At 43.0% G+C, this 217,716-nt stretch overlaps 3 protein-coding genes and 2 pseudogenes across 10 annotated transcripts; 4 read left to right on the top strand and 1 right to left on the bottom strand.

Annotated features, from left to right (window-relative positions):
- The first annotated feature begins 1,082 nt into the window (after nt 1-1,082).
- Nucleotides 1,083-16,836, top strand: HAAO (3-hydroxyanthranilate 3,4-dioxygenase). Of its 5 annotated transcripts, none has more exons than XM_082642828.1 (11): nt 1,133-1,222; nt 1,945-2,049; nt 2,166-2,244; nt 7,583-7,666; nt 7,963-8,069; nt 10,643-10,732; nt 11,086-11,129; nt 11,430-11,575; nt 13,407-13,475; nt 13,667-13,749; nt 13,848-16,836. In XM_082642828.1, the coding sequence occupies exons 2-11, from the start codon at nt 2,045-2,047 to the stop codon at nt 13,924-13,926; spliced, it is 786 nt and encodes a 261-aa protein (XP_082498954.1). In that variant the 5' UTR covers nt 1,133-1,222; nt 1,945-2,044; the 3' UTR covers nt 13,927-16,836. The 5 variants fall into 5 exon arrangements, with proteins under 5 accessions (XP_082498950.1, XP_082498951.1, XP_082498954.1 ...); XM_082642826.1 differs by having other exon boundaries at nt 1,135-1,222; nt 1,894-2,049; XM_082642827.1 differs by having other exon boundaries at nt 1,141-1,222; nt 1,942-2,049.
- OXER1 (oxoeicosanoid receptor 1) lies at nt 16,576-18,400 on the top strand (the record flags this gene model as incomplete). Its single annotated transcript, XM_082642991.1, is given in 5 exon segments — nt 16,576-16,627; nt 16,833-17,128; nt 17,134-17,394; nt 17,397-17,539; nt 17,541-18,400. Coding segments are annotated over 5 exon segments (1,167 nt in total). The 3' UTR covers nt 17,956-18,400.
- Nucleotides 18,401-29,152: 10,752 nt separating this feature from the next.
- MTA3 (metastasis associated 1 family member 3) lies at nt 29,153-193,740 on the bottom strand. Of its 2 annotated transcripts, XM_082643121.1 has the most exons (17): nt 193,660-193,740; nt 191,950-192,017; nt 181,698-181,791; nt 143,696-143,822; nt 126,228-126,291; nt 123,910-124,027; nt 112,423-112,525; nt 107,616-107,715; nt 86,710-86,898; nt 66,153-66,227; nt 64,216-64,274; nt 58,261-58,385; nt 54,821-54,972; nt 53,732-53,954; nt 45,772-45,858; nt 42,676-42,822; nt 29,153-29,406 (listed from the first exon to the last, which is right to left on the bottom strand). In XM_082643121.1, the coding sequence occupies exons 1-17, from the start codon at nt 193,685-193,687 to the stop codon at nt 29,381-29,383; spliced, it is 1,785 nt and encodes a 594-aa protein (XP_082499247.1). In that variant the 5' UTR covers nt 193,688-193,740; the 3' UTR covers nt 29,153-29,380. The 2 variants fall into 2 exon arrangements, with proteins under 2 accessions (XP_082499247.1, XP_082499246.1); XM_082643120.1 differs by lacking the exons at nt 29,153-29,406; nt 42,676-42,822; nt 45,772-45,858 and having other exon boundaries at nt 53,615-53,954; nt 58,261-58,382.
- On the top strand, nt 34,778-35,641 carry LOC309815902 (hepatic leukemia factor-like; annotated as a pseudogene). The gene has a single exon. The product of its transcript is annotated as a hepatic leukemia factor-like (transcript).
- Nucleotides 183,811-185,943, top strand: LOC309815901 (tropomyosin-like; annotated as a pseudogene). The gene is made up of 2 exons: nt 183,811-183,952; nt 185,068-185,943. The product of its transcript is annotated as a tropomyosin-like (transcript).
- Nucleotides 193,741-217,716: the final 23,976 nt, after the last annotated feature.

Genomic DNA, 217,716 nt, shown 5'->3' with positions numbered 1-217,716 from the left:
AGATGGGATGGGGGACACGAGTCGGAGGAGTTTCGAGTTTCTTAAGCTCTACAGTCTGGATGCTGGTGTCTGAGCTATGTTCCTTCTCCCCCACCCTCACCTCCCTCCTCCAACACACAGGCGCAATCTTCCTAAGAATTCTGAGTCGGGAGGAAAGAGAAGAAAGCAGGTTCCAATCGTCCTTCCCCTTCCTCCGCACCCACACAGGCAAGCATCGGGTCTCCCCGCGCCCTGAGGGTCCCGGGTTAGCGCCTCTCATCCCGCGCTGGAATCGTTAGCCCATTAGGTTTGTCCGCCTCCGCACCCCGGATCCCAGATTCCTGAGGTCCGAGTGCCCGGTTCTTCATCTGTAAAACTCTTCATAAATTGTGGTGTGACTTGAATATGCCCCCAAGACACGAAAGGAGCTGAGAACAGTGCCAGGCACCTTGTCTGTGCTCTGACCGCCACCTGCGAACGTAGGTGAGTGGACGGCGCCCCCAGCCCGGCGCAGCGAGTACCTGTCTTGCGTCCGGGGCTCCCAGCATTGCGCCCCCCGCTGCTCCTCCCATCCTCTCCCGACCCAGCCACAGGTAGAGCCGAGCAAGCAGCCCCCAAGAAATCTGCGGACCTGGCCCGACCTCTGTCCTCGTGAAAGGATAGGCGACTAACATCTATCGGGGCCTATGGTGGCCGCTATGCAACCCCGAGATGGCTGTGTAGACATTCCCAGTTTTCGGATGAGGAAACTGAGGCCCCAATCCAGTGCCAGCACCCCTGTATTCAGGCGCTCTGGTTTACAAACCCGCCTTCTCCCCCCTTACAGGATTTCTTTGGGGTTTCTCTGGGGCCCAGGCGGAAAATCTGGGGACAAGGGACCAGGGAGGTTCTCGATCCTGTGACTTACGCCTGGATCGGGCGCCCCACTCCGGCGCGGGTGGGCGGGGCGCCCCGGCTGTGCTGCGAGGCTGGGCCAGGCGGCGCGGAGCGCGCGGGGGCTCCAGACCAAAGTCCGAGAGGGGCCACAGCGCGTCACAGGTGGTTGCCCCGCCCTTTGACCCTCGGGATGCTGATAAACCAGGCGGCCAATAGGCGGTCGGGCAGAGGCGCGCCCCTCCGACGGCGCGGAAGACACGGCTCTGGAGCGCGGCTCCTGGGGGGCCATGGAGAGACCCGTGAGAGTGAAGGCTTGGGTGCAGGAGAACCGCGCCTCCTTCCTGCCCCCGGTCTGCAACCAGCTCCTGTGAGTCCCACGCACGGCCCCACCCTCCTGCCCTCTGTCCTCACCCCCTTCTTCTCCATCTGCACCCCTCAACCTCCAGTTCGGAGTTCGTCAACCCAGAAGCTTGCAGAAAGGGGGATGCCATTCTCGTGGTGTTCCGGGAAGGGTGAGGACGGGCTGTTCCGGGCTTCGCCCCCTTCGTCTGTTCCTCTTTCTGGTGACTGCGTGCTGCCTTGACCTCTGAGGATGGCTGGGTGACAGAGACTAAAGAGCTGCTGATGCCAGACGGCAGCCCTGTCCCCCAGGGCTGAGAAACAGCGCTCCATCCCCCACTGACTCTCAGAAATTGGGGGGTGGGGAGGATAACCCAGAGTCAATTGTAGAACGGAGGCCTGGGGACAGCCCAATCGTACACGCACACTCTGTTCAGGAAGCTGCAGGCAGAGGGCGAAGTCAGAGGGTCAGCTCCTGTGGGAGGATCTCCATTTGGTGCTCTTCCCAGGCCCCCCTTTGCAGCTGGGCGCACACAGACCCCCCAGGCCCTCCCTGGCCACCTCTGCCCCAGCGCCCAACAGGGCTGACCGTGTCCCAGCACGGTCTTCCTCCGGCACACCTCTGAGGCCCTCCCCTGTGGACCCTTCACCTCCTTCCCCCTCATTCGCCTGGGTGGCCCTGCCTCGTGTGCTCCCCAGCTCCGGGCTCCCAGTCCTGAGTTTGCTGGGTCCGCTGAACATCTCCAGCAGGGCGGCTCCTCAAACCACACAGCTCCAATCATTAACACCTTGACAAGCCCGAGACTGCCAAGTGTTTTCACATCATCTCATTTAATTCTCCAGTAGCCCCATGAGGTGGGATTTTTTTTTTCATATCTTTATTGGAGCATAATCGCTTTACAATGTTGTGTTAGTTTCTGGTTGTACAACCACGAGCTGGTTCAGGACCTCTCCCCTCTCATCCACTGCAGGCACCAGAAGCAGCTCAAAATCATGTTCGTCGGGGGTCCCAACACCAGGAAGGACTACCACATCGAGGAGGGTGAGGAGGTAGGCTGCGGACTGTGCCCCTCCCCCGCCCCAGAACCGACCCAGCCCTGGGGGGAGGGGCCACTTCCCCTGCCAGGGTCAGAGCCTGTGGATGAGAGAGGCGGGTGGTCAGATGACTGATGGGTGAAGGGAGCACAACTGAAACCACAGGGTAAAACTGCTGCCTGGAAGTTGTGGGCATCCAGTGACACCCTTGACAGCTTCCGGGAAAGAGTCCAGCCTCTGCGGGTGTGAGAGGCTCCAGCTGTTGGGCATCAGCCCCACACACAGGGGCCGTCCATGCTCTGGGGGGGATGCCCTGGCCCCCTCGCCCCCAAACCTGAATAATGCAAGATTGGCCTCCAAAGTGAGACCCAAATGCTGAGAGGGACCTGGGCGCTCCACTCTGGTCCCAGGAGCCAAGTTCTCCCGGAAGGGCTGGGGCTGGGAGGCCCCCTCCTTATCTAGAGGGCACAAGACACATCGGCTGCTAGGAAAGATTTGATGGAGGGGTGGGCAGGTGGGAGGGGGAATTTGTACTGAATACCCTTTTGTACCTTGAATTTTGAACTGTATTTCTGTACTATCTACCCCAAAGTAAACAAACAAAAGTAAACTCAAAGAAAAAAGATGGGCCCCCTTGAGAGACACAGATGGGTTCCCAGCTATCAGAATCTCTGGTGGCAAAGGTTCAGTATAGGGGGCCTGATGCTGGGGTTCAAGGTCCGGGGTTCAGCTTGGTCACCAGCCTCCACCCCCCACCACTGGTGTCTCAGCCGCAGCCAGGGACTGGAGGGAACACAGGAGAATCACTCGCTTAGCAAGCATTTGCCGAGCACGTAAGGTGTGGGTGAGGGCAGAGAGGGGAGGACCCCGGGCCAGCCAACCCCTTGCCTCTTCCCCGTCCTAGGCCCCGCCCCTCTCCCGCCACCCACTTCTCACAACACACCTCACTGGAGGCCATTTTCCTCTGGAAAAAATCAGCAGGAAAATCAAAACTACAGAGAGAAGATGGGATTGGATTGGGAGTGGCCCCGGTGGGGGAGATGAGGCCGGTCACAGGGTCTTTCCTGCCTGCCTCAGTCAGCCTCGGGCCCCCCATCTTGTCTTCCAGAGGCTTCCACCCTGTGAGCCCAGGTCTCAGTGCCCACCTCTCCCGTCTCCCCCCTACCACCTCTGCCCCAGCCCCACCTCAAGGTCTCCCCAAGTGGATGGGTATCCACTTAGGGGCCCAAACCAAACCCTGACTCAGCTGGGTCGCTGGCGGGTGAGGAGGGCTGGCTTGAGCAGGTGTCCCCCACTCTGGAGGGACCCTCAGGTGGCTGGGAGGAATTTGGGAATTCCCATCGATCTGTGATGGCTTGGTCCTACCTGCGGCGGGGGAGAGTGCCAGCCACAGGCCCTGGCAGCCACAGGGCTGAGGGTCAGCATCCTCTCTGTCCCTGCCTGTCCTCGAATCCGAGGAGAGTCCAGGGGCCAGGCTCCTCCCTGGTGAGGGAAGGGAGTCACTGAGCCGAATTCTCTTCCCGGCTGAACTCAGGCCTCTGCAACAGCCTTTCAGGTGCCCGGGCTCTACCCACCACACACACTCCAGTTACCTGACTCCTTCCCTTGGGGCACACAGGTGCGAGGGAGCCTGGGCTGGGAGTCAGCTGGACCTGGAGTCTGCCTCTTACCAACCATGCGATTTGGCAGGGCCCATCACATCACCTCTCTGAGACTGTTTCCTTGCAGCTCACGGGGGACACCGGCCCCTGGCTGGTGGAAGGATGCAGTGTGGGTAGGGTATGTGCACAGAGCCTGGCACAGAGTTTAGGTGCTTAATACACATGGGTTCTCTGCACCCTCAGCCCCTCTCTGCCCTCGCCTGCCTGTAAGGCCTTTCCAGGCTGCGGAGGCCAGATTCGATTCAACAGCCACTTGAGCCGGTACAGTTAATCTTCTAGTTAGCCACAGGCCCCAAACATCATTTACTTCCAAACAGAGCATCAGTCCCTTTGGATTGCCCGTGGCTGTTTGGGATTTTCTGATGTTCAGGACCTGCACCTCTGGTCCAGGCTAGGCCTGTACCTCATCACAGGACAGGCCTCTAAAATTCCACTTTCTAACTTTTCTTTCTAAGTTGTTTAATGGCCACTAACACCTTGTAGCCTGCCCAGAAAGGGCTTGACTTTGGCCCAGACCATCACTCCAGCCCTGCCGCCCACTCCAGCTTTCCCTGATATTTGTGGGGCCTAAGGGGTATGGCCCCCTCCCTAGAATTCTCTAGGCCTTTCCTCCTCTCCCCATAACCATGGAAGGATACCTCCCACATATACAAACATATAGGGGCTTCCTCCCAGCTGAGGAGGGTTTGGGGGGAGTTTGCAGAATTGCGCCCTAGAAGAGCCTGATAAGTTTTTTCTTATTTGTTTTAAATAACTTGCATGAATTATTTTTAATAATAAAAGTAAATATTGTTTATTGTAGAAAACGTGCAGAATATAGGAAAGACAAACGTAAATGTCTACCTCATTCATAATCCCACCACTCAGGGATGCCATGAACACTGCCCGGATTATACATGTATGGCTACATAATTAGAAACCTGCTGGGTATAGCTCTGAATCTTGCTTTAATATGATAATTTTATTAACAGTTATTCAGAGACATCATTTTTTTTGTTTTTGTTTTTGTTTTTGTTTTGTTTTGTTTTTGCGGTACGCGGGCCTCTCACTGTTGTGGCCTCTCCCGTTGCGGAGCACAGGCTCCGGACGCACAGGCTCAGCGGCCATGGCTCATGGGCCCAGCCGCTCCGCGGCATGTGAGATCTTCCCAGACCGGGGCGCGAACCTGTGTCCCCTGCATTGGCAGGCGGACTCTCAACCACTGCGCCACCAGGGAAGCCCAAGAGACATCGTTTTTTTGTTTGTTTGTTTTTTTATTTAATTAATTAATTAGTTTATTTATTTATGGCTGTGTTGGGTCTTCGTTTCTGTGCGAGGGCTTTCTCTAGTTGTGGCAAGTGGGGGCCACTCTTCATCGCTGTGCGCGGGCCTCTCACTATCGCGGCCTCTCTTGTTGCGGAGCACAGGCTCCAGACGCGCCGGCTCAGCAATTGTGGCTCACGGGCCCAGTCGCTCCGCGGCATGTGGGATCTTCCCAGACCAGGGCTTGAACCCGTGTCCCCTGCATTGGCAGGCAGATTCTCAACCACTGCGCCACCAGGGAAGCCCGAGACATCGTTTTTAATGGCTGCATAATGTTCTATATTTTGTCTCTGTCATAAAATAGTGCCATTTCCCCTATTGCTATTATTAGCATTATTTTTGCTATTCCTTCCATCACTAATATTAATAGCTAGTAATAGCTAATATTAATAACTATGTGCTGGGTACCTTTGTGTACAGCATCCTGGGCACACTTCACAGCAACATTCTGAGTAGATACTGTCATTTTATAAATGAGGAAACGAGGCACAGAAAGGCTAACTGAATTGGCCAAAAGTACACGGTGACCTGGCCGAGCTGAGGGCCAGGTGACACTGGATGCTATGCCTTTAACTACCATGTGCTGTGATAAAACAGCCATGTACGTCGGCCATGAGGCAGGTGCATTTCTTAAGATTTTTTTTTTATGTGGATCATTTTTTTTAAGTCTTTATTGAATTAGTTACAATATTGCTTCTGTTTTTATGTTTTGATTTATTTGGCCGCAAGCACGTGGGATCTTAGCTCCCCGACCAGGGATCGAACCCCCACACTCCCTGCGTTGGAAGGCGAAGTCTTAACCACTGGACCACCAGGGAAGTTCCGAGCCAGGTGCATTTCTGATTCACTGCAGCCACTTTCCTAGAGATGGAATGACTAGGACAAGCTGTAAGGTGGCCAACTGTCCTGGTTTTCCCTGGACTTTGACGGTTTCAGCGTGGAAGGTCCTGCATCCCAAGAAACCCTTACAGGGGTGTGAGCTCTGAAGGCTCTTCCTGCCCTTTGCTACATTGCCCTTCAGAGGGGTTGTGTCAGCTTGTCCTCACGTCAGACTGTAAAGCCACATTTCTCTAGTTTCCCTGAGCTCACTTGATTTCTCTTAGTAGACTCTGGGACAAGAACCTCTATCTCCTCTAACTCCTTACACGATAGTAATAATTATTATTAATAACACCCCTTCAACTATTTGGCTGGGGCTCTTAACACCCGTGCAATGTGTGGCTGGTAAAGAGAAAATGTGTCTTCCTCCTCCTCCTCCCAGTGCCATGGGCAATCTCAGTAAGCACATTAATTAGGGACTTAGGATGGAATAAGAAAATGCAGTAGGAGCCCTGCGGCACCCGCTCCCCACCCCAGGGAGACAGCAGGAGGCGAGTGCTTCCATCCCCAGAGCCCCCAATTCATCCCAGCTTCCAGCATCAAGTCCACCATTTACATGGCCACTTATGTGTCCAGTCGACCTCCAGAGGGATTTGGACCAGCATAGCCCCATTCCAGGGCATCACTGTGGCCAGAGGAGCTAGTACTGGCTCCAGAGCTACACTCAGACTCAGGTCCAAACTGCTGCTCCAGGACTAACTGTGTGACCTTAGGCAAGTTGCTTCACTCTCTGAGCCTCAGTTTCCCTTTTTTCTTTTCTGCAGAATGGGGCTAATAATGTTTTTGGAGGTTGTCACAAAGATTTCTGATAATGTACAGGCATACCTAAGATATTGCAGGTTCGGTTCCAGACTACTGAAAGAGAGCAAATATTGCAATAAAGTGAGTCACATGGATTTTTTTGTTCCCCACTGCATGTAAAAGTTATGTTTACACTATACTGTAGTCTATTAAGTGTGCAATAGCATTATGTCTAAAAAAACAGTATACATACCTTAATTTAGAAATAATACTGTTGGGAAAATGGCACCAATAGATTTGCTCAATGCAGCGTTGCCACAAACCTTCAATTAAAAAAAAAAAAAAAAACACAGTATCTGGGAAGCGCAATAAAGCGCAGCACAATAAAACAAGGCCTGTCTGTATAGGAAAGTGCTTGCCCAGCCCCTAGGATGCAGTAAATGGGTAGTTCTCCTTACCTGGCTGATGGGTCCCTGAATTGTCCACTAAGCATCTCAGCCAGCCTCCTGCCCTCAAGCCAGACACCAACTGTTACGTCCTGGGTACTTTGGTCAGCACTTTAATGTCAAGGTATGATCCTCATGTGTCCCCAGCCCTTTTATCTGTGGCCTGTGTCGGGGGAAGCTGGGGCCTCACGCGAAAGTGACCAAGGTGCTCGTGAACTCTGAGGCCTCCAGGAAGTTCCTCAGGTTTCCTGGTCAGAACTCAGGCCAAAGACCTGGAAGAGGGACTGGGGAGGGTCCAAGCCTGTCTGCTGTCCTTTGCCACAGGTGTTTTACCAGCTGGAAGGCGACATGCTTCTCCAAGTCCTGGAGCAAGGGAAGCACCGGGATGTGGTCATCCGGCAGGGAGAGGTGAGGCTGGGCCCCAGAACAGGACCCCAGCATGGCCACTCTCCTGGCTTTTGTGGCGGTCTTGTGCTCCCAGCCTTTTCCTGCCCTCCTACCTGCCCAACCTGCCTCGGCCCCGTCCTCAGGCACTTCCTCCTCAAGGCTGTCCATCTCAGCACAGCCTGACATCCCCTCTAGTTCCCGGGTGGAGGCTTGGCAGAGAGGGGGCTGGGCCGGACTGTGGTCAGCTGGGGAGGCCTGGGACGCTGCAGCACTGAGGCCTCCACTGGGGGGCTGGCACCTTGTCCCCACCCCTGCAGATCTTCCTCCTGCCCGCTGGGGTCCCCCATTCTCCACAGAGGTTTGCCAACACAGTGGGGCTGGTGATTGAGCGGAGGCGGCTGAAAACGGAGCTAGATGCGCTCAGGTAAATGGGCCTGGTCTGGGGCTCTGGCGCAGAGATGGGGGCGAAGCAGCAGGATCCTAGATAGACCCAAGGAAGCCACTCAGCCACCACTGAGAGGGTTGGTGGCAATGGAGATCTTGCATTTGCTGGCTGATGGGGAGGGATTGGGGTAGGTGGTAGGGTAGGTCTGTTGATGCCGGGGAGGCGGGGTGTTCTCTGTGACCGCCTGGGAGCCCATCAGCCTGACACCTTCTGGCAGGGCCCAGAACATGTGGGATCTTAGTTCCCCGACCAGGGATTGAACCCACGCCCCCTGCAGTGGAAACGTGGAGTCTTAACCACTGGACCTCCAGGGAAGACCCAGAACCTGTGCTTTCTGCACTGAGGTCTGCTGGGGAAGGGCAGGGGGATGGATGCCAAAGTCAAACCCACCTGGCCCAGGGCAGCCCGGAACAGTGCTGCTTCTCCCAGCCTCCCACCCCAGAGCTGAGTCTCTGCCAGTGCACCCCTCTGCTTGTTTCTCTACCCCAGCTCATTCCACACCCAGCGCTGCCATTTGAATAACACTTACTACGTGCCGGGCACCGTTTTATGTGTCTTTATTCCTTTAACCCTCACAAGGATCCTGTCCAGTGGGTACCGTTATGTACTTTACAGATGAAGAAACTGGGCCCAGGGAAGCTGAGTTTGCTAGAAAGTGGCCGAGCTGGCATTATAGAGAAATATGAAGTTAGGGCCGGGACAGCCTAGATGGGAGTGTGAGTAAACACCAAGGAGGGGACGAATATGGGTGCAGAGATGGGTGCCCTGTTTCTATAGCAGATTTCTAGAACAGAGTTCCCATCTTGTTCCATTCAGTCACCCGATTATTATCCTCTGAAAGGAGGACTCAGCCTGTGGTTCAGGAGGACCCAGATTTTTCCAAAAGCTAAGCTATTTTTTATATTTTTTAACTAAGAAAATTAAAATTTCCCAGCAAGTTACTGAAATCAGAAAACTTTGTTATAATGGACATTTTTTAAATGTCCACATCTTGTGTTATAATGGACATTTTCAAAATTCTTCCCTTTTTTTCTAATTACCAAAGTCATACATGATCAATCTTGAAATCTGGAAAAGTACAAGAAAACAAAATGAACAAAATTAAAATGACTTGTCAGGTAAAAGGTAAATTTGATAGCATGTGAATGGTATCTCAATAAAACAAAATAAAGAGAAAACAAGCAGAAAAAAGTCACCCCGCCAATCAAAGCTATCAAAGCACTTAGACGTCCATCTCATCTTTTTTCTATGCATATCTACACCTTACAACATTGCAGTCTTATTGCAAGCGTGGGTTTGAGTTTTGCTTTTTTTTTTACATAAAAAAACTCATGAGTATCTCTCATACTATTAAATGCTTTGCAAAAGACGCCATGTTAATGACTGCATACTAATCTACTGCAGAATAGTCTGTTGTAGAAATAGCTGCCTGGCCTTAAATTCGAAAATAAATTTTTGACATGGGGCTTCATATGGGGAGTCTTCAGTGATGGAGAGGACGGCGTCTTCAGTAACACTTTTACAGCAAATTCAATAACAGATTTCATCTGGCTGCTTTTGACCTTTAATAAAAGCCAGGGGCTCAACAGTAAAATGCCACTCTGAAGGCAGTTCCTGGAAGGCATCGAGGTCCAGTTATGAGGCTTTCCAGTGGCCAGCTCCATCCCAGGATAGAACTTAGGGTGTCAGGCAGGGTGGATGCACTGTGTGTCTATAAACCATCGCCCGTAAGCAGGACCACTTCTCTTTTTCAGGAGGAGCCGAAGAGCAGAGCTGGCCTGGCGCTGGGAGCTAAGCTTGGGGATTAGGCATTCAGTCAGTAGATGTGCTGCATACACAGGGCCCTGAGGCCCAGCCCCGCTCTGCCCCACGCTCCTCAGGCCAGTGGAGCTGCACGCCAGGCCGGGCTGGGGGCCTGGGTGGGCTTCAGGGAGTCTACTAGAGGGTATGTGTACAGGCGTATGGACCTTCCTCCAGAGAAGAGGCCCAGCGCTTTGCTCCAGTTCTCAAAGCCATCCATGACCCCAGAAGAAGGACCCCATCATCTGGGGGACGCCTTCAGCACGTTGGTTCCCTAAGGTTCCGTGCGCTCTGACCTGGAGTGCCAGCACACTAGGGCCCGGATCAGGCTCAGCCTCAGCTTCCCCTTTTGGAAAAGCATTGGTCACTGATGCTGTGTCTCTAAGACTGTCTCCAGTCTGCCCTGCTTCTGCCACTTACAGGCTGTGTAATCCCTGCCAAGTTGCCCAGCTTCTCCCTGAACCTCGGAGTTCTATCTACTTTGTAGATGGTCAAGTTTGGGGAACCAGGAAGAGCTATGGGAACGGGGTCGGTAATAGCCCACCCACGTTGGGGCCACACGGGGGCTCCTGGGAGAGCCGAGTGTGGGTGAGCGTGCATTGGCCACTAGGTTGTGCTAACAGGATGAAGCAGGCCGTCAGCTCTGTAGGGCCAGCCTGGGCCCAGCCAATCACAAGCAGAGCCGGGCCTGAGGGAGGCTGCCCTGAGGACGTCCAGGTGGGGAGCTGGGTGCCCGCTTTTTGTTCTGGCAGGTACTACATAGGCGACACCACTGACGTCCTGTTTGAGAAGTGGTTCTACTGCGAGGATCTCGGCACACAGTTGGCCCCCATCATCCAGGAGTGAGCCCCCCAGCCCAGCCCCTGCCCCTCGCTCTCCTGAGGCCCCATGCTCTGGCTGGGGAGATCAGACCCAGCCCAGCAGTGCTCCTCGGCAGTACCTGCCGGCCTGGAGCCATCAAGTCCAGGATTTAGGGAGAAAGTCTGCCCCTCCCCAGGGTGGAAAGCCCCCTGGGGAGCGGAGGGAAAGGATGGCGGATATACAACAAATTGTGTGAGGGCACCATGAGTGTGTGTGGGCTCCTGCACCCCGGAGTGTATAAGTGTGTGTGTGTGTGTGTGTGTGTGTGTGTGTGTGCGCGCACGCGCGCACGTGTGTCTCACTAGCCACTACTCTTCCCCCTTTTTGCCTGCAGGTTTCTTAGCTCTGAGCAGCACAGAACAGGAAAACCCAACCCTGGTAGGGCGACTAGGAACCATCTTTCTCCCCTTCCCCCTCCCTCCCTCCCTCCCTTCCTCCTTTTCCGGAGAAGGGTGGGTCTCGGCTCTGGGTACCAGGGAGTCTCCTTCTGAGTACTCTGCCCTGTACTCAAGGCACAAGAAGATGGCACCAAATAGTACCCCCCATGGCTGCTTGGTCCTTGAGCTGGAGCCAGAGCCCATTCCAGCGATTGGGAGCTGGGACCCCTGGGAACTGGGCCCTCTGGGGCGGGGCCGGTGGGGCCAGAGGATGCTGACCACAGCTGTGCTGTGGGTGCAGACCAGCTGCTCAAGGAACCGCCATTCCCCCTGAGCACACGGTCCGTCATGGAGCCCATGTCGCTGGAGGCCTGGCTGGATGGCCACCGCAAGGAGCTGCATGCTGGCATACCCCTCAGCCTGTTTGGGGACACCTATGAGACCCAGGTAACACAGCCCTGGGCCACCCAGGGCATCTGCCCAGCAGCCCTGGGAGATGGGAACTAATTACACATGGACACACATACACACACACACACACACACACACACACACACTCACATGCCAGTCTTGGAGGTTGTGGACACAAGCATAGGTCTTCTTGTTTCCTCCCTGACTCTGAGAATGATGGCTTTGCTGTGAGTGGAAGCCCATGGAGGCTATGTGGTCCCCAGCAGCAATCTTTCTTCGCCTTCAGAGTAGGGGGTTGCTGCATCCACTGAGAGATTCCTGGGGGTCTGGGGTCATCTCCCTGCCAGGATTTCCTGGGCCTTTGGCCAATCATAGCCTTGGCAGCCAGAAGGGAAAGAGATATTTGAGGGTGAGGGTTGGGTGGAGAGTTGCACAGAGAGAGACCCAAACAAGGCTCGCCTCCTTCCATTCAACATTTATTGAGTGCCAATTATGTTTCAGGCTTTAGTAGGAAAATAAGATAGAGTCACTGTCTCAGAGAGTGTATGGTCTAGTAAATGGAGAAGTTAATCAACAGTTGCCACGATCATGTGATACATTCTTTGGTAGAGAAGCTACAGGAAGCCATAGGAGGATAAAGGAAGAACCAGGCTGTGAGGGAAGTCAGGGACGACTTCCTGGAGGAGGTGATATATAAGCTGAGTTTTAAAGCTATTGTAGGAGTTTGCAAAAGGAAGAAAGGGAGATGGAGAGCCCATTCCAGGTGAAGGAGAAGCCTGAGCAAAGGCATGGAGGCTTGAGACAGGCTGACATTGCAAACAGCTGAGGCTGGGGAGCCAGGACAGGGGAGCGGGGGCAGGAGATACAATTGGTAGCCGGCCGAGGTAGCAGGCAGTGCCCACGTGCTACTGGTTCTCCTGGGCTGGGCAAGGTGCAAGGACGGATCCTGGAAACGAGAGCTTCACCCAAGTGCTGAAGTGGGGAGGAGGGGGCTGACCAGGCTACAGTGGTGTTTCAGAAAGATCACTGTAGCCTGAGTGAGGACTGGATCAGGAGGGCAAGTGTGGCGGCGAGGAGACCTGCCAGGAGGCTCACGTTCACTTGTGCTTTACCGTTTGCCACTGGTATATCCCTTGAAGTTTGACTTAGAAACCCCCGTGGAGGGGTGATCACTGGATGCAGACCTGCCCTAAAAGGCCCAGCCAGCCGAGCCCTGAGCTTACACAGGGCTGTGAGAGCCGGCACGCCCCATCACGCCCCTCCCACCCCATTCTTTCACACCCCTCCTTCTCCCTGCTTCAGTTCACTCCAGCCAATATCTACTGAGTCCCACTCTGGGCCGGTGGGAGCGTGGCCTGCACAGCAGCTGTGGGCTTCCCGGCTGACGCAGGTCAGAGCTGCTCGGCCTCCCTCTCGCTCTCATTCATCCCCTCCCATCCCCCTCCTCCTCCTTAGGCCAGACTCCTAACCTCTCACGAGGAAGGGAGGTAGGCATCCTCTGGGGAGTTCATGTGTGTGTGCTGTGTGCGTCTGCACTGTGCCATGTACACACACGTGCCTAGTGTGCCTCTGGTAGGCGTGCCTCCACATGGGTCAGCAGTAGTTGTGCCGTGCATCCGAGGGGCCAGATATGTAGGTGGGTGTGGAGGGCAGGCACGTGTGGTCCCCAACAGCAGGTGGCCAGGGGGCCCTGTGGCCTGGGCAGCCTTCCTCTCCAAGGCCAGCTCTCTGCTCCGCACCTGGAAATGAGGCTGTGTTGCGGGCCCCATCCCTGCCCCACGCAGGCCTGGTGTCTCGGGGCAAGGCCCAAGGCCATCTCCCACGTGGGGCAGGATGCGCCCGAAAGCTCTGTGTCACTTGCCCTCAGGTGATGGTCCATGGACAAGGCAGCAGCGAAGGCCCGAGACAGGACGTGGACGTGTGGCTGTGGCAGTTGGCAAGTGGGCCCGGGGGCAGGGCGGGGGTGGGGGCACAGCCTCCTGCCTGCCCGTGAGGACCAGGCTGCTCCTGGGGTGCCCACAGCCCAGACCGGCTCCCGGGCTTCCTTGCCAAGGCTGACTCAGGGACGCTCGGACAGGCGCCGCGGCCTGACAGCCTCCATTTGCTTCTCCTACTCCTCTTTCCTAGGAGGGCTCCTCAGTGGTGACAATGGAAGGACAGTGCCTGAGCCTGACCCCCGATGACAGCCTCCTGGTGCCAGCTGGGACCGCGTGAGTGCCCGGGGAGGATTTACCCCCAACTGTGGGACTGCCCACCTTTCCCTGGGATCCCAGCCTTGTCTGAGCCCCGCCCACCTGCATCGCCACAGGTATAGCTGGGAACGAGGGCAAGGCTCCACGGCCCTGTCTGTGACTCAGGACCCTGCCCGCAAGAAGCCCCTGGGGTGACTGATCCTCATGCTGCGGGCCCAGAGCAGCCACAGGGTGCCCCCGAGCGCCACCCCTGCCAAGTAACTCTCCCAGCCCCACCGCTTTTACATGCACTGCTGCCGAGTGACTCAGCGTCTCCCGGGCCGGGTCCTGGACATCACTGTCATCCATCCTCCTCCTGTCCTCTCCAGGATGCCAGGTTCCCGGAGGCCGTAGCTCCCCTTCACCCCTAACAGCCTCCAGCCCACTGCCCTACAGGGCTCTGCCGGGTGGACTGCTCCCTGAGGCCAGGGTCCTCTCCAACCCTCTGTCCACAGGCTCAGCGCAGCACTTGCCTGCTGCCAAGAAGGTCCTCAGTAAAGGCTTCCTGACAGACGGGCACCTACAGGTCTGCACACACGCAGCCTGTGATCTTTGGCAGACACCTGGTGCTCCCATGATTGTGTGTGTGTGTGCAGCGGGGAGGGAGATCTGGAGCACTGGGTGACCATGGGCCTTGTGGAGGGTCTGTGATCGGGTCCCCCTGCTTGTAGAGAAGCCCTCATGCTGTGTGTGTGGCCCCTCCATGCGAGCTCCTATGCCTGTCCTGGGGCACAGCTGATGTTGTCCCTCGGCCTCTTTCTCTTTCTCACTTACTCTTTTTACATATAACTTTAAAATATAGCATCTGTTGAGGTTTCTCTCCCCAGTAACTGAAGTGACTTGTGCTCATTGTAGAAAACGTAGAAATACTAAAAACAAAATCCCTGCAGCTGGAGTTAACCACAGTGAATACACAAAGATTGTGATGAGCCTTCAGAGGGGCGTAAAGCTGTTCAGGAGCTTGGCAGCAGCGGGGAGGGCTGTCTGGCCTCCTCCCCCTTCTCCCCCCTGCTATGTACAGGCCCCCGTGGGGTCCAGGAGTGCCAGGAGCCCCGGACGCAGCAGTGGGTAGAGACGAATCATGCAACCTGCAGAGGGAGATCCGGGCTCGGTTTCATGGGGCTTCAATGAGAAGTTGGTGAGGGGTCGCACGTGGGGGGAACTGAAGCTGGATCTGGATGAAACAGGTCCCTGGGTAGAGTCAGCGCTTCCTCCAGAAAACCTGGGTCTGAACCCTGCCTCCCCCGCCCCAGCCTGCCGGCTCATTGCTTCGATCCCCTCCACTGACAACGGCAAAGGAGACCCCGACTTTGCTGAAAGGACTTCCGGCCCTGAGGGATGTCGGGACCTTCACCCACCTACCTCTCTAGAGGATTTCCTCTCCTACAAGCAATGAAGAAACACCACCAGCCGCCCCCTAACCTTCCACCACTTCCGGGCAGTGAGGGCAGAGGCTGGGCGTGTGCTCGGGCTGCAGTGATGTGTTTCTCTGTACAGGAGCTGAGAACAGGACACATGAATGTCCCAGGGAGCCCCCCTGGGCAGGGTGCACATGGCCACGAGAAGGGCCCCCTAGTGCCAAGGGTGGGCCTAATCCAAGACAGAAAATCACGAAAATTAGATCTCCTGTTTTTCTGAACACCGACTCTGTGCCAGGGAATTTGCTAGACGTTTTCACATACATGACCTCACTTGATCCTTACAACTCTCCAAGAAGGTGGTAGCACCCCATTTTACAGATGAGGCTCAAGAGAGATTTGGAAAGTAGGCAGCTCTGTTTCCAACCCAGGCTTGTCTGTGCTCAAAGCTCAGTCTGGTGGTCCCACCACCCTGCACCCTGTGGTTATGGCCTATCTGCCCTCAGCCTTGGCCAGTGGGAGCCCAGGGCAGCGGAAAGGCCTGGAGGATCTGTGGGAGAGGGGCCAATGGCCACTGCATCTGAAACCCAGAGACTCAGAGTTGGCAGCACGCAGCACCCTGCTGACCACAGCCATTTGGCATGGGGGCAAGGGGGCGAGGTGTGTCAGATCCTGGAGCCTGGAACCACAGCCTCTCCTGGTGCTGTCCCAGGTTACCAGGAGCCCCGGGCCCTCATCTCTGCCCGCAGGCCTGGCGCCATGGGCCCATGAGAATACCACGCAGAGGGGAGCAGGACTGGTACCTTATCTGAAGCCAGCCACAGCCTCCCACTCCCCTCTCGGCAGTGAGTACTGGGTGATGGCCGGCTAAGTGGGGTGGACAGTGGCAGGGAAACTCAAGGACTCTCAAGATTGTTCTGCTTGTGGGAGAAGCCCCCATGTCCCCAGGCCATGGCAGTAGAAACTTGGCAGGGGAGCCCTCTGCCTGTGGGATGTACTTCATCACAGATGTGGACTTGGGACCATCACAGACTTTGGAAGCGTCAGGAATCTGGGAATAACGACAGCAGGCTGGCGGATTACAGCAGGCTGTTCTCACCAGGCTGTGAGCACGAAGGTCAAGGTGTTGACTGGACTCCCGCCTCCCTCTCCCAGGACGATGTCTTGTTGGCTCCACAGTCCCTGCTGCCAGAGCTGGTGGGGGCAGGGAGGCAGCCACCCAGTCTGTATCTATGATGGGGTGGGAGGGGTCCAGGGTGGTCTGCATGAACTGGAGGGCTCTGAGTTCCCAGGACAAGCTCCTGCCTTCAGGCAAGCCAATGTCTGACCACTCAGGGCTGTAAACACTCTCCCCAACCTCACCCCAGCTGGGACTTCCTCCCACTTCAGGGTTTCTCTGGGCCTCCACTCACCCTGATGAGCCCTGCATCCTCCTCTGCCAGGGGCAATGCAGATTCCAACCGAGACCGAGCTTAGCGACCTCACAGGCAGGCCACTCGGTACCCCGGAGAGGCGGGGAGGGAGGGAGGGCAGGCTGCAGGGTTCCCTTTTGCCTGCAAATAGGAACACAGGGTTTCTCAGTGGCTGCGAGGATGCTGATGAAAACCCCAGGATACTGAGTCATCGTGGTGGCCAGCTGATAGCGAGCACTAATCCTTGAACACTCTCGTGCAGGGGTAGGACGACCGTAGAAACGTCTCTCAGATCCACGGCGCAAGCAGCCCCTGGAATTTCATAACCTGAGCTCTCCCTCTCCCCTTCCCTCTCTCTCTCCCTCCTCACGCCCTCCCTTCCTCCCTCCCTCTCCCTCCTCCTCCTCGCCCTCTGCCTTCACCACTGCCTTGGGGTCACCTGGAGAGGCCTCGGCTCCCTGCCACCCGGCCTCCTCCCCGATAGTGTCTGCCCTCCTGGCGCCATACCTGAGTGTGGAATTTGTCCTGGGCCTGGTGGGGAACAGCCTGGCTTTCTTCATCTGCTGCTTCCACGCGCGGCCCTGGACGTCCAGCTGGTCAGCCCGGTGGTGGCCGACTTTCTCCTGATCATCAACCGGCCTCTTTGCGTGGACTACTACTTCCTCCCCGAGACCTGGCGCTTCGGGGCCACTGCCTGCAAAGTCAAGCTCTTCATGATCGCCACCAACCGCCCAGCGAGCACGGTCTCCCTCGCGGCCGTCTCACTCGACCGCTCCCTGAAGGTGGTGCGGCCTCAGCATGTGCTGAGCAGGGCCTCCGTGTGGGCAGCCGCCCGGGGGGCCGGGGGACTCTGGGGGGGGGCATCCTGATCCTCAACGGGCACCTGTTCCTGACCACCGATTCCAGCCACTCCTGCCTCAGTTACCAGCTGGGCGCGAGCCCCTCGGCCTCACTCCACTGGCACCAGGCCCTGTTCCTGCTGGAATTCTTCCTGCCGCTTCCTCTTTGCCATCGTGAACATCATGCTCACCAGCCTGCGCCGAGGCCTGGACGTGCAGGCGGGCCCGCGGGGGGCCGTGTGCATGCTGGCCGCGGTCGTGGCCATCTACGCGGTCTGCTTCTTGTGCAGTATCATCTTCGGCAAAGCTTCCATCGTGGCCTTCCGCCTGCATGCCTGCCGCGCCCTGGACATCTGCTCGCAGCTCTTCCATGGCTCCCTGGCCTTCACCTACCCCAACAGTGCCCTGGACCCCATGCTCTACTGCTTTTCCAACCCCAACTTCCTCTGCCAGGGCTGGGCCCTGCTGGGCTTCACCCAGGGCTGTCAGGCCTCCGCCAGCGACGAGAGCACCTACCAGCCCTCTGCCTGGTGCCGGGTGCCCTCTGGGAATGTGGTGGCCGCAGAGAGGCTGTAGGCAGAGGTGTCGCAGGAGATCTCAGAGGAGGGCCGACCAGGAAGGCCCTCCCAGGACGGGGGCCCTGCTGCGGTACCACAGGAGGGAGGACTGCCAGGCTCTGGGCTGGAGGGACAGGGTCAGTCCCTGGACTGTTGCCAGCACAGGGTCCCTCAACCAACTGGACAAGGGACATCTGCAGGAGCCAGGTGGGTGGCAGGGAGAGAAAAGTGTCTTGGCTTGGAGTCGTGTGTCCCAGATGATGTCCCCAAAGCACAGAGCATGATGGCAGGTGGAGACAGGCAGGGGCTCCGGGACTCCAGCTCAGGCAGAGGGCCACACAGCTGCCCTGGCCCGGGCCAGAGCTGGAGGACTGTGAGAGCAGAAGTCTTGCTTTAGAAATTAGACAGCTGCATTTTCTGTGATCTCCAGTTTGTCTTTTTCAATACTAATAAACTTCCTTTTGAAAATGCAAGGCTGCCTCAGCTGTTCTAAGGAAAACCAATAAGTTATCTTTGGGTCCATCTGGCTCTGGCATCAGGAGGGTTCAAAGTGAGTTCCCCAAGATGAAGGGACACTCTGGGGACAGAGTGGGGAAGCTGTCCTTCCACATTGATCCTAGAGCCCTGGTGTGCCCTTAAAGTCAGAACGCTTCCCTGGGAGAGGTCCTCAGGCTCATGGGATGGGCTGCCCACCTGGATCCCTGGGAGGCCCCTGACTTGCTCTCCTGCGGGACCACGTGAGGATCTTCAGCCTGGGAAGTTACCACCTCCATCCAGTTCAGGCTCCTGGCTCAGCTTGGACCCCCTCCCCTGGCTTTCCTCAGCCCCAAGTACCCTTCTATGGCCCTGGAAACTGTGGTGGCTGCTACCCCACCAGGACAGGATGCTGGATGGGGGCAGGGGTCTCCAGGTCACCAGAGCAAGCTCACTGCCCTCCCCCAGGCCCAAAGCCATCTTGCCCATCTCTCCCCGTTCTGTTCTGTTCAATACGACTGTGTCAGTGTCTGAGACTACCTGGGCTAACACATCTGTTGACCTGGGGCCCCCAGGCACAAGGCGTGCACTGGGCATGGATCAGGGGTTTCTTTGGCGGGGAGAGTGGTTGGCCCTGTTGTCCACAGCCGAAGTCATTGGGGGTGCGTGGCCTTCAAGGCTTCCGAAGGGCTACACAGAAGCCACTAAAGCCCCAAATATGCACCTCCTGAACGCCATGTGTCCCCAGCCCTAGCCATCTCAGGAGAATGAACATCTGCCCCCAGTAGACATACGTCCTCCCTGCTGCGGGGGACAGAAGGGCCTGGGACTGGTTCCCTACTCATCACCCAGCCACTGGCCTCTAGGCCTCAGATACAGGGTCTGACGATGGGGGCCAAAGCCCCTCTCCCCAACTGTTTGAATCCTCTTAGTCCAACCCTCTGATATTGTGGACAGGGATGCCCTCCCTCTGTTAAAAGTGCTCAGGAGTGGTGGCCAAGGCCCAGGAGGGTCACCCACGTCCCAGGAGGGAGGCCGGTGGATGCCATGTGGATGCTGAGGTGGGAGACAGAACGTGTCAGGCAGACGGAGGTGGCCCGGGGGACAGGTTGGATGAGTATTAAAACCTGGTGTGTCTCCAGCCACCTTCCCTTTTCTGAAAACTCACCAGCCGCTGTCAGAAACCCACAGAAATACTGAGAACCCAAACCAAGTGATGGAAATGGGTGTGCCGCCCAGGCCCCTCCAAGGGGGCTCCCCGGGTGTCTCTGCCCCACACGGCCCCCTGCTCCAGTCCTCCACTCTGCTGCTGCCTTCTCGCTGGTAGAGCCCCTCCTAGGAACTCCCCGCCTCGCCGCCCCCTGCTGCCACAGAGAGGAGCGGGCCAAGCCTGCGCCAGCCCGACCTGAGATGTGTCATTTCTAAGTCAGACATTCTTACGAGAGGTCCAAGCGCTCCTGGAGGCGGGGGTTTGAGCCCTTTCTCGTGGAGCACCCCCCTCAAGGGGCACTAACGTGTGTGGCGAATGAACACCAGGCACCTTCCCTCTGATACCATCTCTCCCCACGTTTGTACCTGCCTGGCTTCAGAGCAGCTCTAGGGGCAAATGGGGCTCCACGTGCCATTTCCTTGGTCCTCCCTTCCCTGGGCCCTTCCCCTCAACACCGCCCCCCTTTTCCCCACCCTCTCAGGAGCCGGGCTCACTCTCCTGACCTGATGTGAGGGAAAGGACCAGGTGGTCCCCGTGGCCTGTGTGCACTGCTGTGTCTCCCCCTCGAGAAGTCCCAGGTAGAGGCTGGTCACAGGGTTTGGGCCCACACTCCTAACCTTCCCCGGGATCCTTCTTGCCCCTCAGCTTAAGTTGAGGACTGCTTTCCCCACTGACAAGGCACTCCCTAAAGGGGGTCTGGGTGTCCCCTCATGGGAGAGAAGCAGGGCTTCAGGCTGCCTCCACACTCTCCGTGCATGGAAGGACCCCCTGGTCCTAACCTTGGTCCCAACCCACTGTGCCCCTCCCAGGACTTGTTCTCCATGTGTGAAATGGGAACAGTAACCCTGGCCCTTGCTCAACTCCAGGGGTTAGAGATGGAAATAACTGATACGCCAGAGCACTGAGTGAGGAAGGTAGTTATTACGGGGAGTGGGGAGGGGACAAGGGGTGAGAGAGGATGGGGGGAGGGGAGGGGAGAGGGCAAACTGTGTTGCAGTGCAGCGTTTTCTACTGGTGGGTGGGTACTGGCTGTGGTGGTACAAGGTGCGTGGGAGGTGGTACAAGGCTGAGCAGAGACCCTACTTCCTGCATTTGGCTTCTACATAGCATTCTGGTCCCTGGGACAGGCGGCACTATTCGGTGAACAGGTTGGGCAGCATCTCTCTCCCCTTCCTAATGGGACCCGCTGTCCCCTTGAGGGGTGAAAAAACGGCTTCCACGACTTGACCCTGGGGACTCGTGTGCAGGGGGTAGGCAGGCATGGCTGGGCTGACAGGCCTGAAGCCACCAATCATCCAGCATTTGCTGGGCACACACCACAGCCCAGACCCTAAGCCACAAAGTCAGACGAGAGGTCTCTGACCTTGAGCCCCGTCAGGCCAAGCCTGGGAGAGACAGACCTGCCAACGGATCAAGTGCAACCCAAGCCAGTGGGATTGCGAGGTGGCAACGCACCGATGACAGCACAAGAGCACAGGGGGTGGAGTGGGGGTGACAGGGGGCGATGCATGTGAGCTGAGTCTTGGCGGATGAGGAATGTAGCAAAGGGAACGGCGTCCCTGGCACAGGGAAGGGCATGAACAAGGGCACAGAGCCGTGAGAAGACTCGGTGTGCAAGGAAGGGTGAGGAGATCACTGGGGCAAGGGAGGAGGAGGCCTAGGGACAGAGTTAGGAGACAGGTGGGAAAGACAGGCTGGGCCCTGCAATCTCAGGAGCCTGGGAGGGTCCTGCAGACAACCCAGTGAGGCAGGAAAGGGAGTGTGTGTGAGGTTTTTAAGAAGCCGAGGATGATCTGTCTTGCATTTTGATCAGTTACTCTGCTAACAGTGTGGACAGGCTGGTGAGGGGTGTGGGAGATGACCTGAGTAGGACCTGAGTAGGAAACGGTCTGTATTCCAAGCAGGGGCAGCGGCAGTCTGCAAAGGTACAGACAGAGAGGCACAGCCCACGTCAAGGAGAGAGGCAACTTTGTGGATGATGGGTGGACACTGACGCATTAAAGAAACAGGTGGTAGAGCAGGTTCATAGGAAAAGATACAGAGTTAAGACAAGTTGGAGGGGCTTGGAGGACCTGCAGGTAAACACGTGCAGCATCACACTTAGGGCTGGAGACTGGATTTCAGAATCTCCCTCTTACTGATGAGAGCTGACCTTATGGGGATGGATGGGGTCACCTGCAGGAGAATGAAGAGGACCAAGAACCATCCTTTAAAAAATCCCCACAAGTGAGGGACACACAAAAGAAGACCCAGTGAAGTGCCCAGAAGAAACCTTTAAGTAGGAAGAAAACCAGGAATGCAACAATAAAAAAGAGCATGAAAGAAGTAAAAAAAAAAAAAAAAATTAAAAAGAGCCATCTTTTATGAGGGTGGAAGCCGAACATAAAACACTCAGACAGACTGCAAAGTGCCCCATGCAAGAATAAAGCATTCTCAAAAGTCCTAATTGCATGCTGAAGAAAGCTGATGTGAGAACCGAAGTATGTGTCTGACACTGTCTGGTCAAGCATCCTGGACCGACATCCTGGATTAACACCGCATGGTCTGTGCTATTAAAAACAGCTTTTCGGGGACTTCCCTGGTGGCGAAGTGGTTAAGAATCCGTCTGCCAATGCAGGGGACACGGGTTCGAGCCCTGGTCCGGGAAGATCCCACATGCCACGGAGCAACTAAGCCCGTGTGCAACAACGACTGAGCCTGCGCTCTAGAGCCTGCGAGTCACAACTACTGAGCCCGCGTGTTGCAACTACTGAAGCCTGCGTGCTTGGAACCCGTGTTCTGCAACGAGAAGCCACCACAATGAGAAGCCCGCGCACCGCAACAAAGAGTAGCCCCCGCTGGACGCAACCAGTGAAAACCCACACGCAGCAACAAAGACCCAATGAAGCCAAAAATAAATAAATAAATTTATTAAAAAAAACAAAAACAAAAAACCCCCCAGCTTTTCAAGAATAGACTGTCGTTTGTATAAAAGTTAATTATATGCAAAACATGTTCTGTATTGGTTGTGGATTCATACATTTGTATTAATTGTATAAAATCATGCATTGGGATGAGAAACACCAAATTAAGGAAGGTGCTTACTTCTGAAATGGAGGGACACGGAAAGGGGGTATGCAGGTGACTACTACTATATCTGAAATTTATCCCTGTAAAAAATCTGGGAAAATGGCTGCAATATCTGAATGTTACTTAGCATTGCTCTGGGTAGAGAATAAAGGGGTCAATGTAATGAAGAGTACAAAGAAAAGTAACATGGGGACCACCGTGTCAAGCGCTCAAGAAAGCTCAAAGAGGATGACCAAAAGTGCTGGATTTGGCATTTAGGAGGTCTCTGGTGACCTTGTGATGGCAATCTCAGTGACAGGTTGGGGTGGGGGCAGAAGGGAAGCCATATAGCCCACTGTAATGGGTCGAGGAATTAATGAGATTTGAAGGAATGGAGACAACTCTTCCCTCTTTCAACAGATTTGTTAGTAAAGGGAGATAAGCCTAGCTTCAGATGCAGCTGAGTAGAAGACAGATGTGGTGGTGGTTTGACTGTTCTGTGATGCTGACTGGATGGAGAATGTAACAGTCTGAGGAGAAGGGAGAGAGGGTGGAGATGAGGAGAGAGGGGAGAGAATGATGACAGAGCAATCATAAACACTCTGTCCCAGGCCCCATGCTAAGCACTTTACACACACTAACTTATTTAGTCCTGGAAGGTAGATACTATGATTCCCATCTTACAAATGAAAAAACTGAGGCACAGAGAGGTTGAGTAACTTGCCCAAGGTCATCCAGTAGTAAGTGGCAGTCTGGCCTGAGTCAGGACACTCTACTGCAAGCTCCTAAGGAGGGTGGGGAGAGGAATGGATCCAACATGTGGGTACCAGGAGGGTCCTCTAGAGGCCGAGGGGCACAAGGGGAAGAAAGGTGAAGGGATCCTTGGAAGGCTTGGCTCTCAGGAGGTGAGAGCTTCAGGAGTAACAAAGGATTGGAACAGCTCGTTCTGGAAATAAGAAAACAAGCTCCTGAAGAACATATAAGTGGGCTGCTCAGCAAGCAGCCCAAGAGGCCTGGTGAGGTGGGTGCTCACAGCTCTACGGCAGCAACAGTGCCTGCAGGTTGGATGGTTTCCTCCAGCAACTCCCTGTAGTCCAGGAGCAAGATCAGAACAAATGGAAGATAAAACTTATCAGGAAGAAACCTCTTAAGAAATTGGACCAAGGACTTCCCTGGTGGTCCAGTGGTAAAGAATCTGCCTTCCAGTGCAGGGGACGTGGGTTCGATCCCTGGTCAGGGAACTAAGATCCCACATGCCGCAGGGCAACGAAGACCCAAGCAGCCAAAAAAATAAAGAAAATATATTAAAAAAAAAAAAAGTTTGACCATAAAAATCCAGTCCTGATGATGGATCTTAAGGCTGGTACACCTTGAGAGGTAGTGCATGTGACACTCTATAGGTGAGCTTCCAGAAAGAGGGAGGTATTTGGGTCAGGATAAAAAGTCTTTTTTTTTTTTTTTTTTTTAAGATTTATATATTATTTATTTCTTTATTTTTGCCTGAGTCGGGTCTTTGTTGCAGCACACGGGATATTCGTTGACGCATGCAGGATCTTTCATTGTAGTGCGTGGGCTCTTCATCGCAGTGCACGGGCTTCTCTCTAGTTGTGGCGTGCAGGCTCCAGGGCACACGAGCTCCGTAGTTGTGGCGCGCGGGCTTAGTTGCCCCGTGGCACGTGGGATCTTAGTTCCCTGACCAGGGATTGAATCTGCGTCCCCTGCATTGTAAGGTGGATTCTTTACTACTGGACCACCAGGGAAGTCCCAAAAGTCTTAATAAAAAGACACCAAGAACCACAACGTCAGGGATTTCATGGAGGGAGCTGCTGTGTTCTGCCTTGAGGGTCCCTCTGCGTCCACAAAATCCTCCCTGACCGCTAGTCCAGCCTCGCTGAGCCCTCTCTCCTGGGACTATTACAAGTACCAGCACACCCGTGCCTTACCTACAGTCTGTTCTATTGTCCAGTAAACTTGTGTGTGTATGTCTTGCTTCCCTAGTGAAGCTCTTGAAAGAAACTTGGTGTATCTTTTTAAAAGCACCTCTCACAAATCCCAGCAAACAAGGGTTGCCAACAGGCATACCTCACAAAGGCTGGAGGGGTCCCAAGGGAGCCTATGATGGCCCTAGCACAGCAACTGAGGCACAGTCTACACTGCAGTCAAAAAGGTTTGAAACAACAAAATACTCAACAGAGAATAACTTCTACCAAGCCAGTTTCAGGGCCTGGGAAACAGTGAAGAATGCTGGGCATTTGGATCAGCCTCCTGATACCTTTTAAGTCAACTCAGACATGTTCGTTTCTGACTTTCAGAGCGGAGGAGGGCGAGATGCAGAAGAGGGTGCTGGGCTTCATCTGTGTAACATGCAGCTCCTGCGTCCACCTCACTGGCATGGGAGCCTTACTGTCAAAGCCCCAGGTGGGAGCACAGCACACTCCCTCAGCTCACCACAGGAGCGGCCTGGCACACGTCCTCCACCTGGCTCTAGGCACAGCAGCGCAAGAGTGATAGATGGGGCAAGGCCTGCCTGTTGCTTCTCATACCTCCAGGCCTTGGGGACATGGTCAAAGGCCACCTGCTGGGGCAGCCTGGCCACATGAAACCTCCATGTCCTCAGGATGTGGTTTATAAGACAGCAGAAGAAAGTGCAGACCCTGGGGAAAGGCCTCTGAGCGTCTCCGTGTGGCTGGGGGGACATCAGACTAACCTGCCTGGCCTCAGAGCTACACAGGGGAGGAAGCAACTGATGCTGAGGGCTGGGGGCCTGCCCCTGCACCCAGCATTATAGCTGAGCCACTGTCCCAGCAAAGGGCAGCATAAAACCAGATAGAATTTCCAGAAATTTATTGGAAACAGGATACAAATTGATTAGTAGATGGCATCTACTTACAGACAGACGGTCCACACTGTAATATCACGCTCTGAGTGAATTATCCTGGGTAAATACTCATGACCACTGATGCATGGTCTGGGCTGGTGTTCTCTGGCAGGGAAAACCAGAGATTGGGGGAAGAGGAATGGGGGGGGGTGGGCAGAAAACTGGGACGCAGCTTTCCTGAGGGGAATGGTGAGGTGGGGCTGCTAAATGGCTAAACCCCCCCAATGGAAAACTGGGGCAAGTGTTAAGAATAAAGTCCCCCCTGCCTCCCCAAAGCACTTTCCTGCCTAGGCAGAGCGAAAGAGAATCTACAAAACACATCTACCCTCACCAGGGTCTTAGGACAGCATGGGACATAAACACCAGGCTTGGATATGACACAGAGAGGACCAAGGCCATGCACGTCCTGGGCCTGTTTGCCCTCTGACCTGTGCCCCCACCCTCCCCTGCTCTGCTCTGAGTGGTGGGGGGCTGACCACAGGTTGTCTGTCCCCAGCTCCCAGGTCAGCTGGCTTCCAGCTGGGTTTAGCTAACAAGAGGCAGCTGCAGAAATCTGGAGAGCAGGAGGAAGTGAGAAGCCAGGCTATTTCTGTTCCCTCTCTGCCTGGGGGCACCAGGCAGGGGACCTGTTTCTGGCACGGACCATGCCTCTTCATGGCTCCAGCTCCCACTACATTGGCCCTCTGTGGTCCCAGGCCCCCACCAGTGGCTGTGACCCCCGAGATCCAGTAACATGGCCTCTCCCCTGTCCTACCAGCTGTGGTGTCCCATCTCCGGGTTGCCCCTCACTCCCCTGTCTGGCATCTCAGCTCTTCTTGTTTCTGTATTAAACGATTCCCTGGATTAAAACACCTCTGGGTTTTTTTTTTGTTAATTTACTTATTTTTGGCTGTGTTGGGTCTTTGCTGCTGCCCGCCGGCTTTCTCTAGTTGCGGTGAGCGGGGGCTACTCTTCGTTGTGGTGCGCGGGCTTCTCATTGCGGTGGCTTCTCTTGTTGCGGAGCACGGGCTCTAGGAGCACAGACTTCAGTAGTTGTGGCACACGGCCTTGGTTGCTCCGCGGCACGTGGGATCTTCCCAGACCAGGGCTCCAACCAGTGTCCCCTGCACTGGCAGGCGGATTCTTAACCACTGCGCCACCAGGGAAGTCCCCAAACCCCTGTTTTAAATACAGACTGATTCTGTTTTCCTGGCTGGAGGCCGATAGAAACCAGGCTGGGGACTAGGCACAGTTGTGAGAGGCAAGCTAAAAACCACTGTGTCCCCCTCCCTTGCACCACCTTGGGGATGCAGGGGGGCGGGCGATGACGGGGGGAGAGGGAAGATGGCTTGCGGGCTTCTGCATCCTTGTCCAAGGGAGCACAGACCAGGCTCAGCACAGCACCACTGTGCACGTCTGCTGGGAGCTGTGCAGACGGGTTCTGCATGTCACCCCACAAGCTCACTGCTCACAGCGGTGACATGCCACTGACACCTACAGTGGTGACACTGTGGCCCCAAGAAAGGGGGTGGCTGGGAAACCCTCTCCACACCAACTGCTCAGGTGGCAAAGGCAGATACTAGAGGCTCCTTGGCGTCCCTCGTCCATTCCCTGGAGGTTCAATGCTGGGGGACTTTCCAGAGGTGCAGTTAGAGCGTGAGATCTTTAGCATCCTCCCTGAAAGAGAACGGGGCTGCAGAACCAGGAGCTTTTACTACACGGTGAAGGAAGAACTTCATGTGGCTCAAAATGAGCTGCGCTTGTCCCACAGCTAAACATGAACTGGAACCGGGCTAGGCCTCCCTCTTCTTCCTTCAGACCCAGCCTGGCCCCGGTCTCCAAATCTCCTGGCCTGGGGAAGGAGGGCCTCCCCGCAACAAGCTGACGGTAGAGTCACGGGCGGCTAATTGCTCCTTTAACCACGAGTCACCATTTCATGTGGGTCAGGAGAGGAAAGGGAAAGGGTGGGGGAGTCATTCCACCTTCTATGTCCACGTGCACAACAAATCCAGGGCAGGGCACAGGGACACAGCTTTGCCGTGTCTCTTTCTTTAGAGGAGAACGTGGCATGTGACAGGGCATGCGAGAGCTGGTTGACTTCTCTCCCTGGGTCTTTTCAGAAAGAGCTTCTCTGTGGGACCCCGAGGGCAATGCCTGCCACCCTGCCCGGCTCACTGAGCACCTCTGACACAGGCCCACCCACCAAGCCAAGAGCCGGAACAGCTCCAGGAGTTGGCAGTGGTGAGAATGTCCCCAGGGTCACCCCACCAAAGCCTAAGATGAGAACCGACCCCTCCCGGGAAGAGGAGCCAAGATGACTGCAAGACTGGAAAAGGAAAAGGCAGCTCAAGCTCCGAGAGTCGCCCTCAGCCATCACACATCACATCCTCTCTGCTGAGCTGAACCCACCCTCTGCGGATCTAGACATCTAGAGGGTCATTGTCCTTTTAGGGCTGCCGCACTCTGCTTGGGGGGCGGTGGGGTGTTCAGCTCAATTGGAGCCACTCTGTCCTGCAACCACCTGGCCGTGCGGGGCGCCTACTACCAGCCACCCGGCTGTCTCCCAGCTGAAGGCTCCAGGCATGGCTGGGAGGTCAAACTCCAGCTGTCTTTCACACTGCTGGGACCCTGTGCCCTGCAGCCTGAACCTGCAAACAGAGGCAGGGCAGTGGCCAGACTCACACCTGCTCAGGGAGCCAATGGGGACTAAGTTATTCCTGTCCCCGTGGCTGTGTACGCAGAGCCGCAGGGCACTCTGCCTGTGATGCCAGCAGGGCCAGTGCCGAGCGCAGACAGGAGAAACCAGGTCGCAGGCAGGTCTCCCGGGGCCCAGGCACAGGGGCTCACAGATATGTTTGGGTTGGAAGGGTCGGGGGGGCTCATGGGGTCATACACACAGACTCACCCGCAGACACAGTTCTCTCACTTCACCCTCTAGGCCACGCAGACTCCACCTGCTTAAAATCAACCTGGGTGACTGAGACTCACAGAAGGGCCGACCTGGCTGCAGCTGCTCGTCAGCTGCTTTGGCTGTGAAGGCACAGGGCAGGACACGATGGTTGGTCACCGCGATACCCACACGCAGCTCAGGTTAGCACCTGCTCTTGCTGGAGCTGCACGGAACCGAGCAGAAGGCCAACCGCTCTCCAAAGACAAAATACAGAGGACATGAAGAGTGCACAGGCTTCCCAAAGACGACTTTCTTATGTTTTGTCAGAACCGTAGGTAACTCTGTACCTTGGCGGGGGTGGGGGGGAGGGGGTCAAATACAGGACGCGGTGGGTGAAGGACAAAATTTCCCCATTAAAAAAATGGGGAATGAAGCCTATTGAGGTCAAAGCTGAGTGACAGTGACAGCAAGGATGTGGGGAAATATCATGAACTGCATAAACACTGGCACATTTCTTAAGAAAAATCCATTCAGAAAGATGCCATGTCCCTCGTGTACACATCCACACAGCTGATGACAGAGCTGAGCTGGCACATGCAGGGCAGCAGCGGCTCTGAGCCCGCAGCAGCCCCACTGCCCCAGGGGCCGCAGTGCCCAGGGTGCGGAGCGCTGGAGAAGCGGGGACGTGGAGTGGCTCCCCGAGCCCCTCGATTCCCCAGGCAGGTCCCCCCCTGGGGCAGCAAGGTCTCTGAGAGGAAAGCAAGGTGACACTGATTCACACGAGGAGACACAGCCTTGGGGACGTACACTCCTGCAGTCTCTTCCCCTGCCCCATCGAGTCTCCATGGGGCGCGTGGAGGTCTCCCACTGAATTGCTCTGGGAAGGGGGCTGCCTCGTGGCATGGCCGTAAACATCAGCAGAACAGAGTAGCAAGTCTTGGATTATAGGATTAAACAGGGATAGCTCAGTCTGACACGCAGCATGTGAATTCTGGAAAAGGAAAGAAACAGGGTCGAAGTTAAACAGGTTCCGATGACGGAAGCAAGGTGAGAGGAAGGGTGGATCAGGCCTCCCACCACCACCACCATCACAACCTTCAAGGAAAGGAGGTCGGGCATTGATTCAAATGAAAGCTCGCAATGTCATTTACGGGTGGACATAAGGAAAGTTTAATTGAGGCCAAGAAGATATGTGAATGACACTGAAGTACCTTCAAAGCTGGGATTTGGATGGGCAGGTGTAGTGGTTACCGGCAAGGCGCTGCAACACACCAGGCAAGTGCTGACATCCGTATCAGAGCAACATCACGGAACCTCTCTGACTGGATGCTGAGAAATGGGGAACACAACTGGCCTGCAGGAGGCACACCCTGATCTGAGGTAACTACAACTAATCATACGATGTGGGGGCTTCCCTGGTGGTGCAGTGGTTGAGAGTCCGCCTGCTGATGCAGGAAACACGGGTTCATGCCCCAGTCCGGGAAAATCCCACATGCCGCGGAGCGGCTGGGCCCGTGAGCCATGGCCGCTGAGCCTGTGCGTCCGGAGCCTGTGCTCCGCAACGGGAGAGGCCCCAACAGTGAGAGGCCCACGTATCGCAAAAAAAAAAAAAATCATATGATGTGGGCACGCGGAGGCTGGGGACACATTTTTCTGCAGAAGGGGAGTGAACTCAAACACCCACAGCGTCACAGTGTCTGTCGTTCCCACCCCCTCCACTTGCCCCCAAACCTTCAACTCTCCTGTCCCAGAGCTGGGCATCCAGACACTCTCAAGAGAAACAAGTAAATGAAAAGGAGAAGTGCTGGCAAACTACGTCACCATCTGGTGTTACACAGTAGGTTGTGAAAACTTTTGCTCGGTTATCAGGAAAGTGGCTGGGAGGGAAGTGGGGGGTGTCTGCTGAGATGGGATCAGCTGCTCGGGCCGAGGCAGGGCTCAGATACTCTCTCTCATCACACGCTCTGCAACCAGGAGAGGACACAGGGTTAGGACACAGGGACGCTCACCTTCACAGCCTCCCGCCATCCTGAGGAAGGTCTGCAGGATAGAGCAGAGCTGCGCCTTCACTTCATGAGCCTTTCTAGAATAGGGGAGATATATGCACACAGCCTGGTATTTGATAGGGCTCAGCACGTATGTGTTAAATTAAAACCCAGACAATTCAGTTCAGGACTGGGCTAACTTGCTTTATTGATAGGTTACGGAACTGCCTTATTTAACTTTCACCAGAACCTTGTGAGAGCCATTAAGGTTAGGAACTTGCTCAAGGTCACAGGGCGAGTAAGTTGAGGAGTCAGGATGTGAATGCAGATCTTCTTAATTCAGGTAAAGGTTTTCCTACTACTCCAAGCCGCCCCATTCTCCATCCATCTCAGTAAGAGCATACTGCCCTCTTCAGTGTCTAAATTAAGGGTTATGTGTGTGTCAGTATCTCCAGTATCTCTCAGAAGCCTCTCTCTTTTTGTCCACCCCGCTATGGAATTAAGCCATCTGCCAGAAGAGTCGCTTGTAAATAGTTTTCCAAGTTTCTGACCTGCCATGGTAAATTATGCTTTCTTTTATCTGTGCTAAACTTACCTGCTCCAGGTTCAAAAGCAACCCTCTCCTCCCAGCAGCTCAGGATCTGGCATCGGGATCTGGCATCACACCTGCCTTCTCCACACTGGCCATGGTTTTAAGTTGAAATATGTCACCTCTTTGCATTCTGGGCTGAAGAATCCCAGTGCTTACCACCTGCCCTTGTACCGCTTCAAGTCTCCCTGCTCAAAGCTTCCTCAGTCCCACTGTGTTTCCTTGAAGCAAGGAACCAGAGCCACGTGCAGGGTCCCAGATACATAGGCCCCCAGCATGGCAGAGGGCCCCAGGAAAAGATCTATACCCATTCTCAGGTCTCCTTCCTAGATGATGTAGCCCAAATCATTTCCCTTTATGCTTATAAATAAATTCTCAAATGTATCGATCTACATATGCTACTTTGGTCTATACTAACCCTGATTCATAAGTTTTTTTTTTTTTCTAACAAAATTTTCCCTTTTGGTTTGACTATTCAGAAGTACATAAAGTCCATGGACTTGGAGATTCTGCACTCTAACCAACTGATGCAATGGGAACAACCTTTTTTAAGGTTTCCAGCTACTGGCGTCTGAGTTAATTTCCCTCCCTTCTGAAACCCAGAGGAGAAACCATTATCAGGATTTTGGAGCCCAGAAAGCAGATAAACAAGTGACAACAGACTATGAACTCAAGAAATCCAAAGCTGAAGATGACAGTGTGAAAAGCTGAGAACCCAGTTTATACAAAGGAACTGACACCAGACACCTCTGGAAGTGGGGGAGGTAGACTGCAGTAAGGGTTAGTTGAAGGCTGTTTGAGAAGCTGCTGGACTCCTAGAAGCTCTCCTGACTCCATACCCCTAGGCAACTGCCCACCTCTCATAAGTCTGGATGTTTATTCTCTTAAGAGGACCAAACAGAGGGTCTCAGGCCTAAGGGACACAAGGCACCAAGCGCAGTTGAGGGCAGAGCTACCGATCCCCAAACTGAGGGATCAAGTGAACATATGCCTACTGAATGGTGAGACCGCCAGCCTTCTTCCCCTAGAGTTCCCAGAAAGCAGGTAGCCAAAACTTTATTCTCTGGAAGAGACTGCGCTGTGGTCTGAATGTCTGTGTTCCACAAAATTCCTATGTTGAAATCCTAATGCCCAATATGATGGTATTAGAAGGTAGAGCCTTTGGGAAGTGCTTAGGTCATGAGGGTATAACCCTCATGAATGGGATTAATGCTCTTATAAAAGAGACCCCACATGCTCCCTAGCTCCTTTCATCATGTGATGACACAGCAAGAAGATGGCAGTCTGCAACCTGGAATAGGGCCTTTGCCAGAACACAACCATGCTGGCACCCTGATCTTAGACTTCCCTGCCTCTAGAACTGTGACAAATTCCTGTGGTTTATAAGCCACCCAACTGTAGTATTTTGTTACAGCAGCCTGAATGGACTCAGATAGATGGGAAGAATCTTCTCTGGGAAACTTGACCAGTCTGTAGAAAAAGACCTGAAGATATTGGCATTTGGGCCACCCAACAAACAGCTCGGCCTGATCACCATACTGTGAAGTGCACTACAGGCTCAAGCACAGAGCTTTCATCTTATTTTAGTCTCCTACTCTTAAACATTATTACACAACCAAAGGTCATCAGGAAGAAACCTCTAACACAAATATTAGAGACCAAAACAAACAAAGAGAAGAACACAAATTGGAAGACATAGATTATTCATGGAGAAGAAAACTTAAGAAACGGAAAACACTATCATTAATATCCTCAAAGAAGTAAGGAAAGATACAGTCTCCACAAAACACAAACAGTATACTATTAAAAATAGCTTTATAGGGTTTTTAAAATCTGTGCTGGAACAACATGTGCTGGCTTTAGAGATGTGATAAGAATCATTCTATTTTGAGTTTAATAAAAATAGAAAAATTCATTTATAAAACTAAAAACAGATTGGGACTGACATATACACAATACTATATATAAAATAGATAACTAATAAAGGCCTTATAGCACAGGGAACTCTACTCAATACTCTGTAATGGCCTACATGGGAAAAGAATCTAAAAAAGAGTGGATGTATGTATATATATATATATATATATATATATGTATATATATATGTATAACAGATTTACTTTGCTGTACACCTGAAACTAACACAATATTGTAAATCAACTATAATCCAATAAAACTTTCTAAAAAAAAATCTTGTTTTCCAAATTATATATGAGGAGTAGCTTAAGGGGAATTCTAGTAATTATGTATTTTCAGACTCAGTTCTAAAATAAAATGTAAACTTTTCTCTCCATAAAAAAAAAATGCATACATACATACATGTACGTGTGTGTACATCTGTGTGTGTCTGCGTATGTGAAAAATAAAAGGCTATTTTTATTTTATTTATTTATTTATTTTTATTATTATTTTTTTTTGTGGTACGCGGGCCTCTCACTGTTGTGGCCTCTCCCGTTGTGGAGCACAGGCCTCAGACGCGCAGGCTCAGCGGCCATGGTTCACGGGTCCAGCCGCTCCACGGCACGTGGGATCTTCCCAGATCGGGGCACGAACCCGCATCCCCTGCATCGGCAGGCGGACTCTCAACCACTGCGCCACCAGGGAAGCCCCCAAAAGGCTATTTTTAAACCTTAAAAAAAAAAAGACTAAAAACAGGAGAAAAAGAAATCTGGTGTGTTCATATTAATATCAGACAAAATAGATGAATTTAACAGAAATAAAAAGGATCATTTCATAGTGATAAAAAGGTCAAAAAGACATAAAAATTCTAACTACATACTCAAAAACAGAATTTCAAAATTACATGAAGTAAAAATTGGCAGACTTAAAGGGAGAAATTAGACAAATCTGGTTGGAATATAAAGTTGAGTAAAGTAGTACTCTCCAGAAAGTAGAGAAAAAAGATGCAGGGAATGAAAACTGGAGAGAAACAAGAAGAAAATTAGAAGAGCAATGCAGGAGGCCCGACATTTTGCTCCTTTTTTCTGCTGTCTGGTCCCAGATGCCTTACATGTAATCAGCCCTATCTCCCCAGGACTCACTCTTGGCCTTGCTCACTGACTGCCCCAGAGGGGTTCCTGTAGGCGCTCAGTGCCGCTGCAATCAGACCATCACGGAAAGGGTCTTCTCAGATATCTTCTTAGGAAGCTCCATCTAATAACGAAGCTGCCTTCAAGCTTGCTCTTCAGTTTTACATTAATTACTTTTCATATTCATGTATATGTAAATAGTCGCTGATAAAAATAAATATTTGGTTGAGGGAGGAAAACGCATAAATTATAACTCATGTTTTCTGAGCTTTAAGAGTGCTCAGTCATCTGGAAGGGAAAACAGGAAACACTGAAAGAAAATAATGAGCAAGGTTGGGAAGCTTAAAATAAACCCAGTGGGAGTCTCCAGATCAACTAGGCTGTGACAAATCCTTCCATTTTCACTGCCCCTGGGGCTCTTCAGATTCGGGAGACTTCTGCTCACTTCTTCACTGGGATCTAAAGAGACTGTGGGCGGTGGGCCGCGGGGGCCCCCGACGCTGGGAGGGGGAGGGGTGGGAGGGCGCGATGCAGCGGTTGGTGCGGTGCCTTCTGCCCTCTGCAGCCGTCTGCGTCTTTTTTCTTTCCTCTTCGCAATTTTGAACATTTTACAAGACGAGGGGTTCGAGGCAAGTGAGAGCATCCTGCACGTCGTGGAGGCGCCCACGGGCACTTGGCGCGCTCCCTGGGGACTGTACTGGGAACCTAAAAGTTTTTTGTTTTTATATTTTTATGCAGATGTATTTATATTTTTATGCAGATGTATTTATAAAGACATAGGTAATTTTTTTCCCTCCTTGTCTCCACCGCCTTGAAAGCAAGAACTTTTGGCAAAGGACGGAGGAAGAAGCTCAGCAACATTTTGGGGGGAGGTTGGGGTTGTTTTTTTTTAAGAAAAAAAAATTTGAGTGCATAGCGATGGAGAAAACGTCCCGACCGCTCCCACTGAATCCCACCTTTACCCCACCTCCCTACGGTGTGCTCGGGTCCTTGCTGGAGAACCCGCTGAAGCTCCCCCTTCAGCATGAAGACGCATTTAGTAAAGATAAAGACAAGGAAAAGAAGCTGGATGATGACAGTAAAAGCCCGACGGTCCCCCAGTCAGCATTCTTGGGACCCACCTTATGGGACAAAACCCTTCCCTATGACGGAGATACTTTCCAGGTGGAATACATGGACCTGGAGGAGTTTTTGTCGGAAAACGGTATTCCCCCCAGCCCGTCTCAGCATGACCACAGCCCTCAACCTCCCGGGCCACAGCCTGCTTCCTCAGCTGCCCCCTCCGTCATGGACCTCAGCAGTCGGACCTCTGCATCCATTCACTCTGGCATCCCATCCCCAAACTGCATGCAGAGCCCCATCAGACCAGACCAGCTGTTGCCAGCCAACCGCAATACTCCGAGGCCCACTGACCCTGACACCATCCAGGTCCCAGTGGGCTATAAGCCAGACCCAGCTGACCTTGCCCTCTCCAGCATCCCCGGGTAGGAAATGTTTGACCCTTGCAAACCCAAGTTCTCTGAGGAAGAACTGAAGCCACAGCCTGTGATTAAGAAAGCTCGCAAAGTCTTCATCCCAGATGATCTGAAGAGCACTGGAGGAAAACGTATCCGGCAGATTTAAGTCACTGCTGTCATCCAATACTTCAGATTACCTTCAGTGATGCAGAATCATAAAATGTCCAGGTTTTGGGACTTCCCTGGTGGCGCAATGATTAAGAATCCACCTGCAGGGACTTTCCTGCTGGCGCAGTGGTTAAGAATCTGTCAGCCAATGCAGGCGACACAGGTTCAAGCCCTGGTCTGGGAAGCTCCCACATGCCGCGGAGCAACTAAGCCTGTGTGCCACAACTACTGAAGCCCGCGTGCCTAGAGCCTGTGTTCCGCAACGAGAAGCCACTGCAATGAGAAGCCCACGCACTGCAACTAGAGGAAGCCTGCGCTCAGCAACAAAGACCCAACGCAGCCAAAAATAAAAAAAATAATAATCAATAAATAAATTTATAAAAAAAAAACAAAACTCCAAGGTACTTTGATATGTTTAATCAGGTTATAACATTATACCTTGGGACAGGAGACCAGAGGTGAGTCCAGGGGCACTCAATGTTCTTCCATAAAAAATGGTTTAGTCTTTTGAAATGACATAAAAATTTTGACAGAAGGCAGCCTGGACCGAAGCATGCCGAGGAGCACCATCAGCCGCTCCTGGCAGTCTATTTTTATTGAGATTTGTGAAGACAGCAGATGCATTCCCAGAGCTCTCTCACTGGTACAATGGCCCTCACCACCACCCATTTCCTAGGGTGGGAAACAAACAGAGCTGCTGAATCACTGATTTCAGAAACAAGTCATCAAAAGGACAGTCTTCACACACCAGATCATAATATTATACTTAGAGGCATCCACATTAGATACCCTCTTCATGGTATAAAGACATTGAGAAATGATGTTACTCAAATGCAGAAAACGAATAAGAAAAATAACGATCTGCAGTATACTCACATACCACAGGGGAAATAAGCCAGAGGAGAGCAGATTAAAAAGAAGTTTATTGTACAATTCATCAACTTCCTCTCTCAGATGACCTGACTCTGTCCCACTGAAAACTCACCTCTCTTCTGAGCCTGTTCCTTTGGTTTTCCTGACACACTGAGTCCTGCTTCAGTAGTACCCTTGGGACAAAAGCCATGCCATCTCAGAGAAAGGTTAAGAGCACCTCCAGCTGATGCTCCCTTGGTCTGTATCACTACACAGCAGAAGCTATTCTCAAGGGTCCCCATTTGATAAAGATGGAGACATAGCAGGAAGTCCCCTCGTCCCTGTGCAGTGCAATGGAAGATCTGCTGATTGACCAAAACTCAAGCATCTTGACACGGGGTGGGGAGGGGATCCCAGGGCATCTCCTTAGGGGGTCAGGAGAGGGTGAGAGATGCCTGTACAGCCCCTCTGCCCCTCTCATCTCTGGAGTCTTTTCTGACCCAGCCTTTACTCTGAAAAAGATTTCGCTGCCTCAGGATGATGGTGTTCCATCCCCTTTGCCATAGGATCTCTAATCACAGGAACCTACGCAAAGCTGAATGAGCCCTCTTTTTTTTTTTTTTTTTTTTTTTGCTGTACGCGGGCCTCTCACTGCTGTGGCCTCTCCCGTTGCGGAGCACAGGCTCCGGACACACAGGCTCCGCGGCCATGGCTCGCGGGCCCAGCCGCTCCGCGGCATGTGGGATCTTCCGGGATCGGGGCACGAACCCGTGTCCCCTGCATCGGCAGGCGGACTCTCAACCACTGCGCCACCAGGGAAGCCCCTGAGCCCTCTTTATAAACCTAATTTTGTCTTTAATACTCTTCTAAATAACTTAAGGGCAACTTTTCTTTATAGATACTGGCCCCTTTTATGTGCAAATATACATTGGAACATACCGATTTACCTTCAAGCAAATCCAAGAGTCATTTTTTTGAGAATCATAACTTTAGGTAAGAAATCAATGTAATTATAAGGAAAGTATTGACATTTTATTTACATACAATTCACATATGACTACAAAAACTTTGGTTGATATTGTAACAATTTTCAAAATAGAACATTAATAATAGTTCTTCTTTAAAGGAGGGGATGGAATCTTAACACTTAATGAACACCTACGATGTGTCAGAGTCAATGCTGGGAATATCATATAATTTAATTAAAACACATCTCACCTTTAAGTGATTGTGGCTTTCCTCTATTTCTTTTTTCTCCCCTCTCTCTGACACGAATATAGCTCCTATCCCCTAAGTTCCAGAAAAAGGAGGGGGTACGATATGGGCAGAGGAGCTTCACAGAGGCAGGAGATGGAGGTGACGGCTTTGATTAGACAATAATGGCTTACACTTTGCAGTCTGAGCAAAGAAAAATTGCTCTACATTCCTCTACATTCCTCTCTGTATCTGCAGACACAAACCCATCTCCGATACACAGAAAACAGAAACATCTCCCAGGTACGTGCTACACTCAACACACAGATCAGGGGTGCTTATTTACCCAGTGGAAACAACCTTAGACTTGGAGTTTATATCTCATCTCTGCTACTTGTTAGCAGTGTGACTTTGGGCAAATCCCTTCACCTCTTTGAGCTTCAGTTTTTTTCAGTATTAAAATGCAGGTTATAACACCTACCTCATAAAAGTGTTTGGAAGATCAAGTGGTATAAAGTAGGTGAAAATTTTTAATCATTATAACAACACCGTTAAGGCAAATGAAATCTGTACTTTACAGAAGAGGGGGGGAAAAAAAAAAGGTTAAGGAAACCAAGTGATTTACCCAAAGCCACATAGGAAATAATCAGAGAAGCCAGCAATTAATCCCTTCCGACTCTGAACAGTCAGATGTGCTTTTTTCCACGGCACAGACAAATTCCATCTCCCCTGCCGCCCTCCCTTTTGGGCTCTCAGACATGGAAATTAATGCCTCTTCTATCCCCACTGATCTCAGGACCTTCTCTCTTCACAGCCACCTGGTGTTAGCCAAGTCAGCCAAATGTGGTAGATACTTGGTTTGCTGGCATTAGGAATGTCATCAAAGCATCTGTAAGTCAGAAAAGGAGACAGGATTTGGAAAGCACCACGACGGCATGTGGCGCATCACTGGACCTACAGCCTGACAGGAAAGGCTGAAAGTAGGGGGACTGACACGGATCTGGGTAAGTCTACACTGACTCCAAAAAATGAGGCTTCTTATGTAGGCAGGTTTTGTTTTTTACCCTTGGAATTTAAGCTCCATTAGGACAGTCACAGAGGCCTGTGTGTGGCTGGGTGCCACAGGTTAAGAGGACACAGAGTGCTGACTTCCAGCCCCCAGGCATACCAGGGCCTTTAAAGGACCAGGGCCAGGGCCAGGTGAAAGACAGTGACTTCCAGAAGATAAGAAGGAGCTGTCCATCTTTTTTTTTTTTAATGTCAGGTAAAATCCTTTCTACTAGCAGAAATCCAGAGACTCTTTTCCCATTATGAAGAACCTCCAACTGAGGGTGGAGGCTGACCAAAGGGGGCAAAACTGCTAAGAAGGGGACAGGAAGCCCTAAAGCTGAGAGACCTGGATATTTCAGTACAATCAGGCTTTGCTTCCAGTTAGATTAGTTCTGCCCACCGACATCCTGTGTGGCTGCTCATCTGTCTGGCATGCTGATAATTACAGCACTGCTAATTGATTTTATTATTGGATCACACAGGGCAAAGCTCTTCCATGAATTTGTCCCTATCAATTCCAGTGTATAATGGTATTAACTCTCCCATGAAAACTCACTATTAGCCTAACATTTTTTTCTAGTACTTTGAGCTCACCTTGGAAACTCACGTTAGTCAGGATCTTATATCCTGAGGAAACAAGAAACAGATGCATTATCCCAAGGAAAAGGTCCACAGGGAATACAAAAATGGGGACATTTTCAAAAATATGTGTTTCTGTTCCACTGTTGCCTCTCAGCTCCACGTCCATCCACTTAAACTCAGCTTTGCGATTCTGGGTGGGGTTGGGACTCCGTAAATCCATATCAACTCTGCCACCCAGATCCCTGTTGCACCAGCAGGGGGTGCCCGAGGGCACCTACAAGGCTGGGGGCCCGGCAAGAGGCTTGCTCCTTCCTGCTCCCGTCGGCATCACTCCGAGGAGCAGCAGCAGTGTGTGTCGGTTCCCAGTTTTTCTTCACACTCCCAGAACCAGCCGCATCACACTTTCTGAGTGATGCCGGCACCGACAGAGCAGCGCCCTTTCCTCAAGGGTCTGAGTTCCAGCTCCTTGGGCTTCTAGCTGTAATAACCCCAACTTGTCCCTTTTGCTCTCGCGGCTCTAGTGATGGTGGCTGTTTCCTGTCCCCCAGCCCATGCTCCCCATTTACCTATTCTGTCCTTCAATATCTGTCATATTAATTTCTGATATTACAAGAGCTGTTAAAATAACTTCCGTAGTTTCTACTTTGCTGATTAATACAGCACGTTTGAGAGCCTCAACTTCATTTATAACAGTGGTTAAAAGAGCAGACTCTGGGGCTTCCCTGGTGGCGCAGTGGTTGAGAACCTGCCTGCCGATGCAGGGGACACGGGTTTGAGCCCTGGTCTGGGGAGATCCCACATGCCGCGAAGCAACTAGGCCCGTGAGCCACAACTACTGAGCCTGCGAGTCTGGAGACTGTGTTCCGCAACAAGAGAGGCCGCGACAGCGAGAGGCCTGCACACTGCGATGAAGAGTGGCCCCCGCTTGCTGCAACTAGAGAAAGCCCTCGCACAGAAATGAAGACCCAAAAATAAAGAAAGAAAGAAAAAAAAAAAAAAGAGCAGACTCTGAAATCAGTCACACCCGGAATGGGAACCCCAACCCATTTACGCAGTACTTGGTAACTCTGGAAGAGTTAATTCACCTCTCTCGGTCTCATTTTTCTTAATCACTTTCATTTATTCAACTAACATTTATTGAGCACCCCCCAAGTTCCAGGCACTGTGCCAGGCAGTAGAGATACCATGTTATGCAAAACAGTTAAGTCCCCTGACTTGGAACCTTCTGTCAATGGAATCAGATGAGATAATGCAGGTAAGGCACATGTCATCAGCCTTCCTCTCTGTACCATGACAGGGGAGCAAAGACAAATGGGTCTTGAAAACAGTGTAACATCTAGGTCTCTTCAGAAAATGAGACAATGTCTTTTCCTCAACAAGGCTGAAGGTCTCAGTCAACATAACACCAGGGATTCATTGTGTGCCCTGTCCGTTCCTCCTGTTCAGAGCAGAGAAGCAATGACCTCGCAAAAGTATTCATTCAGAAGGAAATGGGACAAACAGCCCTAGAGAGGAAACACTACATAATGGCATTTTTTAGAAATTCCAAAGAGACAGGTTCCTGTTATACAAGGAAAGAACAAAAGGAGCTGCAATGCAGGAGTAGGACTGGGGCCCAGAATGACCATGACCATGGGGCGTGAGTGGAGAAAGATAGAAAGCTGCTGTTCCAGCATCAGTCACAGCGAGAGTCTTTTTACCATAAAGAATATATAAATATCAAATAAACCAGAACTTACTTTCTGCAGTAGGACTATATACCTAGACAGTTCAGGGAGGTGATAAGATGGAAAAGAAAGTTTCTTTATTCCATTTAAGCCTTAACCTAAAGGTCCCATACTGTGGGCAAGGAAAAGCTGGAAAGAAATCCAATCTCCACAGTTTGACACAATCCTTCCTTGGACTTCTTCTGACTAGACATCAGGCATATTGAGGCAAGGATGGCCGATGTCCTCATTAGCAAGGAAGTATTTCTGCAAGACTAGTGTGCAGCTAAATTCTTGAAAGCTCAGTGCCTGGAACTTGGTGGGTGCTCAATAAACGCTGGTTGAATAAATGAAAGTGATTAAGAAAAATGAGACCTAGAGAGGTGAATTAAATCTACAACACAGGGCTTCCCTGGTGGCGCAGTGGTTGGGAGTCCGCCTGCTGATGCAGGAGACACGGGATTGTGCCCCGGTCTGGGAAGATCCCACGTGCCGCGGAGCGGCTGGGCCCATGAGCCATGGCCGCTGAGCCTGCGCGTCTGGAGCCTGTGCTCCACAGCGGGGGAGGTCCCAGCAGTGAGAGGCCCATGTACCGCAAACCACCCCCCGCAAAAAATCTACAGCACATTGATATCCTATAAATGCAAACTAAACACTTCACCCTCAATTTTTTATTCATTTTGACATCACCATGACTATCAAAAGTCATACTGAAGGAAAATAACCATGGGAAATTATTACTAGAAGGTCTATTCCACATCCTTGCTCTAGGGCCTCGTTATAATTTACTGTCACTGAAGGAATTTAGAGTCCCACAAGGCATGAAAAGCCTGGAGACAGTTTTATTCATAAATAAATGCCAACATTTAAACAATCAAGACAGCTTCAAACTCCAGGTGTTGAAACCAATACTGAATATTGAAATTCAATATTGAATATTGAAATCAACAATATATACTGCCTGGATGATTTGTTACACTTGTGTTTATAGTCTGATATAGATAATTATAGATAATTCAGTTCCACCTGAAGAGCCATTATATGGCCAAGCCCCAGAGAAGTACTTTGGATAAGAGGTGATATTTCTCTGTTTTTCCATTTCAAACAAATTATTGGCTCTGTATTTAAGACAGCAACCATGCAATTCTTTTCATGACCTGTAGTACCCTCGAGCAATTAAGAAAATTGATAAGGTGAAAGAAGTCAGGGACAAATGCCAAATTTAAAATGATCCACACAACACCGAAGAAGCCCCAGACAGCACTGCTGTCTCCGACACGAGGCGAAATAATCCCTTCTGCTCAAGAAAACATAAATGAGCAGTGAGTGTGCATCACAGCAAGCGCATTATTACCCAGAAGAGGCAACCTGCTAAATACAGACTTCATTTTCAAACAAGCCTCCTAACAGGAAATGTGAACCGAAAGGTCCCTTCTGAGGAGATGGAGAAATGTCACTTGGCAACATGTCTTCCCTGTGGCCCATGGCAGCCTTCCCTCATATCCCCCTTCCCACACAGTTCAATCAGGGCGTAGAAGAACCTGTTTGTTACACATTCCTGGATGTGGCAGGCAACACTCGGGAGCAGGCAAGGGCAGAGATGCCCTAGCCTACGGGATCGGCCCCCAGAATTCCTGGGCTTACATACCATCCAGGCCATTGTGATGACTGTAGTTTCTTTTCCCCAAAATGCTCAGAGACGTGTGATTCGGGGTGGTTAGCATCCGCTTGGTAGTTGGGGTTTGTAGGCTTGGTGTAGATCGAATTACATTAGGTTTCTTCGAAGGATGGATCTCTGACAGGGGGAAGAAAGGTTTCTCAACTCAGAACATGGTATTAAAAATCTGTGTGCACTTACATCGGCTAATAGGCACACATCTTATTCTTATTTCTTAATGAGCTAAGAGCCAGTTCCTCATGAACCAGCTTATTTTCCCAAGGACTTGCATAATGAATCAACTTCAAGTGCTGTTACCATGGCTTTAATTTATCAAGAGAGAGCTGGTTCTGCCCCTGTTAGCTGAAGCTCTGAGCTTCACGTTGTGAGTACAAGAAAAAAAAAAAAAGCCACTTCGGAAGGTCACTTAAACATGAGATTTATGAGGGGAAAAAGGTGTCTGACTCTTCAAGGAATTAGAAATTCAAAGGCTATCTGGAGAGGTAGCCGCAAAGAAAACTACCCTTGTGCTCCATCAAACCAGGAACATAGATAACATGTAGCACATCTGGTGTGTGAGAGCTTTCTGAAAAAACAGGATTCCTCCTCTGGCTCTGCAACTAGGATACAGGACCAGGGTCAATCACTCCCAGCCAAAAACAATTTGATATAGATGAAATCTGACACCAAACACCAAATACTAGAGTTAAGAAGTAGCAGAAGATGGGACTTCGCTGGTGGTCCAGTGATTTAAGACTCTGCACTTCCACTGCTGGGCCGTGGGTTTGATCCCTGGTCAGGGAACTAAGGTCCCACGTGGCATGGCCAAAAAAAAAAAAAAAAAAAAAAAGCAGCAGCAGAAAACTTTGACGGAGGATATATCACAAAACTGTAATGTGCATGTGGTACATGTGTGCTTATGTGAAGTATGTAGTTGTCAGTAGATGGACAGAAATTGCAACACTGTAGAAATTGGATTTAAGGACCTCAGTCTATCAGGCAACCTCTTCTCTAAAGCTAAATCTGCTCACTGATTCTGAGTCACCACCCAACATGCCAATCATGCACAAGCCACCCTGTCTTCCCAGGTGAGGGCCAGGATATCAGCCTTATTTACTGAAATTTAGGAAGGGCTGTTAGGAGTATTGGTCTGGTCAAAATCCTACACTTGCTGAAATTTAGGAATGGATCAGGTACTAACCAAAATACAGTGCTGATTTTTTTTTCAACATGGTATTGAAGGTTTGCCAACCTCATATTTCATCACAACCTCCATACGCTATGCTCCATCAGGACCAGAAAACCTGCCTTCCCTGATCCGATTTTCAAGAGCCTTTGTTCATCTAGTTCTCTTGGCCTCATAAGGGGAAAAACATTCTTTTTCTATCTATTCAAATACTACCTATTTTTCAAGCTTGAGATCAACTATTACTTTCTTCACATAAGTTGCCCTAACTCCCATCAGAAATAACTATCCCTTCCTCCAAGTGCCCAATGCTTATTACCTGTAATTCTTTTATAGGATCTAATCCTTTGCTCAATTGTTCTTACCTGTGTGCCTTCCCTGCTAGTTGAAGATTTTTGAGGGCAAGGTTGTATTCATCTTGGTGTTCCCCAAATCACTTAGTGAAGTGTCTTGTACATAGTAAATACTCAGAAATATGTTATATAGGGAAGTGGTTCAGTTAGTAAGGACAGCACTGCTTTGGGCTTATCTGGTAGAGACAGAAACCAATTTGCCCATAGCAGGAACACATAATTACCTATGGAAATGCTGACTAATATGCAATTATATTCTATTTTTTATGATCATAAACTTTCCCTTGCAAGGTGGGAGGGGCTTCTAGGATTAGGCCCTGCAAGGGAACACAGATAGCAAACTTCAAGGATTTGATCACCATGAGCTAGGTCGTGCCTGTGATAACCATGTGATATTCTGGGGGGCTATCAAAGCAACTCTTTAGGCCCTGAGGAATAAAACAGGAAATAAGGTGGCTAAGTAACATCAAAGAAGGAGCTATGCACTTCTGATTCCTAGGATGCTCTGATGAGGACCAGATAATATACCAACTTTAAGGCTACACTTTGATTTTTAAAAGACTGGATGTCTTAAGTCTGAACACTCACAAATATAAATCTTTCTGACGGAGTAATAAGGTTCAATGCAACTCTGAGAATATACTTCACTTTTACTGAGAAGATGAAAAAGCAAGAATATTAGAAGCATAAAAACATGCCATTATAGCTTCTAGGTATAGTAGGAACCATTTTAGCAGTCATTATTTTGTAAATTATTTATCTTAAAACTTTCCCCCAAAAAAGGTTATTGCCTAGTAATTTTATACTATTCCTAATTATGATATTTCAAAATGTAAATGGAACCATCATCTTTGGCGACTTCCAAGTTAAATAACATGATAAAACCCAGAAAGCAATACTAATGCTTTCCTTTCAAGTAACCTTAATTGGCACATTGAAACTATAAATATTGTTTAAAGGTGGGTTAAAAGCCAGTTTTATCTGTTTAAAAAAAAAAAGTAAATAAACCAATCTTTATTTAAGGGAAGGGGTGAGGTGGGTTTGAAATAGTGGAAGGATCTAAATAAAAATATTAAGAATATTCATCCTGAATTTTATAATAACCTAGAATGGTGACAGATGGTAATTAGAATTATCACGGTGATCATCCTGTAATGTGTATAAATGGCAGATCACTATGTGGTGATCCTGAAACTAATATAACATTGTAAGTCAATTATACTTCAGTTAAAAAAAAAAATTCATCCTCTAATAATTTAGTGATTCTTATTTTCCTTTTTGCTTAATCTGTATTTATATTCATAAATATACATTACATTTTTATTCAATGATATTTTCGGAAAAAGTAAACTTATCTATAACTCTGTATGTTTTGTGTGTGTTTTGGTAATAAAAAGTTTCTGAAATAAAATAAACTGATTATACATATGAAGGTATCCAATTGCAGCTACTTGAAAGGCTTGCATTTAATTTAGGTATGTCAATTTTGAATAGCCAATTATAAGATACAGAAATTGTTGAGTTTTTCTTCTGTTAGGAAATACCCACCTAAATACCCAATGATACATGCCAAAGGTTTCCTAGTGCTTTTGCTTTTCAGTGGACTTCCAGATAGGTCCGCATGTCTGTCTGCATCTGAGGAGAGAGAGAAACACGGAGACAACCAATGAGGCTGATTTCTCTGCCTATGCTACATACACCACAGAAATAAAATGTGCAAGTGGAAAACAGTGCAAAAAATCCTCCAGATTCCTCCATAATTTCCTCTGGGGCTTAAGAAGACCGTTTTCAGTTCTGGTTCAAATGACTGAATGGGATTTTACCTGGAGAATACTCACTTTAAAGTCCCTTATGAATGTAGCTAACATCTTACACGCACATGCTTTCTTTCTGTGCATGCTCATCTGTAAAATAGCCATGGCATTTCTACATTATAGTAGAAAAACTTCCATAAAGTATGAGGTGTTATCAGTCCTAATGGGAGATAAATCTGGCATGGAAGACAAAAATGACAGCTAACAAAGGCAACACAGTTGACCATCCCTGACTTAGATGGAGTGGGTCTCTATGGAGGAGTCTTCATCTATCGCGATTCAATTCAATTCCATTAGATTAGAGCTTCCCAAAAGTAAAAATGGGTCATTTGGTTTTATCACTAGTTTTCTATCCTTCATATCCTACTATGATGTCATTAGTGCTGAGATTTAAAAGGTTACCTGTATGCAGACAGGTAGTTCATCCAATAGTCAGAATAGTAAAATGCTGTGATGGATATTAGTTCATAGAGGTCACATCACATTCCTCATACCCTACCATAAAACAGTTCAGAGAAAAATAAAGCACACAACAGAAACACTGTCTGCGTTTTAATTTTTAAGCTGTCATTAGATGGAAGAGTAGATGTGAAACATGGCTGCCTCTCATACCAAAGAGTTAAGCTGTAGAGTGTGAAGCAACAAAAACAATGTGTATTGAAATGTTTTTTAACTTTGCAGATACTGTCATAAAGCTTAACAGAGTAGCTTTAGCAGATATGATTCTGCTATGTTTATGCCTTTTCCCACCTTCACATTTTTGACGAAAATGCCCTACAGATTTTCTGTGGCTGAGACCACATTTCTAGGCCCACATATAGGAAATTTCCTTTGACCTCCACAGGGATTCTCTGCACTATTAGCGTTAAAATGCGTAATTCAATCTGGAACTTCAAATGATTTAAAACTAAAAATTAACATTTTCATTAGCTCTAGCCCTCTCAACAAGGAAACTCTTATCCAATAACTATGAAACAGGAAAAGGTGAGAAAGCCGCATTTAAAAATATTGAAATAGACAAAGCACAAACTGCAGACAGCCTGGAATCTGAATACATATCCCAAGCACTGGCTAATTACTATGCAACCACTGACAACTATAAATGGTCCAGTTTATTTTCCTCCTACTCAGCTGATTTCCTTTGAGCAAAAAAAAAATCACTAAGCTATGAAGCTTTTCACCTGTTATTGAATAATAGTGAAGATACAGTCAGAAATATAATAAGCATATTTTGGAGGAGTAATCTAAACAAACATTAAAAAGCAGTCCAAACCCTGCAAGGATCAAACACCTGTCAAATCACTGTGTGCTAACAGTAATAATTCCTTCCTAATATTACTAATTCACCTAAAATTCAAGTTCTACGTAGGAAGAGGACGAGAAGGAATTTATCTTCTATTAATAAAATAAAGCTTGAATGAATCATCTTAGTATTCGCTCCATGTTTTGGACAAAAACCATTACTGTATTACTAGTAATAAGACTAACTTTGCTCTTTATTCCAGCCTATAAGGCCCAAAGGAAAACTGCCAATGTGACTTCAAGTGATGAACTCCCACATGACTGTCACCTTGACGATAATCAACAAACCCATCAAAGGAGTCACCAACACAATACCCACAGACATTTCACTTTATATTAATCTGCTTTTAATTTCTCACTAAATTAGTAGGATTCATTATGTAATGTTCCCAGTGAGAATTTACAGAGCACCTGAGTGGGGGATCAAAGCTGTTTAGAAGGATCCATATTTCATCAATCTTCATTATATTTTATAGGAAGTAGTTGGTGGCAAGATCAGTCTCAACCGTGAATAAATTAGGATGAAAGGTGGGTGCTAAGACTACCGCATGACTGTTTAACATAAAAATTGCATCCATTCAGTGACTATACCGAACATAAATAGAAAAAAAAAAGTTTCTGTCCGGAGGAAATGATCATAAACATAGATGATCAGGTCCACATTTGAGTTGGTTAAAAAGAATCCTGGTCTGTACTCAAGACCAGGCCAGTGGTACCTTGCTCTCAAATTATTCACCTAACTATATTTAAAGAGATAATTAATTAGTACCCATTAAAAGCACACAGGTAAAGAAAGCAACCTGAGAAATGCCTGAAGAAACCAGAAGGAATCAAAATCTGGCCAGAGGGAGAGCATTTTCACCTCACTCAAATGGCTTGACTGAGCACAAGGCATATTTCCCTGGCCTCCTAGAGGATGAGCTATATCTCCCTGAGGTAAACCTGGAAAAAGTTACCTTTTTTTTGTAACTCATGGCTATCTTTCTAAAATGTTTTGGAAATATTAGAGGGGAAAATAAAACAGAAAACTTGCAGAAAGTACATACTGAATCAAAATTCACAAAAATATCTCCCATGGGCCTTCAAAACTGCTATCAAAGTAAAACCATCCATAGAATTTTCTTATAGGAATTATAAAGGCATTTCTAAACAAGACACAAAACGCATGTGCCATTAAAAATTTTTTTTAAAAAAGATAAATTCAACTACTTAAAAAAATCTGCTTGGCAAATACATCATCAACAAAATCAAAGACAAAATGGGGGAAATATTTGCATTACAGATCAAGAGCTAACTTCCTTAAAATATAAAAAGTTCCCATGAGTCAGTAAGACTTTTAATAGAAAACAGGCCAGGGGCAAAAACAGTTGACAAAAAAGGAAATACAAATGGTTGTCAAATATATGCTAAATTTTCTACCTCATTCAAAATGAGAAATGCAAGCTAAAATAACTTACATGTCACCTGTCAACTAGTTAAGGGTTTCAGAGATGGATAACACTGCTGGCAAGGTTCTAGAGAAACAGACACTCTCTAGACACTGTGGTGGGAGTGTAAATCATAGTTTTTCTGAGGGCAACTGGGCAGTAACTATCAAAATTCAGAATGGAAGTTGCTTGACACAGATGTTTTACTTTTAGGGATTTAACCTATAAGCAGCTACATGCACATTTCATACATCTTTTTTTTTTTTTTTGCTTTACGCGGGCCTCTCACTGTTGTGGCCTCTCCCGTTGTGGAGCACAGGCTCCGGACGCGCAGGGTCAGCGGCCATGGCTCACGGGCCCAGCCACTCCGCAGCATGTGGTACCTTCCTGGACTGGGGCACGAACCGTTGTCCCCTGCATCGGCAGGTGGACTCTCAACTACTGCGCCACCAGGGAAGCCCCATACATCAGTCTTAAATGATATCTGTATATTTGTTGCAACACTACTTGTAATAGAAAGGGATTGGAAACAACCTAATTTTTTTTAAATAGGAGAAGTACTGGCTCAAGTACAAGATAGACTATTATGCAGCTGATAAAAAAAGGAGGTAGGACTTCCCTGGCAGTCCAGTGATTATGACTCTGCACTTCCAATGCAGGGAGCACAGGTTCAATTCCTGGTTGGGGAACTAAGATCCTGCATGCCACGTGGCCAAAAATAAATAAATATACTTTAAAAAAAAAAAGAAAGAAAATCACCACCCCCCAACACACACACAAAAGAGGATGTAGCTCTCAATGTACTGGTATGGAATGGCCTCCAAGATACGTTAAGTAAAAAAGGCAAGGTGCAGAACAATGTAGACATTAACGTCTGTACAAAACCAAAAAATACACCTACTTAGTTTCTTAGAGATACACAGGATGTCTCTGGATACTTCAGACACTGATGACAATGGTTACCTCTAAAAGAGGTAGGAATGGGAATGGCATTAAGATTTGTAACTACTTTCGTACCTTTAAAAAAATCTTAAGTATCCATTCAAAGACAAATTTTTATCAAAATAATAAACTACCAAAATAAACAAGCCAAAACTGTTCTCCTAATGTTAGAACTTAAAATTTCACAAAACTTTATACAATTATTAACAGTAACTTTCACTGAGAAACCTCTAGAAATCTCATAAAATATATAACAAGTTTCTTCTGAATATGGGCCCTTGGGATAATACTTCTGAAGTCGATTTAGCATCTTCAAACAGAAAAAAAGGGCTCCATGTATCTCTTGAAAACATTCATACTGGGGAACGGTGCTGTCATTCAAGTCTCGTGTGTTATCAACTCAGAAACTACTTAATTATCCATGCAAGCTAGAGGGGGCAGGTTAAGTCATTTGGATCCATTTCTCTGGGGACTTTTGCTTCCTCTCTGAAATGCTGCTAATATACTACTTCTACTTAACCTCAGTCTCTGGATCTTGAGTCTCAAATAGAAGCCCTGTGCTCATCCGGTGTTGGGTGATTTTACAGATCTTTGACAAGTCAGTCATCCAGTAACTCAGTGGTAAAGTCTCATGATAGTAACAAAGGAGGAAAGCCATCATCACTCTAGTATGGCTTTTTTTAATGAGGGGAGGGGTGTCAAGGGGAAGCAGGGGCAGGCTGTCTGAAACTTGATGCTGTTACAACTGTGCAGTTGATCTGCAAATCTTGTCAAGGACACCGTACTTTTCTTTACGCAACGTTTTGGGTTTTGGTCTAGCAATCCATTTTTATTAAGCGCTATCTACATGGTAGAACTGGCTCAGGCACTGTACTGATGTTAGCAATTTTTAGCATGGACTTACATATTTACATATAAAGGTATATCATTCAAATCAATAGGTATTTGGGATTTGGTTTTAACAGTAATTTTTTATATCTATATCTGTATCTATAAAACACATGTTGGGGCTTCCCTGGTGGTGCAGTGGTTGAGAGTCCGCCTGCCGATGCAGGGGACGCGGGTTCGTGCCCCGGTCCGGGAAGATCCCACATGCCGCGGAGCGGCTGGGCCCGTGAGCCATGGCCGCTGAGCCTGCGCGTCCGGAGCCTGTGCTCCACAGCGGGAGAGGCCACAACAGTGAGAGGCCCGCGTACCACAAAAACAAAACAAAACAAAATAAAAACAAAAACAACAACAAAAAAACACATGTCGGTCATAGTGTATACTTATTTCAAGTTTTAAAAAAATTTATAATAGGAAATATATTCCTATGACTCAAAATTGAAAAAGTTTAGAAGGATGAATAGTGGTAAGTCTCCTTCCCACCCTTTTCCTTCAGCCTCCCAGTTTCCCTTCTCAAAGATATTACTTCTTACATTTTCCTGAGATACTTTATGGATATGCAAACAAAGATTCCCCTGCTCACTATACTGTATTCCTTAACACCGGTTTCTTAGTGAAAATAAAGGCCAGAGAGCACTGCTGTAACAAAAAAAAAAAAAAAAACTTCCTCTAAACAAGGATTAACTTGTAAGTGGAGATCTGAAAGTTATGACTATGCTCTCCCCCATGTAACTGAGAATTTATCTCCTCAGCTCCCCACTTCTTCACTCTTCTGCAGTCTGATACCCCATCAGCTCTGGCTGTGGTGTTGCTGCCAAGGCCAGGAGCCATGGAAGGGGTCAACTTCTACACTTCTTATAAGAGGAGGAGTCTCAAGTTCACAGGCAAAACTAGTTTCCTTTTCCAATATTATAAAGAATTATTCTAAATGCATTAATTGGAGCTCTTGATCCATCAATATCTTTAGAATTACAAACTTTCACCTGATCTGAAAGTCATTCACCATCACGGTGATTGTTAACTTTTTGGGGGAGGGACAGGGTCACCACTGCCTTTGAGAAACCAAGGAAAGCTTACCAAAAAAAAAAAAAAAAGACAAGCAAAAAAACAAATACAGCTTTAACCTCCCCCTGGACCATAAACATGGTTGCATACAGACATCAGGTTATTAACACCTAATCTTGCTAACAAGCCAAGATCAAGGAATCTGCTAAAGAGGTTGTGACAAGGTACAAATATAAGAAGGGAGAAGATAATGCAAGAAGCAATTAGATGCTAGGAAAAGAGTTCATTAGCTGCTTGCTGGGTGGGGGGACTGGGACTGAGTAGGTGGCTGCTGAAACTTTATAGTTTTAAATTTCGAGGTAAAATTATTCTGAGAATCTGATTCTATGTGTAACTTGACCAATGAAGCTAAATACAAAATAAAATATGCTCCTTGACTCTCATCACAACAAAGGAGTCTGTTCTTTTATTACCATTATCATTATTATAGCTATATGTTTGTAGAAATAAAATGCAGGTAATTTAATCTCGACCCTTTTTTAGTAGCATGGCCTTTTAACTGAGAAAAATTAAAATAAGGTGACACAAAAACATACTTCATTGAAGAATCATCAAAATAAAGACAATTTGCAAATTAACTGAGAAATTAACAGAAGCTTAATGAGAAACAGAAGCTTCCTCAGAAGCCAATTTAGTTGGTGATAGTTTCTTTTCCATTCATAGCAACGAAGATGATCCTGGAGCCTGGCCAATTTTAATGGAAGAATTTCATTCACTTTCTTTCTCATGTGTTTTTTATTTTTTATATTTAATAAATTATATATAAACGTATGTGTTTTAAATCAGCTAAGCCATTTATTCATGGATATAAATATTTTCTAGTTCCTTAAAATGGCAAGAAAGTGATAACATAAATCCATGAACTCAGAAATGCTAGCACAAAACCTCAATATACATGCCTAAGTTCTCACATATACATGAGTTTCATGTAGCTAAGTTTCCCCTCCATGGGACGCAGAGATTACTTGCAATTTCTACTCACTTTACAGAGCACTTTTCTTCTTATAAAGCTTTTACCTGTAAGTTTTAAAGCCTTTCAACTGTTCTGTTGAAAATTATCTTTAGGAACAAAAAACACTTTTCAATCATCACTCCTTTTACCGATACCCTCTTTAAATCAAAATGGAACATCTCATAATAAGAAATTTCTTATCTCACAGATAGAGTTATCTACTGAATGTCTTTAAGATTTCCTACCTGTTAAGCCAGACAGCAAGTTTTCTCATCCCATAGGGAAAAAAAGTTTCATGGCTCTAACATGCTAAACAGGAATGTAACTAAAAGTAGCAAGACTAGAATCAGAGTTCACACACAAATTATGGACACATTTAGGGGTACATGGTAATAACAGAACAACCTGCAATTCATCGGTACATATGACCTTTGTTCTAACAACAACAAAAAAACATAAGCAACACTGAATGTGTTGATAATGAGTAATAAAGTCATGTAAATGTTATGTAGTAATGTATATGGTATATGATTATGAAATGGAAACCAAATTGGACAAATAGAAAGAATGCTCAACCACAAATTCAGACACTAGCTTGTAAAAATTAAATGTGTTTTTCAGAAAATTCACCCAAAAAACTTTAAAATTCATTTATAATTTGCTAAATCTTCTAATTTGTTATGAAACACCATGAATTTCCAGAATATTGTATGATAATTGTAAAAGGTTTGTGGGAAATTGAGAAGTTTACAAAGACATACAATTTCTCATTAGTGTAAATTGGCAAATTTTATTCTACCTTATAGGTAAAAATCCCTCTTCGATAAGGGCTTTCAGGTAATTCCATCACAAAACCCCACTGGATAGGATCACCTCCCATCAATCTTTTGCTGAGCACTACTTTCTCATAAAGACTGCAGAAGTTTCAATGTTTTCAGGTTGGCATTATACAAATGGCAGCAGACAAAACAATGTTAAAAAAAAATAAACCAAATAAAAGGCTGTACACAAGAACTTATGTTTATTGCAAACAAAAACAAAAACAAAAAGAGAGAGAGAGGGAAAGAGAGGAAATGGTCAGAAGCACAACATATAAGGTTAAGAATTTAAAAGCATCTTACATTCTGCCCTAATGGCAGCATAATTAATAGGAACAAACGGCCGTCTTGCTGCCTGCCGCAGCCGGAGGGTATTTTTGCAGACCTGACGAGCAAATTTTGTGAAATATGTAGTGTGAAGGAAGAAAGCTTGACGGGTCTTCACTGCAGACTTTGGGCTCCCAGTGTTTCGGACCGGCATCCCCTGCATGGCCTGGCGAGACATGTGACTTCGAACTCGAGGGTCCTATAAAATCAGACACCAACAAACATGTAAAGAACAGAACTTGTCAAAATACAATACTCCTTGCATCCTGTTCAAAGAAAAGCGCAGTTTTTAAGTCTTTCACTGAAGAATCTATAACTTATTACGGGGTTGAGAATTTAAAAGTATGTACTTTGGAGTAGGAGGTGGGGAGTAGAGAAGGAAACTGGGTGGAAGTAAGGGTGTCTGTGATCCTATATTTTTTTTCTCCTAAATTGACCTTAACAATCCAAAATCACATTCACAACAGTAAAAAATTGCCAGGGGAGAGACTATTTTTTAAAAAAAAGTATTGAAGGGGGTCCTTAAATCTTGTTAGCTCTCAAAAAGAGAACAACCTCCCTCTGGTAGACATAGGTGCCTGATATCTGCCATCTACGAGAATTTTACCAAAATCATATTTTAACTGTTGTTCACCTCAAGGTTGAGTCCATGCCTTCTTGTCCCTCCTACGATAGCCCAGGGACAGAAAGAATGCTCAGTTTGTACTTATTACTTTATGCAATGAAACACATTTTCAACAGTACTGAAAGGTTGCAAACTGTGTCCAAAAAAGCCATTAAAACCAGTATTTAATTTGTAAGCTCTCTACTCAGGCTAACACCTCCCACACACATTGTTCTTCTTCTGAGTAATCTCTCAAGACGGATATTTTGAATACCTGAAAAAATTGGATTTGTCCCTGCCCCTATCTCCATACCCACCCTCAACATTTCAGTACTACGTTTAGCTATAATGGATTTGTTTGTTTTTCACTTATCCTATTCTGTACTTCTGTTTCCAAGGAATGATCCAGGTGCTGAAAAACACTACATTTCTCAACACTAAAAAGACTATTGCTTGTGTACCTCTGTAGCTGGGCTGGGAGGTAACTTCTCCTCTTCCGACTGGGTGGGCATTTTTAGGCCTCCGTATTTTTTCCAATAGAGCCAACAGGTTGCACATAACCTACACTGCATATTAGGTGGGCCCCAAGAATACCACTGATGAGACTGTGTAGCTAAAGATGGAGGAAAAATAAGAAAAAACAAAGAATGTGACATAACTTGTAATATCAATACACATAAGGTCAAATGTTTCAAAAATATTCCAAAGCCATCTTTAGTTTACAATGTTATTTTTCTTCTTCCAGTTTACCCAACAAACAGGAAAGTCTAATACATGTATGTATTTTTCAAGTGAGAATTCATTAAACTATTTATTTTTATAGATATCAAGTGCCTGTGGCCCTTACTAAGAGGGGCCATTAGGTGAAGTGCCCTATATTATACACTGTGCTGCTGAAGGAGTTTTTGTTGGTTCATTAAAAACATTTTGGGGTTTCCCTGGTGGCGCAGTGGTTGGGAGTCCGCCTGCTGATGCAGAGGACACGGGTTCGTGTCCCGGTCCGGGAGGATCCCACGTGCCGCGAAGCGGCTGGGCCCGTGAGCCATGGCCGCTGAGCCTGCGCGTCCGGAGCCTGTGCTCCGCAACGGGAGAGGCCACAACAGTGAGAGGCCCGCGTACCGCAAAAAAAAAAAAAAAAACACAAAACATTTTGTACAATATTAAATGTTAAAAATACTGTGTACATTGCTGGAAATAAGTTATCAGAAAGGTATTATTAAACTAAATCCAGGTTTTCAAACCTGTGGTTCAGAAACTACCTCAGGGTTTAAAGTGCTTAGAGGGACCCCTCAGATAAAGGTAGAAGTCTGACAGAAACAGGTATCTGTTTTCCATTCCGTTATCTTAATCAATAGATAAAATAATTATTTTACTTTTTCTCTCTTTAAAAACAGAATCCTTTTCCAGACTGTTAAGTCCCTGTCAAGTGAGCATGTGTAGCCAAGATCACGGCATGCTTAAGACCTGATAGCTCGATTGATTCATTCCTGAGCTAAAAACTACAAACCTGTGCTGCTTTGCTCTGAAGTTTAAAATACTGCCATATAACATTTAAAGTATTCCCACAATGGATCTGAAGTTTAAGACAGAAAACACTGATGATGAACACTAAGTTAATAAGGTACATAAAATTACGATTCTGTAAGTTTGCCGAGGAATATCCTTCCCTTGATCTGTAAGTTACCTTTATCAGGTCAAAACGTTCAAACAGCACATCAGGGTGTCAACTAACACTTCATAAACCAATGTCAAAAAGAGAAGATATAGTGATCATTATAGTCAAACTCTTAGTTTGTTGAAAATGATACTGTGAACCCATCATGTATTATTTTGGGAGGACTCCTTGCAAATAGCAGCCTAAAAAACCTTTCCTCTTGTAATTTAAAAACAAATAGTAAAATAAGCTGATTTTTTTTTAAACACAAATTTTAAGAATCCTAAATATTAGGCATGGGCCTATTTTGGATTCTGAATATAAAATTTCACTCATATTTAAATATACATTTTCACCCAAATTAATCATGACATATCATTTCAGTATGTCAACAAATGTCTTTCTCTTTATATAATTAACTCAAATTCAATGAAAGTGACAAATAGAAAACACCAAATTCTATCCTTCTATAAAGATAAAACTTATATGTATATTATAGTAAGATACATTTTATAATAGATTATTTAATACATGGACCTAAAATTAAAATTGCTTATTTGTCACGCACACATAAAAATGGTGAAATAATTATTTAACATGAAAGGGGTTTGTAAGGCAAAAATAAGACACATTAAGCCACTACCACTTGTCTGCAGGATTCTTCTTATTTTCATTTAAATATAAATGAAGTTCAAAATCTAACTGCCAACTCAAAAACAGTTATGCAATCCATGTAAAATTTTGACCAAAAGAATCTAATTTTCGGGCTTCCCTGGCGGCACAGTGGTTAAGAATCCGCCTGCCCATGCAGGGGACATGGGTTCGAGCCCTGGTCCGGGAAGATCTCACATGCCGCAGAGCAACTAAGCCCCATGCGCCACAACTACTGAGCCTGCGCTCTAGAGCCCGAGAGCCACAACTGCTGAGCCCACGTGCCACAACTACTGAAGCCCATGTGCCTAGAGCCCTTGCTCTGCTCCCATCCACCGCAATGAGAAGCCTGAGCACCGCAACAAAGAGTAGCCCCCACTCGCTGCAACTAGAGAAAGCCCGCACACAGCAGCGAAGACCCAACGCAGCAATAAATAAATAAATAAATATTTATTTATTTTTTAAAAAAATCTATTTTTCCACAGAGTGTTTCCCTTTGTTCTCCCATAGTGCAGAAAATGGTTAGACATATGCTATTTCTATGAAGATAGCAATCTCCCTGGCTCACACCTTCCTTGGTTGCAGGAAAGATAATAATATGATTTGGCTTTGAAAGCCTTTTCCAATGCTGTAGCCTGGTGTGGAGTATGGAGCAGACTCAAAAACGTCCCTCATCCCTATGTCCTTAGGGCAGCAGCCTACCCGCCCCCAGCCCCCAAGAGCTGCTGAGAGACAAAAACTGGGCACCAAGTAGACTTTTAATAAATATGAGTGTCCTTCCCTCTTCCACCCCGGGCCACTATGATTGGAAGGAAACATAAGATGACCGTGTCACCAATGTCCCATTTAAGAGATTATACTGTCGTTTGAGGTTTTAAACAAATATAAAAAATGTATCTGGGACTTCCCTGGCAGTCCAGTGGTTAAGACTCAGCATTTCCACTGCAGGGGGCATGGGTTCAATCCCTGTTTGGGGAACCCCACATGCCTCGAGGCACAGCCAAAAAAAAAAGTGTCGACTACCTAGCAGTTCATCTCACCAACCCAATTTAACATCCAGGGCAAATATAATACTGCCGGCACTGGGTAGTTTTTTTTACATGGATAAATACTGATAAATAGACTGGGGCCCTGAGGCCAAAATTATCATAAAACAGCATCTCCCAAGCCAGTGCTCTAAGGGAAACTCATCTGAGGATTACAAATAGCAGTTTATCCACACGCAGGTCTTTCCGACAGAATTATTTGGAGCCTTTAATTTGTCAAAACATACTGAGAAACACCAAAAGGGGGTCTGGTATATTTCGTGGGACCATGGTTTGCACAAAGCTAATAACAGCTGAATACAGCTTACCACACACTGCTCAACAAACCCAGGACACCACAGAAGCAAATCAAAGGACACCCAATACCTAAACTCAGTGTCCAGGTGGAAGGTAAGGATGGGCACCTGTTCACTCTGAGGCTACACTATTCTGCCCTCTGCGCAGTGCTGACCTCTCACACCTCCAGCCCGGCAGTGCCAGCACAATTCCCTTCCCTTCACCCACAACAGGCATCAAAGGAGCGGGGGAAGCCCTACTGGAGAAAACTTACCATAGCAGCTCTCACAGGCTCGCCCTAGGAGAGGGTTCTGCGGCTGGAATGCGGTTCCCACGGCTCCATTCACAGCACCAGGTTTGCCATTGCTGGTGGATATTTGGTTGGGATTTGGTTTGCTGCTTTCAATGAAATATAAAGTGAAGTGATAAAAATGACTTGCATAACAAGGTAAAAGGCTCTACATTTCATTATTGATTTATCTTAACTACACATAAGTAAACATTTGAATGTTTGGTGAAGAAGAAATAAACTGGTAAAAGTAAGGTGTTAAAAGGAACCCAAACCAGTTATCTTTACAAACCAATGTTATGTAAAAACCAATCTCTTAAGCCTGACACTCACAAAATAAATACACCGTATCTCTTCTCCACTCAAACACAATTTCCTTAGGACACCCTCTGATAAATTTGAAAGATACAACTTATTAAACTTTATCACCTATCATAAATTCTCCTGAGAATATAATTTTTGGATTAAATAATTAAGCCAAGGGTAGTGTGTTGTGTTTAGAGAAAACCACTGTCCCATTCCTGCTGCTGGTGTGACAGCTGCTGACTCCACGCATTGGCTCTCAAGGGAACTACACGAAAGCCACATGCCCAACAGAGACACTGTGGATATCAGCAAGGCATATCTCGAGAGGTAAAAGTCAGCATTTCAGGAGATTGTGACCACTTGTGATTTCTATTATGTTTGAATTTTTATGACGAAGATTAAGTAGCATTTGAAATTAAAAAAACCAATAAATGTATTTGAGGCATTTCTTTTTAAGAGGAAAAAGTTTTATCTATCGATTTCCAGAGGCCATAATTCCTCACGGACATGTAACCCAGATTGTCTTGGTATTTACTGAGCAAACATGGCTCACTTTTTCCCATCTGGGGTAGCCTAACTCCCCTGCTTATCAGCCATGCCTAAGAATACTGTACAAGTGTACATAGTATGTCCTCAATACACTCATAATTCATTTAACATATATTTATTCAGTGCCCAGTAAACAAAAGTGCTGACATCAAGGAGCTTGCATTCTAGAGGACCTTTCATGTCTATTTGCTGGGCAAAAAATAAGCAAGTAAATTAGCAAATTATTTGTTAGTAATGAATGCTGAATGACTAAATGCAGACTATACTCTATCTTCCTGTGGCTTGTGACGTAATGAGAGTTCACAACTATTAAGACACCTGGAGTTTCAGCACAGAGTAGGCTCGTGAGTTTCCTTTCTGCTGTTTCTCATTCCCACACTTACATTTACCAGTGAAAGCCTAATATGTAACCTTGGCCTGACAACAAATTAAGATTTCTTTCTGGGCTTCCCTGGTGGTGCAGTGGTTAAGAATCCACCTGCCAATGCAGGGGACACAGGTTTGATCCCTGGTCCGGGAAGATTCCACATGCCGCGGAGCAGCTAAGCCCGTGAGCCACAACTACTGAGCCTGCACTCTAGAGCTCGCGAGCCACAACTACTGAGCCCGGGTGCCACAACTACTGAAGCCCACGTGCCACAACTACTGAAGCCCGCACGCCTAGAGCCCATGCTTTGCAACAAGAGAAACCACCACAATGAGAAGCCCACGCACCACAACGAAGATTAGCCCCCGCTCGCTGCAACTAGAGAAAGCCCGCATGCAGCAACAAAGACCCAACACAGCCAAAAATAATAAAAATAAATAAATTTAAAAAAAATAAGATTTCTTTCTGGCACTGTTACTGTAATTCTTAGCTGACGCCCCATCGCCACCCCAGAAGAAATCATTTAACCTCTGTGTGCACTGAGGGCCCTATTCTATAAACAGGGCTAATATTTACACTTCAAATCTGTGCCAGCAATGTATTTTGAAGACAAATTGGTTTTAAAGACACATTTTAAACCAGACAGAACGTGTTTCTCCTCTTACAGTTTTCAGTTGGAAAAGTACAAAGTTAAAAGTGGTGATTCAGGGCCTCCCGGGTAGCGCAGTGGTTGGGAGTCCACCTGCCGATGCAGGGGACGTGGGTTCGTGCCCCGGTCCGGGAAGATCCCACATGCCGCGGGGCGGCTGGGCCCGTGAGCCAGGGCCGCTAAGCCTGCACGTCCGGAGCCTGTGCTCCGCAACGGGAGAGGCCACAACAGTGAGAGGCCCACGTACCGCAAAAAAAAAAAAAAAAAAAAAAAAAGTGGTGATTCAGAATGACTAAGATTTCCAAGGGTATGTAAAAATATTTCTGATTTTTAAAATCTACTATACATAGAAAGAAGTGGTAGCCCCTTGAAGTCAAATGGCTGATAATGTCAGAAGGCTTTCTCCAAATATGAACATTTCTGACATTTTACACAGGGCAAAATGTATGTGTTAAGAGAGCTAATACAAATTTACAGTTGAGCAGCCTGAAAAAGAATGAGAGTAAACACAACTTTAGTTGTTCAACTGAATCTAGAATGTTATTTGACTGAATAAACCACTGACCTTAATTCTAATAATCACAAAAGGAAAATGAGTGTGCAGAGATGGAATATAGACAGGTGAACCACTTGAAACATGTTTTGCAAAACCAAGTACCTACAGGTTACTTCTCAGGGGACAAGTGGTTAATGTCAATGTGACCATTTGAATAAAGACAAACTTTTTTTTTTAAGTTTTTAAAGCTGCATTATATGAAACTGCCCTTCCTTTATCTAATGCCCAAACCTTTCCTCCCCTCATCTATGATCCAGATTGCAGCCCTCCTGCCCTCTTGAGAACTTTGTACACTTGATTCTCTCTCCTGGACCCTCCTCACTACCATGGAAACATATTTCTCCATTTCTCCATATTTAAAAAACTCCCCCATTACTCTATCCAAACTCACCCCTCAATGCCAAGAACTGTCTCGACTGCCTTTTCCAGCCAGTTTTCCTGAGAGCTGCTAATCTTCACTGTCTGCAGCCCTTAGCACTCTATTAAAGATTACCATCGACCTCCATGTTGCTAAATTCCCTGGCTATTTTTCATTAGCATTTGACACCATTAATCTCTTTCCCTCCTTGAAAGACACTCCTCTCTCAGGTTGTGATAATGCACTCACCTGGCTATCCTTTTTCAGCTATCATACTCTATCTGATATATTGAACAGATTTCCTCAAGTTTGGTCCAAGGCTCTTTTTTCTTATTACTCTAAGAAATCTCATCCATAGTTTCAAGCACAATATTATAGGCTGATGAAGCTCAAATATGGACCTCTAGCCCAGAACTTTCTCCTGAGTTTAAGACCAATATATCTGACAGCATATTCAACACCTCTTTTTGGAGAAAATAAACTCAAAATGACCCAACCTGGTTCTCTGCCACAGTTTCTCATCATGGTGAATAGCACAGCAATCCACCTAGTTAATTGAGCTAGCCAGAAACCTGGGACTCAGCTTGATATCTCCCCTCTATCTCCCCATACAAGTCAATCACCTCTAAATAGCATACCATTTCCAGGCCACAGCTCTGGGTCAAGCTACTATCATCTTTCTTCTCCAAGAACTTCATAATTGGTGTTCTTACATCCACTCCCGTTTCCCCATACCATTTTCCAAAATGTAGCCAGTAGTCTTAAAGTACGTAGGAATTTAATCATGATCCTTGTTTACAATCCAATTCCACTGTTTATCAGATGGCTAACTCCTGGCCCTTGCCTACCACATTGGCCTCCCATGGCTCACCACTCTCTTCATACCAGCCACACTGCCTTTCTCTCACCTCCTTAACTCTGTTCTGCCCCTTCCCATCTCACAATCCCATTGGCCTGGAAAGCCTCCGTCACCTGAATGATCCCTCCTCTACAGTTCACTCAAACTCACCTCCACAAGGAATCTTTCCTGACAGCATCAACTGAGTGTGGTCCCCAGAACAAACTGTCACACCCTCTCTTCTTCACCATCAGAGTACTCAACACACTGGGTGACTAGCTGTTTGGCATCTGTCTCCCCCACAATAGAACATAGGCTCCAGAAGACAACGTGTCTTAACTGATCTACCTCTAGTACTGAACAGAGTGCTTTGCATATATATAGGAGACTGCCAGTCTCAAAAGAATGACAGTATAAAATAAGTCTTGGGGATTCGCTGGTGGTCCAGTGGTTAGGACTTGGTGCTTTCACTGCCATGGGCCTGGATTTGATCCCTGGTCAGGGAACTAAGATCCCACAAGCCATGTAGCACGGCATCCCCTCCCCTAAAAAACGTAATCTATTATTTGTTTTAAAATAATATTTCAGAGTTAATTGGGAAATTCTTCAAAGAACTCAGATTCTTATCCAACTCAACAGTACAGATTCATAACAGAATTTATTATGAATAATAAATTCATAATAAATAGAATTCATATATTCTATTTATATACATGATTTATATAACATTTTTAAAAAGTATGAATAGAAACTCTGTCTTGATCTTTAAAAATCATTCAGTTGGATCAGGGGTTGGCAGAGTAAATGTTTTAAGCTTCGTGGGTATTATAATTTCTGTCACAACCACTGAGCACTGCCATTGGAGCACAAAAGCAGACAGAGACAATACATAAATGAATGAACATGGCTGTATTCCATAACACTTTATTTACAAAAACCGGTGGCAGGTCAGATTTGGCCCACATACTGGTCTTTGACTTAGATCAAGGCTTAGATCAAGACTCCAAAGTCAATGCAAAACAGAATAGCAACAATTATCTGGGTTATTTGCTGAAAACTGGCTAAATGTACTTTTCCTTTGATGTGACAGTATTGCAAAGTATAAGAAAGCTGGTATGCTTGTTTTTGAAAATCTAAGACACATGAATCACAGCAGTGTTTTCTTTGGGGAGTTGATCTTTTATAGATTAGTCCAATAAAACATGTAATTTTCTAAAATATTAGAAACCACTCTGCAGGAAGGACATTACAGCTCTGAATAAAAATTATGGACCCTGTAAATTACATGTTATCTATCTTGAGATAAAAGATTAATAAGAAATATAACAATGCAGTGTCTATGAGGCCTCCTGTTTATAAAAATATGTATTAATATATCAAAATTCAGTAAACAAAAGGCTAGGTATAAAACAACTGTACTGAGCTCAAAGAGTGAAAAAGCTTGAATCAGTACACAGAACGCTGTAGTAAGTTTCATTTTAATCCCCAAAGAACCTAGGATAGCACTATATACATGGTGCTCAATAAATTTTCCTGAACAAATGAACTGTCAAACTCCTGACCTCAAAAAAAGGTAATTCATTTAAAATGTAGCAAATGAAGAGAAAACTGGCATTCATTTTGATATGACAATGATTTCTAAACCAAAAGGACAATAATGATAGAATGCTAGGCACCTGAAACAACTGAAACCTATTCATTATTTATCCAATATTTACAAAGTTTGGTTCTAATTATATCCCCTAACCCTTTCCCCAAACAATGTAAAATCCTCAACCAAATAAACAACATACCTCAAAAGGGCAATGCACATTACCCAAACAAAATACTTTAAACAATACAGAAGTTTCAAAAGTTGCTAGCTTTCTGAAACACATTTGCTTCAAATAATATTTTCATAGGTTAGTTTTCTAACACTTTCCCTGAAGCTTTTTATTTGTTTGTTTGTTTTTCTTGCCACGCTGCGTGGCATGTGGGATCTTAATTCCCGACTAGGGGTTGAACGTGCACCCCCGTGCACTGGAAGCGTGGAGTCTTAACCACTGGACCACCAGGGAAATCCTCCCTGAAGCTTTGATGGCATGTTTCCTCTGGTCCTTTTGTTGGCTGACTTGGGGTTTCCCCCATCAGCCATTTTTCTTTCTAAAAAAGGTCATTTAAGTGACACTATAATGGAAAGCAAACAGTGCTTTGTAGTGGAAGAAAATAAGATACATAAAGAAATTCAAATTTGGCTGAAACTGACCAAAATGTACATATTTTGTTTTGAAGAGAATTAATACCATGGCAAATATTTTAAAAGATTTCCATTACTTACTAAGTTGGGATATATACTTGTTTCAGCTTACTCTCAGCTTCTGCTGCTTTTAGACGTTTCTAATTCAAAAGATAGATAAAATATTTTACACACGATGTCGAATAATTATTACCACTTCATCTGCCTTAAAAAATTCACAAGAAAATAAAACATTAAAGTATAATTCAAAAATTGCCTTTTTAAGATGAGCTTTTCTTTCATGCACATAAACTGCAGTGATTTGTAAGAAAAAAATCACTAGATTCTGAGGTACAGAACTACAAGTATTAAAAACATTTTAGACACAAATTTTAAAAATAAAGCAATGAACAACTCCGTTTCCTATTCCTCCATGAGTAGATAAACAGGACTTATAAGTAACTATTTTTACTTTTCACATTTAGTTTCTATTTTATTTCTTTTTTGCCCTTCTCAGAGGGAAAAAAAACATGCATAACCTTTGCTTTTAGAAAATTATTCAGAGATGATTAGTTTCCAAAGTCCATGAAAGAGGAGACAGTAACTAATCTAAGTCCAATTAAATAAGCATGTACCCTCAGATGTTGGGAGACATGCAGTAAACTTTAAAGCTTGTCTGAACTCATGTCAGAGATTTAGGAACCAATTAGGAGCCAAATGCAGGGAAAGGAATGGGGAAAAGATTATATAATCACATCCAGAGAGTGACCAACACAGTAATAAATGCAAATAGGGAAGGAAAATAATGTATGGTAGATACTCAAAATGAAGACAAATCAGAATATAAGACAACCCTCCATTTGCTCAATGAGAAGGAAACAAAAACATTTAAGGAGACAACTTAAAACTTTTAAAGAAGGAGCCCAAATTTTTGGAAATAATTTTATCCAAACACTTTCAACCATCCTTGATGCCATCATCGCCACCATCTATCTTTAGGGACTCTTTTCACTTTGAATAACGCAGGTTTTCCAGAGCACATGGTCTTCACGCTACCTAAGTTGTTTGAAGTAAGTATCTGGGGGGGTGGGGGGTGGGGGCAGGAGAGCAACTTTATTAGGAAAGCCAACAGGTGAGAAGATGGCAGACTAATGTCCTAAAGAACCATCTTGCCTGGATTTGGATGCTAATTTGAAATGAACACTTTCTGAATTATATATGATGTGATGCTGGGAATCTTTCAACAAGCCATGGGTATCTATTCACTATTCACAACCTCAACAACTCACTATGGTAATTTTTAAAGTGATCTTTAAATTGTATTTTTATAGCATCTAACACTTGCCATTGGGTGATCATATACTTAGGAAAAATAATGTCTGTGTTAAATATACTTGCCCCTTTCTTTACCAGTTCTGACATGTTAACTAGAAGAATATAATATACTGACTGAGGTCACTTGAGGAAAATGTATCTTTCCCCCAAAAGTAGTATTACTCAAAATAGGTAACTAACAGAATTACCTCAATTTGGGACATTTGGGGAGAATTTACAAAATAAGTGATTCCCTGCTTTTAGAGATAATTTTGGGAAAAAAAGTTGTGTGCTTATGTACGAAGTATCAAACTAGTAAAGACTAACTACTACAGTTAAGGTCAAAGACTTAGGGGGTATAACCACAAAAATGTCTAGGAGGGTTCAGAAGATCTTTTACACATTTTAAGTCATTCCTGTCAACTATACTCACAAAGAGATGAAGCACCAGGCACCTACAAGGAAAATAATACCTCTCTATTGGTATCTTTCCCTGCTGTCTGTCCAAAATATTTATCATAATGGAATCTGAAGTAAAGAAAATATCGAGACTAAAATCTTAAAATAATATGTTAAAGATATGAAATCACGTACTTTAAAATGGTCTAGGAAAGATAAAGCAAACAAAACAAATTTAAAACTAAGCATATTGCTAAGAAATATTAATGTATAAATAGAAAGTTCATTTTAATGCAATTGTATTGGTAGCAATATGAAAAAATTACCTGCTGCACATATCTGTCAGTAGTTTTCCACATGTAATAATATTCAATGATGCTAGTCAATGATTTCCAAGGGAGCTGAAAAAAAATTCAACATGATAATGAAAGCAAGCTACCGTAGAAACTCTTTTCCTTTAAAACCACTTCTTAAAAATAAGGAGGTAATAATCCACATGGAAGATGCATTCTAGAAGAAATGTTTGAAAAACTGAAATTAATTCTGAGCAAAAGGGTCCCCAAACAAGTTCTATTCAGCTAGAGATGCTGATACAACACATTCCATTTCTCAACTCCCATTCTGTTAAAAATTATAAACCTTACAACTGAAAATACTTCATGACTTACTCAGTTTTTCTCGGGCTATAGGTGGGGTGGAAGTACAATTTTTAGAAATGATATTTTAAAGAATCTGGACTGAGTTCTTCAACTTCCAAAGATGCCACCTACAACTGGGGGTCATTGGTCTCTGGTATAATATTTCTCAATCCTTTCCAAAACTGCTCTATTCTGATCTATTTTGTTGTAAATAAAACGAAAACCTAAATCTCTGAAAAAGAACACAGCCAAGTGCGGTACATATTAGAAAAATAGGAAGCTTGTCTGCTATTTTCCATAATTATTCAAAATGGCCAAATGAGCCTTTACTTATGAGACCCACAATGAAAGAATATATTTAATATGTCCCTCTGTAAAGGGAGATCTGTTAGTCTTCCAAGATGCAAATCAGGGCAGATCAAACAAAATGACTGATAACATTTGATTTTTAGCTGTTGTGGCAGATTTTACTGAGAGGTGACTCAGCACCCTCTGACTCCCAGCTTGCCCTAATGCACCACTGGGGTTAGAGTTAAAATAGTTCTTCCCAGACCTCAGTGCAGCTAGGGGTCTGTTTATGACCCACATGTACAACAACCATGCAGTTCCTGTCATCTCCACATTTAACTCACCTGTTTGGTCTAAAGAGAAAGATAAATGGAGTTCAGAAAAAGGACGTTATTTTAAAACTTAACTGGGTGGGAACTTCAACAAATGTGGTCTCCTTACAGGAACAGATCGGCACAGCTGGCATTTGGATTGCAGTTAAAGCAAATATAATTTTCTCCAATTTAACAAGCAATCTAATGGAGCTGAAAGTGTCTGAGGGATGGTGTCAAGGAGCCAACTACAGCAACACCTCACAGGACAGCTGAGGCAGTCTCCAGGGTTTTAAGCAAGCCAAAACCTCTTATCCCCTAATTATTCTTCTTCTGGGAAATAGGCCCGGGCATGCAATTTACCTGGAAACCTGAGAAAAGAAAACCAAGTGACCCTGTAACCTGTGCTTCCTCACGAGTCAGATTTTATCTAAGCCATAAAGTCCTAATCAGCTGTACTCAGCACCAGCACACTCTCATCAAGGAGTAGTGTAGGTCACATCTCAGTGTGTCCACTCCTGATACAGTATCATTTCTCCCTCAACCCTCACTCAGCCTTCATGGGAGTTCCAACACGTCAACTGAAGAGGAAAAAATCCGAATGTGGCAGATGGCTCCGCATGATGTACTGGCACCCACTGGAATTATACTGCTGCAGCATTTCAGCCCCAGGCAGGAGTGACTGTGAAGCCCAGTGAAGAAGGGAGATCCTTTTGGAGGGCAGAACATTAGAGTGGACATCTGGTTTTCTACTCTGAGTTGCAAGAGAGATGGCCAGAGGTACCAACCCACACCCATCCTTGGACAATGGTTACTTACTTGTCACAATGATCAGGGACTTGAAAGGAATGAGATTAGAGGACTGGTAACAATGAGGCTTATAAAAGAGGTTTGTGGGACAGACATCTGAGGGTGGGCCTGGCTGTGAGGATATCTGAGCCCCCACGTTCACAAAGGCTCCTCTGCAAAGGAGGTTTTTCACTCGTCTGCTGGATTAAGATGATCCCTATGGCTATAAGCCAGCCTCTTTCCCTAGCCACCCAATGACTGCTCAGAGGACACGTAAACAAAATGGACACACATGTGGATGCCACCACAGGGATGTCCTCTCACCCATTCTGATCTGATTACTCCAAGTGTCTAATCTGCAAGGAACAGAGTACACTGGGCCTCCAACATAACACCATTCCTGGTAACATGTCAGTTAGATTAGACTCTCAGCATCCGGGAATAGCAGTTACCTGTTTTCATTGAATGGACAATTATTCTAGATATGATTTGCCTTTTCTGTACTACTGACTAGCAATAGCACACACAGACTTATGAATGACTTACTCCCGCAAAACACTGCTTCTAACCCAGGGCCCAGAACCTTCAAGAATGAAGGTTTGGGTCACCCCACCAGACTAAGAACTCTGGTCATTTAAGATATGGAGGGGAGAACAGTGTGTGTGTGTGGTGGGTGCTGTTCTATTCTGAATGGCAATGAAGGCATCAGGAAGAGCTTCACAAAGGGAGAACGGAAGACTAACGAAGCTATCTATGTTTTCTTCCTGGCTCAGTGTAATTATTTTCCTTCTGCACCCAGTTCCCTTTCTATTTTGATATAAGGTCTGTTCGTGGTGGTGTTTTTACCTTTATAATTTAATGCAGCAGTTACAAGCTATAAAGACAGGGGTGTGGCTAAAACCAGAAGAGGAATAAACAGCGACCAGAGATGGATGCTGTGACATTAAATTTAAGCCTCCCCATTTAAGGAGATAGTACCATATTTTCTAATGATTCAGGGATAATTACTATTGTTTTAAAGTTGATGTCTGGAAAGGAAGCATGTAGAGACGGCAAAGATGGATGTTAAGTAGTCAAAGAAGTGGGTGGTGGCAGAAACTGTACACCCATTTCCAACCTACTTCCAGCTTACCTTCCTTGAAGCTCTAAATACATTTTCCCCAGACACTCTTGAACAAGGATGCAGACATACAGGCCAGGTTTAGCCAAGCTGACAAATGTGCATGACATTTAGATATAGGAGTTAGCAACATCAGAATAAGGCTGCATGCAGGCAGACTGGATAGTTTGGCAAGAACAGTGGCTGGGATATCATGTTCTTCTGGGGCTTGTGTGTTGACTTTTCTGCCATCCATGTCCGACAGCACGGATTCCAAGCAGCAGAGGGCATGGGTCTTTCCACTGTTTCTGGAAGTGCAGCATCCAAACCTGGTTCTCTAGTCTTCCCAGAGATTTTATGAGAACCTAATATCCTGTATGCCTTTCGGTTTAAATTATAGTGAATTCTGTATTTACCAAGAACCCTGACTAATGTAACCAAAGTATCTATCCTTTATTCTAAACTAGATGAGGTTGAGTTTCTTTCACTTATAAGCAAAAGTACTCTAATACAAAAATTGGTAAAAAGTGAAGTGTTCTAAGAATAGACCCTAGATACGTGGCACTTACTGACAGAGTCAAGGTAGAACAGAATCATGCAAGATTGCTGAGTAGAGGTAGCAGATGTTGTAGCGGGGTTCCTGTTAGAGCACTGCCATTGTGGGGTTAGATACCGCTCTTGGCTTCACAAGTCCTGTCTGTGAAGCATCGAAACGTGGATCCCTGGCTAACATCTGTTAGCCTTCTGACAGCCTTTAATAAATTTCTTTCTCCTCATAATAGCTCACTCAAATGGATTCTGTCGTCTCTAATTATGACTTGCTCAGTATCCTTTCCAACTTCCCTCTAGTTCACTTGCTTATGCTACAAAGGCTAGAAATCCAAACATTATATTTCTAAGACCCCCTTGGATTTATTTCTGCCAATCAGATGTATGTGTATAAGACAAATTCAGAAGTGAATTAAGCAGGCATAGAGTGGATGGTGTACAAGGGATCCATTTTGCTGCAGCAGAAGTAGGAGGCACAAAATTGTTCTAGAGCCAGTGACGCTGCTAGAGGTTTCCTGATCTCAAGATCACGGCTAAAGTAGTGTGATCCTGGCTCAGAAGTTAACTCAGCAGCTTCTCAACTTCCATATGGGGCAGAGGTTAAGAGCTCACTTGTGGAACCATTTCTGTGGGACTATTCTGAGGTCCAGCTTGAGCCTACTTCTCCAACCCTATCAATGATTTTAAGCATCTAATTTCTAAAGTTAAATCCCATTCTGTTTAAAACAGCTCCAATATTTTGTTATCTGCAACTGAAGTCTAAATGATACAACAGCCAGGAAATACCCTTTGCTGAAAGGAGTTTCTATGGCAAAGGACTCCACTGTATGAAGACGGGAGGACTTCGCTATTTTGCCCTTTGAATTTTCAGGTTCCTCTGCATATTTCAGGTCCTGTTTAGGATGTAGAAATCCACAAGAGAATGTCATCCCCACTCTAAAGATGAGGAAAGAAACAGATAATTTATAAAACCACACCAACTCTTTAGTCCATCAGAGAGCTAAGATTACAAGACAATCAACTGAACTAAATTCCCAAGTCACTCCAAGGAGAGACAGGCCTCTAAGTATTTTTACTTTGGCAGAGCATAAAAGAAACAGGTGATGAACAACAAAAAAATTTGCCAGATTATTAAAGGTCAACAGTGGGCTAGGACAACTGTTTAGCATCTGTGGAAGCTCTAGACACAAGGGGAATCCAAACACATTTGCCAGAGATTTCTTATCAGGTGTTCATCAGAAAGAACTGAGCCAGTGGAGGAGACCTGAGAAATCCATAGGTGGTGGTGGAAATCTGAATGTACACAAAGAAATGGAGAGGGGCAGAAATGGTAAATTTTTAAAAAATAAGTAACAATAAGTAAATAAAAATGGGCGGGGGATTAATCTTTTTAAAAGATCACTGATTGCCTAAAGCAAGAAATCGTAATAATGCACTGTGAGACTTAGAACATGTACAGAAATAAAATGTATGGCGACAAAAGCACAAGAATGGGAAGGAAGAACTAGAAGTGTACTGTTTTATGTTTCTTATAATCTATGTGATCTAAGCAGAATTTGATTGAAGGTAAACTGTGGTACATTAAAGATATATATTGTAGGGCTTCCCTGGTGGCGCAGTGGTTGAGAGTCCGCCTGCCGATGCAGGGGACACGGGTTCGTGCCCTGGTCCTGGAAGATCCTGCATGCTGCAGAGTGGCTGAGCCCATGAGCCATGGCCGCTGGGCCTGTGCGTCCAGAGCCTGTGCTCCACAATGGGAGAGGCCACAACAGTGAGAGGCCCGCGTACCGCAAAAAAAAAAAAAAAAAAAAAAAAGAAAAAAGAAAAGATATATATTGTAAATCACTAAACAAAAGTTTAATTAGTGGGCTTCCCTGGTGGCGCAGTGGTTGAGAGTCCGCCTGCCGATGCAGGGGACACGGGTTCGTGCCCCGGTCTGGGAGGATCCCACATGCCGCGGAGCGGCTGGGCCCGTGAGCCATGGCCGCTGAGCCTGAGTGTCCGGAGCCTGTGCTCCGCAACGGGAGAGGCCACAATAGTGAGAGGCCTAGTACCGCAAAAAAAAAAAAAAAAAAAAAGTTTAATTAGTAAGCCACCAGGAGAGATGAAATGGGCGTCATAAAAAATCAATCAAGAAAGGGGGAAGAGGGGCTTCCCTGGTGGCACAGTGGTTAAGAATCCACCTGCCAATGCAGGGGACACAAGTTTGAGCCCTGGTCCGGGAAGATCCCACATGCCGCGGAGCAACTAAGCCCGTGTGCCACAACTATTGAGCCTGCGCTCTAGAGCCTGCAAGCCACAACTACTGAGCCCGCATGCCACAACTACTGAAGCCCGTGCACCTAGAGCCCACGCTCCACAAGAGAAGCCACCGCAATGAGAAGCCCGCGCACTGCAACAAAGAGTAGCCCCTGTACAGCAACGAAGACCCAAAGCAGCCAAAAAAATAAAATAAATCAAAATTTTTAAAAAGTGTGTGGGGGGAATAAAGAACAATGGGACAAATGGAAAACTCAGGGTAAAATGATGGATTTAAACTGATAATTATATATATATATATATATATATATATATTTTCTGCGGTACGCGGGCCTCTCACTGTTGTGGCCTCTCCTGTTGCGGAGCACAGGCTCTGGACGCGCAGGCTTAGCGGCCATGGCTCACGGGCCTATCCACTCCGCGGCATGTGCGATCTTCCCGGACCGGGGCACGAACCCGTGTCCCCTGCATCGGCAGGCGGACTCTCAACCACTGCGCCACCAGGGAAGCCCAGCTAGAGACTTTTAATACTGCTCTCTCAACAAGTAACACAACAAGTGGGCAGAAAATCAGTAAGGCTCCAGAAGACTTGAACAACATTATCAATAAACTTGACCCAAGTAGCATTTACAGAATACTATACCTAACAGCAAAATATCTGTTCTTTTCAAGAGCACATGGTGCATTCACCAACCAAACCATATACTATGGTAGAATCAATCAAGTCTTCAAAATGTAAAATCTGTGTGTGTGTGTGTATGTGTGTTTGTGTGTATTTAACAAAGTATGTTTTCTGAACACAACAGAATTAAACCAGAATTCGTAACTGAAAAATATATGGGGAAAAAAATCCTACAAATATGTGGAACTTACTTCTAAACAATCCATGGATCAAAAAGGAAACCATAAGGAAAAATGAAGGAATGAAAATGAACACACAACTTATCAACCTTGGTAAGAAGGTGAAGCTAAATAAAGCAGTGCACAGAGGGGATCGACACACCCCCTTTCCTCCATCAGATGTTCAGCAGAAAGAATTGGGACAGGGCAAGAAACCTGCCCATTGGTGGTGGTGTGGGTGTGCACAATGGTGATCAGCTGCCACTGGGGACCAGGCCAGAAAACTGCTTCCCAGATCCTTCTCTTAGATCCTTCTCTCATACAAAGCAAAAGTGTCTGCCACTAGAGACGGACTAGAAACCATCCCACCCCCCAAGTCCCAGTCAAAGTGCAGTGGTCAGTGGAGGGGGACAGGAAATTTGCTCACATCCAAAAAGCCCTGCTAATAAAAGGCTACACAAAGCAGAGACCGGTTGCCACAAGGGAGCTGGGGGAAGAACAGAATTGCTGTGGGAGCTCCACCGCTGAGACTCAGGCACCCAAAGCCTACCAAAGTCTGGGCAGGAACAGGACAACTAAGAAACTCCCTGCACCCTCACCATGGACTTGCAACAGCATACTACCACAAGGGGAAGGGCAAAATGTGGAGACAGGCTCTGCAGTGCAAGGCCTGCTAAGGATGGGACAGGAACACAAGAAAAATACCCTTCTGCTTTCCAGGCCCTACATTAAGCATAGGTAAGACTATGACGTCTGTGGATGTTCAGTTCACCTCCTATTCATCCCACCAGCGAGGGAGGGACCTGCCCCTCAAGACAGTGGAAGGTGGTCAGATATACAATACATGACACCGGAGACAAACTAGATGAGACTGACAGCAGTTTATTAGTCACTTATACTCACGGTCTGGGGGAAGAGGACACTACACACCATGTAGGGCCACACAGAGGCTGTACTTGGGAATAGTGAGCCCAGTAGGGGCTGTGGAAGTGTGGCTTTGCATAACAAAAGGGTGAGGTATGCCCTGGTTCCGGAAGAAGGTTCCCACAGGAGGATGTGATTGGCTTGTGAGAATAATTCTGCCTCCTGGCAAGGGAAGTGAAACCCATTAGGTTCAAGGCTGAGTGGGGTGTAGGTGAATTAGTCAGGCAGGAAAGGATTTTGCATATCCGGCAAAAATGGGGAGATTCAGTTAAGCTTTTGGGGCCCTGTGAGGCTCAAAGATATAAAGGTCGTACATGAAAATATTAAGCCTTCCAGTACAGTGGTACATTGAAGGTAACCAGAACAACAATGAAATCCAAACCTGGCCAACTAGAGACCGTATTAATATACTGAAGGATCTAGTTGAAAAGGCAGACAATGCACATGAATAGATGGGGAATTTACATAGAGATAAAAAGCATAAAAATAAAATATGACTGTTAGGAAAATATGCTATCATATTTGAAGAATTTCTTTAACAAGTTTATCGGTATACTGGACATAGCCGAGAAAAGAGTTAGTGCACTAGAAGACAGACCAATACAAATTATACAAACTAACACATAAACAACAAATCTCAGCTCTAGGAAACTCAGTGAACTACAAGTAGAATAATTATAAAGAAAAGCCTGCCAGGGCTTTTGGTTTACTACTACAGGTTCATACTGTAGTAGTAAAACAAAAGTAAAGAGAAAATCTTGAGCACCAAGAAAAAGAAACATTTACATACATAGGAACTTCTCATCAGAAACTACGTAAGCCAGATAGAGAGACATCTTTAGAATACTCAAAGAGGAAAAAAATTTTTTAATGAATTCTATAAAGAATGAAATCTCTCTTCAAAGGGGACAGTAAAGTTTTTCAGACAAGGCAGAAGTCATTCTCAGTCAAAAGCTGAATTCATTGTCAGCCAAAAGAGTATTAACAATAAATGGGGAACTTCCGGGTAAGATGGCGGAAGAGTAAGACGCGGAGATCACCTTCCTCCCCACGGATACACCAGAAATACAGCTACACGTGGAACAACTCCTACAGAACACCTACTGAACGCTGGCAGAAGACTCCAGACCTCCCAAAAGGCAAGAACTCCCCACATACCTGGGTAGGGCAAAGCGGAGAGATCCTCACACAGAGGATCGGTGCCGAGCGGCACTCACCAGCCCGAGAGGTTTGTCTGCTCGCCCACCGGGGCGCGCAGCGCTGGAAGCTGAGGCTCGGGCTTCGGTCAGAGCGCAGAGAGAGGACTGGGGCTGGCGGCGAGAACTCAGCGTGAAGGGGGCTAATGTGCCACAGCTAGCCGGGAGGGAGTCCGGGAAAACTCTGGAGCTGCCGAAGAGGCAAGAGACTTTTTCTTCCCTCTTGGTTTCCTGGTGCGCGAGGAGAGGGGATTAAGAGCGCTGCTTAAAGGGGCTCCACAGACGGGCGCGAGTCGCGACTGAAAGCGCGGAGCCCAGTGACGGGCGTGGGACGCTGGGGCTGCTGCTGCTGCCGCCAAGAAGCCTGTGTGCGAGCGCAGGTCACTGCCCACACCGCACTTCCGGGAGCCTGTGCAGCCCGCCACTGCCGGGGTCCCGGGATCCAGGGGCGGCTTCCCTGGGAGAACGCACGGCGCGCCTCAGGCTGGTGCAACGTCACGCCGACCTCTGCCGCTGCAGGCTCGCCCCGCACTCCGTGCCCCTCCCTCCCGCCCGGCCTGAGTGAGCAAGAGTCCCCGAAGCGGCTGCTCCTTTAACCCTGTCCTGTCTGAGCGAAGAACAGACGCCCTCCGGCGACCTGACCTCAGAGGCGGGGCCACATCCAAAGCTGAGACCCAGGAGCTGTGAGAACAGAGAAGAGAAAGGGAAACCTCTCCCAGCAGCCTCAGAAGCAGCAGATTAAAGCTCCACAATCAACTTGATGTACCCTGCATCTGTGGAATACATGAATAGACAACATATCATCCCAAATTGAGGAGCCAAGAGTCAGTGCTGTGCCTCTGAGGTGGGAGAGCCAACTTCAGGACACTGGTCCACAAGAGACCTCCCAGCTCCACATAATATCAAACGGCGAAAATCTTCCAGAGATCTCCATCTCAACACCAGCACCTAGCTTCACTCAACGACCAGCAAGCTACAGTGCTGGACACCCTATGCCAAACAACTAGCAAGACAGGAACACAACGCCACCCATTAGCAGAGAGGCTGCCTAAAATCATAAAAAGTCCACAGACACCCCAAAATACACCACCAGACGTGGACCTGTCCACCAGAAAGACAAGATCCAGCCTCATCCACCAGAACACAGGCACTAGTCCCCTCCACCAGGAAGCCTACACAACCCACTAAACCAACCTTAGCCACTGGGGACAGACACCAAAAACAACGGGAACTACGAACCTGCAGCCTGCAAAAAGGAGACCCCAAACACAGTAACATAAGCAAAATGAGAAGACAGAAAAACACACAGCAGGAGAAGGAGCAAGATAAAAACCCACCAGACCTAACAAATGAAGAGGTAATAGGCAGTCTACCTGAAAAAGAATTCAGAATAATGATGGTAAAGATGATCCAAGATTCTATTTCCCAGATCCAAAATCTTGGAAATAGAATAGACAAAATGCAAGAAACAGTTAACAAGGACCTAGAAGAACTAAAGATGAATCAAGCATCGATTAAAAACACAATACATGAAATGAAAAATACTCTAGATGGGATCAATAGCAGAATAACTGAGGCAGAAGAACTGATAAGTGAGGTGGAAGATAAAATAGTGGAAATAACTGATGCAGAGCAAAATAAAGAAAAAAGAATGAAAAGAACAGAGGACAGTCTCAGAGACCTCTGGGACAACATTAAACGCACCAACATTCGAATTATAGGGGTTCCAGAAGAAGAAGAGAAAAAGAAAGGGACTGAGAAAATATTTGAAGAGATTATAGTTGAAAACTTCCCTAATATGGGAAAGGAAATAGTTAATCAAGTCCAGGAGGCACAGAGAGTCCCATACAGAATAAATCCAAGGAGAAATACGCCAAGACACATATTAATCAAACTGTCAAAAATTAAACACAAAGAAATCATATTAAAAGCAGCAAGGCAAAAACAACAAATAACACACAAGGGAATCCCCATCAGGATAACAGCTGATCTCTCAGCAGAAACTCTACAAGCCAGAAGGGAGTGGCAGGACATACTTAAAGTGATGAAGGAGAAAAACCTGCAACCAAGATTACTCTACCCAGCAAGGATCTCATTCAGATTTGATGGAGAAATTAAAACGTTTACAGACAAGCAAAAGCTGAGAGAGTTCAGCACCACCAAACCAGCTTTACAACAAATGCTAAAGGAACTTCTCTAGGCAAGAAACACAACAGAAGTAAAAGACCTACAATAACGAACCCAAAACAATTAAGAAAATGGGGATAGGAACATACATATCGATAACTACCTTAAATGTAAATGGACTAAATGCTCCCACCAAAAGACACAGAGTGGCTGAATGGATACAAAAACAAGACCCATATATATGCTGCCTACAAGAGACCCACTTCAGACCTAGAGACACATACAGACTGAAAGTAAGGGGATGGAAAAAGATATTCCATGCAAATGGAAACCAAAAGAAAGCTGGAGTAGCAATTCTCATATCAGACAAAATTGACTTTAAAATAAAGACTACTAGAAGAGACAAAGAAGGACACTACATAATGATCAAGGGATCGATCCAAGAAGAAGATATAACAATTGTAAATATTTATGCACCAAACATAGGAGCACCTCAATACATAAGGCAAATACTAACAGCCATAAAAGGAGAAATCGACAGTAACACAATCATAGTAGGGGACTTTAACACCCCACTTTCACCAATGGACAGATCATCCAAAATGAAAATAAATAAGGAAACACAAGCTTTAAATGATACATTAAACAAGATGGACTTAATTGATATTTATAGGACATTCCATCCAAAAACAACAGAATACACATTTTTCTCAAGTGCTCATGGAACATTCTCCAGGATAGATCATATCTTGCTTGGGTCACAAATCAAGCCTTGGTAAATTTAAGAAAATTGAAATTGTATCAAGTATCTTTTCCGACCACAATGCTATGAGACTAGATATCAATTACAGGAAAAGAGCTGTAAAAAATACAAACACATGGAGGCTAAACAATACACTACTTAATAACGAACTGATCACTGAAGAAATCAAAGAGGAAATTAAAAAATACCTAGAAACAAATGACAATGGAGACACGACGACCCAAAACCTATGGGATGCAGCAAAAGCAGTTCTAAGAGGGAAGTTTATAGCAATACAATCCCACCTTAAGAAACAGGAAACATCTCGAATAAACAACCTAACCTTGCACCTAAAGCAATTACAGAAAGAAGAACAAAAACATCCCAAAGTTAGCAGAAGGAAAGAAATCATAAAAATCAGATCAGAAATAAATGAAAAAGAAATGAAGGAAACGATAGCAAAGATCAATAAAACTAAAAGGTGGTTCTTTGAGAAGATAAACAAAATTGATAAACCATTAGCCAGACTCATCAAGAAAAAAAGGGAGAAGACTCAAATCAATAGAATTAGAAATGAAAAAGGAGAAGTAACAACTGACACTGCAGAAATACAAAAGATCATGAGAGATTACTATAAGCAACTCTATGCCAATAAAATGGACAACCTGGAAGAAATGGACAAATTTTTAGAAATGCACAACCTGCCGAGACTGAACCAGGAAGAAATAGAAAATATGAACAGACCAATCACAAGCACTGAAATTGAAACTGTGATAAAAAATCTTCCAACAAACAAAAGCCCAGGACCAGATGGCTTCACAGGCGAATTCTATCAAGCATTTAGAGAAGAGCTAACACCTATCCTTCTGAAACTCTTCCAAAATATAGCAGAGGGAGGAACACTCCCAAACTCATTCTACGAGGCCACCATCACCTTGATACCAAAACCAGACAAGGATGTCACAAAGAAAGAAAACTACAGGCCAATATCACTGATGAACATAGATGCAAAAATCCTCAACAAAATACTAGCAAACAGAATCCAACAGCACATTAAAAGGATCATACACCATGATCAAGTGGGGTTTATTCCAGGAATGCAAGGATTCTTCAATATATGCAAATCAATCAATGTGATACACCATATTAACAAATTGAAGGAGAAAAACCATATGATCATTTCAATAGATGCAGAGAAAGCTTTCGACAAAATTCAACACCCATTTATGATAAAAACCCTGCAGAAAGTAGGCATAGAGGGAACTTTCCTCAACATAATAAAGGCCATATATGACAAACCCACAGCCAGCATCGTCCTCAATGGTGAAAAGCTGAAACCATTTCCACTAAGATCAGGAACAAGACAAGGTTGCCCACTCTCACCACTCTTATTCAACCTAGTTTTGGAAGTTTTAGCCACAGCAATCAGAGAAGAAAAGGAAATAAAAGGAATCCAAATTGGAAAAGAAGAAGTAAAGCTGTCACTGTTTGCAGATGACATGATACTATACATAGAGAATCCTAAAGATGCTACCAGAAAACTACTAGAGCTAATCAATGAATTTGGTAAAGTTGCAGGATACAAAATTAATGCACAGAAATCTCTGGCATTCCTATATACTAATGATGAAAAATCTGAAAGTGAAATCAAGGAAACACTCCCATTTACCATTGCAACAAAAAGAATAAAATATCTAGGAATAAACCTACCTAAGGAGACAAAAGACCTATATGCAGAAAATTATAAGACACTGATGAAAGAAATTAAAGATGATACAAATAGATGGAGAGATGTACCATGTTCTTGGATTGGAAGAATCAACATTGTGAAAATGACTCTACTACCCAAAGCAATCTACAGATTCAATGCAATCCCTATCAAACTACCACTGGCATTTTTCACAGAACTAGAACAAAAAATTTCACAATTTGTATGGAGACACAAAAGACCCCGAATAGCCAAAGCAATCTTGAGAACGAAAAATGGAGCTGGAGGAATCAGGCTCCCTGACTTCAGACTATACTACAAAGCTACAGTAATCAAGACAGTGTGGTACTGGCACAAAAACAGAAAGATAGATCAATGGAACAGGATAGAAAGCCCAGAGTTAAACGCACGGACATATGGTCACCTTATCTTTGATAAAGGAGGCAAGAATGTACAGTGGAGAAAGGACAGTCTCTTCAATAAGTGGTGCTGGGAAAACTGGATAGGGACATGTAAAAGTATGAGATTAGATCACTCCCTAACACCATACACAAAAATAAGCTCAAAATGGAGTCCGCCTGCCGATGCAGGGGATACGGGTTCGTGCCCCGGTCTGGGAGGATCCCATATGCCGCGGAGCGGCTGGGCCCGTGAGCCATGGCCGCTGGGCCTGCGCGTCCGGAGCCTGTGCTCCGCAACGGGAGAGGCCACAACAGTGAGAGGCCCGCATACCGCAAAAAGAAAAAAAAAAAAAAAAAAAAAAATAAGCTCAAAATGGATTAAAGACCTAAATGTAAGGCCAGACACTATCAAACTCTTAGAGGAAAACATAGGCAGAACACTCTATGACATAAATCACAGCAAGATCCTTTTGGACCCACCTCCTAGAGAAATGGAAATAAAGACAAAAATAAACACATGGGACCTAATGAAACTTAAAAGCTTTTGCACAGCAAAGGAAACCATAAACAAGACCAAAAGACAACCCTCAGAATGGGAGAAAATATTTGCAAATGAAGCAACTGACAAAGGATTAATCTCCAAAATTTATAAGCAGCTCAGGCAGCTCAATAACAAAAAAACAAACAACCCAATCCAAAAATGGGCAGAAGACCTAAATAGACATTTCTCCACAGAAGATATACAGACTGCCAACAAACACATGAAAGGATGCTCAACATCTTTACTCATTAGAGAAATGCAAATCAAAACTACAATGAGATATCATCTCACACCAGTCAGAATGGCCATCATCAAGAAATCTAGAAACAATAAATGCTGGAGAGGTTGTGGAGAAAAGGGAACACTCTTGCACTGCTGGTGGGAATGTGAATTGGTACAGCCGCTATGGAGAACGGTATGGAGGTTCCTTAAAAAACTACAAATAGAACTACCATATGACCCAGCAATCCCACTACTGGGCATATACCCTGAGAAAACCATAATTCAAAAAGAGACATGTACCAAAATGTTCATAGCAGCCCTATTTACAATAGCCCGGAGATGGAAACAACCTAAGTGTCCATCATTGGATGAATGGATAAAGAAGATGTGGCACATATATACAATGGAATATTACTCAGCCATAAAAAGAAATGAAATTGAGCTATTTGTAATGAGGTGGATAGACCTAGAGTCTGCCTTACAGAGTGAAGTAAGTCAGAAAAAGAAAGACAAATACTGTATGCTAACACATATATATGGAATTTAAGAAAAAAAATGTCATGAAGAACATAGGGGTAAGACAGGAATAAAGACACAGACCTACTAGAGAATGGACTTGAGGATATGGGGAGGGGGAAGGGTAAGCTGTGACAAAGTGAAAGAGCGGCATGGACATATATACACTACCAAACGTAAGGTAGATAGCTAGTGGGAAGCAGCCGCATAGCACAGGGAGATCAGCTCGGTGCTTTGTGACCGCCTGGAGGGGTGGGATAGGGAGGGTGGGAGGGAGACGCAAAAGGGAGGGGATATGGAAACATATGTATATGTATAACTGATTAAATTTGTTATAAAGCAAAAAAATAAAAAAAATAATAAAAAAAAACAATAAATGGTTACAGGAGAAGCAAAGTTTCAAATTAATGATCTAAGCTCCAACCTTAAAAAAATACTAGGAAAAGATAAAAGCACAGAAGCTCAGAGCAAGCTGAAGGAAAGAAATAATAAACATAAAAGCAGAAATGTCAATCTAATCAAAAACTGGTTCTTGGGATTTCCCTGGTGGCGCAGTGGACAAGAATCCGCTTGCCAACTCAGGGGACACGGGTTCGATCCCTGGTCCAGGAAGATCCCACATGCCGTGGAGCAACTAGGCCTGTGCACCACGACTACTGAGCATGCATGCAACAACTACTGAAGCCCACACACCTAGAGCCCGCGCTCCGCAACAAGAGAAGCCCCTGCTCACCACAACTAGAGAAAGCCCACACATAGCAATGAAGACCCAATGCAGCCAAAAATTAATTAATTAATTAGTTATTTTTTAAAAACTAGTTCTTTGCAAAGATCAATAAAATTGATAAACCCCTAGCCAGACTAATGAGGAAAAAAGAAAAGCTAAATTACCAGTATCAGGAATATCTGAGGGGACATCACTACAAATCCATCCCACAGAACTTAAAAGTATAATGAGATTATGAACAACGTTATGACAACAAACTAGACAAAATGGACAGGAAGAGATATGCCAGCAAGAGGAGGACATACCAGCCTTTGTAACCCCACAAAAAACAATAATTAGATAGCTATCAACAAATGAAAATTGCCCTGGGAAGGTGCAAGAGTCAAAGAAGAACCTACAGCAACACAGTGCAGCAAAAAATGGAGAATAACTGCACAGAGAGTACAAAGAGAGGATCACTGAGGAGATGGACTTTAGCTGAGACATCTGGAAACAGCTAAGAACAACGAAGGGTGGAGGCTATCAGTATAAGCCACACGCTGGATACCACTGCAGTCACCAGTGGCCTGCTCTGCAGAGAAGCCTGGCAGCCCTGGTCACTGAGGACCTCAGCAGCACCCAAGAGAGCTGCTGAGGAATCCCTACATGTAGCTTGTACAGTAGAGGACTCTAGCGTTTGTTGGAATGGACCTCAGCAGGCTCCTGTGCAGAAGAAACCGGCAGCTCCTGCCACCGAGGTAATCAAGAGCCACTGCTGCTGCTGGCCTCCTAGAGAAGGAGACGCTGCTGTACTCCTTCCAGAAGATGTGCACACCCCAGACCCCTGGCTGCTCGACAGGCACTCACATCACAGGAACCAGATCATATACTTCAGTCACTCTGTGAGCACACACACTCCACTCCTGGCTCAGGGGCTGATCCAAGCATGCCCACACCTCAGGCACCACTGCCACCATGAGGGCACTCCAAGCCAGACCCAGAGCCAAGAGACATCCCCTTGCCGATGACATACGCTGTGGGAGAAAGAGAGATCAGGAGGTCCCCAGCAGCCTTTGCCACTGAAGACCCCAACAGCCCTCTCTGTTGCAGCAGACACCTGCACCCTTGGCTGTTGCAATCTTTACTGACACTGAACTCAGCTGATAAAGCTGAATGCGCACTATGCCAATGGGCCTTCCCAGGAGCTAGAACCAATGCACCCCACTTGCCTGGTACCCTTGCACCCACCTGCAGGTGAAGGTCTTTCCCCACTAAAACCAGTCTGTAACGTCTGTAATGTCCGCTCAGTCAAATGCAGAGATTAACACGAGGTTATGAGAAACGTGAAAAATTAAAGAAACATGACACTTGCAAAGGAACACAGTAATTTTCCAGGAACTGATCCCACAGAAATAGAGATCTAGGATTTCCGAGACAAAGAATTCAGAAGAATTGTTTTAATGAAGTTGAGTTAGCTGCAAGAAAATGCAGATAGAAAACTCAATGAAATTAGGAAAACAATATACAAACAAAATAAGAAGTTCAACAGAGAGAAATCATTTTAGAAAACCCAAACAAATTCTAAAGCTGAAGAATACAATGAATTAAATGAAAAATACAATGCAGATCATCAACAACAGACTTGATCAAGCAGAAAAATCTGTGAACTCAAAGACAGGTCATGAGAAATTATCCAGTCAGAGGAGGAAAGGGTAAACAAAGAATGAAAAGAGAGTGATTCCAATCAGCAGAAAAAGAAGATCACGCAGAAATAAATGAAGTAGAAACAAGGAAAACAACAGAAAAGATCTATAGACTAAGAGCCGTTTTTTTGAAAAGATAAACAAAATTGACAAACCACTGGCTATACTAAGAAAAAAGAGAGAAGACTGAAATAAATAAAATCAGAAGTGAAAGAAGAGACATTACAAATGATACCACAGAAATATAAAAGGATCCTAAGAGACTGCTATGAAAAATTACATGCCAACAAATTGGATAATCTAGAAAAAATGGATAAATTCCTAGAAATATATAACCTATCCAGACTGAATCATGAGGAAATAGAAAATGTGAACAGAAGACTGAGTCAGTAATCAGAAACCTTCCAAACAAAGAAAAGCCCAGGACAAGATGACTTCACCAAACATTTAAAGAAGAATTAATGCCAATGCTTCTGCACATCCTCACCAAGGTCTGTTATCTCTCATTTTTAAAAAAATAATAGCCATCCTAACAGGTATGACGCAATATCTCATGGTGGTTTTCCCTGATGATTAGTGATGTTGCACACCTTTTTTGTTTGTTTGTTTTGACCAGACCACACAGCATACAGCACCTTAGTTCCCCGACCAGGGATCAAACCCATGCCCCCTGCAGTGGAAGCCAGGAGTCTTAACACTGGACCACCAGGGAAGTCCCTTGAACACCTTTTCATGTACCTGCTTTTCACCAATGAGGATGATGTTAGCTGTAGGCTTGTCAAATATGGCCTTTAGGTTTATACATTACTTTACAAGTATAGGGTGGTGGAAGGGAGAGATAATAAGTTAAAAACACCAAAATGGGGTTAGCAAATGCAAACTATTATATATAGAATGGATAAACAAGGTCCTACTGTATAGCACAGGGAACCATATTCAATATTCTGTGATAAACCATAATGGAAAAGAATATTTTTAAAAATGTATATATATATATATATGTATGACTGAATCACTTTGTTGTACAGCAGAAATTAACACTGTAAATCAACTATATTTCAATAAAAATAAATAAATAAATAAAACAAAGCCTAAAGATCTAAAAAAAACAAACAAACACCCAAAGCTACACAAAACACAAACCCTCTGAAGAGTTAGCCTCCTGATGGTCTATCTAAGCTTTTTGACACTGGCGGCCAATACCAAGCTCCAAAATACAACAAACCTAATGTGGACTGGCTCATCAACAAGCATTCTAACCACCTTCAGAAAAACTTTATCATGCCACAAATTTACAAGAATTTTGTTAGATCATGAAGGTAACAAAAAACCATTTAACAGCATTATTGCTGTTATACTCGTTTTCACACCATTATTTTACCTTCTATGAATGCCAGCCTCTATGTCCAAGTATATTGCACCAAGCTACTGTTCAGAGTTATTTCCTAGTCCTGTATTAAGTGCCCAGGAGGGCTGTCTAAAAGGTTCACAGCTGAGCGTATACCCGTCAATCTGCTGTTCTCTCCCTTTACCATCAGAGGTCCAGCTGAAATGCCAGTTAACTCCGTGAAGACACTCCTGAGTTGACTGGCACAACTAATAATTCCCTGCCCACCACTTCCACAATACTCGTTCTTACTACTGACAGAAATAATTACATTATATTTTATTTGAGGGCTTATCTTTCAATCGCTTGATCTTGACTATGAATCATTCCCTAAAGTAAGGACCACATTACATTTCTGATGCATGTCTAGTGCACACTTAAGGGCCTGGTATGTTGCAGGTGCTTAATAAACATTTGTTGAATTGAACTGAGTTCAGAATGATGATCAGGACATAAAATGAGCATGTCACACTCAGTGCAGGGAAAACTAGTTTCACTTTAGTATTTCTCATCTTCTTCTCCTTTATCAGGCCTGCAGCCTTTGTTCTTTAGGGGGTTTTGTTTTTGCGGTTTCTATTTAGTGGTGTAGCTACATTATATTAGTAGCATTGCACTGCTGTGTTATTCTGACCACCTGAAGCTAAATGCCACCAATGCATTTTAAATTCCCAGCTGCACACCCTGTAAATTGAAACCATGACATATAACAACCTGGGTGTCAGTAAAGTTTTGCCAAAACAAATGCCAGTGACACTAACAGCTTTAATTATCATGTTTAGGATTTAATATATCAGCTCATATAGATAAGTAAAATTTTCCTTCAGATATAATTAAAAAAAAGATGCAACAACATAAAAGGCAGGATCTTAGCTCACATTAAATACTTCATAGGCTACAATGAGTCTATTTTCATAAATTTTAAAAAAGAATGGCTGCTGGGACTTCCCTGGTGGTCCAGTGATTAACAATCTGCCTTGCAATGCAGGGGATGCTGGTTTGATCCCAGGTCGGGGAACTAAGATCCTGCATGCCGTGGGGCAACTAAGCCGTGTGCTCTAGAGCCCGCTTGCCACAACTAGAGAGCCCATGTGCCAGAATCACTGAGCCCGCACACTCTAGAGTCCATGTGCTGCAACTACTAAGTCCGTGCGCCACTATAGAGAAGGCTGTGCACCGCGACAGAGAGCCTGTGTGCCGCAACTAAGATCCCACACGCCGCAACTAAGATCCCATGCACCACAATTAAGACCCGAGGCAGCCAAATAAATAAATGAATAAATAAATAAATATTTTTTTAAAAAAAGAATGGCTGCTATAGAAAGCTATTTATGAACTTCTCAAATAGAAATTTCCCCATTTCAAAGAGACTGTAAGGTTAATTAAAGACAGCAATTCCATAAATACAAAGACAAAGGAAGTACATAATAGTAGACAAGATTACCTAGTATTTAAAATGTAAGTAAGATCCTGCATATCATCAAGAAGAGTAAAGATGGAAAACCCATAAAGCAAATTCTTCTGCTCTGCTTGATACAGGTCGTTTCTATAATAGAGGTCTGTATCAAATTCAGGCTCAACGATTAGTAAGATAACTAGAAAAATACTGAAGGTTTAAAAGAGAGCAACAAGCTTAAAAAGCAGAGATCAGAAATATTTCGTGCAAATGGTTAGAAAAGCTGTGCATATTTTTAACTTGGAACTCAGAGAGAGGTGAAGAGGATTAATTCATATTGCCTCCTGACCCTGAGTCTTACAATTACTGCTCAAGACAAATGTCACTTTCTCCCTCCACAACACTGGCCTGCATTCTACATTGGGCAGATGAAAATTACTACGTCACAGGCTTGCTAGATGAACAGTTTAAGATTTACCAAATTTTTAAAACAGATAAAACATTCCCACCCCAACTTTTATTTAATTCACAATTTTCTACTTACAAAGTCTTGACGTATGTCGTTGAAGTCTTTGCCGTATTTTTCCAGTGCCTCTTCAAATAAACTAGCTTCAGAGGCCGACCATTCTTCCATTTCATCTCTGCATAAAACAGGTCCCCCAAGTGGTACTAAGACACTAATTGCACTGCTCAAATCATAGCTGTGCCTATACAACGTATCCATGGCATGAAACTAAAACAAACAAAGAAAGTGGAGAGAAGAGATCAGCCAGAAATGCAAGCTTGCTAGATTATTTAAGAACAGAAATATTAAAACGCATGATGCACTTAATTAGCAACAGTATACTTAGTATTTACTTTTTCAGTAACACAATTAAGAAAAAAATTTAAACAATGGATTTAGGCAGTTATTTCAAACATCACGTATTGCTTTCAAGAACATGTTGATTTGTACCTTTTAAGGTATGTATTTTTTTAAATGCATTTGTTTGTTACAGCAACCTAACTATGAAGATCTAGGACCTCCAGGAATTAAAATGGGAACCCAGTAAGTTCCATCATCCTTTTGGTTAAAAGTGCCAGAGTCACTTCAGCTATTGTATAAGGTTGGCACAGCCTTCCTTGACAAGGGAAAAAAAAATATGTAGACAGAGGATGTATCAGAGTGAGAAAAAATATTCTCAGGTTGGAGTAAGAGAATGATATACTAAGAACAAGAGATGGAGAAAAAACAATGAAACTGAGAATGATGAAGACAAAATTACACATCCATGCTAAACAAAACAAAACAAAATTATATATCCATGTAAAAACAGTAACTTAGTTGAAGTTCTGTAAGACCAAGAATAGATGACCAGGCTTGCTTGGAACAGCTACCTAGGCCAGTGTGGATTTCATATATATTTCAAGGGTGAGTGATTTGAAAGGAGGAAAGATAGATTAGGATAATATAAGTGGCTTTTTTCAGAAGTACCTAGGGTCTAGCTTATTTTAAAAAGATCTATTCATAATATGCATGCGTATTTGTATGTGTAGCAGGAAACCTGCTGAACAGGACAGTCAGTTGTGTCTGGATAAGCATATAGGTGTGGTACAAATTTGGTTGGTGATCAAATCCTTGCCAAGTGAGAACTAGTTCTGTTTAAACTTTCTAACATGTGAAAGCCAAGTTTTACACCTTCTACACAAAGTATCTTCTGATAATTATTAAAAATTTCATAAATGAGGAGAGTCACGTCTATGTTTGTTAAAAATTTAGCTTATAAGTGATCCCAAAATATCTGGTAGGGGACAGTGGACAGTTCCCCACTGGTACAAAAGCATAAAATAAGCTCCAATATCAACTAACATCTATTAAAGAGAAAAAAATTATTAGCTAAAATACACATTAAAAGTACATATTTATACTGTGATACATAAAGATGCTGAATATGAATTTGTTGACAGAGCTAACGGCAGGATTTAGGACATGATTAGGAACAGTAACTAACTGCTTTAACAAGGGTTGACATCCCCCCTAAAATAAATCATTGGATTCCACAAAACAAAAGCAAGTAGGGATTTCATTATCAATTTCCTAGGTAGAACCACAGCTAAGACCACACTGACCATGTGCAGACTTTTGCTATATGTGTCACAATCATGGAATAATAACTTCAACTTTCAAGTGAATTTCTTCTCACCTTTCTGCAGCAGGGGTTACAAAAATGTTAGAATTGATCTTGATTCTTCCCTTATGCTCTGCAAACTTCAGAATCAACTAAATTCCACTTCTCTAGCTAACCTCTCACTTGACAGATTCAGCCGTTTTAACTGTATGTTACAGTTACACACTCTTAACACCATCCCTGAAATTAAAAAACTATTGTTTCTAGATAACTGATCTATAAAAATGCAAAGATCAACAGCATTGAGGGGTCCCTTCAAACAATAATATATTTCCATAAACAACTATGTTTAAAACCCCTAAATTTACAGTGGATAACTAAAAAAAAAAAATAGTATTCAAAATCAATAATTATACAAATTAACTGCTGCTGAGATTCCTCAGGAGATACAAGTAATTTTTATATTGAACAGGTGCTCTGAAACCCAAAGTCACAGAATTGAATGAGCTTTTCTCAGCTGTTATTATACCAACCACTCAAAGCATGAATGGATTTTCAGTCTTTTGTTCATGTTAGGTGAATGCAAATGCCTTCCTTATAGGCACTTTTTAAAATGACGATGGGCTATTATCTAATAAGGCTTCAAGTACCAAAGTAATATCCTAGCCTCTATAAGTGATTGTAACCAAAATCCCAAGTGATCAGGTTGTTTTCTGTTTGTTTGTTTGTTTTGTGGTACGTGGGCGTCTCACTGCTGCGGCCTCTCCCGCTGCGGAGCACAGGCTCCGGACGCGCAGGCCTAGCGGCCATGGCTCATGGGCCTAGCCGTTCCGTGGCACGTGGGATCTTCCCGGACCGGGGCACGAACCCGCGTCCCCTGCATAGGCAGGCGGACTCTCAACCACTGCGCCACCAGGGAAGCCCCGATCAGGTTGTTTTTAAAGGTTCTGTTCTTTACAGAGTGTGTTTGTGTTACTGAACACTGAAGTAAGCATTTGCTTTTGAAAACTAGCTCCTGCATTGTGTCACAAATCAAATGGAAAGACTGAGTCGGAATAAGGCTGACCACAGCTATGAAACCTCCATAGCCCACACATTTAGACCACAGCCCAGGGGAAAGTGTAGTAATGATCAGTATGTGTAGAAAATAAACATCCCATGAGACACAGGTACTGTGGAATGCCTAAGGAATAGTCCTGTTAAAAATCAATGACCAGCTTTACAAAGGAAACCAGAGGATCACATTATTTGCTAGGAGTGCATATTAACTCCATCTTTCTGACATACATAGAGGCTTCTTCTGAATGAACTTTTGTATAGTCTAATCCAACCACAAAAAGCTAGTAAGTAAGTAAAACACAAAATATAGTTTCTAGAACAAAAGAGACAACATCCAGTGAGGACTCACAGAAATAAGCTAAGAAAAGACATAGGAGTTTGACAATGTAACCAACAACTTACAGTTTATCAGTTAAGATAAAAACTCAAAGAGCTAGACATATAAGAGAACATACTGGCTGATTCCATTTTTATAAATTTTGAGAAAAATAACAATTAATTTATGATGAGAGAAGTCAGAATAATGATTACCTCAGAAGAGGGGATCATTGACTGGGAAGAAGCATGAGGGAACCCTGTTCATCATCTACATCTGGGTGGTGGTTATATGGATGTAGACATATGTAAAAATCTATCAGGTGTGCACCTAAGTGTACTTAATACACTTTATTATATGTATACCTCAATTTAAAATAAGATAAAGAACTTGAAACTGAAAATCCTCCCTCCAGATAAATACTTTGCAAAGATACCATCTTTTCAATAGAGATACAGATACACACAAATCCATTCAAATCTAAATTTTTAAAAATCAGAAGAACTCAGTACAAGCTGTTCTCTCTGCCAAATAGTGGTGAAGGTGTTGTCACATTTCATCTCATTCAAAACAGATGGAGATGACAAACAGAAGTATTTTAGGAGAAAGAGTGACAATGAAATCTTGGCAGTGGAATTCTCATCTTTTGTTCATTAAGCAGAATCACATTTTGGTAAACTGGACTATTGTTTGGCAAAAATTCACTCCCTCTCCTGGACCTCCAAGGGAGCATATTCTTCCACCCTGCTGAGGTTGGGCCTGGCCATGTGACTTGTGTGGCCAACTGGCTCTTAAGATGTGTGACATAACAGAGCCTTGACATGAGCCTGTGCATTTGGACTTGTGCTACTGACTTTTGTCAACAGAGGATGAGAGATACATGGACCAGATGTGGACCTAACCTGCAGCTTCTCACCTGAATCAGCACAGTACAGTTCAGCAGAATCCTAGACAATCTGTACAGGGGTGCATGAGAAATTAATGTTTGTTGTTTATAAGCCAATGAAATTCTGGGCATTGTAATAGATACTGCATTTTCCCTTTTGAGAATTAAGAGCTTATTCACCCAATGCTTAGAAGTGCTGTGAGCAAACAGCCTACAGCTGCTGCTTCTCTTTGGAATGGTCTCAAATTAAGAAAGGTTCATCGCCCAAGGTCATGCCCTCTTCCTGGGGCAGCCAGCATCCAATGATGCAGGAGTGTAAAGGGTGAGGCCTTCATTCACACTGTATCAGAGCCTACCTTCTCCCTCTGTTCAATCCTGCCTCCTTCCCTTCTCTTCCACAGGTGTTGATCCCAAGAGTACTCCCTAATAAACTTCCAGCATGCAAATCTCATCTTAGAATCTGTTTCCCAGGAACCCAATCTGTAACATGTGACATTATTTTGGTAATGGCTAACTGATACCCATATATATTCAATACTATCGATTTGCTCAGTTAAAAGTTTTACAAAAAGTTTACATGTATAACTCCAGCACAAATTATAGCATTCAGACCATCAAATCTATTTTAAAATTAATGAGCATATGGTTTTTTCCAAGTAGAAATAAAAACTCTCATGAGTAAACCTCAAACCACGATCAAGGCAAAAATTTTTATATATGAGAAGTATGCCATCCAGTCAATTTTTGCTTCAATGCACAGTACTCAAAGCAAAATCCCTCATTCATAATCAGATTTGTTAAGACCTGGGTGTCATTCACTCAAATCAATCTATAAACACCCAAGAGCTATGTTCTTATGTGTACTCATACCTTTTGATTATTACCACGAGAAAGCTCCAGGGGCAGCAGGCCATAGTAGCCCCATGGCTCTAATGTCACTTCCAAATCAACCCTGAGCATAACTGTGGGTTCTTCCCTCCAGCTCTGATTCCAGACACAAACCAGGCAAATATGGAATACAGCTATGTGGAGACACTGGAGAACAAGCAATGCAGGGAAGGAGAGGCTAAGATAGTTCAGGAAGAGGAAGTATGAGAGATGAGCTTCTACACTGACCCGAGCTTTAACTTTGAGGTATTTTCTAAACTGCTACAAGAGAGAACAGACCAAACAGAAAGTTAGCTGTGACTATGCTGAGGTGAAAGCGGGCAAGACCTAGGGAGCACAATCCTCAGGAGGATTATATTCCAGGCCCTAAAGGAAATCACAATATGTTAAAATAATTGGTATCATACATGTTCTCTGATCACAACCCCCAAAGCAATTAAGATAGATTTATTTATTTAGACAGAACCACATTTCCTTGGAAATTAACTCTCAATCAAATGCAACATTATAAAGTAAATTAGGAAATACTTAGAACCAAGTGATAAAGAAAATAATACATATAAAAATATGAGATACAGAGGGACATTTAAAATCTTAATTACTAATAACAGAAAAGTAGATAAATGAAATTAATGGGCTAAAAATTGGTCTTTAAAGCTGGTATAGTTAATATCAGGGTAAAGCCAAAGAAAAGTAGAAGGAAGAAAATAATAAAGAGCAAAAATAAATTAAACAGAAAACAAACATACAATAAAGAAGATCAACTAAACTAAAATTTCATTTAGACAATAAAAGAGAAATTTCTGGCAAAACTATCAAGGAAAAAAATGGGAAATGACACATAAACAATAACAGGAATAAAAAGCTATTTATAACTACAGGCATCAAAAAATTTCCTAATTAAGAAATACTATCAGGGAATTCCCTGGTGGTCCACTGGTCAGGACTTTGTGCTTTCACTGCTGGAGCCCAGGTTCAATCCCTGGTCAGGGAACTAAGATCCCACAAGCTGCACCATGTGGTCAAAAAAAAAAAAACCTATGAAAAATTGGAAAACCTAAGGAAAAATGGAAAATCTCCTGATGTAACTGACCAAAAGGGACTTTTTTTTTTTTTTTTTTGCTGAACGCAGGCCTCTCACTGTTGTGGCCTCTCCCGCTGCAGAGCACAGGCTCCGGACGCACAGACCCAGCGGCCATGGCTCACGGGCCCAGCCGCTCCACGGCACGTGAGATCCTCCCGGACCGAGGCATGAACCCGTGTTCCATGCATCGGCAGGCAGACTCTCAACCACTGCGCCACCAGGGAAGCCCCCAAAAGGGACTTTAATAGAATAAAAAATTACTCTAATTATTAATCAAATTATAACCACAACCCAAATGGAGTGACATGGCACAAAATAAATGGCCTGTGCTCTTCAAAATGCCACAAAAGAGAGAAAGAATGGTCACAAAAGAGAGAAAGAATGAAGAACCGTTCAGGATTGAAGGAAATTAAAGAGATATGACAAGTAAATGCAGTAAGTGATTCTCAAGTAGATCCTGGATGAGAAAAAAAATTTTTTTTCTCTTATTATAAAGGATGTTACTGAGACAACTACGAATCTGACTAAAGCCAGATTTATAGTACTATAAATTGTTAGTAATATTAAATCGTTACAGTACTATTGTTATAGTACTATAACAATGTTCATTTCCTGAATCTGCAAATTGTATTGTGGTTCAGTGAGAAAATATCCTTGTTCTTTTAGGAAATACCTCCTCAAATAATACTTGGCAATAAAGGGACATCCATTCTGTAACTTACTCTCAAACTGTTCAGAAATAATAATAATATGTATACAGAGAAAGAATGATAAAGGAAACGTGGTAGATGTAAACATTTGGGGAATCTGGGTGAAGGGGAATACAGGAAGTCTTAGTACTATTTTTGTATTATCTCAAAATACAAAAATAACAAGTTTTAAGAAATTATAACCACAAGGCTTCATTAACTCACACTTGTAAAATCCAAATCTCTTCACCCTAGACAGAAGTTAAAACAATTTTCATTGTATTTCTCCATAGTTCAATTCTATGGTGACTTTCTAATGTTTCTTATATTAGTTGTCAAATGCATGGGAGAAAAGTAAAGTAAAAGGCGACATACACCCAAAACAAAAAATGAAACAAAAACAAATTTAAGCTTAAGTTTAAAAGAAAGAGATGGATAAACAGACCTTAACACAAGCAAACAATTCCCCCTAAGACAGTCCGCAGTGTCTCTAAGCCCATTTAATATCATTTTAAAATTCTTAACTGCAATAATACATCATCGGACAAAAAGGAAATGTGCCTAATGTAGAATATTATTGCCTTAATGATGTATTTAGAAGGAAGGAAAATTTCACGTTTCATATTTTTTACTGCAGTGGTAGTCCATTAGTTCAAATTCTAATTTTACAGTCTTGGAAACATGGATAATACTGTTAAGTTTTAGCAAACTGAGTTTGTGAGTTATGTGAATTTTCATTTAATCAATTTTATATTCATTTTGAAGACTAGATTTTTTTAATGTGAGTTGATGTCTAAAATGTTAATCAAAAGATTCATATATTCTGCTGAGTACAATTTCTATAAACGATGTAATGACTATGATTTCCAAACTGTTCTCAATTCCTCAAAGCCCTAAATGAAGTGTGTGATTTGAACAGGAATCACAAAGAGAGTGAAGTGCGTGGTCAACAGCTGGCATTTTTACAAAGAGCATCTGAAGAATAAAACTATTGTTGGTTAAATCAACCTTCTCTTATCAGAAAAATAAGTTAATTATCTTTTCTAAGTTCTTCTTGATGGGAAAATTTTTATTGTAAAAAGTATAGCTTGTTTTAAGCAGAAGATTTTAAACTGTATAGTGATTTCCTTGTAACAATTATATTAACATGCATGGTTAATTATAGCCTAACGACCATATTCAAACTTGATAACCTACTACAATGATAATAAATATGGCATGAAAAAACCACTTTCAGACAATCGGTAATGCTACAAAATCAGAAGAAAGTAAGAGACTCAACAAGGATGGGGGGGCGGGGAATGCATCATTGTTATCAGCACAACAATAACAACTAGTATTTATTGAGCTCTGACATTGTGCCAGATACTGTTCCAGATGATCTACAAGTATTATCTTGTTTAATCCTCAAGTTGATATCAAAAGGTAAGTCAGAGACAGACTTTTCCAGAGGCTGGAGGAGGACACTGAGGCACCACCTACTTTCTCTCCTAGTGAGGACAGGGCCTCAAGAGCCAGAAGAGCCCAGTGTTTGTAAACATTACCTTAAATGAAGGTGCATAAACTGCTGAACGTAATTTCTTCTAGAATATTGATGGAAGCTCAAAAAGACTTGTGACATAGCATTAAATCAGTTGTCTTCCACCCAACCTGGACAGCCAATGGCACAGGGAGCTCTACTCTGCTCCAGAGAATGCAGGGGCCCAGGCCCAAGGCATGCTCCGGGGAGCCAATGCAGTTCCATCAAGTTCTATATGCTTGGATACATATATCAGCAATTATAGGGGTATGTCTGCATACCCTCTTCTTGTCAATCCATAACCTCAGGGCAGATAGATTTTATTTCCACTGCAGATGAGGAAACTCAGACACAGGGAGGTTAATTAACTTGCATAAGGCTATATGGATCAAAAGCTATAGCTCTGGGCTTCCCTGGTGGCGCAGCGGTTGAGAGTCTGCCTGCCGATGCAGGGGACACGGGTTCGTGCCCCGGTCCGGGAGGATCCCACATGCTGCAGAGCGGCTAGGCCTGTGAGCCATGGCCGCTGAGCCTGGGCGTCCGGAGCCTGTACTCTGCGACGGGTGAGGCCACAACAGTGAGAGGCCCGCATACCGCAAAAAAAAAAAAAAAAAAAAACAGCTATAGCTCTAAGGGGAAAAACAGAATCATAAAAGTAAATCCATTGGTACACCCAGGTCCATAGCAGCATTATTCACAATAGCCAAAAGGTAGAAGCAACCCAAGTTTCTATTGACAGATGAATGGATAAACAAAATGTAATATACACATACAATGGATTATTATTCAGCCTTAAAAAGGAAGGAAATGCCAACATATGCTACAACATGGATGGCCTTTGAAGATGTTATGCTAAGTGAATAAGCAAGCCACAAAGGGGCAAATATTTTATGGTTCCACTTATATGAGGTACCTAGAGTAGTCAAATTCAGAGAGATGTAAAGTAGAATGGTGACTGCCAAGGCCTGGGGACTGTTTTAAGGATCTGGGTTTTTGCCCTAAGTGCAACTGAAAGCCACTAAGAGGATCTAAGATAGGGGACAGCAAAATCAGAATTGCATTTTTAAGAGACCAGATATAATATAGAATTAGAGATGTTCCAGCATGCAATTTCCTCCCTACTAAATCAACATAGCCTGACCTTTCTTAGAACCAGAATTTAGCATCAGGAAGCCTAAGTTTCTAGTCTTATATAAGTTACTTAACCATTATCTCTAATATAGTTTATCCCAGAAGATTTCTAAGGCCCCCCAAAACTCAAAAAGCTTTTATCTAGAATCCTACCCTCCAACCTGCTTTAGTCCTCAGAGTACAGACAAAAGAGAAATCCAGTATCTCTGCAATTACCTGTTCTCCGAGAGAGAGGCTTTGTTCCAGCAATAGCTCCCTAACAGTGCACACGGCACTTGGCCCTTCCAGCCATGAACAGGAAGTAACAGGCTAGAAAGTCCAAGAACTATTACTTAAGTAACTATTTCAGGGTTTACTCTGTTCTAAGTAATTTTGTATCCACAATGCAGGGGGACAGGGGAGTGAATGTAAGGATTACTGCACACTAATTTTTTTTCTTTGCAAATTGCACTAAGTATACTTCCCATTTTACTGAAACAAAGGTGAAATCTATGAAGCCTCCGTGGTTTTAATGTTTTAACAATTATAAATCTCATTATATGTCTTAGACTAGCTGTGTTTGAAATTCACAGCCCAGCTACCTGAAAATGAGGAAGTTACATCCAACAATCCTGCAGGCAGCTTAATTACCTGCTCCCAAAATATTACTGGTGATTTGATAAGTGGCATATATCGTCTTGGATAAACAGATATGTCAGATAGGAATGCTGAAAGCCGACTGCAGTCCTCACAGGACAAGCCACAGAGAAAATCACCTGAACAAGCTACCCAGGTCCCAGCAGTTCCACAACCCTGCCCTCTCCATGCTCTCCAGATCCATGCTCTGGTCACCTGATAGAGAAAGGTACTAACCTGACCTGTGCAGGCCTGTGAACACTGAAAGAAAAATAAGAGCCCAATTCTTCAAATTCAACTAAGCAATGAATCCATTTTCATTTAATGGCACAAAACAACTTAGCAGCCTTTCATATGTTCTTCTTGGAAAACAATCTGCAAAACTCATCAACATATTACTAATTTTTAACCACTCCCATTCATTTTTACAGAAATGCCTCAAGATCTTATATTTTAACATCAAAGTAGAAGGCATGATATCACCAGGCAAACAAGATTAAAGGTGCAGGTCATGGCATCTGAAGTAACAAGAGACAATGACTTCTTCCTGCTTTTGACTTCGAAAAGATGTCAATTTTATGCAACTGAAAATAATATAATCTCAACACAAGAACATACAGAAAGAGTCCAAGTGAAGTTGAACCTAGAATAGTTAGAGTAGGAAACCAAGACCCATAAATGGTGACTCCCCTGGTGGCACAGTGGATAAGATTCCACACTCCCAATGCAGGGAGCCTGGGTTCAATCCCTGGTCAGGGAACTAGATCCCACATTCATGCTGCAACTAAGACTTCACATACAACTGAGGAGCCTGTCTGCCACAACTAAGAGCTGGTGCAACCAAATAAATAATATTAAAAAAAAAAAGACACATAAATGTTGCAGACAAAAGAAGAAATCTTGGGGACTTCCCTGGCAGTTCAGTGGTTAAAAATCCACACTTCCACTGCAGGGGGTGTGGGTTCGATCCCTGGTCGGGGAACTAAGATCCTGCATGCCACGCGGTGTGGCCAAAATAAAAGAAAATAAAATGAATTTTCAAAAAAGAATAAGGGGATTAGGAACCAAGACAGCGGAGTAGAAGGACGTACCCTCACTCTCTCTTGCGAGAACACCAGAATCACAACTAGCTGATGGACAGTCATCAACAGGAAGACACTGGAACTCACCAAAAAAGATACCCCACATCCAAAGACAAAGGAGAAGCCACAATAAGATTGTAGGAGGGGTGCAATCACAGTAACATCAAATCCCATAACTGCTGGGTGGGTGACTCACAGACTGGAGAACACTTATACCACAGAAGTCCACCCACTGGAGTGAAGGTTCTGAGCCCCACATCAGGCTTCCCAACCTGGGGGGCTGGAAACAGGAGGAGGAATTCCTAGAGAATCAGACTTTGAAGCCTAGTGGGATTTGACTGCAGAACTTCGACGGGGCTGGGGGAAACAGAGACTCCACTCTTGGAGGGCACACACAAAGTAGTGTGTGCATCAGGACCCAGGGGAAGGAGCAGTGACCCCACAGGACACTGAACCAGACCTACCTGCTAGTGTTGGAGGGTCACCTGCAGAGGCAGGGGGTGGCTGTGGCTCACCACAGGGACAAGGACACTGGCAGCAGAAGTTCTGGGAAGTACTCCTTGGTGTGAGCCCTCCCAGAGTCCGCCATTAGACCCACAAAAGAGCCCAGGTAGGCTCCAGTGTTGGGTTGCCTCAGGCCAAACCAGCAACAGGAAGGGAACCCAGCCCCACCCATTAGCAGACAAGCGGATTAAAGTTTTACTGAGCTCTGCCCACCAGAGAAACAGTCAGCTCTACCCACCACCAGTCCCTCCCATCAGTAAACTTGCACAAGCCTCTTAGATAGCCTCATCCACCAGAGGACAGAGAGCAGAAGCAAGAAGAACTACAATCCTGCAGCCTGTGGAACAAAACCCACATTCACAGAAAGATAGACAAGATGAAAAGGCAGAGGGCTATGTACGAGATGAAGGAACAAGATAAAACCCCAGTAGAACAACTAAATGAAGTGGAGATAGGCAACCTTCCAGAAAAAGAATTCAGAATAATGATAGTCAAGATGACCCAGGACCTCAGAAAAAGAATGGAGGCAAAGATCCACAAGATGAAAGAAATGTTTAACAAAGACCTAGAAGAATTAAAGAACAAACAAACAGAGATGAACAATACAATAACTGAAATGAAAACTACACTAGAAAGAATCAATAGCAGAATAACTAAAGCAGAAGACGGGTAAGTGACCTGGAAGACAGAATGGTGGAATTCACTGCTGTGGAACAGAATAAAGAAAAAAGAATGAAAAGAAACGAAGACAGCCTGAGACCTCTGGGACAACATTAAACGCAACAACATTTGCATTATAGGGGTCCCAGAAGGAGAAGAGAGAGAACGGACCCGAGAAAATATTTGAAGAGATTATAGTCAAAAACATCCCTAACATGGGAAAGGAAATAGCCACCCAAGTCCAGGAAGCACAGAGAGTCCCATACAGGATAAACCCAAGGAGAAACATGCCGAGACACATAGTAATCAAACTGGCAAAAATTAAAGACAAAGAAAAATTATTGAAAGCAGCAAGAGAAAAACGACAAAGAACATACAAGGGAACTCCCATAAGGTTAACAGCTGATTTCTCAGCAGAAACTCTACAAGCCAGAAGGGAGTGGCATGATATACTTAAAGTGATGAAAGGGAAGAACCTACAACCAAGATTACTCTACCCGGCAAGGATCTCATTCAGATTTGATGGAGAAATCAAAAGCTTTACAGACAAGCAAAAGCTAAGAGAATTCAGCACCACCAAACCAGCTCTACAACAAATGCTAAAGGAACTTCTCTAAGTGGGAAACACAAGAGAAGAAAAGGACCTACAAAAACAAACCCAAAACAATTAAGAAAATGGTCATAGGAACATACATATCGAAAATTACCTTAAACGTGAATAGATTAAGTGCTCCAACCAAAAGAAACAGGCTTGCTAAATGGATATAAAAACAAGACCCACCTATATGCTGTCTACAAGAGACCCACTTCAGACCTAGGGACACATACAGACTGAAAGTGAGGGGATGGAAAAAGATATTCCATGCAAATGGAAATTAAAAGAAAGCTGGAGTAGTAATACTCATATCAGATAAAATAGACTTTAAAATAAAGAATGTTATAAGAGACAAGGAAGGACACTACGTAATGATCAATGGATCAATCCAAGAAGAAGATATAACATTTAAAAATATACATGCACCCAACATAGGAGCACCTCAATGCATAAGGCAACTGCTAACAGCTATAAAAGAAGAAATGGACAGTAACACAATAAGAGTGGGGGACTTTAACACCTCACTCACACCAATGGACAGATCATCCAAAATAAAAATAAATAAGGAAACACAAGCTTTAAATGACACAACAGACCAGATAGATTTAATTGATATTTATAGGACATTCCATCCAAAAACAGCAGATTACACTTCTTCTGAAGCGCACATGGAACATCCTCCAGGATAGATCACATCTTGGGTCACAAATCAAGCCACAGTAAATTTAAGAAAATTGAAATCATATCAAGCATCTTTTCTGACCACAACACTATGAGATTAGAAATGATTTACAGGGAAAAAAATGTAAAAAACACAAACACGTGGAGGCTAAAAAATACGTTACTAAATAACCAAGAGATCACTGAAGAAATCAAAGAGGAAATTAAAAAATACCTGGAGACAAATGACAATGAAAACATGACGATCCAAAACCTATGGGATGCAGCAAAAGCAGTTCTAAGAGGGAAGTTTATAGCTATACAAGCCTACCTCAAGAAACAAGAAAAATCTCAAATAAACAATCTAAGCTTACACTTAAAGGAACTAGAGAGAGAAGAACAAGCAAAACCCAAAGTTAGCAGAAGGAAAGAAATCATAAAGATCAGAGCAGAAATAAATGAAATAGAAACAAAGAAAACAATAGCAAAGATCAATAAAACTAAAAGCTGGTTCTTTGAGAAGATTAACAAAATTGATAAACCATTAGCCAGACTCACCAAGAAAAAGAGGGAGAGGACTCAAATCAATAAAATTAGAAATGAAAAAGGAGAAGTTACAACAGACACTGCAGAAATACAAAGCATCCTAAGAGACTACTACAAGCAACTTTATGCCAATAAAATGGACAACCTGGAAGAAATGGACAAATTCCTAGAAAGGTATAACCTTCCAAGACTGAACCAGGAAGAAATAGAAAATATGATCAGACCAATCACAAGTAATGAAATTGAAACTGTGATTAAAAATCTTCCAACAAACAAAAGTCCAGGACCAGATGGCTTCACAGGTGAATTCTATCAAACATTTAGAGAAGAGCTAACACCCATCCTTCTCAAACTCTTCCAAAAACTTGCGGAGGAAGGAACACTCCCAAACTCATTCTATGAGGCCACCATCACCCTGATACCAAAACCAGACAAAGATACTACAAAAAAAGAAAATTACAGACCAATATCACTGATGAATATAGATGCAAAAATCCTCAACAAAGTATTAGCAAACAGAATCCAACAACACATTAAAAGGATCATACACCATTAACAAGCGGGATTTATCCCAGGGATGCAAGGATTCTTTAATATACACAAATCAATCAAAGAGATAAACCATATTAACAAACTGGAGAATAAAAACCATATGTATCTCAATAGATGCAGAAAAAGCTTTTGACAAAATTTAACACCCATTTATGATAAAAACTCTTCAGAAAGTGGGCATAGACGGAACCTACCTCAACCTAATAAAGGCCATATACGACAAACCCACAGCAAGCATCATTCTCAATGGTGAAAAACTGAAAGCATTTCCTCTAAGATCAGGAACAAGACAAGGATGTCCACTCTCACCACTATCATTCAACATAGTTTTGGAAGTCCTAGCCATGGCAATCAGAGAAGAAAAAGAAATAAAAGGAATACAAGTTGGAAAAGAAGTAAAACTGTCACTGTTTGCAGATGACATGATACTATACATAGAGAATCCTAAAGATGCCACCAGAAAACTACTAGAGCTAATCAATGAATTTGGTAAAGTAGCAGGATACAAAATTAATACATAGAAATCTCTTGCATTCCTATACACTAATGATGAAAAATCTGAAAGAGAAATTAAGGAAACACTCCCGTTTACGACTGCAACAAAAAGAATAAAATACCTAGGAATAAACCTACCTAGGGAGACGAAAGACCTGTAATGCAGAAAACTATAAGACACTGATGAAAGAACTTAAAGATGATACCAACAGATGGAGAGATATACCATGTTCTTGGAGTGGAAGAATCAATATTGTGAAAACGACTCTACAACCCAAAGCAATCTACAGATTCAATGCAATCCCTATCAAATTACCAATGGCGTTTTTTATGGAACTATAACAAAAAATCTTAAAATTTGTATGGAGACACAAAAGACCCCGAATAGCCAAAGCAGTCTTGAGGGGAAAAAAACGGAGCTGGAGGAATCAGACTCCCTGACTTCAGACACTTACTACAAAGCTACAGTAATCAAGACAATATGGTAGTGGCACAAAAACAGAAACATAGATCAATGGAACAAGATAGAAAGCCCAGAGATAAACACACGCACCTATGGTCAACTAATCTATGACAAAGGAGGAAAGGATATACAATGGAGAAAAGATAGTCTCTTCAATAAGTGGTGCTGGGAAAACTGGACAGCTACATGTAAAAGAATGAAATTAAAACACTCCCTAAAACCATACACAAAAATAAATTCAAAATGGATTAGAGACCTAAATGTAAGACCAGACACTATAAAACTCTTAAAGGAAAACATAGGAAGAACACTCTTTGACATAAATCACAGCAAGATCTTTTTTGATCCACCTCCTAGAGTAATGGAAATAAAAACAAAAATAAACAAATGGGACCTAATGAAACTTCAAAGCTTTTGCACAGCAAAAGAGACCATCAACAAGATGAAAAGACAACTCTCAGAATGGGAGAAAATATTTGCAAACGAATCAACGGACAAAGGATTAATCTCCAAAATATATAAACAGTTCATGTAGCTCAATATTAAAAAAACAAACAACCCAATCCAAAAATGGGCAGCAGACCTAAATAGACATTTCTCCAAAGAAGACATACAGATGGCCAAGAAGCACGTGAAAAGCTGCTCAACATCACTAATTATTAGAGAAATGCAAATCAAAACTACCATGAGGTATCACCTCACACCAGTTAGAATCGGCATCATCAGAAAATCTACAAACAACAAATGCTGGAGAGGGTGTGGAGAAAAGGGAACCCTCTTGCACTGTTGGTGGGAATGTAAATTGATACAGCCACTATGGACAACAGTATGGAGGTTCCTTAAAAAACTAAAAATAGAATTACCATATGATCCAGCAATCCCACTACTGGGCATATACCCAGAGGAAACCATAATTCAAAAAGACACATGGACCCCAATGTTCATTGCAGCACTATTTAGAATAGCTGGGTCATGGAAGCAACCTAAATGCCCATCGACAGACAAATGGATAAAGAAGATGTGGTACATATATACAATGGACTATTACTCAGCCATAAAAAGGAACGAAACTGGGTCATTTGTAGAGACGTGGATGGATCTAGAGACTGTCATACAGAGTGAAGTACGTCAGAAAGAAAAAAACAAATATCGTATATTAACACATATATGTGGAATTAGAAAAATGGTGTAGATGAACTGGTTTGCAAGGCAGAAATAGAGACACATATGTAGAGAAGAAACGTGTGGACACCAAGGGGGGAAAGTGGCGTGGGTGGGAGCGGTGGCAGTGTGATGAATTGGGCGATTGGGATTGACATGTATACACTGATGTGTATAAAATGGATGACTAAAAAGAACCTGCTGTATAAAAAAATAAATAAAATTAGATTTAGGGCTTCCCTGGTGGTGCAGTGGTTGAGAATCTGCCTGCTAATGCAGGGGACACGGGTTCGAGCCCTGGTCTGGGAAGATCCCACATGCCGCGGAGCAACTAGTCCCGTGAGCCGCAACTACTGAGCCTGTGCGTCTGGAGCCTGTGCTCCGCAACAAGAGAGGCTGCGACAGTGAGAGGCCCGCGCACCGCGATGAAGAGTGGCCCCCGCTTGCCACAACTAGAGAAAGCCCTCACACAGAAACAAAGACCCACCACAGCCAAAAATAATTAATTAATTAATTAATTAATTAAATTTAAAAATTAAACAAAGAAAAGAATAAGGGACTTCCCTGGTGGTCCGGTGGGTAAGAGTCCGTGCTCCCAATGCAGGGGGCCCGGGTTCAATCCCTGGTTGGGGAACTAGATCCCACATGCATGCCGCAACTAAGAGTTCTCATGTGACATGCTGCAGCTAAGAAGTCTGCATGCCACAACTAAAGATCCCGCATGCCTCAACTAAGACCCGGCACAACCAAAGTAAATAAATAAATAAACAAACAAATAAATATTTAAAAAACAAAAATAAACTAAAAAAACAAATCTTCAGTGCTGCCTGATCCAAGACAGACAACAATGATATTTAAACCCAAGCCATTTTAACAAGAATAAAACAGAAGACGTAATCTAGTGGAGAGAACTCCTCAGAAGGAGTTAAGATCCAAATCCTGTCTCTGAAACCAGCTGTACAAACGAGACAAAACAAAACTTCCTAAACCTCTGAGTATATTTTTGCTTAAAAAAATTTATAATGTAGTAAATAATTTCAGATAATGTAATTAAAAAGTGACTCCAAATTGCTAAGTATTAAAGGAAATAAAACAGAAGACACGGAAACACTGGAGGGTGTGAAAGTACTAAAAGGAGCATAATACGCAATTATTACAAGCAACACACACAAAATGATATTTAAACCAATTAAGGTATAAAGGTTGTATGCCCTTTAAAATGTTTCTTTTATAATGGCCTTCACTGCCAAAAACAAACACTGTTTCTTGAAGACTCTGCCCTCTTCCAAAAGAAATTCATCCGCTGTCCCAGCAGTCACCAGCAGTGGGAAGCAAAGAGTCGCTGCCGCTGTGAACCAATAGCCAACACATCTGCTCTTCACCTGTCAGACCCATCTTCAGGCAAATCCCAGCCCCAATTGTCACAAGAGCTCTATCCCATCTCAGGAACAGGCTTTGCACTCTAGCTCCTCAGTGTAGAGGGAATTTGCTGGACTACAACAGAGATAGCACCCCCCTTTATAATCTGGGAAACATTATCTCTTAAGAACAGTGTTAAGTCACAAGACACTGGCTACATAAGTAACAGTATATACAAGGCAAGATCATGCAACATTAGAAAAAAACTTTGCAGATTCTTATATGAAAGAGTGTTTATATTATACTGTTAGGAAAAACATGGGGTAGAGGGGAGACAAAATATAAAACTCTATTTTAAATAACTTCAACTATATATTAAAAATAAAGTGACGTGGAACTTGTCTTACCAGCTTTCGGAATTTATTATACTGTGGTGCTTTCACAGGGACAAACAGATCAATGAAACAGAAGAGAATAGATTAAGAATCCTAAGCATATCTAGAACCATGAAATAAGATAGAAGGGGCATTACAAAATCATGAGAAAACAACAAATTCAATAAAAGGTGTTGGAATAATTAATTTTCCATATGGAGAAAAACAAAATTAGACCCCTACCTCACTCCATTCTTAAAAATAAAGTCCAGATATATTTACAGTCTTAAATATGAAAACTTTAAAACCATTAGACAAAAATAGAATAATAATGTAAGTGAAGAATGTACAAAAGATACATGAATCTAAAATACAAAGAAGAAAAATCTGAAGAGCCAATATGAAAATATGCTTAGCCTCATTAAGTAATCAGGGAAATATAAATTAAAATGAGGCATCAGGTTAGTAAAAAATTTTAGTCTGAACATAGCAAGTGTCCAAGTGTTGATTGAAGACAATGTAAGAAAATAGATGCAGAAAGAAAAACAGTCATTAACTTCTTGTGGGATTATAAATTTCTAGTATGGTATATAATAGAATAATTTGGCAGCACGTGGTCAAACTGAAAATGAGCACCACCCTACGAATCGCTATGAATAATTATTCCAATTCTAGTTACAGCCTAGAAAGCTCGCACACATGCTCAGAAAGGACATGTGTTAGAATTTCCAATGCAGCATTATGGGTAATAGCAAAGGAAAATGTTTTTAAAGTACTCCAGATGTTCACTGGTAAGAGAACACATAAATAATGTGGTGTAGTATTCTATGAAACAATACTACAAATACTACCAAGGAGTTAAAAATGAGTGAAAGAGGTACATATTTATTAACATGGCTACATCTCACTAATAAGCAAATAGCAAAATGTTACAAAGTAGATTTAAACACATGTAAAACAATGTTCATGTTGTTTTTGGAAATATCAATACATAGTAAAACTAGAAAAACACAGACTAGATACACAGCAGATTTGATATAGCGGTTGCCTCTTGTCAGGAGGCAGGGATGATCAGGGCCAGGGGTACAGATGGAGGATGGGGAATAGGATTAGGGAGAGAATATTAGGGATTTCATCATTAATATAGTGGTTAAAAATCCGTTTAATCCAAAGAACTAAAATGTTAACATCTGCTTTAGGTGGCATTGCATAGTATTTTATTATATTATCTTCTGTACTATTCTATAATTTGCTAGTATATTGTTTGCAATGCACAAAAAGTGGCTGAAAGGAAACATAAAATGGTAAGAATATTCTACTCTGGATAATGAGGACAAAACTTTTTTTTTTTGGCTGCTGTACTTTACTTTTTAAATTTTTTCAAAATAAGAATAAACTAATTTTAGAATTGGGGGAAAAATTTTTAAACAGGTAGTGATTAGATTCCATGTAATTCTGGTTCACATAAATACCTGTTGACAGGATTTAAGGTTGTTACAAAGTGACACGTGTACTCTTGCATGTTCAAAAAAGCACTCTAAAAGTGCTAAACAACCAAAATACAAACCTATTTTGAAACCCCTAAACTTTCATAAAATATTAATGTACCAACGGAGAGAACAAAACTTGTTTCTATAAACGACATTCTAGTCTTTGAGAAAGGACAGGGAAAAGGGTTCCTTAAAGGCTACAGCCTATTAATGCTTTCATCATCATCTATAATTGTACAAAAATACAAGAAAGAATTATAAGAAACAAATTTGTTGTGCATTCTAGTACAAGTTTTTACATTGTCATGATAAATATTTTGTGGAAAACATTTCAAATTGGAATATAATGAGAAAGTAATAAAACCTATCATCGTATTCCATTCCATCAGAAAACAAAATGCTAACTTTCATTACGTGTAATGAATATCAAACAACTTAACCTTGCCATACATCAGTTTCCTCATCTGTAAAATGAGCATCCTACCATGAATATCTCAGAGGGAGTGGCAATCAATACAGTTAAGGAACTTCAATAGGCAAAAACATGCAGGTCTGCTTTGCTGGAGGGTGCAGAGAAGGGAGCAAGTGCCAAGCCTGATGCCCAGCCACAGCAGGCCTCAGTGGTATAATTAAGCTGAATGTGGGAAGCCTCATTTGATCACCAAGGGAAGAAAGGAAATAGCCTTAAAAGATAGCAACCATAATATAATGAAATAATTTAAGAAAACAGAACCTCTTTCTAATGAACAGACAAAAAAAAAACTTTAAATATTTAATACTGACTAATGGCATGACAATAGAATAACTCCTATAGCAATGGTTTCAAGAGATGGCTACTTTCACTTAAAAAAATTGTAAAGCACTATGTGTGAGCTACAACTATTTATGTAGTTTGGTGTAGATGGAATACACCAAAAAAGCACCAAAGTGAAAACAGATGAATCAGAATATTGAATTGTTTTCCCCAAAATATTTTTTTATCATTTTGTACCTACTCTGTGAATAGTCATTCTTACTTGTCCCAGCCCACAAACACAAGGGGTGACTTAGGAATGAGACACCACAGTTAATCAACCAGCCAAGCCAAATCAACCTAACAGTCAGCAGGGCTTAGAGCCAGGAAGTTCTCACGTCTACAACATTGCTATATTGGCTTTTAAATTAAACAAGTAGCAGACGAAATAATAACCCCCAAATTTCAAAAAGCGTCTTACCAGGGTGATGTCTCGAGAAGCTGCAGCTGCACTCATATGCAAACTAGGCTGCCTTACAGAACTGCTGCAATCAAGGGCTCGAGCGAATGTCCCGACAGCACTGGATAAACCACACAAACAAAAAGGAAAGATTAAGGCACTGTTATTTTTTTATCTTAAAAAAAAACACATTTGGGTAGTAAATGAACAGTTGTAAAAGTCAAACAAGTTCTTTGATGTTTAAGAATCAAATATCAGACAAAAAGTATTTTCTTTATGATTTAACAATTGACAAGCCAATTCACTACACGTATGTGTCATTACAATTAAATTAAGAAAAAGAGGGACTTCCCTGGTGGTCCAGTGGGTAAGACTCCATGCTCCCAATGCACGGGGCCTGGGTTCGATCCCTGGTCGGGAAACCAGATCCCGCATACATGCTGAAACTAAGAGTTCACATGCCGCACCTAAGAAGTCCGCATGCCACAACTAAGACCACTGAAGCCAAAATAAATAAATAAATAAATATTTTTTAAACAATTAAGAAAAAGAGGCTTGTGTGGTGGCATAAAGAAGGGAAAGATCTATAATGAAATGCCATGGAATAAACAAGTTGGTTTCCAAATGTGCTTCAAAAATGAGAAATAAATGTGATGCAGAATTTGACTATTATTGCAAAGCAAGTTCTGACCACTTTTTTAGCCCAAACGGTGAAATCCCAATAACATTTTTTCCTTGAAGTGAGATATCATCAACTGCAGCAACCTCTTCCTTCAAGGACTCAATATATAACAGATTTCAAAAAAAAAAAAAAAAAAAACAATTACCACAACACTGATTTTCATTTAGTGATTTAGAAGGCCTTCCCATACACAGAGAACCCTAACTTCAAGAAATAAAGCGTGGGCTTCCCTGGTGGCGCAGTGGTTAAGAATCCACCTGCCAATGCAGGGGACATGGGTTCGAGCCCTGGTCCGGGAAGATCCCACATGCCGTGGAGCAACTAAGCCTGTGCGCCACAACTACCAAGCCTGTGCTCTAGAGCCCGTGAGCCACAGCTACTGAGCCCACGTGCCACAACTACTGAAGTCCGTGCACCTACAGCCCGTGCTCCGCAACAAGAGAAGCCACCACAATGAGAAGCCCACGCACCACAACGAACAGTAGCCCCCGCTCGCCGCAACTACAGCACGTCCGTGTGCAGCAACGGAGACCCAATGCAGCCAAAAATAAAAATAAATAAATAAATAAATAAAAAAGAAAGAAAGCGTGAAATGAAGGTAAGGCTTCCTGCTTGTTGTCTGGGTTTTAAACATGTTAGCTGAGGAAGAGATTTTTTTTTTAAGGTTTTAATTAAAATATAAAACACATGCAAAAAGCACACATTGTACAGCTATTCAGTTACCACAAAGTCAATGCATCCATGCCACCAGCATCCAGGTCAAGACACAGATCATGACAGCACCCAGAAGACTCTTCGGGTTCCTTCCCAATCACTACTTCCTAGTGGAAGGGAACCAGCATCCCAGATTCTAACATCAAAGATTAGTTTTGCTCAATTGAAAACTTAAACAGAATCACACGCTATGCACAGTTTTCACATCCAGTTTCTTTTGTTCAAAACTATGCCTGTGGATTCACCCATGCTGCCTGCTGTGAATGAGCTGCGTTCGTTCATTTCCTTGCTGTGAGCATTACTTTGCACGATGCCCCACCCCCACTCTATTGTTGATGGACATGTGTTTCAAAGCTGGGGCTACTATGGATAGTGCCATTACTGCCATCTGTATATGTATCTTTTTGGCACACAGGTGTATGCATTTCTGCTGCATATATATTTAGGAGTGAAACTTAAGGGATATGTGTGTTAGATGACAGCAAACAGTTTTTTAAAGCAGCTGTACCAACTTGCACTACAACCAACAGAATATGAGAGTGCTGGTTGTCCCAAATCTTCACCAGTGCTTGGCACTGTCAGTCTTTAAAGTTTTTTTTATGTATTTATTTTTATTATTTATTTTATTTTTGGCTGCGTTGGGTCTTCATTGCTGCGCGTGGGCTTTCTGTAGTTGCAGCGAGCGGGTGCTACTCTTCGTTGTGGCACGCGGGCTTCTCACTGCGGTCGCTTCTCTTGTGGGGGAGCATGGGCTCTAGGCACGTGGGCTTCAGTAGTTGTGGCAAGCGGGCTCAGTAGTAGTGGCTCACAGGCTCTAGAGCACAGGCTCAGCAGCTGTGGCACATGGGGCTTAGTTGCTCAGAGGCATGTGGGATCTTCCCGGACCAGGGCTCGAACCCGTGTCCCCTGCACTGGCAGGCGGATTCGTAACCACTGCGCCATCAGGGAAGCCCAGTCTTTTAAATTTTAACCATTCTGGTGGGATGTGCAGTGGTGCTTAACTGGGTTTAATATGTATTTAGATTTTTTTTTTCAGTACGCGGGCCGCCTCTCACTGTTGTGGCCTCTCCCGTTGCGGAGCACAGGCTCCAGACGCGCAGGCTCAGCGGCCATGGCTCACGGGCCCAGGTGCTCCACAGCATGTGGGATCTTCCCAGACCGGGGCACGAATCCGTGTCCCCTGCATCGGCAGGTAGACTCTCAACCACTGTGCCACCAGGGAAGCCCTGTATTTAGATTTTTTTAAAAAAAACAAAAATTGAAGAAGATACTAGATGCTTCTCCTTGGTGCCTCTCATACTGGCTTCAAGAAAAAAGAAAACATGGCCCGTCATAATGAGGAAAAGGAAAAAAAACAATGAAAATCAAATCTGAAACTGCAAAATCTACTAAATAATACAAAATCCAGATAACCTGTCTGGAGTCTCTAGGGCAGCGTTTCCACCAATGATTCATTTCCATTCCCGAATCTTCAGTCTCCTCTATTCCACTGACTGGCTCCTCCCCAACAATGTATATGTATCAAGTCTCTTCATCTAATCAGTTAGTGGCTAGGTGTGTGGGCTCTGGAGTCTAAATGCCTACCCACCAATATGATATATGACTTCCATGGTGACTGGCACTATGAACAGTGCTAAGGATGGGCTAAGACCCTTTTGTCCTTTTTTTTTTTTTTTTTTTTTTTTTTCTTTTTGCGGTATGCGGGCCTCTCACTGTTGTGGCCTCTCCCGTTGCGGAGCACAGGCTCCGGACGCGCAGGCCCAGCGGCCATGGCTCACGGGCCCAGCCGCTCCGCGGCATATGGGATCCTCCCAGACCGGGGCACGAACCCGCATCCCCTGCATCGGCAGGCGGACTCTCAACCACTGCGCCACCAGGGAGGCCCCCCTTTTGTCCTTTGTATTATAAAAAACATTCAACAAAAAATTAGAGAATATAATGAAGATGCTTGTAATCATGTCCAGATCTACCTCATTCTAATATTTTGCCATGCTTGAAGCAATAAGTATATATTGTACAGCACAGGGCAATATAGCCATTATTTTGTAATAACTTTAAATGGAGTATAATCCATAAAAATATTGAATCACTATGTTGTACACCTGAAACTAATATACTATTGTAAATTAACCATATTTCAATAAAATAAATAAATCAAAAAAATTAAAAAGATAATATTTTGCCACATTTGTTTTTTCCTTTTTTTTTGGCTGCATCAGATCTTAGTTGCGGCATGAGGGATCTTTTGTTGTGGCTCACAGGCTCTTTGTTGCGGTGCATGGACTTCTCTCTAGCTGTGGCACATGGCTCCAGAGCACACAGGCTCTGTAGTTTGCAGCACGCAGGCTCTCTAGTTAAGGCGCATGAGCTCATTAGTTGTGGGGCGTTCAGGCTTAGCTGCCCCGTGGCATGTAGGATCTCAGTTCCCCGAGCAGGATCAAACCCACATCCCCTGCATGGGAAGGCACATTCTTTACCACTGGACCAAGGAAGTCTCTTGGTTCATTTTTTTAAGGAAACAAATTTTATCAATACACATTCCCAGAACTCATACATATATATATAATATGCATATGCATACATATGCCCATTAATGAAATAAGACATTGTTTGCACATTGTAAAATTTTTTTATCAGTGACCATACTGTATGTATTCTTACTCAACACTGTTTTTGAGGTTTATCTCTTTGCTACATATAGCCCTAATTCATTCATTTTCATTGTTGTAAAGTAATACTCCATTACTAAATATACCTCAATTCATTCATCAACTGCTTGCTGATGTACTTTTAGGTTTTTTCCAATTTTTCTGCTATTACAATGCTATGATAATCTCACTTACTTTCTGCTTTGCAGCAATTCCCCCACGAACATCATTTACTTTTATAATTGAAAAAATAAAAATAAACTTCTGTCCACTCATTTTCTCAAGAAAAGGGGTTGGGTGGGGGGTGAGGGGGTGGGCAAGGCAGCCAGGGAGCCAGGCTTAGAACTCTCAAAGGACAGCCTTACACCTAGCCAACAGACATTACTCATACGTGGGTGCAATTAGAGGAGCACATTATTACTGACACCTGAATAATCCCTGACTAGCTTAAAGGAGATCACTGCTTTAATTAAAGATATGGGATTTCAGGTGTTGAGTTTCTACTTTATACTTTTCTGTAGTGCTTACATTTTTACAAGGAGCATTTATTTTCTTAATCAGTAAGAATTAATAAATCTATTTTCATTTTTAAAACAGAAACTAACGATAATAAACCATATTATTTAGGAAGAGGTGTGATATATATTCGACTATCTTACACAGTTAGAAAAAGAAAAATACAACCAATGAAAAATAGAACACAAAAAAGGAAAATTCATAAATTTTCTATAAATTCTTTTATAAAAAGAAAAGACATCTCTTGACTCCACAGTGCCATACTCACCGTGCTACAACTAAAAACTGGTCAATCTGTCGATCTGTAAGTGGGCTATTTGGGTCCCAAACTTTCACTTCCAATTTTGACTGTTCCCTCTCATCTGATTCTCCTGTCCAAGAACAAAGAAAATGGAGTCTTGTTACTCACAAGGCACATATATTGTCATATATGATTGATGACTGTGGTCACCACAGCATTGAAAGTATAAGGTAAATGTACATGGTTTGCATACATTCTATCAGACTGCAGATGTAGAACACTCTGTAAAGTGAACGCTGATGATAACACAACCAAACCGACCATATGATGTCTTCACTTAGTCATTAACATGTCTTTCCTGTGTATTTGTATGCGTGAGGCCCCAAGCCTCACTAAGGGATATAGAGACAGAAAAGAAAGATGCTCAAGTTATGATAAAATTTACTCATAAATAACTATGATACACATGAAAAGAAACAGATGTCACAGAGACGTATAGATATGACTGTAAGATCCTGAAGATTAGAGAAATCATTTCAGGCTAGTTAGGGAACGATGTCATGCACGAGGTGGCATTCCTGCTAAGAACTGAAGGGTATGAATGCACTGGCAGGGGGAGAGAACGCAAAGTAAGAAATGAGAATTGTGCTCGCTTTGGCAGCACATATACTAAAATTTGAACAATACAGAGAAGTTTAGCACGCAAGGATGACAACACGCAAATTCGTGAAGCGTTCCTAGAGGAGTGGGATAAGGAGGGTGGGAGGGAGACACAAGAGGGAAGAGATATGGGGACATATTTATATGTATAACTGATTCACTTTGTTATAAAGCAGAAACTAACACACCATTGTAAAGCAATTATACTCCAATAAAGATGTTAAAAAAAGAATATATCAACAAATTTGGCAGAAATTATCAAAAGACTGTTGTAAATAATAATAGAATTGATTAAAATTTTTAAAAAAAGAAATGAGAATGTGAACAAAGTCATGGGGCTTTAAGATGTGGTAGAAAAGTAGCTCATTTTGTCAGGAGTACATCAAGGGGAATGAGAAGAGATAGCTAAAAGAAGTGGGTTATGAAAATATTACTGAAGATTCTGCACAGATTTTCTGAATAGATTTTTATTTGGAGGTAATAAGAAGCCCTTGCCTTTTTAGCAGTAGAGTGACAAAACCAGAAACAAATTTCACATCCAACACTTAGCAATGGAATAATTTGCTCTACAGAGATACGTGATACAGACAGGGAGACATGGTATTGACAGTGACAATAAAGAGCTAAGAGAGAATATTTAGAAATGACAGTGACAGACTGGTATAACAGGTAGGTTTCCAGTCTTGAGAACTACATAGATAGTGTTGGCATTAACACAAAGAAGGAAACAATCAAGAGGTTGAGGAAAAGACTGAGGATAATACAGGATGCTTTGTTTTAGGAACATCTCACGAGGAGATATAACCATCAGGCAAGACTCAATGTTGGGATAAAAGACGGTAATGGAAAACAGACTTGGGAGTTGATTGGATTCCAATTTACAGCTATGAATTTCCTATCAGGCTAGGAATTGGTTTGGGCTATGTTTTGGTTTTGATCACTGCATCTATAATATCAGGCAGAGTGTCTTGCACTGACTGACATACTAGGAGGCTGAACATCCCTTGGTGACTGATGAATCCAGGCTATAGGCTTATTAATGTGTTCCCTCCTAGGATGGGAGCAAGCAGGTATTGAGGCGCAAAAGGAGAAAGCGGGGGCTTCCCTGGTGGCGCGGTGGTTGAGAGTCCGCCTGCTGATGCGGGGGACACGGGTTCGTGCCCCGGTCCGGGAGGATCCCACATGCCGCGGAGTGGCTGGGCCCGTGAGCCATGGCCGCTGAGCCTGCGCGTCCGGAGCCTGTGCTCCACAACGGGGCCGCAACAGTGAGAGGCCCGCATACCGCAAAAAAAAAAAAAAAAAAAAGGAGAACGCGGGAGGGCAGAATCGGCCACCCCATCTGCAGTCTCCTGTCAGCCACTGCTGTCAGGTACAAAAAAGTCAATTGCCACCCCCAACATAAAGAAGCACAAGCAGACCAGAGTGAGTTCTATTCCAAAGACATATCAAGTGTTTAAAAGGATTTCGTTTTTCATTGTTTTTGCTTACAATGCATGTGACTACCTAGAGGGGTGGGATAGGGAGGGTGGGAGGGAGACGCAAGAGGGAGGAGATATGTGATATATGTATATGTATAGCTGATTCCCTTTGTTATAAAGCAGAAACTAACACACCACTGTAAAGCAATTATACTCCAATAAAGATGTTAAAAAAAAGATTCAATTGGTTCATTTTAAAAAACCATTTACAAACCCAAACGTTTGTAAACTGCATGAAACTTTTGAAAGGAAAATGACACAATTATACTCCCCAGTATCTCCAAGAAATACATGTTAAGTAAGATAAATAGTAAAATAGAAAAGAAAGAAATATAATAATAATTATCTGCATTTTTAAATAACACAAGATGAAATGATGATGCTATTCAGTATTAAGCCCCTTCTATTATATATTCTAGAATGTAAGGGTAAAACTGATATTTACTTTTCAAATTTAAGTCAGTTAAGTTGATAAATTTCAATCCTATCCATACATTCTGCAGCATACAGAGGAAAGATAATTCAGTATAAGAATTCTAAATAAATTTGCTATAAAACAATAATAAAACACTCCTGAATGCATTTCTAACAACTAAAACATACAATACCATGGGATGAGAACAAAAATAACAAGAACATAAAAAGAATATAGAATGTTCTATTCAAACAGTCACTCTAGGGAATTCCCCATTTTGGATTCATCATATAATTACATTTATATCAGTTTAATCACTTTTTCACAAGGGAAAAGCTTTTAAGAAGCTCTAGAATCTGTATAATGAAATCCTCAACTACGCTATCAGCAATCTGTAGAATGGTCTTGGGAAATGTGGTATGAGCCAGAGACTGAACCAAGAAGAATTCTACGCTCTGGTCATGTTCATTCCAGTCATTGCAATAATCTCACTTTCCTCCTCCATTTATGATAATCTGGGCAATTACAATCTGCTCTAGTCCCACACCAGCCCATGAAGCGCTCTCTCTCTGTGAATTCCTGCCAAATGTATTTACCAACTACTTACACGATTATATATAGCATCCAATTTTTTGCTTCATACGTTCCTCTTCATAATTTTGAAGAAATGTAGATTCAACAATGATTTTATATGTTAGCCCTAATCCTTCAGCTATATTTTAAGATTTCTAGAAAATAATGGCAAAGTACTTCTTCAGTATACCCCCAAAGAGCACAGACCATTGTTCAAAGACTGAAGAACTAAGGCTGGATGGAGCTGTCATCCTATAGACCCTTTGTTAGACAACTAGAAATATTCTTTGTTCTAAATATAATTCATTTTCTCTGCAACAACCATCAGAGTATATTATATTTAATTCAGAAACACAGAAGGCTGCCATTTATCACCATTTTTATTAATGTTCTGAAAGTTCTGGGCAATGTTTTAAGTGATGCATCAAAGGAATAATAGGTTACTAGAAACAAATACTGTATGATATCACTTTATGTGGAACCTTAAAAAGCCAAACTCATTAAAACAGAGTAGAATGGTGGTTACCAGGGGCTGGAAAGGGGGTGGCGTGGAGGGGGATGGGGAGAGATTGTTTAAGGGTACATACTTCCAACCGCTAGGTAAGTAAGTTCTGGAAATCTAATGCACAGCACAGTGATTACAGACAATACTGTTATTATAAACTTCAAAGTTGATAAGAGACTAGATCTTTGTTCCCACCACAAAAAAGAAGTGATAATTATGACACGATAGATAGCTAATGCTATGGTGGTAACCAACCTGCAATACCTAAATGTAATCAAATCAACAAATTAAACATACACAGTGTTATATGGCAATTATATCTCAATAAAAATAGATTTTAAAAATAAATTACAAGAAAGGCACAATAAAAAATGAATATATAAAACCCAATGGCATTCCAAAGAGAATGAAAACAAAAATGAAAAAAAAAAAAAACACATATATTATGGCAACAAAAATATAAAATACTAAGAAACAAAATTGGAAGTATGTTTATTCAGAGAACATAAGATGACTTGAATAAAGAATATTTTAAAATCTTAAGGCTGTCATTTTTGTACAAGTACTTCAAGTTAAATTTAACAAAATTTAGTTCTGAAAGCCCACAAAATAATTCAAATATTAATCTCTACAAATCAAAGAATATTATCATTATTAAAAGAATAATATAAGAGGATCCTCTAAACTGGGTGGGATTATAATATATAGCAACAGTAATCAAACAATGTGGTACTGGCACAAAAATAAACAGAATAAAAACCACAGAAATAGACCAGGTAATATAATTCATATTTGAAAATTTAAATATTACTATAACTATGTACATATTAACTAACATTTATTTAGTGCTTATTATGTCCCCAAAACCCTTTACAATAGAGTTCCTCTGTACACAGTGTGCACTGTTGAAACTTTGGGCCGACAACTCCTTGTCATGGGGGCTGTCCTGCGCATTGTACTATGCTCAGCAGCAGTCATGATCTCTACCCACTAGACGCCAGTAGCATCTCCCCCTCCCCCGAGGTGTGACAACCAAAAATGTCTATAGACATTGTCTAACGTCCCATGGAAGACAAAACTGCCCTGGGTTACGAACTACTGCGTTCACATGGTTGCAACCGATATCTGCTTACACTTACTTGTTATGGTCTGGTGTTTTTAAGTTGATTAACATGTACCACATTGCAGAAAACACATTCTGCAAAATTACACACTTGAAAATAATAGTGTCTACGGAAAAATAGGACAAAAATTTTAAAACCTAAGAACCAGAGCACTTAAAAAAAAAAGTAATAATCATAACAAAAATACCAACACAGCTAAATCTCCACTGACATTTGCACCAAGCACAAAGGTCAGTCAATCCTTTATCTTCTTAAACCCTGGACTTATGCTTCCTCCACCTAGATGTAGGTCACTGTGTACAGTTTCAACAAAATTAAAAATAAAATCTAGGGTATAGGTTTTTATAAACACTGGGGAAGATGTTTCTCATTCCTTCATCCGTAACTCTAAGATACAAAATATATTGGGTTTTTTTTTTCTTAAACGCTCTTCATCTGTGAGAATAACTGCTTAGAAAAGCCTCAGATGAACTGACAATTTCCACACTATACTGACATTTTTCTATTGACTGTATATGAGCTAATTCAAGTTTTAAAGGCATGTATTTTAGCATAAGAGACTATTCTAATTCTTTAACTTTCAAAGAGAGACACACCCTAAATCCCCAAATACAGACAAGAGTTACTTAATTAGTAGCAGTAGACAATTGGTGGCCCGGGAGAAGCAACTGTAATAGCAAACACTGAGCAGCAGGTGATGTGCTAAATGCTTTACAAGGACTTCCCTGGTGGCACAGTGGTTAAAGAATCCCCCTACCAATGCAGGGGACACAGGTTCAATCCTTGGTCTGGGAAGATCCCACATGCCACAAAGCAACTAAGCCCGTGCGCCACCACTACTGAGCCTGCACTCTAGAGCCCACGAGCCACAACTACTGAAGCCTGCCACGCGCCTAGAGCCTGTGCTCCACAACAAGAGAAGCCACCGCAATGAGAAGCATGCGCACTGCAACGAAGAGTAGGCCCCGCTCGCCGCAACTAGAGAAAGCCCACGTGTAGCAACAAAGACCCAATGCAGCCAAAAATAAATAAATAAAAATAAAATAAATTTTAAAAAATTAAAAATAAATGCTTTACAAGAATTACTTCATTTGATCATCACAACACTATGATGTACGCACATACATTATCACTCACTTTTTAAAGAGGAAGAAATGGGAACTTGGAGAGGTTAAATAATTTTCCCAAGGTAACTCAGCTAAAACATAGTACAGCCAGATTTTACCCAAAACTGTGAATCCAAAGTCATTTTTGTTTAATAATTTAATGTTATAATACTCTTAACAGTTACAAAGTTTAAGACGTAAATAATTTCTTAAAATTCCAATGTTACAATACAGCTAAATAATAATTCAAAACTTACTACATATGACATCTTTTTTCTACAGAAAATTCTCTAGGTAGTTATTCAAACTCAATAAAGATTTAAAATCTAAAAAACAAACCTTCACCTTCGCTTGCAAGCTGCATACTGATCTTTCAAGATCTCAAGAGTTTGCTAGATGGTGGGTAGCCATAAATGAGTTTTAAAATTCTAAAGCCACAAAAAAGAAATATTCACCAGCAAGACAAATGCCACAACAATGTCTTAAATTCATCAGGACACATTCACAAAGAAAGCAAGCCTGTAATATATTCTGGCATGGAGCTGATGCTTCCACCTACTCAGGATATTAATTCAAGTTCTACATCCAATGCCAATGCAAATTGGAGTGGGTACTGGTCTAAACGTACCCACTCAAGAGTATCAAAAGGGTTAGTAAGCACAGACTGCGTCAAGTCCTAAATATCTGTTCTTGAACATGATGTTTTCTACGATTTAATTCCCCTGCAAACAGGTACTGGCTGTGTATGAAAGCTTCTATGATGGCAGTGTCTGTGTTTTTCAAGTGTGGTTTAACTGCTGGAGCACCGATCTGCCACCCTACTCCTCCTTCCCAGAAAATATACTAATTAGAAGAAGGGGGTTCTTTAAATTTTGCATCTAGTGGGTTTCCTGATTACAAGTGAAAAAAACATTTTGGATATGCTAAATGCTTTAAGTTGAAATAAGAGCCCAAAGTGACTTTCATTTATGTTGAAAAATACAATGTTTTTCATTGTTAAAGAAGAACACGTATAAATAAAGGTAACAAGTTATAAACTTGGGACTTCCTTGATGGTGCAGTGGTTAAGAATCCGCCCGCCAGTGCAGGGGACACGGGTACGATCCTGGGAGGATCCCATATGCCACGGAGCAACTAAGCCCATGTAGCACAACTACTGAGCCTGCGTTCTAGAGCCCGCGTGCCACAACTACTAAGCCCACGTGCTGCAACTACTGAAGCCCGCGCACCTAGAGCCTGTGCTCTGCAACAAGAGAAGCCACCACAATGAGAAACCCACGCACCACAACAAAGAGGAGTCCCTGCTCGTCACAACTAGAGAAAGCCTGCACGCAGCAACTAAGACCCAAAGCAGCCAGGAAAAAATAAATAAATAAAATAAACTTAACAAGAAATATGTAAAATCTGTATTAAAACAAAACAAACAAACAAAAAACTTCCACAAGACCCAAAAGTAGCCTTGAACAAAGAGAAAGAATCCCTTGTGTCTGGATAGGATGTTTCAAAATCATCAAAATGTCTGTCTAAATTAACTTAAAAATTAACTGCAGCCCCAATAAAAACAGGAAGGAAGATTTTTTTTTTCTGGTGTTAGTCAAGCTTCGAAAAATAAGAGGGGAACTAGCCTCACTAGATATTAACACATACTACAAAGCCTCTATAATTAAAACATGGGTTACTAGGGCATGAACAGACAGACAGACCAGGGGAATAGAACAGAAACCTCAGAAGCAGATCCAGTATTATAAAATAATCAATCACCTCCCAAAATAATCTTAATATTAATACAATTTCAATCAGAATCCTAATGAAATCTGGAAAGGAAGAAATTGACAAATTGATGATAAACTTTGACAGTAAGAAAAAAAAATGTCACCGACATGAGAACCCCGCCACAACCAAGAAATTTTAAAGAACAACTGAGGGGAAACTTGCCCAACCATTAAACACATAAGAAATAGATAAAATAAACTTGGATCTATCACACGAGGAATACTACAGAACATAATTTCATGGGTCTCTATACATATTTATATAGCAAACAGTCTGGGAGAACATGTTAAATTAATAACAGTGGTTAATAGTTAGGGTTAGAATGGATGATCTGAGGGACTACTACTTTTTGTTTCCAATATAAACTACATTTTCTACAACAATTCATACTGTTTGCAATAAAATAAATTTTAAGATTTAAAAAATGGGAAAAGGCAAAGGGAAAACAGTGGAGCTCCTTCGTTATACTATGTTACAAAGGGACTTCATCATAAGCGCTTCTAACTGCAAGGATTGGGGGTTTTGACTGTGCAACGAAGAGACAGGATTCTAATCGGCACAGTGGTCTTCAAGTTGATTCTCTGAATCCTAAAGTTCAATAAGGTACCTCAAGAGACTCAACAGGGCCTTCTCTTCCACTTCACCCACAACAACCTGACTTCCTTATTTAAGGTCATACTGCATAATAAGAAAGGGTTCTATTGCCTAAATAAAGTTTGCAAACCACCCACCCGGAAGACTACTAAGAGAAACGCAATGTTAAAGGCAATTAATACTTGTTAATGAATTATAAGATCTATTATATTAATGAATATTTAGTCACAACTGGTGTAACTCCCCAAATGCCACAAGCTGTTAAGAATCTTTCCTTTTACCTGGAAGAAGAACCTCAAGGTTCTTACCCTCAAGAATTCAAATCCTTATTGAGAAGTACTGCATAATAAATTATTGCATTTTATATATGATTTCGTTTCCTAAAATAATTTTTTTAATTCTAAGCTAGGTAGATATGCTTTCCAAATTACTAACTCTAACCAGCTTTATGCTTTTTGGGGGCAATATCATACGTAAAAGTTTTGCAGATAAGTGAGAACTCATGAGATTCCATGATCTGATTTTTATGCCCACCGTTACTTGAAATATCCCAACTTTATTACTTGGTTCAGCATTTATCTTTACATGAGCAATACACAAAATTTTCTAGGCTTTCTATACACCTAGGCTTATGTCAGTGCTCAAGAAAGAACCAAACATAAAAAAAAAAAAATTAGGGAGTTTCCTGGTGGTCTAGTGGTTAGGATTTGGAGCTTTCACTGCCATGGCCCGGGTTCAACCCCTGGTCAGGGAACTGAGATCGTGCAAGCCATGGCGCACCCAAAATAAAAAAAAATAAATTAAAATTAAAAAATAAAATACTTCAATAATATCTATATATAAATTTAAAAATCAAAAAAATTAAAAAACACAACAGTGTAAATCAACTATACTTCAATAAAATATATATATATATATATAAATTTTTTTCTTATGAAAAAGAGAGAGAGGACCACACAATCAACAGCTCAGGCAGTCCAAAATTTTAAAAGTCAAATAATAAAAATAGCACACAAGATTACATGAACGACACAGTCTGCAGAGTTTGACAAGGGGAGAGATCAAAGTTCAGGGAGGAGTAACAAAGGGCTGCTTAGGGGATGTAGGACTTGGGCCAGGCGACAAGCACACATGAGCACCAGGGTCACCCCTGGCTTTTGGCCTGTGCATAGATGGACTTGCTGAACTATCTCACTAAGAGTGGATACATTTGCCCCAAACTCAAAGAACTGTCACAAAAGAGGGTGAAATGTACTACATATAAATTATACCTTAATTAAAACAAGGAAAAAAACACCTGTAAATAATTACTTGGAAGACAATTACCATTTTGTATAAAATTTCAAAAACACACGCCTTATGACTTAGCAATTTCATTTCTGGGAACACACTTTCCAGTTATATCCAGAGTACAAAACTATGCATTATATAAAGGATACTCAATGTAGCACTACTTGTAAAACCTGAAAATCAAGTGTTTTTAAAAATAAAACAATAAATATTTAGTGAACACTTACATGTAGTGATAAAAGTCTAAGATCAAACACTAAGGACTATAAAACATCCAAAATTATTTCTGGAAGAAAAGATGGTTTGTACAGAACAGAATGCTAATAAATGCAATCTCTCAGCCTATAATAAACTGAGTCACTACTTACAATTTCTTCAAAAAAAACTTCTAAACACAGATGAGTGCAGACGTGGCATTCTGTTCTCAAAGCTTAGTCATTACTGACTGACCTTTCCTGGTACTGAATTCATGAAAATGCAGAAGTCTGCAACCTGTTATTATTCACAGTCACCCCACCTACCCACCACTGACAATGACAACACAACTCTATCCTGAGTTGATTTAACTTTTCTGCATATATTGCCTATAGGTAAGGCAAGGTAAAGAATGCAAATTATATAAACCTTAAGGGATAAATTCTAAACTTCTGTATGACAAAAATTCTCAATTTCTGTATGACAAAAATAAATAAAACAAATTTAAAATCATTAACATTTTTTAAGTGAGGAGGCAATACGTGCAACCCTCGTAGGCAAAGGGCAAATACTTTTATATTTGTTTACCTTTAATATGCAAAATACTCTTGCCAATACATATAAATAACCAAATAGAAAATACACAAGAAATTTACAGAAGAGCAGTAACGGAAACCATAAGTAACTTTTATAAATTAAAGAAAAAAAACAAAACAGCAACAACAACAAAAAATGAAAAGCCAAGACAATAATATCACAAAATGGGCAAGGGGGGTTCTTTAATAATCTATTGGTGGAAGCATCTGGTTCACTCATATGAAAATTAACAGCCTTTCTGAAGGGCAAAGAAGCATTTTCAATATCTTCCAGGGAGCTATGCTTGAAAAATATTTACACAGCATAAGTATATGTAAAGCTTTTCTAGAAGCATCATTTGTAATATTAAAAAATGTAAACACCTAAAAGTCTGTCAATAGGGTACTGGTAAAGGAAATAAATTGTGGCACATCCATGCAGACTTAAGAACTCTACAGTCACTGAAAAGAATAAAGCCACTCTACTCATGAGGAAAGATGCTAAAGATACACTATTAACTGAAAGAAGCAATTGCAGAGCAACGTGCAACTTGCCATCCCACAAAGACCACTCCTGAATGGATTATCAGCCAGAGCCTGTACCAAAAAAAAATACCCTGAACAACATTAGTAATTAAATATGGGTTTGGAAAGAAGGAAAGGGGATGGTGTTCATTTTCTATATTACACGTTTCTTTGTGTTTTATTTTTTAATGGTAAGAATGTTTTACTTTTGAAATCAGAAAATAAAGGTTTTAAGTATATAATTATGACAGAAGAAAAGAAAAGTCTTGCTAGGAAGATCTGTTTTTAAAATGCAAAGTTCTGAATCTCTCTGGTAGAGAAACTACGCAGATCAGCCAAAATCCCCACCAAAATGTAAATGTTCACTAGATTCCAAGGCTACCATAGATAGATGACATAAAGGCACTCAGGATCTCAAGGCATGAGCATGTCACATTGAAACACAAGTTCAACAACACTAACATTTTTAAAGTTGTATTTAAAAGAAAAACACAGGCAGGAAACTCATGAAAGTGTGAAATAAAAAATGAATAACTGATCGATTAACTTATTTTTCATTGCTGTTTGTTGTATTTCTAAAGTTGGAAGAGCCCGTTACTTTTAAACTTTAGCCTGAAAGTTGTTTCTTCCATATGAGGAAAATATTTGAGTTTCAAGGTGCATTTGTTTTCATAGGATTTGCAACCCAAAGGAAAACATACCTTCTAAGAGCATTTCTGGAATGTCTGCTTGATATCTAGGTCCCACTCTGATTTCACCTTTGTCAGCTAACAGTGTTTTCACTGAGGGATCATAGACCAATGAGTAGAAAAAAGTATCCTGGAAAAAAAAATGACAGAAAATACCTAGGTAAACATAATTCCTTCTACTTTTTATAAAGCAATAAATCCAATGTCACAATAATGAAACCATAAAACTCCAGAATATAAAATTTCATTTTGGTGAATAAATTCATAAATCTTTAAGAAGAGCACGATGTTACTATCATCAGGTAAACATTATAAAATTAAATGAAACCAAAACAAATAGCTTACAATAAAAGTGGATAATAAAGTGTTACTATTATTTGCTTTAGTCTAACAGAAAACCATTAACTGCTCTAAAACTAAAAGCTAGCAAAGTTAAGCAAAAGTCAAAGGAAGACCCCTGAAATCAAGCAATCATTTAAAGCGGTAAAGCCCCCACCAAACAGTAAGGATGCCTTCATAGATACCCGGCACTCTTACTTAGTGTCCAGCCCACATTTTATCAAAAATATTAAAATGCACACACATCTCACATTAAATAAACTATAGAAGAACTGAGTTTATATGCCGTTTACTAATATGTCCCACTGTATACACTCAAGTAAATGTCTATTAATTATAATTCTGCAGTTCTCCTTTAAATTCTGAAACACTCATACGTACCTATAGGTAGGCATATAAACATAACTATACATGCTACCACCACTGGCATACCCACCTAACTTTCCATGGACCCTTAAAGAGCAAAGCACCCTAGTTACTGGACCTAATGGATAAAATGACCTATAGCCACAAATCCTTAGCTGAATTCTGCATAACCACTGGAGATCATCTGAACCAGCAAAGTCTTGTTCCTGCTTCCCACTGTGGTTCTGAGGGTGACCTACTGCAGGATTCTCTGTATTATATCCTGAAAGGGCCTATCCCTAAGAACCGCAGACTGATAAAGGACTTAGGTGGTTAAAAAGCAAGTGGATAGGAAAAAAATCCTAAAGACCTTTGCAAATTTTCATCTACTACAGTCCTTAGCATATACAAATTGTTAATAAATTAGAAGGCAATAAATATCACCTTTAAAAAAAAATTTCAGGGAATTTCCTGGCAGTCCAGTGTTAGGACTCAGTGCTTTCACTGCAGTGGCCTGGGTTCAATCCCTGGTCAGGGAAAGAAGATTCCACAAGCCATGCATCACAGCCAAAAAAAAAAAAACCACTCTCTTAACAGCCAAATACAATAAAATACACTAAAACATACTGAATATGTCCTCTATTTATTTCTGCTTCTGTGAGCAAAAGTTAATTTCTGAGCACCATCATTATCCATATTATCCATCATTCTGTTAGACAGACTGATGACAAACCCTACCCTTCTTTTCCAAATTTCATGAGTCTATTAACCTTTTTTCTGCCTCGAATACTTATTTTCGTTTTAGTTTTCTTTATTAGGCTTCTAATACATAGTAGTTCTACATGTTTGTATCAATCATTTTCGGCAATGTTTACTTCATTTGAGATAAGGGAACAACACTTTTGAGCATAGTAAAATATTTTTTAAAAAGAAAATATGTCCCTTTAATTCTGTAAAAAACAAACAAACAAAAAAACCTATGGGTAATAAAGATTTTGGGAAAACAAACACTATGAAATTATAAAGGTTAAATACTGAAACATTATCAATAGTAAAATATTTTCCCCACAACACAAATGATAAAAGTCACATAAAACTGCAAAATGTGGAATAGTTTTGCTTACAAGAATTTCTTCCCTTCAATGAAGTGATTGCTCTAATTCAACTTGCTAAAAATGTTTAAAATGTTTCTTGAAGTTTACAGAAAAAAAATATTTTTAGTTGACAAAGTTTATTAGGATTCCAGGAAAGAAAGCAGACCACCAATGGTAAAATCTCATCTGCAAACAGTCTAAAAGAAAAGCTATTTATTTAAAAAGAAAAAAAAGGGAGAAGGACCAAGTATACTGAAGTCATTTATTTCATAAAACCAAAAATAGTTCTTCCACTACCAACTAAATCATGTGCTATACTTTACAAGCTTTTAATTACCAAGCAAAAGAGACAGACAGACACGGGAGTTTTGGCCAACTTTTATCTCAGTTAACCAGAAAAATAAAATTACCTGAATGCAGTCCAGTCATTATACTTTTACCATAATACTGCTATCACTGTGCAATAATTTGCTAGAAGAAGAAATAATACAAAAAGTATGGGCTTCTTATGAAATAGAGGGAAAAACAAAAACAAGTATAATTGTGAATTACCTCTTTATCAAGATATGACAATACAGACTCTGTCTCATTCAGAAGGGCAACACTGCATTTCCCCCTGTTGAAAGAGGAGAAAAGTGAATAAATAAAGGCCACCTCACCCTCACAGTGATGATATATACAAAGTTAGGAATATTCAAAATGTAAAGGTGGTATTAAGAAACTAGATGGCTTTTAGGAAAATCTATATTATGCATATATTTGGACTCTCTACCATCTTGGTTTTGTGTAACCTAAAAAATAAGACTGTGTTTGTAGACATTTATTAAGAGGCTAATCTGGGGAAGGGACAATGTTAGGCAGTAAATCCTTGTAACATAAAACACTTTATAGGTATTTCCTAATTTTTCAAGAAAAAAAAAGAACAGTACAATGCAAGCTTCAGACTAAGAGCTAGTTTCTGAATCTGTAAAACGTTAATATGAGGTAATTTCTTTTTTTTTTTTTTTGCGGTACGCGGGCCTCTCACTGTTGTGGCCTCTCCCATTGCGGAGCACAGGCTCCGGACGCGCAGGCTCAGCAGCCATGGCTCACGGGCGCGGCATGTGGGATCCTCCCGGACCGGGGCACGAACCAGCGTCTCCTGCATCGGCAGGAGGACTCTCAACCACTGCGCCACCAGGGAAGCCCACAAAATATATATATATATTTTTTTGCGGTACGCGGGCCTCTCACTGTTTTGGCCTCCCCCGTTGCGGAGCACAGGCTCCGGACGCGCAGGCTCAGCAGCCATGGCTCACGGGCGCGGCATGTGGGATCCTCCCGGACCGGGGCACGAACCAGCGTCTCCTGCATCGGCAGGAGGACTCTCAACCACTGCGCCACCAGGGAAGCCCACAAAATATATATATATATTTTTTTGCGGTACGCGGGCCTCTCACTGTTTTGGCCTCTCCCGTTGCGGAGCACAGCCTCCGGACACGCAGGCTCAGCGGCCATGGCTCACGGGCCCAGCCTCTCCGCGGCATATGGGATCTTCCCGGACCGGGGCACGAACCCGTGTCCCCTGCATTGGCAGGCGGACTCTCAACCACTGCGCCACCAGGGAAGCCCCACAAAATATTTTTTAAATGTCATAATGTCATTTGATTTTCTAAACAAGAGTCACTACTTGCTCCCCATGAAATAACCTGTAAAAACAAATGCATCAAATATACATTAAATAGGAAGCTTGTTGTTGGATTATCAGAATGAAATACAATTCAAAGGAAAAAATTACCAAAAGCAAAACTTTTGCGAAAGTAAAATATTAACACATAAGTAAAAAATTATAGTTTACTAAAAAAAGAAAAATATTATAGTTTAGTAAACATTTTGCAACTGTATATTCCTTAAATCTAAAAAAAGATTTCCTCTCATCAAAACATCTTTCTCTGTTAATCATCTTAGGTTGTTATACTTCAGAAGATTTCTCTCAGGGACTTCCCTGGTGGCTCAGTGGTTAAGAATCCACCTGCCAATGCAGGGAACATGGGTTCGAGCCCTGGTCCCGGAACATCCCACATGCTGCAGAGCAGCTAAGCCCGTGCGCCACAACTACTAAGCCTGCACTCTAGAGCCTGCGAGCCACAACAACTGAGCCCGCGCGCCTGGAGACCGTGCTCCGCAACAAGAGAAGCCACTGCAATGAGAAGATCCTGCACCACAACAAAGAGTAGCCCCCGCTCACCGCAACTAGAGAAAGCCCGCTTGCAGCAAAGAAGACCCAATGCAGCCAAAATTAAATAAATAAATAAATAATTTAAAAATAAATAAAGATTTCTCTGTGAGCATGTGGTATTTCCATATAATCCTGTCAAATCTCTAATTCGATTACTAGGAGCTATAAAGGTTTTCTACTTTTCTAATATATTTTATTCATGCATATTACTGAAGCAGAAAAATTAACATTATTACTTCAATGCATATGTAAAGTCAACAATTACCTGACAAGCTCTTACAAAGGACAGAATTATGAGCAGGGAAATTGCTCTGTTGCTGTTACCACATCTACAGCTGCCATAGAAGAACCTCTATGACCTGTGACTACATGCTCACACATGCAAGAGTGCTTAAGAAACAAATGGGATTTCCAAAAATAGTTTCATTTACTTCTCTTGCCTCAATAGCTGCTGACAAAGCAGTATTTCTAACATTTAATACTTAATCACCTAGAAAAAATATTTTTTTAAGTTCTCTAAAGTCAGGTTTTTTTTTTTTAAATGGAGGGGAGCAGATGCTGTAAATGTTATTGTAATAGATACCACTTGAATTTTATAGGATAACAGACACTGAAACTTCATAAAAAGAATATAGCATAGGGCTTCCCTGGTGGCACAGTGGTTGAGAGTCTGCCTGCTGATGCAGGGGACACGGGTTCGTGCCCCGGTCCGGGAAGATCCCGCATGCCGCGGAGCGGCTGGGCCCGTGAGCCATGGCTGCTGAGCCTGCGCTTCCAGAGCCTGTGCTCCGCAACGGGAGAGGCCACAACAGTGAGAGGCCCGCGTACCACAAAAAAAAAAAAGGAATATAGCATAAAGTTGCCTCCATACTGTCTGAAATGACAAAAGAATTTAATCACTAAACCATTATTTTCATATTTATATCAGGAGATAAGAAAACACTGATTATACTGTTTTAGAGGCACAACATGATTACAAAACCAATAGAAGGATAGATATCTCAACCAATCTAAAATATAAATTATCTTTGGAAATGTAGATTTTATGCAAAGAGGAAAGGATAATAGGTAATTTTAGTTCTTAATTTTTCTTTAATGTAGTATATTGTACCTTTTCCCCCATTAAAAATGAAAATGTGTCACTTAAATTTTTTCATGTACATATATTAACAGCTAACAAAGTAAGAGGTTCAGTCAGAATTATTTTATGAAGTAAATATGAATATGTAATTAACACATGTACCACCACGCCAAGAGTTGTTGATAAAAGTAGTTTAAAAAGAGATTTAAAGTGTTGGCTTCCTTTATGCTGAACAAATCTTGGCTCACAGGAAAAAGCATGATAAATTTTAAGCTAACGGCAAACTAAAGGAACTATTATCAAATTCTGAATATAGATAACCCAATTGTTTTACCCTGAACCTCAAGCAATGAACCTAACTGTAACTTTGTATGGGGACAGATGATTACTAGACTTATTGTGATCATTTCATAATGTATGCAAATGTCAAATAACTATTTAGTATACCTGAAACTAACATAATGTTGTATGTCAACGATATTTCAATTTTTAACATATGCAAAAACAAACTATTTGCCAGTGTGGCGGGGGGAAGCCGCTCAACATTCTCAGCCATTAGGAAAACGCAAACTCAAAACCACAGTGAGATACACTTCACAGAAAACCACAAGGATGCCTACAATGGAAAACACAGGCAATAACAAGTGTTGACGTGGATGTGGAGAAATTGGAACCCTAATACTTTGCTGGTGAGTATATAAAACTGTGCAGTCACTTCTGAAAGCAGTTTGGCCGTTCCTCAAAATGTTAAACAGAGTTGCCCTCTGACCCAGCAATTCCACTGCTAAGCATAATACCAGAAAAGAAAACATACATCCACACAAAAACCTGTGCACGGATGTTCACAGCAGCATTATTCATAACAGCCAAGAAGTGGAAACAACCCAAATTTCCATCAGCTGATGAATGGGTAAACAAAATGTGTAGTTCTGGTCCAAGTCCAAAGGCCTGAGAACCAGGAGTGCTGATGCTGTAAATCCCAGTCCAAGGGCAGGAGACCGAGGTCCCAGATTAGTCAGTCACACAGAGAGAGAATTCTCCCTTCCTCTACCTTTTTGCTCTTTTCAGATCTTCAACTGATTAGAAGAGGTTTCTGCCACATGGGGGGCACGGGGGACAATCTGCTTTACTCAGTCTACTAATTCTAATAATCTCTTCCAGAAACACCCTCACGGACACACCCAGGATGCTTAACCAGATATCTGGGCCTCACATAGCCCCAGTCAAGTTGACACATAAAATTAACCATCACAATATCTCAATAAAGTTATTATTAAAATATATATATATATATATTGTTCTTCAAAACTGTCAAGGTCATGAAAAACGAGGAAAGACTGGGATACACACCAGAGGAAACTATGGAGACATGATGCCTAAATGAAATGTCAGGGTAAATCGTGAAACAAAAAAAGGACATCAGAAAAACAATGGTACTATCTGAATAAGGTCTGGAGCTTAGTCAATAGTAATACATCTATGTCAATTTCTTGGTTTTGATAAAGATGCAATGATTCTATAAATCATCAACATTAGGGGAAACCAAGTGAAGAGTACACGGGAACTCTCTGTACCATCTTTGCAGCTTTCTTTGTAAATCTAAAAGTATCCCAAAATAAAATGCTTATTTTTTAAGATCCCCCCCCAAAAAAAGGGGCCTTTGTGTTATTGGTTTTCTGAGTCTTATATTAGCCACATACTGAATTCTGAGCATTTTTTCATGTAAAGAACCATGCCTGGTTCTGTGATTGGAAATTCAGCAAACAGTTTTATACAGCATTTAATCCACTGAATACAATGAACAAATTTAAAACAATTAATGAAGTTCAAAGATCCAAAATGCTTTCATAAGATTACATTTCTCAACGGCAGCAACGTAAGATAGGTCAAACGGAAAGATTCAAAATTCTGAGGGAAATTATTTCCAAACCAGAATTATATGCCTAAACAAATCATCAGTCAAGTGTGAAAAACATTTTCAGATAAGCAAGGACTAAAATTTTTTACATTTTAGAAGACTAATCAAAAGGAAGAGGCAAAACAATTATTAACTCCAAGGAAAACATGAGATTGTACAACAATGGATTATGTGAGGAATATTTATGCGTTCATAAAATACAAATACTGATTATTAACTTAAATAAAATTGTGATATACTGGAAATACAAAGGAAAAGGAAGGGAGAAGAGAAAGTGAAGAGAGATTCTAAAATTTTTAGAAATGAACAGTAGCAGTATCAGAGTAGTGTAAATGCCAAGGTCAATGTCAGAGAACTTGTGTGAGTAGGTAAGACAGAGGAATGAAAACCCAAGAAGAGAAGCTTGAGCTTAATGTGATAGCTCAATGGATTTTGTGAAGAAACATGACAAGCAGTGTTTTGGAAAGCCCCTTCCATTTGTGGCATGTGGAAGGAAGCAAAGCAACAAGTTATTAACCCATGATCCTGGAGATCTGGTAACAAACGAAAGAAACCATCAAAGAGGAATTCAAGGGGGAAAAAAATCCTCTCTTGGTGCCACTTTTCCCTTTTATGACTAGGAGAAACTAGAATGTTCAAAAGAAGGAGCTAGGATTAGGAAGCTCTTCTCCAAGACAGGATGACAAACAAGTTGTTTTGATTACTAGGAAAATCTCACAAGCATTTCTTTCCACAACCATAGGGAACACCAGTACTCGGGACAATATGTAGGCTATCCTGTGATACAGCCCAATGTATTTCTTCTTTTTTTCTTTTTAAAGTCTTTAAATTTATTTATTTATTTATGTCTGTGTTGGGTCTTCGTTTCTGTGCGAGGGCTTTCTCTAGTTGTGGCAAGCGGGGGCCACTCTTCATCGCGGTGCGTGGGCCTCTCACTGTCGCGGCCTCTCTTGTCGCGGAGCACAGGCTCCAGACGCGCAGGCTCAGTAGTTGTGGCTCACGGGCCCAGTTGCTCCGCAGCATGTGGCATCCTCCCAGACCAGGGCTCGAACCCGTGTGCGCTGCATCGGCAGACAGATTCTCAACCACTGCGCCACCAGGGAAGCCCCAGCCCAATGCATTTCTGCATTATGACTTTAGTTGGAGAAGAAAACACTTCAACCCATAGGGTTGATCATTTCAAAGGAAAGATTATATAGTATAAACACAACATTCAAGAAAAAGTGTGCTAGACATGTAGACTTTAACATGTTAAATTGTGATATGATTTTTCTCATTTCTGTGTTCTTCCTCTAGTCCTCCTTCTCCTTAGCAATCCTAAGAGCCTAAGCATACTAAGTAAGTAACTATCTTTATGTTACATTCATCTCTTAAGTAGCACTACGTATAGTCTCAACAGCACTCTTCTGGCTAACTTAACTTTTGTTTACAGAGACCGAGAAAATTGCAAAAATCTAACATCTTAAAATAAAAATACTGACACAATGAAATGTACAGGAAGAAAACTGCCTTTGTTTGAAGTTTGTTTTAAAGATTCCAAATAAGTTTCTTTAACGTTAGTAGCCAAACTGGAGAGAGACTGCTAATCCACAGTGGAGTTCTATTTTATTACTTGTATACTTAAAACTTAGCATTGGGGCTTCCCTGGTGGCGCAGTGGTTTACAGTCCGTCCGCCTACCGATGCAGGGGACACAGGTTCACGGCCCGGTCCGAGAAGATCCCACATGCAGCGGAGCGACTAGGCCCGTGAGCCATGGCCGCTGAGCCTGCACGTCCGGAGCCTGTGCTCCGCAACGGGAGAGGCCACAACAGTGAGAGGCCCGTGTACCACACACACACAAAAAAAACAACTTAGCATTACTACTTATTTATCAATAAACATAAATCTGTAAAAATTGGTTTTCTCTGAAGATTTTTAAAAGGCCTCAACACGGACTTCCCTGCTGGTCTAGTGGGTAAGACTCCGCGCTCCCAATGCAGGGGGCCTCCCAGTTTGATCCCCAGTCTGGGAACTAGATCCTGCAAGCATGCCACAACTAAGAAGCCTTCGGGAAGGGAGGGGGAAAGGGAGGCGGGGAGGGAGGGAGGAAAGAAGGGGGGGAGGGAGGGAGGAATAAATATTTTTTTAACCTTTAAGCTTTAAAAAAAATTAATAAAATAGAATAAAATGATCTACCAAATATCCTCACCATTGAGGCATCCCTGAAATTTCAGGATACAATGGATAAGAGAATTCTATGATTTAAAAGCTGGAAAAACACAGGTAATATGCAGAGTATGGAGAATCTATGTGATAATAAAACTACTTTCAATGACAATAGATGTTTGAGGACAATGGGGTTAGTCATCTTCAACCCAAAATTAAATTCCAAGCCAAACTATGTATCACATGTGTAGTAATAAATTATCTATGAATTTCATTCCAGAATAGCATAGGAAGTATTAAAAAATATGTAAAAGAGAGGTTGAGTCTCATAAAGTTGATAGCCTCTGCTGTAAGTTGTTATACACTAAAACATAAAACTAAAATTGAGTCATAACCAAAAAACACAGAAGCCTTCCAACTAGTATATGAAGAACAGTGTAATTAGAATATCACCACTCTATAACAACTGTGATTAATGGAACTCCAGGCAATAAGCATCAAATAAATGCCAGTAACATCCAGAAATGAGAGACTATATACCTCCTAATGTACACCACCACCTATGAAGAAGTTTTTGTCTCTTGTACTTCACTCTTCCCCACAGAGGAAGGAGGCAGGGCAGGAGGAATGAAGGAAACCACGTCCTCTGTTACCAATTCACGAGAAATGTGAGGGAGAGGGGAACGTGGTCGAACGTGGGGGGATACAATCAGCAAAATCCAAACGGTGAGAAACAAAATCCTCAATTCATCAACAAAAAAATAGCGTTGGGGGGGGGAGGGGAGGGGAGAGATAGGGAGAGACAAAGGGAAGCCTTCATTTATTTTCCCCTAGGGCCACCCAACTGATTTGGCACCATATACTGAAAAGACCACCCTTTCTCCACTACACTGCAAAGGCTCCTTCATCAAATATCAAGTTGTACTATATACGTGGGTCTGTTCTGGCTTTTCTATTCTGTTCCACTGGTTTATTTCACAATCCACTTACCCGTACTACCCTACATTAATTACTGTAGCTATACAACTGTCTTAGTATCGAATGATATAAACCTCTAACATTTTTGTTCTTCAAGACTGACTTTATCAATGGTTCTCAAACTTTTTGGTCTCAAGATCTCTTTTTTTTAAAATTTATTTAGGCTGCATCGGGTCTTTGTTGCTGGGCGCAGGCTTTCTCTAGTTGCAGTGAGCAGGGGCTACCCTTCATTGTGGTGCGCGGGCCTCTCATTGCGGTGGCCTCCCTTGTTGCAGGGCGCAGGCTCTAGGGTGCTCGGGCTTCACTAGCTGTGGCATGTGGGCTCAACGGCTGTGGCTCGCGGGCTCCAGAGTGCAGGCTCAGCAGCTGTGGCGCACGGGCTTAGTTGCTCCGCGGCACGAGGGATCCTCCCGGACCAGGGCTCAAACCCGTGTCCCCTGCACTGCCAGGCAGACTCGTAACCACCGCACCACCAGGGAAGCCCCCTCAAGATCTCTTTAAGTTCCTAAAAATTATTGAGAACCTCAATGAACTTTTGCCTTTGTGGGTTACATCTATCAATATTTACCATGATAGAAATTAAAACTAAAAATTTAACATTAATTAATTAATTAAAAATAAAAAACATATTAGCAAATATTTGTTATTAATAATTACTATATTCCCCCCCAAAATTAATGGGAACAGTGGCGTTATTTTACATTTTTGCAAATCTCTTCAATGTCTGGCTTAATAGACAATTAGGTTTTCACATAAGTAACTAGTATACTTCATTTTCAAAGAACATCCATCAAATACTCATGTCTCAATAACCACAGTTCATCTCTCAGTGGTTATTTCAGGCAAAAGTGGTGTTCCATGAAAAAGGTAGCTAGTTTAGCTCATATTTCAAACAAGCCCATGAGTTTTTTCTCAAAATGATCATCACACTTTCATAGGCAGCAGAAACGATTTATGCATACTTCCCATTTCAGCACATGGAACATTAAAAAATGTGTAATCTCTTTTTTTTCTTCCAGTTTTATTGAGGTATAATTGACATACAGCACCATATAAGTTTAAGGGGTACAGCATAATGATCTGACTTACATACATCGGAAAATGAAGACGTATAATCTCTTGAAATAAGGGAGAGGTGATGGTTGCACAACGTTGTCAGTATACTGAATTTTTTATACTGAATGCCACTGAATTGTACCCCATATACTGTACAGTGGTTAACATGCTGTGTGACTCTTTCCTCAATTTTTAAAAAAAGGCATTTGAGACATTAAAATTAATAAATTGTACTGTTTTGCCAAGAACATTCTTAAGTGGAACTTGTCTTTTTTCTTCTTTTCTTAATTGCAAATGCATACAATACAGTGACGAATATAGCACAGTCTGGTGACACTGACGTGATTCCTGCTGACTTGGTGCCAGCAGTTTACCCACCACTGCTTTTGCACATGATTTTGCTTTTGCAAAATCAACAAGGAGAAAAGGCAAATAACATCTTACTGTTGTTATGAGAATAGTTTTGATCTCATAAAGGCCCTCCTGAATGGGTCTATGGGGACATCCAGAAGTACACGAACCATGATTTGAAATGTTCTTGGTCCTTTCGATTCCCAGAGATTTTGGACTCAGCTTCTCAATTTATACACACATACACATACACACATACACACACAACCCTGCTAAGCTTTTCTTTGGAATTACGTTGAATCTTTGGATCAATCTGGGAAAAACAGACTTACTGTCATTTATTTACTTAATCTTTAATTCCTTTAGCAATACTCTGTAATTTCTGTGTGGAGTTTTTACACATCATTCCCTTTTTTTAGACATCTTTTATTTTTTTAAATTTATTTTTATCTTATTTTTGGCTGCGTTGGGGCTTCGTTGCAGCATGCGAGCTTCTCACTGAGGTGGCTTCTCGTTGCAGAGCACGGGCTCTAGGCATGTGGGCTTCAGTAGTTGTGGGACGCAGGCTCAGTAGTTGTGGCGCACAGGCTTAGTTGCTCTGCGGCATATGGGATCTTCCAGAACCAGGGCTCGAATCCGTGTCCCCTGCGTTGGCAGGCGGATTCTTAACCACTGCGCCACCAGTGAAGCCCTAGACGCCTTCCTTTAGATTTATTCCTAGGTGTTTGATATTGCTTGATGATACTGTAAATAGTATCTTTTTAAACTTAATTTTCTAACTGACCTCTCTTCACACCATATGCATAAAACAGACCTAAATATAAAAGGTGGAACAGTAGAACTTCAAGAAAACATAGAAGAATATCTTCATGATCTTAATTAAGAAAACTCTGCCCATTATATGATCGTGACACTTGGATTGGTTTTTGAATGAGCACTCTTTCTGAGTAACAAAATTTTCTTTTTTTGGTTTTTTGTTTGTTTGTTTGTTTTTCGCAGCTTGCGGGATCTTAAGTCTTGTCCCGTCCCCCTCCCCCCCTCCCCCCATCCCCCCCGCAGTGAAAGCATTGAGTCCTGACCACTGGACTGCCAGGGAGTTCCCCAAAGTATTCTTACTCTAGATTCATTCTGCTCCTTCATATATATCAAACCTATCAGGCATGTCTATTAATGTCTCAAGAATGGAATTTTTCCAGCCTTTATTTAACTGTCCTCCTCCCCTCCTCCTGCTGTTCCATCATTCATTTTCCTACCAAATTTCTCACATATTTAAAAACAAACCAACAAACCTAGAAAGAGCAAAGATGACAATAGCAGCACTGAAGAATAAGCACTGCTTAACGCCAGGAAGCTGAACACAAGGAATGTAGCTCCTCTGCCATTGAGTAAACTCCAACAATGTGCAGCCCAAATCCAAAGAATGCACATCAGATTAGGAATGAAAATGCACTGAAGATACACCAAAATGTCAGTGCTGCTGGGTGGAGGTATTACAGGGGTGTGTGTGTCTTTTCTGTGTGTTCTTCCCATTTCAACAATGAATTATAATTCTTCCATTATCATAAACAATAAAAGTTTACTTTTAAATTTTAATATGCAGTGATGTTGAGGAAACAGCAAAATGGGCATATTCTTAATATACTGTGGTGGGAATATAAACCGACAGAATAATTCTTGAAGGAAACAGCATTTTGCAACAAAAACATTTGGAAAATGTACCCCTAAATTAGAAACAGGTCTGCTATCAAATGGTAACAGTAGCTAATGTTTCTACTGTACTTTATTACTACTGGGGAAGGGAGAATAAAGATGAGTTTCGTTTTTAGTAGATTCCCATCTATTCTGTCTTCATTAAAACCAGCCAGGTTGTCATGCAACGCAGGGGATTAAAATGGCTGCAAAACGGCATTTTCCCTCTCCAATGTCCAAATGTACAAACTTTTAAATAATACTTTTTCTATTATATATCTAATGTGCTTTCATTTCAGAGAAAGTAGAAATATAGAAAAGCATAAATATGAAAGTTGCTTGCATTTTCTGATAGTAGTGCAATCCTGAAATCTATCAAATACCAGGTTCCTACTTACATTTGTGATGCTGACTCCTATCTATGAATGAAAATGACCTCATTTATTTGCAAGAAAATCTTTAACTAAAAAAACAAAACAATTCTGCAATAAACATATCAGTATATATATTTCTACACACTTGCATGAGAACCTCTGCTAGATAAAATCAAAAAAGTGGAATTGCTGGGTCAAAGGATATTCACACATTAAAGTTTGATTTCTCTGATTATATTAACATTCGAATATAGAAGAGTTATCTATTTCCCCACCCTCATCAACACTGAGTGTTAAGACAAGAACTTCAGTATTCCATCCCCCAAATACCTCTTGTTGGCTAGAAACTTTTCCGTTTCTCCCTTTCTCATGGTTGCTATATATGGCTTATAAATTCATTTTGTTTGGTGACAAATAATATGTACACAAAACAGATTTTCTATCCTCTGCTTAGCCCTCCATGTGAAAGCTTGATGTTGACTCTGAGTCACTCTCCCTCAGAGTCCTAAACAACCTGTGATTCCATGTATCAATCTTTAATTTTCATGAAAAGAGAAAGGCACACAATCTAAAACTTCATTTAAGGTCAGCAGTAATTGAGAGGAGATTATTCTACTATCTGTTGATGACTTTTATTTCCTTAACAAACAAAAATTTTAAAAATGGAAACTATGCAAGCTTCAAAGTCTAACTGGCTATTGAGTACCCTGTTCCACAGCAGGCAGGAAAAAGGAAAAAAAGGACATACTAAGGAGTTTCTAGAACCTCACACTCTAAGATGATGTCTGACTTGAAGAACCTAAAAATTATACATATGAAGAACCTATGAAATTATACATAAAACCCAAGATTTCTAACAGCCGCTAAAAGATACTTTTTCAACTGAATTAAGAAAGCTCCTCATTTTGGAGGGCAGGAGACAATGTAGAAGCAACATGGCATCACTTAAACCAAGAAAAGTTCACAACAAACTGTGGTTGCAGCCAGTCTTCTATGAAGCAACAATGGTGATTATGGTGATGATGATGATCATACCCTGGAATCCTAACCTAAAAACTGTTTAAGAGGAAAAGAACATAAGGCTTTCTCTGAAGCACACTGCCCTTAAGAGACGGCTTGAACACTATGTGCACCTGTCTTCAAGACCTATTCTACTATTGACACTAAATTTACGTTCTGGAAGAGTTTCTTTGGACTTTGTTGACGTTAAATAATGAGGTAGGGCTTCCCTGGTGGCACAGTGGTTGAGAGTCCGCCTGCCAATGCAGGGGACACGGGTTCGTGCCCCGGTCCGGGAGGATCCCACATGCCGCGGAGCGGCTGGGCCCATGAGCTGTGGCCCCTAAGCCTGCGTGTCCGGAGCCTGTGCTCCACAACGGGAGAGGCCACAACAGTGAGAGGCCCATATACCGCAATCAATCAATCAATCAATAAAATAAAATAAAATAAAATAAAATAAAATAAAATAATAAGGTAGACAGGACGCTCACCAGTGATGCTCTGAGCAAGGGCCAGGTCTAACGACATGGATATAATGGTTTCTCCTTGAAACAAGACTTGGAGATCAAATCATCCAGTCCAAAAGCCCTTACTATAGGACACATTGAGGCCAATAATCAAGAGGTACATAAGGAAATGTTTTTAAGACACAATGAAGCATAACTTCCAAGGCTGTAATCCAGATCCCGAGGTTGGCAAGCAGGAAAACACTGGCTGTGTTTAAACATGACTAACTAGCTACACCAGAGGCAGGGAAGAGGTATTAATCACTACACATACAATGCTGTAACTAGCAGCTTTTAAAAAGCCGGGCTTTGTGTGCTCAAGGTGAAGGAAACATGACATTGGACAATATGTAAGACACATCCATAAACGTAAGCACCCAATCAAGTAGGGAGTTCCCAGTTGCTATTTATATCTCTAACACTGTAAAATAGTATAGTTTGTACGCTTAACTCAGTTTTTAATTTAGTTCTGCCCATTTGACTTAAGCAGAAAAATTACGTGAAAAAAATAGAAAACCAAACAGCCTATCTATTCAACAAGCTTCTAAATAGCTGTCTTTCTGTCTCTGATGCTTTTTAACACGTAGAGTCATGTATATATCATAATATTGTATATTTGCAGCCACGTGATCTGAGTTCAAGATCTGAATCTGCCATTTAAAAGCCGTGAGACTGAAAAGTTATTTAACCTTTTCGTGTTTCAGTTTCCTCATCTGTAAAATGAGAATAACAGGACCTACATTACAAAGTCATTGGGAAGATCAAATAAAATACATGTAAAGCAACTGAAATAACACCTATCATAAAGGTTCAATAAATGTTAGAATTTTTAAAAGCCAAGTTCAATAACATGGGCTCTATATAACTGAACACAGTATTCTACACACACACACACACACACACACACACACACAAAGTGACAGGTCTAGCATCTGGCATAACAGTAAATTTTTTTTTTTTTTCGGTACGCGGGCCTCTCACTGTTGTGGCCTCTCCCGTTGCGGAGCACAGGCTCCGGACGCGTAGGTTCAGCGGCCATGGCTCACGGGCCCAGCAGCTCCGTGGCATGTGGGATCTTCCCGGACCAGGGCATGAACCCGTGTCCCCTGCATCGGCAGGCGGACTCTCAACCACTGCGCTACCAGGGAAGCCCATAACAGTGAATTTTATAGTGCTTTATATCCCACGCAGCATATAATCTATCATTAATGACCTAAGGCACTGTGCAAGAAGCATGCTGTCTCTCCCCTTCATCCCAAAAAGTGTTCCAAAGGAATTCTCATGTTCAAATCCTATCTATCCTAACGAGATAGATACAAACAAATCCTCAACAAGAGGTGAATTACTAACTCTAACCAAAAAGTCCTGGTCCTATTCATTCTCTTCCAATGAAATCAGAAGGAAGGAAGAGTTGCCTCCCTGCCACTTTGGGAAGCTTGTAGCACCCAGTTAGTATTATAGCTCACAAACTACAAAGGACCTCAGGAATGCCTCAGTCAGGTTTTCTCCTCTGTTCCATACAGCACCAAGGAAATTCTGGGCACTTAATAATGCCCCTAAGAATAAAAAGCCAGTATTCATCAAATTACCCCTCTTTGCTGCCAAAGAACAATGGGACTTCAGTAATTTTCTCCTGTTAAAGCACAGATAAATAGGGCATGACTTCAACGTTAGCAAAATGTCAAGATCACTCCAACGTGCACTTGTTCTACATCAGCATGAGGGCTGGTTAGCACAGCTTTGGGCTTTGGCTGGAGACTGCCCCTAAATCCATTCAGCTGTTTGAAAATGAGAGCCATAAATGAGAAAATATGCCTCCACACTACTCCCTCTCAACTTGGAGAACAAAAAAATTAAAAAAACAAATGCTTCAAATGTCTATATCTCTTGCTCATAATTCAAGAGAATTGCCACCAGGTAAACTCCATGGGCTTCCCTGGTGGCACAGTGGTTGAGAGTCCGCCTGCCGATGCAGGGGACACGGGTTCGTGCCCCGGTCCAGGAGGATCCCACATGCCATGGAGCGGCTGGGCCCGTGAGCCATGGCCGCTGAGCCTGCGCGTCCGGAGCCTGTGCTCCGCAACAGGGGAGGCCACAACAGTGAGAGGCCCATGTACCGAAGAATTGCCACCAGGTAAACTCCTTAAGTTTACAAGCTGGGGAACCTTGTCTTATTTATCAGTTAGCAAGCTCCCTAATTGAGAATATACTCAGGAAATGTGTTCAACATGACTGAATGATTGTATATTCTATGTAATTTCTATGTTCAACAAAGGGGTGTCTTGATAATTACATTTCAATATACTCTCTCAGTCCTTATGAAACATGAAAAATACTTCACTAGTTTTTCCATTCCAAGCAATCTGTTAAAGGAAACCAACATTACTTATAAACAGATTCCAAGCTATCAGGAGGGTAAATTAAAAATATACTTGCGTGTTTTGGATACATTTTTAAAACCATTTGTCAGATTCTTGTTCTGGCAAGAGTCTTATGACTGGCCACAACTTCTTGAGCTTAAAATGAATCTTTATATTCTAGCTTCTTCCAATTAAATGATAAATGCATATGGCTCTTCAGCATTTATTAGTTACCTATATCTTTAAAACAATTACAAAATATGTTTGCATGTTTCATCTCTTTGAGCAAAAATTAACTTACTTTCCTATTTCTTGAAATACCCCTATTTTTAGGTTAAATACTATTCCCACATTATCTGGCTTGATTATCTTTTCTAACACAGGCCCTAAGTCACACAGAACATACTAACTCTAGCCAATCTAAACACAGTGTCCTCATTTTTACATACTTTCTTGAATTTGATTATTTCTGGTTATCAATATACAATAGAATTTTTCTATAACAACAGAACTCCAATATTCTGTTGTAGTTGTTGTATCATAATTCATTTAACCAATTCCCTACTAATGGACATTTACTTTCAATTTTATACCACTAAAGGCAATTCCGAAACAAAAATAAATAAAAAATAAACACAGTGTCCCCTAAAAAACCTAAATAAAGCAATGATATGATGTTAACTACTGAGGAGAATCAAGTTATCTCTGAAAAGATTTGGAGAAAGGGGATTCTGGTATCTTTGTGATACACTTCCTGCCTTAGAAGAGCTCTGTGTCCATTTCTGAAAAGAGAAGTATAAGAATACACAAACGGGCTTCCCTGGTGGCGCAGTGGTTGAGAGTCCGCCTGCCGATGCAGGGGACACGGGTTCGTGCCCCGGTCCGGGAAGATCCCACATGCCGCAGAGCGGCTATGGCCGCTGAGCCTTTGTGTCCGGAGCCTATGCCCCACAACGGGAAAGGCCACAACAGTGAGAGGCCCGCGTACCGCAAAAAAAAAAAAAAAAGAATACACAAAGGTCCGGGGAGTTGGGGCATGCGTGTTTGTGTTACAAAGACCAAACTGGAGCTTCAAGAAGTCTCCAAACATGTTTGAGCCCAAAAAAGACAGACTTAGATACAATACCGACATTCAGGGCTAAAGAAGAGGGGCCGATTTTTTTTTTTTGAATAAACAGTTAATTCATTTTATTTCTATATATAAACAGTTTTTAAGACAATAATAACTAGTGAGGAGTTGAATAAAAGAAGTAAAGATTGTTGGGCCTCCCTGGTGGCGCAGTGGTTGAGAGTCCGCCTGCCGATGCAGGGGATACGGGTTCATGCCCCGGTCTGGGAGGATCCCATATGCCGCGGAGCGGCTGGGCCCGTGAGCCATGACCGCTGGGCCTGCGCGTCCGGAGCCTGTGCTCCGCAACGGGGGAGGCCACAACAGTGAGAGGCCCGCATACCGCAAAAAAAAAAAAAAAAAAAGAAGTAAAGATTGTGAACAACAGTTGAAGGAATTCCTTTAACGTTAGGGGACAAAAACACTGCATCCTGGACACAGGCTGTTCCCTGTACACACCCATGCTTACCTGTTACCTTTACCTGAAACATGCCCCCCAATCTCTCGAAGGCTGAGTAAATGCCAACTCCTTCTGAAGTTTTTGAGTTCAAACATTTTGTTATACCTCCAAAATGCACCTATTACAGACGGCACTCAGAAAGAGCTCAATTGTATCTATGCTTAAATCTTAACCACTACCGGATCAAAAAGACCACCACCATTCTCCCAAAACTACAAACCAGGGACTGGATTTCACTTTTACATCCCATCATTGCACAGATCAGATGCAAGTGAGTGAGTAATAAAGAATATAAAGTTTTCATCCCAGAGGACCTCAAAAATAAATCAATCAATCAAAAGCCTTGTATCCTACAAGGTCAAGAGACAAGTGCCTGGGAACCAGATCTAGAACCAGGTTCTAGTTCTTGGACTCCAATGACTGTATTATTTTCTGGGAATCTGGAGAAGACCAGCATTTCCCAAAATGGTATCTGCTGGACACTGTCCTGCAAGATGCTAATATATACTTAAATAAATTGGAAAAGTCTGGATTAAAACAAAGCTAACATGGTTACTTTACTGCAGAACATTTGCAGGGCTTTAAAATGCTAATATACACTATAAATTTCCAAGATAAGATTACATAATGAAGCCTTTAGTGAACTAATTTGAGCAAGATTGTTGGGAAGAGTTTGGAAAATGCTTCAAAAAGGTTGTTTTAGTTTGTTTGTTTGTTTTTCCCAATTGTCACAATATTACTGAGTACTTCAGATCAACTTCTAAAAAGTTCTTACCTGATATGTGTTGCAGGCAGAGATTCGTATTGGCGTGACAAAAAGAGCTCCCGATGTTTCAACTGATGTTTCTGTTTATCCGTCAGGTCAGCCTCAATTGTTGTTTCAGATTCTTCCTCAATTTCTTCTACACAAATAAAATTCAAAAAATGCATTATTACAAAGTACATTACCTATTTGGTTATTAAGATAGACTGAATCAGCCTTTTATTCAATATTTTTTTCAAACAAATTCATTTTAAATTTACACATTTAACTTGTTATTTGAATTACAACCATAAAATTAAGTTAGCCAGGCCTCAAAGAAAGAACTCCAATTTTAAGATGGCAGATGGAACATATGCATCTATCTCCTCTTCCCCCATGAAACTACACAAAAATATCAATGAAAATGTATTAACATTTCAATGACAATAAAAAATGAAGCAACAATGGAAGAAAGATTTTCAACAACAACAAAAAAATATGGAAAGTAGATTTAAAAAAAAAAGGAAAAGTACACACTTAGTCAAGAGAAGGACAATCTATGTGCGTACCGAGAGGGATGCCACGGAGAAGGTGGGCACAGGGCGTGTACTGACTTATCCCTTGAAGCTACCAAGTATTATGAGAAAGAAAGTAGGGTGAGAGCAAAAAAGCAGAAGAAAGGGGTTGAAAGTCTATCTATAACACAATAACTTAATCCCAGAATACTCCAGTTAAAAAGAGTACAATCAGAAACAAATAGCATAACACATTTCAAATTTGATAACACAAATAAAAAACTAATAGAAGGATTAGAGGATAATGCTAATGAAATCTCCTAGAAGTTAAAACAAAGAGATAACTGAAAACCAAAAGATTAAAATATTAAAGAAAAATGCATGAGGTCCAACATCCCACTAACAAAAGTTCCATAAAGAAACAATAGAGAAAACAGATTCTTTTACCTCTTTGTTTGTTTTGTGGGGGGGATGAGGGAAGACCTATCAAAGAGATGATTCAAGAAAATTTCCCCTTACTAAGTGTCCAGTGAGACTGAGTGTCCCGATTGAATTCCTGTCATACTTAACTTTTTTTTTTAAGTGACAGCATGAGAAGATCGCAACCATTTACAGGAAAGAAGTGTAGGCACAAGCAAAGAAACCAGAATCCGAGTGGAATCACAGATGAACAGCAACACTGTGTGCTAAGACTGCACAGCAATGACATCCAAGAGGAAAAATGATATTCAACCTAGAACTGCATAGTCAACTATCAAGTCTTAAAAGAGAATAAGGGGCTTCCCTGGTGGCGCAGTGGTTGAGAGTCCGCCTGCCGATGCAGGGGACACGGGTTCGTGCCCCGGTCCGGGAAGATCCCACATGCCGCGGAGCGGCTGGGCCCGTGAGCCATGGCCGCTGAGCCTGCGCGTCCGGAGCCTGTGCTCCGCAACGGGAGAAGCCACAACAGTGAGAGGCCCGCGTACCGCAAAAAAAACAAAAAACAAAAAAAACAAAAACAAAAAAAAAAAAAAAAGAGAATAAGGACAAACTTTTTGCATTCATTCAATCAAGATTTACAGTTCACCCTTGAACAGTGTGAGTTTGAACTGCACGAGTCCACTTATATGTGAATTTTTTCAATAAATACAGTACATTGGAAAATTTTTTGGAGGTTTGCAACAATTTGAAAAAATTCACAGATGCGGACTTTCCTGCCAGTCCAGTAGTTAAGACTCCATGCTTCCAATGGAGGGGGTGCAGGTTTGAACTCTGGTCAGGGAACTGAGATCCCACATGCTATGCGGCCAAAAAAAAAAACAGAAAGGAAAAGAATTCACAGATGAACCATGTAGCTTAGAAATATCAAAAAAATTAAGAAAAAGGTATCTTGGGACTTCCCTGGTGGCACAGTGGTTAAGAATCCACCTGCCAATGCAGGGGACACGGGTTCAAGCCCTGGTCCGGGAAGATCCCACATGCCGCGGAGCAACTAAGCCTGTGCACCACAACTACTGAGCCTGTGCTCTAGAGCCCGCGAGCCACAACTACTGAAGTCCACACGCCTAGAGCCCATGCTCCGCAACAAGAGAAGCCTCCACAATGAGAAGCCCGCGCACCACAAGGAAGAGTAGCCCCTGCTTGCCACAACTAGAGAAAGCCCACGCGCAGCAATGAAGACCCAAGGCAGCCAAAAATAAATAAGTTTTTTTAAAAAGGGATTTTTCACCTAAATGTTTTTTAAAAAAAAAAAGGTATCTCATGAATTCATAAAACATGTGGATACTAGTCTATCCTTATATAGGCATAAGGTAAATGATATTTAATAAAAACTACTGTGTTAGTTTTCTTACTGTTTTATAACTTTCCTTTCAAAGAATTACATTACCATTCATTATATTATATTGCCTCTCTCTCTAGTAACTGGAAAAACTGCTTATCAGCATATTATCACAGGTAGGTGGGTTTTTTTTTTAATTGTATCAATGTTTCCAGTAGTGTATTATGAATATAACTGTAATACTCTATGCCATAAAACTTTTTAAATGATTCATTCATTATCGTATAGGCTAGGCTACTGTGAAGCAATCATATCAATTACACTAGGCTACCATAAAGAATCATATTGCTGGGCTTCCTTGGTGGCACAGTGGCTAAGAATCCGCCTGCCAATGGAGGGGACATGGGTTTGAGCCCTGGTCTGGGAAGATCCCACATGCCGCGGAGCAACTAAGCCTGTGCGCCACAACTACTGAGCCTGCACTCTAGAGCCTGCGCGCCACAACTACTGAGCCTGCGTGCCACAACTACTGAAGCCCACGCGCCTAGAGCCCGTGCTCCACAACAAGAGAAGCCACTGCAATGAGAAGCCCACACACCGTAACAGAGAGTAGCCCCCGCTCGCCGCAACTAGAGAATGCCCGCATGCAACAACAAACACCCAACACAGCCAAAAATCAATCAGTCAATAAATAAATTTATTAGAAACAAGAATCATATTGCTGATTCTTCATTCTCAATGAAGATCACTATAGCACAGATCACTATGCCTGTAAATAAATATGAACTCCTCTTTCACATTTTTTTTTCCTTTTTGATGTCTAGGGTTAGTAACACACATAACATCTACAGTGTTTTGTACTGTATAAGACAATACTGATGTAGGTACTGACAGACAATTCATCTTATAATTAGATTTATGGTATCAATAAATACAGCATCGTACTGTAAGTGTATTTTCTCTTCCTTGTGATTTTCCTAACATTTTCTTTTCTCTGGCTTACTTTAAGAATACAGTATATATTCTGTATGACATACAAAATATGTGTTAATCAACTGTTTATGTTACGCATAAGGCTTCCAGTCAACAGTAGGCTATCAGTTAAGTTCTGGGGGGAGTCAAAAGTTCTATGAAGATTTTCAACTGTGCAGGGGGCTGGTGTCCCTAACCCCTGCATTGCTCAAGGGTTAACTGTATTAGGCACCAAAAACAGGCACTAATCAAGGTGCTGGAGGCAATCAGTGAGCAAAAAAGTTGCTACTATGAAGAAATAATTCAAAGTGTTTGCCTCTGGGAAACACGGTTGGAAGAAAAGGATGGAAAGGGGAGACAAAGTTTTGCCTGAGATTTTTTTTTAATGCTGTATTTAATATTCTTTTTAAAGAAAAAAATTACTAGATGTCATTTACAGATATAATTCCAAATAATTTTAGATATAAAATTTTTTTTTTTTTTTTTTTTTTGCGGTACGCGGGCCTCTCACTGTTGTGGCCTCTCCTGTTGCGGAGCACAGGCTCCGGACGTGCAGGCTCAGCGGCCCTGGCTCACGGCCCAGCCGCTCCACGGCACGTGGGATCCTCGCGGACCGGGGCACGAACCCGTGTCCCCTGCATCGGCAGGCGGACTCTCCACCACTGCGCCACCAGGGAGGCCCCTAAAATTTTTTTAAATATAATACCTGTAGAGGCTCACAGATCCTCTGCAGCCTTACCTGGACCGGACCAGAAGAGACTGTGTAGCTATGGGAATAGCAGGAGTATTGAGAACTCAGAGTCAGGGAGGGGGTGACTGAATTCTCACACAGGAAGTAAAGCCCAAGGTTAGGCCTCAGAGCCTTAATTTTTGGACAGTGACAAAACACACACACACACGCACACAGCAACAAATTTCTGTTCCTCACAATTCTTTCTTATAAATTTCTTACGAACGGACCCAGGAACACAAGAGATTTTATCATATGTGACCCCCTAGTTGTAGTTCTTCTGAGTTGTATGAGGGCAGTTAATAGGCTAAGTATCAAATCTTTTCTACCTTCAAACTTTTAAAACTCTGAATTGAAAATGAACCTGTAGAAATTAGAAACTGATTTAGAAAAAGACCCACCTAGCTCCAAAACAGAATAATGTGATTTAAAATTCTTTGATTGTTCCTTATAATGAACGACTCAGAGAGAAATGAAGCACTAAAAGAGCCATTTACTTGCAAGTCTGAGAACATCTCACCAGTGGAAACCAATGAAGCTACTGATGCATTGGTACTATTAGCACCAGCAAGGGTCACGTACAACATTATACTCTTCACCTAACTAGGATGTGATAAACTGTTGTTCCATAAAACACAGCTGACTGAATTCTAACGTGTACCCTGTAGAGCTAAAACAGCAACAAGCTCTAAAAACAATGGTAACAACAGCAAATCTTATTCTCTTGTACAATCCCTTGATACCGGGTGAAAAGGAATAAAATCTCTCAAGTTCAATCTAACCAAACACAGAAATCACCGCAACAGCATTTGAAACTCACTTTTTCAAATTTACAAGTTAATTTCATTTACATATTTGTATAAATTTCTATTGGCTTCTGAACAAGAAATGATTCCCATGCCATTAACATCCTAAAAACATTAAACAACCACAATGGCAAAAACTGGCATTTAGACAATGAAAAATTTACAAGAATAGAACTATCATCAAAAATCACGGGGCTTCCCTGGTGGCACAGTGGTTAAGAATCCGACTGCCAATGCAGGGGACACAGGTTCAAGCCCTGGTCGGGGAAGATCCTACATGCCACGGAGCAGCTAAGCCCGTGCGCCACAACTACTGAGCCTGTGCTCTAGAGCCCGCACGCCACAACTACCGAAGCCTGCACACCTAGAGCCCGTGCTCTGCAACAAGAGAAGCCACCACAATGAGTAGTCCCCTCTCGCCGCAACTAGAGAAAGCCCACGTGCAGCAACGGAGATCCAACACCACCAAAAATAAAAATAATTTTTTTAATAAAATAAAATTAAAAGGGCTTCCCTGGTGGCGCAGTGGTTGAGAATCTGCCTGCTAATGCAGAGGACACGGGTTCGAGCCCTGGTCTGGGAAGATCCCACATGCTGCGGAGCAACTAGGCCCGTGAGCCACAACTACTGAGCCTGTGCGTCTGGAGCCTGTGCTCCACAACAAGAGAGGCCGCAACAGTGAAGAGGCCCGCACACCGCGATAAAGAGTGGCCCCCACTTGCCGCAACTAGAGAAAAACCTCGCACAGAAACGAAGGCCCAACACAGACAAAAATAAATATATAAATAATTAAATAAATAAAAGATTACTATTAATTAAAGAAAAAATAAATTAAATTAAGTTAAAAAAAAGAAATTAAAGAAGACTTAAGTAAATGGGAAAACTATGTTCACAGATTGGAAGATTTAATATTGTTAAGATGGCAGGCAGTACTGCCTAAATTGATCAACAGATTCAATGCAACCCCTACCAAAATTCCAACTGTCTTTTTCACAAAAATTAGCAAACTAATCCGAAAATTCATATGGACATGTAAGCAACCCAGAATAGCCAAAATAATTTGAAAAAGAACAAATTTAAGAGTACTCACAAAAAAAAAAAAAAAAAAAAAAAAAGAGTATTCACACTTCCAGATTTCAAAGCATTCTTCAAAGCTACAACAACCAAGACTGTGGTACTGGAATAAGGATAGGCATAGATTAATTAGAATATATCTGGGAGTCCAGAAATAAGCCCATACATTTATGTTAAATGACTTTGGATAAGGATGCCAAGACAGTTCACTGGGGGAATGAATAGTCTTTTCTACAAATGGGTGCTGAGAACAACTGGACATCCACATACAATGAATAAAGCTGGACCCTCACACCACATACAAAAATTAATTCAAAATGGATCAAAGACCTAAATGTAAGACCTAAAACTTTTATAAAACACTTAGAATAAAACACAAGTATAAATCTTCATGACCTTAGACTACGCAATAGTTTCTTCACTATGGCACCCTAAATAAATCACAAGCAACCAAAGAAAAAACAGGTAAATTAGAATTAGTATTAAAATTTTTGTGCTTAAAAAGGTACTCTCAAGAAAGCAAAGAGACAACCCATAGAATGGAAGAAAATGTTTGCAAATCATGTAACTCATAAGGTTCTAGTATCCAGAATATATAAAGAACTCTTACAACAATAAAAAGACAACCCAGGGCTTCCCTGGTGGCACAGTGATTAAGAATTCGCCTGCCAGTGCGGGGGACACGGCTTCGAGCCCTGGTCTGGAAAGATCCCACATGCCGTGGAACAACTAAGCCCATGCACCACAACTACTGAGCCTGCGCTCTAGAACCCGTGAGCCACAACTACTGAGCCCACGTGCTGCAACTACTGAAGCCTGCGTACCTAGAGCCCATGCTCCACAACAAGAGAAGCCACCACAGTGAGAAGCCCGTGCACCACAAGGAAGAGTAGCCCCTGCTCACCACAACTAGAGAAAGCCTGCACACAGCAACAAAGACCCAACGCAGCCAGAAACAAATTAAAATAAATTTTTAAAAAACCATTCACAAAGTAAAAAAAGACAACCCAAGACAACCCAATTAAATAATTGGCAAAGGATCTGAATACATTTCTCCAAAAGATATACAAAGAGCCAATTAGTACATGAAAAGATGTTCAACATCATTAGTCACTAGGGAAATGCAAATCAAAATTACCATGAGAGGACTTCCCTGGTGGCGCAGTGGTTAAGAATCTGCCTGCCAACGCAGGGTACACGGGTTCGAGCCCTGGTGAAGAAAGATCCTACATGCTGCAGAGTAACAAAGCCCGTGTGCCACAGCCCATGTGCCACAACTACTGAGCCTGTGCTCTAGAGCTCATGTGCCCCAACTACTGAAGCCCACGTGTCTAGAACCCGTTCTCTGCAAGAGAAGCCACAGCAATGAGAAGCCCATGCGCCGCAACGAAGAGTAGCCCCTGCTCACCACAACTAGAGAAGGCCCACGCACAGCAGTAAAGACCCAATGCAGCCAAAAATAAAAATAAATGAAAAAAATTTTTTATAAATTTAAAATTATTTATTTATTTATTTTAAAACTACCATGAGATATTTCACATTGACCAGAATGACTATAATAAAAAAGATAACAAGCAAAAATGTGGAGAAATTGTAATCTTTGTACATTATCAGTAGAAATGTCAGATGGTGCAGCTGCATTGTAAAACAGTTCAGCAGGGCTTCCCTGGTGGCGCAGTGGTTGAGAGTCCACCTGCCAATGCAGGGGACGTGGGTTTGTGCCCAGTCCAGGAAGATCCCACATGCCGCGCAGCGGCTGGGCCCGTGAGCCATGGCCACTGAGCCTGAGCATCCGGAGCCTGTGCTCCGCAATGGGAGAGGCCACAACAGTGAGAGGCTACAACAGTGAGAGGCCCACGTACCGCAAAAAAAAACAGTTCAACAGTTCCTCAAATTGCTGAACAGAGTTGCCATGCAACCAAGCAATTCCATTCCTAGGTGTATACCCAGGAGAACAGAAAACATGTCAATACAAAACTTGTACGTTAATGTTTATACAGCATTATTCATAACTGCCAAAAAGTGGAAGCAACCCAAACGTCTCATAAATGGATAAATAAATGTAGTATATCCATACAATGGGATATTTATCATTTAGCCATAAAGAGGAATGAAGTGCTGATTCATGCTACAACATGGATGAACCTTGAGACATTGTATTAGGTTGTATTAGTTCGAACAAAGGAAATTTTTGGCCAACCCCATACTAAATGAAATATTACAAAAGTGAAAGACACAAAAGGTCACATATTATAGGATGCAATTTATATGAAAAATACAGAATAGACAAATCCACAGAGACAGGAAGTAGCCTGGTGGTTGCCAGAGGATTAGTGGAGGGAAATACAGGGACTGCTAATGGGTACGGGGTTTCTTTTTGGAGTGATAAAAATGTCCTGGAATCAAATAATAGTTATAGTTGCATAAATGTATGAATATACTAAAAACCACTGAATTGTACACCTTTTAAAGTGGTGAGTTATATATGGCATGTGAATTATATCAAAAAGAGAACAAGCTAAACCTTAAAAAAGGGGGGGGGGGAATGAAATGCAAAAAGTCAAAAGAACAATGGGTAAACTTCAGCATAGTCATGGAATGGGATTCTATTCAATAGCTAAAAGTTAATGAATGAATCCACATATCAACATGGACAAATCACAAAAACTTGATATTGAGCGAGAAAGCAGTATGTAGAAGGACCCATATGTAAAACACCATTTTTTAAAATGCAAAAACAATGCTCTAAATACAAACATATGTAACAAAAGTATAAATACACGAATGGAAAAAAAAAAAAACCACACGCTAAAGTTGAGATAGCAATTCACCTATGGGGAAACCAGGAAAGCAATGGAGTTGGGAAGGGATGCACACAGCACTAAAAGAATCTGAAGCGGGTTTCCCTGGTGGCGCAGTGGTTGAGAGTCCACCTGCCGATGCAGGGGACACGGGTTCGTGCCCCGGTCCGGGAAGATCCCACATGCTGCAGTGCAGCTGGGCCTGTGAGCCATGACCGCTGAGCCTGCACGTCTGGAGCCTATGCTCTGCAACGGGAGAGGCCACAACAGGGAGAGGCCCGCGTACAGGAAAGAAAAAAAAAAAAAGAATCTGAAGCAAATGTGTATGTCACAATAAGGGAGGACAAAGTTGGTTGGTAGGTTCATAATTAGCACATTATTCTCTCTTTTCTGCTTCCTAAAAATACCTCAAAATAAAAAGTGAATAGGACTCAAGAGAAGGAAAACTGTAACTAAACTTTAATCCATGTTAAACTGTTTTTTTCCTTAATGAGACAACCACCACAGTTGATCATTTTTATTTTTTTTTTTTATTTTTATTTTTTTTATTTTTTGGCTGTGTTGGGTCTTCGTTGCTGTGCGCGGGCTTTCTCTAGTTGCGGCGAGCAGGTGCTACTCTTTCATTGCAGTGCACGGGCTTCTCATTGCAGTTGCTTCTCTTGTTGCGGAGCACGGGCTCTAGGCACACAGGCTTCAGTAGTTGTGGCACGTGGGCTCAGTAGTTGTGGCTCACAGGCTCTAGAGTGCAGGCTCAGTAGTTGTGGCACACGGGCTCAGTTGCTCTGTGGCATGTGGGATCTTCTCACACCAGGGCTCGAACCCGTGTCCCCTGCATTGGCAGGCGGATACTTAACCACTGCACCACCAGGGAAGTCCCGATAATCATTTATTTACCTATGTCTTCCTTCTCTCCATATCTTTGTATCATCTTGCCAAAATATTAATTTCAACTGGCATTCTGTGTAACATTAATTTCCCAAATATATACAAATAAATATACATAATTATAACTATACAACTAAATTTTGGGTTTGAAGATTAAAAAAGGAAGGGAACAAAATAGAAAAGTGGCCCATCTTGGGAGATCAAAAACAGGTCAGCACCAAGAGTTGACTGCTTCTATAAAGAAATGCATGAGGGGCTTCCCTGGTGGCGCAGTGGTTGAGAGTCTGCCTGCCGATGCAGGGGACACGGGTTCATGCCCCGGTCCGGGAAGATCCCACATGCCGCGGAGCGGCTGGGCCCGTGAGCCATGGCCGCTGAGCCTGTGCGTCCAGAGCCTGTGCCCCACGTCGGGAGAGGTCACAACAGTGAGAGGCCCACGTACCGCAAAAAAAAAAAAAAAAAAAAAAAAGAAATGCATGAGATAAACAGGGAGAATACTGGAGTGGATGAAAAGTTAATAGAACTAAGAAGATCACATGTAAAGTTGAAGTCTCTGAGGTTCTGGTACCTAATCCATGAGACTTTCACCAACCTCTAGGTGGAGGAGTCCCCTTCCTCTTTGCTATAAAGCAGCACCCACATAAGCTTAAGGTACTTACTTGCCACAGTATGCTTTGTGCAAGAGTCATCTGATTCACAGAGTCCCTTGAGAACAAAGATGGTCATTTATCTTTGTATCAGTGCTGATTTTCTCATGGGGTAAAAGAGATGGAACCTCAAGAAATGTTCACAGCAGACCAGGTAAAAATTATCAGTAACACTCAAATCATCTGCTGCCAGGACAGACTCACAGAGTATGACATAAAACACCGCAAACAGTAACCATCAAAAGGTTACTGTTCAAGGGTTCTGTCACATCTCATCCCAGTGCTTTCCACAATTCTTCCCAGATCTAACACAGGGTGGATGGGATACCAGGCTTCAGAGTCACACTTGAAATCAAAGTCTAGTTCCACCCGTTCCTAGTTGGGGACAAAATTCTTTACTCTCTGTAATCCTCAGTTTCGTCACCTGTGAAACGTGGACATAATTTCTCCCTTATAAGGTTATTGTGAGAATTAATGCACATAATTTGCTTAGCACAGTGCCTAACACAGTGCTAAATTTTAAAAACTGCTATTACAATTTTTTAATGAATTCATATAATTTTCTTTGACATTTGGAAAACAATTCTTATCTCCTAAGACAATGGTTCCTAATTAAGAAAGCAAATCATGTTAAAATTAAAACAAATTAAAAATATGCTTTCACTTTTTGTAAACAACCAAAACCAGATATTCAGACCCCACCCCTGGAAATCCTGATTTAAAAATTCTAGGGTACAGTCACACCAGTTAAGCCTCAGTTAAGAATCATTATTATAAAGCACTAATTTTAAAACATTTTTCTGGTAGAACACCTATGCCAGCAATTCTCAAGCTTTTTAGTCTCAGGACCCCTTATATTCTTCAATTCTATCAAGGGTTTCAAAGAAGTTTTCTTTACATTGGTAACACATCTACCAATGTTGTGTTAGAAATTAAAACAAATAAATTTTGAAAATACTGGAAATCACAAGCACACAATGCATTATCGTGAGTGATGAATGTCATAAAGCCTGGAAAAATTCTGCTATATATGCCTGAGAGAATCAGAAAGACAATTAAATAACAGCTTAGTATTATCAAGAAAATTTTCACCACGGACACCCTGAAAGATATTCAGGAAAAACTGACTTATGCAAAAGAAATATTAACTCAAAGTCTAACTTGAAAAGAAAAACAAGAACTGGCTAAAGCAAGGTTTTTTTTTTTTTTTTACTTTATTGGGTTTAAGAAACCTGTCACAGAAATTTTATCTTCACATTGTGAGATACAATGACTCATAAGTTGTTATACAGCAAGTTAGGATCCCATCAGAAATTTAAGCTATTTCTGCTTTATATTTATTTATTCAAAGAACACTGCATCTGGCAAAGGCTGCCCAATCTTATAATATATTCAAAGTCCATCTGGAATTTTATGCAGCCTTAACATGCCACCATGCATTTTTCCATTTGCTATCAATTTTAAAACTTAAGAAACAAAACGATTTACAAGCAACCAAATTTTCCGGCACCACAAGACCACCACCCTTCTCCCATTCATTTCAGACACAGTAGCCAGCATCTTCCCACAATGCAACTCACTTCTCTTGCTTTGATTAATAAAGAGTCTCATATTTATAAATCTTCTAATGATCTGCCCTGCCATATGTTTACCTACTTCCCCCACAACTACACCCCATTCCCAGGGGAAAAAAAGAAGAGCAGCCCCCGCTCACCACAACTAGAGAAAGCCCGCGCGCAGCAACGAAGACCCAACACTGCCAAAGTAAATAAATAAATTTATTTTAAAGAAAAGAATAGGGGCTTCCCTGGTGGCGCAGTGGTTGAGAGTCCGCCTGCCGATACAGGGGACACGGGTTCGTGCCCCGGTCCGGGAAGATCCCACATGCCGCGGAGCGGCTGGGCCCGTGAGCCATGGCCGCTGAGCCTGCGCGTCCGGAGCCTGTGCTCCGCAACCGGAGAGGCCACAACAGTGAGAGGCCCACATAACGAAAAAAAAAAAAAGAAAAGAATATAGCCCGGGACTTCCCTGGTGGTCCAGTGGTTGAGAATCCACCTTCCAATGCAGGGGACCTGGGATCGAGCCCTGGCCGGGAAACTAGGATCCCACATGCCACAGGGCAACTAAGCCCACGCGCCACAATAAAAGATCCTGCGTGCTGCAACTAGGACCCAATGCAGCCGAATAAACAAATAAAATAAATAAATATTTTTTAAAAAAGAAGAATATAGCCCGGCTAGAATTCACATAAATTGACAGAGGAAGTAAAAATTGGTCAACCACTGTGGAAACCTGTTTGCAATATTCTACTAAAGTATATTTATACCCACCTCATAAACCAACAATTCCCTATCCTTGGCATTTATCCAAGAGAAATGAGAGCTTAAGTATACCAAAAGAATGTTCTCAGCAGTTTTACTCACAGGAGCCCAAACTGGAAACCATTGGAATGTCCATCAACAGGAGAATAAATACTGCTGGGCCAGAAAAAAGAACAAGTGATACAAGCAATAACATAGACGGATCCCACAGACACAGTGCTGAGTGAAAAAAGTCAGGCAAAAGGGTAAATACTATAGGTACTCCACTGCGATGAAGTCAGAAACCAGGCAAAACTAACAAGTGGCACTAGACATCAGAGCAGTGGTTATCTGGGGAGGGGGGAGGAAGAGGGTACTAATGGGCACAAAGGAATCTGCTGAGGTATTAGAAAGTTCTTCTATCTTAATCTGAGTGGTAATAATAGAAATGTATATGTCTGTGAAAATCTCTTGACCTGCACACTTTACCTAATACACTGTATTTTATACCTTGATTTTTAGATATTTTTTAAAAGGATTATGATTTCTCCTTCTAGACCATGTAATAGGGATCAGATCTACCCACCCATATGAAACAACCAAAATTTACAAATTTTGGTTTCTACAAATTTACCCCCCAAAATCAAAACGTAATAAATAAGTTTAAAAGCAGAAAAAAATACATGAAGCATCAGGCCACGGGCACATCAGGCAACGAAGAACAGTGATCCCTGAGAGACAGAAAACAAACAAGGTGAGCCCTAACACTGGCCCTTACTTATTGCCGTGGCAGTTTCCAGGCAACGGTGAAGGAGGGGAAACTGAGGCAGAGCCTGGCAGACTCCCAGAGGTGAGGAGACGAAGGTGAGATACCAGGGAGAACAAGGCAACTAGAGTTCAAAAGATAGAGTACCAGAGTACCAGAGTGAGAAAACCTGGAGATCACAGACGGTGATCCTCGAGCACAGCACCCATCAGTGAATGCATGTGAGGAAACTGCCATAAAACGGAAAGAATCAGCGGAAACAGTGCCCACTGCTCACACGGGGCCATGAACAGTGCTTGTTTGCAAACAACCACACTGGTAAAACTCATAATTCACGGTGTATTGGGTAGAGTACACACAAAGGTCTTGCCTAAGTAATGGGGAACAATTAAAGCCCTAGACAGCACTGACTGCTCTGTACCCACTTAACAAATGTACATTAAATCATAAACGCAACAACCAAAAGGACCAAACTGTTTCCAAGTAACTTAAGTGCATCACAGAACAAGCCTCAAGAAGATTTACAGGAGCATAAAAATACCCAGGACACAAGAAGGTAAAATTTACAATGACTGCTACATACCTATTAGGAAGCCTAAAATTAAAAAGACTTACCTTATGAAGTGTTGGCAATGATGTGAGGAAACCAGAACTCCCCTACACTGCAGATTAGAATGTAAAGTGGTACAATCACTTTCACAAACAGTTGCAGTTTCCTAAAAGGCTAAAAATACCCAGACCATATGATAAGGCCACGCCAGTACAAACCAAGAAGAAATGTATGTCTGTACAAAGACCTGCACCAACTGTTCAAAGCAACTTTGTCTGTAATAGCAAAAACTGCAGACAACTGAAATATCCATCAACAGATGAGTAGACAAATTGGGATACATCCACACAAAGGGATACTACTCAACAATAAAAAGGAAGAGGGGCTTCCCTGGTGGCGCAGTGGTTAAGAATCCGCCTGCCGGTGCAGGGGACACGGGTTCGAGCCCTGGTCCGGGAAGATCCCACATGCCGCGGAGCAACTAAGCCCGTGCACCACAACTACTGAGCCCCCGTGCCACAACTATGGAAACCTGTGCACCTAGAGCCCATGCTCCGCAACAAGGGAAGCCACTGCAATGAGAAGCCCGTGCACCACAAGGAAGAGTAGCCCCTGCTCGCCACAACTAGAGAAAAGCCTGTGTGCAGCAACAAAGACCCAATGCAGCCAAAAATAAATAAAATTAAATAAATAAATGAAAATTTTTTAAAAAAGGAAGAAACCAGTGATCCATGTGTTCAAGGATTAGAAGACTCAGTATTGTGAAGATGTCAATTCTCCCCCAAATTGATCAATGGATGTAATGCAATCCCAATCAAAATCCCAGCAAACTTTTTGTAAAAACTGACAAGCTGATTCTAAAATTTATATAAAAATACATAAGATCTAGAATAGCCAAAACAACTCTAACAAACAGAAATCAAAGTTGGAGGGCTAACATTACTTGATTTCAAGTAGTATTAGAAAGCTAAAATAATCCAAAGTGTGTTGATGGTGAAAAGAGTAACAGGTGGATCAATGGAACAGAACAGAAAGGCCAGAACAGAGCCACACATATATGACCAACTGATTTGACAAAGGCACAAAAGCAATGCAATGGAGAAAGGATAGTCTTTTCAACAAACAGTGCTGGAGCAACTGAATATGCATGCACCCCCCAAAGGAACTTAGTATGGACACCTTGTACCGTAACACAAAAAGTAACTAAGGGCTTCCCCGGTGGCGCAGTGGTTGAGAGTCCGTCTGCCGATGCAGGGGACACGGGTTCGTGCCCGGTCCGGGAGGATCCCATATGCCGCGGAGCGGCTGGGCCCGTGAGCCATGGCCGCTGAGCCTGTGCGTCCAGAGCCTGTGCTCCACAACGGGAGAGGCCACAACAGTGAGAGGCCCATGTACCGCAAAAAAAAAAATCTTAAAAATTGTACATGCGCTCTGATCTAATCATTCCACTAAGAAAAGACAGATAAATTCATGAAAATGTATTTGCTACACAGTAACTGAAGCATTTTTCTACTTTTTCCCTGTAAACTACTAAATAATCTAAAATAATTCTACAATGGTACATGCTATTTAAAGTTGTGAATTATGTGATATATGAATTACCAATATAAGAAACATGGGCCACCTCATACTGTAGGATATCATCTTTTTCAAAGCTTGAAACACTCAGGAAACCGAGGGTCAGAAAATTTATAGTCTAGCATGGATAAAGCTTCTTATTTCTAAGAATGAATCACAGAATACAGGATTACAACTACATTTCTTACACACATTTTCTGCAGTATCTTTACTCCTGAGAGCCTTACACTAATGAGCTTCATAGTTTCTAAAAATTTCATTTAATTCTGTCATCTTTTGCTGTCCTGCTTATAGTAATTTATATGAAAAGATATACAACCCTGAGCAAGTTTTTAAAAAGTCATTTCAAATAGGGAAGAATATGGAAAATATTTCTCCAACTGTAGAGGACTGAGTAATCTGAAAACAACCTCAACAAAAGAAAAAATGGATTTGCTCCTTGTATGAAAACGCAACAAAGGAGTCAACCATATTACACCTTAAAGGCAAAAACTATTATTAAAAAAAAAACAGGAAATAAAATCTTTTATTTATTATCACAAGAGATGTCTTTCTAACACCCAACCTTCAATAATTTTCTACGAGGTTAAAATTAATTCCTCTCAGGAGTTGCAGTTTCACCCTCATGAATTACCGATACTCTTAAATATAAAGCAAGTTGAGCTAACCAGCTATTTTTATAGCCTTGCCACACAAAGACTCACAAATCTCCACAATGTGAAAATATTCATGCAGCTTTAAAGACCATTGTAGGACTTCCCTGGTGGCACAGCGGTTAAGAATCCACCCGCCAGGACTTCCCTGGTGGCACAGTGATTAAGAAGCCACCTACCAATGCAGTGGACACGGGTTCAAGCCCTGGTCCAGGAAGGTCCCACATGCCACGGAGAAACTGCACCCGTGCGCCACAACTACTGAGCCTGCGCTCTGGAGCCCGTGAGGCACAACTACTGAAGCCCGCACGCCTAGAGCCTGTGCTCCGCGACAAGAGAAGCCACCGCAATGAGAAGCCCGCGCACTGCAACGAGGAGTAGCCTCCGCTCGCCACAACTAGAGAAAGCCTGCATGCAGCAACGAAGACCCAATGCAGCCAAAATAATATAAATAAATAAATAAAATTTTAAAATAAATTAATTAAATTTTAAAATAAAGACTATTGTGAGTATTATACACTGGGTCCATGGGGGGAAAAAACACAACACAAAGAGATCATGGGGAAAAAACTATGTTAAGAAAGATGAATTTGGGACTTCCCTGGTGGCACAGTGGTTAAGAATCTGCCTGCCAATGCAGGGGACACGGGTTCAAGCCCTGGTACAGGAAGATCCCACATATCGCGAAGCAACTAAGCCCATGCGTCACAACTACTGAGCCTGCACTCTAGGGCTCGTGTGCCACAACTACTGAGCCCACATGCCTAGAGTCCGTGCTCCTCAACAAGAGAAGCCACTGCAATGAGAAGCCCACACACTGCAACAAAGAGTAGCCCCTGCTCGCCACAATCAGAGAAGGCCCACGCACAACTACAAAGACCCAACGCAGCCAAAAATAAAAATCAAAAATAAACTTTTAAAGTCCCTTACTATGATGGTGTTACCGTCAATTTCCCCCCCCTTTTTTTTTTTTTTGGTACGCGGGCCTCTCACTGCTGTGGCCTCTCCCATTGCGGAGCACAGGCTCCGGACGTGCAGGCTCAGCAGCCATGGCTCACGGGTCCAGCTGCTCTGCGGCATGTGGGATCTTCCCGGACCGGGGCACGAACCCGTGTCCCCTGCATCGGCAGGTGGACTCCCAACCACTGCGCCACCAGGGAAGCCCAATTTCCCCTTTTATGGCTGTTAGTATTTGCCTTACGTATTGAGGTGCTCCTATGTTGGGTGCATAAATAGTTAAAATTGTTGTATCTTCTTCTTGGATTGATCCCTTGATCATTATGTAGTGTCCTTCTTTATCTCTTGTAATAGTCTTTATTTTAAAGTCTATTTTGTCTGATAGGAGAGTTGCTACTCCAGCTTTCTTTTGATTTCCATTTGCATGGAATATCTTTTTCCATCCCCTCACTTCCAGTCTGTATGCATCCATAGGTCTGAAGTGGGTCTCTTGTAGACAGCATAGAGATGGGTCTTGTATTTGTATCCATTGAACCAGTCTATGTCTTTTGGTTGGAGCATTTAATCCATTTACATTTAAGGTAATTATCAATATGTATGTTCCTATTCCCATTTTCTTAATTGTTTTAGGTTTGTTATTGTAGGTCTTTTCCTTCTTTTGTGTTTCCGGCCTAGAGAAGTTCCTTTAGCATTTGTTGTAAAGCTGGTTTGGTAGTGCTGAATTCTCTTAGCTTTTGCTTATCTGTAAAGGTTTTAATTTCTCTGTCAAATCTGAATGAGATCCTTGCCAGGTAGAGTAATCTTGGTTGTAGGTTTTTTCCTTTCATCACCTTAAAATGTCCTGCCACTCCCTTCTGGTTTGCAGAGTTTCTACTGAAAGATCAGCTGTTAACCTTATGGGGATTCCCTTGTATGTTATTTGTTGCTCTTCCCTTGCTGCTTTTAATATTTTTTCTTTGTATTTAATTTTTGATAGTTTGATTAATATGTGTCTTGGTGTGTTTCTCCTTGGATTTATCCTACCTGGGACACTCTGCGCTTCCTGGACTTGATTAACTATTTCCTTTCCCACACTAGGGAAGTTTTCAACTATAATCTCTTCAAATATTTTCTCAGTCCCTTTCTTTTTCTCTTCTTCTTCTGGGACCCACATAATTCAAATGCTGGTGTGTATAATGTTGTCCCAGAAGTCTCTGAGACTGTCCTCAATTCTGTTCATTCTTTTTCCTTTATTCTGCTCTGCGGTAGTTACATCCACTAGTTTATCTTCCAGGTCACTTATCTGATCTTCTGCCTCAGCTATTCTGCTATTGGTTCCTTCTACAGAATTTTTATTTCATTTATTGTGTTGTTCATCATTGTTTGCTCTTTAGTTCTTCTAGGTCCTTGTTTGATGTTTCTTGTATTTTCTCCATTCTATTTCCAAGATTTTGGATCACCTTTACTATCATTATTCTGAATTCCTTTTCGGGTAGACTACCTATTTCCTCTGCATTTGTTTGGTCTGGTGGGTTTTTACCTTGCTCCTTCACCTCATGTGTATTTCTCTGTCTTCTGATTGTGCTTAATTTACTGTGTTTGGGGTCTTCCTTTTCACAGGCTGCAGGTTCATAGTTCCCATTGTTTTTGGTGTCTGCCCCCAGTGGGTAAGGTTGGTTCAGTGGGTTGTGTAGGCTTCCTGGTGGAGAGGACTGGTGCCTGTGTTCTGGTGGATGAGGCTGGATCTTGTCTTTCTAGTGGGCAGGACCGTGTCCAGTGGTGTGTTTTGGGGTGTCTGTGAACTTATTATGATTTTAGGCAGCCTCTCTGTTAACAGGTGGGGTTGTGTTCCTATCTTGCTAGTTGTTTGGCATGGGGTGTCCAGCACTGGAGCTTGCTGGTCATTGAGTGGAGCTGGGTCTTAGCATTGAGATGGAGATCTCTGGGAGACCTCTCGCCGATTGATATTACATGGAGCTGGGAGGTCTCTGGTGGACGAATGTCCTGAACTTGGCTCTCCCACCTCAGAGGCTCAGGCCTGACACCCAGCCAGAGCACCAAGATCCTGTGAGCCACACGGCCAGGTACGTGGAGAGTTTCTTCCCTTTTGGGAAGTCTGAGGTCTTCTGCCTTCAGTAGGTATTCTGTAGGAGTTGTTCCACATGTAGATGTATTTTTGATGTATTTGTGAGGAGGAAGGTGATCTCCATGTCTTACTCCTCCGCCATCTTGAAGGTCTCTACTTGCAGTTCTTTTGACCCTGAGTTTAATTATAGGAGTTGAAATCTTCTTTGCAGTTTCTGTGATTACTTGTCCTAGAGGTTTCCAGATTTGAAATGTGTAGCAACCTGCAAATCCAAGAGCTGCAATACCCAGCCCCACAGCTATCGAACTCCTTGCCGGTCCCCGGTCAATGTCAGCGTCCGACCGCTTGGTCGGGGGCGGCGAGTACTCAGCGTAGCGCAGTACTCAGCGTAGCGCAGTACTCAGCATAGTGCAGTACTCACCGGCGGTGGAAGAGCTCATATTCTAATTCCACTAAACGTTGCTACGACTTTTGGTAAGTTTGGTAAGTTACTGACTTCTCTTTGGGCCACTGTAGAAATAGAGCTAATAACAACCTAAATTAACAAATTCGAGTAGTGACAATTAAAAGAACAAAATGAATATGTGTCTAGTTACCAACTGAAACACAGAGTTCAAAATTGTTAGTTTTCAGGACTTCCCTTGTGGTCCAGTGGTTAAGAATCCACCTTCCAATGCAGGGGATGTGGGTTCGATCCCTGGTCAGGGAATTAAGATCCCACATGCCGAGGAGCACTAACCCTGCACGCCATAACTAGAGAGCCCATATGTCACAACTGCTGAGCCCGCATGCCACAACTAGACAGCCTGCGCACTGCAACTACTGAGCCCGTGAGCTCTGGAGCCCACGTGCCACACTACAGAGAAGCCCACACACTGCAACTAGAGAAACCTGTGTGCCACAATGAAGAGCCCATGCGCTGTAACAAAAGATCCTGTGTCGCAACGAATATACCATGAGAAGCAACTAAGGCCCAACGCAGCCTAATTAATTAATTAATTATTTTTTTAAATGTAGTAAAAAATTGGGGGCTTCCCTGGTGGCGCAGTGGTTGAGAATCCGCCTGCCAATGCAGGGGACATGGGTTCGATCCCTGGTCCAGGAAGGTCCCACATGCCACGGAGCAACTAAGCCTGTGAGCCACAACTACTGAGCCCACGTGCCACAACTAGTGAAGCCCGTGCACCTAGAGACTGTGCTCCACAACAGGAGAAGCCACCGCAATGAGAGGCCCACGCACCAAAGCGAAGAGTGGCCCCCGCTCACCGCAACCAGAGAAAGCCCGCGCACAGCAACCAAGACCCAACACAGCCATAAATAAGTAAATAAGTAAATAAATAATTTTTAAGAAAATTGTTAGTTTTCCTTCCTTCTCAAAGATAAAGTATTGATGGGTTGAAAATGTTAACATCTCTTTTGATATACAATATAGGTTATCATCACATTTACTGAAAAGCCAAGTCTGTGAACAAAAGGCCAGATAAAATAATACTGATTTACAACCAACAGAGCAAAGATATCTTGATTAAGCTTAAAGACTGCACAAAATTAGAACTACGTTCAACATCCTGTAATAAGCCATAATGGAAAAGAATGTGAAAAAGAATATTACATATATATGTATAACAATCATTTTGCTGTACGCCAGAAACTAACACAACACTGTAAATCAACTATACTTCAGCAAAATAAATTTTAAAAAAATTTAAAAGACTGAACAAAATTAAAATCAAACAAAACATTGTAAAAAATGTACATTTATTAATGCTAATAAAAATGGAAAATGAACAAATAAGGCCCTTTTCAGTGCCTTAAATTTTTGTTTATTACTTTTTATCCTATACGTGCAGTAAACACATAGAATAAAAGTAAGGAGCCCCTTCTCACATCTTGGACAAAGAAACTCAAGATAATAGGGGAAAGGGTTAGAGAACATCTGAACATCTGGAGTGTAGGCCTAGAGTGTGAGTTATGCTATGGGTGCCTGCTTGGATCTCCAGGGAAGGAATATGGCCCCTGGAAGCCCTCCAGGTGAAGATGATAAAGGGGTGATGGAGGGAGCCATCAAAGATGCCTCCTGGGCCTCCCTGGTGGCGCAGTGGTTGAGAGTCCGCCTGCCGATGCAGGGGATACGGGTTCGTGCCCCGGTCTGGGAGGATCCCATATGCCGCGGGGCGGCTGGGCCCGTGAGCCACGGCCGCTGGGCCTGCGCGTCCGGGGCCTGTGCTCCGCAACGGGAGAGGCCGCAGCAGTGAGAGGCCCGCATACCGCAAAAAGAAAAAAAAAAAAAAAAAAAAAAAGATGCCTCCTACCTCAGCTCCACAGCAATACTGGCCAGATCCAAGAGGATGTTCTCCTCTTAAGTATCCTCTCCATCTCTTTACAAGAAGAATCTCCCATCTATACTGTCCTGTTCTTACCAAAACTTGTTATGAAAACAGTTCTCTTTACTCTTTTATAAAATGTATAGGCAATTGGGGTACTTTAACTTGTGAATGACCACTTCCTAAAAAAATCTGGTGTCACTTTAGAAGCCTCCCTGCTAGGGGTCAGGAGTCCTTCCTGAGTATGTCACCTCTACCACAGCATTTACTATGCTGTAGTAAAACAGCCTACATCTGTAACCCACAGGACTAAGCCTTTCTGAGAGCAGGGACAGTGTCTGGTCACTGTAAACATTCAGAGCATCCAGAACAGCCATCTGCTCATACTGAGATGCTCAGTGAATTATTTACTGAACAAATAAAGAATAAGATATTAGAAGGAGTACAGCCCACTGAAAATAACTGGATTTGGAATTTCTAGTTCTAGTTCTAGAATATCACCCACTTGATATATAATTCTGAATGATGTATACTGAACACAGCAATAATAATCCTTATCCACCACCATCACTACTATCCAGCTTAATACCACTACAGTAAATATTTGGATTTTCTCAACCTCCTTCCTTCCCTTTGCAGAGATCAGAAAGCTTAAAATTAGTCCCCAGCTTCCCATGCACCCCGAGTTGTGCATGGGAACTGGCATGCAATGGACTGGGAAGTTATGAGACAGGGGCCATCTTCCTGAGACTATTAGCCATTAGCAAAGTTGAAAGTGAGGCTTTTATGCAGCAATGTCCATTCTCCACGTTCCTAGGTGTCAAGAATGCGGCAGGCATTAGCAGCTTCTTGATATGACTTCTAAAAACCTGGACTGAGGCTTCAGGTGACCATTTTCCAACTTCCTGGCTGTGAGGGGCAATCAAAAAAGCATGGTGCTTGCTAGCTTGGCTCCAGAGGGACCAGCTTCCCACATGGGTCAGTTCTTTGTACTGTTATGGGAGTCATCCAGAGGCCCAGCCTAGGGTATGTTCCTTCAACCAGTCCACCATTTTTGGGAAGCACTTAATTCCCAGTAATAGACCAAATCCAGATTGGTTTCTGTTTCTTTCAGTGACACTGATTCAAAAAGCTACCATTTTCTGTATACCTCATGATCTGCCAGACACTTTATTCATTTAATTCCTACAACAACTCTCAAGACAGGGAGGATAATAGGTAGAAAGTATTAGTAAGCCCCTTGTAAAGATGAAGAAACTAAGGCTCAGCAAGGTTAACTAACGTGCCCAAGGCTACATGGCTACTAAATGATAGAACCAGCATTAATAACCAGGTCCGCCTCCAAAACTCCTTTTTTCACAAGGCCAAATTGGACAAACATAAAATGAAGTATAGTCATATTTATCTCCTCCAAAATAAATTTTAGACGTAAATAAAACAAAGTGTAGAAAAACAGGAATCAGAGGACAGATCGTTAGTCCAGCTAGGTAACCCTGGGTCAAGAACTCAGCTATAAAACAGAGTTTAAACAGATTATGTATAGGGTCCTTCCAGATTTAAAATTCTAGAGTTTGAAATGCTAATGAAAACATACTTTGGGCTATTCTAAATAAAGACAATATGTAAAGGTAAAAGCACTAGTAGAAACAGAGGTAGTAGTAGGAAGCTACAGAACCCAATATCTATGCTATACTTCAATGGAAAGATTTTTTTAATGATAACCTGTGGAAAATTTTAGATAAGCTACTCTGACTACAAAAATGATATTCATTCAACCAGTCATATGAAAATATAAAACATGAAGTCTACATCGTTCCATCCCACAAATTAAGTAAAGCTAACACAAAGCCTTTAAAGAAGCTTAAGAATATCTAATTATTGGAATGCCTCATTTAATAATCAAAAAGCAATGTGACATCAATTTTAAAGTAGTAATATAGTACTTGCTTTGTTTAAAAAGATAATAGCAATCATTAACATTCAAAGTAACAGATCAATAAGAAAATGTGTATCATAAAACATAATTAACTTGCCAAATAATAAACCTCTGTAATATTTACAGGTTGATAATAATCTGGTTAATGAGACACAAACTTGCCATAACTACTAATTGTAAAATGTCATTCACAAAAATAAAAACATTATAAAATAGCAAGAGAAAAATGTCCTTATAAGTGAATGTTTATTACTTTTTTTTTTTTTTTTTTGCAGTACACGGGCCTCTCACTGTTGTGGCCTCTCCCGTTGCAGAGCGCAGGCTCCGGACGCGCAGGCTCAGCGGCCATGGCTCACGGGCCCAGCCGCTCCGCGGCACGTGGGATCTTCCCAGACCGGGGCACGAACCCGTGTCCCCTGCATCGGCAGGCGGACTCTCAACCACTGCGCCACCAGGGAAGCCCAATGTTTATTACTTTTAATGCAGTGACAGAAAATAGATCTTTGCGCCAACTCCAATCAACTGGTAGTAGCTGCCTGGAAAAGGCTGAGAAGTTTCTCCAGGGGCAGAGTTAGGGCTCAGTGTCTCAGATTAGCCACATTTGGACCTGGATTCAAAAAAAGGAAAGTGTTGGGACTTCCCTGGCGGTCTACTGGTTAAAACTCCACGCTTCCACTGCAAGGGGCATGGGTTTGCTCCCTGGATGGGGAACTAAGATCCCACATGCTGTGCGGTGCAGCCAGAAAATAAAATAAATAAAATGTTAAAATAAAATAGAGAGAGAAAGGCTGAGATCTATGCACCTAAATACTTTATAGACTAAGATACAACAGATCTATGGGCTATGTTCTCATAATGTCAAAGTTCAGAAGAATACACAACAGATATCTAGAAATCAGATATGTTTAGCCTTATCCCTGCTAATAAAATTTGTGGTCAAAGCACAAAAAGGTTCTTCAAATACCAGGGTAACTTTCTGTTGTTGTTTGTGTTTCCCCTTCTCTCTTTAGTATTACTCTTGGAAGTATTACAGTTTCAACAACTGAGCTGAATGAATTCAGGATAGATACAGCTGTTGATCAAATAAGTGAGCTGGAGTACTAAATCAAAGAATTCTTCCAGTAAGCTACATAAAAGACCTAAGAAATGAAAAGAATGAGATCAGTTAACAGAAGTCACAACTTTTGTTACTAGGAATTCCAGAAAGAGAGACAGTAGAGGGACAACAAGGAAATAGAAATCCTAGAAGAAAACATCCCTGACCGAAAACAAATTATAGGTCCTCCCTCATTCCAACATATTCACCAAAAACACATAGAATGGTTTACTGAAGTAAGTGCAACATGCAGACATATTCTGGCATATTCTGGCAAGATTTCAGAATGCCAATTCTAAAGCTGTGTTTTTCCAGAGGGAAAAACATGTTGAGAATAAAAAGAATTACAAGAATAAGAATTATATTGACATCAGAGTTGTTATCACAACTCTGAGTTGTATCACAATCCAGTGTAACAACACTGGATTCCAGAAGACAATGGAGTTAATTGTTTCAAAGTTCTGAGAGGAAATTATTTTGAACCTAGAATTCTATAAAATAGCATTAAGTATGATGGTAAGATTTAGAAAGCTTACCACCCACAGACACTTAGTGAAAAAAAATTTAGATAAGGGCAAAGCAAAACATAAATGTAATTCAAAAAATAAAGATAGCTTGGATTCCAAAAAAACAAACAAACTGTATTTATTGAGTTAACTGAAGATTTTTTCCACTACACATTAATTTAGCAGAAGTTACTCAATATAAAAAAGGCAAATGATATAAACAGTTCCCAGAAAAGGAAACAAAAGTGGCTTTTATAAGAAAGCCACATTTTCATAAGAAATGTAAAATAAAACTATACCAAGGTATCACTTTTTACCTATTAGGTTAAGTAAAGATCAAAAGCCTGATAGAAACTATATTGGTAAGGGTGGGAGGGAATAGACACTTATTTGTTGCTGACAGGTCTAAACTGATACCCTGTCTGAGGCAGGCAATTTGGCAATATCTATCAAGATTACAATGCATAATCTTTTGATCCCACAACTGCAACTCTAGGAATCTATCCTAAATATAGATGCTGTGCTCATAACATGTGCTAAATGATAATGTACTCTGTAGAACTATTTGACAGCAAAAGATAAAAAACGCAATCCTCCACCAGTACAGACTGGTTAAATTATAGTAAAAACATCAAACTGTGGAATACAATGCAACCATTAAAACAAAGTACATACAGATATGGAAGGATCTCCAAGATAAGAAAAGAGCAAGGCCCAGGAAAAGTGGTATAGTGTTAACAGAAGTCTTCAAAAGGTGAGCCTGAACACTTCTAAGGGTACAGAAGACATTGTAAGGGATACACAGAAACACAGGTTCAAGGAAATCAACTTTTAGATCAAATTCCACATGTATTAGCCTGAGAACTAGCACAGGATCCTTCTTTTCTCATCTCCACCACTCTTCTCTTACCTCTCCACCACTCTAAATCTTAAAGTACAGCACAGCCCAAGGGAGTAAAAACCACAAGAGCACCAAACAAGGAGACCACTGGTGACAAAACAGGGACACGATAAAGATATCAGAAATTCACAGAATATGGTTTTGTGTCTTACACATACTTTAGTCACAGCAAAGGTGGTATTAGAATTGGGGTGTTTTGGCCAATGTTAGCATGTTATGAATTCAGAAATATTTGAGACTATGACATCAGATATCTACCTGTTGATCAACTGATATATGAACAATTTATACTTAAAGACTTCACTTTTTCCAACCCCTGAATGGTAATCAAAAAATACACCACTCCTGGGCTTCCCTGGTGGCGCAGTGGTTAAGAATCCGCCTGCCAATGCAGGGAACATGGGTTCAAGCCCTGGTCCGGGAAGATCCCACATGCCATGGAGCAATTAAGCCCATGTGCCACAACTACTGAGCCTGTGCTCTAAAGGCTGTGAGCCACAACTACTGAAGCCCGCGCTCCTAGAGCCCATGCTCTGCAACGAGAAGCCACTGCAATGAGAAGCCTGTGCACTGCAGTGAAGAGTAGCCCCTGCTCACCACAACTAGAGAAAGCCCACGTGCAGCAACGAAGACCCAACGCCGTCAAAAATAAAATAAATAAAATAAATTTATTAAAATAAAAAAACACTCCTGAGAAAACAGTCCCAAGATAAAAAAAAACAGAGTCTTCAAAAAATGCTGATGGCCTTAGTCCATCACAGCAAGGCTCTGAGCATTATCCAGGAATCTATCTTAGAATTCAGAATGAGATGGTTGCCTTGGGGATGCACAGTACTCATTTATTAAAATTGGAAAAAGAAGGCTGACAGAAAGTATGATTTAGCTGCCTGGTTTTTGTCAATAAGGACTGGCTTTGTCATTAAAGTTTTACTGTTAGTCATTTTCCATTGAATAAATGAAATCCACAGTTCCAACAATCTGATGTACATATATTTAAATACAGTTCATATTATACTTTATATATCAATTTACATGTCATATATATTTAAATATATAAGTACACAAATGGTATAAGATCCAAACATTTTATCAAACTTAAATTTAAAATGCAAAGGTTTATTTTTATTTTTATTTTTTTGGCTGTGTTGGGTCTTCGCTGTGGTGCGCAGGGTTCTCATTGTGGTGGCTTCTCCTGTTGCAGAGCATGGGCTCTAGGTATGCGGGCTTCAGTAGCTGTGGCTCGCGGGCTCTAGAGCACAGGCTCAGTAGTTGTGGTGCACGGGCTTAGTTGCTCCACGGCATGTGGGATCTTCCCGGACCAGGGCTCGAACCCCTGTCCCCTCCATTGGCAAGCAGATTCTTACCCACTGCGACACCAGGGAAGTCCCGCAAAGGTATATTTAAATGAACATTATTTCAACTTTCCCAAACCTTTCTGAGTATACTGGTTTAAATAAGGTCCCTATGATGGTTAGTTTTGTGTGTCAAATTGGCTAGGCTATAGTCCCTAGTTATTCAAATATTAACTAGGTGTTGCTGTGAAAGTATTTTGCAGATGGGATTACCATCAGCTGACTCTGAATAAAGGAGATTATCCTCAATAATCTGGGTGGGTCTCATCCAATCAAATGAAAGGTCTCAGGAGCAAAACTGAGATTTCCTTGAGGAAGAAGAAATCCCACCTGGCCAGACCCACAATCATTTATTCGTTTTGCAATAAATAAATCTCTTTATATATTTATACAAACCAGTTGGAGATTACATATGTGTATAGGATATTATGTATTTATATATACACAAAATCTCCAACTAGTTGTTTACCTGGTAGACCCCTAAGTGACACAATCTACGTAGGTCAAAGAGTAGGAAGTAAAATTAACGGTCATTTGTTAGGTCTTGGTAAAGCCTTTTTATTCTGCTTCTCAAGAAATGAGATCATGAGTGACTAATGACTGGGTAACAAACCTCTTCCAACTCTGGGGGTTTCAAATTCTCTGCTTTCAACAAGACTGAAGTAGGACATAATTGAATTGTCAGCTGCTAAATCATTAAAAATCACTTTTGATGAAAAACTGCTATATGATTTTTCACATACAACTCAGAAGAACAAAGAGACACTTGTGAACTCTGAGGGGAGGGACTTCTACTTGTTCAGTGCTTATCACCAGAACTTAGAGGAGTCTCCATAACACTGTAGGAGCTCAAAATATATTTGATAAACGAATAAATGAGGAAAACACCACCATTCTCATCTGCTTAGATGAAAAAATTTTGTCAGAAACTACACCTATAAACACAAAAATCAGGAACAGAATCAATACCAAACCCTCTCATTCTAGCAATGAGTTACATTAATGCAAGAATTTGTTAACTAAATGAGGTGAGAAGAATCCCCACCCATCTCGTTGAGAGATGATTTCCAGTAAAAATGTATTTTTATGTTTAGTAATTATCAAACTTCTTACAGTATTTGTACTATAATTATAATAAATCCAAAAGAAATTAAGATTGAGCCTTATGAAGTCAAGAAATACAAAGTGTTTTAAAATTTTAATTTATGTTTAATTTTTGTTGCAGAGAATAATATGATGATAAACAAAACTTTTCAAGCATAAAATACATTAGGCTAGAATTCTGCAGAGAAAGCAAAATGGAAAAGAGCTCAAGGAGACAAAAGGATCATGTAAGATTTCAAACTGTTCAACAGGAGCTTGTTCATGCTTTTTTTTTTTTAACCTGTGATGGTGGGCAAATTGTTACAGTATCTCTTTTTTTTTTCTGGCTGTACTGCACTAAGCAGCTTTCTGGATCTTAGTTCCCTGACCAGGGATGAACCCCGGCCCCCAGTAGTGGAAACACGGAGTCCTAACCACTGGATGGCCAAGGAATTCCATAGCCATTTATTTTTTTATTTTTAATTTTTAATTTTTTAATTTTATTTATTTATTTATTTATTTATTGTGTGTGTGGTATGTGGGCCTCTCCCGTTGCGGAGCACAGGCTCCGGACGCACAGGCCCAGCGGCCATGGCTCACGGGCCCAGCCGCTCCACGGCATGTGGGATCTTCCCAGACCGGGGCACGAACCCGTTTCCCCTGCATCGGCAGGCGGACTCTCAACCACTGCGCCACCAGGGAAGCCCCGAATTTTATTTTATTTACTTTTTTATACAGTAGGTTCTTGTTAGTCATCGATCTTAAACACATCAGTGTATACACGTCAATCCCAATCGCCCAATTCATCACACCACCATCCCCACCCCCTGCCATTTTCCCCCTTGGTGTCCATACGTTTGTTCTCTACAGGGAAGCCCACAACTATTTAAATTTTTGATGAAAAATTTTAGATGTCAACTTTCAAATGTATAAGGGAGGGACTTCCCTGGTGGCGCAGTGGTTAACAATCCGCCTGACAAAGCAGGTGACATGGGTTCGATCCCTGGTCCGGGAAGATCCCACATGCCGCGGACCAACTAGGCCCGTGCGCCACAGCTACTAAGCCTGTGTTCTAGAGCCCATGAGACACAACTACTGAGTCCGTGTCCCCTGCATTGGCAGGCAGATCCCACATGCCGCGGAGCAACTAAGCCTGTGTGCCACAACTACTGAAGCCCGTGCACCTAGAGCCGGTGCTCCACAACAAGAGAAGCCACTGCAATGAGAAGCCCACGCACTGCAATGGGGAGTAGCCCCCACTCGCCACAACTAGAGAAAACCCTCATGCAGCAACGAAGACCCAACACAGCCAAAAATAGACTAAATAAATAAATAAATAAATTTTTTTAAAAGCCTGTATCAATCCTAGCTGAATATAAATAACTTTAACTTTTAACTTTTTTATTACTTGCAGCTTTAATCTCTAATTTGGAGGAATTAGGGAAACTATTCAGAGCTTTTTTTTTTTGTTTAATTTGTACCAAGCAACTTCCATGTTCCCAAAGTTACAGTGAATGTCAGTAAATGTGTTAGTCAACAATACAGACATAGTTTTTATTTTATTATACTGCATTTCATGCCCTGGTTTTTAAATGGGTACTAGTCTACACCCCAAGGACTCCTTTGGAAAGGGTGAGGTGGTGGCAGTACTACCACAATGGGAGCAGTATTAACATTTCATAAATGGAAGACAAGGATGTTAGATATCCCAAAGATATATAGGTATACAGCAGAGGACAGTCTATGATTCATATGACTTTGAAATGTCCCTCTGGACAGTTATGTAAGTGAAAAACATGATTCTGTTACCTGAGACTAGAACTAATTCCATTCTATGTATGAGAACACAAAACATTTGGGGTATGGTTTTAATATAACTGACTTTTCCAGCAATGTAGCCATCATATAAAAAGAGAAAAGACTATTTTGTTTTGTCCAAAACTTACCAATAGTACCATTTTGAAAAAAAACTCAGGAAATATTAGAGCTCCTAGTATAAAATATCAGTCTAATTTATAACTGCTGCATTGCTAGTGATTCTATGCATACATGCAAACATTTCACCATTTCGTTACAGCTTCCACTATTGTCATGCCTCAGCATTTACACATATTGAAATACAGTATATATGATCCTATGATATATATATTATAAATCTTTCTCTTTTATATTGCAGTCAGAACATAATACTGAGTTTTAATTTTGTTTTTACATTATACATATAAGTTACACTATCAAAAAATTTCACTTCAGAATAATAAAAAGGGCATTTTTCCTGACTTGTGCTCAAAGTGGCCAAAAATCATTTATAAGGAGTAACGCATTGGGGCAAAATCTCTTCATTTAATCAGTCTGTCAAAAGAAAAGGAAGTTTACTTAAGGAAAACTAATAGTTCATTAAATACTTTTAGTTGGCAGTCATAAGCTTAAATATTGATTTTAAACTGTCACTGAAAATATCCCATAACAGAAAAACCTATTATGATCCTATTCCAGTTATATCGTCTATTGTTGAGTTACAAATCATCCCAAAACTTAGTGGCACAAAACAAACATTCTACTTTGCTGATTCAGTGGGTGAGGAATTCAGACAGGGCACAGCACAGAACTCTTGTCTGTGCTTCACAATAACTGGGGCCTCAAGAGGAACTCAAATGGCTGAGCCTGGATCAGCTGGTGGCTCCTTCAGGCATATGTCTGGCACCTGGTCTCAGATAGGATGGACGATCAACCTTAGCACCTACAAACGGCCTCACCATGTAGCCTGGTTGTCTCACAGTATAGTGGCTGAGTTCCAAGCAGAACTATCCTGAGAGCAAACATTCCAAGAAAACCAGGTAGAAGCTTCATGGACTTTTCTGACCTAGCCTTGAAGAGTCAGACAGCATTACTTCCACTATACTGTTCTGGTCAAAACCCCACCCAGATCCAAGCGGAGAAGACATGGACTTCATCTATCAATGGAAGGAATGTCAAAGAAGTTGAGGACCATGTTTTAAAACACCACAGACAGACAGACAGACAGACAGATAGATAGATAGATAGATAGATAGATAAACACCACAGACTCTTTTCAGCCAACCAAGATGCTAAAACAAAACAACTGGTAGCCTGGCTGTTCTTCAGATTTGTTCCCTTGGTAAATTTAAAGCTACAAACACTTGTGGAGCAACTATATATATATAATGAACAAGACACACGAAGGCTGTAAAGATGATCAAACCAACGTTAAAGAACTTAACACTGGGCTTCCCTGGTGGTGCAGTGGCTAAGAATCCACCTGCCAGTGCAGGGGACACGGGTTCGAGCCCTGGTCCGGAAAGATCCCACGTGCTATGGAGCAACTAACCCCATGTGCCAGAACTACTGAGCCTGTGCGCTAGAGCCTGTGAGCCACAACTACTGAGCCCGCGTGCCTAGAGACCGTGCACGGCAACAAGAGAAGCCACCACAATGAGAAGCCCGCGCACCGCAACAAAGAGTAGCCCCCGCGAGCCACAACTAGAGAAAGCCCACGCGCAGCAACAAAGACCCAACACAGCCAAAAGTAAACAAACTAAATTAAAAAAAATTTTTTTAATAATAAAATAGAGAGAAACAGGCAACGATACATTACAGACCTCATGACAGAAGTACACAATGCTACCCATGAAGTGATCTTGTACCCACACCCCACAAAAATAAACCTAGATTCGATCCTCTGGAATCTGTATCTAACTATCCATCTATAGAGAAGCATGGTAAAGGACACAAGAGAGATGCAATGAACAAACTCCAAGCCAAAAGAAACTCAACAGGATTAACCACCTGCTATCTTCAACAAAATACTGAGAGAGAGAATATGAAATAATATGTATCTATGGATTAAAAGACTGAAGGATGTCCACACAAAAACTTGTACAGGAATGTTCATAACACCATTATTCATAATAACCAGAAAGTGGAAACAAGCCAAATGTCCATCAACTGATGAATGGATAAACAAATGTACTACGTCCACCCAATGTGGTATTTAGCTATAAAAAGGAATGAAGTGATCTCTTGGTTATTAAGTAACGCACTGTTTAGCCTCCATGTATTTGTGTTTTTTACAGTTTTCTTCCTGTAATTGATTTCCAATATCATAGCATTGTGGTCAGAAAACATGCTTGATTCAATTTCAATTTTCTTAAATTTCCTGAGGCTTGATTTGTGACCCAACATGTGATCTATCCTGGAGAATGTTCCACGTAAACTTGAGAAGAAAGTGTATTCTGCCACTTTGGGGTGCAATGTTCTATAAATATCAATTAGATCTATCTGGTCTATTGTGTCATTTACAGCTTGTGTTTCCTTATTTATTTTCTGTTTGAATGATCTGTCCATTGGTGTAAGTGGGGTGTTAAAGTCCCTCACTATTATTGTGTTACTGTCCACTTCTCCTTTCATGGCTGTTAGTTAGCATCTGCCTTATGTACTGAGGTGCTCCTATGTTGGGTGCATAAACATTTATAATTGTTATATCTTCTTGGATTGATCCTTTGATCATTATGTAGTGTCCCTCCTTATCTCTTGTAACACTCTTTATTTTAAAGTCTATTTTATCTGATACAAGTATTGCTACTCCAGCTTTCTTTTGATTTCCATTTGCATGGAATATCTTTCTGCATCCCTTCACTTTCAGTCTGTATGTGTCCCTAGGTCTGAAGTGGATCTTTTGTAGATGGCATATATATGGGTCTTGTGTAAAAGATGCTCAACATCACTAATTATTAGAGAAATGCAAATCAAAACTACAATGAGGTATCACCTCACGCCGATCAAAATGGCCATTATCAAAAAAGCTAGAAACAATAAATGCTAGAAAGGGTGTGGTGAAAAGGGAACCCTCTTGCACTGTTGGTGGGAATGTAAACTGATACAACCACTATGGAAAACAGCATGGAGGTTCCTTAAAAAACTAAAAATAGAACTACCATATGATCCAGCTATCCCACTACTGGGCATATACCCTAAGAAAACCATAATTCAAAAAGAGACATGTACCAAAATGTTCACTGCAGCAGTATTTACAATAGCCAGGACATGGAACCAACCTAAACGTCCCTCAACAGATGAATGGATAAAGAAGATGTGGCACATACATACAGTGGAATATTACTCAGCCATAAAAAGAAACAAAATTGAGTTATTTGTAGTGAGGTGGATGGACCTACAGTCTGTCATACAGAGTGAAGTAAGTCAGAAAGAGAAAAACAAATACCATATCCTAACACATATATATGGAATCTAAAAAAAGTGGTTCTGAAGAACCTAGGGGCAGGACAGAAATAAAGACACAGATGTAGAGAATGGACTTGAGGACACGGGGAAGGATAAACTGGGACAAAGTGAGGGAGTGGCATGGACATATATACACTACCAGACGTAAAATAGATAGCTAGTGGGAAGCAGCCGCATAGCACAGGGAGATCAGCTCGGTGCTTTTTGTCCACCTAGAGGCCTGGGATAGGGAGGGTGGGAGGGAGACGCAAGAGAGAGGGGAAATGGGGACATGTGTATGCATATGGCTGATTTGCTTTGCTGTGCAACATAAACTAACACAGTATTGTGAAGCAATTATACTCCAATAAAGAGCTATTAAAAAACAAGGAATGGGGCTTCCCTGGTGGCGCAGTGGTTGAGAGTCCGCCTGCCGATGCAGGGGACACGGGTTCGTGCCCCGGTCTGGGAAGATCCCACATGCCGCGGAGCGGCTGGGCCCGTGAGCCATGGCCGCTGAGCCTGCGTGTCTGGAGCCTGTGATCCGAAACGGGAGAGGCCACAACAGTGAGAGGCCCGCGTACCACAAAAAAAAAAAAAACACAAAGGGACTTTCCTGGCAGTCCAGTGGTTAAGACTCTGCTCTTCCACTGCAGGGGGCAAGGGTTTGATCCCTGGTCGGGGAACTAATCCCGCATGCCGCATGGTACGGCCAAAAAAAAAAAAACACAAACACAAAGACTGGGCTGGTTCCATATGAAGGATACATGACAATAAAATACAATGTGTGGGGACTTTCCTGGTGACACAGTGGTTAAGAATCCACTTGCCAATACAGGGGACACGGGTTCGAGCCCTGGACCGGGAAGATCCCACATGCCATGGAGCAGCTAAGCCCATGCACCACAACTACTGAGCCTGCGCTCTAGAGCTCGCGAGCCACAACTACTGAGCCCGTGTGCTGCAACTACTAAAACCTGCGTGCCTAGAGCCCGTGCTCCGTGACAAAAGAAGCCACCGCAACGAGAAGCCCGCGCACTGCAACAAAGAGGAGCCTCTGCTGGCTGCAAGTAGAGCAAGCCCACGTGCAGCAATGAAGACCCAACACAGCCAAAAATTAATTAATTAATTAAAAATACAACGTGTGATTCTGGATTTTATCCTAGACTAAGGAAAAAATACATAGCTACGCAGAACACTGTTGAGACATGAAATTTGAATTAGGATTGCGAATGAGACAATAGCTTTGTGTAAATATTAGGGTTCCTGAGATGTTTACTACAGTGTGGTTATGGAAAAGAATTTTCGTACATTTAGGAAAAACACTCTAAAGTCTCCAAGTTACTCTCCAATGGTTCAGGAAAAATATATATATAATAAAGAGTATATATTATATATATAAAAAATGACAAAATGTTAATTGCTGAATCTGGGTAAAGGGCATACTGGAGTTCCTTGTATATTCTTGGCATTTCCTGTAAGTTTGAATGAGGCCATATCTTTCAGAAATACATTCTGAAATATTTACAAACGAAAAAGTAAGATTTCTCTGATGAGCTTCAAAATAATGGGACAAGTAGGGGTCTAGATGAAATAATTGGTCATGTAGTAATAACTGTTAAAGTAGGATAATGGAAACATCAGATGTATTATACTATTCTCTGTACTTTTCTATGTTTGAAATTTTCTGCAATAAAAAGTTTTAAAGAAGTCCACAATGAGGGACATCCCTGGTGGCAGAGTGGTTGAGAATCCGCCTGCCAATGCAGGGGACATGGGTTTGAGACCTAGTCCGAAATATCCCACATGCCGTGGAGCAACTAAGCCCGTGCGCCACAACTACTGAGCCTGCCCTCTAGAGCCCGAGACACAAATACTGAGCCCGTGAGCCACAACTACTGAGGCTGTGTGGCACAACTATTGAAGCCCACACACATAGAGCCCATGCTTCGCAACAAGAGAAGCCACCTCAATGAGAAGCCCACGCACCGCCACGAAGATAGCCCCCGTTCGCCGCAACTAGAGAAAGCCCGCACACAGCAATGAAGACCCAATGCAGCCAAAAATAAAAAGATAAAATAAATATATTAAAAAAAAAAAAAGAGGCGCCCACATCCAGGACTCTAGTTTGAAATGTTTCTGATATATGACACCCTCTCCATTAATCTCCTCTTAAAACCTCTTTATAAAGCATGAACCATTCAGGCAATTTTATTTGCCCCATGTGAAGTTTTAGTCAATACAAAAACAGAAATACAGTTGATACCTCTAACTCTACTGTACATGGACATATAGTTACCGTTGAGAGTAAAATCAATAAATAATGGAAGAAAACAGGTAAATGTAGATAGAAGTAATCCACCCAAAGAGATGATCTACAAATCACAGAGAGAGAAAAACCAACTGACATTTGTTAAGCACCCATTATAAGCCATTCCTTAGGTCATTTAAGCTTCACATCAATGCTGGCATAATTTTTCCCTTAATTTTGTTTTTAATTTTTTTCCTTAAAGTATACAATTTTAGATTTTTTTTTTTTTAATTTTTGGCCACACTTCGTGGCCTGTGGGTTCTTAGTTCCCTGACCAGGGATCAAACCTGTGCCCTTGGTAGTGAACGCACAGAGTCCTAACCACTGGAACACCAGGGAATTCCCTCCCTTAATTTTTTTTAACTGTGGTAAAATACATATGATTCAAAATGGGGACTTCCCTGGTGGTCCAGGGGGTAAGACTCCACGCTCCCAATGCAGGGAGCCCGGGTTCGATCCCTGGTCGGGAAACTAGATCCTGCATGCATGCTGCAACTAAGAAGCCCACATGCTGCAACTAAGTCCGCATGTCGCAACTAAAAAAGATACCTCATGCCGCAACGAAGATCCCACGTGCCACAACTAAGACCCAGCGCAGCCAGAATGAATAAATGAATAAATAATAAATAAATATTTACTTGAAAAAAGAGGTGATTTTTTTCAACCTCATTTTACAAATGAGGAAAATGCAGATGAGTGAGAAGTTAAGACATTTTCCTAAGGCAAGCAGCAAGTCACCAACCAGAATCTGAACCCAGGTCTTTCTTTAAACTGCATGACTGCCATTATATAATTTCATTGGTTCTTAAGTTTCTTAAAATTTCATTTCTCTGAGTCAATGCTAAGAGCCTCATCTATTCTAAAAAGCCTGATTTTCTACATTTACAAGCCTAAAACAGACGGCACCAAAAAAGGCAGCCATGCTGAGACCCTCCATGAACAGTCAACAGACGCCCAACCATCTTTACACCTCACTACCTTTGCAACAACAACTTTAGAAGCTACGTTAGAAGCTAAATTAAATCCAAAAGTACATGAATATAAATGAGACATTTTATCTTTAAGTTTATGTTGTAAATGGTGAATAAAATCCAAATAATTTTGCATAGATACTTTAATAACACACTGAATTTCTAGATCTCAGGTATAGCTAAAATAACTGATTAGTATGACACTTTAAAAAGCAATACTTTGGTCTCATACATGAGGAACAAATATGATTACCCTGAATCTGTGAATATATAATTTGTAAATACTACAGAATAACCCATATCATAATTAACACTTTCTCTACAAAAATGGAAAGAAACTGAAAAACTCTATGAACTACAGCAGAAAATATAGTAGGAATTTAACTTATGAGACAGAAAACCAGTGGGGAAATCATTCTCAGGCAGACACAGAACAAACCTGTGCGCCAACAGCTTCCATTCCCCCATTACCAAAACATTTCAAAAGCTTCAGGAACCCCAAGACCAGAGTTTGAGACACTATGGTATTAAACTGAAAAATACATTTACATATGGTCCTAGTCTCATTACATATTTTGTAGGCAAAAATGGCTTTGAAAATAAAGTACTTATACTTCTTTCTTAAAATTTAGATCACTTTTTTATTGATTGTTAAAAAAAAATCAAAGGGGCTAAAATATGTCAAAGCTGTTGACTGTGGGGCGTGGGGGAGAAGCACACAATGAAGATTAAACTACAAAGAAATGCTCAGAGTTGCTATCTGCAGGAATTTTTTTCCATATCTATCACATTGCACTTCTTTCTTTAGCAAACTTTTTTTCCACACATACCTAATACTATAAATATATAATAAATACTCAGAATTTTAAAAACTGTAAATACAACCCAGTTGTTTTAGAGAGGAGGGAAAAAGAAGTCCTCTAAAATACCAGTGAAGTATAAATTTCCTCATATTCAAACCTTCAAACCGCCAGGGAAAATTGGGGATGGCAAAACACTGCTCCAATTGTCCACTAAAGCCTATGTGCAAAGACTTCTATTTCAACATTTTGACTAACTAATAAACATATGTTGCATCCTAAAAACTATATACTAAAACCAAGAACCACCCAAAAACCTACTCCCATCTAAACTAAGAGGAAGACAAATGGGAAACCAAAAAGCTACAGGTAACATAAAGTACTTTTCCTCATATCATGGAAAACAAAAGACTCAAAACACATTTTAATGTTCCAAGAAAAAGACAATCAACTTACTAGCATGCTTGTCTGCAAGCATTATAAGCGCGTTGGAAATATCTCGTCGTCTGTAAAAGCACACGACTTTTGCTTCCACGTTGCCAGTTGCAGTCTAAGAAATAAGAAAAATAAAAGTCATCTATACTGAATATTAGATTCAAGTAGTTTATAAAACAAAACTAGAGACAGCATAATTGTAAAGTCACTGTCATTTATTGTGCCAACCACAACTGCAGGATAATCAGAGAGCTTAAAAATTCAAAGAAGGACGAGTAACATTTGTAAAAGCTCCAAGTGAAACAAATGTCAAACATAAAATAACTCATTGGCATCAGTTAAAAATTAAACTAAAGTGATCAGAGAGCTTTAATGACTAAAGCCATAGTTAACTCTGATTAAGAAACTAATCCCCAAAATTTAAAAAGCCACAACGTAACTTAAAAGACAGTTAAACATAGTCCTCCAAACCCTCTTCCTGAGGCACAGGCTAAGTGCAAAATCACCCAGCCCCACCCTAAACACCCTCATGTTCCGCTGATGGTGAAGCTCTGCAGGTGCAGGGCAGCCAACATGTGAGGTGGGCCAGATAACTTGGAAAAGCATTCTCAGCCCAAGGGAGTCCATGCATCCATAACGGTCAACATTCTTAGTAGTACTTACGTTACCTTCACATATGAAAGTATTAAAAACCTTGAGTTATGAACACTGAAGCTCTTATTTCTTTTTGACTACAGTCTAGAATACAATCAATATTCAGTTAGGCTGTAATTTACTGCAGCTGGGACCCAGGCTCCTACCCTCCTATTCTGTATGAATTCTGAGAGCTTTCAAGGTCAACTGTTCACTACAAAGTTCATTGTAAAAACACACAGATTACAATAAAATGCTATTGTGATTTCCAATTTCAAACAACTTTGAGAACAAATTTTCAGGATTTCTCTGGGCTTACAGATACACTCAGACAAAAAGAAATAAGTATATGTGCTGCAGTAAATTTGTCAGTTTTATGAAGTTCAGCGGCAGTATTTCAAAGTGAGAAATAGTCTTGTAGGAATATTGCCCCTTAAAACTGAAATCATATTACATCCTAACCAAAGTGCTTCTATATTTCACAATATTGTGATCAAATACATCCTCCAGGAGTAATGACCCAGCAATCTCCTAAATGAATATTCCAATATTCCTATGTAAATAAAATCTATCAATGACTTCAATTATCAGTGCTTTATCATTTTTGTCTTCTTGAGACAAAAGCATGTTAATGGACAACTAATAAGAAAATAAATAAACATTTTTTAAAAATGCGTGTTAAAAACCCAAAGCAAGGGCTTCCCTGGTGGCGCAGTGGTTGAGAGTCCGCCTGCCGATGCAGGGGACACGGGTTCGTGTCCCAGTCCAGGAAGATCCCACATGCCACAGAGCTGCTAAGCCCGTGAGCCATGGCCACTGAGCCTGCGCATCCAGAGCCTGTGCTCCGCAACGGGAGAGGCCACAACAGTGAGAGGCCCGCATACCAGGAAAAAAAAAAACCAAAGCAAGAGTTTTAAGGCATACGTGTATTTTTCCTACCTTACTGTTGAGTTCCTCCAATAGGGATACTCTGTAAAGCTAATTAAATTCTTATTTAAACCTGCTTGGGGTGGAGGGGCATAGTTCAAAATAAATATTCTCTTCTGAACCACGTACACACTTGGCTATTAGGCAGTTTACAGTGTTACTCTTCTTCTCTACTATACACACACACCCCCTCCCTTCCAACATTCCTCTAAAGTTGAGCTACTAAAATTGTGGTCCAAGGCCCAGTCCACAGCTGTTACTATGTAATGAAATGAGTACAGAAATTAAATGAATTATAGTATTTGAGAGTTAATTTTATATCTATTGAATCTAATAATGAAAAACGGGGCTTGCATTTTTATAAGCCTACTTTAAATCTCATTTTTCTACTCTCATTTTTAAATTTTACAAAAGCAGTCTAAGATACTGAAAATTCTTAAAGATCCTCCAACACAAATAATTTAAGAAGTATAGCTCTGAAGACCTAAGTTAAATATTTTGTATATATAAGGTCACCAAATTTTCTTGTGTGCGCTTCCTATGTGCCCCTGCACAAGCTAAGCACCATGGATGCATGGTGTCTGCCCTCACCAAGCCTCTGCTCCAGCAAAGATGCCTGTCCACGTGTCATCTCGTCTCCAACCTTCCAAAGCCCAGCTGTAATCATGTCCCTCACCCAGAAACCTTCACCGGTTCCCCACAACTAAAGCATAACAGTAAAACATTCCTGACAAATTCCCAGCACTACTGTCCTTTACTCCTTTATTTTCCCCTCCAGACTTCACTTCTCACTCATGGAGGCAGGAAGTGCCACCTGTTGAGGGAAGAACAGAAAAAGCTTCAAGGAGGAGGAAAGCGGGCAGAAGGTCCCTCGCTAGCTAGGAAAGAAGGAAAGGAGTCCAGCAGGTGAAGCCTGGAGCACTGAGTAGTCTTAAGAAAAAAGAAGGACCCGAACAAAACCCACAGGTGGGAAAAGTGGAGACAGGTATAAAGAAGAACCTACAATGAACAGTGATTTCTCTCCTGTGTTCTTTTCTCCATTTAGGTTGCAGCCTCTTAAATCTCTATTCTGTCAAACACGTTTAGTAAAACATCCTTCAGCAATAAGGGGCTTTTAGTCAACCTCATACTCACGTCCATTTCTATCCCAGACTTAGAAAGTCCATTATTAAAAAACAAAAAACCAAACGCTTTCCATTTTGGAAAGTCTGTGGTCTGCTCGAACTCAAGAACAGATGGAAAAGAACTTCCTTTTCCCAATTTCTGTCCTTCTTCCCAACAGATCCCAAACGTCAGGAGGGGTCTTAACTTGGGTTCTGTAAAAGGGCTTTGAAGGGATCTCCTGAAATTATATGCAAAATCTTGTATGTGCAAATATAGATTGGGGTGGGGGACAAGATTAGATGCTCAAAGAAGTTAGTGGCTCCCTTCTCCCCACCAAAAAAAGACCCTAAACATTAAAATGAATCTCAGAGCAAATTGGATGGCTAATAAAACATACAGAATATGAAGAAACATATAAATTATACAACACACAAAAAAACCAATCAACAGCAAATAACATTAAATTTATCCATAAGCATAACTTCCAAAACTTCCTGAGACTGTATCCTCATTATTATGCACACAAAGCCTTCTTCCAACATGTGTGCAGACTAAATCTTTAGAAGAGCAACACCCAAGCTAGATAGTGACTAAATAAAATTTACTGTGAAGTTGTTTTCTATTTTAACTTTATATTCTTCCTCCAAAAGATCATCATCACTGTATCTGAGTACAGTTTAGAGGAGAGGAAAAGAGGGTATGTAAGATAAACAATGTCGGTGAGAAGCGGCTGCAGCTCCGGGCAGAGGAGGCAGGAACCCGAAGGCGAGCAGGCGCCGGGTGGACACCACGGCCGGGGTCACCACCACGGAGGCGGTGAAGCACTGAGACCCAGGTTCCGCAGCTGCAGGCCAGTGACGTGGAGGAGAGGGCCGAGCACCTCCCGCGGAAGTGGAGGGAGAAAGGCGGACCGGGAACAGGCTCAGGCTGAGGAGGCCTCCTTGAACCGCAGGATCCAGCTGGTTGAAAAGGAGCTGGACAGTGCCCAAGAGCACCTGGCCACTGCCCTGCAAAAGCTAGAGGAAGCTGAGAAAGCTGCTGATGACAGCGAGAGAGGTCTGAAGGTTACTGAAAACCAATCCTTAAAAGAGGAAGAAAAAATGGAGCTCCAGGAAATCCAACTCAAAGAAGCTAAGCACACTGCAGAAGAGGCAGGTAGGAAGTACAAAGAGGTGGCTCTTAGGTTGGTGATTACTGAGGGAGACTTGGAAGGCCCAGAGGAGTGAGCTGAGCTGGCAGAGTCTCGTTGCCGAGAGACGGATGAGCAGGTCAGACTGATGGACCAGAAGCTGAAGTGTCTTGAGTGCTGCTGAAGAAAAGTACTCTCAAAAAGACAGATATGAGGAAGAGAGAAAGATTCTTACTGATAAACTCAAGGAGGCAGAGACCCGTGCCAAGATCAGTAGCCAAGCTGGAAAAGACAACTGATGATTTGGAAGATAAACTGAAATGCACCAAAGAGGAGCACCTCTGTACACAAAGGATGCTGGACCAGACTCTGCTTGACCTGGATGAGATGCAGAGCGCCCCAGTCCCGCCCTGCGTTGCCCCTCCCTCTGACCCCGACTCCGCTGAGGCCAGCCTGCCCGAAGCTGACCTTTAAACTGATCTTTAACTGGAAAGCTGCTTTCTCCTTTCGCCAGGTCTCCCACCCCCACCCCTGTGTCCTTTTCACCAAACTGTCTCTGCCTCTCCCCAGAGATTCCATTTGGGCTAGAGGCTGAGCATCTTTGGGAACAACGTTTAAGGGAATGTGAGCACAATGTTAAGTGTCTTTAAAAGCATGCTGTGATGTACACATTTTGTAATTACCTTTTTTGTTGCTGTTGATGTAGCAGCCATTTGTAAATCATTCCAGATAATTCCATAGTTCTGAAGCAGCAGTCTAATCCCTTTCTCACTTTTGGAAGGTAACTTTTCAGCTTAATGCATATTGCCCTCTCTGTAGAGGAGGGGAAAAGGTATGGGCCTGCCTTCCTGAGAGCCAAACAGCCCAGAGAAGGACTCCATTTTGGGAAGCCTTATTGCTCTGTAAAAAGTACCTGCCAAACCAGAAAGGTGATTCCAGAAGGAGTTAGCCAAAAAAAAAAAAAAAAAAAAAAGCGCTGTTCAGGTCTTCAGCTTTACAGTATCTTTGGGCAACTTTTTTTTTTCCATCAGAAGTGACCAGATGAGATTAAGATGGTGAGACCTCAGAGACCAAATCCTTGTCCCAGCTCTACCCCATTCCCAATCACTCACAGGATGGATCATGTGCCCCTTATTTTGAGGTGACCACTTATTTGCTCTCCCACCTCCTTGAAAGAAAGGAAAGAAAATTATGTTGTACCACTGATTTAGCCACATGAAACTCAGCTCACCCCCCTTTTCTGGGTCTGAAGCTGCTGCCTCTAAAACTGCCATCTCATTGTGTGTTGTAGCAGTAAGTGCTGGAGAAATCTTGAATAGCTTATGTACAAAATTGTTTTTAAATTTTATATTATTTTGAAACCTTGCTTCTTTGGGGTTGGGGCACACTGGTCACCCCATCTGGCTGTGAGAGCCCTCTACAGTCTGGGCTGGCAGTGTGCTGATCTTTTTTTTTTTTTTTTTTTTTTTTTCTGTTGTGGCCTCTCCCGTTGCAGAGCACAGGCTCTGGACGCGGCCATGGCTCACGGGCCCAGCCGCTCCGCAGCATGTGGGATCTTCCCGGACCGGGGCACGAACCCGTGTCTTCTGTATCGGCAAGCGGACTCTCAACCACTGCGCCACCAGGGAAGCCCTGTGCTGATCTTTTAAAGTTTCTTTCCCTACCCAATCTCCCCTTTTTGGTGAGGGTTCAGTGAGGTCAGTTAGGTGTGCATCCTACAGCTTAATTGGCTTAAAATGTACTCCCCTTTGGTGTGGTCTCTTTTGGGGCCAACTGGGGAAAGAAAAAACAATAGTATAACTGTTTTGATACTGAAATTGATAAATGTCTTTTTGAAATAAAGAACCAGTCCCTCCAAAAAAAAAAAAAGATACAACAATGTCGAACTGTGTTGATCAACCAACATATTCAGTTTTGCACCTAAAAGTTCTGGGGAAAAAAAACTGAGACAAAAATCTAATTCAGGACTTCCCTAGTGGTCCAGTGGTTAAGAATCTGCCTTCCAATGCAGGGGATGTGGGTTCGATCCCCGGTCAGGGAACTAAGATCCCACATGCCACAGGGCAACTAACCCTGCACACTCTAGAGCCTGCGTGCCGCACTACTGAGCCTGTGCGGCACAACTAGAGAGCCCGCTCGCTGCAACTACTGAACCCATGCACACCAGAACCCACTCGCTGCACTAAAAGATCCCACATGCCACAACAAAGATCCCACATGCCACAACTAAGACCCGACAGAGCCAAATAAATAAATAAATAAATATTTTTACATCTATTTCTTTAATTTAAAAAAAAAGAAAAAATACTGTAGTTCTGCTTTCTGCAAGTAACATTTCAAATAGGATTTAAAAAAAAAATCAGGGACCTTCATCTTATAAAAGTGAATTTTCTATAAAAATAATGATTGATAGCTTATTCTAGGAATTTTGTTAAAAAAAAACACATCAAAAAAAAAAAACACATCCTATTTCTTTTTTTCTTTTTTGGCCTCGCTATGAGGCTTGCAGGATCTTAAGTTCCCTGACCAGGGATTGCCCCTGGGCCCCAGCAGTGAAAGCACCCAGTCCTAACCACTGGACCACTAGGGAATCCCAAAACACATCCTACGTATTTAGAAGGAAGTTAATAAAATAGGTTAATATCCCTTCTCTTAGCTTATCAATTAGAATATATCAAGTGTTGGGAATTCCCTGGTGGCGCAGTGGTTGGGAATCCGTCTGCCAGTGCAGGGGACACGGGTTTGAGCCCTAGACCAGGAAGATCCCACATGCTGCGGAGCAGCTAAGCCCACACGCCACAACTACTGAGCCTGCGCTCTGGAGCCGGCGAGCTGCAACTACTGAGCCCGTGTGCCCCAACTACTGAAGGCCACGTGCCTAGAGCCCGTGCTCCACAACAGGAGAGGCCACCACAATGAGAAGCCCCGCACCGCAGCAAAGGGTAGCCCCTCGTTCGCCACTAGAGTAAGCCTGCGTGCAGCAGCAGAGACCCAATGCAGCCAAAAATCAATTAATTAATTTTAAAAAATAATAATATATCAAGTGTTCTTAAATTCATTATTTGGATTTTCTAATCATGTTAAATTTCCCCACTTAGCCAACTTGACCTCTGATCCACTCAAGGCCTTTCTGGAACTCCTGTGGCCCCTCTTCCCAAGGCTACCTCCTTCTCATCCTTTAGGCCTCAACTTCAATGTCCTTAAAGTCCTTCACTCCCTATCCAAAGGAAGCAACCTCTGTTATTCTCTTTGTCAAGGTTCTTGCTTATTTCCTTTCTAGAAGTTAACACCATTTATAGCTATTTTCTTTACACCCGTTAACTCATCTTTTCATGTGTCTCCCTCATGAGAACAGAGACCCTGCGTGGGCAGAGACCATGTGCATATTGGTCACTGTTGTACCTGAGCCTAGCATAGTGCCTGCTACATAACACGTGCTCAAGAAATATTTGTTTAATTAATTACTTAAAATGAGATCTCTCATATCCCTTCAGAAATAAAGGTCCTATGTAAATATTTAGTAATTAATTAGCCTATTGCAGTTCCTTTTTATCAATACTCCATCCAAACTGCCACTCTCTGAAATTACAGAGACTGATCTCTCACAGTTCAGTCACCCTCAGTCCCCTAAGGACTGCTAGTATGTTAACAAGTCTTTGAGAAAGCAGAGGGGCAGGGAGAAGGTGAGAATGTGGGGGAGGGGAGTGAAGAGTAATATAATGATAAAGAAGTGTGGAATGATCCAGGTTCCAGCTAGATGTGTAACCCAGGCATTTAAATTACTTAACCACAGTGTGCTTCACAACAACAATCCATGATGCATCTACCTTAAAGGTTGAAGGTACTGTGAGGCTCAAGAGAGGTGACAAACGTGAATCCCCAGATTATATGCTTCCAGAGCACCATGCTCTGATGTTTGTAAATTTAGCACAGATGTAATTTTCCTTCTGCTTGTGGAATTATTTAGCTCATGTCCATCTCCACTACTAGACCTATCTTGTTCATCTTTCAATTCCTAAAAGTGCATATCTAAAAGCAGCAGGTCCTCAGAAATATTTGTAAAATGAATGCATCAAAGTACTTTGTAAACAGTAAAGCCATGTACCAGTATTAACATCAGACATCTGAGAAATTAATTAATTCAAAAAATGTTTACTTAACTATGTGCCAGCCACTACTCTAAGGCACTTGGGATGCATTAGTGAACAGAAAAGATCACTACACACATAGAGTTTACATTCTAGTTTGGGAAAACAGGCAATGAAAATATAGGCACAACTCATTTTATTGCACTTCGGTTCACTGCACTTCTCAGATATTGTGTTTTTTACAAATCAATGGTTTATGGCAACACTCGGTGGAGCAAGTCTATGCCATTTTTCCAATAGCATTTGCTTACTTCGTGTCTGTCACATTTTGGTAAATCTTGCAGTATTTCAAACTTTTTCATTATTATGATATTTGTTATGGCAACCTATGATCAGTGATCTTTAATATTATTTTATGAAGGCTCACTGAAGGCTCAGATGATAGCTAGCAATTTTTAGCAATGAAGTATTTTTCAATTAGGCATGTACATCTTTTTTAGACATAATGTACACTTAATAGACTACAGTATGGGGCCTCCCTGGTGGCGCAGTGGTTGAGAGTCCGCCTGCCGATGCAGGGGATACGGGTTCGTGCCCCGGTCTGGGAGGATCCCATATGCCGCGGAGCGGCTGGGCCCGTGAGCCATGGCCGCTGGGCCTGCGCATCCGGAGCCTGTGCTCCGCAACGGGAGAGGCCACAACAGTGAGAGGCCTGCATACCGCAAAAAGAAAAAAAAAAAAAAAAATAGACTACAGTATGGTATAAACACTACTTTTATATGCACTGGGAAACTAAAAAATTCATGTGACTCGTTTTACTGCAATATCTGCTTCATTGCAGTGATATGAACTGAACCCACAATATCTGAGGTATGCCTGTAAACACATTAATTAAGTATATTTGAAGGTGATAAATGATGTGGGGGGAAAAAGCAAGGTATGGGGGGGCTGGAAACAACCAGACAGTCCTAAGGTGGGTGCATATGAGAAATAGCCAAGAGGGTCCAGTGGTTAGGTCTTGGTGCTTCACTGTCATGGCCCTGGGTTCAATCCCTCGTCAGGGAACTAAGATTCTGCAAGACAGGTGGCGCAGCCAAAAAAAAGAAGAGAGAGAAACAGGCAAGAAAGAGCTTACTGCAGTTAGAGCTGAATGAACAAAGCAGGGAGCAGCCAGAGAATACAGGTCTCATAGGGCAATATTTCTCCTTGAATCCTAGTTAACTTTCCAAATAAGCTTATGCAGTGAACAGTGTGGAATTGCCTAAATTCATGTATGTATGTATGTATTTACTTACTTACCTACTTTATTTATTTATTTATTTTGGCCATGCGTGGCTTGCAGGATCTTACTTCCCCAACTAGGGATGGAACCTGGGCCCCAGCAGTGAAAGGACCGAGTCCTAACCACTGGACCACCAGGGAATTCCCTGGAATTGCCTAAATTCTTATACCTTACATCAATAATATAAAAGAGAAGCACATCAGGAAGACATCTCAACAGTTCCCACCCACAGACTAACCTAATCCTGAGGCCATTTTCTTCACTTGGTGGTGGTCTCAAATACTATGGAAATTTTTTAAATGCAAGGTCCCCAGGGTATCCCCAAAAGTGAACCAAGACCTCAACGCTCATAAGCCAGGCATGCCCTTGGCCAGATCTGGTTTCCTGGGACTCAGAACGGGACCAGTCTCCAGATGGTATTTTGGGGGAAAGGTATTAGCTAGACAGCCCCCAAACATTTTAACAATGTGAATTCTCACCAGCTACACAAGTAACCCTCAATCATCAGAAATCTATGGTCCATGTCACTTATGATTGTTTGAGTGCCTCCACTGTAAAAGCTCAGCTACTGCCAACAGTCACAATGCTTCTGATGTCCTGGACACCTGCGATTTGGGACAAACCTTGATGTAAAAGTTTTATTTACTTGGGCCTAAGGTACAAAAAGTCACTTTATAATTATACCAAAACTGTATTCTTATTAGTTAGCCTAGTCTAGAATTTTACAAATTCCCTTGAATATCATATTCCCTAACTTCCTCCTTCTCAAGCTGAAAGAGGAAAAAATTAATTCACTAAAAAGAGAGAAACACAAATTATGACTTCAAATATAAAAAGGGACTGAGTTACAGGAGTGACCTGCTCTGAGAGGCTCCAAGCAATTTGAAGAAATCTTACAGATGTTACATATTCAATATCAACATTTAATATCAGGTAATTGTAAAAAGCAAAAGAATATTCAGAATCCTGCATAATTCTCTAAGCTGAAATCTCTACTTTCAAAGAGTCTGGAACTTAAAGTAAAATCACCTCTTACGCCCTTTACCCAATTACCCTTCAATGGGTAACAAATATTTCTTAATATTAGAATCAAGAACACTCAGCGTATACCTTGTTGAGTTCTTCTATCCTTCTGATGAGGTACGGATTACTAGAGGAATTCTCAAAGTAGACATAATCTGTAATTAAAGGAAGTAAAGAGCTTAATCTTTTCAACAGAAAGTTCACATTTGTCAATTTATGACTTTTTATATTAGGTAATTCACATTCAAAATGAAGCACGCCCGTGATTCATTTCCTGGTAAAAGCAAACTGAGTAACGCAGCCTCAATATATTCTCTTTCTTATGTGCTTACCATTCACAGACCCTTATTTTCCTGGCCTTTTCATTTCAATTAATGTTTTGTTCAAGTTCTCCTAGACTTCTGTCCCACATGTGTCATTTCTTTAATAATAAACAAAAAGACACCTCTTATCACTGAGTAGTCAGAGCTGACTAAACATGTGTCTTTCATATGATAACTGCTTCCACATCTTTTCACTCCAATCCAATTTGCCTTGGAGTAGGCTTCTCACATAAAACTATTGACCTAAGACAAATTCAGAGCATCTTGAAAGGCTTAGCAGCCCAAAGTACATTTCAATCACCAACTTAAAAAAAATCAGGTGAGCAGAGCAGAAGCACATTGACAAACCTTTTCACAGCTCCATCTAGGAAGACGAGGGGGCGACAAAGGAGAGGGGTCACTTTTTTAGAGGCAGAGCTCTGTGGAGGTGATACCAGCCGTTTTAATACCATGTTTACCATATTTAATCCAGATCCATTTAGGGTCTCGTTATAAAGCAATTGCTGCAGCCTTTCAACAAAAAAGGATATAAATTTTCAAGTGTGGTTTTTCCTCTCATCTAATAGGCTCACTGGAAACTTCCCACTGTGTGTTTATTTGAGAGGCTTGGCTGCAGTGTTATTGTCTACCTTAGTGGCTCTTTCCCGTCTCCCTTCTGCAAAGTGGCCTCATTTAGCCAGGCCGTTCCCACCACCATCCATCAAGGAGCTCGGCTAATGAGCAGAGAAGAGCCAGTCTTACACACAAACACGTCACTTATCTGAATTATTATTTTACCAGGAAAGAGGGAGGAGGGCGTCTTGAGTAGGGAGAAAGTTTGTTTGACCTTATTTCTCTCTTCTGCAGAAGGCTGGGAAGGAGGCAGACAGCAGAGCAAACGTCCAGGCAGAGCTCCACTCCCCACCCCAGGCTGCGGTGCCCCGGCCCCTCTAAGCCCCACTCCTGGGGGGGGCTGGACAAGAAACGTAAGGGAGAGGGACGAAGGAGAGGTGCAGGGCCCTGTCCCCGCAAACAGGCCTATCCAGCTGTGCCCCTGGCTGGGCCCCCATCGCCCCCACCCACACCCCCAATGAAGGGGAGCAGTAGAGATGTCCCTCCACTCTCTCCAAACCCCCAACGCCTAGAAGCCACGCGAGGAAAGACCACCCTCTTAGGGGGCTCGACGGCCCCTGAACCCCATGGGGGTTTCACGGGTTGAGGTGGGGTGGCGTCTGATAATTCATACCCCCAAGTACAGGCCTGGCCTCAAACCCTGGTTGGGATGCGGGGGTGTGGATGGGCCCCGGCCCCTTGTGGGCCACGGTGGGGGAGGGGAGAGGGGAGGGGGGCAGCCCCGGCCCCCTCCGCAGGCCCCCAGCCCCATGCGCCCTCAGCCCGGGCGCCCGTGGCTCCCAGCGGTTAGGGTGAACTCGCCCCTACCCCCCACTCCCGGAGCCCGCTCCCAGACGGGCCGGGTCGGTCCGAGCCTTCCTACCTCCGACCCGGTACATGTTGGCCGCCATGTCCGCCCGCCCGCCCGCGGAGCCCGAGCCGAGCCCCGCCCGCTGCCGCCGCCACTGCCGCCGCCGCCGCCGCCGCCGCCGCCGCCTCAGCCCCGGCCGCCGCCGCCGCCGCCGCCGCCGCCGCCGCGCCTAGCCGCGGGGGGGAGGGGAGGGAGGGAACAAGGGGAGGGGGAAGTGAAGGGGAGGGGGAAGTGAAGGGGAGGGGACGCCGAGGGGTGGGAGCAGGTGCCCGCCCCCAGCGCTGGGCTAGCAAGGCCGAGTTCCCGGCCCCCTGGGAGGCCGGAGCGCTTGGGGCCAGCAGGGAATTGGGGAGGGGAGGCGGCTTGGGGGACCTAACTGGAAGTGGAGGGTGTACCAGCGTACCCCGGCACCTGCCCACCCCGAGACAGGGCTTCCTCCCCGCTTCTGTCCCTGGAGAGACCCAGTCTGTGTGACCTCGAGCACGTGAGCCCCTGTCTCGGTGCAAACACTTGGATGCAAATAAGTGCTCGCAGCAGGGCGCCTTCCTCGTGGTGATGTTAATGCGGCGGGCCTGGAGCCGGCAGGCCCTGGAGCCAGGAGGACCCCAGGTGCCTGCAGCTTCTCCGGGCAGAGACTTATCTGGGGACAAGGCTAGAAAAACAGGCCCCTTCCAAGTCTACCGTAACTACGTTGTCAGGTCTATCCGCGTTCACCCCAAAACCGGGCTAAATAAAACCTATTTCCCCACACCTGGAGGCCTTGCCTCTAGACAGGCTTGCAGTGCAGCCCGGCTGGGAGAAGAGACCATTAGAGGAGGGGGGCTTCCTTTGCCCTTACAGGAACAGGACCCTACAGTTCATCATCACCAGAGCCCCTCAAAAAAGAGATCGTGCCAATCAGCTTACTGTTGATGGACTGTTAACTGGTTATGTACCTAAAGCTTTTAAAGTTATTGTTTTCCCATGCGAATTCTCTAGACAACCCCTGTTTTCTCAGCCTTCATACCCTCACAGGAACAAAGAACCAAGTAGAGTTGAATCTGAGCTGGCTCTCCCCCAAAATGAACACAAACAACTTTCTTTAGAGAAGCCAATCCATTCCAAACTACTCCCAGACGTTGTTGTAAAATACACATGAAGATGATCCCTTACTGTTGTAGGTTGTTTGGAGTTTCTGGTGCTTTACAGCTGTGTGTTGTTGACTCTGGGTTTGGGGTCTGTGCAGGGATGGGAAGTGTCCCCAGAAAAGAAGATTGTGTTTTGTTTGTCTGGTGATGGCATTTGTGACGGTCCATTATCACAAATTACTGAGGTGAAAAAAATAATTTTCTAGATAGCTGAGGGAAAGTAAAAAATAAAATAAAAAATAAAGTACCTTTGCCTGAATTACCTTGATTGTGTGACCCAAGTTTCTTTAAGTATAAAACGGGGGCACACTAATTCCACTTCACAGATGGGGTACGGATCAATTGTGATATCTTAAAATGCTTTGTAGGGCTTCCCTGGTGGAGCAGTGGTTGAGAGTCCGCCTGCCGATGCAGGGGACACGGGTTCGTGCCCCGGTCCGCGAAGATCCCACATGCCACGGAACGGCTGGGCCCGTGAGCCATGGCCGCTGAGCCTGTGCTTCCGGAGCCTGTGCTCTGCAACGGGAAAGGCCACAACAGTGAGAGGCCTGTGTACTGCAAAAAAAAAAAAAATGCTTTGTAAACCATTCAGCATAGAGTACTATGCAAATACAGGTGTCTGTTGCTTTTTTTTAACTCAAGAAACCCAGATTCCCAAAGGTTTTATGCCATGAGTCAAACTGTGATCCTGCATCAGCTCTTTTGACCTAGAGAAAAAAGCAGAAGTGTTTTGTTATGCACACTGCATAACTGTTATTTCTCACAACCCTTTTACTGGAGATCCCACGGAAAACATATTGTGACGTATCTGACATCACTCTCTCCGTTTCTGAGCTGACACATAAATAGGGTGAATAATTTAGCTGGAGTCAAACCATAAACTGGCAGCAGTATTGGGATAATTCAGCCCTTTCCTTTGGCCTAGAAATCTCTTAACCAGGAAGAATTTCTCCAAGTGAAAAGGCCACCTGGAAACCATAAACTGCAAAGGAATAATAGATCACAAGCTCTACTAAGGGGTTTTCCCATTATTTTTGAATAAATGAGCAATTTCTCCCCTTCAAAATATTTCTGTTTCTGTTAGTTCCTTGTCTCATTTCCACAATTTTGTGCACCTTACCAGGTACTAACCACAATAAATGGGCAAAAAGTGCCAAGAAAACTCCCTCCATCCGTACCTACCTCCTCCCCTTATCCAGAAGCCCCAAGCCCACGCCCTCCATGAAAGGGCTCAGAGTTTGGGGGAAAGGCGATGAGTAGTAGGAGGTAATGATGGTGGCAGAACCCAGGCTCTTCCTTCCTCTAGATTCTGTGTAGTTTATTTTTGTTAATTTATTTTATTTATTTATTTATTTTGGGCTGCATTGGGTCTTTGTTGTTGTGTGTGGGCTTTCTCTAGTTGCGGCGAGCAGGGGCTCCTCTTCGTTGCGGTGCGCAGGCCTCTCATTGCGGTGGCTTCTCCTGTTGCGGAGCATAGGCTCTATAGCGCAGGCTCAGTAGTTGTGGCACACAGGCTCAGTAGTTGTGACTCACGGGCTCTAGAGCGCAGGCTCAGTAGTTGTGGCGCACAGGCTTAGTTGCTCTGCGGCATGTGGGATCTTCCCAGACCAGGGCTCAAACCCGTGTCCCCTGCATTGGCAAGCGGATTCTTTTTTTTTTTTAATAAATTTATTTTTAGCTGCATTGGGTCTTCGTTGCTGTGCGTGGTCTTTCTCTAGTGGAGGCGAGCAGGGGCTACTCTTCGTTATGGCGCGCGGTCTTCTTGTTTTGGTGGCTTCTCTTGTAGAGCACGGGCTCTAGGCGTGTGGGCTTCAGTAGTTGTGGCATGCAGATTCAGTAGTTGTGGCTCACGGGCTCTTGAGCGCAGGCTCAGTCATGGGCTTTGTTGCTCTGCAGCATGTGGGACCTTCCCAGACCAGGGCTCGAACCCATGTCCCCTGCATTGGCAGGTGGGTTCTTAACCACTGTGCCACGAGGGAAGCCCAGATTCTGTGTGTTTAACCTCTTTCATCTCCAGATCCTGGGCCAGTGTCTTCTACATAATAGGTGCTCAATATCTGAAAGAATAAGTGCCCGTGAATGATGGGCTCAACATAGAGAACCAGGTGCAGAGTTGAATGCAGGGACTTTGTCTAGGAAACTTTTATACCTCCTAATATCAAAGAGGTATGCACATAAGAGAGTTCAGCAAATGTCTCTAGATTGGAAAAAGAAAAAAAGCATACAAAGAAGAGTGGAAATGCCTGTGCCTTCAAAGAAAGCAAAGGCACTTCTACCTCCTCAGGCTGCATGGCTCAGATCACAAACTTGTCATCAATCAGCCCAAACTTCACTCCTAGTTTAACTGTTCAGCTTTAACACCTTGAGCAAGTTGCTTAACACCTCAGATCCTCAAGTTCTACAAATCATGACTAGTGATTGACACCTATGGCGAATGCTTATGCTAAAAAGTGAAATATACAATGTGTTGGGCACATGTTAAGCTTCATACTTATATGTCACTTCTCTCTATTCCAGCCATCCTCATTACTAAGAAAGAGGGGTCTCTCGGATCATGCCAGAAACCCCAGGGAAAATCCAGCCTCCGCAAGGGTAAAATTTCCTGGCATGGCCGTTGTGATTAAAGAACCATGATAAGGGATTGCCAAAAGGCCCAGAATCTTCCCTGTGCAGTCCCCAGCATCCCACAGCTTAGCTGAAAAAAAGTGGATGCTGCAAGAAAGCTATAGATAAGACAGAGGGTTGGTTTTTGTCTCAACATCAGGATGGAATTTTTATACATGCAAAAAAAAATAAGGGCTGGCCAGAGTCTGGGAACTTTCTGATATTGAACTCAAGAAAGCAGCCTGGGGGTCTAGAATGTAATTAATCTGAAACCAGATGCCAGTCTTTAGATAAGTACCATATCTTGTCCTTTGTGTTTTCTTTGATTTCTCTCTCTCTCTCTTTCCCTTTTCTTTCATTAACTTATGTGTTATTTAGTAAAACTTCTTTTGGAAAAAGGCCAGTCTCTCTCAGCTATTCCAAGGTGGTCCTGGGTTTTACAAGCAGATGACTGTATTCCAGAAGAAAGCAAGAATCAAAGCAATGGAGCCCCTAAGGGAAAGGAAACCAGAGTTGGAGTTTCCTAGCTTCTTTAGCCATGGAGCTTCTCCTTCCATTGATCCCCTGTGCTAAAAACATGAAACCCAGGACCAGTCCCATATCTTGATTTTTGGAAGTGTGTGTTTTAGGATTCCATGGCTCTCTCATGTCCTCAGAGAGGAGTTAGCTCAGCCATTTCGTTGCATCCACAAGGAGGTTCCTTCTCTAGCGACAACATTGCCTCCAGATACTGGAAAAGGGACTGGAAATCACAACGTAGACAGGGATGAACCCCTGGAAGGGTAACCTAATTGACCTAAGTGCTCTTTTTTTTTTAAATTTTATTTATTTATTCATTCATTCATTCATTCATTCATTCATTCATGGCTGTGTTGGGTCTTCGTTTCTGTGCGTGGGCTTTCTCCAGTTGCGGCGAGCGGGGGCCACTCTTCATCGCGGTGCGCGGGCCTCTCACTATCGCGGCCTCTCTTGTTGCGGAGCACAAGCTCCAGACGCGCAGGCTCAGTAGTTGTGGCGCACGGGCCTAGTTGCTCCACGGCATGTGGGATCTTCCCAGACCAGGGCTCGAACCCGTGTCCCCTGCATTGGCAGGCAGACTCTCAACCACTGCGCCACCAGGGAAGCCCAGTGCTCTTGTTTTTTTAATCTATAAAGTGCTGGAGTGCTGTGGATTTGAATTGGCGATGATGACAGCACAGGGTGTGGGGTCAGGAAATAGAATCCTAAAAGGCAATGGGAAGTGTTGAAGGGATACAACAGGGAGTGTTTGTAGGAATGACTCAGATAGCAGCAAAGAAAGTGGATTGGAGAGGCTGGAGAGTCGAGGCTGTGAGATCAGTCGGCAGGTTGGTGCAAAGGGATGATGACCTAGAGTAGAGGCAGTGGGATATGAGAGATGTAGATGGGTTTGAGAGAGACTTAGGGGGTGGGAGCTACAGAATCTGGTGCCTTTGGGGAGGTTTGGAGTAAAAGTGTAGCATCTGGTTATCCGCAAGTGGGTGGAGAGAGGTGTGATTCAGTGAGTAGAAAGTACAGGAGGGGAGGCAAGTTGGGGGGAAGAGGGATGCTTGACAGGTTCAGTTTTAGACAAGTTGTGTGCAAGGTGCCTTTTGAGGGACTTCCCCGGCGGTTCAGTGGTTAAGACTCCACACTTCCAACGTGCTTCCAATGCAGGGGGCGTGGGTTTGACCCCTGGTCGGGGAACTAAGAACCCACATGCCGGTGGCACAACCAAAAAAAAGAGGTGCCGGGCTTCCCTGGTGGCACAGTGGTTGACAGTCCGCCTGCCGATGCAGGGAACGCGGGTTAGTGCCCCGGTCCGGGAAGATCCCACGTGCCGTGGAGCGGCTGGGCCCGTGAGCCATGGCCGCTGAGCCTGTGCGTCCGGAGCCTGTGCTCTGCAACGGGAGAGGCCACAACAGTGAGAGGCCCGCGTACCGCAAAAAAAAAAAAAAAAGAGGTGCCTTTGGAAACATGAAGGTATGTTTCCTTGTTAAGAATGAGGTGTAGAACAGACCTGGAGTTTGAGAGATCTGGGCTAGAAATACCCTCTTCTGTGTCACCATCAGCTCAGAGCCAGATCTGTCTTGTCTGAGGAATAAACCAAACCCTGCCCCCAGGGGAAGAAGCAGGTTCCCTGAGTCCTTCAGCTTGGGAGAAAACTGGTTTAGCCGGTCTAGGTCCAGGAGATCAGAGTCCAGGTCCAAATGTGCAAACAGGCAGGGCATGGGCAAAGAGCCACGCAAGTCACTGACCAAGACAGATGGTGAAGACAAGGGGGAATGCCCAGGGCTGACCTCCCACAGGCAAAATTCTCAGCTGGAGAGAGTTCTGCTCCCAGGATGAAAAAAGCAGCTGGGGTAGGACGGTGGGAGTGGGGGATGAAAAGAACAGGAAGAGAAGGGAAGGGACACAGCCTAATAAAGCAAATCTGCTTATTTCCTAACTTAACCCTCTTGCCTCTAAGATGGTATAGTGGGTTGAATGGTGGTCCCCCAAAATATATGTCCACGTGGAATCTGTGAATGTGACCTTATTTAGAAAAAAGGTATTTGCAGATGAAATTAATGATCTGGAGGTAAGATCATCCTGAATTAGGGTTGTCCCTATATCCAACGACAAGTGTCCTTGTGTGAAACAGAAGAAGAGAGGACACAGAGTGAAGAGGAGAAGGCATGTGAAGGTAGAGGCAAAGACTGATGTTATGAGCTATAAGCCAAGGCAATGCCAAAGGCTGCCGGCAACCAACAGATATTGGGGAAGAGGCGTGGAACAGATTCTCCGTCAAAGCCCCAGAAGGGACTAAGTTTTCTGGCACCTTCATTTCTGGCTTCTGGCATTCAGAACCATGAGGGAATAAATATCTGTTGTTTGAAGCCACCCAAGTTGTGGTAATTTGTTGCGGCAGCCCTAGGAAACTCATACAGACCGTAACCACCCCTTGACTTTAAGTAAACATAGATTCAGCCAGAAAACACTGAGCACTATATACAGAGACTAAGGGACATACAGAGACTAAGCCGAATAAAAGACAGATACGTAGAAGAGGGCCCAGCACCACTCCACTTAAGTCCTGCTCAAATCCTTTAGACAGAGCTCAGTTCATCTCATCTTGGTTTGTCTCTCCTTCTGGCTGACATGGTTGGCTTAGTAGTGCTAAGAGAAAGGAACACCCAGATGCGATGCCCCTCAGCTAAGTGCCGGTGTAAGCATCCCCCAATTTTTTTCTTCCCCAGCACACCTGTGAGCTATCACACATTCCCATGAGCAACAGCAGATTACCAATAAGGTAATGCACCTTTTAACCCCTTAATTGTGTTTCTTTGTCACAAAGCACTCTGGCTCCTCAGATCCCAATCAATGCCTCTATGGTGGGGAGTAGGGTAGAGGCTACCAAGAATATAGGTCTCGTCTACAAAAGTGTCCTTTTCATTCAACAAGTAGATAATGAGCACTGTTAAAGGCATTGAGGATACACCAGTGAACAAGACAGACAAAGCACCTGTCTCCCTGGAGCTTATATTCTAGTGGAGAAGACAGAGAATGACCAAGTAAATCAATCCATAGATATGCTAGTATACAACGATAAATGTCCTACAGAAAGTAAATCCGGGTAAAGAAACAAAAAGTTATGATGGTGGTCAGGGAAGGCCTCTTGGACATAAGAACTCAAAAGAGACCTAATGATGGGATGAAGTGAACCACTGGGACGTGTGGGGAGCAACATGCCAGGACAAAGGAACAGCAAGTGCCAATTTCCCAAATCAAGACTCAGCCTGACCTGATCGTGACCTAGGAAGGCCAGTGTGGGTAGGAGATGAGATCAGGGAAGTGAGCAGGGTCCAATCATGTAGGGCCTAGGAGGCCATGGTAAAGTGTTTGAATTTTGTTCTAAGTATAATGGAAAGGTTTTTAACACAGGAGTAACAGGGATCTGATTTATGTTTTAAAAAGATCAACTGGAATATGAAGAACACAAAGTAGAAAGGGGCCAGTCTTGACTTCCAATTCAAAAAAGCATGACTGGAGGGCTTCCCTGGTGGAGCAGTGGCTGAGAGGCTGCCTGCCGATGCAGGGGGACATGGGTTTGTGCCCCGGTCTGGGAAGATCCCACATGCCGCGGAGTAGCTAGGCCCATGAGCCACAGCCGCTGAGCCTGCGTGTCCAGAGCCTGTGCTCCGCAACGGGAGAGGCCACAACAGTGAGAGGCCCGCATACCACAAAAAAAAAAAAAAGCATGACTGGGGACTTCCTTGATGGTCCAGCGGTTAAGACTCTGCGCTTCCACTGCAGGGGGCTCGGGTTGATCCCTGGTCAGGGAACTAAGCTCCCTTGGCCAAAAAAACAAAAAAGCATGACTGTGTTCTCTGGAGGCATCAAACCTCCCTGGGCACAAGGAATTCAAAACTTACCAATCCAAAGTTTATGTGATGGAAAACCAAAACTCCTCCTGTGTTTCATTTGGCATAATAGTGAGAGAGACCCCTTCCAGCTCAAACTGTGGTACTGAGACCTGTACGTAATGGCAACATACACTGGCTACCTTTTAAAATCCTATACCAAATCATATTGGACAACATCTTGTCATGTAGGCTGTAGTTAGTTCCCCTTACACGCAATACTGTCACTGAGTTTTTCCTAGGCCATTCACCTTTCTTTCAGCCACAAGAACCAAGTTCTGAACCAAGTTCAGACCAAGAACTACATCTTGGTCATGGGGAACAAGGTAAGACCAGTGAATTCCATGAATATGAGCCACTTACTGCATTTTTTCATGTTAAATAAAGTGTCTTGGTTATAAGTGATGCTGCATATAATATCATGACCTGAAATAAAGCCTACTGAAAAGTTCACACAAAAAAATAAACCCCAAAGACACCAAACGTCACTTGGGCTGCTGTACAGAGGATGGACTGAGGGGAATGGAAACACAGAGGCTTGTTAGGAGGCTAACATACTTCGAGAGAGAGGTGACAAAGGCCTGGAATAGAATGATAGCTGTCGTGGCTCATAAAGATATATTTTTAAGATAGAGCTAATAGCCCTGCTGAAGGGTTGGATGTAGGAGACGAGAGGGCAAAATCCATGAACATCAGTACTTTCAAGTGCTTGTGCATATCTGTTTGGAATAGACAACTGGGTCTGGGCTCTGGAGCTCAGCAGAGAGGCCCAGGCTAAAAATGCAGATCTGGGAGTCACCACTATGTAGAAAGTCTGTGAAGCTGGGGACTGGTCAGATCACGTGGAAGAGAGTATAGACGGCAAAGAGCATAGAATCCTGAACCCTGGGGCAAGCCAGCATTGAGGGCAGAGGTCAGTTCTGCACCCTGGCTGCACCAAGGAAACTGCTATTATAATACCCAGGCCCCACCCCCAGAGATCCTGATTTAATTAGCTTGGAGTGGACCATGATTTTCAGTTAAGAGAAAAAAATCCTCAGGTGATTTTTTAAATAAATCTATTTTATTTTATTTATTTATTAGTTTTGGCTACGTTGGGTCTTCGTTGCTGCACATGGGCTCCTGTTGGGGAGCACGGGCTCTAGGCGCACGGACTTCAGTAGTTGTGGCACACTGGCTTAGTTGCTCTGCAGCATGTGGGATCTTCCCGGCCCAGGGCTTGAACCCGTGTCCCCTGCATTGGCAGGCGGATTCTTAACCACTGCACCACCAGGGAAGTCCCTCTTCAGGTGATTTTAATGGGCAGCCAAGATTGAGAACTATTCAAGTAGTCATCAGGAGAGGAGAGCTGCAAAGGGGGACTGAGGGAGCAATGAAGGAGCTAGGAAAAAAGCCTGAGGAGTACAGGTTCCAGGAGCCATGTGACAAAGGGAGGGGCCCAACTGGATAAACCAGAGCAACCAATCGACCACTGGATTTGGCAAGATGGTTGTCTTCAGAGACCAACTCCCCTGACATCTTTTCTTTTTGTAGTTTCTGACCGTCGAAATCCTAGGCAGCTGGAAAAAAATTGGTAGGGTTCTGGCCTTAGACGTTCTACGGTGTAGATGACTCCAAAAGCACAGAGGGGGGCTCACGAACCCCCCCAGACTGAGGGATGGAGACTAGAATTTGCTCCTTTCATCAGCTCCTTTTATCTTTATCCATAGGTTTGTAGCTGCTGCCCTTTCTAAAAGAGACTGAGGGACTTCCCTGGTGGCGCAGTGGTTAAGAGTCCACCTGCCAATGCAGGGGACACGGGTTCGATCTCTGCTCTGGGAAGATCCCACATGCCGCAGAGCAGCTAAGCCCATGTGCCACAACTACTGAGCCCGTGTGCCACAACTACTGAAGCCCGTGCGCCTAGAGCCCGTGCTCCACAACAAGAGAAGCCATCGCAATGAGAAGCCTGCGCACTGCAACGAAGAGTAGCCCCCACTCGCCGCAACTAGAGAAAGCCCGCACACAGCAACGAAGAACTAACATAGCCAAACATAAATAAAATAAATAAATAAATAAATAAATTTTAAAAATAAAATAAAAGAGACTGAGGGACATTATCTGCATCTTAATTTCAAAAAGGACAGAAAATGTTGGAGGGCTTAAAGCAAAACTTTGAACTCCCGGATAAATAAATCGTTGTTTATGTTTCCTTTTATCTCTGCGAAGTTTTGGAGGAAAAAACATGAGTAGTACAGAGTTGCTCCAAGGAGCTTCTTTTACAAAGCCAGGACAGGACCATATTATTAGTGGCAACTGATGTTTCCCATTCAATTGCCCAGATCAGAGCGCTGAGGACCTGGCTCCAAAGAAAGGGCACCTAGAGGCAGTATAAGCTTTTTGAGGTTTTGGCAAAGGATGCCCAGGAGCCATCCAGCCAAATCCTATCATTGGTTGATTTCTGTAAGAGGAGACTAAGTGTGCATCCTCTGGAAGTCCTGACTCCCCTCCATCCCCGACAGGCTTCTGGTTTAGTGGGTGAAATTTAGACTGTGTTCATGGAATAGAGGGCGGAGCCCACGTTAGGAGCCAGAATTCTGGAAGCCGAGGGAAGAGAGAAATCTCCAGCATTTCACAGAGTCTCCTTCCTGTGCCCTTGAACCTGGCTGCTTCCTCTCGTCAGGTGTCCCCGGTCTCTGCTCCACACTCACACAGAACCTATGTTGGACCCTTTCTAGGGGTGGCCTGAAGTCTCTCACCAGGTCAGAGCAACTTCAAAGGCAGAGTCTGAAGACTCTGTGGCTTGGTGTTCCCACCTCTTCCTCCCACTCTCCCCACCAACACACACCCCCTCGCACCTCCACAAGGCCCCTCAGATCCGGGCTGGAGTGAAGACTGCTTGTCTGTCACAATCACTGCCTCCAGGAGAAGATTTGAGGTGAAGCTTTCAAAGCTCCACTGACTTCTGCATGGTAGCCCAGCTTCTCCCAAAGCAGCTGCGGCGGAGGGCAGGCCCTGAGACTTGAGGGATGGAGCGACTCTCAGCCAGTGGCATGTTGCTGGGATCTGATACATTATTTATGATACTGGTGTCAGCGTGGCTCCCAGGCACCAGGGGAAATGGAAAAGGCACTTGGGTCTGTGCCGATTAAACTAAATATTTAAACAGGAATCAGGAATTGAGGCAAAATCCATTTTGCTTCAGTAAAGCAGAGAGCACCACAAATGACTTCAAGGCTGAGGACTTGATAAACACCATGCAGATCATAGGGGAAGGTTGGGCGCCCCTGGTTTATGGCTTTCCTCCACTGTCAGATCCCAGTTCCCTCTCCAGGGCAGATCTAAAGTGTTTGCAGGGGACTTCGGAGTCGAGAGGGAAAGGTGAGTTGGAAGACCAGAGGAATAGTTCCAGAGCCAATGTGGGAATGAAATTAGGAGACATCAGAACAAACTCTGGCTGGATTCATGCCTCTGGACCCTTTTGTGCCATTCCTGTCTTGCGATATCTGTTCTTCCCGGTCTGGTCTGGAGAGATCTGTGCTACAGCATCTGCCCACATGATCGCGCTTACCTTTTGATTAGCTGGAAGGAGGATGATGGGAAGTTGGGCAAACATGGACCAACCCTCTTGTCTTGATTCTTCTTATTCCACCTGAGACAGGTCCCAGTTAGGAAGCCGTCCTCCACCCGCTGCACACAAACACGGAGGAAACCCTACACAGAGAAGACACAGGGGAACAGGGCCCTCTATTTACAATATCCAGAAATCTCCAGATATCAGGAAAGAAAAATCTCAAAAGGTGATTTCCTGGTGGAAAGAAACAGTTGTCATTTGGCCTGGCTTCTCCCGCTGTGTTTTTTCCTCCCGGTGGTTTCCCTCGCTTGTATCTCTACAGCAGTCACCATTCCTGGTTCCCAGGGACATGCTTTTTCTCAGTCCCTGCATGAACAAACACCCTTACCCTCCTTTCCTCTAAAGATAGCCGAGACGGCTGACATTTTCAAAATTAACTTTTATAAGAACTTAGGCAAGAAAAGGAAGTAATTGCAGGAAGTACAAATGCAGAAGTTCACTTCAGTTCAAAGTTTATTGAGATTGTGTGTTTAGTCGATGTGCTATACTCTGGGTTACCTTGATAGATGAAAATAGATTTCTGATCCTCAAGGAGTTCACTGTCTGATGGAAGAGGCAGGCAATTCGTATATGATGAGCTACAGTCTAATAAAATAAAAGCCATAATTGCTCAGAATTGGTCAATTAATATGGCCTGCTGCAGGGGCAGGGCTGGTCAGAGAAGGCTTTGAGAGAAGGTGATATTTGATCTGGACCATCAATTAAAATAAAAACTTTGCATGGTAAAGAGTCAAAAAGGACATTCCAGACAGAGGGAAGAGCATATAGGAAGTACATGCATGACATATGAGAACCAACTAGAAACTTGGCTCAAAGCCAGATTGTAAAGGCCTTAAATGCCAGGCTAAGGAGTTTGACCTAATGCTGTAGGGCCTAGAGGCCATGGGGAGCTAACACTGTTATATTTGTATTAAGTAAGAAGGATAGCAGTGGCTAAAATGTAATAAATTGGCATTTTATTTTTATTTATTTATTTTTTGGCCACATTTTGGGGCTTGTGGGATCTTAGTTCCCTGACCAGGGATCGAACCCATGCCCCCTGTAGTGGACATACAGAGTCCTAACCACTGGATGGCCAGGGAATTCCCAATAAATTGGCATTTTAGTTTTTGTAACTAAAATGTGAGTTAGGTTAGTATAAATACATAACATTTCTGGGCCTGCAGAGCTGACAATAGAGCAGAGGCAGCCATGCTCCCCGTAAGACTTATCTTTAAATTCAGCAGAGAAGTGTTTGAAAAGAGAAGGGGTAAATTAGAGCTCATCGTGTGAGTTCCATTCTCTCTTATCTTGGTATTATGGACTGAATATTTTTGTCCCTGCAAAATTCATATGTTGAAATCCTAACCCACAATGTAAAGGTGTTAGGAGGTGGGGCTCTTTGGGAGATAATTAGGTCACAGAGTGGAGCCTTCATGAATGGGATTATGAAAGAGACCCCAGAGAGCTCTCTAGCTCTCTTCCTGCCATGTGAGGCTACAACTCTGCAACCCAGAAGAGGGCCCTCACCAGAACCCGTTCCTACTGGCACTATGAATAAATTTCAGTTGTTTATAAGATTCCAGTCTATGGTATTCAGTTATAGCAGCACAAACTATCTAAGAAAATTTGGAAAGGTGAAAATGACCCATATATGAGGAGAAATGGTATTATTGCCTGAAAACCCTTCCTATGTGTTGGCTCCCACTTCAAAAATCCCAGCTGGGGCTTCCCTGGTGGCGTAGTGGTTGAGAGTCCGCCTGCCAATGCAGGGGACATGGGTTCGTGCCCCAGTCCTGGAAGATCCCACATTGCCGCGGAGCGGCTGGGCCCGTGAGCCATGGCCGCTGAGCCTGCGCATCCAGAGCCTGTGCTCCGCAACGGGAGAGGCCACAACAGTGAGAGGCCCGTGTACCGCAAAAAAAAAAAAAAAAAAAAATCCCAGCTGTCTGAGGTCTCAGGAGTCCTGGAGGATGAGGTCACCTATGCCCTGGAGAATTTTTGAGAGGGAGAAGCAAATGAAGGTTTTGGGGCTCCTATGAGAAGTGATTATTTAGGTTTAAGAACTGGAGAGAGGTGGTTATTCAGGCCTGGTGAGACTTCCAATGATAGGAACTTGGAGATGTTTAGGAACCTGGAATCATTCAAATTTGAGAAGTATGTGGACTGAGTTTGCCCAGGCCTTTGGAAAATTAACTGAAGAGATAACAGATGGCAAATTATAGCAATTTTTAAAAAGGTAAATATTAAGTAACTTGAGAAGAAATGCTAGCTGAGGAGTGACGGACATTTACACTAGTCCCAAGGATATGGCCCTGTGTTCCCTCTGCCATCTCTCTCTGGGCACTAAAGATGGATGAGTTTGCACCTTCAGGTAGAGGGGCCCTGATCCCCTTTCCTGAATCAAGTATAGAGACACACATTTTAAAATTTATTTGTTCACAGAGACAAGGTTGGACATTTCCAAGATAATTTAAATGTCTAAGAAATTTAGGAAGATACCCACTCCCCCCACCAAAAAAAAAGGTAAGAAATATATAATATTAAGTGAAAAAAAGCAAGCTGGATTAAAATACGTATGGTACAATTGCATTTAGGAAAAAACAAAAATTATATATTTGTAGTGTAGATACATAGGCAAATAAATGTATAGAAGATGGGCTAGAAAGATCTGTAACCAACAGTAGTTACCTCTGGGGACAGGGTGTGGGAGGCGTGTGAAAATAACTCGATTTTCTCCTGTGTACTTCCATACTGTTCAAAGTTTTTTACGATGAGAATGCATTACATTTTCATCAAATACATTTTAAATTTTATTTATTTATTTATTTATTTATTGGCTGCGCGGCATGTGGGATTGAACCCGTGCCCCCTGCATTACAAGCACGGGTTCTTAACCACTGGACCGCCACGGAAGTCCTGAAATACATTTTTTTTATTTAACAAAAAAATTTTAAAAACTAAAGACATAGACAGAAAATTATACAGTAGAACTTCCTGAAGCCAAGTTGATTAGTCAGTTTTCTTGGGTGTCCAGCCTGCACCCCTATTCCTTGCACCAAATCAATTTTCCTTTTTTTTCTTAAATTAACTTAGTTTACATAAACCAAAAACAAACAAACAAACAACCAAAAAGAAACTACTATAACTAAGATGTCAGATCATGAGTGCCTGTGTACACCAGGCTAAGGTGAAACTTTATTATTATGTAGAGACCACAGGGAACTACTGAAGGGTTTTAAGCAAGGATGTGACAAGCATTTTAAAAATACCTCTCAGAAGCATTAAAGAGGACCAATCTGAGAAGAGCCAGACTGAAGCAAGGAGGCCAGTTACAAAAAGCTTTTTCAGTAGTCCAAGTGAGAGGTGGTTTTAAGACAGGCTTCTTCATAGTCTGCTTCATAGTCTGCTCTAAACTTGCTGATTGACTTAGATTCACTTGCATTCTGAATTATTCATTGATTTACCCAAGAGAGAGAAGGAAAGAATAACTGAATCCCTACAACAGCTATAAGAACTTGCACTATTCTATCAAGGTCTGGGTGTGCATAAAAGTAACCTTCTCTGGTTCTCCAGTCTCTCTACGATCAAGTCCACCTTAGCACAATATTCAAGCCCTTTACAATCTGGTCCCAACTCCTCTTTCTCAGTCTTATGTCCCACCCTTCTCCCCATGTACTCCACCACCTTGGAGCCACCCTCAGCTGCTTGAGCAAGGCAGAGGCTTGCCTTGGCTTCAACTTCGGCACCTGTGTTTCCATGACCTGGCCTTCCTTCCTTCTGCTCTGCTGGGCGAACCTCTTAGTTTAAATATAAGCTTCTCCCTAGAGCACTAACACCCCCATAGCATCCCTCTATTATGACAACCCCCATGGTTATTTGGGCCTGTCCCCCCACTGTACCAATGGGCTCCAATGGCTGATCATCAGAAGCACAAGGCAGTTTGTTTTCTTGTTGTTGTGTTGTTGTTGTTTTAAAATTTATTTTATTGAAGTATAATTGATTTACAATGTTGTGTTAATTTCTGCTGTAGAGCAAAGTCAGTTATACATATACATATATATATCTATATATACATTCTTTTTCATATTCTTTTCCATTATGGTTTATCACAGGATATTTAACATAGTTCCCTGTGCTATACAGTAGGACCTTGTTGTTTATTTATTCTGTATATAATAGCTTGCATCTGCTAATCCCAAATTCCTAAACCATCCCTCCCCGACCTTCCTCCTGCTTGGCAACTACAAGTCTGTTCTCTATGTCTGTGAGTTTGTTTCCGTTTTGTAGATAAGTTCATTTTTGTCATATTTTAGATTCCACATATAAGTAATCTCATGTCAATTTCTCTTTCTGACTTACTTCACTTAGTATGATAATCTCTAAGTCCATCCATGTTGCTATAAATGGCATTATTTCATTCTTTTTTATGGCTGAGTAGTATTCTATTGTCCATTCAACTGTTGATGAACATTTAGGTTGTTTCCACGTCTTGGCTATTGTGAATAGTGCTGCTATGAACATAGGGGTGCATGTATCTTTTTGAAGTAGAGTTTTGTCTGGATACATGTCCCAGGAGTAGGATTGCTGGATCATATGGCAACTCACTTTTTAGTTTTTTGAGGAACCTCCATACTGTTTTCCATAGTGGCCGCACCAATTTACATTCTCACCAACAATGTAGGAGGATTCCCTTTTCTTGACACCCTGTCCAGCATTTTTTATCTGTAATTTTTTTTTTTTTTTTTTAGCTGTGCCAAATGGCACGCGGAATCTTAGTTCCCTGACCAGGGATCAAACAAACCCATGCTCCCTGCATTGGGAGTGTGGAGTCTTAACCACTGGACCACCAGGGAAGTCCCCCTGCAGATTTTTTTTAATGATGACCATTCTGACCTGTGTGAGAGTGGTGTTGTGCTGTTGTTTTTCCGTAGACTTGCAGAGCCCACCCCAGAACTAAAAAATCTGATTCTCTGGGGGAGGGGCCAGAGAACCTGTTTTGTTTTTTTTAAATATCTATTTATTTATTTGGTTGCACCAGGTCTTAATTGCAGCACGCATGTGGGATCTAGTTCCCCAGCCAGGGATCAAACCCAGGCCCCCTGCATTGGGAGCATGGAGTCTTAACCACTGTGCCACCAGGGAAGTCCCGAGAAGCTGTATTTTTTAAAAAGTCCGCCATTGACTGTAGTCATCACTGAGAAGTGGTGGTGGTGGGGGGTGTTGAGAGCGTTTCTACAGCTCATAAAACTGTCGACTGAAAAAAATGCAGACCCAAAAGTTGAAAATTATGTTTTATTTGGCAGACAAAACTGAGGCCTTAAGCCCAGGATGCAGCCTCTCAGTTGACAGAACACAACACTGTGAAGCCTCCCAGGCCAACCCCACTGGCTCCCACAGCACTTTGCTCCCACTTTTGTACAACTCATGCTGTGGGATCCATGTGACATGTGCCCCATTCTGCCCTATTGTATATTTCTTTGTCTACCATGTCCCACCCTGATTACATTCTGCCTCCTGTCTTTCCACACAGTCTATCTCCCATCCAAACGTGAGTCTTTGACAGCAGGGAACCCATCAGGTACCACAGATTCCATGCACATGGATGCTTGGGGAAGACTTGCAATACGCATAAGGAATGAAAGCAGGAAAAACTTCTAAGTACAGTACAGCCCATGTAAGAAACTACAAATAATTGTTTTCAAGTCTTTCTGGTTTGACTAGGAAAAAAACATGATCAACAATTTGGTTGCCAGGCTGGACTGTAGGCGTCAGCCACCCCTAGAGTTGATTATATACATTTTACTTAAAACAACAACAACAACAAAAAACCCCACAGAGGTCCAGGAAAGTGCAGGGTCTTGCTCCGAGTCACAAAGCTGAGTAGGACAGAGGAACACATTCTAATTCTGGGCCCAGGACGGCCACAGACTTCTGACCCAAAGTGGGACCAGGCCACACCCTCCACTAACCTCCCTGTGGCCTTTGTCTGAGTGAAGCCACTTTGTTAGCATATAACAATGGAGACAACCAAGGCGCCCTCCCATTTTCATTTACATTTAAGTGCCCAAAGCAGTCACCAGGTGCCTCTATTATCATTGCTATTAGCTGACGTAAAGGGTTTTTTATTAAGACTCTAAGACCCTCCTTCTCTCCCTCCCTTCCCCCCACCAGGTTATCCACAGAATGAATTTCCAAAACAGTCAATCACTAGTACTATTATCATGGTGATCAGCATTATACTGAGCCCTTCTTTTTTTTTTTTTTTTTTGCACGGGCCTCTCACTGTTGTGGCCTCTCCCGTTGCGGAACACAGGCTTCGGATGCGCAGGCTCAGCGGCCATGGCTCACGGGCCCAGCTGCTCCGCGGCATGTGGGATCCTCCCGGACCGGGGCACGAACCCGTGTCCCCTGCATCGGCAGGTGGACTCTCAACGACTGCACCACCAGGGAAGCCCCCTGAGCCCTTCTTTTATATCTTGGAATCTTTCTGGGAAGGCAAGTTCAAGATTCCCTGCTTAAAAGAATTTCAAAACCCAGAATTTCCAGCTGGAAGTACTTCCAAAAGTGTAGAGGTCTTAGGCAGAAGGCCTGGTCTGGGATCTTAACCCCACCCACCACTGACTTGGGGGAGCTGGGCCTCCATTTTTATATCTGAAAGCCCTCTGCCCTTGTATTCAACACTTCTGAGGATCATATCATGCAGTCTCTGGAAAACGATTTATCGACTTTAAACCCTCTCGAAAATCTGCCAAGCACCAGCCACAAAACTAGAAGCCTGACATATTTTATCGAATGAGTGAGGAATTGTATTATATCCTTATCTTACACATAGGAAGCTAGATTCCTCCTTGACACTCCTCCCCATGCACGAGTTCCCCCCTCCCATTTTTTATTAACTCGAATTAATTGATTCTCTCTGGGAACCCCCGCTCTCCCCTCCATCCCAGGATCATATCCTTCAATGCCCTAGTTCTCATCTCACCCAGAGCATTTCTCTCTGGAATTAAGGACAAAGCCTTGTATTTTCTTAGGTTCCTTCTGCCTCTCTAGAGGGATCTCTTTGTCCTGCAAATCTCTTGAAGCCACTCCCCTAATATGCTCCATTGTCTTGTCTACAGTTTAGCTGGGCTAGAACCACCACCAGCCCCTTGCCTTCCTCCCCCCCCAACACACACTCTGCTACTCTACAAAGATTCTAAACACTGAAAGCCCCCTTGTGTTCCTTCCATCTTAGTATCTGCTACTGATCTTCTCCCCCTTTGACTCCACCTGGTAATTCCTGCTCTGGGCTTAGAAGTACTTTTTTCCCAAGCATAGAGGCTGATGGTTGCTCCTCCTCTGGGTCCCTTAGCACTTGTACATAGCTCTATTAGGGCACATTACATTTCATTACCCTGGAATATACATTCTGGCATCTAGGTTGGAAAACTCTTGTTTTGGGAAGGGTGAGAAATTGGCATTAATAGGGTGTAAGGAGGACGTCAGGTATAATGCCTGGCACATCTGGGAGATGAAGCTGGATAAGCAAAAGCTAGAAAATCTTAAGAGCCTTGATTGTTAAGAAGCTTTGGGTTTCACTCTGTAGGTGATCATGTTTTTATGCAGGGAGCAACATTGGGTTCATCTTTTTAATGAGATAATCTGATTCTAGCATGGAAAATGCACTGGAGGACAAGAGGGAGAAAAAGTAAGGAAGTTAATGAAGAGGCCATTGCAATTGTCCAGACAAGACACAATAGTGCTTAACCAAAGGCGGCAGTTCTGGGGCTGGATAAAGGGGAGAGATGGAGAGGATGCAGGAAGGTTGCTAGCTTGGCAGTAGTTACAAGAAATGCCACTGGGCTTCCCTGGTGGCGCAGTGGTTGAGAGTCTGCCTGCCGATGCAGGGGACATGGGTTCGTGCCCCAGTCCGGGAGGATCCCACATGCCGCGGAGCGGCTGGGCCCGTGAGCCATGGCCGCTGGGCCTGCGCGTCTGGAGCCTGTGCTCCGCAACGGGAGAGGCCACAACAGTGAGAGGCCCGCGTCCTGCAAAAAGGAAAAAAAAAAAGAAATGCCACTGAGGGACTTCCCTGGCTGTCCAGTGGTTAAGACTCTGAGCTTCCACTGCAGGGGGCACGGATTTGATCCCTGGTCAGGAAACTAAGACCCACAGGCTGCGTGGTGTGGCCAAAAAAAGAAGGAAAGAAATGCCATTGAATGCTTGTTTGGTAATGTGGTAAGAGCAGATTTGTGGGGAAAGATAGGTTTGTTTTGGTCCTAATAAATTTGGAATATTTATAGCAATATCCAGTGCAGGTGGAAATTATACCTAGAGCTAAGTTTAGAGGGGAGGGCTACAGTTTAGATTTGCGAGTCTTTTCTGTGGAGATGACAGTTAAAACCATAGAAATAGAATCACTGAGGGCGAAATTGTCGAGTGAGATAAGAATCTAGCATTTTTTCACCTGTATCTCTTGTTATTATGTCACAAATCCATAAATAAAGTGCCATTACTTAATACACTAGAGAATTCACTTAAAAAAAATTTTTTTTTTTTCTTTGTGGTGCGCAGGTCTCTCACTGTTGTGGCCTCTCCCGCAGCGGAGCACAGGCTCCAGACGCGCAGGCTCAGCGGCCATGGCTCACGGGCCCAGCCGCTCCGTGGCATGTGGGATCATCCCGGACCAGGGCATGACCCCATGTCCCGTGCGTCAGCAGGTGGACTCTCAACCTCTGTGCCACCAGGGAAGCCCTAAAAATCTTCATGGTCTCATGACCAAGCTGTTTTCTGTTGCTGTCATCACTGGGACCTGGAGTGCTAGAGGCCTCTAATCTCTGTGAGACTTAAAGCATTCTGCTGATCAAAGAACGGGTGGTTCAACGTCAGATATCAGTTGGTCGTCAAATACAGGCTGTTGCCAGATAGTTAGGCAAGAAATGGAGCGAGTGGTCCTTGGTATTCAGTGCTACTCTCTTCACACTTGGGGATCTGTAACAGGAAGTTCTCAGGAAGATTCTAACAATGTAAGCCCAAGACCTGCATTCTCTGAGAAGCCACTCACGTTCGCAGCCGCCACACAGAGCTGGGCCACGTTTATCATTTGGGACTCTGTTCCCCTGACCATAGATGACTGGAGTAGGGAGAAGAACACTGACTCAAGTGGGCCAGTTACTCAAGAACCTCTGGATGGGACAGGTACTTGGGAGTCGATGTACTTGATCGAGGAGTACACACACATTTTGGAATAATGGGGTGGGGGACAACTGTTTTCCCCAGGAGCACAGAGAAAGTTCATCTGCAGGGAAAGCAGAATAAGTCAGGGGTCATCAGTGTAGAAAGGAAGAAAGGAAGAAAAGAAGAAAGGAAAGAAAGAAAGAGAGAGAGAGAGAGAAAGAAAGAAAAAAAAAGAAAAAAGGGAGCACACACTGAAAAACTGAAAAAAAGGCTGCCTTAGCACCTCACAGTTCCCCCATTTCCAGATTTCAATCCCTCCTAAGCCCAGTTTTTCTAACTTATGAGTTCTGTCTTCCTTTCTGCCTAAGTTGATCTGAACAGGGTTCCATTATTTACAAGCAAGGAGCCGTCATTAATTGACAGGTCCTGGGTAAGGGCCTCAGTGGGAGAAGTGGCTAGAATAGATATTACTGAGAAGACTTCGGAAATACCTAAATCCTATCAAGAGGCTGAAGTATATCCTTAGGATTGAAATGGATTTAGTGAAAACTGTAACCTAATCAACTGTTACCTTGACCAAAGAAAGGATACCGAAGGACCCAGGAGTCTTGTGCAAAACGAGTGCTTTGCGGTGTTTATTAAATGACTAAAAGTAAAAGGCAAACATCAAATTAGGGAAAAAAAACTCACAACAAAGGGAAAAAACTTTTTCTACCTATATCATTTTTACCTCTCATTTTAGCACAGATTTCTACAAAGCTAACACTTAATATTGGCTGTAATATTTTTTTGTCCACCCACAGTTGGACCCCTTTTCCTCCTTCACCAGACTCAACCCTTGATGACGGAATACGGCACGTGATGTACACCAGAGCCCTCCCCTGGTGGTTTTTTTTTTAAATTCCAGCCGGAGAAAGGGAGGAAAGTGGTAGATGTGAGGCTCTGAGGCTGATATGCAGACAAATTTCCAGTTGAGCAGAAGAAGCCATTCCTCAGCAGGAAGCAAAGATGCAGACAATGCAGAGAGAAAGTGGCATTTGAGTATCTGATTCCAGTCGTCTCTGAGGCCAGCTGCCCCTGCCCTTCTCACAGTTTGGTTACATGAGCCAATAAAGCCTCTGGTTGGGACACCTGTGCTCTGGTCAAACCTGAGCCGTGAGGGACCACTATAAATTCCTAATCACCTAATTGCCTCTGAGGCAGAAGTGCTGTAGAGATGGTCTACAACCTGCCCCTATGCACAGACATGACTTACTCTATGCCCTCTCTATTGTATGAGGCCCAGGGGGAGATCTTTGGAGGGTCAATACTCCTATGGTTTAGCTTTTGTCTACATGCTTATGCTGAAAGCTGTAGGACCACTCTGTGGGTCCTTTTAGAGGGATGCAGATCATCAACATGTACCCAAAAGGTACAAATGTATTGCTTATGCCAACATTTATTTTCTCTTCCTTCTTAGTTGCAGAACTCTGATTTTATTCAAGGCAGCAATTCACCTATCTAAAGGTATTTCCAGGAGGAGGGATAAATCAGGAGATTGGGACTGACATATTTACACCACTATATATAAAATAGGTAACTAATAAGGACCTACTGTATAGCATAGGGAACTCTACTCAGTACTCTGTAATGGCCTATGTGGGAAAAGAATCTAAAAAAAGAGTCGATATATGTATATGTATAACTGATTCACTTTGCTGTACACCTGAAACTAATGCAACATTGTAAATCAACTATATTCCAATTAAAAAACAAAGGTATTTCCCACCCTCTCTTGAAGTTACGTGTACCATGTGACCAAGTTCTGACCAAAGACATGCAAGTAGAAGCGTTGTACGGTACTTCTGGGGAGTCTCCTTCAAAGGGAGGAAAATGTCTTATTCCCTCCTTTTTCACCTTTCTCCTGCTTCAAACGTGGATTTCGTGAACCATGAGACAATAAACCAGTGATAGCTCCACTATCATCCAGGACCTGGGTTCCTTCTGCCTTGCTGTTCACCTTCATTAGCTCATTGTCTCAAGGTCCAAGATGGCTGTAAGAAGTCCATGCAACACTTCCAGTTGCACATAATAGACTATGTTAAAAAAAAAAAAAAAGTGCATAAACAAGATTAAGGTTTGTCCCAAATTTTTTTCCTTAAGAGATAAAATTCTGGGAATTGCCTGATGGTCCAGTGGTTGGGACTCCGCACTTTCACTGCCAAGGACCTGGGCTCAACCCCTGGTTGGGGAACTAAGATCCCATTAGCCTCACCACACAGCCAAAAAAAAAAAAAGAGAGAGAGATATAACGTTCTGTCTTGTTTATGCTGCTGTTATTTTGAGCTTTGTGTGTTATATGCAACTGAAGCTAATCCTCCATCAAGTAACCTAGGGTGGGCACTGGAATGTACTGGAGTCAGTGATGGGTCCAGTTCTAGGCTGATGTGAGTAAAGAAGTACTGCCCCATGGGAATCTGCTCCCCACCTTCAGAATCCTCCCAAATTTCCTAGAATCTTCCATCAAGCAAACTGAATAGATAGACTCCATCTGAGCTCCTGACAGGAAGAAGACTGAGAGAGATGTTGCTCTTTCTTTAAAATATTTATTTTTATTTATTTATTTATTTATTTATGGCTGTGTGGGGTCTTAGTTGTGGCACACGGGATCTTTCGTTGCAGCGCGCGGGCTTAGTTGCCCCGCAGCATGTGGGATCTCAGTTCCCCGACCAGGGACTGAATCCGCGTCTCCTGCATTAGGAAGGCAGATTCTTCTTCTTTTTTTAAAAAAAATTAATTAATTAATTAATATTTGGCTGTGTTGGGTCTTTGTTGCTATGTGTGGGCTTTCTCTAGTTGTGGTGAGCGGGAGCTACTCTTCGTGGCGGTGTGTGGACTCCTCACTGCGGTGGCTTCTCTTGTTGCGTAGCACAGGCTCTAGGCGCATGGGCTTCAGTAGTTGTGGTTTGTGGGCTCAGTAGTTGTGGCATGTGGGCTCAGTAGTTGTGGCTCGCGGGCTCTAGAGTGCAGGCTCAGTAGTTGTGGCACACGGGCTTAGTTGCTCTGCAGCATGTGGGACCTTCCCAGCCCAGGGCTCAAACCCATGTCCCCTGAGTTGGCAGGTGGATTCTAAACCACTGTGCCAGCAGGGAAGCCCCTGGAAGGTGGATTCTTTTTTTTTTTTTTTTTTTTTTGCGTTACGCGGGCC

Source organism: Mesoplodon mirus (assembly GCF_964341445.2).
Source record: "Mesoplodon mirus genome assembly, chromosome: 14".
NCBI classification, from domain to species: Eukaryota; Metazoa; Chordata; class Mammalia; order Artiodactyla; family Ziphiidae; genus Mesoplodon; species Mesoplodon mirus.
Note: the sequence above shows the minus strand (reverse complement) of the source record. Positions and strands in the feature narration are given on the sequence as shown.

What these genes read in the sequence shown, in the direction of transcription:
- HAAO (XM_082642824.1), top strand. Translation starts at nt 1,143, where the DNA reads ATGGAGAGACCCGTGAGAGTGAAGGCTTGGGTGCAGGAGAACCGCGCC. An exon ending in ACATCGAGGAGGGTGAGGAG is followed by an intron (nt 2,245 to 7,582) that starts GTAGGCTGCGGA and finishes CCTTTGCCACAG; the next exon opens with GTGTTTTACCAGCTGGAAGG. An exon ending in GGGACACCTATGAGACCCAG is followed by an intron (nt 11,576 to 13,406) that starts GTAACACAGCCC and finishes ACTTGCCCTCAG; the next exon opens with GTGATGGTCCATGGACAAGG.
- MTA3 (XM_082643121.1), bottom strand. Translation starts at nt 193,687, where the DNA reads ATGGCGGCCAACATGTACCGGGTCGGAG. An exon ending in GGATAGAAGAACTCAACAAG is followed by an intron (nt 181,792 to 191,949) that starts GTATACGCTGAG and finishes CTTATTTCTTAG; the next exon opens with ACTGCAACTGGCAACGTGGA. An exon ending in CTCCCAGCCCAGCTACAGAG is followed by an intron (nt 53,955 to 54,820) that starts GTACACAAGCAA and finishes CTGATTTTATAG; the next exon opens with GACCCTCGAGTTCGAAGTCA.